Source organism: Zalophus californianus, chromosome X, assembly GCF_009762305.2.
Source record: "Zalophus californianus isolate mZalCal1 chromosome X, mZalCal1.pri.v2, whole genome shotgun sequence".
NCBI classification, from domain to species: domain Eukaryota; kingdom Metazoa; phylum Chordata; class Mammalia; order Carnivora; family Otariidae; genus Zalophus; species Zalophus californianus.
The window spans coordinates 72034470-72322827 of NC_045612.1; the positions used below are offsets into that span (position 1 = coordinate 72034470).

A 288358-nucleotide genomic window follows, 5' to 3' on the forward strand; every position below is an offset into this window, starting at 1 on the left:
CCGGGCTCATTCTTGAAGGTGGAGCTGTGTACAAAGTAGACAGATTTTGTGTGTGGAGAAACAGTCAGCCTTGCCCCAAAATCCTCTGGTCTCACCTGGGAGCTGGAGATCTGGGTCGCTTGAAGGCAGAAGTTTCTGGTTTACAAGTAAGGGGGCATTGCTGTGGGGGTGCATCCTTGGTGAATGGGAATTCTAGCAAATTGGGTGTGGGTGGGAATAATGTTGGTGAGTAGTCCAGCAAAGTATCAAGATTTCCCCACCATTCCCAATGTATGGATTAGGGAATTCCTACTTTATTTTTTTTTTCAGATTGTACTTATTTATTTGAGAGAGAGAGAGCACATGGGGGCGGGGGGAGGGAGGTGCAGAGGGAGAGGAAGAAGCAGACTCCCTGCTGAGCAGGAAGCCTGATGTGGGGCTCCATCCCAGGACCCTGAGATCAGGACCTGAGCCGAAGGCAGACGTTTAATGGACTGAGCCACCCAGGCACCCCGGGAATTCCTACGTTAGCCCATTGAAATACAAAGTCTCCATAGAAATGAGGATATATAAAGGGTCATTCATATCTTGGAGCCATGCTTCTCAGTGGCTTTCGCGAATTAGGTTTCCCTACGGACTTGGGAGAGATCCTGAGGTCTGTTGACCCCTGTGAGTAGGGATCGAGCCCAACAAGAAGGAAAGAAAAAGAAGAATCGGCAGGTGGTAAACACAGAATTCAGCAGTTTCCTAGTGCTGTGTCTGGTTTGGGGCTGGCAATTCTCGGCATCGTTGCCCCCTCTCTTAGGACCATGCTGAAGCACCCCATCCTTATGAGGGCCTTTGGGGACCAGAAATCCACAGCTTCTCTTCCTAGTCATCTAGTATTCTAGCCCAAGAGTGGGTCCAGGCAGGCCAAGCCTGTAGCCACAGTATCTGTTCTACTTGGGACTCTTGCCTTCACTCTCAGCTAGTACAACAAGGAGGTTCACTGTGGCCGAACCCCACGCCACGGCAAACTGAGGGGAGAGCTGTGCCCAGGTGTCTTGTTGTGGACCTTCCCTCAGGAGTTCCAAGGTAGAGATACCGGGCGGAGGTACTGGTAGCCAGAGAGGTACTGGTTCAGCCCCTGCCTCAGTCCACAACGTCTCCACAGGGCACGGCGACAGAGGGAGGCTCCTTGCTCCCTGTGCTTCCAAACTGAACTGGGTCGGGGCTGTGCCTCAGCTCTATTAATAGCCCCCTAGCCCAGCCTGCTAGCCCCAAACCCGGATGCCAGGAGCTGTGAGTCAGCAGCTAAAAATAACGGAGAGCAACTGCACCCCAACCCCAACGAGCAGCTCCCTGAGGCCCTCCACCCTCACGTTTTGGTCGGTCCCAGTCTCCAGTCCAGGGCCTCCTAGAAGTTAAGTGTGCCGTAGCTGTCCAGTCCTCCCGGGAAGACGGTAAGGATAGGCGGTGGCAGGCTCAGGGCCGGGGACTCAGGGGCCAGGGGCTTTAGGGTCTGGGACTAGGTCCTGGCATTCTGGCCCGGAGTCTGGACTCCCAGGTGACACGACTGCAGCTGAGAGCCTGGGAGCGGAGAAGTTGAGGCCGCGGGGGATTGTCAGGACTGGGTCGGAAGAGGGAGGGAAGAGCCTGGTGGGCTGCGAGGCTAGACGCCGGGGAGGGGACAGAAAAGTAGGGGTGCGCGCTGAGAGGCGAGAGCCTGGCAGTACCTGACAGGCTGGCCGCCCCGGAGCCGAGGCCGGCAGTCGGTCAGATTGAGGGGCGGATCGGGAACCGGGAAAACTAAGGAAATGCAGCTTCAAAGGGTACTGTGTGGAGGAAACCTGCCCCGGGAGACTGGGACCAGAGAGCGGTCGCAGCGTGGGCTCCCGACGCGCCTACCTCCTCCCCGCCCATCGCGCGCCGGCGCGCGGCCCCCTCCCCCCCGACCGCGCCAGCTGCAGGCCAGGTATGTTGGCTTGGACCGCGGCCCGTGTACGTATGTGCGTGTGTATGCATGGCGGGGGCGGGGCGGTGAGAAGGGAAGGGGCGGGGCCCGGGAGGAGGAGGGGGCGGGAATATAAATTCAAACTCACTTCCGTCAATCCCGAGACCGGAAGCGGTCAGGGGTCTCTTGGGAATTGTAGTTCCCGGGGGCTGCCTTGCAAACGAGCAGGGTCGTGTCCCGAGGGGCTGGTGCGGCCCCCGCCCCCCCCGTCCAACCCCCCCGCCGGGTCCCAGTCTGGCGAGAGGAGAGGAAATGAGAACCGAACCTCCAGACCTCGCCAGCGTCTTAATTCGATTTCCCTTCGTGTGGAGACACGAACCGGGGTGAATGTTGGTGCGGTGGGGGACTGAAGAGGCAGCCACAGAGTCCGCTGCGGTCCCTGGTTTTGCCTTGGCCCCTCCCTCACCCCTGCTACCGGACTCCTCATCCTAGGTCAGCTCCTCACTGGTCTCCTTAACTGATTTAGCCAGGACCTCCCGAGCAGCACACACACTGGGGAACTTGTTCCTCGAGGGGAAGGAGGGCCTGGGAACCGGACCCTGCGCGCAGCAGGTCAGAGAGGCGAAAACTTGTGGAAATCGGATTATACCCTCAGGGTCTAGAGTCAAGGACACAGGTCCCCAACCGGCACGGAAAACAGGTGGCATTCAGACGTCACGGTGACAACTGACGCGGCCTTCTTCTTGCGGAAGGTGACCACAAGGTGGAGCTACAACGCAACTCTGCGCAGCGTGCCTCGGCCACCCAGAGTGTCCCCCGCGGGGGCTGCTCTCCTGCTTCCCCTCTTGCAGCCCTTCGTTGTCCCAGGTGGTCCTCCCGCCTCCAGCCCAAGATTCTCGCCCGTGATTACCCCTCAGTGTCATGTCACATTAGACCGGGATGGAAGGTGCATCCCCCACCAAGCCCCCGCGCTGAGAAGATCAGACCACGACCAAATGGGAGTTAAATTTATTGAGTAACAAGATTAACAACATAGGAGGAGCCAACCTGTCTTGAAGAAAAGGCTGTGAACAGCAAAAAGCCACCTATGGGCACAGAATTAAATGGCTACATGGGCTCTTCAGCCCCCAGCATCTAGGCAGGAAAGCAGTTAGATTGCAGGGGTCAGGAGAGACAGTGAATGGAGTGGGATTGGTGTTTCCATCATCTTAGTTCTCTAGGAAAGGCCGTTCTGTCATCTCCTCCAGTCACTGGTCCAAGCTGGTCCATCCCTGACACACCCTATGCCTTCTACACAAGAACACGTGCACGCAGATCTGAAACATTATCGTGGCAACCTCCTTCCCACTTTCTCTGTTCTAGTTTCATTTCAGGAGAAACTTCCCGTGACTCCCTGTCTTCCCAACGACCTCAGGTCAAAACCCTAAGGGGGAGCCAGACTCCGTGGAAGCTTGCCGCATGCCCTCATAGTTCAAAACCTTCCGTTGGCAAAGTTTACCCCACCCCATCCCCACTCAGCCACTCTCCCTTCCTTGTGGTTAGTCAATCCAGACAGGCCTCAAGATTCTGGTTGGTGGGGATCCAGGGTTGGGCATTCACTCCATTATGAAATTGTTGATCCTGGTCAGCAGCACTGCTGTTTCTAAGCCTAGAGCAGGGGGTGGGGAGAGGGGAGGACACATAGGGAGTGACCAAAGGGCAGACTAGAGGAAGAGAGAGATGAGGTGAGGGAGAAGGTTCTTACCAGTTTTCTCTCTCTCCTTCTTACATCTCCTAAAGGGAGAAAAGCTTCCCATTATGAGTTCAGCCGGCCTCGGGCATGACCCTTTGATTCCCGGTTCCCCCAAACTGCCTTTCCCCCAAGCCAATTTGGGGTGGAAGGAAGGGTCTCAGAATCTCAAAGGCACCAAACAGACCCGACACCACGCTCCAGGCAGCATAGGTGGGTCTGAATCAGCCGCGTCACTGGGACCCTGGGGGAGAATGCAGACCCGGAAAGCTGAGGTGTGAAGAGCTCACCCTTGGAGGAGGAAGGTCCACAGAAGCAACAGGGTAGAGACACAGTTGGTGATGATCCACATCATTAGGTAGGTTTGAGGGGGCTACGGGAAGAGGAAAAGGCACCTGTCGGTGGCCAGAGCCCCAAAGGTAGTATACGGGGCGGCGGGGGTGGGGGGTGGAATATGTAAGGAAGAGAGGGCCAGGGATAAGGAGGAGCAGGGACAGGGGAGGAAGGGGTGGGGTGACAGTCCCAGAGCCCTTACGATGATCCAGACGGGGTAACGCATCTGCTGCAGCAACTGGCAATCATTGGTGGTGACCGAATCCACCCCTGCGCACCAGAGCAGGGAAAAGAGCCAAGGCTTGTTCACCACAAATAGGTTCACCGAGACATTATCCTGGTGCAGTGCCCTGTGGAGGTGGGAAACAGGAATATCCAGGATCACGGGGCACGAGGCACAGGAGGCAGCCCCTGTCCACGCTTGACCCTACAGCGTTGCTGCCAAGGAACTATCAGGTCGATCTTTACACAGCAGCCCCTGACCATCAGTGATTCTCTTTGCATGGCTGAACTTTGCCTCCTGGTGCATCCCACCTCCGCATCCTAGCTTTGCCATCTGGGGCCGCACAACTGTGTCTCTCTTCTTTGTCCCATGACAGCCCTTCGGAGGTCTGCGGAGCAGGTGAGCACGTCTCCGAGTCACCTCCTCCCCAGGCCCGACAGCCCCAGCTCCCTCAACCAGGGGCCGGGGACCTGGCTTCTCCTTCCCTTCGCCATCCAAACCTCGCCCAAGCTGATCTGGCTTCAGTTTCTCGGTGTTCCTTTCGAAGTGTGGGGGCTTGCCTCTGAACATGATATCCCAGGTGGGCTTGGCCCAGCTTTGAGTACAGCAAAACTCCTCCTGGCTTCTGGGCATGATGCCTGCATGCAGGCAGCCCAGGGTCGGGTTCGTTTTGGCAATGTCACAAGCCACGGATGACTCATTATGCACACTATTCAGTCAGAGCCCTGGTCTCTCTCACACGTGTTCCTGCTGAATGCCAGTATCTCCTCTCTCGGCTTTGTGCAACTGAGCTTCCTTTGGACTGCAGATAGAGGTCTTTACTTCTATCCTTGTGTTTCCTCTCGGTACATTTGGTCCATCATCTTAGCACGCGTAGGCCTTTCGGGCCCTCGATTTCATCACCAGTGTATTCATTACCAATTCATGTCTTTTGGAAACACGATCAGCGGTTGAGGTTGACTAGGACGAGACTAAAGGGAGGGCCAAAGCCAATGTCGTGTCGTGACGGCTCGGGGAAAGGTCCTTGAAATATTTGCGATTACTGGGCTATCAGTCAGGCCACGTTTTTGTTTTTGTTTTGTTTTGTTTGTTTGTTTGTTTTTTTGGTTGTTGTTTTTCCTGCCTGACCGCAGGGACCTTATAAGAGACCTTGGCAACGGCATGCTTTGCCGTCCATCCTGTTTACTGGCTGGGTCAGCTTCCGGAGCCCAGCTCACATCTGGGACTCTCTTGCCTCTCTCCCCTGGACCCCTCCTCTCTTGCTCTTACTTACCTCGGTGGTGAAGAAGGAAAGCTAAAACTGTTCTTGTGGCCTACAAGGTCCTACCCAGTTTGGCTCCTGCCCACCTCCCCAGCCTCACCTTCCCCTTGCTTTGGCTGCTGTCCCTGCTCCTCTTGCAGCTCTTCTCATCATTCATTAGCTCCTTGTGACCGTGACCAGTCAGGTCTCAGCCCAGATAGCACCTCCTCTTTAATGACTTTTCCTAATGTGGCCCCTCTCGAGCCCTCACTCCCAAGCCTAATTGCTCTACTTCATCTCCCCCCCGTTTTATTATCTTCATATCACTTATCACTCCCCAATACGCATGTAATTCGTTCGGTTTGTTATCTGTCTCTTTGTATGTGTGCCCAAAGCCTGCAACAGAGAGTGCCTGACACGGAGTGAGTGTTAAATATATTGATAAATATTTGTTGTATGTGTGAATAAATGAACGGCTTTTGCCTTCCCTGAGGTGGCTCTACCCTGCCATGAAGCTTCTCCGGGATCCCCTTGGCTCCTTTCCCCAGACACTCACTTGATATCCAACAGCGGCAGATCTTGGTAGGGGAGGTTGAGAAACTGGGGTCTTTCAGTTCTGTTGCTTCCCTGCTGTCCATATATCTGGCGCATCCTGGGTGCCCGTTGTTGGACATTGGCCCGATCTTCATCTGGTAGCCAAAGGACCTGTGGTTCGGAGAAGACAGCCGTGAAGCTGGGGAGAGCTTGGGGATTCCAGGGGCGGGGGCAGGGGCAGAGAGGTCCGACCACAGAAGTGGGTATATGAGTTGGGGTAGGGCCCTGGGGCAGGGGGCCGCCTCAAAATGATCACCATGGCCTCGGGAAGGCAGGGGCTGGGGAGAGGGGCAAGAGGGAGCACTTGGGGTCCTGGCAATATCACCATGGCTTGGGGCACCCTTGCGCTCAGCACGGTCTCCAAGGTCTGGTTCACAAATGTGTCATGGTATGTGTGATTTCGTGGGGGGCGGCGCAAGTCAAACATGATGGAAAGGTTAAGGACTGCGGCTTCCTTTAGCAGCTCTTCCAGCGTTGGTACTGACTGGTTCTCAGCCTCCTTCCGATCAGGGCCTGACAGCCGCTTGGCCCCCCAGAAGGGTTGCCTCTATAAGAACAGGAAGATTATTTCAAGACCGGAAGGAGCCTTTAGGCCATTGTCCCATCCTTCCTATTTTCACTCATTTCCCCCACTTGGTGCCCAGCTTCTGTGCACCTCTGAGCCACGGTCTTTCTTTCTTCTAACTGTGGCCCTTTCCAGACCGCCTAACACCTTACTCTGTGACTCCCAACCTCCTCCCCTCCCAGTTTCCTAACTTCCTCTCTCCTGCTACCTTTTCTCTTTGGCCTCACAGAGACCTCTGGGGTCTTGGCCCCTTGGTTTCCTCCTGGTCCGTCAGCCCCTTTCTGCCACACCTACGTCCCCCTCCCCTTGGTCCGTCCACGGCTTGAATTACTTTTCCATAGCATCCTCACCTCCGTTCCTGCCCTGCCTGCCCCCCCTCCCAAATCCGGAACTCTGATTCAACTCTATAATTGTCTGCCTCCTCCAGCCCTAAAATTGGGGAGCAGAGCACATTGTGTGGACTGTCACTATAGTCCTTTTTCACCTTCAGTGCCACTTCATCATCCTTTTTTTTTTTTTTTTAAAGTAAGCTCTACGCCCAACGTGGGGCTTGAACTCATGATCTTGAGAGTTGCATGCTCTGATGATGGAGCTAGCCAGGCGCCCCACTTAACCATCCTTTTCCTTGTTCTTGTTTTGCTCCTTCTTCCATTCCTAGTGGCTCTTCCAAACCTCTGCCACTCTCCTCTCCTCCCCTTGTAATCAACAAACACCCTTACCTCCTAATCACCGACATGGACAAAGCAAGCTATCTAATACCTATTAAGTATTGACTATGTGCCAGGTGATGTTAGAAGTGTATTATTTAATTGTCCCAATAATCCTACAGGGTAGGTCCTGTTATGATGCCTATTTTACAGATGAGGAAAATGAAGCCCAGAGAGACTACGGAATGTTGCTCAGGCTCACACAGCTAGTAGGTGGTGAAGCCAGGAGTCAAACCCAGACATCCCCTGGTCTTAATCCCTCTGATACGTCATCATACATAGAGTTCAGTGAAAAACCAATCAAGGGACGCCTGGGTGGCTCAGTCAGTTAAGTGTCTGCCTTCGTTCGGCTCAGGTCATGATCCCAGGGTCCTGGGATCAAGTCCCATATCGGACCCCCTGATCAGTGGGGAGCCTGCTTCTTCCTCTCCCGCTCCTCCTGCTTGTGCTCTCTCTCTCTCTCTCTGACAAATCAATAAAATCTTTAAAAAATAAAAAAGAAAAACCAATCAAGGTGCAAAGGAATACATGAAGTGATCCTATTTGTGCAAAATGAAAAGTACGTGTGTGTACATACGTGTGTGTACATGTATGTATGTATATATATGGACATATGGAATACATACCCAACTGTTAGCAATGAATATCTCAGCGGAGTTGGATTATGGGAGACTTTTCAAACGTTTAGGTTATTTCTCTAATGTTTAATTTTTTATGAGGAACGTGTGTTCTTTTTATAATCAGGAAAAGAGGAACTGAGAAAATAAAGTACCCTTAATGAATACTTTTTGTCACCTACAGGACTGAAGCCTGAACTGGGGCCGGCATTCAGAGCCCTTCGAGACCAAGCCCCTGCTCCCCTTGCCAGTCTCACCTCTTACTACTCCCACGAATTTTATCTTCCAGTTGCACTGAGCCACTTTTTGTCTCCTGGAAACACTTCTTCATACCTCTGTGCTTTGCATATGCTCTTCCCTCTGACTAGAGTTGTCAGTCCCTGCTTTGCCCATCTTAAAAACCATTGTCATTTCATGTGCTGCTCAGGCCTTCTCTCTTGTGAAACTGTTCTTGATCCTCTCCCACGCCCACCGTGCCAAACAGTGGCTTTGCCAAACAGCGGCTTTGCCAAATAGCGGCTTTGCTCTCTCTCCTCTCTGTTTACTTACCTACCTACTTACTTATTTACTTATTTGAAGATTTTATTTATTCATTTGAGAAAGAGATGGGGAGAGCACGAGCAGAGGGGAGGGGCAGAGGGAGAGGGAGAAGCAGACTCCCCGCTGAGCAGGGAGCCCTGTGTCAGGGCTGACACAGGGCTCCATCCCAGGACACCCCCCCCCCCCCCCCCCGGGATCATGATCTGAGCCCAAGGCGGACGCTTAACCATCTGAGCCACCCAGGCGGCCCTCTCTCCTCTCTATTTCGTAAAGCTCTTGTGATTGCTCTAGTTTTCCTATCCTGAGAGCCTGTTGGCTCAGCTCTGTCCTGTCCTTGGAGGGAGTGACTTGCGGGCAGAGATTGGATACCTATTGCTTATCACAGGGCTCAGAAAATACTTATCAATGAATGAACTTCCCCCACCCCCCCCCACCCCCTGCGCAAGTGCCCCTACAGGTGGTTGCCTCTTCTGTGAGGCTGTCTTCACCTCTAGGAACCAGGTCCCGGCATTGAGCTTCTTCAGTTCAGCGCAGGAGAAGTCGCTGCTGTGGGAGGAGGTTCTGGCTGGGAACACAGAGGCCACATCCGTGGTGCGGCTTAGGTGCTCATCATGCATGAGGAAGGGGATCCCGTCAGAGCTGAGGGCACAAGGTGGGGGTCAGAGGGCTGAGCTCTGGGACTGCTCATCACTTCCTGAGCTCCCCTGCTGCCTCCCTCTGCCCCCCCTCCCCCAGCTTCTCTCACCTGACCATCACGTCGGTCTCAAACACAGCAGCTCCACATTCGGCGGTCTTCCGCAGGGACATCAGGGTGTTCTCGGGGGCCAGCTGGGCAAGGGAATTGACAGGGAGGTAGCAGAGAAGGGTGGGAGCCTGGGAACCCACAGGCCCGATCATTGCAGCCTGGAGGAGCAGACCCATCCCACCCAACACTCACCATGGGGGCCCCTCGGTGTCCCACCAGACCAGGCTTGGGGGGTAAGTCTCTGGGCTCCATGATACAGGGTGAGGAGATGCATAGTGGGGCCAGGTAGACGGCCAGGGAAACTCCAAAAAATAGGAACAGGAGCAGAGTCTTGGGACCTGTGGGGCACGGGGAGAGGCTATGGAGAAAGGGCAGTGGGTGAGCTCTGGGGAGGGGGTGCGCAGAGAGCCGAGTACAGGTGCAGTAAAACAGAAGTGGCGGTGGCCAGTGGGGGTGCATCGGGGAGTGGAGGTGGCACCTCTTCGACGGACACGGTAGAAGGTAGCAGCCACAGGCCAGGCCAGGAGGGTGATACCAGCAACTGCTCCGATATGCAGGAATGGGGCTGTGGCCTGGGGACAAGAGCCAGTGAGGAGGGTTCTTCTCCCTCACGCCCCTCCCCTCCGCCTCCTAGGACCTGAGTCCGGAGCTACTTGCAGCCCTGGGGACCAGGGGGTTGGACGCAGGCCAAGGCTCCCACCTAGGTCCCCGGAGATTAGTCACTCACCTGCAGTGACAGACGTAAGCTACGCCATTCCTGCTGCCATTGGATGTCCAGTCCCACAAGGCCAGCGGCCACAAGAAGCATAATGAGCAGCAGCAGCATCTGGGGGGGACCAGGGACGGATGGGGCCTTCTTGGTCAACCCGGGCTCGTGGCTCCCCGGGCTGTGCCCCCCCCCCACCGCCCCTGCCCCACTCTCTGAAAACAGGACCATTTCTTTCCCCCTGACTCATCCCCGTTCCTTCTCTCACTCAACACGTATTCACTGGGCTTTATGTCCTGAGCTTGAGTCCACACGTAGGATACTGGGGTGCTCGGCAAAGACCTGGCCCAGGGGCCCCCCTCTGCCCGCTCACTCCCATCCCCACTGTACCTTGTGGACACTGTGCAGATGCAGAGGCTGACCACAGAGCCGCAGGAGCAGGGCCAGGAGCTGGAGGCAGAGGGCGGTGGGAGTAATGAGGTGCCCAGCGGGGTCACTGAGATGCGCTTCCCAGGCTGATACCTCCCTCCTGCCCTCCCCTCAGTGGCCAGGGGGCGATGCTGAGCAGGAAGGGAGGAATTAACGGGGTGGGGGGGTGGTGGTTAGGCGGGCCGCTCCCTGACCCACCAATAGCAGGGATGCATATGTGACAAGTAGAGAGATGACCAGCAGAAATGCCAGGGACCAGTCCATCCAGTGTCCCCAGTGGTGGAACAGGAATCTGTGGGAAGGGAGAGGAAAATGTCTGAGTGGGGGCAGGGGTGTGAATAGTGGCCTGAGGGGAGGTGGGGTGGGTGGGTCCAGAAGGGTGACCAGAAGGGAGTGAGGGGAAGCACTTCATGGGGCCAGGGGTCCCAAGGACTGGGGGCGGGGGGGGCACTCCGTGGAGGAATTTTCTAAGGAGGTTGGGTAGCAGGACAGCTGGGCAGGGCTGGGGATGACTGAGCCCCCAGGGGTCCCAAGGCGGGGCAGAGATTAACATGGATGCTGAGGAAGGAGGGGGTCCATGACACACTCATTGAAGTTGTGCAGGTCATTGAGAAGGATGAGCCCGATGTACAGCCAGCCCAGGGAGAGGAGAAAGGTGAGGAAGAGCAGGCCAAACCAGATACAGTCGCACTGCAAAGGGGCAGGAGAGAAGCTCACAGCCGATCCCCACTTCCAGCTCCGAGTCCCCAACGGATGGCAGCTCAGTGGGGCTTCCTGCCAGGCGTTGGGCTGCTCTGCTCTGCCTGGCAGGCAGGGACAGATTTTCTTCCTGGGGAGAGAAAGCCCCTTCCCCCCAGCTGCCTCTGAGCACACGTGGCCTCCTTATCCCCTCCAGGCGGCCTCTGCCTTGGATGTCCAGTCCCCCCCCATCCCCACTCCACCTTGCTGGTTTGCATCCTCTCTTTGGGGCATTTCCTCCAGTGGCAGCTATACAGGCAGTGGAGGCAGCGGGCCCAGACGGAGCAGCAGCCGGGGGACTCGGCCATGGTGAGGGCCTGGGAGAAGGGACACTCAGCCACCAGGCACCCTGGCAGACGGCGGATCCCAGCCTCCCTCCCAGGGCATCTCAGGAGCTTCGGGGGAGGAGCAGAGGCCTGGGCCGCTGCTCAGCAACGGGAGGGAGGTCATGGGGCTGCCCGAAGTGCCAGATTGGACAAGGATGTGAGCCGGGGCGGGGGCATAATCTCTGGGGTCTTTCTTTCCCTTGAACCCAGATACCTGGAAAGTCAGTGGGACACCCAGGAGATCCAGCCTCTTTGCAGGCAGGATGCATACCCACCCTCCCCAACTCCTCCCCATTTAACAGCATCCATCCAGCTCTGGGGATGGTGCGCTCGCCCAAGGGTGGGGACCTGGGAGAAATTGCCCAGGGTGGGGCAAATTCAGTTCGGCAAGTTGAGGCAGATCTGGCCAAGCTTCAGGCAGCCCCATGGTGGGGAGCCTTCCACCCGAGGAACCAAGAGTAACCTGAAGCAGAGGTTCTAGTTCTGACCTGGGGCTAAGGAAGGCCCAGCTAGTTGGCCAGTTGCTATGGATACAGAGATTGCACACACCACAAAGCCCTGACTAAAAGATTCTCAGTCTCCACCTCCCAAGGGGCAGGGGGCACTGTCAGTAAGAGGAAGACTGGAGGGAAACAGGCTCCTGGGTCACCTCCCAGGCTTCCGAAGGGGCCTTTCTCCTGCCCGCACACACCTGGAAAATCCAAGCCCTTTCACCCCAGTCGTGTCCCTTCCTGCCCAGTCACCCCCCCCACCCCAGCCAGGAACCCAGTCTCCACCTTCTCCCTTTTAGGGGCCCCACCCTCTGAGCTCACTTGGGTGAAAGTACAACAAATACTGGTCAAAGGTGTGTGTATATGTGTGTGTGTGTGTGTGTGTGTGTGTGTGCGTGCGTGCGTGCGTGCGTGCATGTGTGGTGGGAGGTGTGGTTGTGTTGGGGCCGGGGAGTGTTAGACCTTGGGCTTTCGGGTGACACTGAGACCTAGCAGGCTTACGGATCCCCGAACTAGGCTGGGTGTGTGTCCTTCTACCTGAGAGCGTGTGCGATTTGTGTCAGCCTTTGTATGTGCGTGCGCACTAGCGGCTGTCGGTGCTAATGGGTTTCTAAAAGACTTTGAGTGTGTAGAGGAGCCCCTGGATACACCCAAAGTGTGTGTGGTCTGAGGGACACGAGCCCTTGTCATCTGGGCTCCCTAAGGCTGTGGAGTCTTGGAGGGGAGGGTGTGGCTGCCCCTGAAACTGCCCTCCTTACCCCACCGGGGCCTTGGGAAAGGAAGATTAGGGTAGGGAGTTGAGGGGTGAGGGGGCTGTAGCTGGGGGAAGGAAAACTCTCCTCTCTCTGAGATCCCTCCCAGGGAGAAAACAAAACAAAACAAAAAAACATCCTAAAGGGAGGCCCCTGCTTCTTCCCATCCCGGGACTGGCTCCTAGTAGCGGGCCCTGGGCTCCATCCACACTTCCTGCCTACCTGCAGGTCCTGCCCCTGTATCCCAGACACGGCCTTCCAGAGTCCCACCTCCCTCCAGGAGCTGTCTGTAGGCTGGGGTCAGGATCTGAGCCATCTGAAAACCCCCATCAGGGGAGCTGAGCAGGGGTGCTGCTCCATCCCCGGGCCCGGTTGGAGCCAGTCTCCACACCCTTCCCCGTTCCCGCCTGTCAGCCCCAGCCTTCCCCAGCCTTCACACCTTGTCTCAGCGGCAGCTCCGCTCAGCTCTGCGCTCTGCTCTGCACTGCACTGCTTCCCAGCTCCTCTCCCGAGTTTGTCTGCCTCCTCCCTCTTCTAGTCCTTGGCTCAGCCCCCACCGGTCAAACAGGTGGCACTGTTGCCACCTACAGGAGGCTGCGTGGCTTATGTCCGAAGGGCTTGAGCCTGTTCTATGGCCAGTGCCCAGCCCTGGGGGGGTGGGGGTGGGAAGGGGGAGGGAGAGCAGATCTGCTTCTTTACTTGCTGCCGGTCAGGGGGCTTGGCGTGAGGAATTCCTTTTCCTTTGTGCGGCCCTCCCCATCCCTCTTGTCCCTCCTCCTGTTCCCCTCTCAGTCACTGCCGGGGCTTTGTCCCCGGGCTCAGGGAGGCGAGGGCCGAGGGCACTGGCGGGCGGGAAGCTGGGGGGAGGTGACCACACAACTCTGCAACTTGGCAGTGAGGAGAAGGGGCCCAGCCAACCCCCTGGGAAGAAGGGGTGTGTGTGTGTGTGTGTGTGTGTGTGTGTGTGTGTGTGTGTGTGTGTGAGAGAGAGAGAGAGAGAGAGAGAGAGAGAGAGAGAGAGAGAGAGAGAGAGAGAGATTGAGAGAGAGGGAGAGAGAGAGGGAGTCTAGCATTTCCCTGAAGCTCCCTGGGAGGATGGCCTTGATTCATCAGCCTCCTTTCCCTCCTGGGAGCCTACTTCCACTTCTATAAAGTGCATCGAAAACTCTATACAGGGTTGCAAGCTACTTCCTGAACTCTGGGCAGCAGATCGCCCTGTTTCTGGACCCGGGGTCCCCATGGGCTTTGTGAATCTCGGGTGACACTAGCAGCCTTCCCCTTCCCCCCATCACCCCAGACAGGAGATGGTCATTCAGGATGTAGCGAGACAGTGTGTCATTCCTGCGGTCTTGTCCCCAAGGTATCTAGAGTCTCTTTCCAGGAATCATCTGAAGAGTGGAGTGTTAGGGTCACAAGCTTTTGGAAGACGAACACGTGCAAAAGATGCTGTTACTATACATACCATCCACAGGAGAAGGCTGGCTAGCATAGGGCTCTCTCTGGGTGGGATGAGGGTTGGGGGGGGTGCTGCTGGCTTGACTGACCTCCCCTCTCTACCCTTTGGCTGATGCAATGGCTCAAAGCCTGGGAGGCTTCCACAGTGTTGGTGGGAAAAAACATCTTCTTTGGGAATAAACTCGTTTACCCCTCCCCCGACACGTACTGGATTTGGAACAGTGAGAAGGAAGACTGGCTCTCTTCTGCCAAGAGCTGGCCCCCCTCCCTCTGCCTTCCCATTGTATCCAGGGGCTCTAGTTGGCAATGGCAAGAGGCTCCCTTGCTCCCTTGTCATTAAAATGCAAAGAGAAGCAGGGCTGCTTGCTGGCGGGAGGCCAGGGAGGGCTGCCGGCCACCTAGTCCTCCTGCAGGCTTCATTTTAGACAGGTTGTCCATCAGTTTCCTTCTCTTGGGGTCTGGTGGATTCTAGAGGAGTCCTGGATTTTGTGGGCCCGGTGCTGGGGGAGCTCTGGGAGCTTTCTGGGGGGTGGGGGGAGGGGACTGGGATTCAGAATGCAGGGAGAGTTAGCCCAGGGCTCCCAAGCTCCTCAAAAGGCTGCGAGGCCAGTCAGCAGTCTGTTTGGCAGGCTGGGGCTGGCCTCATTTTTTAGCTTTAAGCAGAGCTGGGGAACCCTGATGCATAGTAAGGAGTAAACAACACCCCCCCCCTTTCAAAGGAGACAGCAGGCAGCCAGGACTGTGCTGTCCTGGGACTGGGCAGCAGTGTGGTCCCACCGGGGCTAAGCCAAGAAATCGGGCTGCAGGGTATTCAGAACAGCTACCAATGCCACCCCGGAGTCACACAAGAAGCTTCGGTGTAAGCCAGCCCTGGGTTGGGTGCTTGCACTGATTCTCCTTGAGAGCCTTCCCAGGGGCTGAGGAACACAGGCATATTTCTGCTTCTGGCACAGAGGGCCTTTCCAAACAGTAGCTAGACTAAGATTTATTTATTTACTTAATATTAACATTTTAAAAGATTTCATTTACCTCAGCAACATGGAAGACAATTGAGGGCACTGTTTAAAACGCTTAAAATCCAGAGATGGTCAGGGCAGGAAATATCCCAATATCACCTCCATTCCTGATGGGGAATGAAGGATTAGTGCCAGGCCTCCAACCTTGGCCAGGCTCTGCCATTAAGCTGAGACAACCTAGAGGAAAGACAGCCTCAGGCTCACCCCCATCGGGGAGGTGGGGGGGCAGGCAGCCTTACCTGCTCACAACTAGGAAAGAGCTAGATTGTACTGAGGTTTGGCTCCTGATGAGTCATCAAGAAGGTCAGTTGGTTCTTTCTTCAGCAGGTGGCTTAGCACCTTTCTGGAGAAGAGAGAGCAGTAGTCTGGGGCTAGGGGGCTGGAGAGTAAGGGCTAACATCCAACAAAGATTTCCTCCCTTGTGGTAACATGCTGTCCCCCCTTTGTTTTTTTCCAACAGCAAGAACCCTGAAATCCAGAGGAGTCATTAAAGAAACTCCTTCTGGCTGCAACCTGAAAGCATCTCCCAAGCCAGACAGGGGCAGAGATGATAAGTCCAACTTCAGTGGGCTTCTTCTTCAATAGGGGAGCAGCCAGAGAAGAAACTGGTATTGCTGGCCAGAGCTCGTTTCTTTTTCTTCCCTGGAGCTTTATTTTCTTGGGATTCTGTTGCTCCATGTTTCAATTCTGCGAGGCCAAGGGAGGAGGCAGCTGGGTTTGTCTTCTTTAACAGCACCTGCTCCACATCACACATTTCTTTCAGGAGCTAGGAAGGGCAGAGACAGGTATGAAGCGATCTTGGGTCGGGGCAGAGGTTCTGCCCAGCCTTTGCCGCTACAAATGCTCAGCACGTTGTAGTATGAGGTATCCCCCAAGATTGGTCTCTTGAAAAAAAAAAAAAAAAAAGACTCTGGCCTATGCCTGATTCCCACCTCCCAGCAAGCTGATTATACCTCTACCCCCTTTCCTCCCACCGCACTCTGTCACAGCTAATGCAGAGATGAATGTTAAGACAGTCAGAAATGCCAGTCTTTAGCCCACCTACCTTGCTGTTGGGAGTGGCACAGACAGGGTTAAAGAAGCTCAATCCTGGGGTAACTTCTGTGGGATCCTCCAGTTTGAAAGAGCCTTCGGAATCCTGGGTCCGTTCAACAGTGCCCAGGCCATCCTGAGAATCAGACAGGCATATGAGAAGTTCAGCTACGGAGGTTACAAAAATCAGCCTGCTCCCCTTTCACCAGTGAGGTACCAGCTCTGAGGCCCTCATCGGTCAGTCGACGCAAGTCTCAGGGAGACTCTGCTTGCGGTTTCTTGCCGTTGCAATGCTTGAAGGCAGCCTCCAAAGGCAAAGGACCGGGTAGGGGAGCAGCTGAGGGGACATCACAAAGCAGCGTTTAAAACAAGGCCGAGCCGTGGTCATTTCTTTGATTCGTCTTTCGTCCTCTGTAATCTGCACTATCCTTTTTAGCATGTCTACAGGGTGTCGTCTGTATCAGTCTTCCTTTCGGAGAAGGGAACTCAAGGCCAAGAGTGAAAAGTTACTTAGGTAACAGGGCGACTGTGGTAGAACTTGGATTAGAATTATAGCCTGTTGTCATGGCAACAGAAGCGGACTGAGAGTCAGGAAGCCCGAGGTCTAATCTTGGCTGTCATGCCCAGCTGGGTAATATTCGGTGAGTCACTTAAGCCTATCTCTGGGTCTCACTTTCCTTCCCCGTATAATGGGGGCATGGGCCTAGATAAGTGGTTTGACAACTGACATCCTCAGAGGAAGCCCGGTATAGAAAAAACAAGTAGAGAGCAAGTTGCTCTGATCGACACGGGGTCGAACTGAGCCAGGCCATGGTCGTCTGTTCAAGAAGCACGTCCACGGAGCCACCGAAGGACTCCGGAACCTAAACTGGAAGAACCATGGGGACAGAGAATCCTTAGGGTCCCTGCTACTTCTACGATTCTCAGCCTGACCCCCAACTTGCCACGTTAGTCCTCTAATGACTACCTGCCTCGGAAGTCATTTTAATAGAAGACCCAGGGCAGAACTGCCCATGTGCAGATGTTCAAGAAACGCACAGTGGAGGATCATTATACTAAGCCTGCTAGAGTTGTTGTAGATCACAGAGAGAGCTAGAGGAACAAGCTTATGCCATGGGCACAGGGAGGTGTAAGGCAGTCTGTTTCCCTGAGTTTGCTCTTCCCGGGAGCAATATAAGGAGGGCAGCTACAATTAACTTGGCCCACAACGGTGACTATTTGAAAGACCAAGCTCCTGTGGGTCTTTTCCTAGAGCCACGGGGTAGTTGGTTCCCATGGAGAGGGTCTAAGCAACTGTCTCAAGATGTCAGAAGGATTAAGTTCCTTCCTGGAAGCTGCCACGTGGCCCTTAAGAGTTCCAGCTAAGCCTCTGGACTAGTTTGGTCCTGCATGTCTATGTGCCTGTAGTTGCCTGCTTCCCTGTTCTTTGTTCTGGCCTCAGAAACTGTACCCAAACTTCACAGCCAAGGCTGGGCATGGGGAGCTGCATATCTGGAAGTCTCCCGCGAAGGGCTGTGGGCTTCTGAAGGGGCTACGTCGACAAGGCTAGCAGAGAGCAAGAAGGAGCGAGAAGTGAAATGGCTCTGGTTGCAGAGGGCACGAGAAGGGTCGGGGGAGCTGTGCAGGAGACGCCAGGCTTTAGGGTGGCGGGAACCGGGGGGGAGGCCTGAAGGGATGGCGAGGGCCAACAGAGCTGGTCCTACCTTGTCTTGCTGGCGGTTCCTGCACTTTGTGGGGTCACAGCTGCAGTCCACGCCACAGTCCGACTTCTGTCTCCTGCACCCGCACTGCTTATTCCCACACCAGCCCTTGCAGGAACACTGCAAAACCAGGTTTGGAGAAACACACGTCACTGAAAGGCTTAGAAGACCAACGTAAAGTGCCTCCCCTTCATTTGCAAGCCTTTTTAGAAGACATGGAAAGCGGAAAATGGAAACGGAAAATTGGCCAAGCTTCTTTCTCCTCGGTCCCCTCTTCTTTAGGGAAACAGTGATCCGCAGAACCACAAGAGGTTGCCTAACCACACGTCATGCTAGACAAATCCATTTTCTTGTTTGGATTGTATACTTGAAAGACAGATTGGATGGATACCAGAATAATGCAGGGTAACTGGCAAAGCCTCTCATGATGATTTTTTTTGAAGATTTTATTTATTTATTTGAGAGTGAGCGAGAAAGAGAGCATGAGCAGGGGAAGAGCAGAGGGAGGAGCGGAGGCAGAGGGAGAGGCAGACCCCCCTGCTGAGCAGGAAGCCTGATGCGGGGCTCCATCCTGGGACTCCGGGATGATGACCTGAGCCAAAGGCAGACACTTAACCACTGAGCCAACCCTCAGGTGCCCTCACGATGATTTATGGTCAAAGCGACGGTAGTAGGGTTATAGGTGTGTATAAGGGCTGAGTATACTTGCTCGATATCTTTAGCTCTACCCAGGGGTACTTTCACCCAACTCACATTTCTGCACTTTGTTCAGTGTCAGCCTGGGCTACGTCCTCAGCAGTTTATTTGACATTTTAATAAATCACTGAGGATATGAAATAAAATCATTTACATTTGTATAGTACTTTATAATTTCCAGAGTCCTTTCATATATATTAATACCAAATCTCATTTGATTCTCATAACCATTCTACAGGGTAGGCATGTTTATTGGCTGTTAACAATGGCACAAAACTGGAAGGATGATTAATAAGTAAGATAACAGAATCACAATTCAAAAATATTTTGACAGGCTGGAATTTTGGGCTGCAAGTCGAAGGAGAAGTTCTAACAAGGATGAACAGAAGTCTGGCATCTGGGTTCTCCCCACATCAGCCATATAAATATAATATGGGGGGGGCGAGCTGGCTTAAAAGTACTTGGTGCAAAAAGAGCCTAAGGATGTGGGGTGTCAGCAAGCTCCATGAGTCAACACTGTGAGATGGCTGTCAACAAGCAGATCGATCAGTCAGGCAGAAATTGTCCAAGTTCATCCTTGATTGCGACATCCAGAAATGAGCATCACTTCCTAATATTGGTATGGCCATTGGGAGGTAGACGGACACAACACAACGCCCTTGTTTGGAAATCATGGGGAGCAACTGCTTCACTAGACTCTGGGTCAGTCAGACCCCATTTGATAGAACGTGCCATAATTAGGGCATCATAATTTTTTTCGGGTATATAAAAGCACAGACAACAATGACAAAATCCACTCATGTTCTCACTCTTCCCTTAATAACTAAAATACAGATATAACTGAAGCCTCCTACCTACCCTTTCCTGATCCCATTCACCTCCCTCTCTCCCCAGGACAAAGTCTCTTGAATTAGGTGTTTATTAGTCCCATGCAGGTCTTTTTTTTTTTTTTAACCACATATGAGTTTCCGTTAAAAAATAGAAGGAATGATCTTACATGTTTTGAAACTTTATATAAGTGGTATCTTATTATATAGCACTGTTATAAGTGCTTTCCATGTATTAAACCCACTTAATCAGTAGGTATGTTTCCCCGTGCACACATTCGGGAGTTTAGTGTGTGTATGTGTTTAATAAAGAGGACATTAAACAAAACAAAACAAAAGGCAGGTGACCAGTGTTATAGGAAGCAATGTTATAAGAGAAATGGTGGAAGAAGGGGGGATAGTTTGGCTTGGAACAAACATAGGTGGCAGAGCTCACAGAATGATGGATTAGAGCCAGAAGAGACCTTGGTGATCGTCTGGAGCCTGATTTGATGTATGAAGCCCCTCTCTAATGTCCCTGGTCTAATTATCTGAAGCTCTATTTATCCTGAGATGAGGATAGTTTCTATATAACTTCTGACCACAGGACCCAGTTCTGCCATCTGGATGATAAGGAATCAGTTTAACCACACTTGCACAGCATTCTTGTTCAAACCCTCAACATAATTTCCACTACCCAGTCCCCCTCTGTCCAGATCTTCTCAAAGCTAAATATACATAGCTTCCTTAACGATCCACCACATGACATGGTTTCCAAGAATCCTCACCACCTTGGTCATACACCAGTTTGTCCAAGTTCATCCTTAATTGTGACATCCAGAAATGAACATAACTTTCTAATTTTGGTGTGGCCATTGTGAGGTAGACTGACACAACACAACTCCCTTGTGTTGGAGACCCAACGGTCTTGTTCATGAGGCCTAAAAATCACAGTAGCTTTTTTTCCTTTGTCCTATCTTCGTGAATCCATACTGAGTTTACAGTTAAATACAAGCCCTTAAGTCTCTCTCATAGAACAACCATCATCATTCTGTTAGTTGTAAAGGTAAAAGAAACCATTATAATATCTTTTTTCCTGATTTTGAGATTAATATATATCACTTTAAAAATCTGAAAATCAAAACCATGATTTTAAATATTTAATAGCTGTAGTTTCTTCATGTAGAAATGTCCATTTATTTAACCAGCCCCCTAATGTTAGACATTAAGATTGTTTTCAAAGAAATTGCTTCCTATTACCAATCATATTACCATAGATTCCTGCTACATAAACACAGTCTAAATCTTCCCGCTATCGACAAGGCTCTCCATGATCTGGCCCCTAACTACTCCTTTGGCCTGACCTTGACTACTCTCTCCCACTTTTCAACACTCTCCAGCTACCTTGGCCTTTCCAGATGTTCCTTGATAAACCAAACCCATTCTTGCCTGAGGGGTCTTTGCATTTGCTGTTCCCTTTTCCTGAAATGTTTTCCCTCTGGTTCTTTCCCTGACTTGCTCCTTTACTTTGCTGAGATCTTTTTGCTTAAGTACCTCCTCCTTGGAGAGGCCTCTCCCAAGCACTCTTTTAAAGAACTCTTTTCCTACCCCAGAATTCTCAATGACTTCACTATATTTTCTGTTTATCTCTTATCATCATCTAAAAATTACTTTATTTGGGGGCACCTGGGTGGCTCAGTTGGTTAGGCATCTGCCTTCAGCTCAGGTCATGATCCCAGGGTCCTGGGATCAAGCCCCGTGTTAGGCTCCCTGCCCAGCTGGGAGCCTGCTTTTCCCCCTCCCTCTGCTGCTCCCCCTGCTTGTGCTCTCTTACTCTCTGTCAAATAAATAAGATCTTAAAAAAAAAATAATCTTATTTGTTTTTCTGGTCATTGTGCTCTCTCTGTAAGAATGTGTTTAGTTTCATAAGGCCAAGGATCTTACCTGTCTTGTTTGTTGTATCCTCAGCACCTAGAAACAGTGCTTGATATATAGCTAGGTGCTCACAAAAGTTTTGTTGAATGAATACATCTTTTTACGTACCAGTGACTATTTCCTCAGTATAAATTCCTATGTGTAAACTTACTGAGCCAAAGGACAGGAACATTTTTAAGATTTTTTTTTAAATTTTTATTTATTTTTTTATTTAATTGAGAGAGAGAGAGAGAACACAAGAGGGGGTAGTGTCAGAAGGAGAAGCAGACTCCCTGCTGAGCAAGAAGCCTGATGCGGGACTTGATCCTGGGACTCTGGGATTATGACCTGAGCTGAAGGCAGTTGTTTAACCAACTGAGCCACCCAGGCGCCCTTTAAGATTTTTGATACATACTTTTTTTAAAAAAGATTTTTATTTTTTATTTTATTTTTAGATTTTTATTTATTTGACAGAGAGAGACAGTGAGAGAGGGAACAAGAGCAGGGGGAGTGGGAGAGGGAGAAGCAGGCTTCCCGCTGAGCAGGGAGCCCGATGTGGGGCTCGATCCCAGGACCCTGGGACCATGACCCAAGCGGAAGGCAGATGCTTAATGACTGAGCCACCCAGGCGCCCCAAAAGATTTTTATTTTTAAGTAATCTCTACACCCAACGTGGGGCTTGAATTTATAACCCTGAGATCAAGAGTTACATGCTCTACCGACTGAAACAGCCAGGTGCCCCAGATTTTTGATACATATTTTCAAGTTGCCTTCCAGAAGTACCCCAATTTGCATACCTAATAGCAATAGACAGGAATGCCCACATTAGTCACCCTTGCCAATACTGGACATTATAATAAAAAAATCTTGCTTCTTTGAATACAGAACAAAAGACAGAGTTCTGTGACATGTCCTAGAGACACCTTACCAAGATGACATTGATCCATTGACTGCAACAGCCTGGGTATGGTCCTCTGACATTCATAAATTCATCTAAATGCTTCCAAAACACTCTATTATCCTGTTGATGTGACTCTATTTTATCTAAAGGGATAATAGAATGAGAGTGGTATCTGAAGGGCTGCCATAAGGAACAACAATTAAGACTTCTACACAGTCACCCCCCATTGGGATGATTTATAGCATAGTACATTTTGGCTCAACAAGGAACAACCTCCTAACAGTTAGTGGACTACAATGGGCTGCCCTATGAGACTGTGAGCTTCCCAGTACTAGAAGTTTTCAAGCAGGCAGAGGCTAAACACCTGGTAGTGGTACTATGGAACAGTCATGACACACATGACAGATGTATTCATCACATGAATGCCATTTCACTAGCTTTAACTTCATCCTGTTCTCTTTCACACCCAGGACCCAGATCAGAATGTAAGAGAGGGAACATGACCTTGCCCTGGGCATGACCTCAAATATATATGGATGTGGTACACGGGGTGTGTGTGTGTGTGTGTGTGTGTGTTGTCACAACAGCTGGCAGCCCACCAGCATGGCCCAACACCACAGCTGACAACCACTATAATAGAGGGATTCTTTAATATAGAGTGGAAAGTAGAGCTGAAAGATCTCTGGGGTTCCTTTAAGCCAGTGGTTTTCAACCCTGGCTACACATAAGAAATCCCTGGAGAGCTTTTCAAAAAGGCCAGATCCCACCTCAGACCAATTAAATCAGAATATCTGGGGGTGGGGTCCCAAGCTCCCTATGTTGAAAAGCTCTCTTGGGGATTCTAATATGCAGCCAGAGCTGCGAACTATTGCTTTAGAGTCTGTAATTCTTCTGGCACTGATTTCAGTGTTACACTGTGTCTGAGAATAAGATCTGGTAAAAATTTTAACATGAAGAACATCAGACCATGACTCGGGAAGAGCCACACATGCAGTCTCCCTTGGATTCAGCTGCCTCTGCCTTTCATAACTCCTCTATCTATATACGCCCCAACTGATCAATGTTGGCCCATAGGTAGGGGCATCTCTACGCCCCTATTCAGCAGGAAGAAGTTACAGAAGATGAGACCTTCACCCTCAACAACTTTAAAGATTTAAGGGTCAAAACTGTTAGAGGGGGATGATGTGGGAAACAAAGGCAGAAGAAAAATTATTAAATTTCCTTACTACCTACAGTCCACTGACAAGTCCTTGAAACAGGCAGAGTAACCTTCCTCTAGGGACTCAACTGTCTCGATGCTGACACTCTGCTAAGGGCAAAAGGCCATCCTAGCCTGAGCACCCCCTGCCCCGATCCTGTAAGTCTACTTTAACATATAAAGGAATTTAGAAATTTCCTTTTTCTCTAAACTCCTCAAGATACAGGTTAGCAATCATCTCCCAAGTATACGGCCCACCGAGATACATCTGAAGGGTCTCATGACTGAGGTTTTATTAGATGTAATAAATGATCTTTTCCCAACAATAGCTAGCCCCCTCAAGGTCCCGGAAACCTGGCTTCCAAAATTCCTTAGAGACTTATGCTATCCCTAACCCCCTCCCAACTTGAAAGTATATAATGGGCCACTCCTTGTGACCCCATTGCAGCTCCTTCTGCCCAAGGGTCCTGTTCCCGTGCTTTAATAAAATCACCTTTTTGCACCCCCCCCAAATAACCCCAAAATCAAAACAAAACAAAAACCCAGACTATGACAGGAGACCCAGGCTCTGGTCCTATATTTAATATTTGGTATGACCTTGGACAAGTCACTTCACTCAAGTTCCTCTCCATTCTTTCATCACCAAGGGAAGAGATAAGAATTCCTGCTCCCTCTTTTCTGCCAAAGGGGACAAATGAGAATATTTGTAAAATGCTTACAGTGCTTTAGTAACAATACCTGCATGATATTTTCTTCTTCACAAAGTGCTTTTGCATATATTCCTTCTTTTAACTACTCAGACACCATAAAACACCATATATAGGTAGTATTATTAAAACTCCTTAATTAATTAAAAAAACATATTTATACAACTTTGACTGTTACTTTGACTCAGGATATTAGTGCTGGAAGGTACCTTGCACATCACTGATTCCAGTCTAATCCCATCATTGCATAGGTAAGGAATTCGAAGCCTAGGGAGATTAAGTGACCTGTTTCAGGTCATCCAACTTAGCCAGTGGCAAACTCAAGACTAGAACCCATGTCTACCTGGCTTCAAAGCTATTACTTTTACTATAGCACGTGGCCTGTCCCTCAGCATCTCCTTAGTACATATAGGAAACATGGTTGAGTGAGGAAGCCTACTTTTTCAGCATTAGCTCTAGTGGGGTCATTAGTCTGGTGACTGCTGCAGTCTCCTTTAAAGCCATCTCGTGATAACGCCAGCCCATTTCAGCTGGGTTGGAATTACAGATAGGATGGCCTTCGTGCAAAGCATTAAGGTCTCCAGCTACTGTGTCTACGAGCAGTCTGATCAGAGAGCAGATAGCTCTCTGCTATACATAATACATGGCATCCATGTACTTTGAGGTTGCTAAAAGGGAGAAACTAGATCCTGTGCCAATTTGTTCCCCTTAATGCCCAGTTATATTCTCTTCTCAAGTTATTAAATCGGGGAAAAGCCTAGAAAAGAATAATCTCTCACGGTTTTAGACATAGATTTTATCATTGATAGCCAATACATACTTGCAATTTTTACTAGATTCCTCTATTTCCCTTTTTACACGTGGAGCAACATTGCTATGATACACACAGTAAGCTTGCTTCGAGCACAAGTAAACACATATTTGCTTCACATTTGGACACGTCTTCCCAGGGGTTTTAGGTCCTCTACCATTTGTTTCTGTGTGTACTTCTCAACTCCGCTTCCTATTCTTAGCTGACTGTCGTATCTACATTCAGCTCATGCTCTCTACTTGGGTCAGAGTAGAGTCCGTAAACATTTGTTGAATAAGTGAATGAAAGTCAGACATGTTCTGCCCCATCTTCTGTAAGTGTCCCAACCCCCTGTCCTCTACAACTAAGTCTTTGTGATATGCCATTCAATGTGCCAGCAACGGCCTCCCACTCGCTTCCAAGACCGTATTTCCCTTTCCGTCTCATGATGCAGTAATGGTCGTCTCTTTTATGGTACTTCCTAAACTATATCTACTTGGTTTGGCCTTATAGTCACTCTTAAAAATCCCTCAGTCCGTCTCCCTGAGATGAATATGCTGAGGTTCTTTGGTATGCTTCTATTTCTTTGCCTGGTTTTCCCACTAGATTATAAGCTCTGAGGCTAAGGATGAGCTCTTACTCCCACTAAGAGCATGTGATATGTCACATTCCTGATGACTCTTTCCAAATGATTTAATGCCACCATGACTAGCTATTCCTCACGACTTGCTTCGCTCCAGTGTTGTGGCCGTCTCAGGCTCAGTCCCCTATGTGGTGCTCAAGCAGCTAACAAAATCGAGTTAACCTTCCAGGAAGCCGGCTAGGATCCTTTATGAACTGTCCTCCTTCAGTGGGATGTGGCCACAGGGCACAGTTGGGGTAGTGGTGAACTATAGTGCCTGGGAAGTTAATGTTTCAACATAAAACATCTAGGTTTGATAATTACGTAGGACTATCATTGTGGAAGTAAATAAAGCATGCCTCAAAGTCACTTTGTTCCTAACTAACCTTAATGTGGTGTGTTGGATCTTAATTATTAGCCCTTTCTATAATTCCTATTGCCCCTTAGCCTAGGGAGCAAAATTACTCTATGAGGCAAGGAAGATAAAGTTCCCACTTAGCTTCTGGTCTGCAATTTTTACTGATAGAACCATGACATGGTAGAAACAAACTGGACTTGGAGTGAGAATATTTGGTTTCAAGTCCTGACTGTTCTTGGTTTTATGACCTTGAGCAAGGTCATTTTCCTCCTGTGGGTCTCAAATCCATCTATAAAATGCAAACAATAAATACCTCACTGGATTTTTTTTGTTTGTGATGAAAAAAGGAGATAATCTGTATGAGAATGGTTTATAAACTGCAAAGTGCTATAAAAATATGAAGGATTATTATGATCGCTTTGGAACCAGCCTCAGTGAAATGGTACAGAATACTACCACCCGTTCAGACCTCATAAGAACCTAAAAACACAAAGAGAGCCATCTTGTGCATGCAGGCAGCCTTCTCTGCTAGCCCCAGGTTCCATACAGAGCTGGCCCAACAAGGACTCCTCAGTGGAGCCAATGCCTTTGAACGGGACCGAGGGGCTCAGGTGCAGGGCATGGGGCCAGCAAATCCCCACTGGCAGTGAAGACCAAGGACTAGAACCCCTGACAGAGATGAGAGCTGCCTCCTACCCCTTGGATGTTCTTCTTGGACACCTTAACTAATTTTGTTGGCTTCCATTCCTCATCATCCCCATCATCGTCATCATCACCAGCACTGTCCTCAGGCTCATTCACAGAATGCTCTGAATAATATTTTAGATCCTCGATGTCCATGCTTTGTTCCAGGAACTTTTCTTTAAAACGGGAAGGTTTCGGCTAAGAAGAAAGGTTTACAATGATTAGTTAATAAAATTTTAAAAACACACGTAGATCAAATCTTCCCAGTAGCTGCTGCCAGCTATCTTCTCAGAGCCGAGATTTTGGACTCCCTCAAATATAGCCCCTTGGCTTTCCCAGTCAGAATTAATTCTGCTGGATAGCCTTTGGCCTTACAGAGTCTTTGAAGGGATGGAAACTGAAGGGGTAGAGGCTGAGCAATCTGAGGGAGGAAAGAAGGACTCATGATATGATGAGATAAGTATCTTTGGATGGACAGCTGAACACTGCTCTTTTCTCCTGCTCCTCCTCCGTTGTTACATAATGCCTCTACATGGCCAAAAGTCAGCCTTCTGGGGAGGGAGAATGCCTATTTTCCTCAAGAGTGTACTGTAGTTTTATTTGGGACTCCAAGGCAAACGGAGATGCTGGAATTTGGGATTTTTTAAAGATTTTATTTTTAAGTAAGCTCTGCACTCAATGTGGGGCTCGAACTCACAACCCTGAGATCAAGAATCGCATGCTCTACTGACCGAGCCAGCCAGGCGCCCTGGGGTTTGGGATTTTTCACTCAACCTCTTCTAAAAGACAAATCTAGCACACTCACCCCCAACCGTGGCCACCCGAAGGTATTACCAGCACTGAGCAGTTTACCTTAGGTGGGATATATTCAAAAGAAGAGTCTGGAGATAGAAGGGTATCCTTAGGAAGATGAGGTTTCTGTCTGCTGGCTACCTGGAGGAGGGTCAGTTTCTGTTTGAAAAGAGAATGCACAGTGTATACTGCAGGGCAGCTTCCGGGAGTGTTAATGGCTAAAACATAAGGATTCCTAAGTTAGCCGCATTGAAACCATAGTAAAGCAGGCTGAAGGACTCTCACTTTAGAAGATCAGTATTAGATTCAGAAAAGAGCAGACTAAAAAATGTGTATTTATACCATTTTGAAATGCACATGACCATATCATACGGAAAGTCGCTACAGACCTCAAAAATAGAGCCGACTCTTCATACTCGGGGCTGCTCCCAAGAGCTGCCCTCAGTTGCAACAGGGTCTCCCAGGGCTTATTAAAAGTGGGTGGGAAGCCGTATTACCTGCTTGATGATTTCATTCTCTCGGAGAAGCTGCTGATTTTGCTCGCACACTTCTCGCATCTTCTCAAGTTCTTCATCCTATTTCCAAATAGTGCAGTGATAGGTGGGGTTATTTTCGGCACTACATGTGGGTTACCAAACAACTCACATAGATGAAAACATAGTGCTGCCAAGTTGCTGGAGCAGATGGTTTTTGTACAGCGGGCACCGGCACCCAGAAAAAATGCCTGATTCCCACCAGTGCCTAGGTGTCCTGAATGCCACTTCTACCCCAACGCTCCCAAGCGGTCCTGACCGCACTCAGAGGAACCATGTGCTCTGCCCTAAATGCTCTCCTTATTCTCTTCTATTCTCAAGCCTTATGTCCCTTATGCATTCACATCAGGATGCTGATTAAGAGACCCACATGGATAGTTAGCTTTGTTTCTTTCAAGTCTACAGATGCTTTTGTTTACCCTTCTAAACACAGACTAGGCAGTTTATTTGCTACTCTAATAACCCTGATTAAACTTCCTGGCACTTAAGACAACCAGATTCACAATTCGTGCATATGACTTTAACTAGTTTGGTTATGTCTTTGATGGGAGGTGCCAAGGAAACCCTAGAGACTGGTGCTTCAGAAAAAAAAGGATTCTAAGTTGGACAAAATAGTGTTCCAACACGCTGCTAAGGGGTGTGGTGTTCCCAGGCTCTGGGAGATATTTAGACCCCAGGCACTTTACAAACATGTCAGGTCTCAGCTCAGAACAGGCTCAAAAAGAGAAAGCTGAATGCCCTTAGGATTCTATGGGATGACTGAACTTTCTCAACCCTTTTGGAGCTCAGGGCTGAGGCAAGGAACCAGGAGGCCTCAAAGTCTGGTGTGGAGTACGTAATGTCATTTCCGTACCAAAAAGGAGGTTATGCTATGCATGGTTACATTCTAAATACCCCTAAATTGATCAAATAGGGCCCAAAGACCATAGAGGTTACTATTATAAACCCCTTTTCAGTAGTTACTCTCTGCTGCAAGTACAATGGTATAAATCAGTCAGGATTCGCAGCCGGGCCTGCGGACCCCATCTCTGGAGACCCTCGCCCCATTATCATACCTGACACTTCAGTGTGCTCAGCAGCTGGTGCTCCTTCTCACTCACTGACTCTTCTAGCTGCTTCTCTGCCATTTGGCTTTGCTGCAGCTGGCTGAGAAGGTAGAGCACCTAGAGAAAGACACAGCCCAATGGGACCAACGGCATGAGAGGAGAAAGGAATTCCGGCTTAGTCCAAGCGGTGAGCCAGAGGAGTCCTCTGACTTAGAGGTCCCTGTTATCTTTCCATCTCATGGCTTGAAGCAGTAAGCGCAGCCTCGATGTTAATCTTGCTATCAAAGCTGGAGGCTAAGAGCCACTGTGTGTGTGTCAGCTTCGACAAGTAATTTCTTTCTTTCGGGTTCCTCATTTGCAAAATTTGGAAAAGACGACTACACAGGCCTCCGAAGGCAACTTCATACCCCACCCCTCACTGTCTTTTCAAAACTAACAACAAAAAGCAATGACCCTCTGTTTCTCAGTATAGCTTCTGGGCCTGCCAGAGCTTACCTTCTCTTGATGCTGCTGTTCCACCCTGACCAGCTCTGCCTGTAACTCGGTCTCGATCTCAGCAAAATGATTTCGTTCCTCAAACAGCATCTTCTGCATGTCAGCGCAGCTGGCTTTGTTCTGTTTCAGGCTGCTTTCAAGCTTGCTGACCTGTATTTTGGAGGAGACCAGCTGGAAGGGATAAAAGAAGATGAGTTTATTTGGAGAATGGCCACCTTTTCCCATTCATTCGGCAGGAGAATGTCAGCTTTCCTGAAACAGACTGAGAAAAGTTCCTCCGTGTCCAGAGTCCATTTTTTTCCTATGTCACATGGATTCTACCAGTGAATAGGAACAACGCCACCCAGGCCAAGAGTCCATATTTCTGTTGAAATCGAGCTCTTCGAGCTAGGAGCCATGGCTAAGGTCATTCAATCTCTTGCTCTGTCTCCCGGCAAGAATGAACTGAACACAAACAGTATCTGACAACTCCAAATTCTGATATTTAAGACTTTCTTCATTCTGAAGAGGAATCCATAGGACACACCCTTATGGCCAATTATGTCCCATGTCAGAACGTCTGAATTCGCGTGTTGAAACTAGTAGACATGTTAGCTGGTGCTGTAGGTCTGGCTCTTCAGGCTAGACTGATATCCTAGGCTGGCCTGGTTTTATAGTCTCTACTAGCCCACACGGGGAACATCATAAATACCAGTGTTCACAAGACTAATCAGGATTTCCTACTTGGTAGGACGAATCTGCTAACCCTATCCAAAAACATATAAAGGACAACATCGCTCAAACTTCCAGAGTTGGAGTTTATATGCTTGTCTCAAAGTGAAGATGCCTCAGTGACAACGTAAGATGATATATTATTATTATTATTATTATTATTATTATTTTTTAAAGATTTTATTTATTTGACAGAGAGACAGCAAGAGAGGGAATATAAGCAGGGGGAGTGGGAGAGGGAGAGGGAGAAGCAGGCTTCCCACAGAGCGGGGAGCCCAATGCGGGGCTCGATCCCAGGACCCTGAGATCATGACCTGAGCCGAAGGCAGACGCTTAACGACTGAGCCACGCAGGTGCCCTGATATATTATTTTAAAGCCAGTGAAGATGTACTTTCCTTAAGATGAATATATGTCAAAAGATGATTAGGTTTCCTCTTTTCTAGATTGTATCTTAAACTTTTTGAATACACATCTCATAGGTGTTTTTTTATTTTTTTTAAAAGATTTTACTTATTTGAGAGTGAGAATGAGAGATAGAGCATGAGAGGAGGGAGGGTCAGAGGGAGAAGCCGACTCCCCGCTGAGCAGGGAGCCCGATGCGGGACTCAATCCTGGGACTCCAGTATCATGACCTAAGCCGAAGGCAGTCGCTTAACCAACTAAGCCACCCAGGGGTCCCTCTCATAGGCGTTTTAAAAAGTAGTGCAGTATAATAGTTTCTGTTTAACCAGTGGCCTACTATGGCATCCTGATTATTTTCCTAGTAATAATAGCAGACATTTATTGAGCACTTGCTGTACGCCAGGCACGACAGGTATCAACTTGCAAGTCATATATTTTTCTAAGTGACTGGCCTGTACTTGTTCACACCAACCTTTACCCATAAAACTATCTCTCTAATACTAGTGTCATTGCGGCTTCTACCATGAAAAGTGGCAATAACGCTACGACGGTATTCCCGGCTAACATCTTATTTCAACCTACCCAGCCAGACCCCTAATTGCTGGTAGGAATAGTGATGCTTACCTCTCCAATTAAATATTTCAAGGCACACTTGGCTTCCAGGATGGTAGCAATATTCTCCCAGCGGTGTTTTGGCCTGTCTTCACTTTCTGCATCCAGCAGCTTTTGCTGTAGGTCAGCAATCTGAGCACACCTTCAAGGAAAGAAACAGCGAGACTTACTTTGCTAGCATCCTCAACACCAAGGAGGAGAGCTCTGTGGGACTCTTCAGATAGGTTTATGGATGGAGGTATTGGTGAAATAGCACTTAAATAATGACGGAATCGGGGCGCCTGGGTGGCTCAGCCATTAAGCGTCTGCCTTTAGCTCAGGTCATGATCCCAGGGTCTTGAGATCAAGCCCCACTTTGGGCTCCCTGCTCGGTGGGAGGCCTGCTTCTCCCTCTCCCACTCCCCCTGCTTGTGTTCCCTCTCTCACTGTGTCTCTCTCTGTCAAATAAATAAAATCTTAAAAGAAAAATAATGACTGAATCATCTGGCTAGGATTTTATACAGTATCTCAAATCCTGATGCAAAAGGAACCTGAGAGACTATCCAAATGGTTTTATTTTATTAAATAGTGGTTGCAATAAATGGGTCATATAGGGGGACTTGGAAAGATTTGTTTTAGTAGGGCTTCTGTTGCAGTGCATTGACTGCAATGTGACTTTGTCTTGAGGCCATGTAAGTTCAGAGTGTGATATAGTGGCTCAGTTATGCAAGGAGAAGAGTCAGGTTGGAGACCTGAAGGAAAAAAATTCTCAAATGTACAAGCACGGGGGCGCCTGGGGGGCTCAGTTGGTTAAGCGTCCGCCTTCGGCTCAGGTCATGATCCCAGGGTCCTGGGATGGAGCCCCGTGTTGGGCTCCCTGCTCAGCGGGGAGCCTGCTTCTCCCTCTGCCTCTGCCCCTGCTCGTGCTTTCCCTCTTTCTCTCTCTCAAATGAATAAAATGAAATCTTTAAAAAAAAACAAATAAAAAAAGGGCAAACAGGTAGATGTTCTTTGCTGGAACCAAATACTAAATTGAGACCGATGGCTAGTGCTGTGAGAGGTTATCTTGAAGTGCCTACCACAGAACAGAGAAGTTTCTAAGAAGACTAGATACCCTGACCCCGGTTATAGCTTACAGATGCTTTCTGATCAAGTATGGCCTGAGAGCAAGGTTTCCATAGTATTTCAGTTTCATTAACAGCTTCCTTCTTAAATTTGCAGTGTATCCAGTGAGAGGTAGTACGCCAGCATATGTGAAACAGACTGCTATGTAGGGTACTATAAAAGAAGATGGGGACCAAAATAATCCAAGATAGCAGTTCTCAAATCTTAGAGTCTCAGGACCCCTCTATACTCTTAAAAATTATTGAGGACCTCTGAGAAATTCTGTTCATATACATTGTACCTACAGATATTTACAGTATTGAAGGTAAAACTGAGAAAAAAATTAAACATTCATTAATTCACTTAAAATAACAATAATCCATTGTAATATACTTTATGAAAAATACATTTTCTAAAACAACAAAATAATTTAGTGAGAAGAGCAGGACTCTGTCACAGTTTTACGAATCTCTGTAATATCTGACTGAGTAGAAGACAGCTGGATTCTCACATCTCCCTCTGTAATCAGTCTTTTGTGACATGTTCTGGTTGATGTTAATAAAGACAATCTGGCCTCCCAGGGATATGTAGTTGGACCAAGGAGGAGCATTTTAATAGCCTATTCAGATAACTGTGGATATTCTTCTTTGAGACCACACTAAAACCCAAGAAGTGGTAGTTCCTTAAAAATTAGTTGAAATGTGGCATCTGAAACCACTGCTAAGTAAACTTCTCTTACTTATATTAAAATCCGTTGGTCTATCTTGCAATCTGAATGGCTCTTTTACCCACACATGATTCTGTAACATATCATTCGGACAATGTTGAGCGATGCAGAGTCTCCAAATGTTAACACACTTCATTATATAATATAAAGGAAATAAACAGCTCTTAGTAATCACCACTGGTCTCCTCAGAAAAGTTAAGAAAAACTGTCAAACCCTTGGGGGGCAGATAAAAGTTTTCCAGAATTCTAAGTTTTGCTTGAAAGCTCAATTCTATCTTTAGTGACAAACACTACCAGTTGTTTTTCTTGAAGTGACAAGCTCACTCTGTTCACTTTTGAGAAAATGCCTGCCAAGTACTCAAGCCTGAATAACCATAGTTTGTCAGTGCTTCTTTCGAATACAACGGATGTTCCATGGAAAAAGAGGCCTATTGAGCTCACACCTCCAACAATTGCACAAGTGCTTTTCCTCTGGACAACCCTCAGACTTGAGCAAAACAGCACAAGTGCTCTGCATGTTCTTCCTGTCCCATCACAGAGAATACTAAATAGATTTGAACTCAAGGGTTGAAATTTAATAAAATTAACAATTTGTACTGCTTTATTAAAGCCATTCTTTTTTTTTTTTTTTAAGTAGGCGCTATGCCCAAGGTGGGGCTTGAACTCAAGACCCCGAAATCAAGAGTTGCATGTTCTACCAACTGATCCAGCCAAGCGTCCCTATCAAAGCCATTCTTAGGTAAAAGTGATTTAAAGAAACAAACAACTGAGAATGTGTGGTGGTGAAGTATACAATGACCACTAGCACAGACTGGTGCCCACTGCTTTAATTCAAGCTATGGTATGAGCAGTTTTTGTCCACTGTTGCTTTGTACCATCATGGCAAATGTCGATGGAGTAAAAACGGCAAATCATGTCTTCATATTATTATAAAAATCATTTTGATTGCTCAGAGACCCCCAGGGGTTGCAGACAATACCTCGAGAACTCTGGTCTAATATATAGTCCTTTCCTTCAACAAGCTTATGATCAATTTATATTGACAAGACTAATAAATGTAAAAAATTAATAAATATAAAGATAACATACATCCACTGTACCACATACATGATTGACTACTGTAAGTTCTGACAGGGTTTACAGAGGAGGATGAGTGGGGGATGAAGTGTCAGGGAAGGCTTCTTGGAAGAGGTAAGCTAGAATACTTCAGGATTGTTGTCTGTCATGGCCTTTCCTGTCTCCTCTGACAATTCATGTCCCTTAGGTATTTTTAAAATTTAGTTTATGTCTCATCAACTTTAGGGAAATTGCCTTGATTAAACTCACTTCTGTTTAATTGCTCTCTACTTGGCACCTGCCTAACATTTAATCATTTAATTATGCACAGTGGTGTGCAGGTGAATGTTTCACAACCAGCACTTAAAAAACCAGACGCGATTTGTAACTTTTGCTATTTCTGTGGTATAAATGTGGTAAGCTATCAAGGGTTCACAACATTCCTGCAATTTTAACAAACAATTCCAACACACCACGGTGGCATTATACTATTTCCTCTTGAGAGTAAGGGTGATGCCACCTACTTTCTATATATCCCAAATGCATGCATCCAGGGGAGCACAAAGCAGACACTCAAATGTTGGGTGACTTATAGACGTATCCAAAGATAAACAGCTAGTACATGTTGCTAGAAAAAAATTTAAATGATCTTTAAGGTCTTCTGGGCAATACAATTCTATTATCTGAAGACACTATAAAATCTCTGTGAAAGTTTGATTCCTTCTAGATGTCATAGATACTTAGAAGACAGTAATAGTGATTAGAGCAGCATAATTTCTGGTCTTAGAGTCAGAAAAGGAGAAAGACAGAATGTTCACTGAGCACTTCTAATATGCCAAGTATTTGCTATGTGCTTTACCTACTAATCTAGTGCTCATGATAACTTTACTTATACATTATTATATCTACTTTGCTGATGATCCCTAATGTTCTCTTCCTTCTGTACCGTTGCTCTTCTGGCATCAGTTCTTGATTTTCTCTCAAGTTTTGTTTTTATCCAGTTCTACATTTCAGAGATACTAACATGTGGTGCAACATAAAGAGCATGGGTTTTGGAATTAGATAAACCAGGTTTTTTTTTAAAGATTTTATTTATTTATTAGAGAGAAAGAAAGCACAAGCAAGGGGAGCGGCAGGCAGAGGGAAAAGGAGAAGCAGGCTTCCCGCTGACCAGGGAGCCCAATGCGGGGCTTGATCCCAGGACATGACCTGAGCTGAAGGCAGATGCTTAACCAACTGAGCCACCCAGGCGCCCTGATAGACCAGGTTTTGAATCCCAGCTCTGTATAACCTTGGGCACGTTCCTTAAGATTTCTGAACTTGTGGGGCGCCTGGGTGGCTCAGTCAGTTGGGTGTCCAGCTCTTGATTTTGGCTCAGGTCATGATCTCGGGGTCATGGGATCGAGCCCTGCATTGAGTTCTGTGCTTGGGAGTCTGCCTGGGATTCTCTCTCTCCCTCTGCCCCACTCCCCTGCATGTTCTCTCAAAAAATAAAAATTAAGAAAAATAATGAAAAAAGATTTCTGAACTTCTGTTTAGACATTTAAAGTCAAAAGAATGATACTTAGGGGCATCTGGGTGGCTCAGTCGGTTGAGCATCTGCCTACGGTGGCTCAGGTCATGATCTCCGGGTCCTGGGATCGAGTCCCGCATGGGGCTCCCTGCTCAGCAGGAGAGTCTGCTTCTTCTCCCTCTCCTTCTGCCCCTCTCCCCACCCCCAGATCATGTGTTCTCTCTCTCCCTCTCACTCCCTCTCTCAAATAAAAAAACAAAATCTTAAAGAAAAGAGTGATATTTACCTCATAAGGTATAATAATACTTCACAGGGAGGGATTGAATGAGAAAATGTATCTAACGTGTCTAGTGAACTGTATGGTTCAAAAAAATTGCTATGTTTTCTCACTTCTCTATCATCACAAAGCCTTTGAAAAACAAGTGTTTGAATCACTGGATTGATAGGTTCTATTTTGAGTCCAGGCATAGATTTTTATAAATTACAATGCCTTAAGAGATAGTCACATTACCTGAGTTCCATTTCAGTTTCTAGGCTTTCAATCTGCTTTGTAATGGAATCCTCTGACTCAGAAACTTGACCACGTAGTTCAGCAAGTGAGAATGTGCGCCTCTGTAAAGAACAGTGGGAATGAGGATGAAGTGCTAAAAGGAAAGTAATCCTCCAAAGTTGTGAGGGTTTCTGGGGAGTGCAGTCTGATTATTGGTAATGTATTTCCATGAGGGTGCTTACCCGGAGTTTAGGAGGTGGATTCTCCCCAGATTCCTTTTTTTCTTTGAGTTGAGCCACATCCTGAGCCAGGATCTTTCTATCTTCAAGAAGGTCATTCAGATGGCGTTTGGCTTCCTCAGTACTGACCATAACCTCAATTTCATTTGCAAGCCAATTCTAGAAGAGAAATCGGTGATGTTGGGTTAGGGATGAGGGATCTCTGTCCCATGGGCTAGATTCAGCTCCAGACTTAATTTCACTCAGAACAGAGCCCACACAAGTAGAAGTGAGATTTCCATTCATGCCTACACTCACCCAAAATTGTAAGAGCTCTCCAAGAGCTTTTAACAGCAATATCCCAAAAGGTCATAAGAAAGGCTTTCTGCAGAAAATCTTTCTCTAGATAATCCTAGTATTTCTAAACACTGTCTTTGCCTTCTCCATTTTCTCCTTAACTTGTCCTTAACTAGTCATGATAGGGAATTGAAATATATTTTGATTATCTGTTCTATTTAACACACAGGTACCCATTCTTTTTAAACATTTTTTTATTTGAGTATGGTTGACACATAATGTTACACTAGTTTCCTGTGTACAACATAGTGATTCAACAAGTCTATACATTATGCCCTGCTCACCACAAGGGTAGCTACCATCTGTCACCATACAACACTATTACAATACCATTGACTAGATTGATGTTATTCTTTTTATTCCTGTGACTTCATTCCATAACTAGAAGCCTGTACCTCCCACTCCCCTTCATCCATTTTGCCCATGCCTCTATTCCTCCTTTCCCTCTGGCAACCATGAGTTAGTTCTCTGTATTTATAGGTCTGATTCTGCTTTTTGTTTGTTCATTCATTAGTTTTTTAGATTCCACATATGAGTGAAATCATATGCTATTTGTCTTTCTCAGTCTGACTTGTAACACTTAGCATAATACCCTAGAGGTATTAGGTCCATCCATGTTGTCACAAATGGCAAGACCTCATCCTTTTTTTATGGCTGTGTAACATTCCATTGTGTGTCCTGTGTGTGTGTATCATATCTTCTTTACCCATTTATCTATCAGTGGACACTTAGGTTGCTTCCTTGTCTTGGCTACTGTAAATAATGCTGCAATACACATGGGGTGCAAATATCTTCAAGTTAGTGTTTTTGTTTTCTTTGGGTAAATACCCAGTAGTGGAATTACTGGATCATATGGTATTTCTATTTTTAATTTTTTGAGGAACCTCCATACTGTTTTCCCCAGTAGATGTACCAATTTACATTCCCACCAACAATACACAAAATTCCTTTTTCTTCACTCCTTGCCAACACTTATTTTTTGTCTTTCTGATTTTAGCCATTTTGACAGGTGTAAGGTAATATCTCATTGTAGTCTGATCTGGTGAGTAGTGATGTTAAAGCATTTTTTCATGTGTCTGTTGGCCATTTGTATGTCTTCTTTGGGAAAATGTCTATTTAGGTCCTCTGCCCATTTTTTAATTTGACTGCTTTTCTGGTGTTGAGTTGTACAAGTTCTTTATATATCTTGGATATTAACCCCTTATTGGATATATCATTTGCAAATATCTTCTCCCATTCAGTAGGCTGCCTTTTTGCTTTGTTGATGGTTTCCTTCACTGTGCAAAAGCTTTTTATTTTGATGTACTACCAACAGTTTATTTTTGCTTTTGTTTCTCTTGCCTTAGGAGACATAATTAGATATGCATTCTTAATCTTTAAAGTCGATGAATGAAATTTTTTAAGCAAACAAAACTAAATTTAGTTTCTAAAAAGTAACCATCTCTGAGAACATTTTCACTTTTGATGGAGACATACAATGCTTAAAAGTAATCAAAAGGAGGGTGGAGTGAGTGAATATATTAACATCAGATAATGTAAAATTCACATCAAAGACTATTATTCAGGATAAAAAAGATTATTTCATAGTGGTAAAGGAGTCAATTATTCAAAAGGACTTAATCCTTAATGTTTATATCTACAGTTTAAGCACCAAAATCATACATAAGCCAACAAAGGAGATAATATGAAATCACAAAAATACTCAGTCGATCCAAAAGAAGCCAGAAAACAAACAAAATAAAGGGAATGATGAACAGATGGGACAAATAGAAAATAGCAAGATAATAGAGTCAAGTCTACCCATATCAATAATCATAATAAAAGCAAATGGTTTAAACACCCCAATTAAAATGCAGATTGTCAGATTGGATTATAAAAGCTAGACCCAATTATATGCTGCCTAGAAGAAACACATTTTATTTTTTTTTAAGTTTATGTATGTATTTTAAATAATCTCTACACTCAATGTGGGGCTCAAACTCATGACCCTGAGATCAAGAGTTGCATGCTCTTCAGGGCACCTGGGTGGCTCAGTCGGTTGAGCATCTGCCTGTGGCTCAGGGGTCATGATCTCAGGGTCCTGGGATTGAGCCCTGAATAGGGCTCCCTGTTCAGTGGGGAGTCTGTTTCTCCCTCTGCCTCTCCCTCCCACTGTGCTCTCTCTCAAATAAATAAATAAATGAGAATCTTTAAAACGAAACGAAAAGAGCTGCATGCTCTTTTGATTGAGCCAGCCAGATACCCTGGAAACACACTTTAAAAACGAAGGCACAGATAGGTTAAAACCAAAGGGATTAAAAAATATATACCATTTTAGGGGCACCTGGGTGGCTCAGTCGGTTAAGTGTCTGCCTTCAGCTCAGGTCATGATCCCAGGGTCCTGGTATGGAGCCCCAGATCGGACACCTGCTCAGCATGGAGTCTGCTTCTCCATCTCCTCTGCCTCTCCCCTCATGCTCATGCTCTCTCTCTCTCTCGCATGTGTGCATTCCCTCTCTCTCAAATAAATAAATAATCTTTTTGGGGCGCCTGGGTGGCTCAGTCAGTTAAGTGTCTGCCTTCGGCTCAGGTCATGAACTCAGGGTCCTGGGATCAAGCCCCGCATCAGGCTCTCTGCTCAGTGGGGATTCTGCTTCTCCCTCTGTGCTCTCTCTCTCTCTCTCACAAGCAGGGGATAATAATGAAAGGATCAATTAATCCTAATTATTTACACCCCTAATAACAGAGCTTCAAAATACATGAAGCAAAAGTAGAACTACAAGGCGAAAAAGACAAATCCATAATTCCGGTTGGAGATGTGAATACCCACCTCCCAATAAATGATAGAATAAGTAGGCAGAAAATCAGCAAGGATACAGTAGAAATGAACAGCATAATCAAACAGAAAAGATTGACATTTATAGAACATTCTCTCCAACAATAGCAGAATACATATTCTTCTCAAGTACACATAAAATATTTGCCAAGATTGACCATATTCTAAGCCATAATAAGCCTCATTAAATTTGAAAGGATTCAAGTCACACAGTGTTCTCTAACCACAATGAAATTAAATTAGAAATCGTAACACAAAGATATCTAGAAAAATACCCCAATATTTGGAAACTAAATAACTCACTTGTAAATAACCCATGGGTCAACGAAGAAATCAACAGGGAAATTAGAATGCATTTTGAATTGAATGAAAATGAAAATGTAAGTATCAAAATTTGTGGGATGTCATTAAAGGATTACTTAAGGGGAAATTTATAGCACTAAATGCCTATATTAGAAAAGAAGAAGGGGCACCTGGATGGCTCAGTCGGTTAGGCATCCAACTCTTGATTTCAGCTCAGGTCATGATCTCAGGGTTGTGAGACTGAGTCCCGTGTCAGGCTCTGCTCTGGGCATGGAGCCTGCTTGGGATTCTTTCCCTCCCACTCCCTCGCCCCTCTCCCCCTCTCAAAACAAACAAACAAACAAACAAAAAAAAACCCCTCAAATCAATGACCTCAGCTTCTACCTTAAGAAACTAAAAAAAGTAAAACAATGGATCATGGATCATCACATGAAAAATTAATGATGTATTGTATGCTGACTAACATAACATAATAAAATTAAAAAAAAAAAAGCTAATTAAATCCAAGCCAGAAGTAAGGAAATAATAAAGATCAGATTGGAAACTAATGAGTTGGGGTTTGGGGGACATTTTTAAAATTTTGGTAAAATACACATAACATAAAATTTACCATTTTAACCATTAGGAAGAATGAGCTGGTTCTTTGATAAACCTCTATCCAAACTGATCATGAAAAAGGAAAAAGGCACAAAATATCAATAATGGGAATAAGATGATATTACCACAGGTTTTACAGACTTTAGAAGGATAATAAGGGAATATTATGAATAACTATTTGACAACTTAGATGAAGCGGACAAGTTCACCGAAACACACGAAGTACCAAAGCTTACTTAAGAAGAAATATATAACCTGAGCAACCCTATATCTATTTTAAAAAAACTGAATTTTAGTTAATTTCCACCTACTCCCCAAAGCAAATCTAACAAAAAAACCCTTCAGGCCCAGATGACTTAACTTGTGAATTTTACCCAACTTTTAAAGAAGAAACAATTTTAATTCTATACAAACTCTTCCAGATGATTGAAAAAGGAGTACTTCCCAACTAATTTAAGAGGTCAACATTACTTTGATACCAAAACCAGATGAAGACATTACAAGAAAACAAACTTACAGGCCAATATCCCTCATGAACAGAGATGCAAAAATTTTACACAAAATTTTGATTTTAGAAAAATTTTAATTTTATATACTGCTGAATCCAACAATACATAAAAAGGATGCTATATCACAACCAAGTGGAGTTTATCCAAGGAACGCAAGCCTGGTTTCATAATTGAATATCAAAACACAGAATAAAACCTTACAACAAACTAAGAATACATAAGAACTTCCTCAATCTGTGGGGCGCCTGGGTGGCTCAGACAGTTAAGCATCTGACTCTTGATTTTGGCTCGGGTCCTGGGATCAAGCCCTGCAAGGGGCTCTGTGCTCAGCTCCTCTGCTCCTCCCTAACCCCCAGCTTGTGCTCTCTCAAATAAATAAATAAAACTTAAAAAAAAGGACTTCCTCAATCTGATAAAGGGTATCTATGGAAAAACCTACAGCTAACACCATACTTATTGGTGAAAGACTGAATCCTTTCCCCAAGATCAGGAAAAATAGAATGGTTTCTACTGTCACCACTCCTATTCAACATTATCCTGAAGGTCCAAGCTGATGTAATAGGACAAGTAAGAGAAATAAAAGACACACAGATTAGAAAAGAAGAAATAAATCTGTATTTACAGATGGCATGATTGTCTGTGTAGAAAATCCCAAAGAACCTACAAAATAGTTACTACACTAATAAAGTCAAAAGACAAAAGTTAATATACAAAAATCAACTGTATTTCTGTAAACCAGCAATGAACAACTGGATAAACAATTTGGCAGTTTCTTATAAAGTTAAACATATACTTACCATATGACCTAGCAATCTACTCCTAGATATTTACCCAAGTGAAATGTTTACCTATGTTTACACAGAAACCTGTATATAAATGTTTTTATAGCAACTTTATTCATAATCACCAAAAACTGGAAAAAAGGGGTGCCTGGGTGGCTTAGCTGGTTAAGCATCTGCCTTCTGCTAGGTTCATGATCTCAGGGCCCTGGGATGGAGCCCTGCATCGAGCTCTCTGCTCAGTGGGGAGTCTGCTTTTCCCTCTCCCTCTGTGTTCTCTCTCTCTCAAATAAACAAATAAAATATAAAAAAATTAAAAAAAAACTGGAAAAAACCTCCAAGATATCCTTTAATAGGCGAATCGATAAACTCTGGGATATCCATACAATGGAATACAACTCAGCAAAAAAAAAAAAAAAAAAGGCAGAAACTACTGATTCATGCAACATTTATAAATGAGTCTCCAATGCATTATGCTAAGTGAAAGAAGTCATGCTATATGTTTCTTTTTTTATATGTTTCTATTTATATGACACTGATGCAAAGGGAAAACAATTATGACAGAATATACATCAGTGTTTGCCAATGGCTAGGGTTGTGGGAGGAGTTGACCACAAATAGGTAGAGAGGAATTAGGGAGGACAATAAAACTATCCTATATCTCGCTTGTGATGGTGGTTCTACAACTGTATGTGTTGTCAAAACTCTCAGAATTGTATACTACAAAAGGTAAATCTTACAGTATGTCAGATATGCCTTAATAAAGTTGAAAAAAATCAATGTCATTTGCCATACTAACAGAGTAAAAACAAACCATAAGATCATCTCAATAGGATTCTGAAAAAACCCCAACATTCGTTCATGATAAAAACTTTCAGCAAGCTAGGGATAGACAAGAACTTCTTCAAACTGATAAAGGACATAAACTGAAACCTGTACCAAATATATTTGAGGGTGAAGGATTGAATGGTATCTCCCTAAGACTGGGAGAAAAGCAAGGATGTCTCTTTTCACCTACTCAATTAAATATTTTACTGGAGGTTCTAGCAAGTGTAGTAAGACAAGATCAAGTTAAAAAAAGGGGCATACAGAGCTGATAAGTAAATAAAATTGTCTCTGTTTGCAGATGACATGATTGACTATGTAGCCTCTATAAAAAAGCTATAAGAGGGGTGCCTTGGTGGCTCAGTCAGTTAAGTGTCTGCCTTTGGCTCAGGTCATGATCCCAGGGTCCTGGGATTGGGCCCCCCATTGGGTTCGGGGTCCTTGCTTGGTGGGGAGCTTGCTTCTCTCACTCCTTCTCTCTCTGCCTGCCGCTCCCCCTGCTTGTGCTCTCTCTCTGTCAAATAAATAAATAAAATCTTTAAAAAAATTAAAAAAGGGGGCGCATGGATGGCTCAGTCGTTGGGCATCTGCCTTCAGCTCAGGTCATGATCCCAGGGTCCTTGGATCGAGCCCCACATCGGGCTCCCTGCTCAGCTGGGGAAGCCTGCTTCTCCCTCTCCCACTCCCTCTGCTTGTGTTCCCGCTCTCACTGCCTCTCTCTCTGTCAAATAAATGGATAAAATCTTCAATAAAAAAAAAACAAAAGAGCTATAAGAGCCAATGAATATGTCCAAACAATTGGAAATTGAAGTAAAAAAAATTTCTGATATCATAAAAATACGAAATACTTAAGAATATATTTGACAAAAGATGTGCAACACCTGTATACTGAAAACCAAAACACTACTGAGAGTAAAGATTTAAATAAATGGAGAGATGCATGGTGTTCATAAATCAAAAGACTCAATATTGTTAAGATATAAATTCTCCTCAAGTTTATATATAGATTCTATGTAATCCTAATCAAACTCCCAGTAGACTTTTTTATGGAAATTAACAAGCTGATTCTAAAATTTATATGAAAATGCACAGCACCTAGTTTTCCCAAAACAACTTTGAAAGAGAATTAACAACTTTGGGGGGCTTATACTACCTGATTTCAGAACTTATTATAAAGCTAGTCTAATGAAACATGTTGGTATTCGTACACAGATAGGTCAATGGAATAGAATCTAGAAACTGATTTATGGACAATTGATTTTGACAAAGGTGTCACGTCAAAATGAATCATAGACTTAAATGTAAAGCTTAAAACTGTATAAAATAAAAAGCTTTTGCACAGCAAAGGAAATAGTCAACAAAACTAAGAGGCAACCCAGAGAATGGGAGAAGATATTTGCAAATGACACTACAGATAAAGGGCTGGTATCCAAGATCTATAAAGAACTTCTCAAACTCAACACCCAAAAAACAAATAATCCAGTCAAGAAATGAGCAGAAGACATGAACAGACACCTTTCCAAAGAAGACATATAAATGGCTAACAGACACATGAAAAAATGTTCATCATCATTAGCCATTAGGGAAATACAAATCAAAACCACAATGAGATACCACCTTACACCAGTTAGAATGGCAAAAATTAACAAGACAGGAAACAAGTGTTGGCGAGGATGTGGAGAAAGGGGAGCCCTCTTACACTGTTGGTGGGAATGCAAGCTGGAACAGCCACTCTGGAAAACAGTATGGAGGTTCCTCAAAAAGTTGAAAATAGAGCTACCCTATGACCCAGCAATTGCACTACTAGGTATTTACTCCAAAGATACATAGTGAAAATAAGGGGCACCTGCACCCCAATGTTCATAGCAACAATGTCCACAATAGCCAAACTGTGGAAGGAGCCGAGATGCCCTTCATCAGACGAATGGATAAAGAAGATGTGGTTCATATATACAATGGAATATTACTCAGCCATCAGAAAGGATGAATACCCACCATTTGCATCAACATGGATGGAACTGGAGGGGATTATGCGGAGTGAAATAAGTCAAGCAGAGAAAGACAATTATATGAGTGAAATTATATGGTTTATATGGTTTCACTCACATGTGGAACATAAGGAATAGTGCAGAGGACCACAGGGGAAGGGAGGGAAAACTGAAGGGGAAGAAATCGGAGAGACTCTGGACTCCAGGAACCAAACTGAGGGTTACAGAAGGAGGTAGGTGGGGGATGGGGTAACTGGGTGATGGGTATTAAGGAGGGCACATGTGGTGATGAGCAATAGGTGTTATATGCAACAAATGAATCGCTGAACACTAAATCAAAAACTAATGATGCATTATATGTTGGCTAATTGAAACACAATAAAAAAATAAAAATTAAATTAAATTCAAACTTAAAAAAAAATTCTAGAAGAAAATTTAGAGGGAAATCTTAGTGACCTTGGGTTTGGCAAATGTTTCTTAAACAGGGCATAAAACCCATTAAGCATAAAAAAAAGTCAGTAAATTGGATGGCATCAAAATTAAAAAGCCTTGGTCTTCAAAAGACACTGTTAAAAAGGGGAAAGGCAAACTACAGCCCAGGAGAAATTTATAAAACATAAAAGTCCTTTGTTGGCTATATCTAGAATATATAAAGAATTCTAACTGAAAAGTAATAAAAAAAAAACACAACCCAATTAAAAAATGGGGAAGGGGAGGCGCCTGGAGGCTCAATCGGTTAAGTGTCCACCTTCGGCTCAGGTGGTGATCTCGGGGTCCTGGGATCTAGCCCCTCTCCCTCTCACTCTGCCTCTCTCTCCAATAATAAATAAATAAAATCTTTAAAAAAAATGGGGAAGATTTAGGGCGCCTGGGTGGCTCTGTCGTTAATCGTCTGCCTTTGGCTTAGGTCATGATCCCAGGGTCCTGGGATCGAGCCTCATGTCTGGCTCCCTGCTCAGCGGGGAGTCTGCTTCTCCCTCTCTGGTTGTGCTCTGTCTCTCTTTCTCTAAAAAAAAACAAAAACAAAAACAACCAAACCAAACAAACAAACAAAAAATGGGGAAGATCTGAACAGATATTTCACATAACATACGTATGGCAAATAAGCACATGAAAAGATGCTCAACATCATTAGTCATAAGGGAAATGAAAACTAGAATCACAATGAGGTACCACTACCCATTCACTAGAATATCTAAGATTTAAAAGACTGACCATACTCAGTATTCCTAAGAATGTACAGCAACAAGAACACTCATAAATTGCTAGTAGGAAGGTACAAACACCTTGGAAAACAATTTTTGCAGTCGCTTAAAAGTTAAAACATACATCTACCATACGAGAGAGCCAGCCAGTCCACTCCTAGGTTACCTACCCAAAAGAAATAAAAACCTATATCCACACAAAGACTTGTATATATAAATGTTCAGTACAATATCTGTAATAACTAAAAACTGGAAACACCACAAAATGTCCACCAGCAGGTGAATGGATAAATGAATTGTGGGACAGCCATACAACAGGATGCCATTCAGCAATAAAAAGGAAAGAAGTATTGAGACACACAACCACAGGGATGAATCTTGATATAATTATGCTGAATGAAAGTCAGAAAAAGAAAACATACTGTATGATTCATTTTTTATACAACTCTAGAAAATAAAAACTAATCTATAGTGACAGAAAGCAGATGTAGAAGGAGAGGGGTGGACTGGGGAGGGAAGAAAAGGATTACCAAGGGGTACAAAGTAAGTTTTGGTCATGACGGACATTGACATTGTCTTGATTGTGGTGCTGATTTCATGACTGCATCAGTGTCAAAGCTTATTAAATTGTACACTTTAAATATGTACAGTTTATTGTAGGTCAGTTGTACCTCAGTAAAACTGTTAAAAAAATTAACTGAATTTCAGTGGAGGCAGGGATGGAAAGGGTTCTCTACTCTTGGTCTTTAACATCTGTTCAAAGGTATTCAAAGGTATCATTAGGAAATCAGGCTTTCGGGGAGAACTTCAGATTTTGAAGTGTTTAATTCTGAACCAAAAGAAAGAGATTTTCCACGTTTTCCCTATCCCCAGCGTAGATAAGAGAAATGGCAGCGCAAGCTGTCCATACCTTCACTCGAGCTGCAGTGCCTTCCATTCCACGGCTCTGAGTCTCTTTCCGCTTATCTGAGACCTCCTGTTGTTTTTGGAGAGCATCCTTGAGACGCTTGTTGGCAGCTGCTGCCTAAATAAAAATGGCTCACAGTAATGTTGAATTGAAGGTTGACCAAAAAAAAAATGTTTTAATTTCCATTTTACTTTCTTAGTAAAGAAAAATGAAAAAAAATCTATGGGTTTGAGTTCCTATAGGAATCAACTTTTAAGTCTCCTTGCACATAATACTGGAGAACAGCTCCTGCTTTAGAGCCTAGGAGAGGTACACATTTTAAAGAAGTACTGTGGACTGAAAGTGTCTGGCAATGTCACTTCTCAACATTACTCTGTATTTTTTTTTTTTTTGGAAGGAATTGAAAGCCCAATTGGAAAAAAAAAATCCTTATTTGAACAGTACCATTTTCTTCAGATTTTTATCTGCTCACAGTTCATGACATAAACAGGGATTAAGACTTAGGAATTGCTGGTCAAGATTGATATCACTGGTTTCTCAGGACACTGGCTCGTTTAAGGGATACTATTTTGTCAGCACCTAAGCCTGAAGGTGAACTAGTAGATTGGATTTTCTTACCTCCTCAGTTTTACGTCTGAGCACATTAGACTGTTTCTGGAAGTTTCTTTCAAGTTTGAGCAGTTCATATTGCCTCTTACGGTCCTGAGAAGAAAAAAGTCAGACTTTTAATTGCGATTCAGCCAGCTAACATAAAACCTTATAATATAACCAAAGTGTCTTTCAATGTAACAGTCATTATGGAAAACATTATGGAGGTTCCTCAAAAAATAAAAATAGTACTACCATACAGTCTAGCAATCCCACTACTGGGTGTATATTCAAAGGAAATGAAATATGAAATCAGTATCTTGAAGAGGTATCTTCATTCTCATATTCATTGCAGCATTATTCATAGTAACCAAGATATGGAAACAACATAAGTGTCGACAGATGAATGGATAAAGAAAATGGGGCATATGTATACAATGGAATATTATTCAGCCACAAACAAGAAGGAAATCCTGCCATTTGCGACAACATGGATGAACCTAAAGGTCATTATGGTAACTGAAATAAACCAAACTAAGAAAGACAAATACTGTATGATCTCACTTATATGTGGAATCTACAGAAGTCAAACTCATAGAACCAGAGAGTAATGGTGGTTACCAGGAACTGGGGGTGGGGAAAACAGGGAAAAGTTGGCCAAAGGTACAAATGAGTAAGTTCTGGGGATCAATATGTAATAGTGACTACTTGAAATCTGCTAAGTGTTAGGGTCAGGGTTAGGGTTAGTGTTAAATCTTAAATCTTGTGTTCTCACCACACTGAAAAAAACTATGTGAGGTGATGGATGTATTGCCAACAGGAAATGTGACATCTCCAAACTTATTCTTCTCTTTCAAGACTGTTATGCCTATTCTGGATCACTTCCATTTCCATATGAATTTTAGGATCAGTATGTGAATTTCTGCAAATAAGCCAGTTGGAATTTTGATTGAGATTGTACTAAATCTGTAGATCAATCTGGAAAGTATTCCATCTTTTTTTTGTGGGGGGGGAGTATTCCATCTTAAGAATATTAAGTCTTCCCAGCCATGAACATGGGCTATCTTTCCATTTATTTAATTAACTCAATGATGTTTTATAGAATTTAGTGTATAAGTTTTACATTTGTTAAGTTTATTCCTAAGCATTTTATTCTTATTGATGCTATTATAAATGGAATTGTTTTCTTCATTTTCAAATTCGTTTCTAGTGTAAAGAAATACAACTGACTTTTGTACATTGAACTTATATCCTCCAACCTTGCTGAACTCATGTATCGGTTTTCCTAGTTTTTTAGTAGATTCTCTAGCATTTTTTTATTTTTTAAAGATTTTATGTATTTATTTGACAGAGAGAGAGACAGCGAGAGAGGGTACACAGGCAGGGGAAGTGGGAAAGGGAGAAGCAGGCTTCCTGCCGAGCAGGGAGCCCGATGCGGGGCTCAATCCCAGGACCCTGAGACCAAGACCTGAGCCGAAGGCAGTCGCTTAACCAACTGAGCCACCCAGGCGCCCCTCTCTAGCATTTTATACATACACAATCATGTTACCTGCTAACAGAGAGTTTTGCTTCTTCTTTTCCAATCTGGATGCCTTTTATATATTTTTCTTGCCTAAGTGTCCTGGCTAGAACCTTCAGGACAATGTGGAATAAAAGTGACAAGAGTGGATATTCTTGTCTTGTTCCTGATCTTAGGGGGAAAGTATTCTTTCTTTCCCTATTATGATGTCAGCTGCGGGTTTTTCATAAATGCCCTTTAACAGGTTGAGGTAGTTCCCTTCTACTCCAAGTTTCCTGAGTGTTTTTATTATGAAAGGGTGATGGATTTTGTCAAATGCGTTTTCTGTCTGCTGAGATAATCATGTGGTTCTTGTCCTTTATTCTACTGATATGGTGTAATATATCAATTGACTTTCAGATGTTAAGGAAGGCTTACATTTTTTTTTAAAGATTTTATTTATTTATTTGACACAGAGAGAGACACAGTGAGAGCAGGAACACAAGCAGGGGGAGTGGGAGAGGGAGAAGCAGGCTTCCCGCCGAGCAGGGAGCCCAATGTGGGGCTCAATCCCAGCACCCTGGGGTCATGACCTGAGCCCAAGGCAGATGCTTAACGACTGCGCCACCCAGGTGCCCCAAGGAAGGCTTACATTTTTTTCAGATGAGCCCTACTTGGTCATGGTGTATCATTCTTTTTATATGTTGCTGGATTCAATTTGTTAGTATTATGTTGAAGACTTTCACTTCTATATTCATAAGAGATATTGGTCTATAGTTTTCTTGGGATGTCTTTGGTTTTGGTATCAAGGAAATACTGGCCTCACCGAATGAGCTGGGAAATGTTTCCCCTGCTTCTGTTTTTTGGAATTGTTTCTGAAAATTTGGTATTATTTCCTCTTTAAATGTCTGATAGAACTCACCAGTGAAGCCATCTGGGCCAGGGCTTTTCTTTCTGGTAAGTTATTCATTCATTCATTCAAGAGAGCGAGCGCACATAAGAGTGCAGGGGGAGGGGCAGAGGGCGTGGGACAGGGAGAGAGAATCCTCACACAGATTCTCTGTTGAGTGCGGAGCCCAACTCAGGGCTTGATCCCAGGACCCTGAGCCGAAATCAAGTCAGACGCTTAACGGACTAAGCCACTCAGGCACCCCCTTTCTGAAGTTTTAAACTAGTAAATTAATCTCTTGTTATGGGTCTATAAAGATTTTCTATTTCTTCTTGAGTCACTTTCAATAATTTTTATCTTTCCAAAAATTTTCCCATTTCATTTAGGCTATTTAATTTGTTGGCATACAGTTGTTCTTAGTATGCCCTTATTATCCTTTCATTCTGAAAACCAGTAGTGACATCCCCTGTTTATTCCTAATTTTAGTAACGAATCTTTTTTTCTTGTTAAGCCTACCTAAAAATTTGTCAGTATTTGTTGATCATTTCCAAGGTCCAATTTTTGGTTTCACTGATTTTCTCTATTATTTTTTCCATTCTCTATTTCATTAATTTCCACTCTAACCTTTAACATTTCTGTCCATCTGCTAGCTTTGTGTTTAGTTTGCTCATTTTTTTTTTCTGTGTCTTAAAGTGGAAGTCTAGGTTACTGATTTGAGATCTTTATTCATTTTTAATATAGGCATTAACAACTACAAATTTCTCTCTAAACACTGCTTTAGCTGCATCCCACAAATTTTGGTATATTATGTCTTTGTTTTTATTCATCAAAAAATTTCCATGTGATTTCTTCTTTGATCCATTATTTAATTAGGACTATGTTGTTTAATTTCCTCATATTAGTGAATTTCCCAAATTCCTTTATGTTATTGATTTATTTCATTCCATTGTGGTTGTAAAATATACTTTATATTATTTCATTCCTTTAAGCTTATTTTTTTTTCCTTTTAAGCTTACTGAGGTATGTTTTATGGCCTAACATATGGTCTATCCTGGAGAATGTTCTACGTGTACTTGAGAAGACTGTATACCCTGCTGTTGTTGGAGTAGTCTATAGATGTCTGTTAGGTTTATAGTATTATTAAGTCTTTGATGTCCTTGCAGATCTTGTTCCTAGTTGTTCTATCCATTTTTCAAAGTGAGGTATTGAAATGTCCAAATATTATTATTGATTTGTCTATTTCTCCCTTCATTTCTGTCAGTGTTTGCTTCATGTACTTTGAGGCTTTGTTGCTAAGTCCATATATTTTTTAATAATAGTTAGCTTCCTGATGGGTTGACTCTTGTATCATTTTAAAATGTTCCTTTCTATTTCTAGTAATATTTTGTGTTTTAAAGTGTAATTTGTCTGTATAGTCACATCAGCTCTTTTATGGTTGGTGTTTGAATGGTAGATCTTTTTCCAACCTTTTACTTTCAACTTATTTGTATCTTTTTTTATAAAGATTTTATTTGTTTATATGAGAGAGAGAGAGAGAGCACATGAGACGGGGGAGGGTCAGAGCGAGAAGCAGACTCCCTGCTGAGCAGGGAGCCCAATGAGGGACTCGATCCCAGGACTCCAGGATCATGACCTGAGCCGAAGGCAGCCGCTTAACCAACTGAGCCACCCAGGCGCCCCTCAACTTATTTGTATCTTTGAAACCATCATGTGCCTTCTGTAGACAGCATATCTTGTTATAGATCTTGTTTTTTTTTAATTCAATCTGACAATTTCTACTTTTTTTTTTTAAAGATTTTATTTATTTATTTGACAGAGAGAGACACAGCGAGAGAGGGAACACAAGCAGGGAGAGCGGGAGAGAGAGAAGGCTTCCTGCCGAGCAGGGATCCCAATGCGGGGCTCGATCCCAGGACCCTGGGATCATGACCTGAGCCGAAGGCAGACGCTTAATGACTGAGCCACCCAGGCGCCCCGACAATTTCTACCTTTTGAGTAGATGGTTTAATCTACTCACATTATGTTATTACTGATATGTTTGGATTCATCTTTTCAAGTTTACTTTTTTTTAAATGTCATATCTTTTTTGTTCTTCCATTCTTTCTTTACTGTTTTCTTTTACATTAAGTGTATGAGTATTTTTTAGGGTAGCATATTGATTCCTTTAATGATTATTTCACCCTATTTCTGAGTTATTTTCTTTTTAAAAATATTTTATTTATTTGACAGAGAGCAAGTGCACAAGCAGGGGGAGCAGCAGGCAGAGGGAGAAGCAGGCTCCCTGCGGAGCAGGGAGCCCAACGCGGGGCTCGATCCCAGGACTCTGGGATCATGACCTGAGCTGAAGGCAGACGCTTAATGACTGAGCCACCCGGGTGCCCCTTGAGTTATTTTCTTAATGATTGCCCTCGTACTTATAATAAACATCTTATCAGAATCTACTTCAGATTTATATTAACTTAATTCCAGTGAAATATAGAAACATTATTCCTATACAGCTCTGTTCTCTTCCCTTTTTGTGCTATTATTGTTATGTAAATTATATCTAGATGTAACCACATAATTCATTATTATTATTACTTTATATAATTTGTTCTTTAATAAGCTGAGATGAAAGAAGAGCAAATATATATTTATAGAATTTGTTCTTATTTACCATTTCTGGTTCTCCTCATTTCTTCCTGTAGATTCATGTTACCACCTGATGCCATTTCTTTACTCAAATACAACTTTGCTCCCAGCCACCTCCTTTGTCAAATATATTACATTTCTATGTTATAGGGTCCATCAATACAATTATATAAACATTATTTTATATAATTGCTTTTTAAATCAGTTAAGAGAAGGGAGAAGAAATATACAACTATACTCTCTTTTAGAATTACCTACATCATATCTTTACTGGCAGTCTTTGTGTTTTCTGTGTGTGTGCGTGTGTGTAGATTCAAATTACTGTCTGGTATCACTTGCTTTCAGTCTAAAGTTCTTTTAGTATTTCTTGTAAGGTAGGTCTGCTAAAAACAAGATCACTTAGCTTTTGTTTATAATGAAATGTCTTTATTTTTTTAAAGATTTTATTTGAGAGAGAGCGAGAGTGAGAGAGCACAAGCAGGCAGAGGGGCAGATGGAGAGGGAGAAACAGACTCCCCGCTGAGCAGGGAAGCCGACGCGGAGTTCGATCACGACCCGAGCCAAAGGCAGACGCTTAACTGACTGAGCCACCCAGGTGTCCCTTGTCTTCATTTTTGAAAGAAAGCTTCGTTATCTACACAATTCTTGGCTGATAGTATTTTACTTCAGCACTTTGAGTATGTTGTCCCACTGTCTTCTGGCCTCCATTGTTTTTGATGAGAATTCAGCTGTTAATTTTATTGGGGTTTGCTTGTATGTGATGAGTCATTTTATTTTGCTTTCAAGTTTTTTTGTCTTTGTCTTTCAACATTTTGACATAATGTGTCTTGGTGTGGATCCTTTTGGATTTATTTTGGAGTTCATTGAGCTTCTTCGATGTGTAGATTTTTTTGCAGCAAATTTAGAAAATTTTCAGCCATTATTATCTTCGAACATGTTTATTGTTTCACTTACTGTTCTTGCGGAGCTACCAGTCTCTTAATTGCTCACCACCAAAATTTCCATTATTTTTGACAGCTCCTTTAGGTGTTAACTTTCCCAAACTCTGTCCCCAAATAAAGAGAGCCCCTTAGGGAGGGCTGCATTCCTATGGCTGTTCCAATGGCTTGCCTCTCCCCCCACGACAGAACCTCTGTATCACTGCTCAAGACTGGGGAGTGGGGATAGTAGCCCACAATCCTGAGTGACTTCTCTGTTCTATGAGTAGGGTACTGGGCAGGGGCAGTACACTCTATTTTTCTTGGCTTGCCTCTCCTGACATGGAACCTATATCGTACGATTAGATGGGTTGGGGTAATCAGGCCAGCATTCTTGGCCTTTTGTAGCAGGAGTAGAGCTTCTGCCCTACAAATAGGGGCTAGGCAGAAGAAAGGATCCCCAGACCATCTTGGTTGCTCTTGCCTGAAGGAGAACTTCAGCAACATGGAGCTATGGGGGATGAAACAGAAGAAACCATAGCCACAGACTGGAAGTTGAGGAGTGAGGGGAGTGCCACAGACCCTTGCTTCTTACTGAGGTTTAGTAGATTTCCTTGAATAGAGTTTCTTCTCTATATGCCCTTTAGGACATATAGAGACTTTCAATGCCTGTTTTTATAAATTTCACTAGTTACGTTTCTTTTGCCAAGAGTGTTCACAAAGCTCCTCTTGCCACCATTCGAAAAGTACCTCTCCTCATTTCTTGACCCAATGCATCACATTCTGGCCAATTCTAAAAATGTCCCCATATCAATGTCCTTTCCAAGAATACTGTTACTACTCTAATTCAGGCCCTTACTATCTTTCTGGATGATGTAATATGTTCTTAACTTGTGTTCTGGCCTCCAGTTTCTCAATACTTCAGTTTGTTAAACACATTACTCTCAGATGTATCTTTTTAAAGCAGTACTTGGCTGATACCACTTTGTTTCTCAAAAACCTTAAAAATCTTTGCACTGCTAACAAAATAAAGCCCAAACTTCTTAGATCTTTAACAATCCAGCTTCATTTTATCTTTCTGATGGAATGTTCTACCATCCTTCATCCCACCAGGACCATTCATCATTCCTCGAATATGCTTACAAAGTTGTTATCTCTGTGTCTTTGCTCCGGCTGTTCCATCTATCTGGAATGCCTGCACCTGTCTCTATCAAAGTCCTCCCTATTATTCAAGGCCTGTTCAGCTGTCATGTTTTCACTTGAACTGAAAATATGCTTTTCTTTCTCAATTACCTTGGTGTTTTAGGCCATTTGTAAAGCACAGATCTCTTTATTCCTTCAATTCGAGAAAACCATGCTTATGCCTCACCTTCCCCTTTGGATGAAGACATTCTTCAAGGGCAGAGCTCATATACTACTCAACTTTCTATTTTCCATGGTGTCTAGTGGGTAGTACGTGGCACATGGTTGACGTTTAAGAAATACCTGTTAAATTCATGAATGTGTCACATTTTTTGGAGAGAACCAGTTGTTTGAAGAAAAGCTTTAATGTTAGTCAGCCCAAAGAAGGGTTTATTAGGTAGGCCTTTGAAAAGTTGTAGTTACTTACTCGTTCTTTTAACTGGATTACTTCTTTGTCTTTTTGTTGTTTCCACTGTCTAAACTTCTCAGCATCCTCTTTCATCTGACGCATTAACTGTACCCGCTGGCTTTTCATCACCTGTAAAAACAAAACCCAGTACAAGTATTAGTCATCTGCACTTATTCTAGGCTGATGTGCAGATGGATAGACTAACTATTAAGAAGAGAGAAAACCCAGAGCTAAGCTGAGAAGGCTGCCAACAGATTTTCTGATTAGGCTTGCAATACCTCTTGCTATGCTTGCACAGGGTTTCCAAGTATAGACTACACAAATGAACATGCTGAAGAAACTTAAAAAAAAAAAGTACCGACAGCTAAATCCAGCCCTAAATTCTCTGTATATAAATGAAATTTCAAGGAAATATCTACTAAGCCTCAAGGACAAATCCACCTAGCAACCAGTGTATTCTAAAGGTGCCAGTACAAAGTGGCCTGTGACTCCACTTTGCAGATGTCAGAAGTCGAACATTCAATAACTGAAAATATTTTCCAGCTGTTGTCACTTTGCAACTACTCTACAAAATTATTCTACATAATCATGGAAGGTGGTCAGGATATCACCACAAAATATCGAGGTATCTTTCTCCTTTGGTTTCTGAGACTCTAACATTAAGCTCTGAATGCTCAAGCAGGGTTTTGTTATTCAGATTCTAGATGACTACCAGGACAATGTCCTGTAAAAGGGACATTTGGGGAGAGTCACACATTTGAAATGATGGCCCTGCCTGCTACCTTCTCACCTGACAATGCCTCTGTAGTATAAGTCTAAATGGAACACCTATGTTTGTAAGTTTTAATGAAATAAACCCAAGGATGAGAGTTTATTACCCGTATCTCCTGGTTCAATTTGGAAACGGTATGCTCTGTGGATTCTTTCAGCTTCAGAAGTTTGGACTGCTCATTCAGTTTCTTCTTCAGATCGGCCATTTGACCCTCTAGGTCCTGGAGACGTTTACGGCGGCGCTCACTCAACCTAAAAACAGATGCTACAGGAGTGAAGACTAGCAGAGTGAAGCCTGACTTCAAAAGACAGAGCATTCAACTCCCAGGTTCACAATCCTGACATATATAAAATAGGTGATCAGTCATATAGCCATCTTTAAATAGTGAATAACCACCCAAACAACCAAAACCGTCTCAATAACGGGAGGTCAATAACAAAGAGTAAAACAACAAATTTTTTGAGTATGTAACAATGCAATTGACTCAATACATCACTCCCTACCACTATGTTAAAAGGATGGTTCTTCGAGGATATTTCACTTTAGTTTAGCTGTAAAGGAATAATTCTGATGATTATTACACTAGTCTGAGATTATTACTCTCGGCGGGAGGCCTGCTTCTCCCTCTCCCACTCCCCCTGCTCGTGTTCCTGCTCTCGTTATCTCTCTCTGTCAAATAAATAAATAAAATCTTTAAGAAAAAAAAGAACATGAACTTGAGACTCAACAGAGATAGAGTCACTGAGTAAAAAGGAGGTAGAATAGCCAGTAAGGAAGAGGTCTGAGGAAGAGTAGGATATTCTAGTTATCTGTCTTGGCTTTATGCTTTTTTTTTTTTTTTAAGTAGGCTCCATGCCCAGCGTGGGGCCCAAAGTGGGGCTTGAACTCATGACCCTGAGATCAAGACCTGAGCTGAGATTAGGAGTCTGATGTTTAACCGACTGAGCCACCCCGGGCACCCCGTCTTGATTTTATTCTTAACTGACTAAGGGATGGCTAGATTGGTTTTTCATTTACTAGCCTGGAACATTAATTCTATTGACAAGCTAATCTGCCATCAGTGCAGGGACAAAGAAATGGTAGCTGTCTGGTAGGTCTGATAATCTTTCAAAATCCAGCTCAAATGCTAACTTCTCATAGAGCCTTTCTTGATCATGCCCGGCTAACCGGCTATCTCCTGACTCTGAACTCTTAAAGCAATTAACTGCCTACGAAATTTATCTAGCTACTAATCACATGCTGTTGTGGCTTTCTTTTACTGTCGTCATGAGGTACTGTTTAAAATCTCAATTAACTTTTCTTTTGTTTAGATCTCCTCTCCACAACTAGGTGTAAATCCTGTGGGGGGGGGGCAGGAAATGGCTCTTTTACTTCTTTATTTCCTTTTATAACTGCTCACACATAGTAGGGACTTGAAAAATAATACTGATTGGATGTATTCTCACTTGGCTTGGTTGACATCCTTCTTTGTTGTCTGGAGTTCAAGAACCAATTCTTCTTTTTCCTTTTGCAGATTGATGACTTCCAATTCTAGATTTTTTATGTTATCCTAGAAATGTTATAGGTCAGAGAGAAAGCATTAAAAGGCACAGGAAGAAAATCACTTAAAATAAAGAAAGTCACTTCAACATTCCACAGCTTAAGGAACTATGTATTCAATTTTACCACTTCAATCGCACACTATAAACATCTGTACTTGATTTAAGGAGATTAAAGTTATGTGGAATCCAAAAGCCTGGGTTTGAACCTTGAGTCCAGCACTTAATATCTAAATATCTTAAGGGAAGTCATTTCATCTCTTTTTAGCCTTAGTTTCTATGCAGAAAAGAGTTAATGTAGCCCGAGATTGCTGTTCTTAAAAAAGGGCTGCTTGCAAGATTGGTCCTCGGCTCAGGTGGGTTTTGGTAGGGTTGCCATCATTTTGATAAGAGTGGCTCATTATGCCAAGAAACAGACTCTTAACCAGAGAGAACAAACTGATGGTTACCAGAGGGGAGGTGGGTGGAGGGATAGGTGAAACGGGTGATGGGGATTAAGGAGGGCACTTGCTGTGATGGGCACTGGGTGATGTATGGAATTGTTGAATCACTATATTGTACACCTGAAACTATATGTACGTTAACTAACTGGAATTAAAACTTAAAAAAAAATCCCTGGACTCCTAGACTCCGGGGAGCTTCCCTGATAGACAACATTTCACACATGTTGTCACAACCCATTGTTAGAGGAATTAAATTCATATTGTGTTACTCCACTGGGAGAAGACTCTTAGAAGCTTGCATCTGGTTTCCTTCAGCCTTTGCCTTTTCCCTTTGCTGATTCCGTTTTGTATCCTTCTACTGTAATAACTCATAGCTGTATGACTATATGCTGAGTCCTTTGAGTCATCCTGGCAAATTGTTAAACCTGGGGATGGTCTTGGGGACCCCCGAGAGTTTCCCTATCTATGTAAACAATTAACAACACCACTTACCTCACAGGGTTGTTGGGAAGATCAAATAAGATAAAAAAGGAACGACATTTTGTAAATAGTAGAGGGCTGCACAAACATCCTTATATTCAGAACTTTCAAACATATATATTCAATACCAAGTGCAGTTCTGCATGCATTTGGGAAATGAATTCCAGAAAATGAATTTTAGTAGTTTCCAAGATTAGAAAAATCCAATAGATTCCTTCCTGTTCTCATAACCAAAAAATTAAAGGAAACTGGCTGAATGAGTGGTTGGTAGCCAAGAAGATTCTGTGCAGGTCTTAGACCAGTATTGAAATGACACAAAGAGTCAGGTTAGGTGGGGCTGTATGAGAGAAGCTTTCTAAATAGGCAAGAGCTGTTTTCCACAAAATCTCCTGGCCATGCTAGTACCCAGTGAAAATCAATCTCATTGCTTTATAGTTACCCTGCATATTTAAACCAGCAATAATGTGTGTGTGTGTGTGTGTGTGTGTGTGTGTGTGTGTGTGTGTGTATACACACACTTAGGGAAGTAACACATGGAAACATTGTGGTAAAAAATAATCCAGATAATATATATAAAGGGCAAGTTCCTCTGCTGCCCTACTCTTCCAAAATTCCAGTCCCCTACCCAGAACTAACCACTGTTATCAGCCTGGTTCAGATCTTCCAGACATTTTTTCTAGACATTTACACATATATGTAAATACCTTAAAAATATGTGTAGCTAATAAATACATAAATATATTGTGTCAAATGTCTACAGTATTTATGTAAATAGATACAAAAGTAATATATACATACATACATATACATGTACATATTTGTGTACCTATTGAAATGTGTTAAAGATAAGTAGAATTACACTATATGTATATATTATTCTATAACTTGCTTTTTTCCAGTCTTAGAGATTTATTTATATCATTGCATATAGATCTAACTCATGTTTTTGCCATAATGAAATATTCTTGTGCATGTCTTCTGTGCATATGTGCAAGGTTTTTCTAGGGTAAGAACAAGTGGAATTACAGAATCATGGGGGTACACACTTTTAATCTTAATAGATACTGCTGCTAAATTTTCCTCTAAAGTGGCTATTCCAATTTACATTCCTGCTAGCTAAGTAGAGTACTTGTGTCCCTGCACCCTTACCAACATTTGATATTACTACACTTCAAAATTTTTACCAATTGGATGGGTGAGAAATATTATCTTTTCATTATATATGCCACATTTAGTCAAAACTGTCTGACTCCACAAAGGGAGTTGAATCCTGGGTTACTATAACTCATGGCAATCCTCATTAATCAGAACCTATACCTCCTCAAATTTTTCTACAGCAATTCTTCAGTGATAGAAAAAATACTTAGAACAAGAAACTACCTTTATTTCTTAGAAAGAGTGATTTACATGTGATGAAAAGGTACTGTTTACAGTAAGAATTTGTTCCCTCCTTTTTAAAAATATTTTATTTATTTACTTGACAGAGAAAGAGAGAGAGACACTTGACAAGCAGGGGAGTGGCAGGCAGAGGGAAAGGGAGAAGCAGGCTCCCCACTGAGCAGGAAGCCCGACATGGGGTTCGATTCCAGGACCCTGAGATCACGACCTGAGCTGAAACCAAGAGTTGGTCACTTAACTGACTATGCCATGCAGGCGACCCTGTGGTAATTTTATTTTTAATCTTTTGAGGAAACTTTATACTATTTTCCCCAGTGGCTGTGCCAGTCTACATTCCCACTAACAGTGCATGAGGTTTCCTTTTTTTCCACATCCTCGCCAACACTTGTTGTTTCTTGTGTTTTTGATTTTAGTCATTCTGACAGGTGTGAGGTGATATCTCACTGCAGTTTTGATGTGTAATAATGTCTAAAATTTTTAAATTAATGTATTATACTGCCAAATCTTCTTTACAAAAATAAGGTAAGTGTCAGAAGGAACAGCTTAAAGAATTTGAAGTATAAGCCTAGGCAACAGGGGAGAAGGTAGTAGGGCAGGAATTGCTTTTATTTTACTGTTTGGCTTTTACAAATGATATACATGCATCTGCCATAAAGAAAAATTAAGTGTAAGAAATGTTAAACAAGACTGTAATAAAGGGCGCCTGGGTGGCTCAGTTGGTTGAGCGACTGCCTTCGGCTCGGGTCATGATCCTGGAGTCCCGGGATCGAGTCTCGCATCGGGCTCCCTGCTCGGCGGGGAGTCTGCTTCTCCCTCTGACCCTCTTCCCTCTCGTGCTCTCTCTCTCTCATTCTCTCTCTCTCAGATAAATAAATAAAATCTTAAAAAAAAAAAAAAAAGACTGTAATAAGAAAAAGGAAATAAAACCGCTCTCTGGGTTCAGACCTAGTTTGCAGCGACATGGCTAAATGCACCAAGAAGGTCGGAATCGTGGGTAAATATGGGACCTGTTATGGTGCCTCCCTCAGGAAAATGGTGAAGAAGATTGAAATAAGCCAGCATGCCAAGTACACGTGTTCCTTCTGTGAGAAAACCAAGATGAAAAGAAGAGCTGTGGGGATCTGGCATTGTGGCTCCTGCATGAAAACCATAGCTGGTGGCGCCTGGACCTACAACACAACTTCTGCTGTCACAGTAAAGTCCATCAGAAGACCGAAGGAGTTGAAAGACCAGTAGAAGCGCCACCATTTGAAACACTGCTAGCCTATGGGGCACCTGGGTGGCTCAGTCGTTAAGCGTCTGCCTTAGGCTCAGGTCATGATCCCAGGGTCCTGGGATCGCCCTGCTCTGCAGGAAGCCTGCTTCTCCCTCTCCCACTCCCCCTGCTTGTGTTCCCTCTCTCGCTGTGTCTCTCTCTGTCAAATAAATAAATAAAATCTTAAGAAAATATATTGTTAGAAACACTGCTAGCCTATAATAAATGGGTTAATTTATGTAACAAAATTACTTTGGCTTGTTGTTAAATTTATTAATTAGATCTTTCAATTTGTGTTGCATTAGTTTTGCTTTCTCAAAGGATTTGGAAATTAAAAATTCTTCTAATTTTTATTGGGAAAAAAAGGAAATAAAACCTCTAATGGCAACTCAGCTATTATTTTGGAATATCCAAGGGGAATTCTCTACCCTAAGGAAAAAAAGCGTTGAAAATTCTTTAGGACAGACACTTTTCTTGTTTTTAGGGGAGCCTGTGGTAGAAATGCATGAATACTATCAGGATTTCTTGATTACCAGCATATAGGACCTGAGGGTGGTAGGATATAGCTAGACGGGGAAACAATCCACCCTTTCCTCTACCAGCACAGCCAACATCACTTTGTGGATGGGAAACACTGAGCTACAATGCAAAATAAGGTCTGAAGCAAGGGTAACTCTGTGGAATAACCTGAAAGCCAAAGACTTGGCTTTCACTAAAGACCTGATTATTAATTAGCAAGGGCCAGATAGAACTACCACTAGGAAAAACAGTTTAGTCATTTGCCAAGTCAAGTGATATCCATTATAAGTCTCTTCCTAATTCACACTATAACCAAGGCCATCTACTAAGAGATCTATCTTTCTTAGAATCTCAGTACGGTTATTAGAACAAAATTTCTCCACAAGTAGGGATCACATTTATTATTATGTTATCAAACTATTTATTAAATACCTATTGCATAAGGTAAGGTATTAGATTAAATGAAACAAAATTGCAGGTTCCCTATCCTGAATGTATCCTTTTTTGGAAACCAACAATGCAACTCCATGTGTACTAGGCACATTATGTTGTCCCATCATCATCAAGAACAGTGTGCCTGTTCTCTTCCCATACAATTAAAGAGAGATGGTAGACATGAACAAATGCTGCTCTTGTAAATATTTTACCTGGTACTGGAAATGAATGGGCTGTAGTTGGCTGTCATTCTGAGTCATCTTTCTGGCTAGGGCCTCTTTCAGTGCAAGGGCTTTATTCAACTCAACCAGCTCCTTAGACATCTGAGCTTGACGTAGAGCATGCTGAGTAGTGAAAGCATCAGAAGATCTACTGGTCTCTGGACTGGTTTCCACTTGCTGGAAAAGATCAGGATAATGATTTGTAAGAGAAACAAGCCATTGGAGTTCCTTAGCCTGCTTCATCAGGTCTCACAGCCGCTTCTCCATTGTTAGTACCTCTGTTCTTTTAAAAATATGGCTTCTCATACATTTGCATTAAACATATAAGATGAATCGAGCCTACCTATTTTCCGGCTCTCATGGCACCTTATTTCTTATATCCTTTAACTGACTCTTCTAGAGTAAACTAAATTTCTTGCTCTTTCCTTTATTGATTGGGCTAACATTTCTTAACTTTGACGTCATCCTAAGGGGTCTTTACAGGAGAAAGAGTTCTGGAAGTGGCACTTTAGGAATGGTGGAAATGGAGAGGAGGCTTCGTTTATTCTTACAGAGCTCACTTCTGGCACCCGATTTATCTCCTATCTTTCTTCTTTCAGAATATAAAAAATACTGATACATGTTTGTTTCAGGGGGAAAAGATGTCTCAAGCAAACCATTGTCTAGCCTTCCATTTTGACTTTACTCTATAACCTTTAGCCAACATCTAATACGTTTTATCTATTCTTGCAACTCAAACACTCCAGACATTCTCCTTGGTTCTTTTAGCTCCTACCCATCACAACCATAGAAAAAGTGTGATGAGAAAAAAATCTCTTCCATGTCTTCTCTGATGCTTTTTTGACTTTGCCAGAATTTCCTGATTTGTTCCTTTCTTCATTCCAACTTGCTAGACAGCTGATGCAGAATACTAACATCTAACAAGGAATCGGTAAGCCAGATTGCAAATAAGGACAATGACATCCCTGAGATGCCCTACCAGTTGTACTATTAGACATGGAGCCTATCCAATTTAGGGTTTTCCAAAGCTGACATTTACACTCAAGATTTCTGGATTTCCAAGGTATTCTATGGAGGATGGTAACAATTGGGGACACTCATCCTCAGCTGAGTGATAAATTACAGGAAATGGCACAGTTAAAGCTCCCAGTTCTAGACAAAGCCAATTACTTACAGCTTCTGGTTCCACTGCAGTATCAATGGCTGCAGCCATGCAAGCAACAGTTTCGTCCTGCAATGACAAATGATGTTTCAGTTTAGGAAAAGACTCTGAAGTGAAGCTTACTAGGGGATTTTATATTGGTTATTCAATTTTTTTCAAGTGTATATAGAAACCGTTTAAGGTGCTGGGCCCATTTTGTGCACACATACACCCAAAGCCACAGATTTCCATGTCCCACCTCTTAAGAGTCTATCCTCGTTACAAGGTCGATCGTGTAGTCTTTATAAAAAAAAAAAAAAGGGTCATGTGGCAATTGACATATATATTGCACCTCTCCTGCTCTGTCAGAGATCAATGGGCCAGAGTGAAACATCAGCCGTGTTCTCACAGACCAAAGTTCAACCCGTTTTATAGACACTACTCTTTATGTTTTTACCACTAAGTCTACCTCTATAACGTACAGGTCTAGCCAGTTCTCACGGACATACCACCCTAAAAAGACATACAAAATAAAGGCAATGCAGTAGAAAAGTGAATAGAATGAAAGGTTATTTGGTATTTTTATTTTACAGTCAGTCGAGGTAGCAAGAGCCTACTCTAGTAGGAAATACATTCCACAGGCTGACACCCCAGAAAGATGTGCTCGTGAAGTCAGACAAATATCCTGCAGCTCCTCTCCCTCATATACATAAGAACCAAGCAATCATAGGCAGCTATTCCAGGTAGTGGTTACTTGAAGGGAAAGGGTGAGCACGGATTCCCTTCCAGAGAAGGGCTATTCCTCTTCTGGGCTCTGGAACAACAGCCATCTAAAAGGGAAACCTAAAACCACTTATTGGGACTAATTTGTTTATAGGCTATCATACGAGCAAGCTCTGTTCTCCCCACTGGAATTTAAGCTTTATTTGGCATTGGACCATATGGATTACCACCTCTGTTTAAGTGATTCTGCAAGCCCTGGGAAGAAAGGATTCTTTCCAGGAAGTCACATGATTAAAGAGGTCATAGGTGAAAGAGCTATTGGCTCAATAGCAAGGAAAGAATTTAGGGTGAGCACACGGAGTATCGGCATCGGCCCAGTGAAACATTACATAGTTGTTGACTTGAATCTCAGTACCTTCAAGGCAAGGAGCAAAGAGGCCTTAGTAAGTGCTATTTGTAAAGCACGTCCCCTGCCCAGAAATTCCCAATCAGTGAGACTCAAAGAAGATTCAGAGGAAGCTCCAGTGTTACCACATCCCTTCTCCTCATGTTTTACAATACTGGTGATTCTCCAAGGGCCAGACATGAGATCCTTCTTGAAAAATAGCACTTCGATATACTATACGTTAATGGTTACCCTTTCTTCCCTCCCATATTCTTGGTTTCAGTAAATGGACTACTTACAGACCTATCCTAGATTAGTAAAGCCTGTAACACCGGCTTTTGGAGACTTTTTTCTAGTACCTTCCAGAGGGTCAGGATCAAAGTAGATGGGTTAATCTTTGAAGAAGACATGTTACTGTGGGTTTACCTTTTGGTCTGTGGCCCAATAAAATTTTATAATGCGAAAGTTTAAGCTTTGGTGACATGTTCTACATGAACATGGTAGGATTCTGTCTTCATAATCCTAAATATAAATACGTAACAATAGGATTTATTTCAATCTAACTCTCTCTCTCTCTCTCTCTTTCTAAGGCTGCAATGGAGAACCTCTCGTAAGGTAAAAATACATGATTTGCTGAGGGCGATGGTCAGGGAAAGAAAGCTAGGGTACATTGAGCTATATTAACCAGCAATACCTTCCCATATGAATTTCGCACTTGGAGGCTGTAGGCAATACCATTACTGGGCATGCAAAATGCTTTTTATGGAACTGGTCTTAGAGGAGGGGGTAAAAGCAGCGACAACAAAATTTGATTTTGTGGGAACTGAAAGGACTGCATGAATTTCCTCATAGGTGACTGCAGCAAGGAGGTTTGTTTGAATTGTATTTTAAAGGAAGAAATGGTACAGTTTAGTGCTTAAAGCCCCAGGAGGAAGATTCGGGAACAACGGCTGCCTTCATCACTGAAAAGGGGGTGTTCACCCGTCACTTAAAATAAAAATAGTTTTAATCCAGAACGAAGGGCACAAGCACTTACATTTGAAACATTTTGCTTTCACTGTAGTGAGTCTTAATAAAAGCCACAGGATACATTGTTGTGTATTTCCAAAAAATATATAGCTGGGAGGGTCCCAAACAATAGACATGGAGAACTGTGATTCAAGAGTCCAGCAGGAGCCCTGGGCCAAAGGGTTTACTCGGCCTAACTGTGACAGTGGAGGGAAGCCAGGGACTTTATCAGCTTGTGGCAATCTTTGGTACCTTTGTGCTTCATGCGTCAAGTGAATGTTAGTGGCAGAATTCAGCGATTCTACAGAGTTCCTCTGAGTCAGCCACCACTAGCAACTTCCTCTAGAGGCACACCAGGCACCAGTCATATCAGCAGATCCTCACCGCGGATATGCCTTCTCTTCTGTTAACAACTTGTTTCCATGGGTTTCCTTCATCATTCCCACGTGATTCGAAGCCCCAGAAACGAGGTGGTGGGAAATCCTCTAAGATCGGTGTGGCGGCCATGAACAACAGTGGCCTGGGTCACTCTTTTGGGATCATATAAGCTTTAGCTCCAGTACGGTCCCACAGCCTAGATTATCTTAATTCCGAGGCAGCTCACACAAAGTGTTCATACATCAGATGTTTCAGCTATATTTAAGTGGAGTTATCGATGGTGAAATTTCACCTTGTGATAGCCATTCTCTGGCGTACACTCTATAATTTAGCCACAATGAAGTCCTTATCATGTTCTAAACTTTCATCCCTTTTCGCTTTGGCATATACCTTTTTCTTTACATAGATTGTCTTTTTCCCTTTGTGGGACAAATTTCTATTCATTTTTTAGAGCCCAGTTTCTTCTGTACTGACTTCTTCAATTTTCTAGGCTGTTAATCACCCTTTGCTCATATTGCTAATGTAAGAGGATTAAAACAGAGAGAGGATTCTTAGTTTTCCTTGCCTCCTTTCCCCCTTCTTTGCCACCTCTCCCACTTGTGCACCTTAACCAACGAACAAACTACAAGGCTTATGAGAATGACCCTTGAAAATATTTGGACAGTTAGCAGGATGGGGTTGCACCAACGTTCTTAATTTAAGCAAGAGGCACGAAAACTGGAAGAGCCTCCAACCAAAAGTTTCATGGCAATTACCCAGAACTGCTACCTGCGCCAAACCACAAGGTGGTTTGGCTCTCTTCTCACCCTACACAACTCCAGTCTGGCTTTGACTCAGGGAGTTACCTGGAGTTCAGGAGCTCCCTGAGTGCCTCGGCTGAATAATGCCTTCAGCCTCTTTTGGAGCCACTTAAACTATTTTCTTTTGATAGTAATACAGTACTTAGCAAGGTCACACAGTTAGTGAGTGGCAGAACTGGCTTCCAACCAGGGTCTGTCTGGCTCTGGAGCCCAGGTTCTCAACTGCTGTGGTCTGGGTGTTGGACAAATGAGCTGTCATCTCGGACTGCTTGGAACAGTTTTGTACAGTATTACTTGTTCTAAAACACTGCTTTCTAGTCTTTTGGGGAGTTTACTCTAATTTATTGGCACTCATCCTAACCCTTCCTCCCACAAGACTGCATGGTATTTTTTTAATTTACTCTTTCAGAGTAAAATGCAGGTGTAGATGATTCTGTGATACCATTTTGACAAGTCTAGGAAACACTGGGCAAGCCCTGAGATGAAGAATCACTGTTCTGGTAAAGTTAAAGCCTCTCCCCAAGAGCTAGAAATTACCACCAGTCATTTACGAACATGTCACGGGTTCAGAATGATAAACAAGAGGGTATAGATGGAACAAAACCAACCATAACCCCTTAACCAACCATCGTCCCTTAACATAACATGATTTCAACTTCAAAAAAAAAAAAAGTATATATGCCTAAGGGCTAAAATAGAGAAGGAACACCAACAATAAAAGGTCTTTAGAGTGGTAGGATTCTAAGAACTTTTCCTCTGGGAAAAACAAGAAATACCCGCCGCCCAACCCCCTCCCTCCCACACTACTACTATTGTAGTTCTAAAAATAAATAAAGATGGAAACTTCTAGAATGATCATTCAAACTAATTTGTTACTGGTTAGAAAGGAGAGCCATGGTATTCCCTGGTTGCTCTGAGTTATCTGTCAGAAGAACCCAGCATGTTTAAAATTGAGTGGCACAAGGCCTCTTGTTAAGCTATAAGCTAGCCTACACTGAAGGGACAGCAAGTCAATGACTGCTGCCCGGGCTACCAGGCAATTTTGCAACTGCTCTGTTGCTGTGTCCAGCATTTGATTCAAGCACTGAAATATGAATGTGCCATTGCATATGTAACCTGTGAGTGTCTTGATTTAACGAATTCAGTATTCAGATCATATCCAATGATCCATGATCTCCGTCCTCAAACGGCTCACAATCTAGTTTGTTCGGCAAAAGGCAGAGTTAGATATGTTTATATGCAGCAAGAGAGACAAACGAAAGCAGTTAAGTCTATTTACAATGTCACCCCCCCACCTTGGCTTACCGATAGCTGGGTTATCACTTGCTGCAGGTTACGAATTATCTCTATGTTTTCTTTTAATTCCTGGTCTTCCAAAGTTTCCGCTAACTTTTGAAGATCCACTTTGAGGCTGAAAATTCAAACAAAGGCACCCAAAGGTTAATCATACTGCAAAGACCAGAGGATCGATGATTATACACTAAGGTCACTAACAGACATTTGGTACGAAACTTACGCTGCATGCTGCCTGAGTTCCTCTAGCTTGGCGTTCATCTTTTCATTCGCTTGTTCTGTCTGCAACAGAGACCCAGGAGATCATCAGTGATGATGCCTGACAGCTTCACCTAATTATGCCCTCTCTCCTACCCCTAATGCATTAAAACCTAGGTAGAGAGGTTGCCTCCTTTGCTGTAATCGAGGTTTTAGTGGGCTTTGGTGATTTAGTAAGAAATGGTATTTTTTTTTTTTTAACAGAGTCATGGAAATTAGCCCTTCAGTCAACATGAACTACTAAAAGTAGCATCCAAGCAGCTGGGTCTTATGCTTGCCATGAAGCTCAGACTATGGTGTGGAGTGTGAAGCCTTAATTCCATATAGAATTTTGCAACTGGGGGAAAAAGCAATACTTCCTAGCATGCCACTCACTGCTGTTTGCAAAAAACCCACTTACTTTAAACGGCCTCCTACACTATACAGTTCCCTAGCCCCAGCATAAGGGCATCGCGAAAACGTAAAAGGGCCTCACACTGAATATGAGCTGAGCTTTTTTTTCAAGTTACACTATCTGATATGGTAGGCTGGTTTTAGTAAGAGAAAGCAAGAAAAAGGGTGAGGCACAAGAATATGGCCGAGAAGAAATGGCAGAGGGAGACACATTTTGGGAAGGGTGATTGATATTTTCCATTTTATCTCACTCACAGGATCTGTAACATGCGAGATGCTGCAACAGATTTGGGAAGGACAGCTTACAGAGGACAAAAATGTTGTGCTTGTCATGACATTTTAACGGGACATCAAGCAATAAGCCTTCCCGTAGCCATTATAGCAACCTTATAAAGTTCAAGTTCAGATGGGTATGTGGCTAGAGTAACAGGTTCCATCTGTTACATCAGCCACACTCGCATATGTGTGAAACACAGCTTCTAGAGTTACTTCAGAGGTACAGAATGCAGCACTGGAGACAGAAAACTGTATATAAAAATCCTCCAGTTCCCATTTTCACCCTTCCAGTAGCAATGGACAATGGATATAGAATTTGGCCCCCTTTAAAGAATCTTGAAGCAGCATACGCCTCCTTGACTAGAGAGCGCACGGATGCGTGAAGGTGTGTAAATCACAGATGTTCAATTACATTTTGGTGGAAACTCATTTTTGCTTTTGGCAATAGTTGTGCAATTAAAAACTGAGTTGTATTTAGACTAGTAGAAAAATGTTAGCGGCAGAGCCAGCACGCACTGATCCGGGTTACTTTCAGACAGGTAGTAGGATACAGAACTGGAGTAATCAGTTACGTAGTGATCCACTATTTGGAAATTAACCATATGTGAAAGGAATTAACATTAATTTCCCAGCTGTTATATCTCACCATGGCACCTGTTAGGACAGAATACGAAATATGACAACATTGGGGGAAAGGAGGTACAGAAGACCTAAAATCTTACTGAGGGGACAGTTACTTGATATTACGGATAAAGATTAGGCAGGACTTTAGGTGACAGAGGACCTGGTTCTTTCCTCTCTGGTATTTTAGAACAAATCTACTTTAAAATGAGATCCATGTGGATTCTCTGTGGTGGATTTTATACGATTCTTTTAACTTTTCTGTATGTTTGATTATAAGCCCATGTGTTTACCCTGGAGAGGCTCCATGGCGGATATGGTGATATTAATCCATTCCTTTCCACATAACTCGTCTCTCATAATGAGAAGCATGTTAAATATTTCAGAAACCAAAGCTAGTAAACGTCCAGATTACTAGTGGTTCAGTCGTGGGGGCCTCACCAAAATGATCCTCTCCAACATCTGGGCTGTCTGACCAGCTGCCTCGCTCAGACCACGACTTAATTTTTCATTCTCCTCTACCAGGGACTGATTCTTCTCCATCAGGGACTGTAGACTTTCTGATGGTTCCACACTAAAACAAAGAAACAGACCTGTTAATAACACCGATATCAGAGGTGGATAAAAATAGATCCCATAGACCTTTTAGGTGTGTGTGTGGGGGGTTTGGTTTAAAATTAGCCCCCAAGGGGCGCCTGGGTGGCTCAATTGTTAAGCATCTGCCTTAGGCTCAGGTCATGATCCCAGGGCCCTGGGATCGAGCCCTGCATCGGGCTCCCTGCTCAGCGGGAAGCCTGCTTCTCCCTCTCCCACTCATCGTGCTTGTGTTCCCTCTCTCGCTGTGTCTCTCTCTGTCAAATAAATAAATAAAATCTTTAAAAAATAATAAAATAAAATAAAATTAACCCTCAAAAGCCTGGAAAAAAGTGTGTCCATTCCAATTCCAGTCAGGTTGTATACTGAATGAATAAGAAACATATGCCTGAAATACTTTGAATTAATGGTTTGCAGGAAGGTAATAATTCAGAGCCAGCCATGGTGCAACAGAAATGACTAACCTCTACCCTTAGCTCTTAGTTTAAGATCTATTTGTACCATGTAGCTAAGAAGTGAAGCCTAAGCAAAATAAGTCAATCAGAGAAAGACAATTATCATATGATCTCATTCATATGTGGAATTTAAGAAACAAAACAGATGAACATAGGGGAGGGGAGAGAAAAATAAAGCAAGTTGAAATCAGAGAGGGAGACAAACCGTAAGAGTCTCTTAACTCTAGGAAACAAACTGAGGGTTGCTGGAGGGGAGGGGGTGGGGGGATGGGGTAACTGGGTGATACACTCTATGTTAATTGAATTTAAATAAAAAACACAAACAAAAGAAGTGAAGGCTAACTGTAGCTAAGATACAAGTGTCTCCCTCCTCTTCCCACTCTCAATCCCTCATTAACGATTTAGGGCAGCAAGGAAGGAAGAAGTAGGGAGGAGGCAGAAGTGACTCTGCTCAGGGCTGAAATTTAACCTCATCAATATAAAGTCAACTACCTATTTACTGAAGTTTAGGGAAACAGCAGTTAAGAAGTCAGAGAGTTGATATAATGACCAGTGGCCACTGACAACACATTTCACAATTCTCCATAAGTGTTCCCTTCTAAATGCCTGCCTTGCTTGAAACCTCTTGTTCATTTGTCTATCAATTTTCAATTGCTTAGAGTGGGTGGTGGCAACAATGGTGTCCATATTAAGCAGGAGTGGAAGGGAGGAACAGAAATAGCTTGAAGGAATACATATAGATAAGAAACTTTGGAACTTAGGCAGATTACTTGGTATCAGTTCCAGGCTAATGGAAAAGACCAACAAGATGGACAGTTTTGGTTTGTTCGTTTTTTTTTGGAATCCACTGGGATTCGTTGTTCAAAAGACTGGAAAATAGGACTGGTGAAAAAAGATCAGAAGAAATATGAAGATTTGGATCTGAAGGAGCCTGAAGGGAAAAATGAATAGTTGTCAAGGCTATAATAAAGAGAAAAAAGGACAGGGAACAGCTGTTCTCAATCTCAATAAAGAAGTGAAAAGGAGGGGCGCCTGGGTGGCTCAGTCGTTAAGCGTCTGCCTTCGGCTCAGGTCATGATCCCAGGGTCCTGGGATCGAGCCCCGCATCAGGCTCCCTGCTCCGCGGGAAGCCTGCTTCTCCCTCTCCCTCTCCCACTCCCCCAGCTTGTGTTCCTGCTCTCGCTCTCTCTCTCTGTGTCAAATAAATAAATAAAATCTTAAAAAAAAAAAGAATCGAAAAGGATTTCAGGAATAGATGCCCTCTCACCCAGCTTAAGACCTCCAGGAATTCTTAACAGAAAATCTTAGCATGCTCTTTATCATGAAGTTAATAGCAAGGCCACACCATAGGGTCTAATGTTATACTACTGAGAATTTACTAAGACTCTTTTTAAAAATTATTTTTAATTAAAATTTTTTTTCTTAAAGATTTTTATTTGTTTATGTGAGAGAGAGAGCGCGCACGCAAGTGCACAAGCAGGGGGCTGAGTGCAGAGCCTATACGGGGCCCGATCTCACCACCCCAAAATCATGACCTGAGCTGAAATCAAGAGTGGAACACTCACTGACTGAGCCACCCAGGCGTCCCGAGAATTTAAGACTCTTATGAAAGAATGTTCAGTTAAAATGTGGATTATAAAGATAAAACTATTGGCAAATTTGGTGTTCTTTTAGATTGCTCTGATATTTTCTTATTGTTATTAAGCTGAAAACTTCCATGCATCATTTATGTAAGTTGACAAGCTCCAAAGTAATGATACTTTTAACTCAATAGTTTTTTCTCCTAAAAATTTCCAAGGTTTCTCTAAATGGGGGGGAAACACAATGGAAAACCAGTGTTTCCTCTTTTGCAGACTATTTAATTGTCAATGCTTGGAATTCAAGTCAGCTGAGCATGTGCAAATTGATTAATGCTCACAGAAAATCAATGCAAAATCTTCCATGACACACATTCAAAAAGAAAAGAATATAATCGTAGGACAAAAAGCAAAAAAAAAAAAAAAAATCCATTCGTATGGACTGTACATTTTGTAAAAAGCCTTTATGAGATGTCTCTTTTTTTATTTGAGAAAGTGAGCGAGAGAGCATGAGCAGGGGGAGGGGCAGAGGGAGAGGGAGAAGCAGACTCCCCGCTGAGGAGGGAGCCCGATGTGGGACTCGATTCCAGGACCCTGGGATCATGACCTGAGCAGGTCATGCAGGTCAAGTAGGCAGATGCTTAACCGACTGGGCCACCCAGGCACCCTGAAATGTCTCTTAAAATATACATTTTTGAGAAAAGAAGTAACATCTTTATTTCTCTGTAAAATGTTGAACAGCTGAGTTCACTGTTTGATTCATCAACTGTTTCTTAGAATCTATCTTTGTGTAGCTGAAACTATATCCTGTAGTATATTCTTGGTGGTTGGAAGTCTGGAATAGTTTTCATTAGTCTTGTGTTCATTAGTCTTGTCTTACATAAAACAGGTCTGTGCTAAACTGAAAGGAAAGGAAAATGGGTCAGTTGCTTCTAAACTGGTTAAACCGGGGGCACCTGGGTGACTCAGTTAAGTGACTTGATTTCAGCTCAGGTCATGATCTCAGGGTTGTGAAATTGAGCCCCGCATTGGGCTCTGCACTCAGTGGGGAGTCTGCTGGAGATTCTCTTTCCCTCTCCCTTTGCCCCTCCCCCTGCTTGTGCTCTCTCTCTCTCTCTCTCTCTCTCTCTCAATAAATAGTCTTAAAAAAATGAAATAAAGTGGTTGAACTAAATTAGGTCTTTAAGAGATCCTTTAAGAGATCCCAGCTTTCCTCAGTTTCTTTATCCAACATTCTTAAATTATTTTCAGGAAACCAAGATTAAATTACCCAAAGAGGGAAATTACAAAGAGAAGGGTGGTCAACTTTGGGTGATAAAATTATGGCAGTTTTAAGATTTATTCTTTATACTTTTCTAAATGTTCTCCAAGAAGCAATGTACCCCTTTAAAATGAGAAAAAAAAGATTAAGAGTTATTGAAAATAAGGATATTAAAAGAACATAAGCTCACACATACACAAGAATAAACTCCAAATGAAAACATGAAATGTAAAAAATAAAACCAACATAAGTTCTAGAAGGAAACATGGGCAAATGCCTCTTTAACCTTGGTGTAGGGAAGGGCATTCTAATTATGAATCAAAATCCAGAAGCATGAGGAGGATGTAAACACCAGAGCCACTGTGGAAAACAGTTTGGCAGTTTCTTGAGAAGTTAAACATGCGACCCAGCAATTCTACTTTTAGATATCTGCCCAATATAAAAGATATGTCCATATAAAAACTTGCAAGTAAATGTTCATAACAGCAAAATTCATAATAGCTGAAAAGTTGAAACAACTCAAAAGTCCATCAACAGGCCAATAGGTAGACAAAACATGGGTTATCCAGACAGTGGAATACTACCGAGGAATAAAAAAGACATGAAGTAATTATACATGCTATAACATGGATGAATCTGAAAAATGTTATAGGTGAGAGGTGAGCATAGCATGTTTAGAGAAGTTGAATCACTATGTTGTACATCTGAAACTAATGTAATATTGTGTGTCATCTATCCTCAAAAAAATAAGAGATGTAGTCTATATACACAATGGAATATTACTCAGCCATAAAAAAGAATGAAATCTTGCCATTTGCAATGACATGGATAAAGCCAGAGGGCATAATGTTAAGTGAAATAAGTCAGACAAAGACAAATACCACTGCTTTCATTTATATGTGGCATCTAAAAAACAAAATAAAACAAACAGAAAGCAGAAACAGACCCACAAATACACAGAACAAACTGTGGTTGCCAGAGTGGGGGCGGGGGGGGGGCGAGAGGATGAGTGAAATAGGTGAAGGGAATTAAGAGGCACAAACTATTCCACCTCTGGGTCTATACCCAAAAGAATTGAAATCAGGGTCTTAAAGCATTCATGGCAGCATTATTCTCTATAACCAAAGGACGGAAGCAACCTATGTCCCCTGACAGATGAATGGATACACAACATGTGGTATACATGTACAATGGGATATTATTCAGCCTTTAAAAGAAAGGGATGTATGGTGATTAACATAACATAATAATAAAAAAAATTTTTAAATAAAAGGGAATTTTTTTTTAAAGATTTTATTTATTTATTTGACAGAGAGAGAGAGCGAGAGAGGGAACACAAGCAGGGGGAGTGAGAGAGGGAGAAGCAGGCTTCCCGCCGAGCAGGGAGCCTGATGTGGGGCTCGATCCCAGGACCCTGAGATCATGACCTGAGCCGAAGGCAGACGCTTAATGACTGAGCCACCCAGGCGCCCCAAAAGAAAAGGAATTCTGACACGTGCTACAACATGGATGAAACTTGAGGATATTATACTAAGTGAAACAAGACAGTCACGAAAGGACAAATACTGTATGATTTCACTTATATGAGATGCTTAAAATAACTAAATGAAAGTAGAAGGGTGATTGCCAAGACTGAGGGGAGAGGGGTAACTGGGGTGTTATTGTTTAACAGGTACAGACTTTCAGTTTTGCAAAATGAAAAAAGTTTTAGATGATAGATAGATGGTGGTGATGGCTGTACAGTACTGTGAATGTACTTAACACCACTGAACTGTATACTTGAAAATGGTTAAAATGGTGAATTTTATTTTATGTATATTTTACCACATTTTTTTCAAAAGGTCCCAAGGATCAAAAAACCTGATAGAAAAATGGGACATATGAACAGATAATTCATCAGAAAGAGATAAAAGTGGCCCTGAGACATATGGAAAAAAAAAGCTCAGATCTGCTCATAATTAAAGAAATGAAAATTAAAACAAGATATTGAGATAGCATGTGTCACCTATCAGACTGGCAAAAAACTGAAGAGGTATGACAACACATTTCACTGGTGAGTCTCCAGGGAAACAAGCGCTCTCATACATTGCTGTTGGGAATGCAAATTGGTATAGCCCATAATCTGGAAGGGAATATGGCAATATGGCAATATCTAACAAAATCACACATGCACTTACCTTTTGCCTCAGCAATCCCATTTCTAGACATCTACCCTGAAGATAAATCACTGATAATATGAAAACTGAATAACACAAGGTTATTCATTGCAATGTGTTTGTAATTACAAAATACTGGAAACATATCCACGGCCATACCACCCTGAACGTGCCCTATCTCGTCAAAATACTGGAAACAACCTAAATGCCCCTATATAGGAAAGCTGTTGAATTAATGTTTGGCACATGTACACTAACAAGAGTACCATGCAGCTATAAAACAGAATGAGGAAGACATCTAAGAACTGGTAAGAAATGATTTCCAGGAAATGCTGAGAAGAGGAAAGCCACAAAGACTATCTGTAGTATACCACCATTCATATAAGAAGAGGATATGAAAAAATATAGAAGTATATGCTCATTTGTACAGGAGAAATACAGGAAGGCTACGCCAGAAACTGAAGAGAATGGTTAAATATGGAGGAGGGAGAAAAGTGGTAGAAATAAGGGTACAATGGGGATAGGGTGGCAGGGATGAAGAGGGAATGACATTTCATCGAATATTTTTTTTAAAGATTTTATTTATTTCACAGAGAGAGAAACAGTGAGAGTGGGAACACAAGCAGGGGGGGTGGGAGAGGGAGAAGCAGGCTTCCCGCCAAGCAGGGATCCCGATGCGGGGCTCGATCCCACGACCAACCTGAGACGAAGGCAGACGCTTAATGACTGAGCCACCCAGGCACCCCCGAATATTTTTTTTTTAAATATTGTGGTAAAAAACATGTAACAAAATTTACCATCCTCACCGTTTTTTAAGTGTACATACAGTTCAGTAGACTTAAGTATATTCACATTATTGTGCACTGGATCTCCAGAACTCTTTCATCTTGCAAATCTGAAACTTTGTACCCATTCAACAATTCCCTCCCTGTTGCCACCCCCACCCCAGTCTATTCTTTCACAGTTTTCTGCCATTGCTTTTATTTCTACACTGTTCTTTATGTTCACCTATATGGACATAGACCTTTGCCTATGTTTTCCTCTAGTTCTTTTGTGGCTTTTTCTTTTTTTAAAAAAAATGTGTAAAAACATATAAAACTGGGGCGCCTGGGTGGTTCAAACAGTTAAGCATCTGACTTTTGGTTTCAGCTCTGGTCATGATCTCAGGGTCGTGAGATCGAGCCCTGATTCAGGCTCTGTGCTCAGCGGGGAGTCTGCTTGAGATTCCTTCCTTCTCCCTCTGTGCCCACTACTCACACATGCTTTCTCTCTCTCTAAAATAAATAAATGAATCTTTAAAAACAACATATAAAACTGTCTTAACCACTGTTAAGTGTACAGTTGAGTAGTGTTAAGTATATTTACATTGTTGTAAAACAGATCTCTAGAACTTTTATCTGGTAAAACTGAAACCTTATACCCATTAACAACAACTCCCTTTTTGCCCCTCCCCTCCCCAGCCCCGGCGCACCACCATTCTAGTTTCTGTTTCTATGAATTTGACTCCTTTAAGTATCTCATATAGGTGGAATCATACAGTATTTTTTTGTGGCTGACTTATTTCACTTAGCATAATGTCTTCAAGTTTCATTCATACTGTAACATGTAATAAAATTTCCTTCCTTTTTAAGGCTGAATAATATTCCACCACACACACACACACACACACACACACACACACACACACACACACACACACACACACCCCATATTTGCTTTATCCATTCATCCACTGATGGACATTTGTGTTGCTTCTACTTCCTGGCTATTGGGAATAGTTCTGCTATGAACATGGGTGTGCAGATATTTCTTTAAGACCCTGCTTTCAATAGTTTTGGCTATATACCCAGAAGTGGGATTGCTGGATCATGTGGTAGTTCTATTTTTAACTTTCTGAGGAACCTCCATACTGTTTTCCATAAGCAGTTATACTATTTTACAATCCTTCCGGCAGTGTACAAAGCTTCTAATTTTTCCACATCCTTGCCAACATTTGTTATTCAGTTTTTTTTAAAGGTTTTCTTTTATTTGAGAGAGAAAGAGCGCATGAGCAGGGGGAGGAGCAGAGGGAGAAGCAGACTCCCGGCTGAGCAGGGAGCCAGACGTGGGGCTCAATCCCAGGACCCTGAGCCAAAGGCAGACGCTTAACCAACTGAGCCACCCAGGCGCCCCTCAGTTTTTTTTATATTAGCCATCCTAATGGGTGTATGGTGATATTTCATTGTGGTTTTGATTTGCATTTCACTGCTATTTCTTTTTGTAGAACTCTGACTCTTAGAGCATCATAATATTTCATATACCCTTCACATACCCGAAACATAAACAAACAATTAAAACCAACCAAGTTGTAGGGGGAACCCTAAAATGGAATACAAACAGTAACTGTGGGAACCAGTATCTTGCCTGGATACTCTAAGCCTAAAGACAAAAAGAACTGTACATAAATGCTGTAATCTAGTTCATAAAAGTATGGGCTAGCAATTCTGAAACTATGTGTATACTGGAACTGAACAAGTCAATAGATTGCAGATAATGAGAGCTGGTTTCTCACTGTTGGAAAAAGGAGTTATAAATAAGGGGAGAAGGAAGGCTAAAATGAACTCTGTAGTGTTGGACTGGAATCAGAGGTATCAGTATAAAATCATGGCCTTTATTATATATACAGATGGATATAAAAATATATATATGAGTGTATGTGTGCATTACTAGACATACGGATATTTCCTAGCTCTACCCACTGAGAGGGCCTCAGGGACACCCTAGCAACAATGAGCACACCTAGCACCCAGATTGCGTTTCTAAACACTATTTTCCAATAAAAAAAAAAAAAATCAGGGCTCTTTGGAGATATGGTTGATTCTAGAACTGGGGCAAGAAAAATACAAGATTGGTGTGGAACATCTCCTGAAAATGCTTAAAAACTAGAGGGTGGGGGAGCCCGGGTAGCTCAGTTGGTTGAGTAGCAGACTCTGGATTTTGGTTTGGGTCATGATCTCAGGGTCCTGGGATTGAGCCCCACGTGGGGGATCCGCACTTGGCAAGGAGTCTGCTTGAGGATTCCCTCTCCCTCTCTGTCTACCCCTGACCCTCCCCTACTCATGCTCTCTCTCTCTCTAGAATGGATGAACAAATCTTAAAAAAAAAAACAAAAACAAAACTAGAGGGTGTATTAAAGAACATAAGAACCACCCTGAGAGAGCTCCTACTGGACAAAGCAAGAACACTTTGAGCAATAAAACAAATACTAATAGTATTGGATGTTAACCGATAGAATAAAATAAATATCCATGTGTCTATATGGATATAAATAAATAATCAAATAAATGGGAGAGAAGCAGCAGCTCTTCCTCACAGCAGAATTCCAATGAATGAAGTTCTGAGGCCAGAACCCATGTTCTTTCTATCACATCAGGCTGCCTCAAAGCTAACTAGCAAGTTTGACAAGGTCCCTAACTTGATACCAAGTGCTACCAGAAACTTGAGTATATCAGGGGAAAACAACCATCAGGAGAAATGGCCTCTGCTAGAATATACATTTAAAATTAATCTATGACTCTTACTTTATAGACCCAGGCAGGGTACCTCCATGGGCTTGTAGCAACAAGACTTGTAGCTGTTGTACCTGGGAAAAGCAAAGAAAAATAGTCAGCTAATCACCAATCAAAAGCTACTTATCCCTTATCAGCTAAATTACTACAATTAGCCATACAGTACTTGATACCTATGAAATTGAAAGCATATCTTAGGCATTACAGAGAGCATCAGGGTTGATGATTCAATGACAAAAGTCCAAACAGCACTATATGAATGACTAGTACTTAGAAGAGGAGTTGTCCCTTTTACCCAAGCATCTTAATGACTTTTTATTGAGCATCTATTTTTTAAAAACCAAACTCAGCACGGGGCTAGGTAATGTGTGGGGGGGATATGAGAATAAACTCTCGTGTTTTATTCTCAAGTTTACAATCTAGTTGACAAAGACAAGCCTACGGCTTGAAATGGTAAGAAACAATACAAGAGAGAAGATGCTAATTCATAAAGTACAGTTAAGTACTCTAGGGTTCTGAGAAGAAGCAAAGTAATGAAAATTCCAAAACAGTCAAAAGGAGGCTTCCTGTGGCTGGATGTTAAACTGGAGTGCATGCACAATGATCTTCTCCCATTCCCTCCTATGGCAAAGGAGGAACTGTTCTGCCTCCTATGACCAGTCTCGCTGCTTACGCTTTGGATCCCAACTCTTCTTGCCTCCTCATGAATCATACTTTGTTATCCCTTCTCTCTTCTATATCTTCGACTTCTCCCTTTCTATAGGATCCTTTCTATTAAGATTAAAACATGTTCAGGGCGCCTGGGTGGCTCAGTAGGTTAAGCGTCTGCCTTCGGCTCAGGTCATGATCTCAGGGCCCTGGGATCCAGTCCGTTGTCAGGCTCCCTGCTCAGTGGAGGAGTCTGCTTCTCCCTCTCCCTCTGCCCCTCCCCCCGGCTCATGTGCGCACGCTCTCTTTCTCTAATAAAAATGAAAAAAAAAAAAAAGATTAAAACACGTTGAAGTCTCTCCCATCTTAAAACAAAGCAAAAGCACCTTTCTCAATCCCACTACCGATCTTTTTTTAAATTTTATTTTATTATGTTATGTTAATCACCATACATTACATCATTAGTTTTTGATGTAGTGTTCCATGATTCATTGTTTGTGCATAACACCCAGTGCTCCATGCAGAATGTGCCCTCCTTAATACCCATCACCAGGCTAACCCATCCCCCCACCCTTCTCCCCTCTAGAACCCTCAGTTTGTTTCTCAGAGTCCACAGTCTCTTTGCCCTATTTCTCCCCTTCACAAAGATTGAGAGAACAGTCTAAACTCACTGTCTCCATTTCCTTTTCTTCACCCCTCGCACTTGCTCCTCAGGCTCCTCTAATCTGATTTCTGCCCATAGCATTCCACTGAAATAACTCTTGCTAAGGTCACCAATGATCTGCATGTCACTATATCCTCTGGGCATTTTTCAGTCTTCATTGTACTTCACTGTTTGGTAGCATTTGGCTTACCGGACACCATACTTTCCTGCCTTTCCTTTTATTCTTCCAGCTGTTCTTCTAAGGCTCTTTCTTGGTTAACCTTTGTGCCCGCTGTCCTTTAGATGATAAACCCTCAAACCTCAGTATCAGTCTTCTTGCTTTATTGTCTCTCCTTCAAGTCTCCTCTCTGCCTGATGGTTTCAATTATCATCTATAAACTGGTGACTCCCAAATTTATCTCAAACACAAATCTTTCTGAATTTAGAGCTTTATATTTAACTATCTACTTAATATTCCCCACTTAGTTGTCTGCTATCCCAAAACCTGGCCCTTTTCTAGTGCACTCCAGGTCAGGGAATGTGCAGTTTCACATGCAGAAATTGGGGTGCCAAACCCTCATCCCCTTATCTAATCCACTGGTCATTTCTTTCCATCACCGCCACCACCACCCTAAGTCTGAGCCACCATTTATCTCTCACATGGACCACTGAGTAACTTCTTAACATCGTCTCCATGAATCTACTTTTGCTCCACTATAATCCATTTCTACACAGTAGCCAGACCATCATTTCGAAATGTAAATTATCACTGTAAATTATCACCCTGCTTATCATCAGTTTTAACACTGTCCATGAGGCCTTGATCAGGAATACTGTATTGGAATACTCTTTCCTGGCTCCCTCAGCTCTAGCCACACCGCCATTCCTTCAGTTCTTCAAATGCACTATATGCTTCCTAAATCAGGACCTTTTCAGACTTGCTATATGTCTGGCACTGTTCTAAGTGTTTTCTGTGTATTAATTCATCTAACCCTCACAAAAACCCTACGAGGCAGGTACAATTATTTCCATTTTATTTTATATATTTTTTAAAGATTTTATTTATTTATTTGACAAGGGAGATAGAAAGAGCCAGAGAGCACAAGCAGGGGGAAATGGCTGAGCAGGGAGCCCGAAGCGGGGCTTGATCGCAGGACCCTGGGATCATGACCTGAGCCGGAGACAGATGCTTAACCGTCTGAGCCACCCAGGCGTCCCAATTATTTCCATTTTATGGATAGGGTAGCTGAGGCACAGAGAACTTGGCCAGGGTACATAGCCAGTGAGTTATAAAGCCAGCATTTGAACGTGGGCAGTCTGACTGCAGTGTCAAAGCTCTTAACCACTAACTACACTTTGCCACAAATGCTTTTTCTTCTCCCAGAAAGCCTCTTCCTTCTTTTCTGCATAGATAATTCCTACTCAGTTTCTCAGATCTCAGTTCAAACATTGCTACCTCAGGGAACCCTTCTCAGCTTTGATATATAACAGAAGACCCTATTCCATAATGTCATACTAATATAGCACACTATCTCATATGTTGGTATGCTTATGTGTTTGGCATTTGCTTCTCCCACTTAGGCAGGAAGTTCCACGAAGGCAGAAACCGTGTCTGCTTTGTTCAGTAATGTATCCCAACACAGTACCTGGCACATAGTAGTGTTCAATACATATTTATTGTTGGAATGAATGAACAAATAAGTGACTAGGAAGAAGAGCACTCTTGGCAATAAAAATAGACATGAAAGAAAATGGAGGGGCAGAACTGAGTATGGTATTTTATAATTAAGATGGTACTATTAACAGGTAAATTACTTGTATTTTCTATAGTGACCCCTAGGAGGGAGGGAGGGAGGGAGACAGAGGAAGAGAAGGGAAGGGGAAGCTTTAGACTAAGTGAATAGTAGCTCTTACCACCAAGGAGGAAGGCCAGAGACGGAGTAAGCAGTACACACTGGAAAGAGTACTATATCCTGGAAGGCAAGAAAACTTGACCCCTCCCCCAAGCCTGGGTCAATCCAACTCCCTCCCTTCTCATCTCCTCTACCAGAGCTACTGAGTTGTTACACAACAATTTATATTGATACCAGCACAAATGCATGCACCTAGTCTGCTACCTCTTCCATTCCCATGATTTCAAGCCTCTGTGCTCTCTTCAATCCCTCTACCCTATTATCTGGTTGCTTGCTCGTAGAAGATGACTTTGCCTCCTACTACACTGAGAAGGTAAAAGTTGTCAGGCTGAAAATCCCTCAATTTCCCTTCTTCTCCCTCTAAATTATTATCACTGTAGTGTTCCTATCCTGACCTCTTTTCTTCGAGTCTTGGGGACAGGTCTCCCCTCGACTGTCTAAAGCCAATCCCTCTTTATTTGTGCTCAGGATCTCAACTACTTAGAGATGGTCCCTTAGCAACTAGTCCCTATTCTCAGTTTCAGTCTCTCCCAACTGGTTCTTTCACTTGTTCAAGTCTCTTCCATATTTTTTAAAAACAAACAGACCTATATCCTTTGGCCCTTGACTACCTATAGCTTTTGCCTTCTTTCATCTTGCCTTCTCGAAAAAAGAGCCTACCAGCTTCCTTCACTTCCCTATCTAGCATTCACTGACCAGCACACAACAATCTGCTCCTGTCATTCCCCTGACCCTCTTCTCACCGAGGTCACCTTGTTGATAAAAAAAAAAGCAAAAACAAAACAAAACAAAACCTGGGGCGCCTGGGTGGCTCGGTCGTTAAGCGTCTGCCTTCGGCTCAGGTCATGATCCCAGGGTCCTGGGATCGAGCCCCACATCAGGCTCCCTGCTCCACGGAAAGCCTGCTTCTCCCTCTCCCATTCCCCCTGCTTGTGTTCCCTCTCTCGCTGTCTCTCTCTGTCAAATAAATAAAATCTTAAAAACAAACAAACAAACCAACGGACACTTTTCAGTCCTTATCTTACTTTACACTTTATAAATTTGTACTTTTGATGGTCCTCAAAACTTTCTTCCCTTGTCTCCCATGATATCATTGCTTTTCTTCCTACCTGTTGGCTCCTTCTTAGTCTCTCTTTTTGTCTTCCTCTTTTCCTCATTCCTTAAATACTGCTGTTCCCCTAGAGTTCTGTCTTTGGCCCTCTTCTCTTCTTGGCCATTCACTCATTCAGCAAATATTTAGTGAGTACCCTGAATGTGCCATGCACTCTTTGATGTCGTCCACTCTATAATTTCAGATTCCATCTAAATGCTAATAACTCTCAAATCTGTTCAGACCTCTCTACGTTAAACCCAAATGGCCAGCTATGTTTGAACAACTGTACTTAGATGTCCCCCAATCTCTTCAAATTCAAAATGCCCCAAACTGAATCTCACTGTTTCAATTTTCCCATCTGACCTTGTTTTTCCTCCTCTATTCCCTGACTCATGATTGGTACTACCATTTAATCAGTTGTCCAAGCAAGAAACCCAAGAACAGCCTTGATTCTCCCTCAAATATGTTACCAAGCAAGCTCTATACATTCTACTTTCTTGGTTTTTTTTTTTTTTTCTTTCTAATTTGCATCCTTCTCTTTATTTCTATGGCTACTGTCTTTAGTTCAGGCCATAGTTCTCACCTGGGTTATTATCATAGTAGATCTGTGGGGGATATGTTCCAAGACCCCCCTAGTACCTGAAACAGTGGCTAGTACCAAACTCTATATATACTATGCTTTTTCCTATACATACATACCTATGATAAAGTTTAATTTAGAAATTAGGCAAGTAAGAGATTGAAAATAATAACTAATAATAAAATAGACCAATTATAATAATATACTGTGACTGTGGTTCCCCCTCTCTCAAAATATCTTATTGAGATACTGTCCTTAGCCTTTTTCTTGTGATGATATGAGATGATAAAAATATCTATGTGATGAGTATCTAAGTGAGGTGAATGACATAGGCATTGTGATGTAGTGTTAGGCTACTATTAACTTTCTGACAATCCGTGAGAAGGAGAATTATCTGCATCCAGACCATGGTTGACCATGGGTAACTGGAACTGTGGAAAGTGAAATCGTGGATAAGGGGGGAGGGTACTAGTGTAATTTATTTTCTTACTTCTAGTCACAACCACTTCTAATCTGCTTTCTCTACACTTGCTAGAGTGATCTTCCTAAAACACACATTTCACCATGTCACCCACTTACTTAAAATCTTTCAGTGGCTCCCCACAGCTTTCAGGCTGAATTCCAAATCCTCTAGTAGGTCATATAAGGACTTTAAGGATCTGATTCTTGCCCACCTCTCTTGCCTCACCTCTCACTGCTCACTTTTCTATCAGCAAAATCTACAGTGCCACCTTCAAACCTTACATATGATGATAAACATGTCAATAGGAATTACTTTAAGATTTTCCCAAACTAAAGGATGCTTGGCTATCATCTCTAAACCTCTGGCAGAGGAGAAGCTGAGAAACAGAAGATCCATCATTCCACTCACATACTTACAATTTTTCCCAACAAATTTTAAGGCCCTGTACCTGTTGCTTCAGATGATTAAGTTCGGCTGTCTGGGGATCAATATTAACAACAGGTTTGTTCTTGATTTTTCTTGCTCTGTCAGCATAGCGAAGGGTATTTAATGTTTCTTCTAGATTGGAGTCAGCAGGACTCACACAGGCTATCATAAGAGTATGGCTATTACCTCCTAGAGAATCTGAAAAAGAATAACGGGAGGAAATAAAAAGCAAACAAGTAGGATGTAAGCAAAGCTGTCCATTTGGGTTGGTGGCTTCAAACTCAGAGCTCTAAGAAAAAAATTCTTAAGAATCTGCAAATTTCCTATTTGTGTTGACAGAGAAACACTAAGATTTTTGATGTGTAAATGATATAGTTTAGAATCCTATTCCATGTGTCCCCATTGTTAAGACTGTGATTTCAGCACTTAATCAATTTTAAAATAACTGGGGCCTGACCCAAGTAAGTTAGCAGCCACTCTTGGAATTAAACATTCTTAGGATGCCCCCTCTAGGTAGGTTTTAATTCTTCAGGGAATTCTGCTTAACAGGCACTAATAAACAGTAATCAAGTTCATTTTCAGGGACAGAGGACTAAGCACAGCTGTCATTCTATAGATTGCTTGGCTCTCAAAGCCATATATGAAGACATCTTTCCAGTATCATAGAGGCCTGCTTGCCAACAGGTCTCTTTCAAAGCTCTTTATCAATTAGACAGCTCTGTCTGTGATAGTCCAAAAATCTGTTTGCCTGTCCCATCTTCACCTTCTCAGCACCATTATTCTGAGTTACTCTCTTATTTTTAGAAACACTTTGGGCTTACCTTGAAGCAGTCGAGTCAACTTGGAATCTCTGTAGGGCACAAAGCCACCCTTTTTGTCATCTCCAAGAGCACTGATTACATTTCCCAAGCACAGGAGGCCTCGGTTAATATTAATACCTAATAGCAGGAAACAAAATTTACACTGCTTGGTAAAGCATCGAACACATACCTGCATAAAATAAAAACCCTGCAGAATATTAAATCGTCAATCAAGGAAACTTCTTGATCCTGTTCACTTTTCTGAGGACAAAAGTCTAAATGTTGGATAGGCACACGGAATTTGCTGGCACTTCTTGCCCTTTCCCATGGAAACAAAGTATACACACAGATAACTATCACCATGACAACATTTATATATTTACTTTTTATATCCATTATCATATCTAATTCTTAAATTAACGCTGAGTAATTAGATGAATAGCTGTTTTTTTATTGTCATCTTGCTAAATTATTTTTATTATCATTCTCATCTTACAGATAAGGAAACCAGCACAGAGGTTCACTGACTTGTCTAAGGTCAAACAGCTGGTGAGTGGTAGGCCTGACATTCCATTTCAGGATTTCAGTTAAGTCCTATGCTCTTTCTATGACACCACACAGGAATACATTTTCTCTTGCTGCTTTAGAAAGGGTGAAGATTCTTTTCCACTTCTTTAATTGCAAGGTTTGCTTTTTAAATCCTGTAATAATCTCTGAGGTCCTTCTAAAGCCCCCGATTTCCCCATGATTACATTTATTGTGTAAAGGCTATATAGTATAGTGGTTAAGTGCATGCGCTTTGGTGTCAGATAGACCTAGGTTCTAATCCTGGCTCTACCACTCACTACCTGATTTGGGTAAAGTTCCGCTCTAAAATGAGGCAAATATACCTACCTCATTGGGTTGTAGTGGGGAATTAAATAAGATACTCGTACAAAGTTAAATGCTAAAGAAATGGGATCATTTTTGTTAACCTTTTACTTACTTGGCCATACTTTGGACTCCCCTATAACCAGAAACAATCATATCTACAAGATCCTGAGCTCCAGAATTCCTGACTGCATCCCACAATCCTTTCATTTCTTTCACGAATCCTGTTCTTCACCCTTACTGTGACCACCAATTTACCGACACTCTTTTAAAGATTTTATTTATTTGACAGAGAGCGAGCATGCACAAGCTGGGGGAAAGGCAGGCAGGGGGAGAGGGAGAAGCATGCCCTCCGCTGAGCAGGAAGCCCGATGCAGGGTTTGATCCCAGGACCCTGGGATCATGACCTGAGCTGAAGGCAGACACTCAACCGACTGAGCCACCCAGGCACCCGACACTTTTTTTAGATTTACTTTATGTATTTGAGAGAGAGAGAGCGAGTGCCAGTGGGGGTAGGGGCAGAAGGAGAGGGAGAAGGAGAGAAATCTCAAGCAGACTCCCCTCTGAGTGCAGAGCCCAACTCGGGGCTTGATCTCACGACCCTGAGATCATGACTTGAGCCGCAATAGAGTCAGGCACTTAACCGACTTAGCCACCCAGGCGCCTCTACTGACACTTTCTTTCTTTTTCTTTTTTTAAAGATTTTATTTATCTGAGAGAGTGTGCGAGAGTGCGTGAAAGAGAGCACAAGCTGGGGGGGAGGGGCAAAGGGAGAGGGAGAAACAGACTCCCCACTGAGCAGGGAGCCTGACGTGGGACTCGATCCCAGGACCCCGGGATCATGACCTAGCCAAAGGCAGACGTTTAAGTGACTGAGCCACCCAGGTGCACCCTGCCACTTTCTTTTCTTTTTCTTAAAGATTTTATTTATTTATTTGATGGAGAGAGAGACAGCGAGAGAGGGAACACAAGCAGGGGGAGTGGGAGAGGGAGAGGCAGGCTTCCCGCGGAGCAGGGAGCCCGATGTGGGGCTCGATCCCAGGACGCTGGGATCATGACCTGAGCCAAAGGCAGACGCTAAATGACTGAGCCACCCAAGCGCCCCACCCTGCCACTTTCTAATACTCCCAGTAGATCATTCTCTCCTGGGCCTTAAACTGGACCCTGTGATCAATCATTTCAATTAGGCTTTCCCAAGCACTCACCAGACCCGTGACCTTCTGCCTCCCTATCATGTTAACTCCCAGTCACAAGTTAAACCAAGTGTGTGTGTGTGTGTGTGTGTAAGTTTCTGTAGGCTGCAATGCTGAAGAAAGTCACATAACCAAATGGACTAGACCCATTCATTATAAAACATTGCTATCTGACTTTAGGTGACCCTTTCGTCAATTGAAAATCTTTTCTTCCTCATCCCCTACTTCACCACGGCAGCTATTCTAAACATTCATCATTTTCAAGACTGTAAATCTCCTTTCACTCTATTAGTGGATGATTTCAACAAATACACCGTGGAGATCAAAGTTATCCACAAGGGAAGGTTTTCCCTCTCCTCGCCTCACAGTCTTTTTCTTTGTGGTGATTCCTTCATCCCTCTCCTTGTTTCAGAGGAGTAAATAACCACATTTATTTCCCCTTCAGCCTCTGCTGGTTTGTTTCTCTTCCTTCCGTTTTCTCTGGGACCCTGGATCCTTGGATCTTCTCCCTCTCTCTTAGATCTTCAACTTATTTTCCCTTCACGAATTCCTTCTTTTCAGTCTATACACATGCTCAAATCACCCCAAACTCAAACAGAAACAATCCCCTCAAGCAACCATTCCTTTCTTTTCCCTTTATTGCTAACTGAAAGGGATACCATTTGCAGGGCCATTTAGCCTATCCAGGATGTGAAGGAGAGTCTGTGGAGATTTACCAAAGCTGCTCACCAATACCTGTACTAATTCTTGTATTAGTTCATTCCTTTCTTTTCTTTCCCCTTTGAGCCACACAGAACACTGTGCCATCTTATTGGCTCATATCCCATCTGGGATGTAAAGGAGAGACGGGGAGGTTTTTTATGTCTCTCTCTGTCAAATAAAACAAAAACCTGATGAGCAAAACTTCCATCTATAGTTTCATGCAAGAACAACAATAAAAAAAATCTAGGTGAACCCTGAGAAGAATCTATGGCAACTAGGATCTAAGCAAGAATCATACACTTGGGTATAAGAGGCTGTTTTTTTTCTTCTTCAAATGAGAATCGGGGCTTTGGGATAGAAAGGAGCAAGGGAAATGAATCTCTAGAAAGAAACCATCACAAAATGGGATTTGATTTCCTCTTAAGAGATTTTAAAATGACAAATTCTTGACATGGATGGAGTACACATCATAAAGACTGGGCAGCACATGTTTGCAGAGATTTACATTTCTGATCGAGGACGGGAATGGAGAAAAATGTCCAGATAACATTATAAAATCAGAAGGTATTCTCTTTAAGACTGAGAACAGATCAAACAAGGAGAGGATCAAGAATACTATTTGACATTTTTGGGTATTTATTTACTACGGCAACAAATAAATAATAGAGATTTTAACTTAAAAGGGAAATATAACTTGTATCATGGAGGCATGTTGCAACAGGTTTCAGAACTAGAACAGAAGTAACAGGGGAGAAAAACCAGGTAGGAGAGAAATGAAGTAGCTCCATATGCAGCAGCTCTCAAATGGGGATAATTTAGCTTTTGAAGGGACATTTGGCAATATCTGGAGACATTTTGGTTGTCACAATTTGTGGGTGGCAGTGAGTGCTACTGGCATCTAGTGGGTAGAGGACAAGGATGCCACTAAACATCCTACAAGGCACTGGACAGCCCCCCAAATTATTTGATCTAAAATGTCAATACTGCCACAGCTGAGAAACTCTGCTCTATAGGTGAAGAAAATATCTGCGAGCCTAAGGCAGGTAGCCGAGTAAAACAGGGTGAAAAACAGAAGTAGTATGATAGTATCAATATGGCCCACCTAGTTAGAGAGAAAGGGAATGATCTGTTACTGCAATGGCTCACAAAACTCACAGGAATAAATCCTGAGAAGGGATAGAGTAAAAGGGAATTTGATTAGGAGACAGAATCCTAGTTCAAACTCTGCCTCTGCCACCTACTGATATGTGTGACCTTGGACAAGCCACTGAAACTTTCCTTTATTCATAAAATAGGTGTGATACATACCTTACCACATTTTCATCAAATGTGATCTACAAAGTGCTACCTACACATAAGTTTTTATTAATAGGGTGGACAAACTTGGATAATTTGGGTATCTACTAAGCTATGTAAGGCTGAAAGTAGAGCACCTGATAAATTCCTAATCTACTCTGATGACAGTTTCTTCACTCAAAAGATACCATGAGTGAATAAGGAAATGGCTACTTTGGCCTTCAAGCTGACAAACACAGAAGAACTGATGATATAAATAAAATAATGGGCATCTGTTTGTTGGGGACCAAGGGGCATGGTTATACACCAGTATGCTAACTGTTAAGAAAAGAGATCTCCAAAATTTGGGAAAAAGGCAGCTAACTTTCTGGGAACAGGACATCTAAAGGGGAAAAAAGGACAGAGGGCTTTCAAAACACAAAATTGTAATTATCTAGTCACAAATTATTTCAATAAAAAAAAAAAATCAACGTAGCGGGGCGCGTGGGTGGCTCAGTTGTTAAGCATCTGCCTTCGGCTCAGGTCGTGATCCCAGGGTCCTGGGATGGAGCCCTGCATCGGGCTCCCTGCTCGGCGGGAAGCCGGCTTCTCCCTCTCTCACTCCCCCTGCTTGGGTTCCCTCTCTCGCTATGTCAAATAAAACAAAAACAAAAACTGACGTAGTTTCCTAGAAATCAACGTGGCAAAGAAACTCACACAGAAAAAGAACACAGAGCATTATAGGAAGTTCTGTTCAAACACAGGAGATTGGCCACCAGCATTTCTCTCCTCTCCCGCCTAAAAACACCACTAAACGGAATTTTAAAAGTACTTTACCCACCAGATCACAGAACATAGGAGAGAAATATCAGTAGACAGGAGGTTTCAACATATTTTCATAGTACAGGTAGAGAAGCAATAACTAACTTAGCAAGACAGAAGAAGCTTCAATCTAAAGAGCCTGCAGGGGGACAATAATGGTGATAGTGATAATAACAGCTAAGTTTACATAGTGTTTACATAAGCCAGACACTTTTCTAGGTACTTTATACATAGTAACTCATTTCATCCTCACAACAGTGCTATAAAGTATGATTATTGCTATATTGACATATAGGAGGGTTGAGGCACAAAGAGGTTAGGGAAGTTGCCCAAGGTTGCACAACTAAGAAGTGGCCGAGTCAGGATTCAAATATAGGCAGTCTGGCTCCAAAGTCCATGGTCCTAATCTCTATGCTCTATGGAAATGAGCTGATTGGGTCACATAGCGGCAGCACCAGGTACATTGGAAATCATTCCCAGTCTCCTTAATGGGATTGTTTTTCTAACACCCACCCGTTAAATGTTGATATTCTCTTGAAACTGTCTTGAGCTCTTTTCTCCCTATATATACTCTCCCTAGGTTATTTTATACAGCCTAGAGTTCCAATAAAAACTCTAATGAATGAGTCACTCATCCGCATCTCCAAACAAGACCTCTTTCCTGTTGCCCAAAGCTGTATGTTGGCTGCCTACCGAATAACCTCCAGTGGGCTGTGCCCACAAGGCATTGCATGAAAATACCAAAACAAAACAGAATTCATCTTTCAGTGCCAATCCATGTCACTTCCAGCACTGTCCTTTTTCATTTTCTTGCCGTCTAACAAGTCATGCAACAAACAGCCAACCTGGGACTCTTGCTCTTCTCACCCCACACATCTGAGTCCTTTTCATCAAATACTTAGTGAGTAGGTACAATGTTCTAGGCACTGTGCTAGTTATTAGAGATACAAAGATGACTAAGTCACAATCCCCACTCTCAAGGAGTTCATAAATTAAAGGGAGAGAGGGACACAAACAAAAATTTGCAAATAGATAACATTAAAGGAAGAGATATGTATAGTAAAAATGGGTTCTCGTAAGAGGGAGTGGTAAATGTTACCTGGGAAGGTAAAGGAAGGCTTTAGCAAAGAATTAAAAATTTGAGCTGAAATGCGAAGGATGATTAGAACAGTGCCAATGGAGGAGAAAAGGGTAGGAAAGAAGAATGTGAGGGCATTCCAGACAGAGGAAGTAGCACATGTCAAGGCACTTATTTGTGAGGAACTATGGGTAGTTCAATATCAATACAATGTGCCAAGGTAGGAGAAGGAGAGTGACAAATAAGGAGGTCAGAGGACAGCTAGGGAGAGATCATAAGTGCATGACAGATATGTCAGTCTCAGGTGTGTGTGTATTTATCCCGTAGGTCAGTGGTTTTCAAACAGTGTTCCTCAGAACCTTAGGGATACTGCAGGGAATGGCAGAGATGCTTCAGAGCGTCTGCAACTGTAATTTGCGTTTTGGTTTTTAAGCTTTTTTTATTGTGGTAAAATATGCATAATCTAAAAGTTACCATTTTAGCCATTTTTAAGTGCACATGCAGTTTGGTGGCATTAAGTACATTCACACTGTTGCGTAACCATTACCACTATTTACAAATATTTTAACTATTTTAAAAACTGCCTTTAAACAGCTCACTCCAATGTGCTATATTTCAAATCTCAACATACTGGAGTCTACCAACACATCTTGTGTGGTGAGGTTAGTTAAGTTTCCTGCAGTCCTTGAAAGTACCTCTAACATTTGTGCATATGTTTGACTTTTCTGCAAATGTGGATTTTCAGGTTATGGCTTTGCATAGACTCTTTCCTGGTCACATGCTCACGCATGGAAAATTGTGCAAGTTATCATACCACTATACACGAGTTTGTACTGAAACACCAGACAGAGGCAGTTCCTCAATTCACGCACTCTTCACTGCATCATGGTCAGTTGCATGGTACCAAATGGATGTTCGCAATCTACATGTCCACCCAAGGAATGAATGAATACACAGAATTCCGTGTGAGCACACACACGCATATATACATACAATGGGATATTACTGAGCCACAAAAAAGAAGGAAATTCTGCCTTTTGCAACATGGATGAACCTTGAGAACACTATGCTAAGTGAAATAAGTCAGATGGAGAAAGACAAATACTGTAGGTTCTCACTTATAAATAGAATCTAAAAAAGCTGAACACATAGAAAAAGAGTAGAATGGTGGCTGCCAGAGGCTGAGGGGTGGGAGAAATGGGGAGATGTTGGTCAGAGAATATAAACTTCCAGCTATCAGATAAATAAGTTCTGGGGATCTCATGTAAAGCATGGTGACTAAAATTAGGAGTACTGTATTCTATACTTGATAGTTGTTAAGAGAGTAAATCTTAAATGTTATCAGCACACACATACACACACACACACAAATGGTAATTATGTGAAGGAGTGTGTTAACTAACCTTATTGTGGTAATCATTTCACAATATATATGCGTATCAAATCATCACACTGTATACCTTAAACTTACATATGTTATATGTCAATAATATCTCACTAAAGCTGGAAAAAAATTAAATGAGATCGTGCATATGAAGAACTTAGCCAATGGCACTCAAAAAAAAAAAAGTTTCAGTGCTTCTTGTAAACTTTGCAAGTATCCTGTTAGGCATTTATAGTTGTTACATCACATAAACTAGGGAAGATATTGCTAGTGATACAACTCTGGATTTAAATGTCCTATCATTTGAAACTCCCGGATCAGTTTAATAATTGAAGAGAATCCTGAGGTTGTAAAGTGGGCTGTTAAAAAGTGTTTATAATTCACAGCCACGTATCAGTATGAATCAGGATTTTCTTGATAATGTGTCACCAGAACAAATTATAGGAAAAATTAGAGCGAAAACTTAATTAAGATTCTGTCATCCAGAATCCCCATCAATGTCATATACTAAGAATTAAGAATGTTCACTAGAGCTTAATTTGTAATAGCAAAAGTCTGGAACCAACCTAAATGTTCATCAGTAGGGGAACGGTATAATAAATATGATGGTCTATCTATACAATATATAGACATGAAAAAGAACATGGTAGAGATGTGTAAGTTAACATGGAACAAACTCCAACATATATCATTCAGTGAAAAAAATAAAGGGTAGACTAGAGTAGACTCCCTTGTATGCTCCCATTTGTATAGAAAGAGAAAATATCTAGAAATGTGGATTAGAGATTTGGGAAAAGAGAAAAAATTACTTTTCATTATACTACATTTAAAAAAAGCTTTTATTTCAAAATAATTATTCAGATTCACAGGAAGTTGCAAAGAAATGTATAGGAAGGTCTTGTGCTCCATTCACCCAGCCTCTCCAATGGTAACGTATCGCATAGCTATATATAGGTAACGCTGGAAAGTGAACATTGGCACAATCCTGAGCTTATTCAGATTTCAGCAGTTTTTACAGGTACTCGTGTGTGTGTGTGGTTCTGTGCCATTTTATCACATGTATTAACTTCATGTAACCATCTCCAAAATCAAGATACAGAACAGTCCTATTACCACACGGCTCTCCTGTGCTACCCTTTATAGGCATACCTACTCTTTTACCCCCCAGTGCCCAACCCCTATCGACCATTAATCTGTTCTCCCCCATAATTTGGCTATTTCATGAATGTTTCTTTTTTTTTTAAAGATTCTATCTGAGATAGAGCAAGAGCAAGCGAGAGAGAGAGAGAGAGAGAGCGAGAGCGCACGAGGGGGAGAGACACAGGGAGAGAGAGAGCTTGAGTGGGGGGAGCGGCAGAGGGAGAGGGAGAAGCAGGCTCTCCACTGAGCAGGGAGCCCGATGTGGGGCTCCATCCCAGGACCCTGAGATCATGACCTGAGCCAAAGGCAGACGCTTAACCAACTGAGCCACCCACGCACCTCTATTTCAAGAATGTTTAAATGGCATCATACAATATGTAACCTTTTGAGACTGGTCCCCCCCTTTTTTTTTTCCAACTCAACATAACAATAATCCATCTAAGTTGTTGTCTGTATCAAGAGTCATTCCTTTTTACTGCTGAGGAGTATTACATGGCACGGATGTACCATATTTTGTTTAACCATTTGCCTACTAATGGACATTTCAATCATTTCATTTTTGGTCATTACAAATACAGCAGCTATGAACATTCATGTACAGATTTTTGTGTGAACATATACTTTCTCTGGGATAAATGTCCAATAGTGCAATTGCTGTATTGTTTGATAAGAACATATTTAGTTATAGAAGAAACTGTTTTCCAGAGTAACTGTACCTCTCTACATTCCCACCAGCAATGTATGAGAGATCTAATTTCTCTACATTCTTGCCAGCATTTGGTACTGTCACTATTTTTTCTTTTAGCTATTATGAGAGGTGTGCAGTGATATCTCATTGCTGTTTTCATTTGTATTTCCTTAATGACTAAGGATACTGAACATCTTTTCATGTGGTTATTTGCCACCTGTATGTCCTCTTTGGTGAAATATCTGTTTGTGTTTTTTGCCTACTTTGTAGTTGGATCGTTTTTTTACTATTCAGATTTCAGAGTTCTTCATATATTCTATTTTTTTTTTGAAGTGAACATAACCTCAAGATTTTATTGTCTTCATAATATTAACAAAATATGAAGCTTAGAACTGGATCACTTGGCCCTTTCTCTTATCTCCTCCCAGTTCAAAATGCTTGCATCTCTTAATAGCCAGCATTCTCTTAGATCTGCTCATCACATTCAAGCCTCAGCCCAATCTTCGTTGTCGTTTTAGCCTTTTTCCGGAAAATCGGCTTAGTCTGCCCACCATAGCCACTCTGCTTCCTGTCATTAACGCCGCTTTCCCTGGGCATAAAGAGAATCTTTGCCCTTCTTGTACTGTGTCACTTTGTGGGGCTGGTGCTTGCCACACTTCTTGCAGAAAGTCCAGTGGGTTTTAGGAATGTTCACCATGTTTGCGAGAGCGCTATCAGCACGGAAAGAAAGAGCCTTCATATATTCTAGATACAAGTCCTTTGTTGTACTGCATTTTTTATCATGGAAAATTTTATGATATACCAGTTACTATAAAGAAATAAATTGTGATTATAAACTAGTTATAATATTCTTATTGTTTGAAGACTGACTTATACAATGTTATAAACCTGAACTTATAAATTTATGTGAATATAAAACCCGTTCTTTGATTTATTTCAACTGTTAGAATTTGTTGTAAGATTTCATTTAAAAAAAGAGTTCTTCTGCTTTAAAGGGAAGGCAGATTAAAAAAAAAATCTGCTGTAGATGATGGAAACAAATGAAAGTGTTTTTGGGGGGAGGGGCAGAGGGAGAGAGAAAATGTTAAGCAGGCTCCACGTCCAGGGTGGAGCCCAACCTAGGGCTCCATCTCATAACCCCAAGATCATGGCCTGAGCCGAAATCAAGAGCTGGAAGTTTAACCGACTGAGTCACCCAGGTGCCCCACAATTGAAAGGTTTTAAAGAGGGGGTATACAGGATTGAATTTGGATTTTATAAATATGACTTTGGTCATCAGTTGGAAGGTAGATTTGGGAGTCAGAAACTGGTGTTTAAGAAACCATTTAGCAGGTTATTTTAATAGTTCAAGTGAGAGATCTCTAAGGACTGGAACGATGGAAAAGGAATGAAGGAGAAAGAAGTCAAAGGTATTTAAGACATAAAAATGACATGACCAAGCAACCTTTCCAATGTGGGAGATGAGAAAGAGAGAGAAAGAATACAACATGTGCTCATATTCCGGGAATAAGGCAGATACACATTCATCTGGCCAGGCAACACTTACTGAGCACCAACTGTGTACCAGGCACAGTGCTTGGCACAGGTGGCAGGAAAATAAGAACCAGTCTTTGCGTTCAAGGAACTCAAAGTCTAATGGGAAAAACAAACAAGTAATTACATCGAAGAAAAGGGAGGATGCAGTGAGACTTGGCAGGGTGGCAACTGACTAGGAAGGGAAGTAACCTATATCATGATAAGGTTTTAGGTTATAGGCTTTTAGGTAAATGCCTTTGTCAAAACCCAGCTAACATACACTTAAAATTTGTGCTTTTCATTATAAATTCTACATTAAAAAATATAAACAAATATTAAACCCTAGTTAATAACATGTAAACTTGAGTATTTAGGAGGAAGTGTACTAATGTGTGCAATTTACTTTAAAATGCATTTAAAAAAGAATATGGCTTAATGAGTATAGATATGTAATAAAGTAAATATAGTAAAATGCTAATGGTGGAATCCAGATGCTAGGTATAGGGCTGTTCCTGTACAATCTTTTATACTTTGCTGTATCTTTGAAAAATTTCATAATAAAATGTTAGGAAAAAACACTATGGAACACCAGCTGATGGACTGACCCATATTAGAGGTTTCATACGTGGGTGACATCTGAATTGTGAATCGAAATATTAGTAAGAATTGTCAGACCAAAAGGGAGGAAGAACTCAGGCATTCAATCAGGACGAGCTATGAGTCAGGCACTATGCTGGGCCCTAAGGATTCAAAGATGAATAAAACACCTTTGCCTGGCTTGCTGTCAAGTCAGCCATTTTAGGAGATGACAGTATTACAGAGTTGGGTTAGTGTTAGTGCAGCAAAGAGGTAAGCACGGGATGGGGGTGGGGGATTGAAGGTGGTCAAAGAGTTTCTTCAAGGGGATGAAATCGGAGCTGAGTATTGAAGGGCAAAACAAAATTAGCCATGTGAAGACAGAAGGAAGGCATTTCCAGCAGAGGGAACAGGATGTACAAAGAAGCATAGAGAAGAGAGAACTTGGCACACTTCGAATGGCTAAGCAGATTGCAAGGAAGGGATGGGGAGAGGGGAAGCTAGCCAGGTAGGCAGGGCTAGAGCACAAGGGTCATGCCAAGCAGTGTAATACAAAATGAGGAGCTATGAGAAGAGCTTTAAGCAGGGATATCCTGTTTGGGAAAACATGTTGGCTGCTGATTGGTAGATGGCTTGGAAGGGTGCCTGGCTGAAAAAGATAGGGAAACCAGTTGGAAAGCTTGCTCTAAGCTAAGAAATGCTGAAAGCCTGAACTAAGGTAGTGGTAGTAGGGTCAGAGAAAAGAAAGTGATTTGAAAGATGAGAAAGTAAGACTGAAAGAGATTGGCGACTGATGGGATTGGGAGGAGGAGCCAGAGTGCAGGAAGAGCATGGCTTGATGCCCCCCGGTTTCAGGCATGAGTGACTGAGGGGATGTTGGTGTTCTATACTGAAGGTGATGAAAGGGCAGGTTTAACAGAGGCAGGGAGAAATGAGGAGTTCAGTTTTAGGTAAGTGGAATGGGAGCTGTCTATGGGACATCCATGAGATGCCCCCACAGGCAACTACATTTATAGGCTGAAATGTAGATGTGAGATTTGGGCTGGAGATAAGAGGTTTGGGAGGGGCAGCATATAGGCAGGAGTTATAAGCATCTAAGTGGGTGAGACCACCCAGGGTGGTGCAGAGGTGGCACGATGATGGGCCTGAACAGTGGGAAGAGAAAGAAAAAAATTGCAGGACAGAACATGGGCTGTTGCAGGTATGGGTAGATGGAAGAAGAGGAGCCTGAGTGAGTCCTCAGAAAAGAGGACATCCAGGAGACGGCAGTGTCACAGATCTGAGGGAGGAAGGAGACTGTCCAGATGAAGGGGCAGGGTGCCAGACACTGTGGAGTCACCACATAAGAGAATGACTAAAAAGAGCCTAATGGATCCAGTTTTTCAGGTCACTGGGTGACCTCAGGAGGGACAGTTGCAATGAGATGAGGATGGAGGGCTGGCAAAAAGGCAAGGTGAAAAGTAAAAGGAGAACAGTAGTACGAGGAGGATGAAGGATTTTGTTTTGTTTTAAAATGGGAAAAATACATTAGAACACTTCTATGCTGGGGGGCAGGGGTGAGGGAAGGCCAGTAGACAGGGAGAGGTTAAAAAGCACAGGAAGAATGGGGCACTTGATGGAACCAGATTTGCAAGGCAGTGGGGAGGGAAAAAACCCAGCAGAGAACATCATACAAGTACAATGGTACTGAGATCTGCAGTAAGAGTGCTATTTGGAAACGATGAGTAGACTGCTGTGGTTGGAACCTTGTAGTCCGTAGGCAAGTGTGGGAGGTAAGCCTGGAAATCTAGAGGGGCCAGAAATTGCCAATGTAGTCCCCTGGTACTATACAATCTCAAGGAGAAAAAAAATACATTAGAAGATGAAATGGTTACAAGGGCCACATTGAAAATCTAAGACTTCTGGTTGGATCTGGAAAGATGGCTCTATTGTAGATAGTTAGATGGGGGAGGAGAGGACGACTGCATTCTGGGAGAGAAGAGATGGCTGTGCTGAAAGTGCACAGAAGCCAGAATTAGCAGGGCATGTTGTGAAGGCTGTGTAGCTGGGGTGGAGTGTGGGCAGAGGAAGCTGTGAAAGACAGCTGAGGAGGTAGGCTGGGACCAGGGTACAAAGGGTCTGGAAGGCCTGGCTATGGATTTTAGACTTCATCCTGTAAGCAGTGATGTGCCACATCGTTTCTAATCAGGGAAAGTACCATGTACAGAGTGGTACTTTAAGGAGGCTAATGTAAGTATGGTATTTTAGAACGGAATGCCTCCTAGGAGCCAAAGTATGAGGAGGCTCTTCACCAGGTATGTAGGGTGAAGGCACGGACTTTGTAGAGGCAACAGGAACAGACTGGAAGTGGGCGCATCTCTACAATATTGCTAAGGAAGAACTAACAGCAGGTAGTGAGGACTCATTTCTAATCGAGGAGATCATGCTGGGTGCAAAAATCGGCATAAGGGAATAGGAAGAAAAAGCAAAAGAGAAGGAAAAGGAATAGTTTGAGTTAGAGAAAGAACTCAGAGAATGAGGATTTCCAAAACAGAAGTTCCAAGAAGGGTATGTTCAAATGTCAATGCCACTAAGAGGTCAGGTAAGATGGGCACTGGAAAGAACCAATTCATTTTGGTAATTAAGATATCACTGATAATCTTTTACATAGTGGTTTTAGTAAGGTGGATAAATACAGACTATCAGGAGAGTGAATCAGGTTCCTAGACAGACAAAATTAATATTAAAAAATAAATTTTATTTCCATATGCCAAAAACAAAGTCAGAATATAAAATTTTTAACTATTCTACTTAGGCTAGTTACATGGGTTTGTTCAATTTGTGAAAATTCAGCAAGCTGTTTGCTTATATGTAATTTCCTAGTTTTAAAGATTTTATTTATTTATTTGAGAGAGAGAGGGCAAGTGGTGGGAGGAGCAGAGGAAGAGGGACAAGCAGACTTCGTGCTGAGCGTGGAGCCCAATGTGGGCCCCAGTCTCACGACCTTGAGATCATGACCTGAGTTGAAATCAAGAGTTGGACACTTAACCGACTGAGCCACCCAGGTGCCCCAATTTTCTGGTTTTATATTACACTTCAATAAAAAAGTTTTTGAAATATCACTTCTAAGCCCATAACTATATGGTCAATTAATCTTCAAGAAGCAGGAAAGAATATCCAATGGGAAAAGGACAGTCTCTTCAACAAATGGTGCTGGGATAACTGGTCAGCAACATGCAGAGAATGAAACTGGACCACTTTCTTACACCATACTCAAAAATAAATTCAAAGTGGATTAAAGACCTAAATGTGAGACCTGAAACCATCAAAATCCTAGAGGAGAACACAGGCAGGAATCTCTTTGACATTGGCCACAGCAACTTCTTTCTAGATATGTCTCCAGAGGCAAGGGAAACAAAAGCAAAAATAAACTATTGGGACTTCATCAAAATAAAAAGCTTCTGCACAGCCAAAGAAACAATGAACAAAACTAAAAGGCAACCTATGGAATGGGAGAAGATATTTGCAAATGACATATCCAATAAAGTTAGTATCCAAAATATAAAAAGAATTTATAAAACTCAATACCCCCAAAACAAATAACCCAATTAAAAAATGGGCAGAAGACATGAATAGACATTTCTCCAAAGAGGAGATACAGATGGCTAACAGACACGTGAAAAGATGTTCAACATCACTCATCACCACGGAAATGCAAATCAAAACCATAATGAGATACCACCTCACACCAGTCAGAATGGCTGAAATTAACAAGTCAGGAAAGGACAGATGTTGGTAAGGATGTGGAGAAAGGGGAACCCTCCTGCACTATTGGTGGGAATGCAAACTGGTACAGCCACTCTGGAAAATACTATGGAGGTTCCTCAAAAAGTTAAAAATAGAACGACCCTATGATCCAGCAGTTATACTACTGGGTATTTACCCAAAGAATACAAAAACACTAATTCAAAAGGATACATGCACCCTTATGTTTATAGCAGCATTACCTACTATATGGAAGCAGCCCAAGTGTCCATCAGTTGATGAATGGATAAAGAAGAAGTGGTATACACACACACACACACACACACACACACACACACAATGGAATTTTTATTCAGCCATAAAAAAGAATGAAATCTTGCCATTTGCAAGGAGGTGGATGGAGCTACAGAGTATAATGCTAAGCAAAATAAGTCAGTCAGAGAAAGACAAATACCATATGATTTCACTCATACGAGGAATTTAAGAAACAAAATGAGTGAGCCAAAGGGAAAAAAAGAGAAAGAGAGAGAGAAACCAAGAAACACACTCTTAATTATAGAGAACACACTGATGGTTACCAGGGGTAGGAGGGTGGGTGGGAAGATGGGTTAAATAGGTGATGGGGATTAAGGAGTGTACTTGTTTTGATAAGCAGCAGGTGAGGTATGGAACTGTTGAATCACTATATTGTACACCTGAAACTAATAGTATATCACTGTACATTAACTGGAATTAAAATAAAAATTATAAAATGTATCACTTCCAAAAACTGTCAAAATACAAATTACCTCTGAATAGAACAAAAGATGTATAAGACTTCTACAGGGAAAATTATTGAGAAATATTAAAGAAGTCCTAAATAAATGGGGAGATATATTATGGACATAGATTTGGAAGACTTAATTTGACTTAATGAAATAGTGCCCAGAAACAGACCAAAGCATATTTGGGCCTTAATATATGACAGAAGTGGCACCGCTCAGCAGTGGGGAAAGGGTAGACTTTTTATTAAATAGTGCTAGGACAAATGGGTATTTATGTGGAAAAGTGAAATTGGACCCCCACATCATACCATGTACAGAAAACAGTTCTAGGTGAATTAAAGAGTTAAATGTGAAAGGCAAAACTGTGAAGCTTCTATAGATTATCTAGAAGAATATCTCCAAGACCTTGCAGTACTGAAGTATTTCTTAAACAGGACACAAAATCAAGGAATCATCAATGAAAGAGGAGTGAAAAGATAAACCAGAGATGAGGGAGAAGATATTTGCAAAACATGTGAGAGTGGGGAAGTTTGCAATACATATAACTGAACAGTGACTAGAATCTATAGTATATAAAAAACTACTTTTTAAAATCAGTAACAAAAGGACACAACAGAAAAATGGGCAAAACTAGGCCAGGTATTTTATAGCAAAGAAAATGTATGTGGCCGGGATGCCTGGGTGGCTCAGTAGGGTAAGCATCTGCCTTCAGCTCGGGTCATGATCCCAGGGTCTTGGGATTGAGCCCGGCATCGGGCTCCCTGCTCTTTGGGGAGTCTGCTTCTCCATCGCCCTCTGCTCCTCCCCCACTCATGCACACACACACTCTCTCTCAAAAAAAATCTCTAAAAAGAAAGAAAGAAAATGTATGTGGCCAAAAAACACAGAAAAAGGTGATCAACCCTTTTAGTCATTGAAGTAATGAAAATGAAAACCACTATGAGGTTTATCACTCCACACTCACTAGACTGGCAAAAATTTTAAATTCTGACCAGTGTTGGGGAATGTGGAGCTACAAGGACTTTCATACCTTGGAACACTTTGTAAGACGGTTGGGTATGTACCCTATGACCCAGTAGTTTTATTTCTCAGTATTTACCCCAGAAAATCCTTTTTAAAAATATTTTACTTAAATTCAAGTTAGTTAACATATAGTGTATTATTAGTTTCAGTGGGAGAATTTAGTGATTCATCAGTGGCATATAACACCCAGTGCCCTCCTTAATGCCCATCACCCAGTTACCCCGTCCCCCGACCCATCTTCCCTCCAGCAGCTCTCAGTCTATTCCCTATCGTTAAGAGTCTCTCATGGTTTGCCTCCCTCTTTGTATACTTTATTTTAAAATATTTTGATTATTTACTTGACAGAGAGAGAGAGAGAGCACAAGCAGGGGGAGCGGCAGGCAGAGGGAGAAGCAGGCTCCCCACTGAGCAGGGAGCCCGACACGGGACTCGATCACAGGACCCTGGGATCATGACCTGAGCCGAAGTCAGATGCTTAACTGACTGAGCCACCCAGGTACCCCTCCTTCTCTGTTTCTATCTTACTTTATTTTTCCTTCCCTTCCCCTATGTTCATCAGTTTGTTTCTTACCCCAGAAAATTCTTACACATATGCATCAACGTATATAAACAAGAATGTTCATAAGGGTGTTGTTAATAATACCCCAAAACTGGAAACAAATGAACTCTCCATCAACAGTAGAAAGAATAAATAGTGGTATAGTCATATAATGGAATACTATACTGAACTGGAAATACAGGAATCACAGCTATATGCAACATAGATGAATCTCTCACACACAACATTGAACGGAAGATGTAAGACACAGATGATTACATACAGCATGATTCCATTTATATAAAGTTTAAAAATAGAACAAAACTATGCTACTTAGATATTTATACAAAGGTGGCACTACCATCAAGGAAAGCAAGGGAATTCCCATCACAAAAGTTAGGAGTGGTTACCTCTAGAGGGAAGGGAGGAGGTCATGACCCGACAGGGGTATACACAGGTGCTGGAAATCTTTTGTTTTTCAACCTCCGTGGTACTTACATGACTGTGCACTTTATCATTATTTATTAAACTATATACATGATCTATGCAATTTTCTGTACATATCCTGTACCTCACCAAAAAATGTAACTAAGAGTGAATCACACGTGTTGCTAAGCAGTGTTAACTTTTCTGAGGAGCTTGGGTCTAAAGGGAAGGAGATAGGGTAGCAGTTACAGGAGGATTCAGGAATGAAGGAATTTGGGTGCATATGTTCACCAAAATACATATACAAGAATATTCATAGCAGCACTATTCATAACAGCCCCAAACTGGAAAATACCCAAATGCTCATCCAACAGTAGGAAGGATAAATAAACTGTGGTATAGTCACCAACAGAATATGCATGGTGATGAAAATGAATGAACTACAACTACATGCAATAATATGGATTAATCTCAGAAGCATAATGTTGAGTCAGGGTTACCAGATTTAGCAAAAAGAAAAAAAATACAGGACATCCAGTTAAATTTGAATTTTAGATAAATGATGAATCATTTTGCATGGAACATACTTATATTAAAAATGATTCATCGTTTATCTGAAATTCAAATTTAACTGGCCATCTTATATTTTCTCTGGCGACCTTACATCAAATGAAAGAAGTCAGACACAAAGGTTACCCTTTGGGGAAGCTAGAGCCTGGAAGCTGCATAAGTGGTACTTCTGGGATGCTTGTTAATATTGTTTCTTGATCACCACTTATTCCTCAAACTGTATAATTATGATTCGGGCATTTTTTCTGTATGTATATTATACTTCAATTGAATAATCTATGTCATCCATCTGTAACTTATTTATAATCTATCTGGCAGTGATCTGAATATGTTTTATATTCAAAATCACAACAAAAAATAGAGATAATCTTAACAAGAAATATACAGCACCCACACTGACTAAAGGGAAATACTTTGAATGGATGATTTAATCCAGAATATAAATGGTCTATAAATATACAAGTATGTTCAACTTCACTAATAACTATAGAAATGAAAATGAGATGCCATTTTTCACTTATCAAATTGGTAAAAATACTTAGAGAAGTTAGAAAACTTTAGAAAAATGAATAATCTCATGCCTTCATGGGAATTTGATAGTATATTTTAAAGATTTAGATGGAGTTTGGGAAGATGGTAGGTTAAAGATATCCCAGAATCCCTTCTAGTCCCAAATCTGATCCATCCACTCTGTTCTTGAGCCAAGCAGGTGTGCTGTAATCAGCCAAGAGAATGAAGGCACAGGATGGGTCTGAGACCTGATAGTAAGGGGGTGATGCAGAGTTTTTGTTCTCTGGAAGAGACAAGAACTCTGAGCCAAGGGCTTAGGGTCTGATATAATAGAGCCAAGGTAGAAAGATGGGAACATGGCTTCTGGTGAAGGCTTGGCCTGTAGGACTCTATGAGTTCCTGTCGAGATTGTCGGTATTGTCTGTGTGAGTATGCCAGGTTTCTCTGAATCTGAAAATGCTGAGAAGAAACTGAGGAGTTGGGTTGGGTCCTCTCCATCTTGAGATAAGGGCAGCACCAAGGAACAAGAGCGCAGAGAGGCTTCCTCTTGACACCTCCCTAGGGTGTGAGCGGCTCGCTGACAGCATGCCTGCTGCTACAGTACTGGTCATGGGCAGAAACCACTGGGCCTTTGCCACTCACACAGCTGCTAGGGCTTAAGGCACTTGAGCCTCAGTGAACAGACAAAAGAAACTAACAATCCACAGAAGGGGACCCCGAAGCCAAAGACAGGCCAAGTGGAACACTTTCAGCAAACAGTCGATGAAAGAAACAGACAATTCGAGCTTAAAAAAGATCTCCCTCAGAGATTAAAGCACAGCATAAAAAAGACCTTTTGGAACTGAAAGAATTAAATACTGTTTACCAAAACCAGTAGCAATTATCATTCCAAATATTAAAACACTAAAACCATTCCAATTCAAATCAGAAACTAGATCCTCCTGAAGAAAGCAACTTTACAAGCCCACGGTGTATCCTTCAACATCCTTCTCCTTTCTAATGAACAAAAAGTAAGAGAATTAATAAGAGGAATAAATATTGGCAAAGAGATCATTTTCTTCTTACTAGTATGATTTTATACTAAGAAAACCCCTGACTCCAGTTAAAAAAAACTTAGAACCGAGCTGTATATATCAGGATGAATTGATCTCACAAACGTAACACTGAGCAAAAACGAAAAACAAAACACCAGTGACAAAAGAACACCTACATTATGAAACAACTTATGAAAAGTTTAGAAAAAGCAAAACGCCACTGCATATTGCTAAGGGATACAAGAATACATAAATGAATGGATGGTACTTAAAGTCACTCCCCCACCTGCCTGATGCAACCTTACCACTCGAATGACACGGCTCTGGCAAAGATTACCAAAAATCTCAATGGTCAAATCCACCCCTCTCTTCTCAGTCCTCACCTTATGTGACCACTCTGAAGCATCGGACGCAGGTGACAATCCCTCTTTCCTAGAAACTCTTACTTTGGTTTTTAAGCTACTACTATTCTGTGCCTCTTCAACCTCTTTAATTGGCTCATTTACTCCTGACTAATATTTAGTGTCGGCTGTCTTATTATCTAGTCTTTCTCTACACAACTCTCCCTGGGCAACCTCACCCACACATTCCAAATATTTATCTCCAGCCCAGATGTTGCTTCTTTTTTTTTTTTTTAACTTTTATTTATTGGGGCGCCTGGGTGGCTCAGTCGGTTAAGCATCTGCCTTCAGCTCAGGTCATCTCAGGGTCCTGGGATGGAGCCCCGCATTGCACTCTCTGCTCAGCAGGGAGTCTGCTTCTCTTACTCCCTCTTTGCTCTCTCCCTCTCTCTTAAATAAATAATAAAACCTTTCTGTAAAAAAGTTTTATTTATTTATGTAATCTCTATACCCAATGTGGGGCTTGAACTCACGACCCCGAGATCAAAAGTCACATGCTCTTCTTACTGAGCTAGCCAGGCATCCCCCAGATGTTGCTTCTAAGCTCTAGTTCTGAATTTCCCATTTCCTCCCAGACTTTTCTAAAATGCATTTCAAATCTGACATGTCCAAAACCAAACTTACTATCTTTCTGCAGTCTGCTCCCTATAGACCTATGTCTTGTTTTCTTGCTAATTTCTTTCAGCATCTCCCACTTGATCTAAGGTCATGATTTTGCCATAAACTTCTTTGCCTCACAAATCAAATCTACTTGAGTACACTGCCTTCCTCTACCCCCAATAATGCAATAAGCAACAAAATTCTGATGGGCCACATCCACCCTTTGAAAATATCCAACAGGGGCTAGCAACTATCTTAGTTCTCGGTAGTTAGAAAATGATTCCCTCTAACAGTGAGGAGCTTGGCTTTTGGAATGATACTTTGTTAACTAAAGAAAACTTAATTCTGCTGGGACAAGTCACACCCCGTAAGCCTCTTCCACCCTCAAAATCTACCTCAAATGTTGACAAGCACCCTGGCCAGCTCCTAGGGTTCTTAGTTCAGTTGGGCTTGTCTATAAATACCAGTAAGGCCCCTATCCTCCTTATTAACCACCATCCCGAGCAAGGGAAACACAGAAGATGGAATTGATAATTATTAAAAGGCTACCATATACCAGGAATTACAATGCTTATTTTACACATATGAGTTCACTTAATTCTCACATCTCTGTGGGGGTATATATTCAAATCTTATTTTACAAATGAAGAAATTGAAGCTTTGAAGCTAAAATGGGTAACTCAGAATGTGGACGTGAAACTCTAATGCAAATGAATGAAAATCCTTTGAGAGCCCCTAAAAGTCTTTGAAGATACTGCCAAGTGACAAGCCACCAACCACCCGTGAATCTATCACTGGTGGACTGGAAACTGCAAAAATCTTGAGAGATTGAAAGCAGATGTTTAAGAGTAACAGAAGAAAAAAATATACAGGAGAGAACCACTGTGAAAAGGTGGCACCAACACTAGGGGTAGTGCAGACTTGAAGGTAGTGGATTCAGCAAACAGGAGGGAGCCTTGGGATAGGAGTCCATGGTAATTGGTAGGAGTAGGTCCCTGGCCTGGTAGCCAATGACATGGCGGGAATAAGTCCAAACACAAACATGAAAATATGCAGAAGAAAACCTTTTGTTAAAAGAGAACATCGGATCAGGTACGAATGAACGGATGAATGAATGAAATCAAGCTACACGACTTTGATAAGGGATGCAAAAAGACATACCAGGTAAGGGCTAACAAAAAGAAGGTAAGTGAAAAAGTATTAATCAGATAAAATAGATATAATCCTCTGAGAAGATATATGCCATGATACTTTATGCAGCTAGCAACATAGCTTCAAGATATATAACTGTAATGACATTGCAGAGTGACAGATGGTAACTACACTTATCAGGGTGAGCACCGAGGAACATAAAACTTTGTAAAAAAGTCACTGAATCACCTGAACCTAATATAAAGTCACTGAATCACCTGAACCTAATATAACATTGTACGTCAACTATGCTTCAATAATAAAAACATAAAAACAAAATAGCTGCCAAAAAATGTGTATATAATGCATAAAAATCCATATATATATCGCTTAAATAAAGAAATACAAGGAGAAATTGACAAATCCTTGGTCATATTGTCACAAAATAACATACTAAGTAAATAACAAGAAAGAACATGAAAGAGCTGAATAATATGATTAAAGAGTTTATCTAATAGGCAGATATAGAACTACATAACCAACAGAAAACATACTTTTTTCAAATATACAATGGACTATTAACAAAGACCAAACAAGAATCAGGACAAATTTCAAAAAGAAGAAATCATACATATTCATTGATCATAATGCAATAAATCAGAAATAAACAACAATAGGATACATAAAAACACCTTCTACATAACTCTTAGGTTAAAGGAAAAATGAAAAAGGAAATATCTAATTTAGAAATTAATAGAGGACTATTTCTCAAAATTATAAGATTATATCCGGTGGTACTGAGAGGAAAATGTATAGTTTTAAATGTATCTTTTTAGATAAGAACAATTGAAAACAAATGAGCTATTCTACCAAAAGAGAAATAATCAAATGGCATATTCAAATAAAAGAAAAAAAATCAATCCTGAATGCAACTTAGCCTCTAGATCCAGTTACCAATTTGTAGGAAATACAGAGGAACAAGAAACATGTTAAAACTACCTGGGGATATGCAATTAGCAAAATGCAGACTACGAGAAATTCTGCAAGACAACCTGATTTCTTCAGTAAATAAATTATAGAAAGTTGAGGGGTAAGGAGAGATGGAGGAAGTATCTACAGATTAGAAGAGACTGAAAAGAACCTATCAAGTAATAGCGAAGTGTGGACTTTGCTCCTGATCCAAATAAATAGATCCTGATCCAAATAAATAAAATCAATGAGACTATTGGAAATGTGAACACTGACTAGATATTTGATGATGTTCAGGAATTATTAATAATTTTTAGGTGATTATATTCTTAAAAGTTCTTTTTTTTCCAAATACAAACTGAAATTAAAAAAATATATATCTGGGATTTGCTTCAAAATAATATCAGAGGGAGAAAGTGGTTAGGATACAGATGAAACAAGACTGGTCATAAATTTGTCATTGTCGAAACTGTATGACAGGTATGTGGGGGATTCATTATACCATCTTGACCTCTTGAAAAGCTTTAAAAAAAAAAGAGAGAAGAACTAAGCTTTTAACTCAGGAAGTAATACAATGAATATAACAAAACAACTTAGGAGGAAGTCATTAATAGAGAGTAAAAAAACAAAATACAAAAAAAGGAGATTTAATCAACAAATCTGTCAAATGTGGTAGAAAAAATAGAGAAGATACATAATAATCAATGAACTAAAAGTAGAGACATGATTACAGATATGGAGATTAAAAACATACAGTAAATCTATAGGCAAAATTATGCCAATAAATTTGACAATCTAGACAAAGTGAATAATTCTCTAAGAAAATATAAATTATCAAAATTGGTCCCAGATATAGAGAATCTAATATCCAAGAAAGTTTCAAAGAGAATTCCCATGTTATATAAACTGTATCAGAGCATAGAAAAAAGTAAAAAGCTTCCCGACTCATTTTATACAGTTGGCAAAACCTTCAGACTGAAACTGGACAAGGGGAGCACACATAGAAAACAAGTTATAGGCCACTCTCTCATACAAACATATATGTAAATGTCCTAAATTGAAAACTAGTACATGAAACTCAGCAATGCACAGAAGGAATAATTTATCATGGTCAATATGGGATGATTCAGTGATAGAAAAGTTACTTTTATAATTCACTCTAACAATAGGTTAAAAGAAGAAAAACTACATGATCATTAATTCCCAATCAATGATAAAACCCAACACTCATTTCTTATTTTAAAAATATGTACTTCTGGGGCACCTGGGTGGCTCAGTCGGTGAAGCAACTGCCTTCAGATCAGGTGATGGTCCTGGGGTCCTGGGATCGAGTCCTGCATCGGGCTCCCCCTGCTCTGCAGGGAGTCTGCATCTCCCTCTGCCTCTGCCTGCCACTCCCCCCGCTTGTACACGCTCTCTCTCTTTCTCTGTGTCAAATAAACAAATACAATCTTAAAAAAAAAATATGTACTTCTGGGGCGTGTAGGTGGCTCAGTCGGTTAAGCGTCTGCCTTTGGCTAAGTCATGATCCCGGGGCCCTGGGGTTGAGCCCCGCATCAGGCTCCCTGCTCAGTGGGGAGTCTGCTTCTCCTTCTGCCTCCCCCTGCTTGTACTCATGCTCTCTCTCTCAAATAAATAAATAAATAAATAAATAAATAAAATTATTAAAAAAAAACTGAAAACATGTACTTCTTAGCAAACTAGGAATAAAAAGTCACTTCCTTAACTTGATAAAGGATATCTGCCAGAACTGTAGTGATAATTAAAGGTGAAACACTAGCAACATTATGGCTAGAGTAAAAACAGAAAAAAATGAGAATGGCTACTCTCACTGGTACTATTCAATCTTGTACTGAAAAAAGAAATAAGGTATAAATGTTAGGAAGAGGCCAAAGTGTCTACTTGCAAATAATATGAATATCCACCTAGAAAATCCAAATGATGAGAAACTAAGAAAGCGGGGTTCCTGGGTGGCTCAGTCAGTTGAGCGTCTGACTCTTGGTTTTGGCTCAGGTCATGATCTCAGGGTTGTGAGATTGAGACCTACACCTGGCTGTGCAATCGGTGGGAAGTCTGCTTGAGATTCTCTCTCTCTCTCTCCCTCTGCCCCTCCCCCCACTTGCATGCTCTCTCTCTAAAATAAATAAATAAATCTTAAAAAAAAAAAAGAAACTAAGAAAGCAATTCAGCAATGTGCCGAGATACAAGATCCAAATTTGAAAAATAATACTTTCCCTAGACAGGATTAGAAAATAAAATAGAGGGGCACCTGGGTGGCTCAGTCAGTTAAGCATCTGACTCTTGATTTTGGTTCAGGTCATGATTTCAGGGTCATGAGATTGAGCCCCACATCAGGCTCTATGCTGGGCGTGGAGCCTGCTTGAGATTCTCTCTCTCCCTCTCTCTCTCTCTGCCCCCCACCCTCACTCGCACTCAAGCTCAATCTCTCTTAAAAAAAGAAAATCAATTAATTTTTAAAAAAATAAAATAAAATAGAAAAAGAGGTATTCAAAATAGCAACACAAACTATAATATGCCAGAATAGGCCTACCAAGACAGGTGGTGTAAGACTTATACCAAGAAACCTGCAAAAGCTTACTGAAAGACATGGAAGACTGAGTAAATATGGAGAGATCATGCTCCTGGATGGACAGGCACAATTCTCAAGTTAATCTATACTTTGAATTCAGAATTTATGTAATTTGTATTTTGTAATTTTTCATAGAACTTGACAACCTGATTCTAAAACTCATCTGGAAGAGAAAGTAATCAAAATGGTTCTGATAAAAGAAAAGTGAGGAGAAACTTGCCCTTCCAGAGATGAAAATATACTATAAACTATATCTATTAAAGGGTTTGAGAATAAACAGATACACTAATAGGGCAGAATAGAGTCCAGAAATAGACCCACACATATCATCAACTCAATACACCACAATACTAAGTCAAGTCAGTGGCTAAAGGGCCTTCTTTTTAATAAATGGTGCTAGAACAACTGCATATCCATGTGAAGTTGGGGAAATGATCTTCAACCCCTATCTCACTTTATAGCCAAAAACTAATTCAAGATACATTATAGAACTATGTAAAAGCTAAAACTGTAAAGCTTCAAGCAGAAAACATAAGAGATTATCTTCATGACTTTGGATAGGCAAAGATTTCATGGACAAGACTCTAAGTGCTCTAAGCATTAATGAAAAGAAATGGTAAACTGGACTTCATAAAAATTAAAATTTCTGCTCATCAAAAGCCATCATGAAAAAGACAAGCCACAGAGTGTAAAAAAATATTTATAACATAATCTGACACTTCAATCCAGAATATATAAAGAACTCCCACAAATCATCAATAAAAAGACGAATACTTCGATTTGTTAAAATGGGCAAAAGACTTGAATGGACACTTCAAAAAAGAAGATACATGAATAGATAGTAAGTACATGAAAAGAGGCTCAACACTATCATTTTTGAAATGTAAATTAAAACCATGATGAGATGCCATTTGACACCCACTCTAATGTTTCTAAGACATCTGTTTTTAAAAAAGATTTTATTTATTCATTTGAGAGAGAGAGAGAGAGAGAGAGAGAGAGAGAGAAACAAGTGGAGGGGTAGAAGGAGGGGGAGAAGCAGACTCTCCACTGAGCAGGGAGCCTAACGTGGGACCTGATCCTGGTACTCGGAGATCGTGACCTGAGCCAAAGGCAGACGCTTAACTGACTGAGACACCCATGTGCCCCGACATCTTTGAAGATATGATAAGCTGGAACTCTCATACATTGCTGGGATATGAAATGGTACAAACTATGTTAGAGAATTATTAGGCACTTTCTTAAAAAGTTAAGCATACATCTACCTCCTCTACTCTGACATATTTACCCAAGAGAAATGAAAACATATATTAACAAAAAGACCTGTACATGAATGTTCAAGGCAGCCTATTCATAATAGCTAAAAACTGGAAATAACCCAAATTTCTATCTACAGGAGAATGGAAAAACAAATAGTGGTATAATCATATAATGGAATACTACTCAGCAACACAGAGGAACACATTATTAATCAAAGCAAGAACATGGACAAATCTCAAAAAAAAAAAAAAAACCCTAACCACATTATGCTAAACAAAAGAAGCCAGACACATAAAAATTTATGATTCCATTAATATGAAGTCTAAGAACATGCAAAATTAATCTATGGTGACAGAAGTCAGAAAGAAAGTGGTTGCTTAAGGTGGAATGTAGGTAGGGTGGATTGACTGGAAAGGGGTACAAGCGAACTTTGTGGGGTAGATGGAAATGTTCCATATCATATTTTGGGTGATAGTTACACCCAAACTGGGTGATAAGTACATATACAACTATCAGAACTCAACAAACTGAACATTTAAAATATGTGCATTTTATTGCATATACATTTTACCTCAAGAAAAAAAATAGGAAAACACACACACATAAAACATAAATGAAAAGATTATAAAATTAAAAAATGAGACTGAGAAAAAATATATGTAATATACACAAGGTATTAATAGCTAGAATATATAAACAACTTCTAAAATCAACAAAAATACAATCTGAAAGAAAAAAATAAGCAAAGGGTATGAACAGGCAATTCACAGAAATGGAAAGAGAAATGGCCAATAACATGAAAAAATGCTCAGTTTCACAAGTAATTGGGGGAAATACAATTTTTTTTAAAAATAACATGCAATGTTCAAGATAGACAGAAATAAAAAAGGTCAATAATATCTAATATTGTCAACAGTACAGGGAACCATTCTCATATAGTGTAGGTGGCATGCATACTGGGACAGACATTTTGGAGAACAACATTTAGCAGTATTTAAAATCTCAAATGTGTATGCCCCTCACCCTAGCAATTCCTCTAGCCGGTATGTAATCTGGAGAATACTCTCAAGTATATATCACATACAAGGCTACTGATGGAGGCATCATTTTACAATAGCTAGAAACTGGACAACCTAAATGTCATTTCAAAACAGGAATAAATAAACAAGGTAGACTTTGTACACTGTGGAATCCTATATAGCACTCATAAAAAATGAGGCAGATTTATACAGTGGTACAAAAAATTTCAAAGATATTATTTTTAAAACTTTTTTTTATCTTTTAATTTTTTATTGTTATGTTAATCACCATATATTACATAATTTGTTTTGGTGTAGTGTTCCATGATTCATTGTTTGTTCATAACACCCAGTGCTCCATGCAGAATATGCCCTCCTTAATACCCATCACCAGGCTAACCCATCCCCCTACCCTCCTCCCCTCTAGAAACCTCAGTTTGTTTTTCAGAGTCCATCATCTCTCCTGGTTCGTTAAAACATTTTTTTAAAGATTTTATTTATTTGATAGAGAGAGTACAAGTAGGCAGAATGGCAGGCAGAGGGAGAGGGAGAAGCAGGTTCCATGCTGAGCAGAGAGCCTGAGGCAGGGCTTGATCCCAGGACCCTGGGACCACGACCTGAGCCAAAGGCAGACACTTAACTGAGTGAGCCACCCAGGCGCCCCTCAAAGATATATTATTAGGAGACAAAAGTGGGTTGAAAAATAGTATGCTGATGATAGCATTTGCCTTTAAAAACAATAGGGAAACACCAGGTTAAAAAGAAAAAAACAGGCAGGTGGAAGTGGTTACACCTAGATTAGGATTGGGAGGGAAATCAAGGCGGGGGGTGGGGATGTGGGGGGCATGATTTATCTTCGTCTGCATTGCTTCTGTTTTATATTAGGAATTTATTCATGTATTAACTTGTGTAATTCAAAGGGAATAAATTAATGTAGCAATACCAAAATTTTAAAGGCATATAACAAATATATTACTACATGTACATGCACACTTATGTATAGAAAAATATCTGGTGATGATACACACCAAACTTAATAGCCACAGTTAAACAAGAGCCTGCTTGGAAACTTAAAAGGAAGATGTGGGAAATGAAGTGTCCATAGGAGGCTTTAAAAAGCTCTGATATATTTCTGGAAATCTAGAAAGCTGTGTGCATGCTCAGGAAAGACCTAAAAGGCCCTTATCTTGCACCCCCTGGCTGACGCTGAGGCCCTGTTCAAGGAGTAAAGACTAAGAGTTGTAAAGAGCCTTAGTGTTAGAGACAAGCCCCAACACAGAACACAGAGCCCTAGGCAAATGCAGAAGAGTTACAGTTCAAGGCATTTAAGGAAGTCTGAGACAAATGATTAGATAACCACTAAAGTAACTAAGCACACACTTCTGTGACTGCACACTACTGGGAATTACAGAATTAGTCCGAGAAAGTCACTAAACACATAAAAACAAGTTAGGTTTATTCTAGGAATACGAGATTGGTTTAACATCCAAAAATCAATTAATGTAATAAACTGAATCAACAGGGGCACCTGGGTGGCTCAGTTGGTTAAGCGACTGCCTTCGGCTCAGGTCATGATCCTGGAGTCCCAGGATCGAGTCCCACATAGGGCTCCCTGCTCAGCGGGGCGTCTGCTTCTCCCTCTGACCCTCTCTCCTCTCATGCTCACCCTCTCTCTCTCAAATCAATCAATCAATCAATCTTAAAAAAAATTAACCGAATCAACAGAATAATGAACAAAAATAATGTGATCATGTCAACAGATGGTGAAAAATCATTTGACAAACTCAAGATAAACACTTAACAAACTAGGTATAGACAGAAATTCCTCATCCTGGTAGGGGCATCTATGAAAATCCCACAGCTAACAACATACTTAATAGTAAAAGACTGAATGCTTTTCCCCTAAACTCAGGAACAAGACAACAATATCCATTCTCACCATTTCCATTCAGCATTGTCCTGGAGGTTCTAGCCAGGACAATTAGGCAAGAAAAGGAAATAAAGGCATCCAAACCAGTAAGGAAGAAGGAAAACTATCTCTGTTACAGATGACATGAACTTGTATATAGAAGTCCTAAAGAATCCATTAAAAACCTATTAGAACTGACAAACAAGTTCAGCAAGTTTGCAGATACAAGATTGTATTGTATTGTACAAAGCTCAATAAACAATTTGAAAATGAAATCCAGAAAACAATTCCATTTACAACAGCATTGAAAAGAATAAAATATTTAGGAATAAATGTGACAAAAGAAGTGTAAAACGTATACACTGAAAATTTAAAAAATTATTCAAAGATATTTAAGGGGATCTAAATAAACAGAAAGACATTTGAGGGGCACCTGAGTGGTTCAGTAGGTTAAGTGGCTGCCTTCGGCTCAGGTCATGATCCCAGGGTCCTGGGATCGAGCCCTGCCGTCGGGCTCCCTGCTCAGCCGGGAGTCTGCTTCTCCCTTTCTCTCTGCCTGCCCTTCTGCCTACTTGTGCTCTCAATCTCTCTGTCGAATAAATAAATCAAATCTTAAAAAAAAAGACATTTGATTTTCGTGAATTGGAAGACTGAATGTTAATGATGGCAATACTTCTTGATCTACAGATTCAACACAACCCCTATGAAAATCCCAGCTGGCTTCTTTGCAGAAAATGACAAGCTGATCCTAACATTCATACGGAAATGCAAATTTGACCCAGAATAGCCAAAACAATCTTGAAAAAGAACCACGTTGGAGCACTCACACTTCCTGATTTCAAAACTTACTACAAAGCTACGGCAATCAAGACAGTGTGGTACCAGCATAAGGATAGACATACAGATCAATGGAATAGAATTGAGAGTTCAATTGCTTCCTGACAAAGATGCTAAGACAATTCAGTGGGAAAGAATAGTCTTTTCAACAAACGATGTGGGGATAACTATCTACATCCCAAAGACTGAACTTTGGACTGCCACTTCACACCATATACAAAAATTAACTCAAAATGGATCAAAGACTTAAATACAGCATCTAAAACCATAAAGCTCTTAGAAGAAAACAGAAGCATAAATCTTTGTGACCTTGGATTAGGCATTTTCCATAGGTATGACACCAAACACATAAGCGACAAGAGAAAGAAAATAGATGAATGGACTTCATCAAAATTTTTTAAATTGCGTGCTTCAAAGGATACCATCAATAAGTGAAAACACAGGGCACCTGGGTGGCTCAGATAGTTAAGCGTCTGCCTTTGGCTCAGGTCATGATCCCAGGGGCCCAGGATTGAGTCCCGCATCAGGCTCCCTGCTCAGCGGGGAGCCTGCTTCTCCCTCTGCCTCTCTCTCTCTGTCTCTTATGAATAAATAAAATCTTTAAAAAAAATTAAAAAAAATAAGTGAAAACACAACCCAAAGAATGGGAGAAAACATTTGCAAAGCATATACCTGATAAGGGGTTAGTATCCAGAATGTATAAAGAACATACATAACTCAACCATAAGAAAGATAAAAAAATTAAAAAATGGGCAAAGAATCTGAATGAACATTTTTCTAAAAAGATAAACAAATTGCTGCTAAGCACATGAAACAATGCTCAACATCATTAGCCACTGGGGAAATGTAAACCAAAACCACGAGGTATCACTTTACACCCACTAGGATGGCTCCAATTAAAGACATAATAAAAGTAAGAATATGGGAAAATTAGAATCCTAATTTTAGAATTAGAATTCTAAGGATAACAGTCCTGATAATGTTAAAGTGGTGCAGTTGCTGTGAAAAACAATCTGGCAGTTCTTCAAAAAGTTAAACACAGAGTTACCATATGATCCAGCAATTCCACTCCTAGGTATATATCTGCGAGAAATGAAAACAGATGTCTACTTAAAAATTTGTACAGCAATGCTCATAGCAGCATTATTCCTAATAACCCAAAGTGGAAGCAACCCAAATTGTCCATCAATGGACAAATATATATTAATAAGTATTGGTAATGAACGTTTAATAATAATATATTAATATATTCAGGTAGAATATTATTTGGCGATAAAAAGGAATGAAGTACTGATACATGCTACACAACATGGATGAGCCTTGAAAACACTGTTAAAGTGAAAGAAGCCAGTCACAAAAGACCATATATCATATGACTAGATGTGTATGAAATGTCCAGAACAGGCAAATCTGTAGAGACAGAAAGAGCATTAGTCACAGATAGGTGGGGCCGAGGATGTGGCGGAAGGAGGTTGAGGAAAAATTGGGAATGACTGCTAATGTGTGCAGGTTTTCTTTTTGGGTGACGAAAACATTCTAAAATTTACTGTGGTGATACACAACTTTGTGAATATACTCAAAAATTACCAAATTGTACAGTTTAAAAGAGTAAATTTTATGGTATATTAGTTGCATCTTAATTTAAAAAAAAAAGACCCTTAAAAGTTACCATATGACCCAGCCAGCAATTGCACAATTAAGTGTATACCTAAAGGGAAATTACAACATTTGTCTACACAAAAACTTATACACAGATGCTCACAGAGCAATATTCAAAATAGCGAAATTGGATACAACTGATGAATGGACAAACATTCATACAAACATACAACTGATGAATGGACAAACATTCAAAACGTATATCCACACAATGGAATATGATTCAGCAGTCAAAGGGAATGAAGTGTTGCTACACACTACAACACGGATGATCCTTGAAAACCTTACGCTGAATGAAACAAACCAGTCACAAAAGACCACATATTGTACGATTATACTTATATAAAATACAGGTCATGGTTGCCTAGGGCTAGAGAAGGGGCCAGGAATGCGGAGTGACTGCTAAATGATATGGAGGGTGAGTTTCTTTTTGAAGGTGATAAACATGGTCTAAAATTAGATTGTGGTACTGGTTGCACAACTCTGTGAATATATCCACAGAAGTGTACAGTTTAAATGGGTGTACAGTTTAAATGGGTGAATTTTATGGTATGTGAATTATATCTCAATAAAGCTGTTAAAAAAAACTCAGAACTGTAAACCCAAAAAAAGAGGCACAAGAACCTTTAAAAATAGTATTAAGAAGGCTAAATCGCACAGTGCAGACACAGAACAAAAAGGGCACTTTCAAATACATTCAGAACAAAAAGCTGAATGAGCAAGAACTAGGTCTCTGCCCTGTGCTAGCAGTATAATAATGATATGTGTGACAGAGGTAAAATTCCTCAATTACTATTTTTGCTCCTGCATTCTCAGTTCCCAAGAGGGAAGTGCAGCCCAATATGAGTAAAGAGGTAGTAAGTGAGAACTCAACTCCTTTAACAGGAGTTCAAATATCTTGGAGCAGATTATTATAACCAAGGAAATGGAGAGTACTTTCAAATGAGAATGCTGAAGCTATGTCAGCGATCTTTGAGGGATCACAGAGAAAGATGTTCCAGAAGACTGGGCAGATGTAATTTCCATTTTCAAAAAAAAAAAAAAAGAAAGAAAGAAATAGCAGTTAATTCCATAAATTACAGACCAGTAAGTTTGATGTAAGTCTTCTAGATTATTACGGGATGGATGATCACAGGGATGGCTTGAAAGAGCCTAGAAAGGGAAGAATAAGCACTAGAAGCCAGCTTGAAGTCACTAAGAAGAAATCAATTTAGGCTAATCCTTATTCCTTTTTTGTAATGTCATTAAACTACAGAGAAATATGGCAGACTTCGTATATCTGAACTTTAGCAAGGCATTTAGCAAAATCTTTTACGAGATCCTTAAGCACAAAATTGAGAAATAGGGGCTGGTTGTTAACTTTTGTTAGATTAATAATCACTTGAAAGATCATTCCCAAAGCATGCAGTTTACCAGGCCACTATCATGCTAGACTAAGGTCTCTAATAGCAATCACCATGGGGTTCCTCTAGCTTTAGGAACTTCATCATTTATATCCAACAGCTTAAATGAAGATATGGAAACCATGCTGATGAGGTTTATAAGTGACAATATCTGAGAAGGATAGTGAATACTTGAGATGACAGAATCAGGAGACCGATTTTAATCGTAAGTAGTTGGGGATAAAAGCAAAGCAAAGCAAAGCAAACCAAACCAAACAAAAACTAAAACTTGCCTGGACCAGATGAAATCAAACCAAGGGCCAGATCCAAATCTCATACCTAAATTAGAAAATGAGTGCAAGGGAAAGAAACAGGTTTTCACCATTTCTGATATCAGCCTCGAACTTGAATTGTAGCTACTGTTAGAATATGACCTGAAATATTTCTGTCAAGATACCAACGACACAATAAGAGTACTAGAAGTTTTCATCTACAACTGTGGCCTTAAGCTCTCTCACCCTCTTTCAGACGGTCCCCTTCAGCCTTGGTTTTCTTCTGTCTTTCTGATCCAGCAAGGTCTACAAGATGCAGCTTGGAGCGAAAGCTGCTATTCCTGTGATGACAAGAAGACACAAATGAGAATGGTGCATGAGCTTGAAGGGTGGCTGAGTGTCAAAGCCGACCTGCTGGCTCTGGTTTTCTTTCAAGTGAGTCAAAATGGCTCCACTGGTTACCAGTGCTCAGGGTACTGATGGCCGATGATTCGTCAAACGCACTGAAGAAGCAACTTGATATTCAACTTTGGTAGAACTACTGTTAACAATCTTGACTCTTTAAACTGTGAACTGCAACTTACTTGTCACTCTTCCTTCTTTGCTCTATGGAGATTGTAAAGATGGCATGAGATCGGGATGACTGGGAGTTCATAGCTGTAGAGGCCACAGTTCTACAGTTGTTGCCCTGCTCCAAACAAGAAACAGTGTCCAGAGCCACTACAACAGTCTTCTCAGTGAGTCCCACAATCTAATTCAGAGAAAGAAAAAAAAAAAATGCCCTTAGGATTCCGCTTTACATACTTCATCAGAGATAGAAGGACTGGTAGGTTAAAAAACAATGCTTTGAGGGGCACCTGGGTGGCTCAGTCGTTAAGTGTCTGCCTTCGGCTCAGGTAGTGATCCCGGGGTCCTGGGATCGAGCCCCGCATCGGGCTCCCTGCTCGGCGGGAAGCCTGCTTCTCCCTCTCCCACTCCCCCTGCTTGTGTTCCCTCTCTTGCTATATCTCTCTCTGTCAAATGCATAAATTAAAAAAAATTTTTTTAAATAATAATGCTTTCATGTTCCAATAGAACCTTAATAGGACAGTTGTGGTGACAAGGACTGTTTTAACTAGCAACTCTATGATCACAGCAAACCAAGGTCCCTAATCTCCCCTAGGAACTTCCAAAACAAGGGTACCAGACAACACTAGAGCTAGAAGAGATCTCTAGATTTTAGGATAGAGCAACGGATAGGTGCCCTCTGGGGAGCTCCCAAGTGAAGGTGAGCTTTGGCCCTAAGAACAGCAAGGGCAACACAAATACTTACAGTATTTCTCTTTGCTACTTTCTCCATGTGACCCTGTGCCCTTCCCTATACCTCTGACCGGTTTTAGACTTCATTTTCACTAGGGGAAACAGCAGGAAAACAGGGTCCTACGCTTGGTACTGTATCTACCCAAGAGAATTTGTACACGTTAAAACCTCTTAGAGCCTCTGGAGATTGAACTAGATGATAACGAAGACCCTGCTAGCCCAAATATGCTATTGTTTTCTTACTCCATAGCTCCCAGATTTACATCTGTGGCCCTAATTTCTAGTCCTTCATTTCTAATTGCCTGCCACTTATATTTGTAAACAGTGATTTATAAACCAAACTCATCTTCCTTCCACCAGCACCGATTCTCTCCACTTCTGTTAATATCTCTATGCGCAAAACCTCAGATTCACCTTCAATTCCTCTCCTCCCACTTCACCATACCTCATCTGTCACCAACTCCTAGCCATTTTTCTTTTGAATCCATTGCTTCCTTTTCCTTTCCACATCTACCTGCCTCGTCCAGGCCGATCTTACTTCATGCTTGAAGAAGAAGGCAAAGTTTCTCCAACTGGCCTTCCCCATCCTAGTCTGTCTCCTTTCCAAGCCGCTTGTGTTTAGTCTTCCTAAAATCCTGCTTCCGAAAATGTCACCAAATTACTAAGTTCTGTGCTAGATAATGAGGATCCGAGGAGGTTTTAAGACACTCTCCTAACCTCCAGGAGCTAACACTGTTGGAGAGAGATACGCATAAGATAAAAACTTGGTAAAAGTGGCCACAGCAGTCTCGCTTATATACTGTCCACAGGGATGGAACACATGAAGCTTTAGCCTGGCTTCATAATCTGGTCCTAACACATCCATTACTTCTCAACCAAGAGCCTCAAATCCGGACAGACTGGTCTAGTCTTACTAACCCAAGGAGTATATTTTCTGCTTTTCTGCTTAAGCTACTCCTTACCCCAAAATCCCTTTACTTCTTTTCTCTCTACTTATATTCCATCTATCCCACCTGAAGAGTGTTCACAAACTTGTCCTCACCCACCCCGATTTATCAAAACACATACTCTTTTGTACTGAAAATTGTACCTCAAATAATGCTTGGGATTTAATTCCTCCCTTGGCATGGGGCATATAAAAGATCTTGGAACTGGGTCAAGACCTGGCTCAGTACCAACATTCTTTCTGGTGATAGCATGCATTTTGCCCAGGTTTCTTATCCCCACTATCCAAATTGTCTTCCTGTATTCCAAGTTTATCAGGCTTTTTTTTTTTTTTAAGATTTTACTTATTTATTTGAGAGAGAGAGGGGGAGCAGGGAGGGAGAATGAGAGGGAGAAGCAGACTCCCCGCTGAGCAGGGAGCCCGATGCGGGGCCCGATCCCGGGACTCTGGGATCATGACCTGAGCCGAAGGCAGATGCTTAACCGACTGAGCCACCCAGGCGCCCCTATCAGGCTTTCAAAATAGGTCTGATCCTTCAAGCCTTGATTTTAATACCTGGCTAATGACTTAATAACCCAGAAGGAAAAAAAAAATCAGAAGCACGCCTGCTCTTCAAGCACCTGTACCCTAAACCTTCATCTTTCCATGCAGTGAAGAGAGGAAGGGGAAGAAGACGGGTAAGACACCATTTTACCAGGTTTTCCCATTTATATAACCTACTCTCATCCACTTCCAGCCCTGGATTCTCTCCCTGAATACTCAAGCTGGAGCTAGACCCAAGCTCTGCCTGTTTTCAATACCGGCTTCTGGATTTGGTCCACTCCCATATATAAAAGTCCCAACCTTGCCTCAAATTTTGTTCAGCTATAGCTCCTCATCCTGCATCTAAACCATACAACAGAAGCCTCTCATATAAGTGATCTCTTCTTCCTGTGGTACTTATGAATTTTAAATTTTTTATATTATTTAATTTTTTCCTTTTTAAATATCATCCCAAAGCCTAGCATAAGGCCTGTTATAGTGCTGGCACAACAGAATTTCCTGTGACCATGGTCTATATCTGTGCTGTCCTATAGTAGCCACAGCCACATGTAGCTATTGGGATATGTGGCTAGTGTGATGAAGGGACTAAATTTTAAGTTTCATTATATCTTAGTTCACTTAAGTTTAGCCATTTGTGGCTAGTGGCTATTGTACTGAATAGCCCAGGCTTAGAACTCTGTAAATAATTAATAAATATTTAGTTGATATTAGCATTCCTTCCACAGGTAACAGGAAGATGATAAAACTTCCTTCCCCACAAGAGCTCCCATCTAGGAATATTCTAGATTAACAAAGGAAATTAGGATCACACAAAATCTAAGAGACTGAGATGTCAGTAGCCCTTTAAAACCACAGTGGCAAATAAAAGGGATGTGAACTTTAGCAGTGGCCAACATTTTTCAGTAACAACAAATGAGACAAACACACCTTTATGCCTTCTTTAGGATCCTCTCGTATATTTATTTGAGAGGCTTTCTCACGAGATGGGCATAGAAGATCCAAAATTTCTTCGTTGTAAATCTGGTATTGTTAAAAATAAAGTGGTAAAAACAAGATGTTAATAGTGGTAATCTTGGGGTGGTGGGATCATAGGTGATTTTTAAAATTCTTTGTGACTTTCTGTATTAAAAAATATTTTACAACATATTATTTTTATAATTAAGAAAAGGCCTTTAATCTCACATGTAACCGTTGGATACTTACAAGAATGAATTCACATATTCATTGTAACAAAATTGAGACTGCTCTCTTAGGACAGTTTCTTGGGAATTGCAGACACAGTGAAAAGTTACCTGAGTGCCCAAATTCAGTTCTTTGATGGTACCATAACAGCATCACCTTCCCTGATTTTGCTACAATGTTTAAGTAAGGGGTCCTTAGTGGAGGGTGGAAATGGGAAGCACATGGGAGAAGTGGCAACCAATATTTCAACCACCAGAACTTTAAGTATTTAGAACAGTGTTTAGCATATAGCAAGCACCATATTTGTTTTGCTATTATTGCTGTTGCTGCAATTTAACATACCAGGTTCTTAAGTAATTTTTACATTTGATTACCTGACCACAACTGGGTTAATCAAGAGATTCAAGAAGGCTAAATCTTAATGATGTTTAACTCCCTGCCTTCCAACTCTACACCTCCAATACCTATTAATGTATTAAGATTCAACTCCAGGAAGGAGTATTCACATACAATATATAATTTCATGCTTACATTATATAAGTTTAATCATTGCTTGTTAATCACTGCTATGGAACCAACTAGCTAGTTTCCCAAAACCCATAAATTTCCTGAACATGTGATGTGTTTGAGGTCACGAGGTTAGATATAACTGGTCAATCTAGTTGTATAGTGACATTCACTAGAATGAAAACCACAGAAGGGTAGGGATTTTTTGTTCCCGGATATATCCCAAGTACCTAGAACAGGCCCTGTAACACAGCAGGTATTCAATAACATCTGCTGAATAAACACATTCTATTATCACACAGCTCAATACTTCACCCATTTTTTATAACATTCTTCCTGAAGTAGAAGCATTGTCACTCAGGCCTCAAAACAGCAAAGGAAAATCAAATATTTTTCTGCAGACGCTACAGGGAATCAGCAGCAGAGGCCAAACTGGAATTAAAGAACTCCTATCATCTTTTTATGCGGCGATGCCAACTCCTCCAACAATCAGATTAAACAGACTATTCTGACAAGAAAAGAACTGGGCAGGAGCCAGCTCCAACTGAGCCAGTAAATTTTCTCTATCAATTTTATTAAAATGTAATTTACTAAAAATGCAATTTACTAATTTGAGTCATGCCAAGAAAAAACTTAATTTGGATTTATTTTTTCTATCCAAAGATACATTTGAATTCAGTATAATTAAAGATAAATCATTTACCTCTAAGTATGACACTTTCAGAGTAAATTCGATGTCACTCTTTTTATCAATTTCTTTGAAGAGCAATTGTATTACCCTAGGAATGACCCCAACTGTTGGTTCATTCTCTTGCTCTGCGGTGTATGCACCTCCCATTGAATAGGTTTTTCCAGAGCCAGTCTGCCCATAGGCCAGGACGGTTGCATTGTATCCTGGCAAAATAGAAGTCACATGCATAGTGGTACTCAAATATTTTCATCCAATCAATATACACCATTTCCTTCAGCAATTACTTGCAACAAAATTGAGATTGCTCTCTTAAGACAGGGGTCTCTTAGGAATAGCAGACACAGAGAAAACTTATATGCATGCCAGGATTTTGCATTTCTCCAAACCAGCAAAGAAGAAAAATACCAGCCCCAGAATGTGTGCCCCTCTTCATTGCCCTTAAAAGCTAGGAAGTAAAACACTTAAAGACTGAGATAATGAAGGCGGCCGACGCACTGCAAGAAAGCCATTCAGAGCTTTATAATTCTACTTTTAGCAATTCTAAATTATGGGAATTAAATGAAAGTCTTAGAAGTTGCATAAATAGAAGGGATTCCAACATATGTTTTTGATGACCAGTCTTCACCTGAAAAAGCAACAAAGTTGATTTTTATGATCAGTGAAAGAATCCACTCCTTATCTAAACTCTCAGACTGCATCTGGACCATATTATCAGGCTCCTTGGCATTTTGTTTCTTTTGAAAAGAACTTGTTTATCTAAATGAAGACCTTCCTTGATATTCTGAAAGATCATAAGATGTTACAGCAAGATTTTCACTGTAATAAATAGCTAGTATCACCTGGCATGACCATGAGGCAAAAGAATAATATCCCATAATCTTCTACAATACCACAGATATGTGTACATAGTAATAACTGGGGAAACCAAGTTTCAGTACTTTCCCCAAAATATTCAGGGCTCTCTGGTACTGGGAATTCTGAGTACAAGAGGATGATGTTGAGCTGACTGAAAAATATTGGCTGTGTCTTTGCAACCGAGAGCAATGTTAACCAAACATATATATCGGAATCACTACCTACTTCATATGCCTCTAAAGACTATAATTCAATTCTCAGATTCCCAAGTTAAGACAAAAGTATAGAACTATAGTGCTCTTACTGAGCTTTGAAGCAACATTCTGAGGAAGATGACTAGATAACGAAGGGTCTGGAAACCATACTGTTTCCAGAATAGCTAAAGGAAACAGGGATGGTTAATTAGAAGAGACTTAGGCAGAATCACATAATTGTCTTCCAAATGTGTAAATAGGAAAAAGATTAACTTTATAGTGGAGAAGCCTGGCAGATAACACTGTAATCGAATAATCAAAATGAACATCAGCAGTAATGAAACAAATCATCATGTGCTGGTGATAGGATTCAATGGGAAGAATACAGCATCACTTTGTGATATTCCTGGTACAGATATACAACCTGAATCCAATCATAAGTAAACATCAGACAAACCAAAATTGATAAACAGTTTACACAACAACTGGTCTTTAAAAGTCAGGATCACACACACACACACACACACACACACACACACACACACACAAAAGACCGAAAAAACTTTAGAATGAAAGAGACTATAAAGAGACAGTACAACTAAATATAACAAGTGCTTTTGAACCAGATTCTTTTACTCTAAAGGATGTTATTGGGACAACTGGTGAAACCTGAACAAAGTCTGAGGACTAGATGGTAGTAATGTAGCAATGCTAATTTCATGATTTTGATGCTTATATGCTTATACAGTAGTTATGTAGAAGGAAGTCCTTGAGTGTGGCAAATATACACTAAAGTATTCAGGAGGCATCAGGTCAACAATCCATCTCAAATGATTCAGGAAAAAAGTTTTTTATGCTGTTCTTGCAACATTTCTCTAAGTTTGACATTATTGCTTTAAAATTTAAAAAATTTGAAACAAAGTGTTCAGTGTGTCCTGAGCCATAATATCATTTTAAAAAGTGGGAAAAATATGTGAATTTGCCTAGAGGGCTGAACTAAGATCACTGGGTAGAAATTATAGGGAAGCAAATTTCATCTCAATATAATCTAGCGCAATTGAAGTTGTCCAAATTCAATCAATGGGACCACCTTGTGAGTCAGTGAGTTCCCTATCAAAGGAAAAAAAAATTAAATAGACGCTGGAAGTTCGCTTAGAGATACTGCTGGAAAGCATTTTTCTTTCGATGCAAAGACTATATAATGTACAAATGTGTCTTTTATCTTTAAGGGACTGGTGTGCTGTGGTTCAACTTCTTTTACATAGACCTCTGCTTTGAATCCTGAATAACCTCTGTACTAGAATAACAGTAATTAAACATCTCTCAGGCACTGCTCCCTTCTTTAGAACCCTGCTATACTGCTATGGTCTTCAACAACACTAAAGTCTTAGCTTCTTCAATAAAGATTGGTCAGAGTACTCAGGGGTTTTAGGAAATATCCTTCTTCACCTGAAAGAATTCTATTCATCATCCAAGATCTCTCTCAAAGGTTCCCCATGCTGTGAAATTCACCCCTAATCACCCAAGCAGAGTTAGTGCCATCCTTTTGGTTTTCATAACACTTGGAAAGCAGTGCTACTTCTATAGCAGGACTTATTCTATTGTGTATTTTTAACTTTTTAAAATATTTTTTCTTAAAGATAAGTGCAAAAAGGTTAAAATTTTTTATGTACTTAAAATTACGTATGTAGTCATCTACTACCACTCCAACTTCTGGACTTTGAACTCCTCCAGGGCATGGAAGCTATGTAACTTCTCTGAATCCTCAACAGGCTTCAGAATACCTGGGCCTTACGTAGGTTGGCAAATTGATCATCTTCAGCACCCATGAAAGAGCTTGGAACTGAATGAAGTTCCAGGACAAACTAACAAAAATATATGTACACGTCAAAGATGGGCAGAACCACAGAAAGCAAATACAGTATAAAACTAGCATCAAGGGTACAGATTTTCGCAAACGATATTGAGTTAGTTCCTAGGCTGTGGGTTCTTTGAGGGCAGGACTCATGTTTCATCTATTCCCCTATTTGCAGCACCCATGCACAGTGGCTGACACAAAATATATGCTCGAGAATCAGTGGAAGAATTAAATAGCCTTACCTTTAAATATGCCTTTTATGAGCGGTGCTACTGCTGTATTGAAGACTTCTTCCTGTTCCGTAGAGGGGTCAAACACAAAATCGTAGGTAAAGGATTTGTCAGTACCAAGCACCACCTAGAGAAGGCAAGGGACAAGGAGTAAGAAAACTTGAAAGGCGAGACCACGCCCCTCACTGCCATTTGGCCCCAGCTGTTCAGAGGCAGGCCCAGCACTCTCCTACGCACCTGAGGCTCCCCGGGTACGAAGGAAAGGCACATCTGGCAGCCCTCACTAATCTCTTTGGGGACCAGAGGGCGACATCGCAGTGCCACTCTTACAGGAATTCCCTTCACCTCTTCCTTCATGATCCTATCGCAGCACCGTCTCTGCGGGGCGGAAAAAAGAAGATACTTGCTGATGAGTCTTGGTAGGTCGGGAGGGGTGGGAGTTCCGGCCCGCCTTGGAGGGTGGGATGGGTTACGGAACTCAGTAGTAGCGGTGGTAGCCTCCCCGTCCCAGCCGGATCGCTGCCTCCGGAGAGTCACTGTCCCTCAGACTTGGCCACGACCGGACAGCCCGTCAAGCCCCACGCTCTGAAGAGAGCGAAGTGGAGTCTGAAATGAAAAGGAAACCCCCAGCGGGGGTTTCTTGACGACAAAGAACCAAAGCCCCAGCGTCCCGGGAAAGGCAGATCCTGAGCTAAGGTGTGCTCCCTTAACTCACCGAACTAAACGTCCCTTCCCTGGTCTCCCGCCGCCCTGTCCCAACCGGAGCTTTAACCGCCAAGTTTCAAATCGGTCCCTGAGGCGCCAGCCAATCGGAGCGCAGACAGATTGCGGGCAGAGCACGCACGTCGGCGCGCGCAGGAAGACGCGTTGGGAAGGGGAGGACCTGCGCGCCGCACCCTGAACCCGCCCTTTCCGATCCACCCGAGCATCCGCTTCCGGCTTCCAGACTGAATTGGCGGTGAGCGGAGCCTGAGGTTCCTGAGGCCTGCGGGTGGGTGAGGCGGTGTGGCACGTACCGCGGCTTGTGCGCCGGACTCCAGCAGAATGCGGGGCGGGGACCTGGAAGGTGGCTGGCGGTGAAGGAGGGGCCGTTCTGGGGACCCCCACCGTTACTGATCTCATCTAGGGAATGTGGGGCGGTGCCTTGCCCCGAGTCCCTATGGATAGTTGGAGGCAGCCCCTCTCTTGGACTTCGGAAATTAGACGCTCCTGATTTCCTCTTCTCTGGAATGAAGACGGTAACATCTATTTTGCAGGATTGTTGTGAGAAAGGAGATTGTCTCTATGGAGTAACTTAACAGGTCGCTTGGCATCCAGGTGTTCAGCAAAGTTACTTGTTTTCGTCCATCTTTTTTTTTCTTTCTCTCTCTCAGCCTCTATCACCAGGAAGTGGGCTGAGCCCATAGACCGACAGCCTCAGGATGGAGTGGGGTTGTTTTTTTGAAACTTGCTGGACTGCTGACCCTTTTGAACCGTTTTTTATCAGCTTTGATTCACCCTTCCATTCCAGAGCCTTGCTGGAGATGGACAGCCGGATTCCTTATGATGACTACCCCGTGGTCTTCCTGCCTGCCTATGAGAATCCCCCGGCATGGATCCCACCTCATGAGGTGGGAATGCTTAAGTAGGGGATTTATCCCTGTGGGCATGAGATGGTACATGAAAGGTAGGATGGCAGGGTTAGAAAGCCCAGTGGAGGGTGAATTCTAGCCTTTGTTGTAGCCAGGGGACCCAGAAGTTGGATTCTGAACAACTGGGCCCTTTGGGAACTTCTAAGGGAATCCTCCTGCCAGAGTCCATTCACATCAGAGAATTCTGGAAATTCAGAGCCCTAGTTTCTGTTCCCTCAAGGCAAAGAGGTGGGGAGCTACTGGGCTGCTAACATTTCCCCATGCTATCCATCTACCCATTTGGACAGCGTTATCTGTTCTACTTACCGAAGCCCATGACCACACCTTTTCCTGACTTCGAGGTGATGCATTTGTAGTCCAGATGAAGGTGGGTATAAAATCTAAGGCTGGTAGTAAGATTTCTGGGGTTGCTGTGTCTTGCAGAGAGTATATCACCCAGACTACAACAATGAGTTGACCCAGTTTCTGCCCCGAATTGTCACACTGAAGAAACCCCCTGGAGCTCAGGTGAGCTTATGGAACAATTGTGTCTTTTTTTTTTTTTAGATTTTATTTATTTATTTGAGGGGGAGAGAGAGAGAGCGCGCGCGCACACACACAAGGGGGAGGGGCAGAGGGAAAGGGAGAAGCTGATTCCCCAGTGAGCAAGGAGCCCAACGCGGGGCTCCATTCCAGGACCCTGAGATCATGACCTGAGCCGAAGGCAGATGCTTAACTGACTGAGCCACTCAGGAGCTCCGGAACAATTACATCTTATTCCAGGCTAGCTTTGTCTGTACCAGGCCCAGAAGTTGACAGTGGTTGGGGGGATGGATGGGAAAGCAGGTAGGGAGGTAAGGAAATTTTTTAATGGGCAGAAAATCTGAGATACCACTTCCACAACTTCTGACTTCTCTCTGAGGAACACATAAGCCAAGCTATCATACAGTGATGCTATTAGATGTTCTTGTGTGTGTGATCTATATTGAGCCCCCCTTCTGTGCTCTTGTCTTACAGTTGGGATTTAATATCCGAGGAGGAAAGGCCTCCCAGCTAGGCATCTTTATCTCCAAGGTATGTGTGCCTGGTAGGCAATATGGATTGCTAGTTCCCTTTGTTAAATTACCAGATTGCAGAACCCTGGTGTCCAAAGGCCTGGGAGAAGAATGACACAATAGACCTACAGAAGGGGCATCATGGGGACACCCTTTCCCATTTAAAACTTCTCACCTGGCAAACCATCTGTTCCCCTACATTGTCACACACACAGAGAAACGCTAGCACCTTACATTTGAATAGCACTTAATTTCACTTACAGCCTTTGAAATTCTCTCGCCTCAATCTCATATATTTTCTCCTTACCAACAGGTGATTCCCGACTCGGATGCACATCGGGCAGGACTTCAGGAAGGGGACCAAGTCCTAGCTGTGAATGATGTGGATTTCCAAGACATTGAGCACAGCAAGGTGAGCACAGCATCTGGGCTGTGGTGAGGCGAGAAGCCATCCCGGGTAGGAAAGGTTGGACAGGATTAGCCTGGTCTGTAACTTGGTAAGGAGGAGTTTCTGCTGAGCAAGTCCGTCAGGAGGAGGCACCTACTAGGGACCCCGAAGGTTGGAGTAGCAAACTGTTTTTCTCCTGTCATGATACTGTCCTGGGTCGTATCTTCATTTGTACAAGCTGCTGTGTTCCTTCCAGGCTGTTGAGATCCTGAAGACAGCCCGCGAAATCAGCATGCGTGTCCGCTTCTTTCCCTACAGTAAGTGCCACTCTCTTTTTCATTTACCTGGCGGGGCCGTGGGTAGGAACTCTCTACTGATTACTAAAGCCCCCCACCTCCCAAGTTGGGGATGGGGAATTGGGAGCGCAGGCCCGAAAGTAACCTGTTCTTGTCTATCCTTTTGTTTTCTCCTTTCCCCAGATTATCATCGTCAAAAAGAGAGGACTGTACACTAGAGAGTTGCAGCCCATAGCCCTCCACAGGGAATCTTCTAGGACAAGCTGGTTAGGCCTCAGGGCAGCCTCTTGGGAACCTCAACTCTCGGCCCCACCCTGGCAGAGTGGCGCGGGGAGGATGGGGATACAGTGAGGCCCTGCCACCGAGCCAGCTAGCCAGCTGCATTACCCAAACTGTACTGTACTCCTTGTTCCCTCGTTCTGTAGGTGAGCTTCATTCATTCCCTCAAACGGGAAGGATGGAGATACCTAGGTATAGCCTGTGGAGAGCGCAGCTAGAAAACGCAACTGACATTTATTGAATATCACGTGCTAGACAACTACACACGTGTCATATCATGTTCATCAGAGTCTAGAAATCAATAGAAAAAAGAATCTTGAGGCAACTGACGTTTATTGAATACCATGTGCTAGCCAATTACACACGTGTCATATGTTCATCAGAGTCTAGAAATCAATAGCAAAAAGGATCCTGGGGGCCTTCCATCTCATCCCTTCGTTGTACTACCAGTCTCAAATCGCTCCGGAGACTCCTTGGGAGTGCCCCCCCCGACTCCCTCCTATCCTCTCTCCCCCAAAATAGTAAAAGGCAATGCTGAGGAAATGTCGGTGTGACTTTTGGATGATATTGACTGGGTTTTAAATGCTATTGAGGCAAAAATAAAAGCTCTTCCAAAGAGAGGTGCCAGTGGAAGTACCAGCAACCCTCTACCTCCCTTACAACTACATCTGGCCAGTCCGTCAGGGAGGCCCAGGAACCTTATCTTCAGTGCAACTGAGGAATAGTATAGGTTGAGGGGGGGGATACTAGAAGAAACCATGCCCCTTCGCTCATGAGCTTTGGACATTTCTCTGCAGGGAGGTGGTATTAATATAATTGTCTTCTTCCCCAGAATCTTTGTTCTGGAACACAAATGAAGGGAGAGGCTTGGATGCATTCCTTTCCGCGACAGCAGTAAGAAATTGGTTCCCAATTTCCAGCTTGTAGGCTGAGTGGTACTGTTAACTTTCCCCCTTTTCTCCACCCCAGCTCCCAGATGACCTGCCAGCGTCTTTGTTACCAGTCCACTATTAGCCATTCCAGGCCACACCTTATGCCATTTCCATTGGCATCTCTAAAATACCCATTCAGAATAGAATGGTTTCTAATTAGGTATGGGGTGAAGTGCCCCCATGATGAAAGTCCCCAGTTTGCCTTGAAAGAATCCTGGGAAGCTTAAATAATGTATTTCCAAGGCCCTGCCCCTGGAGAGTAATTCTGTTGTTCTGGGGTTTAACCTGGAAATCTTGAGTTTAAAAAAAAAAAAAAATCTTCAAATGTGGGAAACAGTTCTAAATAGTATATTGCTATGAGGAAGTTCTGGCTGTCTCTATAAATCCCACCTCAGCTTTACTATGCCCTGTTTTCCGGTAGCTACATCCTTGTGAGTAGAGGCAGAGGTAGTCTCTGCTTCCTGGGAAATCCTGCTCCCATTCTATGCTCCTATTTGCTGTGCTGCCCCCCAGTGGCCATCTGGAAAAACTGGAGGCTGAGATACTTGCCTGAGTCTGCTGAATGTTGAGGTCCAACACTCTGCCTGCGGTTAACGGGTTTTAAAACAGCTCATCTAAGAAGTGTGGTAAATGTAAAAAGTCCCAGGTAGGTGCTATGGGCCTACGAGGCCGAAAACCTCCTACCCTAAATTGGTGCTCACTTTGCGGTACCTGGAATGGGTCTTTTGTTGGGACACCAGCCTGACGCAATTGCATTGTAAAGGTCCAGGCATAGCACGGAGAAGACAAGCAATAACAGGCTGAGGCAAAAGGACCAGTCATTTATTGAGGGTGTAGATGAGAAAACACGGGGAATGAACTGTATCTGCCTTTGAGGTATCCCAGCTGCTGTAGGCCTGCATCCCCTATAGATGGCTTTTAGCAGTCAGAGAAGGTGAGGTGGGATTCCTGAGCCCTGCAAGAACTTTCCACCCCACAGCTGCGAGACGCAGTCAAGAAAGAACGATAGCATTTTCAGGGGTTCTGTTAAAAAAATTTTTTTTTTTTTTTAAGTACACTCCACACCCATCGCGGGGCTGGAACTCAACGACCCTGACATTAAGAACCGCCTGCTCCACTGACTGAGCCAGACTCCCTCGGGGAGTCTATTTTACTCCTAAGTTCAGGAATCATATGAAACCTTAGTAAATAGCCCAAGTATTTATTTTTAAAGATTTTTTATTTGAGAGTGAGAGAGAACACAAGCAGGGAGGAGGGGCAGGGGGCAAGGGAGAAGCGGACCCCTCCCCCATGCTGAGCAGGGAGCCTGATGCAGGGCTCGATCCCAGGACCCCAGAACCATGACCTGAGCCGAAGGCAGACACTTAAACAACTGAGCCACCCAGGCGCACCAGTAGCCAAGTATTTAAACCTTAAATCTGAGGGTGGAGGAGATGGATTACTGGGAAGCCCAAATGCAATAAAATCATCAAATTAGAGACCAAGTTATCAATAGGAACAATGGCTTTTGATGCCTGACTCCATGGAAGGCTTCAGTTGGATTTCAACCACTGAAGTGTGTGTTAAGGTAAGAGGGATGTAGCTGGGGTTAAAATCTCAACTACCAGGGGGGTAGCTTCTAGGAAACAGAAGAATTCTGATCTTATTTCTTTTGCCTGAAGGCAGACCAGGGAGCTACTGTTGGCTGAGGTTAGTCCCCTTTTCCCTTAAATATCAGTCAGGCCTGGCCTTCAACTCAGCAAAGGAAGTCTGCCTTCTCTGCATTAAGCCATGTGCCAGAATAGCTGTGTGTGTGTGTGTGTGTGTGTGTGTGTGTGTGTGTGTGTGTGTGTGTGTGTGTGTGTGTGTGTGTGTGTGTGTGTGTGTACTACAAAAGGCTGTGTGTGTGTGTGTGTGTGTGTGTGTACGTGTGTACTACAAAAGGCCAGATTCAGAGACGAATAGCTCTGTGTGTGTGTGTGTGTGTGTGTGTACGTACTACAAAAGGCCAGATTCAGAGACGATAATAGCTGTGTGTGTGTGTGTGTGTGTGTGTGTGTGTGTGTGTGTGTACTACAAAAGGCTGTGTGCGTGTGTGTGTGTGTGTGTGTGTACGTGTGTACTACAAAAGGCCAGATTCAGAGACGAATAGCTCTGTGTGTGTGTGTGTGTGTGTGTGTACGTACTACAAAAGGCCAGATTCAGAGACGATTCCAGGTCTTTGTATTGCATGGGGAAATGAACCTTGTACCCACCCCAAGGCAAATGAACCTTGTACCCACCCCAAGGCAAAACAAGAGTTCAACGAAGTAGAAATGAGTATTACATATTTCACATTATAACCGGTTTGGTCACTGGTTTCAAACATCACGTTGAGGGTTCTGGATTTTTCCTTCCCTGTTATCTGCAGAGACTTGTCTGGACAAATGAGAAATGATATAAGGGACCAGATAGTGGTAAGTGGTAACTCAAAGTGAATAGGGACAGATTCTTCTGAGGTGTAATGATGCCTCCCCAGGACACGAACTGTAGAAGCCTTGAACCCATCACCTTACTGTTCCCTGAAACTGGTAAACTCCTCCCATGTAAACACAGCACAGTAGACCCTCCCCGTAGGGATTGAGCTCTGGGTGTGCCAGAAGTTGTAGTTATACCTTACCTTTTGTTGTTCAGATCAGTGTTACCCACTAACACGATGATGATATCAACGTCTTTCCGCTCCTACATCTACCCACTTACGTGTCTCCTTGGAAGCATTGATGTCTACAAGAGAATGTGTTGTGGGGAGTTGAAACATTTAGTAGAGGTTTAGAGACAATAACGTACCTGTCCTTCCTCTCTGCCAGTCTTACCAACCTCCCTATTGTTTCCCTCAATCCTTTTTTCAAGTAAAACATGGCATAACACCCACTTGTGATGTCCTAGACCAGCCACTACAATAGTTGAATCATGTGTGTAGCTAGAAATTTAGGCTGCAAGAGCACTCTTGGCCAGCTGTGTCCCATAGCTGCCGCTGAACCTGCACAAGAAAATGTTTAGAGGGATGCCTGGGTGGCTCAGTCGGTAAGCGTCTGCCTTTGGCTGAGGTCATGATCCCAGGGTCCTGGGATGGAGCCCTGCATCGGGCTTCCCGCTCAGCGGGGAAACCTGCTTCTCCCTCTGCCTGTCACTCCCCCTGCTTGTGCTGTCTCTCTCTGACAAACAAATAAAATCCTTTAACAAAATGTTTAGAAGGGAAAGAAACGTACTTTTTAAAGGTTAGAACTTAAAAGGCAAACCATGAAGTGTCAAGGAAACCGTGTTTCTGAAAAGTGGCTGCTACGGCCACAAAGCAAGTGGCCTACCATCCTAGGACTCGTCCAATCTCAGTATACTGTTTTGATTAAGAAAGACCCTGTAGAGCAGCCGACTTAAGGATTCAAAGCCTTTTGGACTTCGTGTTACAGGTGGAGATTAGACGAAGGCAGAGAAAACGAGAAACAAAGCAGGGTTTGGCCATTTGGGGAGGCTCCATATTTTTCTTCCCCTGCTTTATCCACAGGTAATCCAAGATGGTGTAGCCTTACCATTAATGAATAGGCCTAAGGGGCTGAGGTATAGGGTTAGCGATATGAGAGTAAACACTCAGTATTTGGTCCTCCCAAGCACATGATCTTAGGAAGTCGATTCCCATGATCGCCTGCAACCCAGAGTCAGATACTCTGCACCCCTCCTCTACTTCCAATACCAAGCAGTCTTAGACCCAGAAGTGGAGAATGGCCCTTGAGCAGGTTGTCCTGGCTCAACTTCTCAACGCTTAGAATAGATCACCTTGAGAAGAATCCCTAGGGGAGTTGGCAGAGGAGGGGGCAAAAATGTACTGTGTGATGCCTTGGTGGTGGGCTCACCTGGCGGGTGCAGTTGAAGGTGTCATACAGGAAGCCCTTGAGGAGGGGTATCTTCCCCACTGTGAGGTGAGTAAGTAGGCCACCCATCAGCCTGAGCGAGGAGGAGGAAATTGTTCCCCCTGCCCCCAAAACTCTCCCCACACTCCATACCAACACGCCTCCTCATTTCCAAAGCCCAACCCAGACACCTCCCCGCCCTTGCTCTGCTGCTCCCCCAGGCACATGAGTTTGGATTTGTGCAGAGTCCATCTTAATGGTTTCCAGGAGAAGCCTCTGGCCTCGCTGTGGGCCCTGCGTGCGAGGGTATACATTGCGGCAGGTGGGTGGTGTGCTCTCTGTCCATCTGCTCATCACCTTGCTCTCTGCCCCAGGCTGAGTGCATGGCCACGCCGCCTCCCCCCCAGGCCCTGCCTGGAGCGGCGGGTGATCACGGCAGTAGGGTGGTGGGGGTGCTGCGGTGGTAGGATGGGGGCAGGGATAGCCAGGGCCCAGAGGGAAAGTTGAAGGACCCACAGAGGGCGGGTGGCCTTGCCAGAGGGAAGTCGGGGCTTGCTTAGGCTCTTAGCGTGTAGTACATGCTACAGAGTTGTCACTGACAGGGGCCGAGGGTGCTGTTCTCTGGAGTGCCATCACCCTCCCAGAGAAGGAAATACCAAAGAGATTGTCAGTCACGTCGTGAACAAGCTGATTTATTAGAGCGTTACAGTGGGGCTTCCACCCAGAAGCACTAGAGCGAGGTGCTCAGCTTCCCTCATCCCCCTCTGCCACAGCCTCCTGGCTCTCCTCCCCGCGGTGCTCCCGCCGAGTAAACTCCTCAATGACTATGTCCTCAGAGCTTGCAAAGCAGCAGAGGGGAATGCAGGGTTAGGAACAACATTCTGGGCATCGTCCCTGTTCACTCCCTTCCTGTGATCCCAGAAAAGTGACCCCTTCTCTGCTTCCCAAGTCAGATCTAAAGACCCCTCTGAGCAGCTACCCGCCTCAACCCGATCAATCGACCACTCTGGCTTGTTCCCCTTCGCTCCCTCCTGAGTCTCCCAAAACAAAAGTCCCCACGCACCCACCCAGAGTGCTGGAGGGGAAATAAGAATGGAGGGTGGGGAAGAGGGAGGGGATCTAAGAATGAAAGACCAGAAGGGGGGGGTGAAGGAAAAAGAAAGATGGAAGGGATGAGGGGGAAGGAGGATTCTGAGAAGAGCAGGGGTGGAGGGTGTATGAAAAGCACTGAACTATGACACGAAGCTAAAGCATATGTCTCCACTGCACAGTATTGAAAGCAACACTCCAGGGAAGAATTTTTAACATTTCCATCATCACAAAATGGAGGGTGGCAATGGGGAAAGGGGGATGGGCTTCCAGGCCTCGCATTTCCTTACCTAGCAGCCTCTGGAGAGGGAGGGAAGAATGGAGGTGAAGCTTCAGTTCCACGAAGAAATGTCTCATTTCTCTTCCCCCTCCCTTTTTAACCCTCTCCTCCCTCCCCTCCCCCAACTTACACACACACCCACCCACCCACCCACCCTGAAAACCTAGGAACCCAACCTGCCTATTCCTATACATTCTCTACCCAAATAGCCAGTCCTTGATTCCTGAGATCAGAACTGCTTGGTCCCCAACACTCAGGCCCACCATTCCTATCAGTGCCACCTGGTCACTCACCATGTGATGGCTTTGGATGCATCAGGATCAGGGGCAGCTCCACACCAACATCACTGCAAGGATCCCAAGGGAGAGTCACACATCTCCCACCGAGGCCACTCCCTGAACCTCTCCCCGTCGGTTTTCTGGTCCCTGCCTGGGATGTCCTCAGACTCTCCTTTGGAGCTCTTTCAGTCTCCTTATCTCTTCATCCTCCCCTTCTTGCTCCGTCCCCTCCCCCCACAGCTTCCCCATAGCGTCTCTTACCTGGCTATCAGGTCACCTAGGATGCTGAGGGTAGAATGACACCGTAAAATTAGCAGCTGGAAATGGAAAGTGGCAACCTAGTTTTCCTGGGGGATAAGGGATCATAAGGCCAACTCAGCCACAGAATAGGTTTCTGGAAGGGAAGGTGGCTTGCTCACTGATCTCACAGGTTTGGGAAACTGGTCTGGGAGAACGGGTGGGGAACAGCTTGGTTGGGTCAGGCCAGCCAAGGAAGAAAACGGAAGTGGCTCCCCGGCCCCTTCCCAGACAGACCATGAACCCTCACTCACCCTCCACCAGACACCATCAGGTTGACTTTCACTTTGTAGGACACCAGGATCCCCAGGAGCTCCTTGTTCGTTCCAGGTTGAAGACTGGAGGTGGTAGTATTCGTTGTTGTGTGTTTGTTGGGGGGAGGGGAGTAATGCATTCAGTCCTTCAGTCCCTTCCTGTGCACCTTTTCTAACAGGCCTTCCATGCTCATCTCTCCTACTCATCGAAATCACATTTCTGTTCCTAAAGTCTGGTTTTACCATGTCACCCACTGCTCAAGAGCCTCTCTCTCTGAATATAACTACTCGGTGCGGCTTTCACGACCCTTAGCAAACTGGCCCCACCCAGCCTCTCTAACCTCCTCTGCCTTACCTCCCTAACACCTGGGATACAACCTAAGCGGACCCATCCTCTCTCCATGCTCGGAACACGCCTTACAGATTCCCACCTTTTGGCCTTTGCCCATGCTGTGCTCCCAGTCTGAAATGCTCTTTCCTTCCTCTGTTGCTATCCAGATCCTACTCGTGCCCCAAGATCTAGCTCTCTCCTCCAGAAACCCCACTCCAGCTATGCTGGCTTCTTTTCACTTCTATTGAATTTCTAATCTGAACCACATGTATAAACATTTAACCTTTAGACTGCATTTGCATTCCTCTTTGTTCCCCACCTAGGCCATAAATTGACTGAAGGCAGAGACTGTCTAAAACTTCTTTGTATCCTCCCACGTTGCTTAGCGTAGGAATGAGCATGTAACAGGTGCTCCATGAAAACTCACTGATTGGAAAATAAGACACAGAAAACTATGATACTGGGAAAGTCTCTTCATGACCCTGGAATACTGATCCTTTATAAAATAATGCTGTTCGGATGATTTCTAAGGGTCTTTCTAGCAATAACAATCTATAGCCACAAGATTGATAAGGCACGGAGAAGGGCAGGGGACAGTTAGCGCTCATCGGGTGGCGGCAGATGGCTTTTGGTGGGAGACACATCTAGCACTAGGGCCCCCAAGGACATAGGGCCAAATGAATGATTGGATAGAATTCTGTCAATTCCTATTATATCGTTCTCCTTTTTTTGGTCCTCCTCCTCCTCCTCCTCCATTTCTCATCTCCTAGTCTTTTCACTCCATTGCTGTCTTTGCTAGAGAGTAGCTACTCTGGAGATCACAGTGTCAGAGTCAGACGGCATGTGGTAGAATCCTTTCCACCTCTGCCACTTTCTAGCGATGCGGGCTTGGACCACTGCCTTCATCTCTCTGGGTCCTTAAATGTAAAATGGAATAAGAACACATATACTCTGCACCCCTCCTCTACTTCCAATACCAAGCAGTCTTAGACCCAGAAGTGGAGACTGGCCCTTGAGCAGGTTGTCCTGGCTCTTATACTCTTATAAAGAGTATGTATAGATATACATAGATATATGTATATATGTATAGATATATATGACCTTTGTGAGCTGCGAAATATTATACAACACAGGGAATTTTCCTCACTGCTTTTTCCTTTCTTGCTGCCTGTGACCTAAACCTGGGCATTGGTCCCATGGGCATTATTTAGCTTCCTGTTGGCCCTCAGGCCTGCAGGGGTCTCTGAACACTGGCCTAGGGACATTTAAAAAAAAAATAGGTAGGCTTCCTTAACAGTGAAGGCGCAGAACTGTATACATAGCATGGAGAATGGGTAAGGGGATAGAAAATGGAGGTCGGGCATCACGTTTGAGCTTACATTGTGCTAGAGGCCAGATTGGTATCACCATGCTTGAGTTTGCCATCCAGCGCCAGGCCCTGTTTCTGGCAGTTGGCAGCCAGGAGCGGGGTTACTGCGAAGCTCTTAGAGAAGCTGGAGTTAGCAGCTATAGTCTCCCTTTAAAAGGAGAAAAGAACTTAGGCAAGGCTTGCCACTTAAGTGTACTTTCATTCTCAAGACTGTCTTGCACAATTCCACAAACCTACTGGAGTGTCCAAGAAAGTGGGCATGTCCGACTGTGGAGAGTGGGAGCAATTCTCTCCGGTGGGAAATCCTTATGCCCCTGACCTCTCTCAGCATTTTGATGGTCCTCTTGTGGGTATCCACCCTCTGGTTCTCCTGGGAATCCCTCCCCTTCTCTACATCAGCCCTCACCTTGACCTTCCTCAGTCCTGGGTTCTTAGCCTCTTCCTTCTTTCCCCAACCCCCTCCTTTGCCTCCAGTCCCCGACCCTTTTCCCACCAACCCACCCCTTGGCTCTCTGACCCCGGCCCTGGTGCCAACTCACGTGAACTCTTGAATGAACACGGTCTTGGTGTACTTGTCTAAGGAATACAGGACAACATCTGTGATCTGGTCAACTGAACAGCCGGGAAAAGCACATGACTATAATCAATCAATCAGTCATCCTCAAGACCCCAACTCACTGCCCTCAGATGTGAACCTGATACATGGGTACGCTATGCATGGTGCACTAAGATGTGCTTGTGGGCAAACAAAGATAGGCCCTTAGATAAGCCTGCATTAGAGAGAAGGTCTAGATGAATGCAGACTGGGTAAGTGGGGCAGAGTTTTAGAAAAAGACCCGCGGATTAGGGACCAGGTGCAGGGGGAATAGGAAAAGAAGCTCACCTGAAATCTTGATTTTTTTGATGACCTTGTTGGTGCAGTTGTTGATAGAAACATTGACAGAGATGGGTTTGCCGTGGTAGTGAACCTGAAGCAGGGGGAGAGGCTCATCACAAGGTTGGAGGGAGAACACCCCAGATCAAGACCTAGAATTCTTGTTTCCTTAGCACTGTTGCCGCCCTGGCCTCCCGTCTCTGTCTACCCAAGTAGGAAATCAGTGAAGGATCGGGGTTTCGTAGGGGTTTCAGGGTAAGGGGTCAGGAAGTGGGGGTCACAAACCTCCCTGTCCATCCAGGCCTGCAGCTGTAGGGGCTGAGCTGACAGAAGGAAGCGGCGGGTAGTCTGGGCACAGGGGCCAGGGCCTGGCTCTGAGGGTGCAAACTGTATTTTCCGAACCACCAGCCGCACGGAGTCTCTGAGTAGAGGCCAAGAGGTTAGCCAGAACATCTCCTTGGGGACTCACAGACCTTTGCCATGCCAACCCCATGGCCCGGTCCTTGCTTGGGGTGGGGGTGGGTGGAGGTGGGGTAAAGCCTCCCCCCCAGAGAATTCCTCTAGACCCTCAATGGAGGTGTCCAGACCATGGGTCGGCGCATGATGGCTCACTGGCCAAATCTGGCCTGCTGCCTGTTTTTGGATGGCCCACAAGCTGAGAACGGTTATTGCATTTTTAAATGGTTGAAAAAAGTCAAAAGTACGATAATATTTCATGACATGTGGAAATTATATAAAATTCAAATTTTAGTGTCTATAAATAAAGTTGTATTTGGAAGACAGCCCAGCTCATTCATTTACATACTGTCTGTGGCTGCTTTCACACTACAATGGCAGAGTTGAGTAGTTGCAACCGAAACTACAGGGCTGGCAAAGCCGAAATATTTATTTTTTGGCCCTTTCCGGAGAAGTTGGCTGACTGCCCTGGAGCAAGGAGGAGAAGCCAGAGGGGAATCAGAGCTGGACCTCTGAGTCGGTGGCGACGGTACTGTGGAAGTTACAAGTAGGGCTCTTTCTCTCCTGAGATCAAGATCTGTTTCCTAGCACAGGCTGGAGGCAGGGATTTTGGAGAGGACCAAAGACTACCTCTTGGAGATTTTCTCCTCCAGATTTTCAGCACAGAAACTCTTCACTTCAAAATCAATCCCACAGGCCTGCAAGGGGGCAGGGGCAAAGAGAACTCATTTCCAACTAGCCTCTCCTCTTGGGTCTCTAAGGAAATGCTTGACCCCATCCTCTAGCTATCCGTTTCTCCAGTCTTGTCCCCCTGTCCCTCTGCCTGGCACTATTTCTCCCTCTTTCTCGGAACCCGGACCTCACCTTCCCTACATCTTCAGGCCCTGGCTGCAGTGTCACCGAACAGGGGAGGTTAACAGCCATCTGGGGGATCAGAAAGAGGTCAGCAAACACGAGAAATAGGGCCCCCCCTTCCTTTGTTTTCCCTCTTTAGCTTCACCTCTTAATCTCCCCTGGGAACCTTGCCCAGGACTGGGGGGGAGGGGTCAGTACCTGCAGGGTAAAGGGGTAGGCATTGTCCCCCAGCTTTTGCAGCAGTCGCTCCTGTAGGACTGTGAGGGACCCTTGGGGGCTGGTGGACTCAGGTGGGAACACTTGCTGCACCTGTACGTACAGATCTTTGCGGAACGTCAGACCAATCACATCCAAGTCATCGTGGCCATAGCGGAAGGCACATGTCAATGTGACAAACACTGCAGGCAAAGGAGGAAGAGAGTGACCTGTCATGCCCAAGGGAGAAAAGAAGTTCTTAAATGGCTCAGAGGAAGACACGGAGACACAAGGGAATATGATTGAAATCATATGGCCATGAAGAAAAGGATTAATACATTAGACTACAGTAAAATTTAAATCTTCCTTACATTAGGGGTCTTTATAAACAACGAAACAAGCAAAAGCCTGGGAGAAAATATTTTGCAACATGCATAGCAAACAAAAGTTTAGCCTTCCTAACCTGAAACTAGTGAACGTTGTGTGTCAACTATACTTCAATAAAAATGCTTCACATTTGTGATATATAAAGAACTCCCGCAAATCAACAATTTAAAAATCCCGATATAAAAGTGTGCAAAGAGTATGGAGAGGCTCTTCGCAGAAGCACAAAATAGAAAGGCCAATGAGATATGAAAACATGTTGGGGCGCCTGGGTGCTGCAGTCGGTTAAGCGTCTGACTCCTGGTTTTGGCTCAGGCCATGATCTCAGGGTTGTGGAATTGAGCCCCACGTTGGGCTCTGCACTCGGTGCGGAGTCTGCTCGAGATTCTCTTTCCCTCTCCCTCTGTCTCTCCCCACTGCACGCACTCTCTAAAATAAATAAATAATAAATCTTAAAAAAAAAGATATGAAAACATGTCCAGTCTCATTAGTAACCAGATAAATGCAGATTAAAACCACAATGAAATAACATTTCACACACATCAGATTATCAAAAAATTTAAAAGTCTGACAGTACTAAGGGTTGGTGAAGGAGTGGAGCAATAGGAGTTCACTGCACACAGCTGGTGGGAGTATACATTAGGACAACCACTTTGGAGAAACTCCGATTGAGTAAAACTCAATCTGCTTATGTATTATGATCTAAGAAGAATTTAGAGGAACTCTTGCTCATGTTTATTGAGGAGATACATATGAGAATGGCCATTGCATCAATATTACATTTGTCATAGCATAAAATTAGAAATCATTTCAATATCAGTGAAAGAATGGGTAATAATAATAAGTTACAGTATATTCATATCATAGAATGCTAAGCTGAGGTTAAATGAATTAGAGCACCATGTATTAACATGGTTAAGTCTCAAAAAAAACTATTGAGTCAAAAGAAAGCTAGCTTCAGAATGATACGCACAATCCATTACTGTGTATATAAAGTTTAAAAACATGTAGAACAATGCCAGAGCTGCTTACAGATACATAAATATGGAGTAGAAGTATAGAAACACCATAGGAATAATAAAGACCAAATGCGGGATAGTGGTTCTCTGGGGTGGAGGCCAGGAGGGAAGGAGGGAAGGAGGAGAGGGAATGGGATTAGGGAAGGACACATGGGAGACCAGTTTGTTTCTGCAGTTCTTTTTAAAGCTAGGTGGTGGGTACAAGGTATTTATTACATGATTCTCTAGGGTCAGACTACCCGGGCTTGAACATGACTTGTATGAATCCCTCAAGTTCTCTGAGCCTCAGTTAATTTGCCTGTCAATAATAGGAGCTCTACATATGTTATTTAGGCTTAACAACAATCCTCTGAAGTGTCATTATTATTTGTTAAATATTTTATTTTCTTAAGTAATTTTTACATCCGATGTGGGGGCTTGAAATCATGACCCCAAGGTCAAGAGTCGCACTGGCTCCCCCCTCTTCTGGAGTATTATTATCTCCAATTTACAGGTAGAGAAAATTAGCTCAGAGCCGTTAAGTGATGGCCCAGGGTTTTCTAACCCAGGCCTGTGTGACTCCAAAGCCCAGACTTCTGCATGCCCAACCTAAGTCATAGGAGTTGATGTGAGGAGTTGATGTATAAGAAATCCCTTTGGAAACTGTAATTATAGATGTGAATGATGATAATGATCATGGGAATATTGGTAGAAATTGGATAGTTATAAATGAACTCATGCAGCTGGTACCTAAGATTAGGGGCAAATAGAAAGCTGCATCAGTGAACTAGAGGAATGTGGGATGGGGTGCAGAGGCATACCTGTCTAAGGACAGAGTGACAGAGATTGAGGGAAGGAAAGAGAAAGAATGGGTGGTAAGGAAGAAGAATCTTCTATCAGGAGCCCTGACCCACAAGGAAAGAAAAGTACCAACAGCCACACACTAGGAGACAGCAACTTATTTTAGTATTTTTAAGAGATCAAAATACCGAACAGCCAGAATATCTGCTTTTAAAATTAAGAACAAGGAAAGTGAATCTATATTCAAAAGATACAATGAAGACTGAGAGTAATGATAATGGTAGTGTTTATAAGGATTGGATAATGGGCAGCCTCGTATATTGCAGGAGGGAGAGTTAATTGGTACAATCATTTTGGAGGATAGTCTGGCAATAGAAAGCTTTAAAGATGTGTGAATGTGGGATGCCTGGGTGGCTCACTCAGTTAAGCGTCTGCCTTTGGTTTGGGTCATGATTCTGCGGTCCTGGGATTGAGTCCCGCATCCGGCTCCTTGCTCAGTGGAGAGCCTGCTTCTCCCTCTGCCTGCAGCTCCCCCTGCTTGTGCTCTCTCTCTCTGACAAATAAATAAATAAAGTCATTTAAAAAATATGTGAATGCTCTTTAGCAATTTATTTATTTGACACAGAGAGAGAGTGAGAGAGCACAAGCAGGGGGAGCGGCAGAGGGAGAGGGAGAAGCAGGCTCCCCACTGAGCAGGGAGCCCAATGCAGGATTCGATCCCAGGACCCTGGGATCATGACCCGGGCCGAAGGCAGGCGCTTAACCGACTGAGCCACCCAGGCGCCCCTGGCTATTCATTTCTTCTCTAGGCATTTAGTCCAAAGAAATAATTGGACAAGTATGAAAGATATATATGTGTGTGTGTGTGTGTGTGTGTACATACACACACAAGTATGCATTTCACAGGGTTGTTTATAATAGCCAAAAAAGTCTGATTGAAGATTGGCTAAATATATTATGGTACCCCTATGTGGTATACTACTAGACACCTGAAAAATGCATAGATTTCTATATATTAACATAGGTGAAAAAGAAGGTTAGAAAATATTATTTATCGTATTGCATTTAAATAAAAATATAGCTATTTTTGCATGGAAAATATGAATACATATGAATTAAAATATTATTAGTGATCATCTTTGAGTGATAGGATTGCAGGTCTCTTTCTCCTTCATCTGTACTTTCTAATTTGTCTACAGTGGAGACAAACTTCACAATTCTCAGAAGATGTGACAAATAAATTCCCCTTGGCTTTCAATTATGACCAATTAAAGAGGGTGGAGAGAGGGAGAAAGAAAAGGGAAAGGAAAGAAGGAGAAAAAGAAAGGAAAAGACAGAAGGCGAGAAGGAGAGGAAAAGAGGTGACTGGAAGGAACCATGGGAGGGAAGAAATGAAAGAGACGAGGAATAAGACAGGACAAGATCAGGAGGGGTGAGGCAGAGGGTTATGTAGTAGCCCCTGAGGTGAGGGTGGCAAACAGATGGATGGTTCTGGCACATCCCCCTGTTTACAAGTGGGGAGGGCATCACCTCCCCCCACTTCCTGGTTCCTTAGCAGTTTAGTATCAAGCTTTTTGTGTGCTAGAAAATAGCTCGTTCTCATTTTAAAAAATCCAACATCTTTTCTAAAGTTATTAATTTATATTTGTGTCTGTTAGACAAACAGTACCTCTTAATTGTGTGAAAACCAGAAAATAAAACAAGAATAAATCAGAGCTCTGCCATCACACATCATATTGCAGAGATAACTGCTGTTAATATCTCTTGCACCTGTTTCCCTGCTTTGTGTCTTTAATTAAACATAAGGCTACCTTAGATATTGGTGCCATTGCCTTTTTGAAAGTGAACTTTTTATTTTGAGAGCATTGTAGATTCACATGCAGTTGTAAGAAATAATACAGAGAGATCCCAGATAGATTTTTGTTAAATAATTCATCTATACTGCCTTATAATTGGCCTTTAGCACTCAGTAGTATAGTATAAGCACGTCTTACATCAGGAAATGAAACTTGATAGAAAAAAATATTAGAAAATCTGCAAATAAAATCATCTTCATAAAAGTAACAAAACGTATAAAAGAGCCAAGGAACAAAGTGAGGAAATAGACACAACTTAAATGAAGAGTAATAAAAAATCCTGCTAAGGAACATAAAGAAAGACTCAAATAAAAGGGAAAAAGACATCTTACTTCTGGATCAACATGCATTTTCTAAACTAAGTATTTCTTTCTGGAGGTTATTCTGAAGATTTTGTAGGAATGTGAAAAAATGATTTGGGCTTTTTTTTTTTTTTTTTTTTTTTTTTTTTTTTTAGAATACAGAGTAATTGAGAGTCTTAAATTGGTTAATTTACCGGCTATTCCCCAGAATTCCTCTGATATTTAAAACTGGCTGGACTGCTTATCCACACTGTTTAATCAGAAAGACTAAGGTTATTTTATCTCACAGTATCTAAAGGTTATGTTTGAACTAGTATTCATCAATTTGTTCTGAGCCTTTTTTAAGCCAAACCCAATTTTCAAACTTAATGAATCACAGAGTAAAAAAAAAATTTTTTAAAGCAGTGCAAAACAGCAAAGGAAACGGTCAAGAAAACCAAAAGACAACTGACAGAATGGGAAAAGATATTTGCAAATGACATATCAGATAAAGGGCTAGTATCCAAAATCTATAAAGAACTTATCAAACTCAATACCCAAAGAACAAATAATCCAATCAAGAAATGGGCAGAAGACACGAATAGACATTTCTGCCAAGAAGACATCCAAATGGTCAACAGACACATGAAAAAGTGTTCAGCATCACTCGGCATCAGGGAAATCCAAATCAAAACCGCAATGAGATACCACCTCACACCAGTCAGAATGGTTAAAATTAACAAGTCAGGAAACAACAGATGTCGGTGAGGATGCGGAGAAAGGGAAACCCTCTTACACTGTTGGTGGGAATGCAAGCTGGTGCAGCCACTCTGGAAAACAGTATGGAGGTTCCTCAAAAAGTTGAAAATAGAGCTACCCTATGACCCAGCAATTTCACTGCTGGGTTATTTACCCCAAAGATACAAATGTAGTGATCTGAAGGGGCACATGCACCCTAATGTTTATAGCAGCAATGTCCACAATAGCCAAACTATGGAAAGAGCCTAGATGTCCATCAGCAGATGAATGGATAAAGAAGATGTGGTGTATATATATACAATGGAATATTATGTAGCCATCAAAAAGTTGAAATCTTGGCATTTGCAACGATGTGGATGGAACTAGAGGGTATTATGCTAAGACATAAGTCAATCAGAGAAAGACAATCATCATGTGATCTCACGGATATGAGGAATTTGAGAAACAAGAAAGGATCATATGGGAAGAGAGGGAAAAATGAAACAAGACGAAACCAGAGAGGGAGACAGAGCATAAGAGATACTTAATCTCAGGAAACAAACTGAGGGTTGCTGGAGTGGTGGGGGGTGGGAGGGATGGGGTGCCTGGGTGATGGACACTGGGGAGGGTATGTGCTATGGTGAGCGCTGTGAATTGTGTAAGACTGATGAATCACAGACCTGGACCCCTGAAACAAATAATACATTATATGTTAATAATAATAATAAAAAAGCAGTGCAAAAATATTTCAGTGTAATGTTGATCTATGATACGGTGGCCAGAGTAATGTCTCTTGTTGTTACTTGCTGGAGCTATTGTTTTCTTTGTTTCTTTACTTGGGATCCCTTCCCCCCCAAAAAAGACGGGGGTTTCCCTACACAGAAGGAGAGGTGGAAAGATATATACCAGAGGTTGCAAAATGGCAGTCTGAGGAAAAATAAATTTTTTTTTTTTTACTCTATCCAAGCCTTAAAGAATCTTTTAGTTAGCTGCCAACATTTGAAGATCAGGAAATTTGCGTGAAAATATGGATTTCTGGAGCACTGGATCTTTCCATAGCCAGTCTAAGCCCATGTTCAGTTTAGCAACAAAGCAAGAGGACCACCAAAAATAATAAAGAAAATCAGAAATTTTAGAAAGAAACTATTTTAATTCCAGCACACATGTAAATGTTGTGTACTTTTGAAAAATAAAATTTCATTTATGTTTTAGAAATATATCTATGTTGAATATTATTTGGGGAAAAGGTACCATAATCTTTTTAGAATTTGGGCTTCTGAAGGTCTTATTCCGAGCTTCATTTCTAGTTCCATTCCAGCAATCGGAAAATTTGGCCACACTGGGCTAAAATTCCCGGTTGTTTGCCCCCACCGGAAAAGGCATGCACAGTTCCCACCACTTTTTGGTTTTCTTATACCCCTCTGGTCCATTTGTCCATTCTACTCATTCAAGTTACTTGTCTGGCATGTGTGACATTTCAGTTTGGGGTCCCTGGCACATACAAAGGCCAAGAGAATTTTCACTTACTCTTTCGATCTTTTAGGTAATCAGGGTCAACCAGGACCACACCATCTGTGTAGAGAGGGAGAGACAGCACTGCGGTCAGGAAAAATCCTTAGACTGTGAAACAGAAGTCAATCCCTGAAATAGCTCCTCCCATTTCCCCCTTTAATTGGCCTCCTCTTCTGCATGTTCCTTTCTTGGCTTTCTTTTAGTTCCTGGCTCCCATTCCCTTCTCCCCAAGTGCTTTCCCTTTTTGGACTCACTGACCAATGGGATCCACCATGTCCACATGGTCCACGAAGTCCCGTTTCCCCAGGTAGATGGCAAGCTGTTGTGGAACAACCTGGCATGTTATTCTCATAATCATCTTTGAATGGGTTCCCCTGAAGCCCCCAGTGCAAACCCTTGAGACCTTGAAGGAGGTACCCACCTATCCCTTTTGCCCTCTCATTTGCCAGGCTAAGCCAGGTTCTCTCACCTTCCCATTGGAGCAGGTCTTCTTATACACCCTATAAAGAGAAAATCAGAAAGAAAATAGGGAGGGTCATTGGGAGAGAAGGGAAGAGGAAAAGAAGGGAGAGGAGAGGAAGGGAAGTGGGGGAGAAAAGGAAATATTCCTAGGATTAAGAGAAGAGGCCCAAGGAGCATGAAATGGTGCAAAGGTGGAGGTAATTGGTAGAGTTCAAATTACAAGTTGAGGAGAGGTTGGAAACTCCTCTACCCCAAAGGCAAGTACTTGGGTTTGGGTAGGGGACAAGTCACTGATTCAGAGAATTAGAAGGGGTTCTTACTTACCTTGAGCTGTTGGCCATGGAGTTGATGTTGAGCCTTTTCTGAGAAGAGAGAAAGAAGGAGGAAAGCTCAGTCATTTGGTCCCTCTTCTCCTTGTCCCACCCTGGGATACCATCCAGACACACCTAGTGTGCAAACTTTCCCCCTTAAATAGATAACTCACCACCATAAAGTGCCTTATATTCTCCCTCCTGCCAAGGGTACTTATTCAGTCATACTCTCACCCATCCCAGGCACGGGAAAAAAACAAAACAAAACTATTTTTACAAATTGTGCACTAACCATACTGTCTATTCTCCAGAAAGGGCATGGCTTCCTGAAATAGCTGGGGCACTCGAGTACCTTCACAGAGAAGGAACTTGTCTGGAAGGGGGCTGGAGAGAGGCCTCCATCCAGACAATTTGAGGAAAACTGGACTGGATGAGGCTGGACATCACCTGGCACACAGTAGGTGTCAAGACACGTTTGTTAGATACACAAATGAATGAATGAAGAAAAAATGGATTCTGTCTGCTTTTGCACCTATAATGGATTCTGAGCCTGAGTTCACCTCATGGTGGCCTTAACTCTCAGCTAAGAGAGGAGAAAAGTGTGGGAGAGAAGGGGTTGGTGCCCTTATGCTCTTGGTGGTTGGTGGCAGAAACCTCTATGGAGGTCGAAAGCCTTCCTTGAATCTCTTCATCGTTCTCTTCACCTTCCCCCGATTTTCCCATTCTTACCCCCATTCGTGTCCCCAGGTGCTAGGCCTTGGAGTAGGGACCCTTAGAGAGAGGGAGATGTCTGTCTAGTGCTTCTCTCTGATGTATATCAGGTCTGGCCTGAAGGGTGAGCTTCGGGGAGCTTCCAGAGGTCTCTCATAGGGTCTCTCAGCCCAAGTGCATGCTGGCTGTGTCAAGAAAGGTGCCCTCAAGTGCCCCTTGATATATTCATGGGGTTGCTAAAGGCAAGGGGTATGGACCTAGTATGGGATAGAAATAGAGGACTTTGGACTATTACCTGGGGAGAGAGATGAAGCTCACATCCGTCTCCAGCTCTGGTGGCTATGCTCACCTCCCCAGCCTCTTATACTTAAGGTACTTTGAATGTTTAGACTGGTGGGGGTCAGGGAAGAAGAATCGAGTTGGGGGGGCATAAAACACTGCTTCATAAATAGCTCAGTTGCCAAGAGTTTGGAAAGCAGATTAAAGGCTAAAAGATTAGTGGCTAAGGATTAGCAGGTTCTTGCTGCTGGGACAGGGTGGGGGTAGAGGGTTGAATCTGATGGTGTTAAAGTCAGGGGAGCTTGATGAGGGAAACTACAGGGTTTTGGCCTTATGAGGCCTTGAACCTCAGGACTGGGATCAAAGGAGAGTCAGAGACATTAAAGGAAAAGCATGGTGAGGGATAGAAATAGGAGGGCTCGAGGTATGGGCCTTTGTGATTCTGAAAGGAGAGCCTTGTGTCATACTTTAATGTTTCCATAGCTCTTGATCAGCTATTACAGGCCACACAAAAGCTAGGAGTATGGGAAAGAGTACCGTTCCCCAGTCCCCCACCACGTGGGACTTGGGACTCTTGAAGCCTACTGTTTAGAAACGCTGATTATCCCAGCTTATGTGCACAGCAGGAGTCAATCTCCTGTAAGTGGGGGTGGTGATTGGGGAGGGGAGGCTGAGTGTGTTGAGCTGTGTGTGCACATGTCTGTGAGCCTTGAATATTTCTTGATGGAGAGGAAGGTAACAAAGGATTCTTGGCTTGGGGACAGGTTCTCCTGGAAGGATGTTGCATGTGGAGGGAATAGACAATTGACATCTGTATCACTCCCACCTAGAGTAAACCTTCCCACCTAGTTTTTGACTCTCCCCAATCCCTGAAACTAAGTCCATGTTAGAGTCTCTAAGCAGCTTCCCTTGCCTCATATGACCACTCATGGAATTAGAGATATTTCTGTCCTACAGCTGCCAGGACCCCCACAATGGCAACAACAAAAATAATCTTCCTTTCTTGGCTGTCCTTCTCACAGGGCCCAGGTCCAGACTTTGTGGACATAAAGAATGTAGAGACAGAACCTCCAAACTCTGGGGATACAGGACCCTACCCTGCCTCCAACCCCTCATAGAGCTGGCTGGTCTTTAGTATCTATCCATAGATGCCTGCCCTCAACCTGCCACAACAGGGTGTCCATTCCTCAGAGCATGGCCATGACTATGGCTCAGAGGGCTGGGCGTTCCCTACCTCCTGCTCCCTACTGTGACTGCTGGGCAGCTGTCCTGTATTCCTTCTGTACAGCTAACTCTGTTAGCCTTTGCCATTCCTTGCCAATATACACCCCAGGAGCTTGTCTTTTAGTTGCTATTACTCTGCTCTTCTCAGGGATTTTCAGATAGAGCTAGAAGCCCAGACTCTGCAGGGACCATAGTGGGACTGAATCTAAGGCTGGATATACAGGAAAGAGTTATGTACTTGCCAAGGCTGGTGTCTGTGGGGAAGGCAAGACTTCAGAATCAATGTACTTTTGGACTAGGCTTCAGCCCATTTTTGTCTTCAGACCCACACTTAAAGTGTATCCCCTCTTTCAGTTCAGATCCATGGTCCTCTCAGCAGGAAGAAAATAGATCTGGTAGGTCTTTAATTCATTACTATGATTGAACTTAAATCATTATCTCTCTTCTAGGAGTATGTGCCTTTCTTGGCTGAGGGATAATTTACAAACAGCAAAAGGCACAAACCTTTAATTGCACAGTTTGATGAATTTTTATCTACTGTGGTAGGCTGAATAATGGGCCCCAAACATATAGGGTCCTAATCCCTAGAACCTATGAATGTTACCTTATATGGCAAAAGGAACTTTGCAGAAATGATTAAATTAAGGCTCTTGAGATGGGGAGATTATTCTGAATCATCTGGGTGGGCCCTAAATAACCACTAGTCTATAAACAAGAGGAAAAAAAGGGAGATAGAAGGAGATTTGACTGTAGAAACAAAGCAATATGAGAAATGAAGCAAGATGCTATGTCACTGGCTCTGAAGATGGAGGAAGGGGCCACAATCAAGGAATGCAGCTCTGGATGCTGGGAAGAATGAGTGCATGGATTCCTCCTCCCCCCCCCACCCCCCCACCCACCCATAGTCACTTATGGTCACAAGGTGGCTGTTGCAGTTCAGGTGCAGCCTGGTTGACACCTGAATTTTGGTAAAACTGATTTTGGACTTCTGACCTCCAGAACTATAAGAGAATAAGTCTGCTGTTTTAAGTCACCAAGTCTGTGGTAATTGTTTTACAGCAGCAAGAGGAAACTAATATACCTGTGTGTACTCACATGTAACCACTACTTAGATCAAGATATAAAACATTTCCATCTTTCCCCCAAATTCCCTTATGTCCCTTTCCAGCTTGTAGTCCCCAAAGAGAATTATCACCATAGTTTCATTTTGAGAAAGGGTATTTGCACTTTCTAGTGATTTATTCCTGGACTGCAAGAGTGGTTCAATATTTGCAAATGAATCAATGTGATACACCACATTAATAAAAGAAAGGGTAAGAACCAGATGATTCTTTCAATAGATGCAGAAAAAGCAGCTGACAAAGCACAACATCCATTCATGATAAAAACCCTCAATACAGCAGGGCTAGAGGGAACATACTTCAACATAATAAAGGCCATCTATGAAAAATCCCCAGCTAATATCTTCAATGGGGAAAACCTGAGAGCTTTTCCCCTATGGTCAGGGACAAGAGAGAGATGTCCACTCTCACCATTGTTATTTAATATAGTACAGGAAGCCCTAGCCACAGTAATCAGACAACATACAAATAAATAAATAAATAAAAGGCTTACAAACAGGCAAGGAAGATGTCAAACTTTCACTATTTGCAGATGACAAGATACTCTATATAGAAAACCCAAAAGACTCCACCAAAAAATTGCTAGAACTGATACACAAATTCAGTAAAGTTACAGGATACAAAATCAATGTACAGAAATCTGTTGCATTTCTATATACCAATCATGAAGCAACGAAAGAGAAGGCAAGGAATCAATTCCATATATACAGTTGCAGTCAAAACAATGGGGTATCTAGGAATGAGCCTAACTAAAGAGGTAAAAGACCTGTACTCTAGAAAACTATAAAACCCTGATGAAAGAAATTGAAGATGACACAAAGAAATGGCAAAACGTTCCATGCTCATGGATTAGAAGAACAAATACTGTGAAAAATCTATATTGCCCTAAGCAATCTGCACATTTAATGCAATCCCTATCAAAATACCAACACGATTTTTCACAGAGCTGGAACAAACAATCCTAAAATTTGCATGAAAGACCTGAAGAGCCAAAGCAATCTTGAAAAGGAAAAGCAAAGCTGGAGGCATCACAAGTCTGGAATTCAAGATATATTACAAAGCTACAGTGATCAGGACAGTATGGTATTGGCACAAAAATGGACATATAAGTCAATGGAACAGAATAGAAAACCCAGACATGAACCCATAACTATATGGTCGACTAATCTTTGACAAAGCCGGAAAGAATATCCAATGGGCAAAAGACAGTCTCTTCAACAAATAGTGTTGGGGAAACTGGACAGCAACATGCAAAAGAATGTAACTGGATCACTTTCTTACACCATACACAAAAATAAGTTCAAAATGGATGAATGACCTAAATATGAGACCTGAAACCATAAAAATCCTAGGGAAGAACACAGCAGCAACCTCTTTGACATCGGCCATAGCAACATCTTACTAGGTATGTCTCCTGAGGCAAGGGAGACAAAAGGAAAAATAAACTATTAGGACTTCATAAAAATAAAAAGCTTCTGCACAGTGAAGGAAACAATCAACAAAAATAAAAGGCAACCTGTGGAATGGGAGAAGATATTTGCAAATGACATATCTGATAAGGGGTAGTATCCAAAATCTATAACAAACTTATCAAACTCAACACCCCAAAACCAAATAACCTGATTTTAAAAATGGGCAGAAGACATGAATAGATATTTTTCTAAAGAAGACATCCAGACAGCCAACAGACATATGAAAAGATGCTCAACATCACTCATTATCAGGGAAATCAAAACTACCATGAGATATCACCTCACTCCAGTCAGAATGGCTAAAATTAACAACACAGGAAACAACAGGTATTGGCGAGGATGTGGAGAAAGGGGATCCCTCTTAAACTGTTGGTGGGAATGCAAACTGGTGCAGCCACTCTGGAAAACAGTATGGAAGTTCCTCAGAAAGTGAAAAATAGAACTACCCTATGATCCAGCAATCATACTCCTAGGTATTTACCCAAAGGATACAAAAATACTGATTTGAAGGGATACATGCATCCCGATGTTTGTAGCAGCATTATCAACAATAACCAAATTATGGAAAGAGCCCAAATGTCCATTGACCGATAAATGGATAAAGAAGTGGTGGTATATATATATACACAATGGAATATTACTCAGCCATAGTAAAGAATGAAATCCTGCCATTTGCAACAATGTGGATGGAGCTAGAGAGTATTATGCTAAGCAGAATAAGTCAGCTGGAGAAAGACAAATACCATATGATTTCATTCATGTGTGGAATTTAAGAAACAAAACAAACAAACATAGGAGGGAAAAAGAGAGGCACACCAAGAAACAGACTCTTAACTATAGAGAACAAACTGATGGTTACCAGAGGGGAGGTGGGTTGGGGGATGGGTTAAATAGGTGATGGGGATTAAGGAGGGTACTTAGAGTGATGAGCGCCCTGTGTTATATGGAAATGTTGAATCACTAAATTGTACACCTGAAACTAATATTACACTGTATGTTAACTAACTGGAATTTAAATAAAAACTTGGGGAAAAAAGGATATTTGAATTTTCTGAGAAAGCAAGAATAAGAAGGCAAAGGAATGCATCTCTAATTATGGAGCTTCTGGCCTCTATGATATATTGAAGGGAGAAGTATTTTCAGGTCCTTACCCACCTCACTTGCACATCCCAGTGATTTTTCCCAGCCAGGCCTTCCAGATGATCAGATCTCTAAGTGAGGAAAGGATGGGTTATTCAGTAAGGGGTTGTAGCAGACAGAATTGTTTGTCAACTCACCAGGTACCTCCCCCTTCCTTCTTACGGGCAGAATCTCCATTTCCTAAGCCGGTCATGGCCATTTCATCCCTCTTGCCCGTGATTGGTTTAGTTATAGGTATGATGAAATTCTGGCCACTGAGATGTGAAAGGAAGTGTGCTAGGGAGATTCTGGGAAAGGTTTCCTGAATAATAACAGTAAACCCATAGGAAGAGAGGCCTTCTTCTCCTACCATCGAATGTTGTCATGTTTGGATGCAATGCCTAAAGTGCATGCGCCATCTTGTGACCCTAAGAGTTGCTAAACCAACATGCTGAGGGTTGCAGATCAGAAAGATGGAGTCAGGGGATGCCTGGGGGGCTCAGTCGGTTAAGCATCTGCCTTCAACTCAGGTCATGATCCCAGGGTCCTGGGATCGAGTCCCACATCGGGCTCCTAGCGCAGCGGGGCGTCTGCTTCTCTCTCTACCTGCTCTGCCTGCTCTGCCTGCCGCTCCCCCTGCTTGTGCTCTCTCTCTGACAAATGAATAAATGAAATCTTTTTTTTAAAGATTTGATTTATTTATTTGACAGAGAGAGACAGCGAGAGATGGAACACAAGCAGGGGGAGTGGGAGAGGGAGAAGCAGGCTTCCCGCTGAGCAGGGAGCCCGATGCAGGGCTCAATCCCAGGACCCTGGGATCATGACCTGAGCCGAAGGCAGACGCTTAACGACTGAGCCACCCAGGCGCCCCGAATAAATGAGATCTTAAAAAAAAAAAAAGAAAGATGGAGTCAGGATTTTTGGTGACATTGTTGAATTGCTGAATTAGACAACCGAAAGCGACCCACTCCTGGACTTAGATGCAAGATAATAAATTTCCTCATTTTAAAATCAGCTGACTTGGAATTTTCCATTATTACAATTGAAAGCATATCAGTGGACTTAAGTGGGAGCTGGACGATGGCATTGTCTCAGTAGGGGAGGATGGAAAGGAGACCGAGGAATCAAATGGTAGAAACAGAGACTTCCTGTGCTGTCCTAGGTGCTGGACACAGCAGTACTAAAGCTTTTAACAGCCTTGCTGGAGATAAAGAACAGACATTTGAAAGACGAAAAGGGCACACTATCTTGGACACAATTATATGCAGCCAGTCACTTTCCCGGGATTTTATTAATAAGTTTGGATTATCCAGAGTTTCAGATTTTTTTTAAGATTTTATTTATTTGACAGAGAGAGACACAGCGAGAGAGGGAACACAAGCAGGGGGAGTGGGAGAGGGAGAAGCAGGCTTCCCGCGGAGCAAGGAGCCCAACGTGGGGCTCGATCCCAGGACCCTGGGATCATGACCTGGGCTGAAGGCAGATGCCCAACAACTGAGCCACCTAGGCGCCCCAGGGTTTCAGATTATAGATCCTTGTTGTCAAGCTTGAGTGACTGTCTTGTTCCATTCCACACTGTACCTTATTCTCAGCAGGTGACCCTGTCATTATTTTACATCATAAAGAAAACCCAGGCAACTGGGGTGAACTTTCCAATCTCCAACCCTCCAAATTCACCTGTATTTTCATTCCTAGTGATGAAGAGGATGATAATCGCCAGACACGATGCATTACATTCCTTGCCTCTTTTTCTCCTCACAAGCAGATAGGTGCTAGTATCCCCATTCTACATATGAGGAAATGGAGGGTCAGGAAGACTTAACCTACAGTCATATAGCTAGCGGGGGATGGAGCCAGGGTTAAACTCTAGGTCTGACTCTGAGGCCTGCATTCCTCCCCACTATTTCACCTAGCTTTTTTCCCTCATTTCTTTTCTTCTCTCCTTCTTTCCTTCTTCTGTTCCGCCTCCCTCCCTCTCCTTGCTTTCTACCCTGCTACTCAGAGAAAAGGATTAGAAACCATGGCTTTCCCCACTTTCCCTCTTTAGGCCCTAAGGAAACAGCAAACATTGCAGAGAAACTGTCATCAAGACATGAATATTAGATGTGAGGCGCCAAGAGGAAGAAGACTGGAAAAGACTGGAGGAGTAGGGGAACGGAAGGACAGCAGCGGGGAAGAAGGTAATAAACTGCCTGACATCCTAAATTCTAGATTATCAATGAGGTACCCAAGTGGGTTTGTCTTACAGCAAACAATATATACAGGCCTTAGCCGTGTGAATCATTCATTTCAACAAAGTATAACTGAGTCATTCATTCATTCAGTAAACATTTATTGAACACCTACTATGTGCAAGGTATCTGTTTCCTTAACTCTGAATCGGAAGGCATTTTTTGGACAGCAAGATGTAGAATTTGGAAAAAAAAAACACCTGGAACATATGTTTTTAAAAATTTTTTTTATTAACATAATGTATTATTTGTTTCAAGGGTACAGGTCTGTGATTCATCAGTCTGACACAATTCACAGTGCTCACCGTAGCACATACCCTCCCCAATGTCCATGAACATATGTTATTATAACTTTACCGAGAAGGCTTTGGGAGAGACAGAGATAATACAAGGTGCTTGTCTTCAAGGACCTCTGGGTCTGGTGTGCGGCTGGGAAAGTGGGAGAGAATGGACAAAAACAAAGGAGTGGAATTCTGTACAGTCTGTGGTATGTGCCATAACCTCAGTAGGGATCAAATGTGGTAAGAGTGTGAGGGAGACTACATTTTGATTAGAGAGACATTTGTATGCTGGAGTCTCATTGGTCATTGTAATTATTCCTAACTTCGAAGTTAAATCATGAGAGTGGATGTTGAGAGAGAGAAAGAGGGAGACCGGGAAAGGTAAAGGGTAGAGTGAGGAACAGGGGAAGAGAAGAGAAAAATCTCTAGGGGTGAGCCTTGGGGGCAAGGTCACCTTCGGAGGAAGGACAAAAAGGAGCCAGGGAAGAGGTCAGAAGGGACAGCCAGAGGACTGGGAGGACCAGAGTAATGCAAAGTCACAGCAACAAAAGCGAGGAAGACTTTCACAGAAGCCAGCGAGTCTGGCCTGCAGCATTTCCTAAGGCACAAATCCTTCCTTTTGGCCCAGGCGGTGCTGGACAAAGGGTTTTCCTGAAGTAGCCACTGGGTGGCAGTGGCGGCAGTGAGAGCTGGAGCTAAGCCAGCCTGAAGCAGGCGCTTCTCTAGTGTGGAGGACCCTGGAGGGAGCCCTTGGGTGTATGCCACGCCTCGAATCACACGTGTTCGCCTCCGAAGAGATCAACTTCATTCCTAGGAGCAAAGGAATAACGCAAAATACCTTATGATCAGAAGCATTTCATGATTGGGGCAGCTGGGTGGCTCAGTTGGTTGAGCATCTATCTGCCTTCGGCTCGGGTCATGGTCCCAGGGTCCTGGGATCCAGCCCCGCATCGGGCTCCTTGCTCAGCAGGGAGCCTGCTGCTCTCCCTGCTTGTGCTCTCTGTCTCTGTCTCTCTCTGACAAATAAATAAATAAATAAAATCTTAAAAAAAGAGAAGCATTTCATGATTTACAAAGTATTTTCACACCTACTGAACAATTCAATATTCGGGAAACCCTGCAAGGTTGGTATTATTATGCCCATTTCACTGGGAGAGAAAACTAAGTCACAAAGAGGTGTCCAGCATCACACAACTAATGCTTGGGAAAACAAGGATTCGAACTCCTGTCTGTCTGCTTCCAAACACCTGGGCCTCGTATGCGATATCACAGTAGCCCGCTGTCCAGGACCCAGGCTATGATTGCTTCCTCCATGCCTCCCTTTTATCACGGCAAGGAATCTCCATGTTTCCCCTATCCAGGTTCCTGGGCCTCCAGGAGATCTAGATCCCAGGTTCTAGAGCCTCCCTTGCAGGCCTGCCGCCTCCTCTCACTCCCAGAATCCAGCTGGGCAACATTCCCAGGAGGCTGAAGATCAGGTTCAGAGTCCCCGTTGCTTCTGGTTCCCTGCAGAGTGGATTCTGCCCAGACTGCACCTCCCTCCCCAAGAACACCACTCACCTCACCCTCAGAGTCCTCCAGGCCCAAAGCTTGCCCCCTCTGCCGAAGACCCCCACGATCCTGGAAACTCAGCCCCAGGAGCCCCAGATCCAGAGCGCTCGACAAATTGTCATTCTCTGGCACTCAGCTCTCAAACGTCTAGGTTAGGCTTCTGTACTTTCTCTGCTGTATTCAGACCGGAGTCTCCTGGAGTGGTAGAGAGAGATGAGGGGTGGTGTGTAGGAAGGGGTGGGGCCTGTAAGGGAGGCACGTCGGCTGGCATCCTGGGGGAGGAGTGAACTACCTCATCTCCCCCTCCTCTGACGTGTGCAGTAGGTGTCTGGAAAATGACAGGCTGAGAAGTGAACCCCCCAGTTTTCCCCCAAATCTGCTTCTCTCATAGCGTTTCCCATCTCTGTCAACAGTAACTCAATTCCTCCAGTTGCTCAGGCTGCAAATCTTGGAATCGTTCTTGATTCCTCTCTTTCTCTCACACCCCACATCAGTAAATCGTGTTGTCTCTACTTTCAAAATCTAGCCAGAATCCGACTGCTTCCCATCACCCTCGCCAACCCGGTCCAAGTCACCATCATCCATTGGCAACAGCTCCAGAGTTTGTCTTCCTTCTGTTTCCCCAGTCCTGCAGTCTATTCTCAACATAGAGCTAGACCGTGACCCTTTAAAAGTACAAATCAGGGGGTGCCTGGGGGGGTGCAGTCGGTTGAACGTTGGACTCTTGGTTTCCGCTCGGGTTGTGATCTCGGGGGTCGTGGGATCGAGCCCCGCGACTGGCTCTGCCCTCAGTGGGGTATCTGCTTGGGTTTCTCTCTCCCTCTGCCTCCGCCACTCCCCACCCAGGGGTGTGCGCTCTCAATCTCTCTCTCTCCCCATCTCTCTCTAAAATAAATAAATAAAATCTTTTAAAAATATATAAATTAGACCCCAACACTTGTCTCTTCTAAGCCCTCAATGGCTTCCCATTCATAGAAAGTAAAAGCCAAGCAGTCCTTGCAATGGTTCCTGAGGACCTTCATGATCTGGTCCCTGCCAAACTCTCTGACCTCGTCTCTACATTTCCTCTTCCTCCCAACCACCTGCTCTTTATCTGAAGTCACCCTAATATTTAAAGAAACTGCCCTCTCTATTCCCCCGTCTTCTCTTCTCTATTCCCCATCCCACCTTTATTTTTCTCTATAGCAATGATTACAGTCTATATATTTTACTTGTTAATTTTCTTTTCTTTTCCCTCCCACTAGTATGAGGGCTCCATTAGAATGAGAGTTAGAAAAACTCTCTTATTCACTACTGGTGAACTACTGGTACCTAGAACTGGACCAAGCACACAGTAGGCTCTCAGTGAACATTTGCTTATCTTTTTCCCGGATTATGGCCAGTGGCTTCAGAGAGGCAACTAAGCATAGCGATTAAGTACATGGAGACTAGCACCTGGGTCAAAGGCAGGCCTGCCTGGGTTCAAATCTTGACTCTACCACTAGATAGCAGAATAAATTCTCTGTGCCTTAGTTTTCTCATCGGCAAAGTAGGGGCAATAATTGTACTTATAGAGAACCTATGGGGCCATCAATAAGTGTAAAGCACTTAGAAGAGTGCCTTGCACATAGTAAGTGCTATATAAGCATTTCTATAATTATATGCACATGGACTTAAGATTTATATCAGTAGTATAGGTTTTCTAAAATCTTTCCGTGTGTTATCTTGCATTTCTGCCCATGTTAACATTCATTCATTTCCCATGTTTCTGCTCACTTATACAGATTTATATGATCTCCCTGTAGTTTTAGTCATCTCCTGTGGCCTGGCTCTTGATCTATAAACGTGGATGTTTTCTTGTGTACTCCGTCCTACAGTCATTTAGAAACTGTTAAATAGTAATCTCGCCGGGCCCCAGTTTCCCAATCTATACAGTGAGTGGGTTGGACTAGATAATCTCGATGGGCCTTTCTAGCTCTGACGATTTCCCAGGCCAGGAGGAGGGACAGGCCCCGCCCCCAAACCCGCCCTCTTGGATATGCCCTCTGGCTGACAAGGGGAAAGGTGATAGAGTCAGCTGGGCTCAGCTTCTTGGGGACCAGGTAGGAGACATGCCAAGTTTCTTGGGTGAGGGTGGCGATGGGGTTCCTGGGCTGGACCAGGCTGGGGGAAGGCGTCAAAAGTAACTATAGTGTGGAGACACTGGGACCAGGGTGAGGGGAAAGGTAAAGTCACCATGTGGACAAATGTTGTAATGGGCTAGGAGACAATTTGGGTCCGGGCATATTCACCCATGGGATAGTCTCGATAGGCCTCCACCCTTTCGTCTAGCCAAGATCTGAAAGACAGAGTCAGGTGCAAGATGAGAATAACCCAAACTTAGTGCCTGCCCTGCTGGGCCCCAGCACCACTTGCTGCCCATCATTCCCCAGGCCGGACCACGGGGCTTGGGCAGGGGCTGGCCTGGCCTGGGTTGCGTGCGGACATACTCCTCTTAGCTACTCCTCATGCTTCAGTCACGACCCTCCTCATTCTCTGCTCTTTGGTTTCAGGTCAGGGCTGGGAGGCCCGGAAAATCCAGCCACCCTCACTTCTCCCTTTTCTACCTCTAGGGGAGCCATGGCGGGTGCAGAGTCCTCTCTGCTCACAACCCTAGGCCCCAGCCCAGATCCTGGCGACAGTGAGGCAGAGCTGGACTGCCGTTTTAATGAGGAGTTCAAGTTCATCCTGCTGCCTGTGAGCTACTCAGTTGTCTTTCTGTTGGGCCTAGGCCTCAATGCCCTGACCCTCTGGCTCTTCCTCTTTCGCCTCCGACCCTGGGATGCAACGGCCACCTACATGTTCCACTTGGCCTTGTCAGATACTTTGTACGTGCTGTCACTACCCACCCTCATCTACTATTATGCGGCCCGCAACCACTGGCCCTTTGGTACTGGGCTCTGCAAGTTCATCCGCTTTCTCTTCTACTGGAACCTCTACTGCAGTGTCCTCTTCCTCACCTGCATCAGCATCCACCGCTACCTGGGCATCTGCCACCCACTGCGGGCACTGCACTGGGGCGGCCCTCGCTTCGCAGGCCTTCTCTGCTTGGCCGTTTGGTTGGTCGTTGCCTGCTGCCTCGTGCCCAACCTGTTCTTTGTCACAACCAGCGCCAAGAAGGACACCATCCTGTGCCATGACACCACTCGGCCCGAGGAGTTTGACCACTACGTGCACTTCAGCTCAGCCATCATGGGGCTGCTCTTTGGCTTGCCCTGCCTGGTCACTCTTGTCTGCTATGGGCTCATGGCCCGGCGCCTGTATCGGCCCTTGCCAGGGGCCGCCCAGTCATCTTCTCGTCTGCGTTCTCTCCGCACCATCGCTGTGGTGCTGACCGTCTTCGCTGTCTGCTTCGTGCCTTTCCACATCACCCGCACCATTTATTACATGTCAAGGCTGTTGGAAGCTGACTGCTGGGTGCTGAACATTGTGAACGTGGTCTACAAAGTGACTCGGCCTCTGGCCAGTGCCAACAGCTGCCTGGATCCCGTGCTCTACCTGCTCATTGGGGACAAATATCGACGTCAGCTCCGGCAGCTGTGCAGGTGTGGGGGGCCTGAGCCCCCCATGACTGCCTCCTCCCTGGCACTGGTGTCCCTGCCTGAGGAAAGCAGCTGCAGGTGGACATCCACCCACCGGGACAGTGGCTTCTCTGCCCCTGGGGCAGATAGATTGTAACCCTGGGAGCCAGGTAGTGAGAGGAAAAGGGGTGAGTGCAGGGCAGAACTGAAGGAACTTAAGTTACCCCCAATATGGCTGCTTCTTCCTCTTTCCCAGACTCTGGAGAGAGGCCCACACCCTGAGGATTAAGAGGAACCAGGTAAATCATGTGTGACCCCATCTCTCATTAAACCCTTCAGTTGCCTTCTCCTTTTTAGCCAAAGGCAGTAACAGCCACTCTTCTTTCTCTTTGCTTCTGTCTCCTTCCTGGGACCATCGGTCCTGTCTCTTGATCCTACAAGGTTTCCTAAAATTCTCACGCAGTCTCCACCTTTTCTTCACGTTTTCCCCACACACATTTGTATAGCATGTGTTCCTTCAGCCAGAACTGAGCATTAGACTGAAGAGGTGGAGAAGCTGGGGTAATCTCAGGATTGGTCTGATGTGTCTGATGGTGATAGCCAGAATCGGGAAGTGGGGAGCACTGGCATATCACAGATGCCCAGGATGACGTATGTGGCGCCCACACCCACTTCCTGGTTTCCTCTCAGACAGGATAGTCTTGCCTACCAAAGTGCTGAAATAGGGCTCAATCCCAGACAGCCTGCAAGCCAGGGTTCCCATGTGCATCCGGAGGCATGGCACTGTTGAACTGGTGTATAGCCCTGGGGTACAGAGGGAGCCCTGAGGCTTACCATGGGGTGGATACCCTACCTGGGGGCAGGGCTCAAGCTGATGTTGGCCTTTGGAACAGGACCTCCTTTATGATGTTTGCTGAGAGCATACTTAACAGTTCTCCTGTACTAAATGAAAAGAACAGCTGAGGGCTTAGAAAGAAAGAGAGGTGGTGGGGGTGGGGGGTGGGGAGGAGCTGTCATGTTTGTGGCTATAAGTTCCAGCACCAAGGGGTAGAGCAGGTTTGTACAGAGTTTGGAGTGGTGACAGGAACTGACACCCAGAGCTGGCTCTTCACTGCTCTCTCCCATTTCTCTAGTGCCTGCCCTGGGTGAATAATAAATCAGTCACCAACTCTTTCAGATCAGGCCTTAGGGCTTCAACGCCAGGGCAGACAGAGCATGGGGACGAAGACAGCTCCCCTCAGAGTCTCGCATCCAGTCACTCTTCCCCAGGACCATCTCAGTACTTATGGGCTTTCAGGAGTTGGGAGTAGGTATGGAACTTGGGCAGCTAACCCACAAGCCTCGGGAAGTAAGGGTTTCTAGGCAGGCATTCATCAGAAGGGTGGGCTTACACGTCTAGGCACCCCCCTCTGAAATTGCCTTCTAGCCCACTGGTCTCCTGAGTCTCCAACCTTCCTTTTATTTTGCTCCGCTCCTGCTGACCTGTCTCTGATCTCTTACTTGTCTACTGGCATCTAAGGGATCTCTCTGGAGAGTAAGGCTGGGGTTAGTCTTCAGAAAAAAAAAATGACTCTGATGCTCCTGAGTCTCCATGTTCTCCGTCTCCCTGCTTCCTACCCAGGACTCCTTCCGTTAGGAGTAAACATACTGGCCTTTTCCTTACTAGTTTCCCAGGGTCATGGCCACTGCCTAGACTGTTACCTACCCTATTTTTCATCTGTACTCTCTCCCTTTAATTCCTGTGACCACAGTCTCCTTGCCCACCACTTACCTCTTCTATCCACCGGCCCCACCAAGTAAAGCTGCTTTCTCCATCACAGGTGACCCAGCCTCCTCTATTTCTCCAGTCCATTTAACCCATATCAAGATTCATTTGACCCATTACCAAGACTCACTGCCCAGACTGTGTGGTCTGCTACTTTGGGGCTGTCTTCCCTCCCACTCAAACTTTAGTTAAAGTGGGGACTTGCTTACCTTTCTCCCAAGAGAGTCCCTTGACTCTCACCTTCAGCCAATTTTCTCCTCTTGCTTAGACTGAAGGAGATTGCAGGTGAAGCCAGAGCACAAGGCTGGCTTGACCCACTGAAACTTCATATCTTGGAACTTCATCTAAGCTCCCATTTTTATTAGCTTGCTGAGTTCGTAGTGAACATTCCAGAGCAAGGGTTTTCTCTCTTTTCCACCTTCTCAAGACTCCAACCTCATCCTACCCTATGACCTTCTAAGAGTTACCTTGCCTCCTGGAAAACTGAGAAGATCTAATACCTCAACGTCTTTCTGCTTCATTCATGATAACTCTACTTTTATATCCATCTTGTCTTTCTTCCCTGTAGACCCAAAATAAGAGGTGGCCCTCTTACTTGTTCCTTGGTTTATCCTTTTTCATCATTTTCAGTCTTTCCATAACTGATTTCATACCACCTTTTAAAAAACACACACAACATAACCCAACCAACCAAAAATAAAGCATCATCACTGATACCATGACCCTGCTGTCTCTTGTAGCTAACTTTCTTTTTTTTTAAAAGATTTTATTTATTTATTTGAGAGATAGAGAGCACGAGAGGAAAGAGGGTCAGAGGGAGAAGCAGACTCCCCACTGAGCAGGGAGCCCGACGTGGGACTCGATCCTGGGACTCCAGGATGATGACCTGAGCCTAAGGCAGTCGCTTAACCAACTGAGCCACCCAGGCGCCCTTGTAGCTAACTTTCTATTCATCGTATTCATTTCACTGTCAAATTTTAGAAAAAGTACCATAACCTCATAACCCCATTTCACCACTACAAAGTCACCTCTTAACTCTCTGAACCTGGTTTCCTTCTGTACCTGGAAGAACACAAATTACTACAAAAACAAGATCTTTAATGATATTTCCTCTATATTCATCCTCTTTGACAATCTCTAGTTCATGTTACCCTGTTGCATATCCTGTTTAAAAAAATTTTTAATGAAAACGACATTTAAAAATTCCACTATGACAACATTAAAGGAAATTTTGAAAGAAAATATTCACCTACACTTCCAAACCCCAGACAATTGTTTTCATTTATCTATGTGCCATGCTTTTTCAGATTGCATAATACTTATATTGTATGGAAGTGCAATCACAGTGTACATATATTTTATATTTTTGCCCTAAGAAACTTTTATTGTAAATACTGTCCTTGTGCTACAGTCTTACATATCTATCATTTCAATAGCCACATAAAATTATATCCATTAGTAGATTATATTTTATTTGACTGTTCCCCTATTATTGGACATTTAGTCAACCCCCAATTTTTCTGTGCTTTGAACATCTTAATGCATATGGCTTTTTTCTTCTTTACAATTCTGTTCCTAGGACAGGTTCCCAGGAGTGGGATTACCAGATCAAAAGGTATAAACATTTTTTATGGATCTTGATTTCCAAAAAGACTGTACAAATTTTCAATGCCACAATGGCACACAAGTGTTCCAGCTCCTTTGCAGCTCTAACATTAGACTTTATAAGAAATCTTTTTGGATGGCTTAAAACATTATTTTGTGAGGCACCTGGGTGGCTCAGTCGGTTAAGCGTCTGCCTTCACCTCAGGTCATGATCCCAGGGTCCTGGGATGGAGCCCCACATCTGGCTCTCTGCTCAGCGGGGTGCCTGCTTCTCCTTCTCCCTCTGCCTGTTTCTCTCTCTGCCAGCCCCTCCCCCTGCCTGTGCTCACGTTCTCTCTCTCTCTCTCACTTTGTCAAAGAAATAAAATCTCTTAACCCCCCCCAAAAAAACCGCATTAATTTGTTAACTTCACTTTTTTGATTACTCATGGGATAGAACACTTTTCCATATGTTTACTATTTGTATTTCCTCTTGTGTGAACTCTTCATATCCTTCACCAATTGGTATGAGTGGTCTTATATATATTGGTGATCTTATATATCTAAATGTATTCTTTATTTAACATACATGTTAACCTTTTGTCATATTTGATATACATATTTCTTCCATTTATTGTAATTTTTGCTTTCAATTTTAGTCTCTTATTTTATCCTCTTGCTTTAAATTTCTCTCCTCCTGCTTTTACTTATTACTTCCTCTCTCTTTGCTGGCTTTTCCTCTTTTACTACTTAAGTAAACAGAGTTCCAAGATCTGTCATAGTCATAACATTTGGGGTTTATTTAATCCACTCCCCCGCCCCATCTCACCCTTGATTTTCTCCTGGAGAGAACATATGTGCATACATATGTTTAATTTCCAACATTAAACAATTCAGTTGACTTAGAGTCCTTGAGAATACCTCAGAAATCCTCCAGGGCCTACTACCCCTCACTTTACAGAACAGGAAAACAGCCCAGAGATATGACTTGCCCATTACTTAAGTTAGTGACAGAGGAGGAACTAGACTTAGGCCCCAGGTCCCCTGACTCCCAGACCTCCTTCCTTTACACCACGCCAACTCAGTTCTAGCCTGTCCTTTCTCCCACGTTCCACCTCTATATCTTCAATTGCCCACCGGACAGTTTCACTTGGATTCTCCATTGTAACTTCCACCCCAAGATGTCAAAACTCCCTAAACCAGTTCCTCTACCTGTCTTGATCATTTCTTTCCACGCCATCTTCTTTCCTCAAGTCGCCTAGGCTCAAAACACTCAGGTAACTTCAATTCTTCTATTTCACGGGATTCTGACCTTTCTTTAGTTATCATGTCAATTATAATCAGCTTTCCTTTATGATCCCAATGCTACCATTCTAATACTGACTATTATCACCTTATCCCTGACTGACTGTTACAGCTTCCTAACTGGTCTTTCTTACAGCCAGTCTATCCTCACACAAATGCATCCTATATAATGCATACTGCCAGGTTAATCAGCCCTAACACTGCTCTCACAGTTTCACTCTCTTTCTTAAAACTCTCTCATCATTCCCCATTGTCTACAAGACAAGTTGAAATCCTTTAGTTGGAAATTAAAGAGAGAATTTTCAGCCTTATTTTCCATTCCTCCCCAATACAAATCTTTCTTCTCCAGCTAATTTGAGTTCCTCATTCTTTCTCCAAATAAGACTTGCACTTTCTCAGCTCTGCACCTTTATTCTTCCTTTCCCCCACACTAGAATGCCCTCCCTTTCTTCTCCCACTGTCCTTTTCCTACCTAGTTTCCAAGGCCAGGCTTAAGTCTCACTTCCTCTTTGAGGCCTTGTATGGTGACTCTTACCCACAGTGACCTTCCTGGTCACTCTTACAGTAATTATTGTCTATATCAGTCACTTGGCACTTTTACTGTCTTTCGAAATTATACTATTATTGTTAATTAACTCTTTATGTATGTTTGCTGTGAGTTCCCTACTGTAAACTCCTTGAGCTACTGTGATAGAAGAAAGAGCATAGGACTGAAAAGCAGAAGAGCCAAGTTTAAGCCCTGGTTATGAAAGTGGGGCTTAGGTGTGTCACTTGGGTGAGTCACTCAGACTCTTTGAGCCACAATTTCATCACCCATAAAATAAGGATCATGATCTCAGCTTCAGGTACTTCAGATTGTGGTAAGGCTTTGCAAATCTAGAGAGCTAACCAAATATAAATGGTTGTTATTATATCACCCCATTTGCTTAATAAATGGTGCTTAATAAACATTTGCTGAATGATTACATGTCAGTAAATCAGTTTAGTATTTCTGTTCCTGGGCATATTTCCATGTTAAGAGGCCACAGAAACCCCAAGAAACCTAAAGATCTAAGGGCACTTTAGCAACAGTGGAGATAGAGAGGGCATTGGAAAGATATTGTGAAGGAAAGTAGACCTGTCCTTCATCTCTCACACCACACAACACTGGCTACTCACTAGTTGGCCTACCCTAAAGCTAATCTGGATGTGGAGAGGAGAAGATGGCACATCTGAGATTTCACTTTCCTCACATTTTCTACTACTTCATCCCATAATCCCCAATCAGTTAGGCCAAATGCTTCACCCAGGATGCACCTAGGACTCTATTCTCCTTCATCGATGTGATGAAAGCCGGCTTTTTGGTGAAGAAGGTGACGAGAAGTAGTAGAGAGAACAAGCAATTTTAGTCAGATAACCAGACTTGGCTTTGAATCTTCAATCTGCTACTCACTAGTTGCATGATATCAGACAAGTTACTTAATCTCTTTGAGCTTCAGTTTCCTCATTGGCAAACTGGGGATAGTAATACTCATTTAGCTGGGTTGTTGTGAAGTGTCAATGAAGTAATGGATGAAGAAACATCATTTACAGTTCCTGTGGGTGGGAACCCCTTTTCAATAGTTCTCAACTTTAGTGTAGTTGGATGAGGAACCAGAATTCTAGATTTGGATTTGGTGTTGCTTAGAAGTGATAGTTAAGATCATGACGAAGGCTGAACCCTTGAGTGTGAGAAGCAGAAGGCTCAAAACTGATTATTGAGAGATGACCACAGTGATGAACTGGGAGGAAACAGTTTGAAACTTTGGCATTGCATCAAGGGAGAAGAGAGTTTCAAAGAGAGGGACTTATAAAAGTTATTTTTAAAAAACATTTGAATGAAAGGAAAAGAAAAGAAAAATCAAGGAAGTAAGCAACAGTGAATGTATAAGAGAATTCGGGGAAGATGAGACTCTCAGAAAGATAATAAAAAAAAAATACTTGATTCCTTGCCAACCTGCATACAAAAGATATTAGCCAATGACATTGACTAAAGAGGCCAATCTCAAATAGCTTTTGAAATCAAGATCTGTTTACATGTATTTATATTCCTCCTTCCCTTTTAGTTCCTATATGACTTTGCCTCTTTCCAAAGATTTCAAAATCACCCACTGAATGCATTACTTGCCATACCTACAGATTTTATATTTCTAGTATGAGCTGAGATGTGGTTTGTCACCAAAAGGGACTACAAAAATAACTTGAGTACAACCAAAAAGTGAGTCTGTCTATGAGGGCAACTCAGTGTATGTTTGATTGCCAGAATTTATATATTTAGGTCACAAAGTGGGAAGGAGACAAATTATTTTTCCTTGAGTCAAAGGGTAAATTATTAAAATGTGATAACTCTTCGAGACAAATAAGATAAAATGGGGGCTAGCTGGCTATTACTGTACATTTTGTACCACAGTTTGAGGCCCTAGTCATGCTGTTGGAACTACTGATGGGAAGAAGAAACCAGATGTATTTGGAAAACTAAAGAGATAAATCAACTAATGTCTTCTCAGAGCATTGTAATGCTGGCACCTGCTCAATTTGTTTACTTCTCACTGATATTTAACTTATTGCTCATTGTAAGCCTCATCCCCTTTACTACACCAATAACTATTTATCTCCAGTGTGAATAAAACATTTCTTTTTACACCCTCTAATCTTGCTGGATTTCTTTCAGAGGGTAGCCATTGCTCTGGTTCTTTGAAAATATAAGCTAGTTTGATTTTTTGCGAGTTTCTGTCTTTATTCATTTCTCTATGGCAGTTTCCCAAAGCACATATTCTGGGGCAGTAATACATATTACTGAGTTTTTAAGGGGTTGGATTAGAAGGGAGGGTCCAACATAGTGACATGGACAGACCCCGAACTCAGTTTCTTCCATGGAAATCTACACTTACATATAGAACAATTCCTCCTGAAGAAGAACTGAGGGGCCGACTGAACAGCTTCAGCACAACAAAGGATAGAGAGACCGCATAGAGAATGGCAAGAGAGATTGGGATACAGCAACAATGGGAACCTCACTCCCAATGCTGCAAACTACAGTGGGGAAGGATAGCACTGAGGAAACTGCTCATAGATTTGCCTGCCATCAGACATAGAAAAAAAGCCACGGTTTAAAAGGCAGCTAGACTATAAGTGAACTAATGCTAGAACATCCCCTAAACGGCAGGAGAACTGCTGGAACACTCTCCAGGGTTGGAGATGCTGGTGAGCACCATTGTTTACATCCCCCCCACCTTGATGCTGCAGATAGGAATGGGGTCTGGGCACTTTAGCTCAGGGCACTCACCTCAGTGAGCCCAGGGACCCTAGCCCACACCAGCTCCAGTCATTCCCCCAAGGTGGCCTCCCCTACTCCTGACTGCCTGAGCTCCAGTTTTCCCGCCAATGTGGCCCCAATGTGGTGTACACCAGGACACCCCTGGAATGTGTCCACTACAACTGCAGCCATCTCACCTAGGTGGCATGGGTACAAAGCTCTCCAGCACACTCCAGCCTTTGGCCCACTTCAGCTGCAGCCAACTTGCCAAGGCAACCCCTGCATGGAGCATCCTAGAAAACCCCCTCCCACTTGCGTCCACTTCACCTCCAGCTGTCCCATTAGGACAGCCCCAGTGCAGAGTGCCCCAGAACTCCCAGCCTGTGCTTGTTAACCTGGGAAAGGAAACACATCCAGGTGCAGGAAGCAAAGAGAATCCCAAACAAGATGAACCCAATCAGGTACACACCAAGGCATATAATAATTAAAATGTCAAAGAGTAAAAATAAAGAGAGAATCTTAAAAGCAGCAAGAGAAAAGCAACTAGTTACATACAAGGGACACTACATCAGGCTATCAGATTATTTTTCATCAGAAACCTTGAAGGCCAGAAAGGAGTGGCATGATATATTTTCAAAGTGCTGAAAGGAAAAAAACCTACAACCAAGAATACTCTACCTGGCAAAGTTATCATTCAGGATTAGAGGAGAGATAAAGAGTTTCCCAGACAAACAAAACTTAAAAGAGTTAGTCACCACTAAACCAGCCTTAAAAGAAGTGTTAAAGGGACATCTTGAGGTGGAAAAAAAGGTCATAACTAGAAGTAAGACATTATAAAAGGAAAAAATTTCACAAGTAAAAGCAATCATATAATAAAGGTAGTAAACTGATCACTTATGAAGCTAGTATGAAGGTTAAAATACAAAAGTAGTAAAATCAATTGTATAAAAAATTAGTTAAGAGACCCACAAAATAAAAAGATGTAAATTATGATAGCATATACATAAAACATGGAAGAGGAGAGTATAAACATAGTGCTTTGAGATTGTGTTCAAACCTAAGTGACCATCAACTTAACATAAGTTATATACTTAAGATGACATATATGAACCTCATGGTAATCACAAACTAAAATTATAATAGATACACAAAAAATAAAGGGAAAGGATTCCAAGCATAATAGTAAAGAAAGACATCAATCACAAGGGAAGAGAGCAAGAGAAGAAAGGAACAGAGAACTACAAAACAACCAGAAATCAATGAACAAAATGGAAAAAAATGCATACCCATCAATAATTACTAGATGTAAATGGTCTAAATGCTCTCTAATCAAAAGACATAGGGAGACTGAATGGATGAAAAAAAAAAGACTCATCTATATGTTGCCTACAACAGAATCCACTTCAGACCTAAAAGTCTGAAAACTTCACAAACTGAAAGTGAAGGAATAGAAAAAAAATACCATGCAAATGGAAATAAAACAAAACCAAACAAACCCAACAAACTCGGATAGCGTTACTTACATCAGGCAAAATGACCTTTAAAACAAAGATTGTAATGAGAGACAAAGAGGGGCATTACACAGTGATAAAGGGATCAGTCCAACAAGATGATATAACAATTGTAAATATCTATGCATTCAACATAGGAGTACCTAAATACATAAAGTAAATATTAACAGACGTAAAGGGAGAAATTAACAGTAATACAATAATAAGAGCCTGTAACACCTCACTTACATCAATGGATAGATCATCCATAAAGAAAACCAATAAGGAAACAGTGGCTCTGAATGACAAATCAGACTAGATGGACTTAACAGATATATACAGAACATTCCAACAAAAAAACAGCAGAATATACATTCTTTTTTCTTTCTTAATTTTTAAAATTAATTTTAATTTAATTTTTTAAAATTTTTATTTAAATTCTAGTTAGTTAAATACATTATTTTCAAGTGCATGTGGAACATTCTCCAGGATAGATCACATATTAGTCCACAAAACAATCTTAAAAAATTTAAGAGATTGAAATCATATCAGGCATCTTTCCAAACACAATGGTAGGAAATTAGAAATCAACCACAAGAAAAAACTTGAGAAAACACAAACACACAGAGGCTAAACAACATGCAATTACACAACCAATGGGTCAATGAAGAAATCAGAGGAAATTTAAAACTTCCTGGAGACCAGTGAAAATGGAAATAAAATGTTATAAAATTTTGGCGATGCAGCAAAAGCAGTTCTTTTTTGAAAAAAAAATTTTTTTAGAGAAAGACAGAGAGTGAGCACAAGTTGGGGATTGGGGAGGGGCAGGGGGAGAGAGAGAGAATCTTAAGCAGGCATGGAGCCTGACACAGGACTCGATCCCAAGGCCCTGAGATCATGACATGAGCTGAAATCAAGAGTCAGACGCTTAACCAACTGAGCCACCAAGACACCCCACAAAAGCAGCTCTAAGATGGAAGTTTATAGTGATACAGGCCTACCTCAAGAAACAAGAAAAATCTCAAACAATCTGAGCAGTATATAATTGATGAATTATGATGAGTTGTATGTAAGTGATTAATCCCTAAATTCTACTCCTGAAACAATTATTACACTGTATGTTAAGTAACTGGAATTTAAAGAAAGTTGAAACTAGAAAAAACAAAAAAATGAGTTTTTAAAACTTAAATGATAAAAATAATTCAGAATTTTTCAGCTGTGGGGTTTTCCTCCTACCTTTTTGAGTTTTATTTCTAATTTATTTTTAGACAGTTATGCCAGCTCTGCTGGTTTGACAATGTCTTCACAAATTAAAAATGAAAAAAAAAAAAAAACCCCAAAGTTCGAAAACAAAAATGTTTAAAGATTCATAAAAGTTTGTAAAAACCAACTCTGTCTTACCAAAATTAGCAATATGTGAAAAAGCAGTAATATACTGCTTTTGTCTTTTTTATAAAAGATTTTATTTATTTATTTGAGAGGGAGAGAGAGAGCGTGGGAGAGCAGGAGGGAGGGGCAGAGGGGGAGGAAGAAGCAAGCAGACTCCAAGCTGAGCAAGAGCCAAGTTCACGACCTTGACGTCACAACCCCAACATCAGCACCCAAGCAGAAATCAAGAGTCAGATGGTTGGCTGACTATCTGGCTGGGTGGAGACACCCAGGCGCCCTAGTAACAAACTGCTTTTGAATCAGTTGTTGACTCTTTCTGTTTTTCTGCTCTCTTCTCCCCTGGCAAGCTGATCCCTGCCTACTCTGGGGCTGGATCTTCTTGGATAAATTAGAGCCCTGATAGGTCTTCCTGGAAACTTCAGATATTTACTAATTTATTCACTTCATTCAACAATATTTACTGATCACCCATTATGTGCTAGGCACAGGGGCAACATAAGTCAGACACCTACCCTGTCCTCAAGAAGTCTATTGGATAAATATTCAAACACAGTGGACAGATATTAATGTTGACTTACTATGTAGCAAGCATCGTTACATGCAGATGGTATAAAGTTTTCCATGTGAAAGAGAAGTGATGATGTCAGGCTACAAAAGAATCTACATAAGGAGTACAAGACAATTGAAAGATTTGAGTTGTTTAAGATTAATTAGGTCCTTGATTTTCAAAAGTTGCTTCAGTCCATAATAAATATGATAAAAATTATATACTGTTAATCCTGTTTTTGTACTTGAGCTCTTTCAGAAAGGACTTTATTTTTTTTAAGATTTTTATTATTATTTATTTATTTGACACAGAGAGAGAGAGAGAGAGAGCAGGGGGAGCAGGAGAGGGAGAAGCAGGCTCCCCGCTGAGCAGGGAGCTGGATGTGGGGCTCGATCCCAGGACCCTGGGATCATGACCTGAGCCGAAGGCAGACACTTAACTGACTGAGCCACCCAGGCACCCCACAGAAAGGACTTGAATGTGCTACAAAAACTTACTATGGGAAAACCAGTTTTTAAATCAGAAGTAAGCCAAGCAATATGTAATGGACTCTGAGAGTATCTTACCCAATACCCATTATCCCAATCTTCTTTACTCAGAGAACCCCAATTTTGTTTTGGGCAGCAATAAACCCAACTTCCTAAAGGTATACCTCACGGTGGCCACATGACCTAGCTCTAGCCAATGAGATTTAAGTAGAAATCTACTGGGTAGGGTTTCTAGAAGAGCTATTGTTTTCCTAATAAAGAAAAACAATTTAGTTTACTAGATCCTTTAGCTTTTTGCCTTATGCTTTTTACCACTTTATTCCCATGTAGAACACAGACAAGAAGCTTAGAAATTGAGCAGCCATTTTACAACCGTAAAGACATAAAATACACACTAAAAAAATTGTGAAGCAGAAAGCTGTAAGGATTATCTTGTGCAACTGGACCCACCCTTGGGCTGGCTACCTTGAAATTTTTTTTGTTAAAAAAAACACCCAGGGGTGCCTGGGTGGCTCAGTAGGTTAAGCATCTGCCTTCTGCTCAGGTCATGATCCCAGGGTCCTGGAATCAAGTCCCGCATTGGGCTCCTTGCTCAGTGGAGAGTTCGCTTCTCCCTTTGCCCCTCCCCTATCTCTCATGTGCGCGCGCACGCACGTGCTCTCTCTCCCTCTCTCTTTCAAATAAATAAAATCTTTAAAACAAAACAAAAACCACCTATTTTGTTGAGCCACCACAAAAGGGTTTCTGTTACATGCGGTCAAATGCAGTCCTAACTGATACACTCTACCTCAAAAGGGAAAGGTTTGCAGGAAAAAAATATTTTAATTTTTATTAGGAGAATAAGGAAAAGACTTTCTTCTGATTTGAAAAACAATGGGATTTCCTGCAAAATAAAAGTACTTTTCTTTTCTTGATCTGTATCTGCCTATGGTGGAGAGCAGGAAATATAAGCTAACTCCTGCCTCCTGATCAAATGAGATCAAGATATTAGCTTTTGTTTACTAGAGCAGTGTCTCCTAAAATGTGTCATAGCACAATAGGTTTTTGAGATGTACCTCAGGAAAAAAGAAAAGAAAAAAACCTGTTCTTGATCAACAAGTTTGATAGATATTGAATATAGAACCCCTTCCTCTTAGTAATTCACAGCAGGCATTATGATGTTACAAGCTCTGGATAAATCCTGTAGTAAAAAAAAAATAGGCTTAACATTTTTTGACCCAACCCCTTAATAAGCAGTTTTTTAATTGAAGTATAGTTGACATACAATGTTATATTAGTTTCAGGTGTACAACATAGTGATTCAATAATTCTCTAATTATGCGATGCTCACCACGATAGATGTGGTTACCATCTGTCACTATACAAAATTATTGACTATATTCCCTATGCTGTACTTTTTATCCTTTTAACTTATTTATTTTATAACTGAAAATTTGTACCTCTTAATCCCCTTCACCTGTTTCACCTATTCCTCATCCCTCCTGGCAACCACAAGTTTGTTCTCTGTATTTGTTCATTTCTTTTGTTTTTTTTTTTGTTTGTTTTTTAGCATCCATGTATAAGTGAAATCATATGGTATTTGTCTTACTCTGTCTGCCTTATTTTACTTAGCATAATATACTTTAGGCCAATCCATATTGTCACAAATGGCAAGATTTCACTCTTGTTTATGGCTGACTAATGTTCCATTGTATATATACCACCTCTTTATCCATTCATCTATCAATGGACACTTAGGTTGCTTCCATATCTTGGCTATTGTAAATAATGCTGCAATAAACATAGGGAGGCATGTATCTTTTCTAATTAGAGTTTTTTTATTATGTTAATCACCATATATTACATCATTTGTTTTGGTGTAGTGTTCCATGATTCATTGTTTGTTCATAACACCCAGTGCTCCATGCAGAATGTGCCCTCTTTAATACCCATCACCAGGCTAACCCATCCCCCTACCCTCCTCCCCTCTAGAACCCTCAGTTTGTTTTTCAGAGTCCATCATCTCTCCTGGTTCGTCTCCCCCTCTGACTTACTCCCCTTCATTCTTCCTCTCCTGCTATCTTCTTTTTCTTTTTTCTTAAAATATGTTGCGTTATTTGTTTCAGAAGTACAGATCTGTGATTCAACAGTCTTGCACAATTCACAGCACTCACCATAGCACATACCTTCCCCAATGTCTATCACCCAGCCACCCCATCCCTCCCACCCCCGACCACTCCAGCAACCCTCAGTTTGTTCCTGAGATTAAGAATTCCTCATATCAGTGAGGTCATATGATACATGTCTTTCTCTGATTGACTTATTTCACTCAGCATAACACCCTCCAGTTCCATCCACGTCGTTGCAAATGGCAAGATCTCATTCCTTTTGATGGCTGCATAATATTCCATTGTGTATATATACCACATCTTCTTTATCCATTCATCTGTCGATGGACATCTTGGCTCTTTCCACAGTTTGGCTATTGTGGACATTGCTGCTATAAACATTGGGGTGCACGTACCCCTTCGGGTCCCTACAATTGTATCTTTGGGGTAAATACCCAGTAGTGCAATTGCTGGATCGAACGGTAGCTCTAATTTCAACTGTTTGAGGAACCTCCATACTGTTTTCCAGAGGGGTTGCACCAGCTTGCATTCCCACCAACAGTGTAGGAGGGTTCCCCTTTCTCCACATCCCCGCCAACATCTGTCGTTCCCTGACTTGTTAATTTTAGCCATTCTGACTGGTGTGAGGTGGTATCTCATTGAGGTTTTGATTTGGATTTCCCTGATGCCGAGCGATGTTGAGCACTTTTTCATGTGCCTGTTGGCCATTTGGATGTCTTCTTTGGAAAAATGTCTGTTCATGTTTTCTGCCCATTTCTTGATTGGATTATTTCTTCTTTGGGTGTTGAGTTTGATAAGTTCTTTATAGATTTTGGATACTAGCCCTTTATCTGATATGTCATTTGCAAATATTTTCTCCCATTCTGTCGGTTGTCTTTTGGTTTTGTGGACTGTTTCTTTTGCTGTGCAAAAGCTTTTTATCTTGATGAAATCCCAATAGTTCATGTTTGCCCTGGCTTCCCATGCCTTTGGTGATGTTTCTAGGAAGAAGTTGCTGCGGCTGAGGTCGAAGAGGTTGCTGCCTGTGTTCTCCTTTAGGATTTTGATGGACTCCTGTCTCACGTTTAGGTCTTTCAACCATTTGGAGTCTATTTTTGTGTGTGGTGTAAGGAAATGGTCCAGTTTCATTCTTCTGCATGTGGCTGTCCAATTTTCCCAACACCATTTGTTGAAGAGACTGTCTTTTTTCCATTGGACATTCTTTCCTGCTTTGTCAAAAATAAGTTGACCATAGAGTTGAGGGTCCATTTCTGGGCTCTCGATTCTGTTCCATTGATCTATGTGTCTGTTTTTGTGCCAGTACCATACTGTCTTGATGATGACAGCTTTGTAATAGAGCTGGAAGTCCGGAATTGTGATGCCGCCAGCTTTGCTTTTGTTTTTCAACATTCCTCTGGCTATTCGGGGTCTCTTCTGGTTCCATACAAATTTTAGGATTATTTGTTCCATTTCTTTGAAAAAAGTGGATGATATTTTGATGGGAATTGCATTGAATGTGTAGATTGCTCTAGGTAGCATTGACATCTTCCCAATGTTGGTTCTCCCAATCCATGAGCATGGAACGTTTTTCCATTTCTTTGTGTCTTCTTCAATTTCTTTCCTGAGTATTTTATAGTTTTCTGAGTATAGATCCTTTGCCTCTTTGGTTAAATTTATTCCTAGGTATCTTATGGTTTTGGGTGCAATTGTGAATGGGATCGACTCCTTGATTTGTCTCTCTTCTGTCTTGTTGTTGGTGTATAGGAATGCCACTGATTTCTGTGCATTGATTTTATAGCCTGCTACTTGACTGAATTCCTGTATGAGTTCTAGCAGTTTTGGGGTGGAGTCTTTTGGGTTTTCCACATAAAGTATCATATCATCTGCAAAGAGTGAGAGTTTGACTTCCTCTTTGCCGATTTGGATGCCTTTGATTTCTTTTTGTTGTCTGATTGCTGTGGCTAGGACTTCTACTACTATGTTGAATAGCAGTGGTGAGAGTGGACATCCCTGCCGCGTTCCTGACCTTAGGGGAAAAGCTCTCAGCTTTTCCCCATTGAGAATGATATTCGCTGTAGGTTTTTCGTAGATGGCTTTTATGATATTGAGGTATGTACCCTCTATCCCTATACTCTGAAGAGTTTTGATCAAGAAAGGATGCTGTACTTTGTCAAATGCTTTTTCTGCATCTATTGAGAGGATCATATGATTTTTGTTCTTTCTTTTGTTAATGTATTGTATCACGTTGATTGATTTGCGGATGTTGAACCAGCCTTGCAGCCCAGGGATAAATCCCACTTGGTCGTGGTGAATAATCCTTTTAATGTACTGTTGGATCCTATTGGCTAGGATTTTGGTGAGAATTTTTGCATCCATGTTCATCAAGGATATTGGTCTGTAATTCTCCTTTTTGATGGGGTCTTTGTCTGGTTTTGGGATCAAGGTAATGGTGGCCTCGTAAAATGAATTTGGAAGTTTCCCTTCCATTTCTATTTTTTGGAACAGTTTCAGGAGAATAGGTATTAATTCTTCTTTAAATGTCTGATAGAATTCCCCTGGGAAGCCATCTGGCCCTGGGCTTTTGTTTGTTGGGAGATTTTTGATGACTGCTTCAATTTCCTTAGTGGTTATAGATCTATTCAGGTTTTCTATTTCTTCCTGGTTCAGTTTTGGTAGTTGATACATCTCTAGGAATGCACCCATTTCTTCCAGGTTATCTAATTTGCTGCCATAGAGTTGCTCATAATACGTTCTTATAATTGTTTGTATTTCTTTGGTGTTGGTTGTGATCTCTCCTCTTTCATTCATGATTTTGTTGATTTGGGTCATTTCTCTTTTCTTTTGGATCAGTCTGGCCAGGGGTTTATCAATCTTGTTAATTCTTTCAAAGAACCAGCTCCTAGTTTCGTTGATCTGTTCTACTGTTCTTTTGGTTTCTAGTTCATTGATTTCTTCTCTGATCTTTATTATTTCTCTTCTCCTGCTGGGTTTAGGCTTTATTTGCTGTTCTTTCTCCAGCTCCTTTAGGTGTAGGGTTAGGGTGTGTATTTGAGACCTTTCTTGTTTCTTGAGAAAGGCTTGTATTGCTATATACTTTCCTCTCAGGACTGCCTTTGCTGTATCCCAAAGATTTTGGACAGTTGTGTTTTCATTTTCATTGGTTTCCATGAATTTTTTTAATTCTTCTTTAATTTCCTGGTTGACCCATTCATTCTTTAGTAGGATGCTCTTTAGCCTCCATGTATTTGAGTTCTTTCCGACTTTCCTCTTGTGATTGAGTTCTAGTTTCAAAGCATTGTGGTCTGAAAATATGCAGGGAATGATCCCAATCTTTTGGTACCGGTTGAGACCTGATTTGTGACCTAGGATGTGATCAGTTCTGGAGAATGTTCCATGGGCACTAGAGAAGAATGTGTATTCTGTTGCTTTGGGATGGCATGTTCTGAATATGTCTGTGAAGTCCATTTGGTCCAGTGTGTCATTTAAAGTCTTTATTTCCTTGTTGATCTTTTGCTTAAATGATCTGTCCATTTCAGTCAGGGGGGTGTTAAAGTCCCCCACTATTATTGTATTGTTGTCAATGTGTTTCTTTGCTTTTGTTATTAATTGCCTTATAAAATTGGCTGCTCCCATGTTCGGGGCATAGATATTTACAATTGTTAGATCTTCTTGTTGGATAGACCCTTTAAGTAGGATATAGTGTCCTTCCTCATCTCTTATTACAGTCTTTGTTTTAAAATCTAATTTGTCTGATATAAGGATTGCCACTCCAGCTTTCTATTGGTGTCCATTAGCATGGTAAATGGTTTTCCACCCCCTCACTTTCAATGTGGGGGTGTCTTTGGGTCTAAAATGAGTCTCTTGCAGACAGCATATTGATGGGTCTTGTTTTTTAATCCAATCTGATAGCCTGTGTCTTTTGATTGGGGCATTTAGCCCATTTACATTCAGGGTAACTATTGAAAGGTATGAATTTAGTGCCATCGTATTGCCTGTAAGGTGACTGTTACTGTATGTTGTCTGTGTTCCTTTCTGATCTTTGCTGCTTTTAGGCTCTCTCTTTGCTTAGAGGACCCCTTTCAATATTTCTTGGAGGGCTGGTTTCGTGTTTGCAAATTCCTTTAGTTTTTGTTTGTTCTGGAAGCTTTTTATCTCTCCTTCTATTTTCAATGACAGCCTAGCTGGATATAGTATTCTTGGCTGCATATTTTTCTCGTTTAGTGCTCTGAAGATATCTTGCCAGTCCTTTCTGGCCTGCCAGGTCTCTGTGGATAGGTCTGTTGCCAATCTAATATTTTTACCATTGTAGGTTACATATCTCTTCTCCCGAGCTGCTTTCAGGATTTTCTCTTTGTCTCTGAGACTCGTAAGTTTTACTATTAGATGTCGGGGTGTTGACCTATTATTATTGATTTTGAGAGGGGTTCTCTGTGCCTCCTGGATTTTGATGCCTGTTTCCTTCCTCACGTTAGGGAAGTTCTCTGCTATTATTTGCTCCAATATACCTTCTGCCCCTCTCTCTCTTTCTTCTTCTTCTGGTATCCCAATTATTCTAATGTTGTTTCGTCTTATCGTATCACTTATCTCTCGAATTCTGCCCTCGTGATCCTGTAGTTGTTTCTCCCTCTTTTTCTCCGCCTCTTTATTTTCCATCATTTGGTCTTCTATATCACTGATTCTCTCTTCTGCCTCATTTATCCTAGCAGTTAGTGCCCCCATTTTTGATTGCACCTCATCAATAGCCTTTTTGATTTCGACTTGGTTAGATTTTAGTTCTTTTATTTCTCCAGAAAGGGTTTCTCTAATAACTTCCACGCTTTTTTCAAGCCCAGCTAGTATCTTTAAAGTCATGATTCTGAACTCTAGGTCCGACATCGTACTAATGTCCGTATTGAGTAGGTCCCTGGCTGACGGTACTACCTCTTGCTCTTTTTGCTGAGGTCATTTTTTCGTCTTGTCATTTTGTCCAGAGGAGAATAGATGAATGAGAACAAAATGCTAACAGGTTTACAACGTCCCCAGCAAATATACTGTATACAAATCAGAAAAGACCTGAAACCAGGGGAAAAGAAAGGGAAAGAAAGAAAAAAGAAAGAGAAAAAAAAAAGAAAAAAAAGAAAAAAACAAAAACAGAACAATACAAAAAAAGCAGAATGTGATCAAATATGATCAGGCTAGTGCATAGATCAGTGCCACACACTAGATTTTGGGCGTATTTTGGTCTGTTAGAAAAAAATGCCTCCTAAAATTTTAAAGGAAGAAAGACATATATGTACAAAATAAGGGTTGATACAATGAAGGGATAGAAGATGACTGTAAAGATGAAAATTATAAAAGATTTTATAAAAGGACTTGATAAGATAAGAAGTTGTTTGAAAAAAGAAAGAAAATTTAAAAAAAAAAAGAAAAAAGGGAGAGAATGTGATCAGGCAGGAGACTAGAACAAAGCCATACACTAGTGATTTAGGGTATATTTTGATCTGTTAGAAGAAACTGTATCTCAAAATTTTAAAGAGAGAACAACTTATATATATATATGCCAAAAATAAGGGTAACTACTATGAAGGGATAAAATATGACTCTAAAAATGAAAAATAAAAAATGTTTTGTTTTGTTTTTAAAAAAAGAGATTGATAAGATGTTGGTTGAAAAAGGGAAAAAGAAAAAAAAAACAGTTAACAAAAATTAACTTTGATGAACTAATGAATCATGGTAAAAAAAAAGCCATGAATTCTATGTGCAGTATTCCCCTAGCGCTGGAGTTCTCCCGTTCTCCTTGATCGGTAAACTTGGTCTTGGCTTGCTGGCTGTTCGTGCTGATCTTCTGGAGGAGGGGCCTGTTGCTGTGGTTTCCAAATGTCTTTGCCGGAGGCTGAATTGCCCCGCCCTTGTCGGTCCGGGCTAAGCAAGCTGCTCGGGTTTGATCTCAGGAGCTTTTGTTCCCTGCAAGCTCTCCGTACAGCCTTGGAGGACCAGGGCAAAAATGGTGGCCTCCCAGTCTCCACCCGGAGAAGCTGAGAACTCGGGGCCCCGCTCCTCAGTCCGCCCACAGAGAAAAGCAGTCACTCCCTTGTCCCCGGTCTCCGGCTGCTCTCCGTGCTCATCCGGCCTGTGACCGAGCGTTGCTATCTCTGGCACCCGACCCCGTGTGGAGTCTCCAAACCCAGCAGATCCCTGCGGTGCATTCCCGCGCCGCTCCTCCCCGGGAAGGAAGGGGAGTCTCCCTGGATCTGCCGCCTGTTGGGTCCCTGCTGGAGGAGCAGTGGCCCGACTGGGCCGCGGATCACAGTTTATGGCCACCCCAAGCTGAGAGCCCGCGTCTCGGCTCCGTCTCTGCAGCCGGCTTCCCCGCTCTGATACCTGGGAGCTCTGGCGCACTCAGGCACCCCCGGTCTTTCTGTGACCCCGAGGGTCCTGAGACCACACTGTCCCGGGAGGATTCCACCCCCCGCTTAGCCACTGGAGCGACGTCCCTCAGCGGAGCCGACTTCTAACAGTTCCGATTTTGTGCTCCACGGCTCTAGCACTTGCCAGAACTGGCCGGCGGAGGCCCCTCCCCCGCCGTCTATCCTCCCGAATATTGCCTCGGATTCACTTCTCCGCACGTCCTACCTTCCAGAAAGTGGTTGCTTCTCTGTTCAGATAGTTGTTCCTACTCTCCTCTTTGATCTCCTGTTGAGTTCGTAGGTGTTCAGAATGGTTTGATCCCTATTCAGCTGAATTCCTGAGACCAGACGAAATCTAGGCCTCCTATTCCTCCGCCATCTTGCCTCACCTCTAATTAGAGTTTTTGTTTTCTTTGGGTAAATACCCAGTAGTGGAATTACTGGGTTATATAATATTTCTCTTTTTAATTTTTCAAGGAACCACCATACTGTTTTCCATAGTGGCTGCACCAATTGATGTTCCCACCAACTGCACAAGGGTTCCTTTTTCCCACACCCTTGCCAACACTGTTTTTTTCCTTTGAGTATAGTTGACATGCAATGTTACATTAGTTTCAAGTGTACAGTATTTCTTGTCTTTTTGATACTAGCCATTCTGACTGGTGTGAGGTGATATCTCTTTGTGGGTTTGATTTGCATTTCCCTGATGATGAGTGATGCTGAGCATCTTTTCTTGTGTCTGTTGGCCATCTGTATGTCTTCTTTGGGAAAATGTCTATTCAGGTCTTCTGCCCATTTTTATTTTATTTAATTTTTTAAGATTTTATTTATTTATTTGAGGGGGGAGAGAGAGAGAGAGAGCACAAACTGGAGGGAGGAGCAAAGGGGGAGGGAGAAGCAGACTCCCCACTGATCAGGGAGCCTGATTCGGTACTCCATCCCAGGACCCTGGGATCATGACCTGAGCTGAAGGCACTGGTCATGAGCCACCCAGGCACCCTTTTGCCCATTTGTTTTTTCAGAATTTTTTTATTTATTTATATGACAGAGAGGGAGAGAGAGCACAGCAGGTGGAGCAGCAGGCAGAGGGAGAGGGAGAAGCAGGTTCCCCACTGAGCAAAGAGCCAGATGTGGGTGGGACTCGATCCCAGGATCCTGGGAACATGACCTGAGCCGAAAGCAGTCGCTTGACCAACTGAGCCACCCAGGCGCCCCCCTTCTGCCCATTTTTAAATTGGATTTTTTGCTTTTTTTGTTGTTGAGTTATATGAGTTCTTTATATATTTTAGATATTAACCCCTTATTGGATATATCATTTGCCAATATCTTTTCTCATTCACTTGGTTGACTTTTCATTTTGTTGATAGTTTCCTTTGCTGTGCAGCTTTTTCGTTTGATGTAGTCCTATTTGTTTATTTTGGCTTTTGTTTCCCTTGCTTGAGGAGACATATCCAGAAAAATGTTGCTAAGGCCATTGTGCAAGAGATTACTGCCTATGATTTCTTCTAGGAGTTTTGTGCTTTTAGGTTTTACATTTAGTTCTTTAATCCATTTGAGTTTATTTTTGTGCATGGTGTAAGGAAGTGGTGGTCCAGTTTCATTCTTTTGCATGTAGCTGCCTGGGTTTCCCAACACCCTTTATTGAAGAGACTGTCTTTTCCCCCATTGTATATTCTTGCCTCCTTTGTCATAGATTAATTGACCATATAAGTGTGGATTTATTTCTGGGCTCTCTATCTTGTTCCATCGATCTATGTGTCTGTTTTTCTTCCAGTAGCATACTGTTTTGATTGCTATGGGTTTGTAGTAGCTCTTGAAATCTGGGGTTGTGATACCCCCAGCTTTGTTCTTCTTTCTCAAAATTGCTTTGGCTATTCAGGATCTTTTGTGGTTCCATACAAATTTTAGGATTATTTGTTTTAGTTCTGTGAAAAATACTATTGGTATTTTGGTAGGGATTGCACTGAACCCGTGGATTGCTTTGGATAGTATGGACACTTGAGCAATATTAATTTTCCCAGTCCATGTGCATGGTACATCTTTTCATTTGTGACATCTTCAATTTCTTTCATCAAAGTCTTAGAGTTTTCAGAGTGCAGGTCTTTCATTTACTTGACTAAATTTTTTCCTAGGTATTTTATTTGTGGTGCACTTGTAAATGGGGTTGTTTTCTTAATTTCTCTTTCTGCTACTTCATTATTAGTGTATAGAAATGCAGGTAATTTTTGCATATGAATTTTGTATCCTGCAACTTTACTGAATTAATTTTTTAGTACTAATAGTTTTTTGGTGGAGTCTTTCTGGTTTTCTATATATAATATCATGTAATATCATGTCATCTGCAAATAATGACAGTTTTACTTCTTCCTTTCTGATTTGGATGCTTTTTATTTCTTTTCTTCCTCTGTTTACTGTGGCTAAGATTTTCAGTACTGTATTGCATAAAAGTGACATGAGTGGACATCTTTGTCTTGTTCCTGAACTTAGAGAAAACATTTTCGATATTTTCCCATTGAGTATGATGTTGGCTGTGGTTTTTTCATATATGGCCTTTATTATGTTGAACTATGTTCCCTCGAGACCTGCTCTTTTGAGAGCTTTTACTATAAATGAATGCTGAATTTTGTCAAATGCTTTTTCTGCATCTACTGAAATGGTCATATGATTTTTCTTGTTCATTTTGTTAATGTGGTATATCATGCTGATTGATTTGCAGATATTAAACCATCCCTGGAATAAATCCCACTTTATCATGGTACATGATCCATTTCATGTGTTGTTGAATTCAGTTTGCTAATACTTTGTTGAGGAGTTTTGCATCTAAGTTCGCCAGGGATGTTGGCTTGTAGTTTTTTTCTTTGTAGTCTCTTTGTCTGATTTGGGTATCAGGGTAATGATTATAATAGGATGAAGTTTGAAGTTTTCCCTCCTCTTTATTTTTTGGAATAGTTTGAGAAGGATAGGTATTAACTCTTCTTTAAATGTTTGGTAGAATTCACCTGTGAAGCCATCTGGTCCTGGAATGCTTGTTGGGAGTTTGTTTTATTACCAATTCAATTTCATTACTAATAAGCAGTCTGTTCAGATTTTCTTTTTCTTCCTGATACAGTCTTGGAAGATTGTATGTTTCTAGAAATTTATCCATTTCTTCTAGGTTGTCCAATTTGTTGACATATAATTTTTGATAGTAGTCTCTTATAATCCTTTGTATTTCTATGGTGTCAGTTGTTACTTCTCTTTTATTTCTTTTTTAAAAAGTTTTAATTTTAATTCTAGTTAGTTAACAGTGTTATAGTAGTTTCAGGTGCACAATATTTCAACAATTCCATATATCACCTGGTGTTCATCACGACAAGTGTACTCCTTAATCCCCATCACCTATTTAATCCATCCCCCCACCTGCCTCTCCTCTGGTAACCATCAGTTTGTTCTCTATAGCTAAGTCTGTTTCTTGGTTTGCTTCTCTCTTTTTTCCCCCATATATTCATCTGTTCTGTTTCTTAAATTCCATATATGAGTGAAATCATATGGTATTTGTCTTTCTCTGACTGACTTTTTTTCACTTAGCATTATACTCTCTAACTTCATCCATGTCCTTGCAAATGGCAAGATTTCATTCTTTTTATGGCTGAATAATATTCCATTGTATATATATATACCACTTCTTCTTCATCCATCAATGGACACGTGGGCTGCCATAATTTGGTTATGGTAAATAGTGCTGCTATAAACATAGGGGTGCATATATCCCTTTGAATTAAGTGCTTTTGTATTCTTTCAGTAAATACCCACTAGTGCAATTGCTGGATCATAAAGTAGTTCTATTTTTACCTTTTTGAGGAACCTCCATACAGTTTTTCACACTGGCTGCACCAGTTTGCATTCCTGCCAACAACCTTTGATGTGTGACGAATACATTCCAGAGCATGTACCGTGAGACCAACAGTGCATGAAGTTTCCTTTTTCTCCACATTCTCACTAACACTTGTTTCTTGTGTTTTTGATTTTAGCCATTCTGACAAGTGTGATATCTCATTGTAGTTTTAGTTTGCATTTCCCTGATGATGAGTGATGTTGAATATCTCTTCATGTGTCTGTTGTCCATCTGTATGTCTTCTTTGGAGAAATGTCTGCTCATGTCTTCTGCCCATTTTGTAATTGGATTATTTGTTTTTTGGGTGTTGGGCTGTATAAGTTCTTTATATATTTTGGATACTAACCCTTTATCAGGTATGTTATTTGCAACTATCTTCTCCCATTCCGTAGGTTGCTTTTTAGTTTTGTTGATTGTTTCCTTCACTGTGCAGAAGCTTTTTATTTTGATGTTGTAGCAATAGTTTATTTTTGCTTTTATTTCCCTTGCCTCAGGAGACATATCTAGAGAAATGTTGCTGTGGCCAATGTCAGAGAAATTCCTGCCTGTGCTCTCTTCTTCTATATTCATTATTTATTTCTAATTTTACTGCACTGTGTCTTGTGACTATAGTATGTGGAATTTCTACCTTTTATATTAAGAGCATTTTGAATTCAAATACTGAATAGTAGTTGTGAATGATTCATGTGCACTTGAAAAGAAAGTGTAATTCCTTGTCCTAATCATTAAGTTCTTATCACTTGACAGTCTAGTCTACATTATTTATTGTATTAGTCAGCTCCATACTTTTTAAAAATTAGCTTTTTGTTTACTTGATTTGTCATATTCTAACAGCCGAGTGTTGAAGTCTCCAATCACACTATATGACCTTTGATGTATGAGGAATTCCAAAGCACATACTGTGAGACCATATGATTTTCATCCATAAATGCAGAGAAAGGATAACTTAAAATTTCCTCCTTTACACCCTTAATGGGGTTAACCATAAATAAAGACTGACAAAATCGAGTTCTCATTAGTAGAGCCAACAAAACGGTATGGAAGAATGGAGCAAGGGGTTATTAAATCTTCCTGGTGAAGGCTTCACTAAGAAGGTGATATTTGATGTGGACTTAAAAGATGAACACGCTTTACCATGTAGAGAGAACATGTGCAAAAGCAAAGAAATGTGAAATTATTCAGAAAACACGAAGTAGTCCAGTGTACTACTTTAGACCATGATAGGGAGTGATTGGAAATTCATAGGGGTCAGAGTATGAAGGGTCTTTGTTGAACTTCATGATGGACCTATTATTTGTATGGGGAAGCACTGAACTCTCTGACAGTAAGTACGGATCTTCCCTCTATGGGGCAGTGCTCTGGATATCACTCAAGTACTCTGCTCACTTTCTGCCTCCATGATTACCTCTGAAGGTCCCTGTACATTTGGCCCACTAGGGTCACCAGCCTGGCCACTCTTAGTAAATGTCCCTTGCTTGCCCTCACATTCCATGATTAAGTCTTACTAATTAGTTCCTTTGATGATCAGCTCATACAAAGTTATTGTGACATCCAGAGTGAGGAGCAAAACCTTAGAGTACTAGAGTATCTCAAAAATATTCAGGGAGGGAGGAGGAGAGATAGGGAGAACAAGAGATTGCATTGTGGTGTAGAGGCTGAGGGTGAAGAGAAAAGATATGAGGGAAATGAATTTTCTAGAAGGAGCATGTGGCTGATGCTAATAAGAAAGCAAAGGCTTTTTTTTTTTTTTTTTACTTTTTTAGGTATAGCCTCATTCCCATGTGTGTCCTTGAGATTCTTTTCTGACAAAATCTGCTGTAGTTTGCTCTTCCTCGACAACCCAAACAGGTGGGAACAATTCAAATCCAAGTCCCCCCTTTATTCAGTTACCTTTTTATTACCTCTTACGAGGTTTTGACCCATCCAATCAACCCCAGTGACTCCTACCATGACTTCTCCCAATCTGATAGGTTCCCAAATCAGATCAGCCACTTTCTCTATATTACCAGCAGCCTTCTCTGCCATGCCCAGGGGTTTGAACTTTATCTTGTAGACCAGCATTTGCAAAAGTGTATTTAGAGAAATACTAAATGTTCCATGTGATGGTAATAAGTGTTATTTGAAACAAGGGTTCCATTGTCAGGTAAGTTTGGGAAATACTAAATACTCCTTCTTGGATAGTCACAATGCCCATTAGTGTAGTGAAGATTCTGAAAATATTTCAGTAAATACATCTGTCTAACTTTGTTTAATCCAGCATCTCCCACAGTTATTTAACCACATAATCATTTTTTCTGTGCAATATTTATTAACATCTATGGAACATTAATGGTGCCCAGAACATAATTCAGGATATGCTGGTAGAAGCATTGTAGGAGCATAAAAGGATTTCAAAGTAGAGGACTAACAATTCAGATTTAAGCATTAGTAAGAGCACTCTGGCACCAGTGTGATGAATGGATTGATTAGAGAGGACTCTAGCAGAAGTGACAATTGTCTAGGGATGTTGGTGAGGGCTTTGACAAGATTGTGACAGTGGAGAAGGGAAGAGGACACACTGGATTAATATTGAGGTGGTAGAATTAACAGGATTTGGTGATAAAATGTCAGATTGGGAGGGGGAAGATGTTTCATCTGCTACTGGTATGTTGATGTTAAAATGTTTGTTAGAGATTGGTAAATTGGATATATCAGTTTTGAGGGAAATCACTTATGAGAGAAATCTGGGTTAGAAATGGATATTTGAGACTGAAACAGTATAAAGTGAGACTAGAGTGGGCCCCATCAAAACTGAATATTTAAGAGGTATGAAATAAGAAAAGTAAGAAAGGCCAAATCTAAAGTTTCCCCCCTTTTTCAGTTTATTGAGATATAACTGATGTATAGCATTGTGTAAGTTTAAGGTGCAACATGATGATTTGATATACATACATATTGCAAAATGATTACAGTAAGGTTAGTTAAGACATCCATTACCTCACATAATTACAATTTCTTGTGGTGAGAACATTTAAGATCTACTTTCTTAGCAATTTTCAAGTATTTCAAGCATTATTGTTAATTATAGTCATCAAATTGTACATTAGATCCCAGAAATTATTCATATTATAATTGGAAATTTAATCCATTGGCATTGGCCAACATCTCCCCATTTCCCCTATTTCCTAGCCCCTGACAATCACCATTTTATACACTGTTTTTATGAATTTGGCATTTTTTTTCTTTTAGATTTCACATGTAAGTGAGATCATACAGTTTTTGTCTTTCTCTGTCTGACTTGTTTCACTTAGCATAATGCCCTCAAGGTCCATCCATGTTGTTGCAGATCGCAGGATTTCCTTCTTTTTAATGATGAATATTATTCCATTATATTCCACATCTTATTTATCCATTCATCCATCAATGTACACTTAGGTTGTTTCCGTGTTTTGGCTATTGTGAATAATGTTGCAAAGAATATGGGGGTGCAGATATCTCTTCGAAATAATGATTTCATTTCCTACGGATACCCACATGTGGGATTGCTGGATCATATGGTAGTTCTATTTTCAATTTTTTGAGGAACCTCCATCTGTTTTCCATAGTGGCTGCACCAATTTACATTACCACCATTAGTGCATGAGGATTTGCTTTTCTCCACATCCTTGCCAACACTTATCTTTTGTCTTTTTGGTAGTAGTCATTCTAACAGGCATGAGGTAATATCTCACTGTGGTTTTAATTTTTCGTTTCCCTGATGATTAGTGAAGTTGAGCATCTTTTTATGTACCTGTTGGCCATTTGGATGTTTCTTTGGAAAAATGTCTGTTTAAGTCCCCTGCCCACTTTAAAATCAGATTTTTGCTATTGAGTTGAATGAGTTTTTAAATGGTCTTTTAACTTTTGTTCTTTTGCTAAGTGTTTTTTTTTTTTTTAGTATAGTCAACACATAATATTATGTTAGTTTCAGTTGTATACCTTTGCTGTGTTTCTAAGTGTGTCTTTTGTTGGTTGCCTTGTGAAGGAAGAGATATCTGTGTTTTTATTTACTCTTTTAAAATTCTCAGAATACAGCTCTAAGAAAACTTTTAAGCAGAACTTAGTAAGACTTTAAAATATAGATATAAAGCAGATTTCCCGTAGTAGACTCAGGATGGCAGCAAATACCTTGGGGTTATGGTGTGAGAGGACCATCATGACAAAATGACCTATGTGAAATGCCTCTGCCAACTGAAAAGTAATCTTAAAATTGCGTTTGATTTATGTGAAAGGCATGATTGTTAGGTTAGTGTTGTGGAGATAAGGGAAGCCTTTCTATTTGGAGGCAGCAGATTACCACACAAAAAAGAACCCAAAAGTCCATCAACTGGTGAATGGATGAAAACTGTTGTGTATATATGTAATGCAATATTATTCAGCCATAAAAAGAATGAAGTACTGGTACATGCTACAACACGGATGAGCCTTGAAAACATGCTAAGGGAAAGAAGCCAGTCCTGAAAAAACCACATAGTCTATTATTCCATTTATATGAAATGTCCGGAAATGGCAAATCCATAGAAATGGAAAGTAAATTAGTGTTTGTAAGGCTGGGAAAGATGATGGAATGGGGAGTGACTGCTAATGTGTACTGGTTTTCTTATTTGAGGTACTGAACAATGTTCTAAAATTAGTGGTAGTGGTTGCACAACTCTGTGAATATACTAAGTACTACTGAATTTTACACTTTAAACAGGTTAAACTTATGGCATGCAAAAAAAAAATCTCAATTAAAAAATGCATTATGACAAAATAGCAACAGCAACCACCAGAGTGGTGGCTACTTGGGCTGTTTGGCTATCACTTGAGTCCTTCAGGACCTGGGGGGTTGGACTTAGGGAGGAAAGCCAATAGGGAGCAAGGAAGGAAACATGTCTGTGCCTAGAGTGCCCATGGCTGGCCCTGAGGGACCTCAGGGTGCCCCCTTTTTGTGGAATGACTGAGTGAAGCTCCTTAGGACAGCAACTATGAGGGCTTTGTGGCAAGGAAGGAATTCCTAATGTCCTCCCCTACCACACATAGCCTTCCCTTATCTCCTTTTCTCCACCTCTTGGTTAGCAGCAAATGAGTCTCCTCTTCAAGGTACATGCTTTTGGGCACGCAAGCCCATTCAGTCACAGGAAAATCAGCTTTTGGGCCTCTGAGCAGCCATACTGGGTCTTATGCTGGTCAAACAGTTTGCACAGGGCATCCATATAGAGTGCATGGTATTTGTCCACCATTTCCTGGCTTGGTTTTTCAATTTTGGGCAGTGGCAGAGGCTCCCCAACTGGAAATGGGAAAAAAGAAGGGGCAAATGTTAGAATCTTCTCTTCCTTTAACCTCCTTCTTCCCTGGGCCAGATTCTCTCACTTGCCAAGTCAACTCCCAGATTCTCCCTCTTTGAGGTTGAGGTCAGGAAAGAGCTGAGGTGGACTTGGGGCTGAAAGCAGCACTCACCCACAGTGACGATAGGCAGCGAGTATGGCAGGAGCCCATAGGAGCCTTGGCAGAAGCCTCTTCCATAGAAGACACAAAAATAGAAACCAAAGATTCTGCGGAAGGAGCTCTGGAACTTGTACATCCAGCTGTCCTTATGGAATTGCACCTGATCATATACCTCAGTTTCTCCAAAAGTGAAGGTGGGGACCAGATGAGCCCTGAAGGAAAATCCTGATTTATTTCTCAAACACAGGCTAGGATGAGAACCACTCAGGAAGAACATTTGTTCCTGGCCAGGCTCCCAGCTATATAAAATCCCTGCAACATAAAGCATTTCTTCTTGCACTAAACAGGGCTCCCATATTTACTGTCTCTTTTCTTGAAATGTTCAAATCTAGTGAGAATGTTATCTCTGGGCCAGGATCACAAGGGCAAGATATGGGGGTATAGGGAAGGAAGAGGGTTTTGGGCAGAGATCCCCAGAAACTTATATCATGGTAAAGAAAAGCTTCCAGGAAGTGTCATGCAGGGAAATATCTGACTCTGTTTCTACTAGTAGGAAGCATAGAGATGATGTTAATATTGCACAGATGCATATATTATGATATGCCCATCACCCACAGGGACTATGCATAAGGTATTCTGTCCCTTGAGATTAGAGAAGAGAAAATTTGTGTCCCTCTCGGGCCATAGGTAGAGAATCAGGCTCCTGAAGTCTTCCTGTGAGAGAAGAGTAAAGAGAACATGGCCTTTCTTATACAAACCTTTGCGAGTTACTAGTAATCTCTCTGCACTTTGATATATGTTACCTTACTGGATCCTCACAGCAGAGACAATGTGGGGCACAGTGGAAGGCGGTGGTATTTTCTCTATCTTACAGATCCAGAAGCCCAGGTTCTGAAGGGGAAAGTTCACTCAGGCAGTCAGTGAGTGGCATGACCTGGGCTAGAACCCAGGATTCCTTCCTCCCAGCTCAGAACTCTCTCTACATTATGCTCCAAACTGATGAACAGGCCACTCAGGCAAGGTCCCTAGGTGAACTACTTTTCTCTGAGTCAGAAATAGGACAATTATCTCTGTGTTCAGTGGGCTGGCCTCCTGACCTTATGGTGCACCCCACAGTTCCAGCCTTGGGCACCTGCCCTTTACCTCCCATCTTTATCCCTCAGTTAGAGTGGCTATTAATTATCTACCACTTACTGTGTGCCAGACACATTTGGTGTTTTATGTGGATGACTTCATTTAATAATCAAGGCAAAAAATGGGCAGAAGACATGAACAGACACTTCTCCGAAGAAGACATAGAAATGGCTAACAGACACACGAAAAAAGGTTCATCATCATTAGCCATCAGGGAAATTCGAATCAAAACCACACTGAGATACCACCTTACACCAGTTAGAATGGCAAAAATTGAGAAGGCAAGAAGCAACAAATGTTGGAGAGGTTGTAGAGAAAGGAGAACCCTCTTACACTGTTGGTGGGAATGCAAGTTGGTACAGCCACTTTGGAAAACAGTGTGGAGGTGCCTCAAAAAATTAAAAATAGAGCTACCCTATGACCCAGCAATTGCAGTCCTGGGTATTTACCCCAAAGACACAGATGTAGTGAAAAGAAGGACCATATGCCCCCCAACGTTCATAGCAGCAACGTCCGCAATAGCCAAACTGTGGAAAGAGCCGAGATGCCCTTCAACAGATGAATGGATAAAGAAGATGTGGTCCATATATACAATGGAATATGACTCAGCCATCAGAAAGGATGAATACCCAACTTTTACATCAACATGGATGGGACTGGAGGAGATGATGCTAAGTGAAATAAGTCAAACAGAGAAAGTCAATTATCATACAGTTTCACTTATTTGTGGAACATAAGGAATAGCATGGAGGACATTAGGAGAAGGAAGGGAAATATGAAGAGGGGGATACCAGAGGGGGAGATGAACCGTGAGAGAGTATGGACTCTGAGAAACAAACCGAAGGTTTTAGAGTGGAGGGAGGGTGGGGGGATGGGTTAGTCTGGTGATGGGTATTAAAGAGGGCACATACTGCATGGAGCACTGTGTGTTATATGCAAACAATGAATCATGGAACACTACATCAAAAACTAATGATGTAATGTATGGTGGTTAACTAACATAATAAAAAAAATAAACCCCACAATGACCCTATGGAGTAGGTACAATTATTAGTAGCCACATTATGAAAATGAAAACACCAAGACTCAGAACGGTTAAGTAATCTGTCTCAGAGAGTAATAGTAAGTTATGAAGCCAGGGTTCAAATCAGGCCCCCTGACTTCAGATTCTGTGCACATACTCACCATACTGTACTGCCTGCCCCTTGCACTTACCATTAACAAACAGATATAGATATTGATATTGCTAGAGATGATGTGGGCATCATCTGTATATTAAGGGAGTCCTAGCCAAGCCCCCTGATAATGAATCTGGGTTTCTGGTTTGGCTTCCTGAGAATTGGTCCAGGTAGTTTAGAAGGAGTGGATGACATAAACCTTTTAAAAATGCTATGGCCATCTCCCTTATGCACTAGTAAGTTCCATGAGGGCAAGACTCACGTCTGATTCATCTTGGCATCACCTAGCAGGTGATGCTGCTCAGAGAAGGCCATCCACCCCTGCCCTGGGAGGAAGACCTACCCATGCTGGAGGGCTGTGCGCACAAACCCCTTGCGCTTCTGGAGGATGAGGGTGGTGGTGTTGGGCACACTTTGCAGGGCCTCTCCCACCCCTCCTACTACGATGCCCACAAGGTTGCCAGTGCCATGGCTTAGCAGGTAGTCGATAGCTGGCTGACTCACGGAGCACACACCTAAGGAGAATCAAAGAGCAGAGAGAGGAGCAAAATAAGGGGAAAGGAAAATGGCTGAGAGGGAATACTCTCTGCTTACTCCTCATTGGCTTGTCTATGTGCCCTCTGTTCCCATGAGTCCCAGAAGGAGAATCAATGAGATGGGACCAAGGGTGTGGAGAAAAGAAGGCTGAGGACAAACCCAGCATGTTTCACTTTGAGGCAATATCTTCATTCATAGGAGACATTAGGTTAAAACTATAGTAGGAAGGTTTCCAGTGGGATAACCAGAAGAACTTTCTGAATCTCAACTATAATCTTACTCTTTTCTTTTCCTCTATTGTCACCAAATAGCAAAAGTTATTCTTTACTGAGCATGTACTCTGTGGCAGGCACTATATTGAATGCTTTACTTGTATGATCTCATTTGGCCGTCACACCAAATCTGAGGTTAGACTATTATCATCAGCATCTCCTTACAGATGAAGAAAGTGAGACGGGTAGCTTGCTCAAGACCACGCAGTAGGCGGCAGAGCCAGGATTCAAACCCAGTTTAGCTCCAGAACATATGCTTTTAACTACTACGCTTTGATAGGAATGGATGAGAGGTGGTTGAGAGGTAGGGGATGGGGCTTAAAAAGGTGAGTATCCCAGCAGAGAAATGGGCCAGAAGCTCCAGTAAGTATGGTCAGAAGTACCTTTGGCCATGAGGTACTCCCTAACAAAGGGGACCCTGAAGAACCAGGACAGTGTGGCCAAGTAGGGAGTGATGCCTGGGTAGATCTTCGAGAAGCCTGTGGCTTCAGTGCAGAAGTTGCAGAAGGGTCCAAAGGTCAAGAGGCCATGAGGATGAACCCCCATGATGTAGTTGTGCTCAGGTGACAGGTTTTTAGTCTTCAGGATCTGCAGCCATGAAAAGAAGCACCAGAGGTATTGAAATAAGATCACATGAAGAAGCAAAGGTGAAGACACTTCAGGGATCAGGGTGCTCTCTGAAGCAGAGCTTTTCAACAGCTAGGCCATGAGTGGGTTTCAGGGTTTTTCAACAGCTAGGCCAAGGTACCTCAGCTCCTGGAAAGCCAGGAAGGATCTGGGGCAGCTAGAACTGCTGGACCTCTTCCCCATGGGTGGCTGCAAGTAGTTCCAGCCATTTATCTCAATGCACTTTATGCATAGTATCATTTTGTACGAGTGTTTAAGTGAAAAGGTCGGCAAGTTCTGCTCTAAAAATTGGGGCAACGTTTATTGTCTAGTCCAAAGAATGCTCAGAGGACCAGCATAGCACTACATTACTAGATCGTCTTCCTGATATTTTCTCCTCCCAACCCCCTTCCGGTTTCTGCCTAAGTAACTTCTATTGAACTTGAAAACCCTGCCTAAATATCACCACGTCTGTGAAGCTTTTTCTTACCCCTCATCTGAACTACTTGTGTACCATGTACCAAACTATAAATACATACTTGTCTGTCCTTCTCATTAGATATGAGCACCTTGATGACAGGTTGCATCCTACTCACTTCTCTGTACCTCTAACATGTAGTACAGAGTAGGCTTTCAATCAACGTTTGTTAAACTGAACTGAATTGTATTTGTGTTTCTGTCTGTGTCATCTGGTAGGTCATGCCAAGGGTGTCCAAAGTATGCTAGCACAGTAGCGAGTACCAGCCACAACGTTGGGTCTTGAAGTATGTCTAGCCTGCCCTGAGACTTCTCTGGTATGTTCATTTTCCTTATGGACAACCCCAGTTATTTGGCATAAATGCCTAGTATTTTGGGAACTGCTGGGGATGCTGGGAAAGAGACACTTACCGTAATGGGGAAATAGTCCCTGAGGTGGGTCCAGATACACAAGTTCCTTACCCAGCCTGAACGCCTGCCACCTGAGAGAGAAATATCAGTGGGGGATGGTGTCTGTGTGCCAACCCCATCCTTCCCCCTCACTCAGGGCTTTCCTAACAGCATGGAGGGTCATGGCTCCGCTAGAGAGGTGGAAAAGGAAAAGACCCCAAGAGGGTCCTGGCTGGCCCAGGTCCTGTGACTCTGAGAACTTGGATGAGAGACCTGTGGTATGGTGAGTGGGACTCCCTGGTTACAGGTTAACCTAGAACATTCTTTTTTTTTTTTTAATAAGTTTTTGTTTTGTTTTTTTAAAGATTTTATTTATTTATTTGACAGAGAGAGAGACAGCGAGAGAGGGAACACAAGCAGGGGGAGTGGCAGAGGGAGAAGCAGGCTTCCTGCTGAGCAGAGACCCCGACACGGGGCTCCATCCCAGGAGCTGAGCCGAAGGCAGATGCTTAACGACTGAGCCACCCAGGCGACCCTAAGCTGGAACATTCTTAGGCCATGTTCTTTCTAGGTCCACGAGTCTTACCTTGATCTGGGGTCTTCCAGTCCAAGAAAAACCAGGTAAAGTAAAGCACTGGCAGCGGCCACAAGGATGTAAACAGCAAGCAAATGAACAATGGCTGCAAGATAAAAACTGACGAGGGAGCAGGTCAGACCAAAATTGTTCTGCCAGCAGAACTTGCCCATGTACATCCCCATTAAGAGCCCCCCAAACTACCCAAGCTTCTGGTCCTGGCCTTCTGCACAGTCTAGCTCCTGCCCATCCAGCAGGATGTCTACTTGGCCTTCCTCTATCATCTACTGTACACCAGCCGTATTTCTCTAATTCCCCATCATCCCTGTCCACTTGCTTCCTCAGCCACTCACCATCCCTCTACCCCTTCCTGCTCCCTGCCTGCCACCAGCTTTTCCCCCGCTCCCATTCATCCACCATCTTTCCCTTCTTGTCTCCTGTCTCCTTTGCTATCCATCATCCCCAACCCCTTGTTAAACCGCTAGCTCATCATCCTTCCTTGCCCATAAACTATCCATATCTCCCCACACCCTGCTCACTAAGCATCTGCATCCCTGTACTTCTTCCCATTCACCATTCTTTTTTTAAAAAAGATTTTATTTATTTGACAGAGAGAGAAAATGCGCACAAGTAGGGGGAGTGGCAGGCAGAGGGAGAAGCAGGCTCCCCACTGAGCAGGGAGCCTGATGTGGGGCTTCATCAAAGGACCATGGGATTATGACCTGATCCAAAGGCTGATGCTTAACCGACTGAGCCACCCAGACGCCCCCCACCCCCGCCATTCACCATTCTTGTCCTCTTGCTCATTCACCATTCCTTCCATTATCACTATCTCCCCACATGCTACCACCCCACCCCCTCCCAGAATGGAAAACTCTATGGTTTAAACACAGGCTATACTTCTCCAAGTCTGTAATTCTAATGCTTCTTCTGTCCCACTCCCCGTGCAGTATGCTCATGGACATATCATGCCTATTCCCTGGGCCTCATTTCCCCTTTCCAGATGGTCAGGGTTAAGAAGTGGCTGAAATTAGCCAGATCTACTCATATCCATCATGACCCTGTTCTACCCCTCTGCCTGTTCTCACTGCCTCCTGTGGCTCTATCTCTTCCTTCTCCAGGGTGTTCATGCGACTCAAGACTCCTTGGCTTTACTCTGTAGCACCATCTGAGATGATCAAAGGTTAGATATGAGACTTCCCATGAGCATGAAGTTCACCCCAGATCTGACCCTGGCCTCTGACTCTGGCTTCTTGCTGTGCACTCTAGGATCAGTACTCACCTATGACAAGGTAGCTCAAGGGCCACTGCAGAAGTATCAGACTCTGGAAGTGTGTAGGCTGCCCGAAACAAGGCATGATGCTCAGGAGCCTGAGGAAGACAAAGATCCCAGAACACTCTTCCAACCAATGGTGCCACCAGCCTCTCGAAGCTTGCTCGATAGTGAATGCATATGATCAGGAGAATTTTCACCTGCCCTTTTCCTTCTTTGTCCTGCCCCACACCTACGACCCACTGCAGGAGGCAGGCTTTGGAGTACCAAGGACTGTCCTATCAGATCTGAGCCCTGGGCCCTGACCATTTGCCCTTTGACTCTTTCCTGAGATTATTAAGACATCAGGATGAAGAAAGGTAAGAAGGACTGCCACCTAGTCCTAATGACTCAGAGATCAAGAGAAGGGAAATACCTTTAACAGGCCACTCTGAGACTATGGGGGTTGTGATCTCAGGAGGGAGCTCTGGGGGATTTGTGGGGTAGGGAGTATCTAGGATTAGGTTTTTGTTGAGAGAGACTATTGCCCTGAGGCAGTCTGGCTTGGGATGTCCCCCTCTTTTAACTTGCTATTACAATAATTTCAGAATTTCCAAATATTCCAAAAAATTTCCAAATACACACAAAACTAGAGAATGCAACAAATTTTTATCTTTATGTTCATGTTTTTTGTTCATCTTCAATAACTGCTAACATTTTGCCATATTTGTTTCATCTATCGCCCCAATTTTTTTTTTCTTGGAGCATCTTAAAGCAATTCTAAGATATCATGTCATTTCACTCCTAAATACTTCACTATGAATACAAAAATATGAATGTTTTCTTCCACAGTGATGCCAATATCACCCTTAACAAATTTTGTAATTTTTGAATAATACCTAATATCCAGTCCACATTCAAATGTCTTTTTACAGTTGGTTAATTTGAATCAGGATCCAAACAAGGTTTACTGGTTGTATTTGAATGTTATGTCTCTTAAGTCTCTCTCTCTCTCTTTAGTTTTTCATTGTAAAATAAAACTTAGATACAGAAAACCACCTAAAACAAATGTATGGCTTAATAAATTATTATAAGACAAATACCTTGCCGCCACCACTACATCAAGAAATAGAACCCCAGAAGCCTCTCATGTACCCCATTTCAATCACAACCCTCTTCCTCCTCCCAAAATAACCATTATCCTAACTTTTTTTTTTTTCTTTTTCAAAATTGCTTTGGCTAGCCGGGGTCTTTGTGGTTCCATACACATTTTAAGATTGTTTGTTCTAGCTCTGTGAAAAATGCTGTTGGTATTTTGATAGGGATTGCAATAAATCTGTAGATTGCTTTGGGTAGTATAGAAAATTTTTAAAGATTTTTACCTATTTATTTGAGAGAGAGCATGAGAGCGGGGTGAGGGGCAGAGGGAGAAGCAGACTCTGAGCAGGGAGTCCTAAGATCCCAGGACTCCAGGATCATGACCTGAGCCGAAAGCAGATGCCCAACCGACTGAACCACCCAGGTGCCCCATCCTAACATTTACAGTAATCTTTTCTTTGCATTTCTATGGTTTTATTACCCAAGCATACTTCCTTAATGATGATGGTTTAGTCTTGCCCATTAAAAGAACTGATATGTTCCTTAAATTTTCTCTTTTTTGAACTTCTCATTTTGGAAAGTCTTAGATTTATGGGAGAGTTGCAAAGATAGTGTGGAGAGTCCCCTATACCCTCTGACCCAGCTTCCTTTTATGTTAACATCTTATGTAACCATGAGTATAGATATCACAGCTAAGAAACCAATACTGGTACATCACTGTTAACGCCAGAGTTTATTTGAATTGCACTAAATTTTTCTCCTAATGTCCACTTTCTGTTCCAGGATTCCACCAGGTCTCACATTGCATTTAGTAATCATGTCTCCTTAGTCTCCTCCAATCTGTGATAGTTTCTTGATCTTTCCTTTTATGACCTTGGCATTTTTTAAGAGTTTAAGTCTGTTTTCATTTGCAGGTTTCCCCTTCCATCCCTTTCTTTTCCTGACGTTACTTATGTCTTGAAGAATCCACATTTGAGGGGCACCTGGTGGCTCAGTTGGTTAAGCGACTGCCTTCGGCTCAGGTCATGATCCCAGGATCCTGGGATTGAGCCCCACATCGGGCTGCATGCTCAGTGGGGGCCCTGCTTCTCCCTCTCCCGCTGCTGTTCCCCCTCCCTGTGTTCTGTCAAATAAATAAAATCTTAAAAAAAAATCCACATTTGACCCGGAGAATTTTCCACAGCCTGGACTTTGTTTACTGCATGCTCATGGTGCACTTCAGTAGATTCTTCTGTATTTCCTGAAGATTGACATCTGAATTCGAGGACTGGATCAGACTCAGGTTTGAGCCCTTTGGCAAGATCTAAATTTGCTTTTAATACAGAACAATCTGGGGGCGCCTGGGTGGCTCAGTCTTTGAGCATCTGCCTTCGGCTCAGGTCATGATCCCAGGGTCCTGGGATCGAGCCCCACATTGGGCTCCCTGCTCCGTGGGAAGCCTGCTTCTCCCTCTCCCACTGCCCCCTGCTTGTGTTCCCTCTCTCTCTGTGTCTCTCTCTGTCAAATAAATAAATAAATGAAATCTTAAAAAAAAAGAACAATCTTCCTTCCCACCCTCTTATTTCCCATGTCATTGGCCTGTTGAAGACTAGTCTCGCTTAGAGTAAGCCAGTCTTCCACGCCTCAGCACCAGATCCACTAAGCAGGGGTGATGGTGTGGAGCCTTGTCCTTAAGTTAGTCCTAAATACAGGCTAAAAAGCGAAGCCCTCATTCCTCTCTCTAACTCCTCTTACCTTGTTGTAACTTCATGCCCAGTGAAGCAAACTGAGTTGTAGGTTTGTTTTTATTTTTATTTGTTTTTTGCTTTTCACACCTGAAGACTGTATGCCTGTAAAGAGGTAGGGACTATACCTAATTTGTCAGGGCCTCTGCCCCTAAGGCCCTTATTATTGAATGAATGATCAGTGAGTGAGTATCTTAGTTTGAGATCTTGTGATCAGGATGGTTTCTTATGGGTAATGAAATCACTGGAGTCCTATGGAGAGGTGTAACCTGGAGACCTGAGAGGGGGCCAAGAAGCTGTGCAGAAATAGAAGATAAGGGACACATTACAAAAAGGGGAGAGGAAGAATGAGAGAAAGGAAAGGCAGCAGCTGACCTTTGAGTTGGTATGGCAGAAGATGTGGAGGGCCTTCGCCACTCCAGGTCTTCCTGCTGATTGGATACCAGCCCGGTCCTTGAGCAAATCCTAGCACTCAGGTATTGCAGCATCGTAGCCTACACAGCTGTTGACATCTTTGTGGTTGAGGGTGGGGACTAGCCTCTGGCAATATAAGAGAGATTTAGCCTTCTGTCTTTCCATAATAGAATTTTCAGAGCCAACATCAACTCCCTCTCCGCGTTCTTTCATCCTTCTAAATTGCCTTCTCCTGGGACTTCTCTTGGATTAACTTTTTTTTAGTTGTTTTGTAATTTATTTATTTTTCTTCATTTAAATTGAATTAGCCAACATATAGTACATCATTAGTTTTTGATGTGGTGTTCAATGATTCATTAGTTGTGTATAACACCTAATGCTCATCACATCATGTATCATCCTTAATGCCCATCACTCAGGCATCCCATCCTCCCACCCACTTCCCCTTCCACAACCCTGGATTAACTTTTAATAATATGTGCATTTTCAGTTTTTCCCCTCTATTTCCTCCCATCGCTTCTGAGAAAAAGGTGGTAAGTTGTTGAGAAGACACTCAGGCTACAGAGCTGACCCATACATATATTTTTCCTTGTAGCAGCAGATCCCATCCCTTGTTTTAGTGTTTAAAATGTATGGACTTCCACATGATAATAGTGGTATTCTTAATATTCATTGAGAAATATGGAATAAACTCAAGCACTAGGAGTATACACCATGACAGTATACAACATGTCATTTGGAAAAAATATGTGCAAACATATTCATTTTAGACAATGCTTGGGTCATGTGGGAATTTCCAGAACCCTTGTAATAATTAAGTTACTCCCCCCCACTCCCCAGCAATTTGCCACCTACAGTTTGGAAACAATGGCTGTTCACTTTTTTTTCAAAATGGAAAAAATAATTTACTGTTTTTCCTGATTATAGAAATAATCCATGTAAATCACAAATGTTTCAGACTACTCAGGAAAGCATAAAGGGAAAAAAAGTAACTCATAATCCCATCACCCAGAAATAACCAGTTAATGTTAACATCCTTGTGTTTCTCTCTCTTAACTTTTTTTCTGTACAATTATATAGTGTCACTGTAAAGAGTTTGGGCTCTTAAGTCCAACATATCTAGGTCTGTTTCTCAGCTCTGCCACTCATGTGAACTATGGCAAATCACTTACCCTTTTCCTGCCTAGTTTCCTTATCTGTAAAAAGACAAGTATAATCCTTATTACCTACACCATAGTGTTGTCGTGAGGATAAAGTAATTAATGTAAAGCACTTTATTCAGTGCCTTGCTCATATATATACTTATATTTAAAGCTCAGTAAATGTTAGTTATTATGTATAATTTATTAACCAAAAATGGAACCATAGTCTATGTACAGTTTTGTAACCTGCTTCTTCACCCAGCAGTATACTGTGGACATTTTTCATGTCAATTTTCTTCTCTGACAACACATATAGTATTTGTTGTATGGATATGCCATGATTCATTCAATTAATCTCCTGTTATAGAGGAAGCACAAGTTTTTAGACATGCCTTTTCCATTATCTGGTAAGACTTCTAGGTCTTCTACTAGGAGGTGATCAGAAACCCTCATGTACCTGCAGATTTTTCAGTGGTACTGCTCAGTTTCCTTTCTTCCAAAATTTTTAGGATTTACTGGTACAGAACGTGGGACACTTTCTCAAACCTTTGTTAACCTGGGAGGTGGTCAAGGACCAGGAAACTTGGTCAGCAGAATCAGCCTCTCTCTCCAAGGAGATGACTGGGTCTGAAGAGAGGGCTTGACCTATTTCTCCAAACAACTCAGGAAACAGGATGTCATGAAGGTCCTCCCAAATCCTATTAGACCCAGCGGGGCTGCTGCTTAGATTCACCTCAGCTCCAGCTCAGGGAATGTTTAAATGTAAGCCAAGTACGGGGCTGTGATGACACATCGAAAAGTGGGACTTGTAAGCTGTGGATCACTGAAATCAGCCTGTATCCAGAAAAAACTGGGGTAAGAAATCTGTTTTATCAATATGTTGGTTTCTATGATTTTATATTGTTTTCTTTTATTTTGGAGAAAAAAATTAATCTCGTCTCACCTGAACTAAGGGTGAGAGTGAATGTAATTTCCTAGCCCAGAGACTTTCTTGGTATGTGGGTAGTCCTGGCCACCCTGAATTATATCAAAGAAAATGGAGTGAGGGCCAAAAGAAATTAGGAAACCTGGGAATGTAAGAACTGGTTGTTAGTAAGCATACTGATCCTTCCTTGTCTTTCTCTCTCTTTTTAAACGTGACCTTACAGAATTAATCATAAATCCCTGGCTAATGATACACTCTTATCATTGTTTCATGATGTCTCTCTTCTCTATGTTATCTGCCTATATTTGTTGAATCATGTTTTTCCAGTAGGGATTTCCCTCTTCAATAGTGTCTTGTCCCTGGGTCACAACTCAGCAGCTAATTGTCTGGTCTTGGCCTTCACTTCCTTTTCAGAGGCCTGAAGATATCTTCTTGATGCCAGAGCTTTGGTAATAGAGTTCTTCTTTCCCTTATCTTCTGGCCTGGTAAGGAGTTATCAGAACAGCATCAAATCCTCAAGTGAGTTCTGTCACCATAGGGTATTTTTTTAAAAGATTTTATTTATTCATTTGAGACAGAGAGATACAGAGAGAGAGAGCATGAGCAGGAGAGAGGCAGAGGGAGAGGGAGAAGCAGGCTCCCCGCTGAGCCAGGAGCCAGATGCGGGGCTTGATTCCAGGACCCTGGGATCATGACCTGAGCCGAAGGCAGATGCTTCACCATCTGAGCCACCCAGGCGCCCCTCACCATAAGATATTGACAGAAAATAGCCAAAGCAGGTCATAGAGAAGGATGAACAGGCATGAGTAATCCCCCAAGCAAATGGCTGGTCATATGGAGATCTAGGTATCAGAAACAAGTTGACGTTCTAAGATCTGGGACCTCAACAAGATGTGGAGGTCAAGGCAAGAATAAACCAAAAAGCAAAGCCATTCCAAAAAGTGACAGGGCCAGTGGAAACCATTCAGTTCTGGTCTTAGGTCAAAGGTGAGTGGGGATCAGAAGAACAAGTCATCTTGATCTCTTTGTCCAGGTGATTGGAACAATCAGACAGGAGTATTGTCATTTCCCCACCTGCTTTGGCAAGCCAGTCCATCTTGTCATGCAGTGTCACTGGCCAACCTCAGCTTATCCATCAAGTGACACTGTCTGCCTCTGGCTATCTGCCTATTCCTTCTAATCCTGTTTTGCATTCTTAAACAATTGGATGAATTCATGCTGTATGGTGTGTGCAGAAATAGCCAGGCTGGGGGTGGCAGGGATCAAGGATTTGTTTAGTGCAGTGTGATAGCTGCGGGAGTGAAAACCAGAGTTTGCAAAGAAAGAAACTGTCATACCACAGAATATGGGAAGACAAATGCTAACTGGGAAGCTGCTTCAGTTTCTCTAATGTCATTGGACTCTGAGCAACTAAATCCATCAGTCTGAAGAGGAATGGTTTATGGACTACAAACTTTCTGGTGCCTATGCACCCACCCTCAAGGGATTTTATTCTAACTCACAAGTCCAGGCACAGGTAAAAGAAGAGGAATTTATCTCAAAGATTATATACCTGACACAGTAGTTTACCCCCTCTGGCCCCTTGATGTTGCTGAAAGATCTGACTTTCCCATCCTTTTCACCTTTGGTGCCAGAGAGACTACAGGAGTCATAAAGAATCATAAAATTCTTCATCTTATCTTCTGGGAGAAGCTAGCTGGTATGGCTTGACTTTTTCAAGGCTCCACCTATATCTTACAAGGTTTAGTACAATTGCTAAAGTTACTGTAGCTGCTGGAGGGCTTCCCTCTTCACTGCAGGGTAGTGGTGAATTACATCAGCTTGCATTGTCCTTAATCTCTTATAAAGAAAAAACCAAAACTTCATGTATGGTTTATTCAGCTTACGGGAATGAGAGAAATGCTTGTCATGTCCCAACACCATGACCTATTTACATTTAGGCAACAGGGAGATCTAGGAGGGGCCAAGATCAACAAGCTGAGCCACATATTACAAACTCAAATGTCTCTAGGGAACAGAGATACTAGAAATGAGGGGACAGGCTGAGAGTTACAATAGGGAATGGTGGGGATTGGGGTGAACTAGAAAGGGCGGTCTCCTTCTAAAGCCCTTCAAAGTTGGTTTTTCCAACATTTTTTGTAAAAAATTTCAAACATACAAGAAAGTTGAAAGAATAGAATAATACACACTTGTTTATCATCTACCTCTTCAACTCAACAATTGCCAGTACTTTTCATGTTTATTTTATCTCTCTGTATTTGAGTGTATGTACATAGGTATGTGTATGTGTGTGTGTTTTCGTTTTCTGAAACATTTCAAATTTTATTTTTTATTTATTTATTTTTTAAAAAGTTTTTTTTTATTTATTTGACAGAGAGAGACACAGCGAGAGAGGGGACACAAGCAGGGGGAGTGGGAGAGGGAGAAGCAGGCTTCCCGCCGAGCAGGGAGCCCGATGAGGGGCTTGATCCCAGGACCCTCGGGTCATGACCTGAGCTGAAGGCAGATGCTTAATGACTGAGCCACCCAGGCGCCCCACCATTTCAAATTTTAAAAACAATAACTGTACTGTCTAAACAAAACACAACTGCAAACAGATTTGGCCCAAGGGCTGGTAATTTGTGACCACTGGGGAAGAACTGTTATGAAGGGCACACACCAAGGGTGGGGTGCCTAGCAGTCTAGTCAACATCAAGAAGTCTGACATGAAACAAAGGGTGAGCCAGCAGAAATAGGCCTGGGCTGCCGGCTCCTCCCCAGCCTTCTTGTCCTAAAAAGAGTATATAATGCTTTTCAGATTGGATAGGGTTTTTTTTTTTCTTTGTATTATTGTGAAATACATCATAGGTATAAAAGAGTTGAAAGAATAATTATGAGAATACATGTGTATTTACCACCCAGCTAAAGAAATAGAATGCTATCAGTAGCTTTGAAGGCCTGTACCTGCCTCTCCCTAATATTCCCCTCATCTCCTCCCCCACTATGAAAAACCACTATACTGATGAGTTTGTCTATTATTCCCTTGCTTTTATTGGTGGTTTTATCATATATGTATATATGTGTCCGTAAACAATAAAACATTGTTTAGTTTTGCCTATTTTTATATATATGCACATATATAAGATGGTATTCTGCTGTGGCTTGAGTGTTTACACTCAGCGTGAAGATTTTGAGATTTATCTTTGTTGATATATGTAGCTCTGCTTTCTGTATTCCAGTGTATGAATATGGATGGATGTACCATGATTTATTCATCTGTGCTCTTATTGATGGATATTTGGGCTGTTTCCAGCTTGTTTTTGTTATTACAAACCATGCTTCCAGGACATTCTTATATATAAAAGTTTTTCTAAGATACATGCCTAGGAGTAGAACTGCTGAGTCATAGGTTCTGTGTATATTCAATTTTACTTTAACTGACTTTTTAATTTTTGGCGATTGGTTTAGTGTTGAATGCTACCTTGTAGTGGTTTTAATTTGTATTTCCCCAATTATTAAAGAGGTTGAGCATCAGTTCATAGATTTATGGGCCATATTTCTTCTGGAAAATACCTGCTTATGTCTTTTACTCATTTTTCTGATGCTTGTTTTTCTTTTACTGCTTTGTAGGAGCTCTTTGATATAATCCATATTCTAATCCTTTGTCAGTTAGATGCTGTGAATGTTAATACACCCATCTGTAGTAAGGTATAGAGGACAAAGCCTCTGGAGCCAGACTGCCTGGGTTCAAATCCCAGCTCTACCCTTCACTAACTGTAATCTCAGGCAATTAACTTCTCTGTGCCTCAGTTTCCTTAACCTCTTCATTTTTCTTATCTGTGGAGTACCTAACTGATAGAGTTATTGTGCCAATTAAATGAATTGATATATGTAAAATACTTAGAATGGCACCTGCCCTGTAGTAATTAACTACAGGTAGTAATTAACTACTAGTTTCAATAGAATGCTCCCCAAGGGCAGGGATTTTTTATGTGGTTTTGATCTGTTCATTGATTTATCCTAAGGACCATTACCAGTGCCTTGCACATAGTAGGGGCTCAATAATATTTGTTGAATGAATGATCTTTCTCTTAGTTTGTACAGCAAGTACAAAATCCCTGAGGCGGGAGCATACTTGTTCAAGAAATGTATTCAAGAAACAGCAAGCATGTCAGTGTGGCTGGAGTAAAGTTAGCACCAAGTAAAAAAAAGTAGTAGGAAATACAGTCAGAGAAGTAGTGGTAGTATTAACCATGGTAAGTCTTTGAGGAAATAAATTATTTTGGCTCATCAATGACTGCCTTTTGGGTAGAAGCAAGGCCTGGAGTGGATTCCTATTATGGTTTCCTGGTCTCTGGTTTATTTTCCCTTCTATACTACTACCCATTTCATCTTTTGAAAATTCATTTTGTACTTGCCACTTTCAGGTGCTTTCTGTTGCTTGTAAGATAAAGGCCAAATTATACAATCTCTGAAACCTCACACATGCTGTTCCCTCTACCTGGATCACCTTCCTACCTCTTCTTTGTTTGTCACATGACCAATACAGTCAAGACAAGAAGTCAGCTATCTTTTTTTTTTTTTAAGATTTTATTTATTTGACAGAGAGAAGCACAGCGAGAGAGGGAACACAAGCAGAGGGAGTAGGAGAGGGAGAAGCAGGCTCCCCACTGCGCGGGGAGCCCAATGCGGGGCTCAATCCCAGGACACTGGGATCATGACCTAAGCCGAAGGCAGACGCTGTTTAACAACTGAGCCACCCAGGCGCCCCAAGAAGTCAGCTATCTTGTCTCCCAGTGGTAACAATCAGAGCTTGTTAGAACTAAAATGATTTGTATTAGTTAGGATGTAGGTTCAGTGCATGTGACGGGGATTCAAAGTAAAATGTAGCCTAAATAAGGTAAAGATGTATTTCTTTCTCTTTCAGACACCATGAGGTGTTTGAGCTGTTTTGCAGGTCTACTCAGTGAAGCTGTCAGGGGCCCAGGCCCCTCCATCCCTCACGGGAGTAGTCTACATTTGCATCATCAAAAATGGCTCATCTTCCTAGACTATTGTAGCAGCTTTTTAAAAAAGATTTTATTTATTTGACAGAGAGAGACACAGCAAGAGAGGGAACACAAGCAGGGGGCAGTGGGAGAGGGAGAAGCAGGCTTCCCGCGGAGCAGGGAGCCCGATGTGGGGCTCGATCCCAGGACCCTGGGACCATGACCTGAGCTAAAGGCAGACGCTTAACTGACCGAGCCACCCAGGCACCCCTTGTAGCAGCCTTTAATGATCTCCTTGCTTTGGTATTTGCCCTTTTAATTTAATTAATTAATTAATTAATTAGTTTTGAGAGAGAGAGAGTGGGGGGGTTGTGGTAGGGAGAGGCAGAAAGAATCTTAAGGAAGCTCCCTGCCCAGAACAGAGCCCTGAATGGGGCTCGATGTGGGGCTCCATGCAAGGGTTCGATCTCACAACCCCGAGATCATGACAAGAGCTGAAATCAAGAGTTGGAGGCTGAAAGGACTGAGCCACCTAAGCGCCCCTGATATTTGCCCTTTTAAATTCTATTTTTCGCAAGGCAGTAGAGGAAGGCTTCTAAACTTCATGGCAGGTTTTGCCATTCTCCTGTTCAAAACCAATGATGAAGAAGATCTTCCTCCAATGATGTAGATCTGGAGACACTGATATGGAATGATTTCCATGATATATCTAAGTGAAAAAAGAAAGATACAAGATAGCATATACAGTAATGCAACCTTTTGTCAAAAAGGACAGGGATACAAATATATCCATACAACATACAAATATATACATACAAATGTTTCTAATTGTAAGAACTCTAGAAAAAACCCTCAAATGAACAGAAATGCTTACCTGTAGAGAGAAGGAACAGGTTAGAGGGAGTGGAGTTGGAAGTGAGATTTATCAATATACTGCACTATGCGAGCCAGTAAATGTGGATGGAGTGATAGAAATAGAAAAACATCATTGTTCAACCTCTGATGAAATAATTGTGTCATGCAATGATCATCACTGACTGCTAAAACCACGGTATGAAAGGTTGATGTAGAATGTTACAATGAAAAAATTAGGTTATCAAAACACATATTTTGGATCAATCTTAGAAGCACTATAAGGAAGACAGCCCCAATGTACAGTACCTACTTATACCTACCTACCTTTAAAATATTCTCCCCTCCAAAGGTGAACCTGAATCTATAAAAGCCTCTGGCTAGCTTCCAGTTTAGAGAAAATAGGAGAAATAAAGGACCAAGTTAAAAGACAAATCCAGAATTTGGGGCCTTATATAGGACAGTGATCTAGTTTCTTCAAGAAGTCAGTGGTATAAAAAAATGGGGGAGGGGAGAGGTAATGTTGCTCTAGATTAAAAGAATTTATTTAAAATAATTTAAAATATATTTATATCATAAACCAACTATAAAAAACATTTTGAAGGCAATGAGGGAAATTTGACTATGGACTAAGTATTAGATGGTACTAAGGAATTATAGTTAATATTTTAGGTGTGATAATGACTTTATTGTTATATAAGAAAATGGTAATTTTTTTAGATGTGACATTTGTAAAGATGAAATTTACTTTAAAACACTTCAGCTAAAACAAAAAGGAAAAGTTGGAATAGAGGAAGCAAGCAGCAATATCTTTTTTTAAATTAATTTATTTTAAGTAGTCTCTCCACCCAATGTGAGGCTCAAACTCACGACCCCAAGATTAAGAGTTGCACACTCCACCGACTGAGCCAGCCAAGAAACAGCAGTATCTTGGTAATTGTTGAATCCTGGTGATAGTTTATAAAGGTTCATTATACTATTATCTCTAGATTTATATATGTTTAAAATTTTTCATAACAAAAACAATTGTAACCCTTCCAGCAACATCTCATCCCACTTAGTACAATATCCTAAACCATCACATTGGTCTCTGGATTCCTGCTTGATCTAGCTCTTGTCCACTTCTCTCACCTTATCTTCCATTCTCTCCCTGTTCATTCCACTCCATCCAGTTATCAGGAAATCTTGCTGTTCCCTGAACATGCCAAGTAGATTTCCTCTCAGGCTTTTGGCTTTGCTGGTCCCTCTGCTAGGACTCTTTTTCCTCCAACATTAACAAGGCTGGCTGCCTCACTGTAGTCAGATCTCTATTCAAGTAACACCTCTCCAGGGAAAGCTTCCCTCACCAGCCTCACTGAAATAGGACTCCCCATCACACACTGGTCCCTTATTGGCCTTATTTTTCTTCACGGCCCTTATCTGATGGTGTTGCTTGCTTGCTTATCTGTCTCCCCGAGCTAGGATGTAAGCTCTGAGAGGGCAAGGTCTTCGTTTTATTCACTACAATCCCAGCATCTAGAACAGTGCCTGTCACTTAGTAGGAACTCCATAAGCATTTGTTAAAATATTGAAAAATAATGTTATGATAGCTTGAAAGCACTAGTGATATGGGACAAATAACAATGTAGGCCGACACATTTGCTGAACTGCTAATCCTCCAGGAACAACATGTACTATAATGACCTATATATGTCATATGGTATGAGAGATCCTCGGGATAAAAAGTGAGGCATCTCCCAGACTCTGCTTGTCTTCAGGGAGGACTTGTTTGCACAGATGTTTTTGGGTTGTGTCACTTGGCTTACCTCCAGGCAGTTGGGTTTGTCAAGGGGGTGGAGTCCCCCTCCAGCTATTAGCGTAACTGCTCTGTTTTCTGACTCACCCATTCCTTGTCCTAGGCCATCCCTCAGCTGAGTTTTCTTCCGGTCACTGGGGAGGAGAGGAAAACTGGTTATTGAGATAAAGCTCCACCAGGTCCTGAGAGCCAGAGATTAGGCTCAAAAAACGTTTTAGTTTTTCCTCAGACATTATGCCTTGAGACTGTGGTGGTTTCTGTAGTGGAGGCCCAAGACAGGTGGGTTCTCTATGGTAGTCTTGGACCTGGGGGCAGCAGTGAGTCTGAAGGTCCTTGCCCTCCCCCTAACAAGGAACATTCTCCTTCATCTATTTCCCTCCAACCTCTCTCCATTGTCCCTCTTGATGTTCTCTTGTTATGCAGCCACTTGTCAGTAGTGAGCTTGGGTCTGTGGCACTTGAGGGAAGCCGTTCAAGGATGCCTGTGCAGAGACCCCATTCAATTTTTCAGGTCAATAAATTCTGAGGGAGCTTGACTTTGCTGCACACTCAGACAATAGTGTTGTGCCATTGGGTTGGGGTCTTGCTTTATCCTAGAAAACACCAGGACTAAGGAAAACTCTTTCAGCCCTCTTATTTGAGTAACTTACTGCTGCCTCCTAGCTAACACTGGTACTATTCTATTTTAATGTGAATATTTATAATGTGTTTTAACATCTAGTTGTGCTAATTCTTAGTTTTCAAAAGTTGTCTGGTTATTTTTTTTTTTTTTAAGTAGGCTCCACACTGCGCATGGAACCCAACATAGGGCTTGACTTTACGACCCTGAGATCAAGACCTGAGCTGAGATCAAGAGTTGGACGCTTAACTGACTGAGCCATCCAGGTGCCCTGCCTGGTTAGTTTTTGACTGCTTATTCTTTGGGATGAATTTTAGAATAGCTTTCTTAAGTGCCAAACAAAACTATTAGGATTTTAACTGGAAGTGCATTAAACATTCAATTTAATTTTGGAAATAATAATTTTTTGGAAATAATTAATAATTAATATCTTCACAATATTGAGTTTTCTCATCCAGGAGCAAGGTTTATATCTCCATTTATTTACCCATTCCTTTATATATCTGTTTTTGTAACTCTTTTTCCTATTATATTTTGAATTGGTTTTTATTAGTATACAGGAAAAATTGATTTGGCATATATTATTTGTATTTAGCCATTTGAACTCTCTTATCAATTCTAACAATTTCTCAGTTTATTCTCTTGAGTTTTTAAAAATTTTTTTAAAGATTTTATTTATTTATTTGACAGAGAGAGAGAGAGAGAGCGAGAGCAAAACACAAGCAGGGGAAGCGGGAGAGAGAGAAGCAGGCCTCCCGCTGAGCAGGGAGCCCAGTGTGGGGCTCGATCCCAGGACCCTGGGATCATGACCTGAGCCGAAGGCAGATGCTTAATGACTGAGCCACCCAGGTGCCTCTATTCTCTTGAGTTTTTAAAGTAAGCCATCATATTGTTTGCAGATAACTTGTAGCGTATTGATTCCTGGACCAAGTTCAGGCATTAAGATGTCATAAGGTAAACTCATATCCTATTGGTGCAATATAATACATTGTAATTTGTCCTGAAAATTCATCTCACACTGTAAAAATACCTAAATTGGTAATGAAAATAAATAAAAAAGAAAATTGAAATATATGCTTTTTAAAAACTCTCATTAACTCTATAAAACAAAACACAAAATAGAAATGTTGCATCATAAGTGTTTCTTTTGAGGGTTTATTTTTCCTCAGGGGCTGGCCTAAGATGTCCATTGTGAATATATGAAAACCACTGAATTGTACACTTTAAAAGGGTGAATTGTATGATATGTGAATTATATTCCAATTTTTTAAAAAACCAAAAATGCAAGTCCTTGAATTTCAGAATGAAGTTGTCATATTTTTCTGCTAAATATTCCTTAAGTAAACATAGGCATTCTTTATTACTCTTAGGACCTTTGAGTGCATTTTAAAATAAGGTCATCTTTCTGGAAAGTTTTTGTTGTCAATGAGATGTGTATCGACACGTGACAAATCTTTGGAGCAGGATAATTTCTGGGGCATCTCTAACAGTGACCCTTCGCTCTCCTATTTCAATGAAATCTTTATGGCTGAGTTCCTTTGAGAATCTAACCACTCAACCACCTCTGATTTATAACCAAGCCTTGATTTGTATTTCTTGGCATTGTAGATTTGTGACAGCAAAACATCAGAAAAAGTCCTGTTTCATTGATATTAGACACCTGTTTGGAAATAGTAGCCTTCATTTTCAATGATTTCATTTAACTTTGCCAGGAATTTCATTAATGCTTCTACAGATAACTCTTCCCCCAGTTCTGATATTACAACAAATGGTTTTCTTCCCGTAGCTATTAAGTCAGACGTATACTCTGCTCAGGAAAAATATTTTCCTTTGCTATCTCACTCTGCCTATTTTTATGTGTTATTGAGAGACAATAATTTTGTCAAAATTGTTGCTCAGCCTATTTTGTGTTATGGAGTCAAAAGTCAAAATACCATATTTTAGTTTTAAGTTATGGCTCTTCTTGTTTTTTTAAAATTGATTTGGCATTTCTTTTCTCATATATTACAGAAAGTGAAAAAGCCACTGTAATGTAATGTGTTAAGTTGCAATACTAAACTAATAGAATTCATAAAAGAAAAATTCGGTAAATTCAACTTCACCAAAACTAAAAATATTTTCTCTGTAAAAGACCTGTTAAATAAGAGGATAAAAAGACAAGCTACGGACTGGGAGAAAGCATCTGCAAACCATACATCCAACAAAGGACTAGAATATATAAAGAATTTTCAACAGTAAAGATCTAAAATGGGCAAAAGACATGAAGAGACATTTCAGTAAAGAGGATATATGGGGGTGGCTCAGTCGTTAAGTGTCTGCCTTTGGCTCAGGTCATGATCCCAGGGTCCTGGGATGAGCTCCGTGTTGGGCTCCCTGCTCAGCGGGAAGCCTGCTTCTCCCTCTCCCTCTGCCCCTGCTCCTGTTCCCTCTCTCGCTGTGTCTCTATCAAATAAATAAATAAAATCTTTTTTAAAAAGAGGATATATGGACAGCAAATAAGCACATGAAAATAAGTTTAACATCATTAGCCTTTAGGACCATTGTAGTGTAAGTGCCTGACAATTAGCTTTTTGATTGCAACATAAATGCCTGGCATTAAGCTTTTGATTGCCAAAACAGCCATATCAAAGACATTCATCTCAAATAAACACATTACCAGCCACACAATGAGATAAAGAGCCAGGTGACCCCAACCATGAGGTTCCCTTTTAGAAAGCCCTGGTGACCTAGATAACTGACTGCATGACCTTACTTTTCCCTTCCCAAGCTTTAATTCCCCCTCTTTCGTCTTAAATCACCAATTAAGAATGAACCTATGAAGCCCTAGCCCCCCTACCCTTGACCCCAGTAAAAGCAGATCTCCAGCTCTGCATGCTCTTTCTCTCTATCTCTACCCATGACCTCACTGTGTGGCACCTGGTGTGCTGTGTACTCTCCAGAACCTGAGTAATAAGCCTTGTTTTTTCAAAGTTCCCTGATGGTTGTTGCTGAGGTGTGTCTTGAAATCATAATAAAAACCACAAAAACCGGGCCAGCCACAGCATTGACTCCAGTGAGGAAAATCTTTGTGGGCTTGCCCCAAGTAGTCTGGGCCCAGGTGAGTGCCTCCAGGCATTTCTAGCTGAGAGACTGATCTAAAACAAAAATGCAAATTAAAATTACAAGATATCATGACACATTTATCAGATCGGCTAAAATTAAAAAAGAAAAACAGTGACGATACTAAATACTGGCGAAGATGCAGAGAAAATTAATCCTTCATATATTGCTGATGGGAATGTAAAGTGGTACAGGCACTCTAGAAAATAATGTGAGTTTCCTATAAAACTAAATGTGTAATTACCATATATCCCAGCAATTGTACTCCTAGGCATTTATCCCAGAGAAATCAAAACTTCCATTTATACAAAAACTTGTACATGGATGTTAACAGAAGCTTTACTTGTAATAGTCCAAAACTGGAAACAATACAGATGTCCTTCAATGAGTAAATGGTTAAACTAACTCTGGTGCGTCCAGACGACGGAATCCTACTCTGCAACTAAAAGGAATGAACTATTGATACATGACAACTTGGATGGATCTTAAGGGCATTACACTTAATGGAAAAAACCAATCTCAAAAGATTATATACTGGGGCACCTGGGTGGCTCAGATGGTTAAGCGTCTGCCTTCGGCTCAGGTCATGATCCCAGGGTCCTGGGATCGAGTCCCACATCGGGCTCCCTGCTCCTTGGGAACCTGCTTCTCCCTCTGCTTCTCTCTCTCTCTCATATGAATAAATAAATAAAATCTTTAAAAAAAAGATTATATACTGTATGATTCCATTTATATAATATCCTTGAAATGATAAAGCTATAGAGATGGAAAATAGATCAGTGATTGCCAGGGCACAGGGATGAAGGCAGAGGTGTGTGATTATACAGGTGGGGTTCTAGGTAGTTACTCTATGGTGATGAAACAGTTCTATGTCATAAGGGTAATAGGGGTCATACAAATCTGTATATATGAGATCAAATTGCATGTATACACACACATACACACACACACACAAATGAGTGTGCATAAAAATGGTGAAAACTGAGTAAGGCCTATAGTCTAATTAACAGTATTGTATCAGTGTCAATTTCCTGTTTTGATATTGTACTCAATTATGTAAGAGTCACCATCATGGGAAGCTGGGTAAAGGGTCCAATGGGTCCAACTTCCTGTGAATCTGCAATCATTTTAAAATAAAAAGTATTTTAAAAAATTTATTGTGTATTTTTAAACTTCAATACAAACTTTTAATACGACCCACACATTTTTCCTTAAATTAAACGGCTGATTTTTCTTAAACATTACTTTTTCCAGGTATAGTTATATACTATAAAATTTGCCAATCATGGGGCACCTGGGTGGCTCAGTCAGTTAAGCATCTGCCTTTGGCTCAGGTCATGATCCTGGGATCGAGCCCTGCATTGGGGTCCCTGCTCAGTGGAGAGCCTGCTTCTCCCTCTCCCTCTGTTTGGCATTCCCCCTGTTTGTGCTCTCTCTCTGTCAATATAAATAAATAAAATCTTAAAAAAATTAAGAAAAATAAAATTTGCCAGTTTAAAGTGTACAATATGGTGGGCTTTAGTTACTCACAAGGTTGCACAACCATCATCATTATCTAATTGCACAAAATTTTCATCATCCCCAAAAGAAACTCCATACCCATTAGCAGTCACTCCCATTTCCCCTCTCCCCCAGTCCCTGATAACCACTAATCTACTTTATGTCTCTCTGTCTCTTTATATTTGCATATTCTGGACATTTCATAGAAATGGAATTATGTAATAAACAGCCTGTGTTTCTGGCATCCATGTTGCAGTATGTATCAGTATTTCATTCCTTCTATGGTTGCATAATATTCCATCGCATAGGTATACCACATTTTGTTTATCCATCCATCAATTGATGGGCTTTTGGGTTGTTTTCATTTTTTTTGTTATTATAAATAATTGCGCTATGATCATCCACGTACAAATTTTTGTGTGGTGAAGTATTTTCAATTTTGGGAGGTATATATGTAAGAGTGGGACTGCTGGGTCATATGATAATTCCAGGTTTAACTTTTTGAGGAACTGCCAACTTGTATTCCAAAGGGGCTGCACCATTTTACATTCCTAACAGGAATGCCTGAGGGTTCTAATTTCTCCATATCCCTCAATAATACTTGTTATTGTCTACCTTTTTTATTACAGTCATCCTAGTGAGTGTGAAATGGTATCTCATTGTGGTTTTGATTTGCATTTCCCTAATGATTAATAATTTGAGCACCTTTTCATTTGCATATCTGATTTGGAGGGATGGCTATTCAAATTCTTTGCTCATTTTTAAAAAGATTTATTTATTTTTAGAGAGAGAGAACACGAGGGAGAGAGAGCGTGCATCTGCCTGCGAGTTGGGGGGAGGGGCAGAGGGAGAGAATCTTCAAGCAGACTCCCCGCTGAGCACAAGCACGGAGCCCGCCTGGAGCTTTATCTCCCGATCCATGAGATTACAACCTGAGCAGAAACCTAGAGTTGCACACTTAACCAACATTGGGTGACTGAGCCATCCAAGCACCCCCCTTTGCTCACTTTTAATTGTGCTGACTTTTTGTCATTGAGTTGTAAGAGTTCTTTATATATTCTGCATGCTAGACTCTTATCAGACACATGATTTGCAAATTTCTCCTATTCTGTGGGTTGATTTTCACTTTCTTGATAGTTTTCTCTGAAGCACAGAAGTGTTTAATTTTAATGAAGTCCAACTTATCTATTTCTTCATTTGTTGTTTGTGCTTTTGGTGTCTTATCTAAGAATCCATTGCCAAATCCAAGACCAGCAAACTTTACTCTTCTGTATTCTTCTAATAGTTTTATAGTTGTAGCTCTCAACTTTAGGTCTTTGGTCCATTTCAAGTTAAATTTTGTATACGGTTTGAGGTAGAGTTCCAACTTCATTCTTTTCCATATGACTATCCAGTTGTCCCTGCATCATATATTGAAAAGACTATTCTTTCCCCCTATTGAATTGCCTTGGCACCTTGGCAAAAATCAATTGGCCATACATGTATGGGTTTGTTTCTGGATTCCCAATTCCAATTTATTGATTTTTTAATGAATAAATTATTTTCTCTGAAGTCTAACCTGGATCCACTCTGAGTAGAATCCATGTCACTTGGCCCACACTTATGAACTAACTTCAGTGGGGTACCATGGGTCCTTATTTAGGAAAATGAAGCCAATTAATAGGTTTCTGGGGAAACCTATTAATAGGTTACTGAGGAATGGGAGGTGTGGTGGTTGATGTATTAGGAAGACCTTTGGATTAGAATTAGCAAGACCTGGGGTTGAATGCTGCTTCTATCCAAAGCTGTGTGACTATGGGCAAGTTACTTAACTTCTTTGAGTTTTAGCTACTGTGATATGGAGATGACAACATTGTCACAGGGTTGGGGCTGGCATTAAGAGACAAAGATTGTGAAAATGGTGGCATAATCCCTGTTACACAGTAGGTACTTGACATAAAGTAGACTCAGTCTGTGCATGGTCTCATGGCTCCCTTCTTTCTGACCCACGACAGTTATGTGGGGTTAGGAGAGATGGGTGACTCAGTGGGTATCTATGCCAATTCTCACAGTTTTGCTCCTGTCTCCTACACTGTGTAGCAGTTCTGGTTCCTCTCCCTCACCTTTTCTGTCAGAGGATGTATAGAGGATGGAAGCAGAAAAGGAAAATGGCTCTCCGCAGACCAGCTTCCTGGCCGGGTTGGAGGGAAGCCCAGTAGTGAACCACAGTAATTAGAAACTAGTCATAGCCTGTTTTACATATCGAGAACTTTATTTTTTTTTTTCAAATTTTAATTTAATTTCTAGTTAGTTAACAGATAGTGTGATCTTGGTTTCAGGAGTAGACCTTTACTTTTATGGAAGAGACAGCATAACTGCATGCAAAAGTTTTTGCCCGTGTAGAACTGGGTCACAAGTGAGGGAATCCTTTCTGCTTGGATCAGGAACTACAGGTCAGGTCCCTGGTTTACCTTGTTGTATTTCCCAAATTGTAAGGAGGAGGAGGAAACAAACCATTCCTGTTCTCAACAAGGCTTCTAAGCCTAAAGCTACATCGTGATGGTGTCACTAAGGCTTGGGAGGAAGGAGCAGTGGTGTTCTTTGGCTTCTCATTGCTTTGATCAGAGAGCCGGCTGGAGTCAGGGGGCACACAAGGTCTGTGGATTTACAAGACTCTGCTTTCTAAAGTGGGTTGTTCCCTACTCTTCCTCTGCCCCTCTGGTTCCTTCCGCCAAGCCAGATTCATTAAGTACTTTCTGGCTTGGTTGGCCTCTCTCACACCTGAGATCCTCCTCTCTCCCCAAATTCTCCCTTCTGGCTGGCCCTATCTGGATCCCTCAATACTCTAGGAGTTTAGTAATGGGGGAGACCTAGTTCCTCTTATATGATTGTCAGCTCCTGGCTCTCAGGAAGGCCATACTGAACTTTGTGCTGGTCAAACAGCTTGCGCAAGGCATCGATGTAGAGTGCATGGTACTTGTCCACTGTCGTCTTGTCTGGCTTCTTAATCTTGGGGATTGGCAGGGGCTCCCCGACTATGGGGAAGGAGAAGAGACAAGTATCAGAGCCTCCCCTCCCCAATTCAAATTACCCATCCCTCAGAAGGAGCCACATACTGAAACTCAGTATCTGTGTCCCCTCCCCTTCCTTTGTTCTTTCCCTCTGCTCTAGCTCCATTCCATCCATATTCTCCAAATACCTAATCTTATGCATGCTGAAGAGAATGAGAACAAGCTCAGAAGAGTGATGAAGGAATGCTTGCGAATAAAGATGCTCTCATGGCAGCTATTAAATGGCCGCAACTCTTATCTGTTTAGTTGTCCTGCCCACCTTGCCCTCAGCCATATCCCTCTGGAATTCCCATTGCCCATCCCAGCTGTTTGCTGGGCCTCCTGGACTTGACTGATGACCTGGGTGGTGGGGGGGGAATCAACAACAAGGGTGGTCCAGAGGTATTGGAAAGCTTACCAACAGTGGTAATGGGCCGATTGAAAGGAAGGAAGCCCCAGGATTCTCGAGTGAGGCCTCGGCCATGGAAGGTACAAAAATTTAGTCCCAGGATTTTTTTGAATGTGGCCTGGAAGATTTTTTGGAAGAACCTTATCCACGTGCCCTCAGGGAATGTCTCTTGATTGTGAACCTCATTCTCTCCAAAGGAATAGGAAGGGACAAGGTATGCTCTGCAAAGAAACGAACAGAAGTATTAGCTCTCCCAGGGAGCTCCCCCCAGGAAAATCCTCTCCAAGATATGAAACTTTTCCAATCTTCGCATTATAGGACAAGAACCCAAGCACCCAAACATCTTCAGCTTTCTTGCCAGGCTCCACCCTTCCAACTGAACCCTTTGTGGGGAGCTCCTGCACCTTGTCCTCTGATAGGAAGAAACTAATCTTAGGCAACCTAACTGTTTTCATTGCACCCAGCATCCAGAGTGATCTTCCTAAACTGCGTATCTGGACATGTCATTCCTCTCTTTAAAAACTCTTCCAGAGATCCTCACTTTGTATCATGCTGCTTACCGTGGCTTTTGTGCTAGCTTCCCCTCTCCCCACCCCTTCCTTGCAATCTGCTTAGCCATACTAAGTGTGCCAAGTTGTTTCTTGTCTATGCTTCTTCGTACATTCTGCTTCCTCTGCCGGAAATGCCTTCCTTCTGTCTTCACATGGCTAATTCTATTTTGCCCTTCAGTGCTCAGCTCCAATTTCAATCTCTTGAAGAAACCTTTTTTGACTACCTCCAATTCCCTCCCCCACAATATGAATTAGGTACCCCACACTAACACTATTCTAACCCAGTTATTATAGTTATCTCCTTACCTGTCTGACTCCCTAGTTGTCTGTCAAGCTGATTGAAGGTGGGAAATTTGTCATTCATCTTTGGATCTCTAGGTCCTCGCATAGTGGTTGATATGTTGTAGGTCCCCTGAGTTCTTTCTCCCTTTTGGTCTGACTGGCAACTCCTACTAATATTTTAGCTCATAAATCAGATGTCACTCACTTATGAAACTACTTGGAGAGTGAAAGTTTTGCCATCAGTTGTTGTTCCCACAGGACTTTGTATATATCTCTATTACAGCACATCATTCATTCAACAAATATTTATTGAGCTCTTTCTATGTGTCAGCACTGGTTTAAGCCCTAGGGACACATCAGTGAACAAAATGGATTAAAAAAAAATCTCTCACAGTTTTTCTTGAGGGAAGACAAACAGTAAACAATAATAACAAATAAACAAAGAACCAGATACATAAATAAATAAAATCCGTGATATATAAGAAGATGATAAATGCAACAGGGAAAAAATAGAGCAAGATGATCAAGATAGACCTTACTGAGAAGAAACATTTGAGCAAGTACCTGGAGGAAGTAAAGGAACGAGCCAAGCAGTTATTTGGAGGAATAGTGTTCCAGGAAGAAGGGACAGCTAGAGCAAAAACCCTAAGGCAGGAGCATGTGGCTTGTTTGAGGGACAGCAAGAAGTCTACTGTAGCTCTAATAGAGTGAGCAAGGGGGAGAGCAGTGAGTGATGAGAGGTAGCTAAGGACCAGATTATTTAGGGTTTTGCAGGCCCTCGTAAAGACTTTGGCTTTTGGTCAGAGTGAAATGGGAGCCATTGGAGCATTTGGAGTAGTGACATAATCTCACATTTAATGGAATCATCCTAGCTGCAGTTGAGAATAGATTCTTGGATGTGGGGGAGGCAGAGAAAGAAGCAGGTAGAGCAGTTAGGAGACTGTAATAATCCAGGGGAGAGGTGATGCTAGTTTAAACCATGGGGGGTTATAGTTGAGATGATAAGTGGTTGGCTTCTGGATATATTTTGTAATTACATGTGCATATATCTGTTGTTCCCATGGGACTGTCAGTTTCTTAAAGGCAAGGACCAGGTCTTATTTATTTTTACATCCTTAATGCCTAGTACTATGCCTGACACACAGTGGTGTTCAGTAACTGCTGAATGAATGCATTCTATTTTTCAAACCAGATTATATGCTCTTTGGGGGCAATAACCATGTCTTCCTTATTTTTGCAATCCCCACAGCCCCAAGCCCAGTGCCTTCCTTGCCCTGGGAAGGTTTTCTGGACCTCTTAGTTAGTGGGTTGATAGAGAGTAAAGCTCCACTTCCCCAGACCCCCAGATAACTAGGCTAATGGGCAGAAGGTAAAGGTCTTTTCCTACTGTTCTTTCTCCAACTTCAAGTAAAAGAAGTGCCTACAAATGTATCTAGAGCCCTATACACAGTTAAGACACAGTGTGAAGGAGCAGAGGACAGCAATCAGAGTAAAGAGGGAGCCCCCTCTAACAGGTTTCCAAAGGAGGGAACGATTCTGGAGAGGTGCTACAGAGTACCTATGGCACCCTGACAATAGGGCACCAGAACCTGGGGACCCACCCTGTCTTCAGTGCCAACTTCACGAAACCTTTACGTTCTTTAAGGTAGATGGTAGAGGCTCCTGGCCGGCACAAGAGGGCTTCAGCAGCTCCACCCACCACAATAACCACAGCATTTCCTGCACTTTTCTGGGTCAGCAAATACTTCAAAGCCAAGCCACTCACTGGGCACACACCTGTGAAACCAAAAAGTCAAGTGGCATAACAAACTTGGTGCCTGAGATTGGGGAAAGGGGTTTCTCTGTGCTCTTCATGCTGGAGACAGTTCTGTTTCCTGACTATCATTGTTTACACTCTTCTGTCTTTGACCTCCACATCCTGGGTTAGCCCTAGTGTGAGGTTAGTCCCTAGGGTCAACTGCTTGCCTTGCGGGGGGGAGGGGAGGGTGGTCTGTGATACTATAGTTGGGCCTACATTGAGTTCCTCTGCCTGCTGTCTCTTAGATCAATAGTATCTACTCTCACCAGTCTTAGAGCTCTGGAAACTGTCCAGAGTTCGATCTCTCAGGGGTGATCAGGACTAGCCACTAGCCACCACCAACCTTCTGCTTTTCCACTTTGGCTTTGGTCCTGAACTCCAGCCTTCTGCTCCTTCTTCTGAAAAGATTCCTGGCAACTCTTATAAATGCCTGTAACTTATCCTACTGACTAACTAAACCCCTACCTCCCAGATCTTAGACAGAATCTGATGCGTGGCCGCATACTCTTGTTACTGGTCCAATGTGTTCTGGACTCATTTTCTACTAAGTCCTCTTCCAGCAGGATGTGAGATGTGGACTGTCAGGGCTTATTGGGGTTGGAGCTCTGAGGTAGGTCAAAGAATGGAATGATTTCTTATACTCACCCATTGACATCACATAGTCTCGCACAATTGGGAGCCAGAAGATCCATTCCAAGGTCCCTACGGAAGGAGTGATGGCTGGGAAAATCCGAGCAAAGCTAGTGGCCTCAGTAGCAAAGTTGATAAACACACCATAAGAGACAATGCCATGGGGGTGATTGGCAATGATATAGTTGTGTTTGGGAGAGAGGTCATGAGTCTTCACCAGCTGTTAAAGGGAGATTTAAGTCAGAGCGGTAGATACGAAGAACAAATCCCGGTTCCTTGGGATGTCATCATTGTCATAGGATTGCCAGGGGTTATGATGCTCAGAGAGGCGGACCTGGGTTTGCCACTGTGAAGAAAGGCTTCTATCCATCCATCTCCCCACCTGCCCATCCATCTTGGATGCCTACTCTGCATTACACTTTTGGGCCTTGACTTTCACTGTTGGTCACCAAAGCCTTTGAATACATGGAGCTAAGAGGGGAGAGAGAGTCTGGGCCACAAGAACCAAGGGCACCAAAAGGAAGGGTAGTTACCTTTATTGGGAAATAATTTTGAAAATACTTCCAGAGGGTCCAATTTCGTACCCAAGCTGAACGCCTACCACCTGTGGGTACAGGAGGGAAGGAAAGAGCAGGTATGATACTGCCAATCCCTCAAACCTCTCCCAGAGGTGGAGGGTTCTTCTTACATTCCTCAGGTCCACAGAAGAGGTCCCCTTTTCACACTTCCATATTTCTAGAGCACAGAGCTGTAGGTACTGTCTCTGAATCCAACCCCTAAGAAGATATAGGAGGACCCTGATCCCCTGTAGCCAGCCAGGAAAGTGATAGGAAAACATCCCAAGTTTGGGGGCACCTGCCCTGAAACCTCTTAATCCTTCCTGGGAAACCTGGAAGAGATCTCTGCTCCTGGCTGAGCTATGCTCTCCTGTATCCTTTTCCTTCCCTCTAACCCTATTTGCTTCTTTCCCCTTACCTTCCAACTTCTTTTCCTTTCCCTTTCCCCTCCTTTCCTCTTCACACCCTTTCTCTCTCTGCGTCTCCCACTCTCTCCCTCAATTTCTCTCTCCCTGTGGTTCCATCCTTGGCGCAGACAGGGACCACCAACCACTCTTCCTCTGTCTCTTACCTTGACTGTGGGTATTCCAATCATAGGCGAGCCAGGCTAAGGCAAGCACAGACAAGATCCAGAATTTAGTGAACACCAGAAAGTAGGGTATAAGAAAAACAGGAATCATTCCTGAGGGGACACAAAAGTTCAGTTTCCTTCAAGTTTAACATAATTCTAACTCCCATCTCTGCTCTATACTGAAGGAGCAGGTCAAGGCTGGTGTGAGACCCTTCTCTCCCTTTTCCCTCACAACCCCTCCCAACTCTGCTGTAGTCCAGGCCGACCTCTGTCTGAGTCCTTGGACCTGGGTCCCTTTGATGGCTGAGATCTTAACTGAGGAAAGAGCACAACCATGACATTCTCAGAGCAGGCCCTCAGCTGGGGTCGAACGACAGCTCTGCTTGGCAAGTGGCTTGGCGAGAACAGCACCTTGAACCAGTGGCTGACATCCCCATTCTGGGACCTCAGGAATTCCTTTCTAAAAGCTTGACCCTCCTTTCTTTGTGGAACTGCTAAATCAGTACATACCAGCGGAGAGGGGCTGCCTGTAGTATACAGGCTGTTTGATGCTGAGAAGAAAACACATACTTAGAAAGAGCTTTACTATGTTCAGTTTTGTCACATTCAAAATGTCTCAAAAATCCGGAAGGGGGAATATTATCTCTGTTAGCAAAGGGCCACAGTAGGCTTTGAAATATAAACATGACACAACTCACAAGCAGTGGGAATTAAATTCCATTTTAAATCTGCATTCATAGGGTGCCTGGGTGGCTCAGTCGTTAAGCATTTGCCTTCTGCTCAGGTCATAATCCCAGGGTCCAGGGATCGAGCCCCACATCGGGCTCCCTGCTCAGTGGGAAGCCTGCTTCTCCCTCTCCCACTCCCCTTGCTTGTGTTCCCTCTCTTGCTGTCTCTCTCTCTCTGTCAAATAAATAAAGTCTTAAAAGAATAAAATCAAATCTGCATTCATGAGAAAGAGGGGCTAAGTACACATACTGTAAAAGAAAAAAAGACCTAGCTAAGGGAATGACTTCTTTGGCCAGGTAACCACATTATGGTAGCTATAATTTCCAGAGAAGGGAAAGAAACTCAAGAGTTACTTAGCAGTGGGTTTGCCTCTTGCATTTTGGACATAGATGAAAATAACAGGAAAAAGATGGAGTGGGCCTTTTTTAAAAAAGTCATGTTATGGAGTAGAAGACACCTTAGTGATAGGGCTGAATTCTCTTTGCAAGAGCTGGATGAGGTGGTTGTTAGAAGCATATGCTAATTAAGTAAGAAATAGGGGTGGGAGGAATTTGACAGGAAGCTTTTCCATGGATAAATGTCCTGCGACCTCTGACCCTCATAGAAGATGAGAGTAATTTGCCAGGTAAGCTTCAGAAGAAAACTCAGCAAGAATCATTATTAATTAAAGGTAGCGCCAGTGTATCATTTCTTTTATATCTTGCTTCAAATAAATTTAGTTTGTATCCTCAGTATTTAGGACCATGCCTTGCACGCAGTAGGTGTTTAGCAAATATCTATAGACTGACTGAAAGATAAAGAACTGTTTTCTCTTTTCAGTAATAGGTAAACTTAAATGATTAGTGTTTAGGCAGCATTTGTGCTGTTTAAATGTGATGCTATTTAAAAATAGATGGATTTTGTGCCTTATATCTGATCTCTTTCAGTTATTCACAAGTCCTAATGGTAGTCTAACCAAGGGCTATACTTCCATAAACACTATCCCCCTTGTGGAATCTATTTTGAACTGCAGGTGTGGCACCTCAGGAGACCATAAATGTCCTTTGAGGACAAGTCTGCCAAATGCAGCCTGTTTGAGTGTCACTGGTGTCACAGTGATGGAAGTGCGATTTAAAGAGATAAGAGAAACAGAGGCCAAACATGGAAGAGCTAAAGCTCAAGGAAAAAGGAGTTCTGTGACAGAAAGCAAAGGTATCTGAGGCAAGAATGGTGAAGAACAGCCATTTGTGCATATGGATATGTGACCCTCCCTTAGATATCATGGCCCTGACACCAGGAGAGTCTTCCAAAATCTTGTCTGTGTTCAAGTGAGAAGTCTTAGTGTAAATTATCAAGGAAGATGTTCACATAAGGCAGGCTCTTAATTTAGTTTGTATTGAAGATGGCCAAGCGATTCTAATAGATGTGTAGTGTGGTATCTCATCGTAATTTTAATTTGCATTTCCCAAATACCTAATGATCCTTAACAGCTTTCCATGTGCTTATCTGCCTTCTGTATATCCTCTTTGGTGAGGACATATTTATTTCACTTTGGTCCATTTTCAATTGGGTCTTTTTGTTTTGTTTTGTTTTTACTGGTGAGTTTTAAGAGGTCTTTATACATTCTGGATACAAGTTCTTTGTTGGATATGCAATTTGCAGACATTTTCTCCCAGTCTGTGTTTATTTTTTTATATTGTTCTCTTAACAGGGTCTTTCTTAGAGCAAAAGCTTTTAATTTTGATGAAGTAAAATTTATCATTTTTCCCCTTTACAGATTGTGCTTTTGATGTAAAAATCTAAGAAGTTTTTACCTCACTTCAGGTCATGAAGGTTTTCTTCTAAGTTTTTTACTAAACGTTTCACAGTTTGTATTTTACATTTATGTCTGTGATCCATTTTACGTTTTTTTTTTTTAGTAAGATGTGAGCTTTTGATCAAGGTTCATGTAGTTCATATGGATATCCAGTTGTTCCAACATCATTTGTTTAAAAGACTACCCTTCCTCCATTGAAATGCTTTTGCATCTTTCTCAAAGATCAGTTGGCCATAGGAGGGTTCAAGATGTGGTATAGAAGGATCTTAAACTCACCTTCTCCCATACACAACAACTCTGCAGCTACACAAGGAACAATTCCCTCTGGAAAGGACCTGAAAGCTAACCGAGCAGAGCCTCTACGACAAAGGATAAAAGAGCCACATTGATATAGGTAGGAGAGGTGGAGACACAGTCTAGCAAGAAACCCCCACATTCAGGAAGAGTGACCACAGTTGGGAGGGGGTCTTATAATCTAGAGCTCGTCCCTAAGGAGTGAGGGGTTTGTGCCTCATTTCAGGCCTCCCAACCCTTGGGAACTGCACCAGAGAGATGAGACCCCGAAGTGTCTGGTCTTGAAAACCAACAGGGTTTACTTCAAGGAGAATGATAGGAAATGGAAAATTCACTCTTAAAAGGGCTTGCACACAGACCTGCTTGCCCTGGGACCCAGCACCAAAGCAACACTTTGAAAGGTGCCTGGACCAAATGTGGAGGAGACTCACGTATTAATTTTAATCATCTGCTGGAGAAAAAGAAACCTGTTTGAACGCTCTCCAAGGACGGAGGCACCAGTTGGTGTCATTTTTGAATTCTTCTGCTTTGTTGGTGTTGGTACTGGCAGGTGATTTTTTCACACCCTACCTCTAGCCTGCTAGCTCCAGTAGGACTGCCACCTGCCCCCCATGCACTGCAGGTGCAGCCTACCCGACGGCAGCTGGGCTGCCAAGTGCCCCACCCCCACAGTCATGGCTCACCAAGCCACGGCCAGCAAGCACATGCAGCCCATACAAAGGACACCCCTTGAGCACCTGGCTCTCTTGGCCAGGGGAAATGCATTTCTGGGCCCCCTGAGTCCAAATCAATTGGAGAGATAGTCTTTGGCAGGCTACCACCCACAGGGCACTGCACAAACAGCAGACTGAAACAAACCCCTAGTCTTCATGTGAAAAAGTTTTATTTTCTTGTCCTGAAGCTTCAGAATGAGGGGCAGGCTTCAGGTTTGCCACACATCCAGGGGATACAGAGGAATCCCTCAGGGAATACGGACAGGGAGACACCATGTTAGTGCCCTCCCTTGTCCTCCCCACAGCTGGCTGATACCACTCAGGAGCTTAAAATCTAAAGCCACAATTTTTGCAGCTGTTGCCCAGGGGACACCTCCAGAGCTTCTTGTCTGTATATCGGCAGAGTTTATATTATAGACTCACAAGACTGTAGATATTTGCCTACCTTAAAAACTGTTGCCTGAGGATCTGGTTTATAACTAGCCTGAAACTAAACAATCTGAGATCTCTCTCTTTGGAACACTGACAAGTGTTGGCTTACCCGCAACAACTGGAACCTATCAAGAACAAATCAGGCTACTTAAACAATTATAAAGGTCTGAGGAACAACCAAAAGCTAGAGAAAGGCTGAATGATAAATTTAATCTCCCACACAAGGCCACTCTTTCAAGACTGGGAGAGATAGCTGTTACATAGAAACAATCATAGAGGGTCAAGCAAAATGAAGACAGAGGAATATGTTCCAAGTGAAAGAACAAGACAAAACCCCAGGGAAAAAATCCTTAAAAATGGAGATAATCTACCTGATAAAGAATTCAAAGTAATGGCCATAAAAATGCTCACTGAACTTGAGAAGAATGAACAAACACAGTGAGAGCTTCAACAATGAGATAGAAAAAATAATAAAGTACCAAACAGAAGTCATGGGGCTGAGGAATACAATAACTGAACCGGAAAATACAGTAGAGGGGCTCAACAGCAGACTAGGTAAAGCAGAGTAAAGGATCAGTCAATTTCACAGGGAAGAAAAACTAACACCAAGCAGCAAAGAGAAAAAAGTGAAAACAAGTAAAGGTAGCTTAAGGGATTTATGGAACAATATCAAGCAGACTATTTGCATTATATGGGTCCCAAAAGGAGAAGAGGGAAAGAAAGGGGAAGAAAACTTATTTGAGAAAATAATGGCTGAAGACTTCCATAACCTAGGGAGGGAAATAGACACTCAGCTCTAAGAAGCAAAGAGTTTCAAATAAGATAAACCCAAAGAAATCTATACCAACACACATTATAATTAAAATGTCAAAAGTTAGATAAAGAGAGAGTATTAAAAGCAGAGAGAATAGCCAAAGTAATCTTGAAGAAAAGAGCTGGAGATATTACAATCTCAGATTCCAAGATACTACAAAGCTGTAGTAATCAAAACAGTATGGTCTTGGCACAAAAATAGACACATAGATCAATGGAATAGGATAGAGAGCCCAGAAATAAATCCATGCTAATATGGTCAGTTAATCTATAACACAAGAGACAAGAATATACAAGGAGGGAAAGAGCTCATCAACAAATGATGCTGGGAAAACTGGACAGCTACATGAAAAAGAATAAAACTGGACCACTTTCTAACACCATACACAAAAATAAACTTAAAATGGATTAAAGACCTAAATGTGAGACATGACCATCAAAGTCCTAGAAAAGAACATAGGCAGTGATATCTCTGACATGAGTCATAGCAACATTTTTCTAGATACATCTCCTGAGGCCAGGGAAACAAAAGCAAAAATAAACTATTGGGACTACATCAAAATAAAAAGCTTTTGCACAGCAAAGGAAACAATCAATAAAACATAAAGACAATGTACTGAATGAGAGAAGAGATTTGCAAATGACATATCCGCTAAGAAGTTAATATCCAAAATATATAAAGAACTTACATAACTCAACACCAAAAAATAATCCAAATAAAAAATGGGCAGAGGGCATGAATAGGCATTTTTCCAAAGAAGACATACAGATGGACAACAGACACACGAAAAGATGCTCAACATCACTGATCATGAGGGAAATGCGAATCAAAACCACGAGATATCACCCTATACCTGTCAGAATGACTAGAATAAAAAAGACAAGAAATAGCAAGTGTTGACAGAGATGTGGAGAAAAAGGAACCTTTGTGCACTGTTGGTGGAAATGCAAATTTGTGCAGCCACTGTGGAAAACAGTATGGAAGTTCCTTAGAAAATTAAAAATAGAATTACCATATGATCCAGTAATTCCACTACTGGGTATTTACTCAAAGGAAATGAGAAACACTAATTGGAAAAGATATATACACCTTTATGTTTACTGCAGCATTATTTACAATAGGCAAGATAGAGAAGCAACCCAAGGGTCCATCCATAGATGAATGGATAAAGAAGATGTTATATGTATATATGTATATGTGCATCTATACATGATCTTGCCATTTGTAACATGGCTGGACCTGGAAGGTATCATGCTAAGTGAAATAAGTCCGTCAAAGAAAGACAAGTACCATATGATTTCACTCATATGTGGAATTTAAGAAACAAAACAAACGAACAAAGAAAAAAAGATACCAACACAAAAGAGACTCTTAAATACAGAGAACAAACTGGTGGTCACCAGAGGGGAGATGAGTGGGGGGTGGGCTGAAATGGATAAAAAGATCAAGAGTACTTTTATCTTGATGAGTAATGAATAACATATAGAATTGCTGAATCATTATATTGTACACCTGAAACTAATGTAACACTGAATGTTAATCAATCTTCAGTGAAAAAAGAAAACAAGCAAATAAAACCAAAGTGGTGAAAGGGAGAAACGTTCAACCAAGAAAACTCTACCTGGCAAGGTTATCATTCAGATTTGAAGGAGTGGCAGAGAGTTTTTTTACACAAGCAAAATTAAGGGATTTGATCACTACTAAACTGGCCTTACAAAAAATGTTAAAGGGACTTCTTTAAGCTGAAAAGAAAAGGCACTAACTAGGAACATGAAAACATGCGAAAGTAAAAATCTACCAATAAGTGCAAATATATAATAAAGGTAGCAGATTAACCACTTAAAAAGCTAATATGAAGTTAAAAGATATTTTTTCTGTTAAGAGCAAATATATAAGTACTTCAGCTGCTCAGTGCACTGTGGGGAGTATTTTTTTAAAAAATATTTTATTTATTTATTTATTTGAGAGACAGAATGAGATAGAGAGAGTACATGAGAGGGGGTAGGGTCAGAGGGAGAAGGAGACTCCCTGCTCAGCAGGGAGCCCGATGCGGGACTCGATCCCGGGACTCCAGGATCATGAGCTGAGCCGAAGGCAGTCGCTTAACCAACTGAGCCACCCAGGCACCCTGTGGGGAGTATTTTTTAGAGTACTGCAGGGGAGCACAGCCCAGGGATGGGGCCTGGAGCAACTGGTGCTCCACTTGAGAAGCATACATGTATACTAGGCAAATATATCCTACCATGACAATCACTGTCTTTGTTACCTTTTTTTGAACAAGCATATATCCATCCTGCCTAACCCTGAGTTTTTGGAGCACCACAGTTGTCCTGGGAATTAATTGCATCTCATAGGTCATCCGACTTCCCATTTCTAAAATGGGGGTTTAGACCCTGCTGAGCACTAAAGGTAAGTAGGTCTCTTGGAGTCCACTGGTGAAGAATGTCGAGTCAAGAGACTTACTACCATGAAATCTGACTGATGGGCAGAGTGGGGAGCTCTGGAACGTGGCCTGATTGTGACCGGCCAGTAAGGATGGCCCTGAAATGTCTGTGGCCAACCTCTGATACAAGAGTGGCCCATAGTACCATTGAGATCTGCCAGCTGTGGCTACAGGTTCTCAACGGGACATTCCAGAATAGAGTAGCCCATGTTGTCTGCAGTTCTTGATGATTGAAAATGATTGAAAATAGGGGCGCCTGGGTGGCTCAGTCGTTAAGCATCTGCCTTTGGCTCAGGTCATGATCCCAGGGTCCTGGGATGGAGCCTCAAATTAGGCTCCCTGCTCAGTGGGGAGTCTGCTTCTCCCTCTGCCCATTCCCCCAACCCCACTTGTGCACGCTCTCTCTCTCTCTCTCTCAAATAATCTTAAAAAAAGAAAATTACTAAAAACACTTAAAGATATTTAAATGGTAAATCTATTGATAAAGGAATATTTATAAAAACTGAAACATAATCCTGTACTTACCTCCATGCATTAGCAATATTGACTGTAATCCTACATTAAGGAAACCACTGTGGGGTGAGTGTCCCATGGGGTGCACATTTCAAAGCTTGATTAATAGACACAGGCACCATGTTCCATCCCCATCATGGTGAGCCAAATGAATTGGCCTGGCTACCGCTGTGGTTACATGCTATAGGTTGAGCAAAATGATACCATATTTTGATGTGTGTGGGGACAACAATGTGGAAGCTAAAACTGACATATTTTATGTAAACTGTTTCTATTCTTTGATTATTAAAAATACTTTATTTATTTATTTATTTAATTTATTTATTTAGTGTGTGAGTGGGGGTAGGGGCAGAGGGAGAGAAAGACTCTCAAGCAGACTCCATGATTGAGCACAGAGCGTGACACTGGGCTCAATCTCATGACCCTGAGATCATGACCTGAGCCGTAATCAAGAGTCAGACACTGAACCAGCTGAGCCACCAAGGCGCCCCTTAAATTTCTATTTTCAATTGTTTTCTGCTAGTATATAGAAATGTGATTGATTTTTATGTGTGATCTTGTATCTTGTAACTTGGCTAACCTCCTTTGCTAGTTCTTGGAGTTTGTGTGTGTGTGTGTGTGTGTGTGTGTGTGTGTGTGTGTGTGTGTGTGTTTAATAGATTCCTTGAGATTTTCTACAGACAATCATATCATTCGGAAATTAGGGCAGTTTTTTTTCTTATTTTTCAATTTGTATGCTTTTCTTTTTTTCCTTCTTCTTGTCTTATTGCACTTGCTATGACTTTTAGTATGATGTTGAGTACAAATGGTGAGAGTGGACATCCTTGCTTTGCTGACAATCTTAGGGAGAAAACTTGCAGTCTTTCATTAAATGTGATGTTAGCTACACAGTTTTTTATAGACGCTCTTTATCAGGAAGTTTATTGAGGAAGTTTCCTTCTATTCCTAGTTTGCTGAGAGGTTTTATCATGATTGAAATGGAATTTTGTCAAATGCTTTGTCTACATCAGTTGATATGATCATGTGTTTTCTCTTCCTTTCTTAATATGGTAGTTTACACTGATTTTCAAATATTTTCACTTGCATTCCTGGGATAAAGCCCACTTGGCTGTGGTATATTATGCTTTGTATTGCTGGATTCAATTTGCTAGTGTTTAATTGAGGATTTTTGCATTTACATTTATGAGGAATATTGGTCTATAGTTTTCTTTCTTGGACCGTCTTTGTCTTGTTTTGGTATCAGGGTCTGGCCTCATAAATGAGTTGGCAAGTGTTTCTTCCTTCTTTTTATTTTCCTGGAAAGGTTGTGTAGAATCTGTGATAATATCTTCTTTAAAACGTTTGGTAGAATTTGCTGTTGAAACCAGCTGGGCCTGCCATTTTCTGTTTTGGAAGGTTTCTTATTTTCCAAACTTAAAAATTTAACTTAATTAATAGTTATGGGTTATCTATTTCATCTTGTGTGGCTTTTGGTTGTCTATGGTTTTTGAGGAAGTCTCCAAATATCATTGTTAGTTTGTCTATTTTTCTTTTCAGTTCTGCCAGCTTTTACTTCATATATATTGAAGCTCTATTGTTGGGTGCATCTACATTTGGATAGTTATATCTTCTTGGTAAATCGACCCTTTTAACCCTGGTCCTGGCTTAAAAAAATAAATTTAAACTTGTAAAGCCTCTAATTACTATTGATTACTAGCTTAAGTTAAAGATGGTACCAATATGAATCTAAGTGTGTCCTGTCTTCAAAATATCTTTGATTCATCTTACCTGCTCACTTACCCCATACAGTAATAGCCAATATTTACTGTACACTCATCATGGAAAACTAAGCGTTTTACATGCATAGTTTATTTAATCTTCAGAAAGACTCCATTAAGACAGCAACTAATCTCATTTAGTACATGAGAAGCCCAGGTTTAGAGATGTTAAATAACTACCTGAGGCCCCAAAGCTAGCTTGTGGGTGAGCCAGGGTTGAGAACTCAGACTGTTTTACTCCGGAAACTGCACCTTAACCTCTAAACTCTAATTATTTTTCCCTTTAGTCAGTTACCAATTCCTGGCAGCTCTGTTTTCCAAACAACTTTCAAATGATTCTATTCTCCACTTTCATGTTACCACCCAGTCCAAGTCACCATCATCTCTTTCCTAGATGACTTTCAATGTCTTCTAAATCTTTTTTTTTTAAGATTTTATTTATTTGAGACAGAGAGAACGAGTGAGAGAGAGCATGAGCAGGGGGAGCGGCAGGCAGAGGGAGAAAAGCAGACTCCCCACTGAGCAGAGAGCCTGATGCGGGGACTCGATCCCAGGACCCTGGGATCATGACCTGAGCCAAACGCAGCTGCTTAACTGACTGAGCCACCCAGGCGCCCCTTCAATGTCTTCTAAATAGGCTCCCCGCTTCCATTTAAGCCCCAATGCAGCTAGCATGCTAAATGCAAATCTGACTCTGTCGCTGTACAGCATTTAACCAAGAACATGGCTGGCTTGTCAAAGAGGCATTTCTGTAGCTTTGAAATTACCTCCTGGGTCTAAATTGACTGTAAATATTAAATATAAGAAGGTATGGGAATAAATGGCAATTTAATAATTCAACATCAAACGTGGCTTCCAATGACTCTTAAGGTGAAGGCTCTTAAGGTCTTGTAATCTTGGTTTTGAAGGCACTCTGTGGTGGAACCCCCTGGCCACCCCCTTGTTTTCTGCATTCCACCATACTGTTGTGTCTGTTCCTCCAACTCATTCTGCTCTCTAAGCCTCTGGGCTTCTGTGCATGCTGTCCCTTTCACCTGGAAGAATCCTTCCTCAGCTCTTTCCTGGCTAGTTCCTATTCATCTTTTTTGGCCTCAAAATAAATGTCACCATTGCAATATTTTGGAGCTCTCTTTGACTTCTTTCCCTTTCCAAAAAAATCTCTCTCCCATTCATTCTTCTGCTTCTATCTCCATTGCTACTGCTATGGTTGAAGGCTCGATCTCCTCTGGTCTGGACTGCAGTCTTTAGTCTGCTCTTTTTGCCTTCTGGTCCATTTCCCATGCTACTGCCAGATTTTTTTTTTTTTTTTAAGCACAGTCATAATGCTGTTTGCCTCAGAAACCTTCAATATTTTCCCACTGCTGGCAGAAAAAAGTCTAAACAGGTTATCCTGACATGTAAGGCCCTCCATGGACTATCCCCACACACCTTCCTAGCCTCATCTCTCACTACCTGTCCTGAAACTGCTTATGCTCTAGCCCACTATTTCTCAAAGCATTGTTCCCATACCACTGTAGGTATGCTAGGTGGTCTGAGGTGGTATATGGATGGAAAATTATTTTAATGTACAGTGAATAAAAGTGAACTTATGGTAGTGATATAAAATTTCTGTTAAAACACATTAATTTAGGGGCACCTGGGTGCCTCAGCCGGTTAAACGTCCAACTCTTAGTTTTAGCTCAGGTCATGATCTTGGGGTCCTGGGATTGAGCCCCGTGTCGGGTTCTGCACTCAGCACGGAGTCTGCTTGACTGAGGGAGGAGCCTGATGCGGGGCTCCATCTCAGGACCATGAGATCATGACCTGAGCCAAAGTCAGATGCTTAATTGACTGAGCCACCCTGGCACCCCAGAAAGTTATATTATTGATTTGTGATCTTTCTTCTTCTTCTATTTTTTAAATTATTTTTTTAAATTTTATTTCTTTGTGTCCTTTCTCTTTTCTTTTTTTACCTTCCTGTGTTTTTATTTTTATTTTTATTTATTTTTTTATTATGTTCAGTTAGCCAGCATATAGTACATCATTAGTTTTTGATGTAGTGTTCAACGATTCATTAGTTGTGTATAACACCCAGGGCTCATCACAACACATGCCTTCCTTAAAAAGACTTTATTCATTTATTTATTTTAGAAAGAGGGTGGAGGCGTAGAGGGGGAGGGAGAGGAAGAGGGAAAGAATCTCAAGCACACTCCACGCTGAGCATGGAGCCTGATGCAGGGCTTGATCCCAGGATCCCCGGGATCATGACCTGAGCTGAAACCAAGAGTTAGAGGCTTAACCGACTGAGCCACCCAGGCACCCCAGGTAACTAATTTTATTATCCTCATTTTAAATATGAAAAAAAGTGAGGCTCAGAGTGGTCAAGCTTTGGGGAAAAGAACTCCAAGCTTTAGGAAAAAAGTAGGTAGCATTTGTACCCAGAGCCATTTTAGACACTTTGTGTGTGTTAACTCATATTAAGACAGGTAGAAAAGAATGTTTTTGTCTTCCAGGAACTCACATTCTAGTGGGGAAGATTGATACCATAAATAATGGATACATTCCAGGGGCTGAAAACTATATAAGTCAGGGTTCAAATGTCATTTTTTAAAAAAGATTTTATTTATTTATTTGAGAGAGAGAACGAGTGTGAGAGCAAGAGAGATTGAGAGAATGAGTGGTGGGGAGGGGCAGAGGGAAAGGGAGGAGCAGGCTCCCTGCTGAGCAGGGAGCCCTACGACATGGGACTTGATCCCAGAACCCTGGGGTCACGACCTGAGCCGAAGACAGATGCTTAACCGACTGAGCCACCCAGGAGTCCCTCAAATGTCATTCTATGGGAACCCAAGCAGAAGACCATTCCCTACTACTGGAGAACCTAGAAAAAAGCTTTTTGTAAAGGGTAAGATTTAAGTTGAGTTTTGGAGGAAGAGCAGGATTTTGACAGAAAGATTAGTGGAGAAAAGGCCTTCCGTGCATGAGGAAGAACTCAAAGACCTGTAGATGGAGGAGTCCAAGGCTGTAACACCATAACCTGCAAAAGTACAGGGAGCATGGGAAACCATGGAATAGGAGATGGAACTGGGAAGGAAGCTGGGGAGATTAGGCCTGATGCTAGAGGGAAGATGAACCCAGTGAAAGTTACTAAGCAGAGGAGCATCATGATCATATCTGTGTATCAGGAAGATAATTTGGGATAACTATGGTAGCAAGAGAAACTGTAGGCAGGGAATCAGCTAAGAATTGCAGTAATTTAGATGAGAGGCAATGGGAACTTGAAGTAGGTTACTATTTATCAAACCAATTTGAAAGGTACTAGGAGGGAGAAATTTCAGAGTTTGCAGCTGATCAGATGTAGGGGGTGAATGAATGGTGCCTTGAAGGAGCCTGTGGGAAGACTGGGAATATATCAAAGTCTCTATTTGCCTAATTTTCTAGGATCTAGTTACTTGTCATTCTTCCTGAAGGTGTAATGAAGTCAGAACTTAGGGTGCCTGTCTCAAAAGTGGTTGTCATTTCTCTGTTGATCAAATGGCGAGGTTGGCAGTGTCTTAAATGAGGTGGGGTGGCTGGGCTCCAAGTAATGTCAATTTCTATAACAGAAAGGAAGAAAATGAACAACTATTGAGGATTTTTTTTTTTTTTTTTTGCCTCTTTGATCTTCACAATAGTCGTTAGAGGCAGATATTATGTTCTGTTTCTACAATGGGGGAGAATGAATGACTTACTTGTGAAGGTCACGTAAAAAATAAAGTGACTTACTTGCACAAGGTCACATAGCAAGCAAGTGGCAGACCTGGCCTGCCTGACTCCCAAGACTATGTCCTATCTTATGTAGTATCAGAAACCAGAGAAAGAGGGAAGGCCTAAAAAACAAACCAAAACCAAAACACACACAGAACAAACCAAACAAACAAAAGACAAAACAAAACAAAAGGATGACCAGGAGAGAGGAAAAAGAACAAGAGATGGACTTAAGGTCTCTACTGAGGAAGAAGGAATCTAGAAGAATCATCTATTTATTTTATTTTTTTAAAAAGATTTTATTTATTTGAGAGAGAGACAGAGATAGCAAGAGAGAGCATGAGCAGGGAGTAGAGAGAAGGGAGCCTGACGCGGGGCTCAATCCCAGGGCCCTGAGATCTTGACCTGAGCCGAAGGCAGACGCTCAACTGACTGAGCTACCCAGGTGCCCCAGAATCATTAATTTAATGTCAAGCCTGGTCTTGTGAGAAATATAACCATGGCAAGACCTGGCTCCTGTTCTCATGGGGCTTATTGGATAGAGGGGGCAAAGGATATAAGGGCTGTTACCTAACCTATTTTTACAAATTGCTTTGGACTTTCAGAGGTGATGTAGTCTTGGGTTGTCTAGGAAATGTTGCAGAGAAGACCTGACTTGAGCAATATCTCAAAGGAGGGGTTGTCCATGATTAGTTCAGCAAGAATGATCAAAGCATCTCTCTAGTGGAGGGAATAGTCAGAGCAGAGGTGAAGGAGTGGGAGAGTACCCTTTACATTTGTTCTGTGAATAGCCTGCCTGGAACACAAGCTTCATATAGGGGAAGAGTAGGGTGATGAGCTGGTAAAAGGTTAGAGCCAGAGAGTGGAGGAGGGCCTTGAATGCCCAGGCTAACACATTTGTACTTCACTGAGTAGGCAGTGGGAAAACACTGACTATTTTTGAGCAGGAGAGGGCTGTAATCAAAGATGTTTTCTAAAGGCTCTACTGGAAGCAAGCAGTGGAATAGATTGGAAAGGGTAGAAAGTAGAAGGTAGAGGGCCAGGAAAGAGGATATTGCAACAGTTTAGGTAGATGGTGATACAAGCCCAGAAAAGAAGAGACAGATGGAGAGCCATCCGCTAATGGAAGCTGGCCTTCAGGAGGGCTGTCAGGGCCATTGGCTAATTCTAAGGTTCATGAGTATTTGTATTTCACATCGCCCCCAAACTGTCTTTCCATTCCTCTCTTCTCACTTTTCCCCTCCTTCTTGTCCCTCTGCCCTTTTTTCTCCTCTTTCCCCCTATTTTGTCTCCCATTACTTTCAGTGACGCTCAATAATCAGCCATGATTCTGAACATCATTTGCGAAGGAGAGGCACTGAGGGAGGCTCTGAGAAAGACAGAGGAAGGAAGGAAAGCGGGTGAGAAAGAGAAGAAGGAAATTAAGAAGGGAGGGAGAGAAGAGAGAGAGGCAAGGAAGGGAGGGAGGAACACTTTTCTATATGGAGCATGTACTGTAGACCAAGCTGAGAGGATAGGGATACTGAGGCTTAGAGGGATCACAATACTTGTTGGAAGTCACACAGCTAATTGTAGTCCAAGTCTGACAAATTCCAGAATCCACGTCCTGTTCACCATGTTTCACTGTTTCTCTGTTCTGCCTTCCTGAGCTCCTCAACTTGGTGTAATGTTCTTTTCCCCCTGAAACCCTGATATTACTTCACTGTAACCCTTCCTTTCACTTACTACAGTCTGTCTTCCATTATAGTGACTTGTGTATGTGTCAGCATGATGCATAAACTGTGTATAGTGGTGGAATTAATGATTGCTTTATCTTTGTTCCTAGATAGTAAGGAGTCGGTACTTGACTCACTGTAGTCTTGACAAGGACAGTCGCTGTCTTATAATTAGTATTTGCTCTATAACTCTTGAACAGATGTGAATATCTTAGCCACCTCTATGGGCATCTCACACTGTTAGGTGTTACAGCTACCTTGGTAACCTCCAAGACCCAGGATTCATGTTGTAACTTCTAGCATAATCACTAAAATAATAGAAACAGGATGTCTAGCATCTAAACTAGTAGAGGAAGACAAATGGAATGATAATCAATTTAAAAGAAGTTGAGACAAATGGACAACAAGCAGACAGGCATACGAAAAGACGCTCAACATCACTAATCATTAGGGAAATGCAAATCAAGATCACCATGAGATATCATCACATTCATTAGGATGGTTCCTGGTAAAAAAAACAAAAAACAAAAAACAAAACAAAACAAAACAAACCCAGAAAATAAAGAGGTGTTGGAGAGAATGTGGAGAAATTGGACCCCTCGTGCACTGTCGGTGGGAATGTAAAATGGTGGAGCTGCTATGGAAAATAGTATAGCAGTTCCTCAAAAAAATGTAAAATGGGATTTCCATATGATCCAGCAATTCCACTTCTGGGAATATATCCAAAAGAATTGAAAACAGGATCTCAAGGATATATCTGAACACCTATGTTTATAGAAGCATTATTTACAATACTCACACAATGGAATATTATTCAGCCTTAACAAGGAAGGAAATCCTGTCACATGGTACAACACAGGTAGAACTCGAAGACATGGTAAGTGAAATGAGCCAGTCGCAAAAGGACAAAGAGTGCATAATTCCACTTATATGAAGTACCCAGAGGAGTCAAGTTCACAGAGATGGAAAGTAGAATGGTGGTTGCCAGGGGCTGGGGGAAGGGGAAATGGTGAGTTCTTGTTTAATGGGTAAAGAAGTTTCAGTTTCACAAGCTGAAAAGTGTTGGTGGTTGGTGATGGTTGCACAACACTGAATGTATTTCATGCTTCTAAAATGTACACTTAAAAATAGTTAAAATGATTGATTGGATGTTATGTGCATTTTACCACAATTTTTAAAAACGTTCAAAAATACAAGAGAAACAAAACATTCACATCTGTTATTAGTGTTTTCACTGAAGACATGTAGGTGCCATCATCGGTCCCTAACATCCCCACTCCACACCCCTCCAGCTCTTCCAGGATGACCGGTGCCTAGTTAAGATGGGGGTGGGCATTAGTAGGCGGCTGTTCTCCTAGGTTCTCACCTCTGGGCCCTTACATATTCAGTGTTGGATATGCCCTCTATCCTCATCCCTGTCTAGAGACAGTGTCCTTTGAGATGAGGAGAGGAAGAGAGAAAAAATAATACTTAAAAACAAATCATTTTGTGGTCAAAAAATGAAAACATTTTATTGAAGAGAGCTCCCTAGGAGAGCCAGAACAGTCTGGGCACTTGTGTTTGAATACCACAGGAAAAGGCTCTCTGGGGTGGGACAGACCCCACCCCTATAGGGATCAGCTTACACAGTTCTTCCTCTCTGGACCTCTTTTCCCTGCTCTCTAATTCCCATGTTGGCCCACTCTTTCTGGGATCCAGACTTGAAATGGTGGCTGTCACCATGATGCCAAGTCTTTGAGGACATTCCTGTGCCCCTCACTTTCCTAATTGAGGGCTGGAACTTGTCAAAGGGGTCTGTTTGAGGAAGTTAAGATAAACGCAAAGGGAAACAAAAAGAAAATATGAAAGACTAGAAACAAGTTTACAGAGATATCGCTTTAAAAAAAAAGATTTTATTTTATTTATTTGACAGAGAGAGACACAGCGAGAGAGGGAACACAAGCAGGGGGAGTGGGAGAGGGAGAAGCAGGCTTCCCGTGGAGCAGGGAGCCCGATGCGGGGCTCGATCCCAGGACCCCAGGATCATGACCTGAGCTGAAGGCAGACGCTTAACGACTGAGTCACCCAGGCGCCCCTCACTTTTTTTTTCTTAATACAGTTAGAGGTAGGCCATAGATAGACTAAGAGCTCCGCATGATTTGATTTCAATAAGGCTCAATAAGTCATCACCTTTTGGAGGTCACGGACCCCGTTGGCAGTCTGGTGAAGCCCAGGGACCCCTTCTCCTAATAATCTTAAATACCCAAAATAAAATACACAGACTTACAAAGGAAATGCATCATATTACAATGCAATTCTCAAAACATTACAAAAAAATGTGATATAGTGACCTGGGCTTCTTGGTTTATGCATTAAATAACCAGACCTAATGGTGGTTCCAATGACTACTGGAATTTTGAGGTAGTCATGAGCATAAATGAAATTTCGAGATGCCTGCAACAACTGGCATGTGAAATGCAAACCTGTGATGTCTATTACTGACAAATTCACTGGTACTGCTAACATTTCTGTGGTTAAGACCCTCTGCTCTAAGGGATTGTATAGCCTCCCATAGATTGGCACTGGCTGCCTTCAAGATGACATTTCTCCCCATCCAGGTTCTAAGCTTGGTCCTTGTAATTGGCTGCTCATGAAGTCCTAGTTTCTGGCTGGGAAAAGCTGAGAGCTCTCGACCCATTTGCCCAGCACTGATAATTGCCATGCTTTGAGTCCATTGCACAACTGGCACTTTATTAAAATTCTAATGAGTCACTCAGGCAGCTCCCAGACTTTCCAGAATTTTCTCACCATAGTTTTATACTGGAAAATCACCTTCTGCCTCCCTAGTAACACCAACTCTGTAGGTCACTACCACCTCTGCTCCCATCCCTGAATATGACTCTTTTCAGCTAGGTCAGAGAGGGATGGGCTAAATGGGTGATGGGTATGAAGGAGGGCGTTTGTTGGGATTAGCCCTGGGTGTCGTATGTAAGTGACGAATCACTAAATTCTACTCCTGAAACTAATAATCACTAAATTCTACTCCTGAAACTAATATTACACTATGTGCTAACTAACTGGAATTTAAATAAAGACTTGAAATAAAAAAAGAACGGGCAGTCCTGAGAGGGCTGCAGCGATCTTTTTTTTTTTTTTTTAAAGATTTTATTTATTCATTTGCTAGAGAGACAGAGAGAGAACAAGCAGGGGGAGAGGCAGAGGGAGAGGGAGAAGCAGACTCCCTGCCAAGCAGGGAGCCCGCTGCGGGACTCGATCCCAGGACCCTGGGATCATGACCTGAGCCAAAGGTAGACGCTTAACCATCTGAGCCACCCAGGCACCCAAGGCTATGGTTATCTTTTAAACCAGAACAACCTCAGCTTCACTCATGGCCTTCGGGCCCCTCAGTTGGAAAGAGAGAAATCTAATGAACTCAACAGTAGCCCTCTCTGCGTGGGGAGGCACAGTCCTTCCCAGAGAGAGAGGACCGACCAAATAATTTCTTTGGAGCCTTCCTCGTCTGGGGGTTCCTGGCCTCTTTCTTGGCCTGTTCCCATGTGCTCTCCAGCCCCTGGGATTCACTCACCTAAAAATATGTAGACTGGGAGCCACTGCAAGACAGACAGGGTTTGGAGGCATTCCCGAAGATCTAGTCTGGAGAGGGAGGCCATGGTCGTGGTGCTCTTCTGCTGTGGCAAGAAGCCCAAACAGAAGGCCTGCACCTCTAAAGCTGAGCTGATTATAAGGTGCTTCGCTCTAGTCTCTTATCACGGAGTCCCTTTAGCTGTTGAAGATTTGAGGCTTGACCTCACCTTTACTCCAGTCTTCCCTGTTGTCAGCCCTGACCCCGCCCCAAGCTTCCTACACATACCAGGTTTCAGATCACCCCATTTAATCTCTCTAATATCGCTCTAACATCTAGCCTTTCTGCATGTGTGTTCCATTATAACAAGGCAGATCTGGCCTTGGGGAGTTTCTGGCTGTGTGTGGGGAAGTTCCTGATGAATGAGCGCAAGAAAAGAGACCATTCTCTCCGAGACCTCCAAGAGACCTCCAAGAGGACCTCTGAAAAGCAACCTACTTCCCTGCTTAAGGAAGGAGACCTGGTGATGATACTTGTTTCTGTCCTAGATGCTGATCTTTGGCTCCTGTCTTCCCCGGAGATCTACCCAGTCAGCCTGGGCCTTTTTCTGCACAGGTAGCGAGACTTCTCAGATCCATCCTGGTGCCTCTATTCCCAGGGGCTCTGTATCAGCAGCCAGATACCATATGATAGAGCGGGAGAAGCATTACACAGAGAGCAGACCTGGGTTCCAGGCCCGTCTCCACCATGTTATTCCCGTGATGTTTTTGCAAATTGCTCTCTCTCTCGCTCTCTAGATCACAGTTTGAGCATCCCACCTTCGTGGGAAGGCAGTGTAGTGGTTAGGGACATGGATTTGAGAGCCGGATAGCTGGGGTGCAAATCTCAGCTCTGCTGCTTACAAGTCGGTGCCTCAGTTTCCCCATCTGTAAAACAGGGATAGTAAAAGTACCTTCTTCAGAGGGCTTTTCTGAGGATTAGATGAGTGAATGAATGTAAAGTGCTTAGCATAGTGCCTGGCACACAGTAGGCACCGTGTTAGTGTTTCCTGTTATTATTCATTTAGTTGAGTTAATGCCCATTGAACATCTACTATGTTTCAGGCTAAGAGGCCTGCTTCTACACACTGCCTTTACAAAATTAAAGACCGTCCCCAGGTCCCAAGCCCTCTGGATTTATTATTTTTTTTCTGTAACTATCCACTGAGTGACTACCGTTTGCCAGGCACTGCTGTAGGTGCTGAAGATTTGGCGGGGAAGAAGATGGCCATGATTTCTGCCTTCATTGAACTTATAGTCCAGTGGAGGAGACAGACATTAAGCAAAAGAAAATCACAGAAATGTCTATGCACTTGAATGTGTGATAAGTGTCTTAAAGGAAAAGGCCGGTACTCTCAGCGTAAGGCCTTGAATATAGAAGGTGCTCAAAAAAGTCTTTTGAATGTAATCAAAAAGGTTGCTAGGAAAATCAAATACAAAAGCGGTATCAAGTATCCTATAAGTGGGAAGAAACATTGATTCCTTAGCCTTTTCCAGGGAGACTAGCAGAATTCTGTCTTCCTCCCTAAATCCCACTGTGGTTCAGAGCTCCCAAATTAGACTGACTAATGAGATGTTTCAGAGTTGGGGCGCCTGGGTGGCCTAGTCAGTTAAGCATCTGCCTTCGGCTCAGGTCATGATCCCAGGGTCCTGGGATCGAGTCTAACAGGAGGCTCCTTGCTCGGCAGGGAGCCTGCTTCTCCCTCTCCCTCTGCCTGCCGCTCCCCCTGCTTGTGCTCTCTCTCCCTCTTTCTGACAAATAAATAAATAAAATCTCAAAAAAAAAAAAGATTAAGATGTTTCAGAGTTAAGGTTAGGGAACTTTCCTGATAGGCTGCTGGGGTGTGCTTTCATTCCCCAATGTACCCTAGATGGCCACCTAGCATATCACCCCATTTGTCCACTTCCTCTTTGCTTTTCTTCCCCTAGCTACCTGGGGTTCTCAAGCTGCTTATTGGGGCTACTTGGCCACATACAGGGTGAGATGTATTGGAGCACATCTGCTCAGAATTTTCACGAGAGGAGGGCGAGAGGTAAGTGAGGCAGGCCTGGGGCTTCTAGGGGAAAGTGCAGATGTGGAGGGCTGGAGTCTCCAGCATGGACAAGATCCACAATGTTGAGAGCTCCACATCCCCTTATAGATCAGCTCTCTACCCTCCTTCACTCTCAGACGGGTGAATGGAAGAGGCCTAGAAAGGACTCAAGGTCACACAGGGCACCAGAGGCAGGGCAAGGACAGATCGATTTCCATTTCTGTCTCCCTAACGTCCAGCTCAGGGCCTCAAGTACAGAGTAGATCCCCAAGGAAATGCTTGTGGGTCAAATGAAGGCGATCTGGTCTCCTGGTTCCTCAAGCAAGATGGACAGGCAGGGCCGGGCCAAGCCCCTGACTGGCCGCTCTCTTGTCCCCAAAGCAGAGAACATGCTTCTGAGCTGGTGTTTTCTACAGCCACACGGACAAGTGTCACAGAGATAACAGGGAATGTAGAACAAGCAGGAAGAAGCGAAGTAGGCCAGCAGACAAACCCTGAACAGGCAGCACTCCAGATTTCCCAGTTACAGTTCATCCAGCCAACCAACAAAAGCCTAGCTGCCTTAGAGTAAGCCGTAGCAAGAGAAAGGTGGCTGAGAAGCACAAAGGTCGGCCAATTTCACGCGTAAAACATTTCAGGCTGACGGGATTCTAATCCTCAAGAACCTCACAGTCCAGGGTTCGAGGGAGACATAATCACCGACACCTGTGGGGTACTGTGAGGCGCGCAGAAGAGAGAAGCACCCACCAGCCCGAGGAGATCAGGGAGGGCTTTCTGGAAGAGGGGATGCGGCAGGGAGGGGAGATGGACTAGGTGCAAAGGACACGAAGGGCTGTCCAGGAAAGATGGCAACCAGCTTATCAAACCAAAACGAATGGGGATCTGGGATAGACCAGCAAGCTAAGGAGTTTCTAAGGAGCAACAGAAAAACAAAGAAAAGAGAGAAATAGAAGGAAAAGAAGATTGAGGAGACTGGGGACCTCAGAAGGAATGGTGGAAGTTATGGAAGCTCAGAGACAGAAGCAGCCCCAGGAATCTTCCTCCGGGATTTTTGAAGGTCCACCCTCAGCTTTCAGAATGACTCATTTCCAGAAAGCTTTGGATAGCTGAGGTTTTGCCATCACGCGTCATCTTCTGATCTTTCCCCTTCTGCCATGCTCTTATTGGGCTAGGTATTGCGATTTCAGTTCGATGAAAAGTATTTATGGAGAGCCTACTTAATGCCAAGCACCAGGAGAGGTACTATAGAAGGTACATGCATAGTCCTTCAGTCACATTTTTACTGAGGTCCTGCCATAAGGTTGGTATTGTTCTAGAGGTTGACAACTGTGTGTGTGTGTGTGTGTGTGTGTGTGTGTGTGTGTGTGTGTGTGTGTGTGTGTGTGTGAGAGAGAGAGAGAGAGAGAGAGAGAGGGAGGGAGAGAGAGAGAGATGGGGCCGGGCGGGGGGTGGGGGCAGGCAGAGAAAAACAGAAGCACCACAGCATCAACACAGGGATCGGGGCCATCAGAGATTTACAAAGAAGACAGAGGAGACAGCTGGTACCTGTGTGACCTTGGACAAGATACTTCTCTGTGTCTCAGTTTCCTCATCTGGAAAAAGGGACTAATCATATTTACTCACTGCGAGGGTTAGTGGTAGCGTTAGTCAACTCCTTGTCAGTGTCTGACACCCAGGAGCTGCTCGATAGGACCGGTATTCGGCGGTAGGAAGGTGGTATTTGCAGTGGGCTCCAGCGGGCAGAGGAGGGAATATGATTCCCCCCCCCCCACCCCGTGGTGCCCTCCACAAGAGGAGATCGGAGGTTTGCTCCGGCACCAGTGACTGGAGCCTCGGGTTCGGGGAGGAGAGTAGGACAGAACGCTGGTAAGTGGGATGTTTTCCTTACAAACCTCTTCATGCCTGGAGGTCAGGGCATCTAGAGTCTAGTGAAAGTAGACCCTGGCCGGGTGGTTCCGAGGACGAGCCTGATGAGGAGGGGGAGGGGAGGGTGGAACGGGGTGGGTATTTCAAAATCCCATGGGAGTCACTGGATCACTTCTCAGGGTAGGCAGGCCCTGGGGGACAGTGGCATCTGGGGCCTTGGTTCAGGCTAAGGTGACCAACCATGTCTGTTTGCCAGGGACTGAGGACGTGTAATGTTCAGTGCTAAAACCCGGACAGTTTGTCCCCTAGTTCAGATGACTGTCCCTGTCTCCTAAACTTCAGCAGGCTGCTCCCCGCAGATCTCCCTCCTTTCTGGTCTCCAAGCCCCTGCTAGAGGATTGCTGTCAATCACAGCTCTTTGCATTCGTCCTGGTTCAAACCCTCCAAACGCTCCCATGGTCTCTGCGAGCAAGTTCAAACCCCAGAGCCTGGCATCCAGAGCCTTCTCTACATTGGTTTCTGCCTTCCTTGAGAGTCTCGTTTCCCATCGATTTCACACCCCGGTAGATACAGCCTCCTTCCCCAAACAGGAAGTGCCCCTTCCTCTTCTGGGCCTTGGCCCCTGGTTGTCTCTGAGCAGCCTGACTCACTCCTACCCTTGCTCTCTCTACCCTGCTCTCCCCTCTTGGTTCCCAAGGTACATTATGTCTACTTTTGGGAGAGCGCATATCAGGGGTTAGTTTGGCATCATAGACCCCACTTCTACACCCAGTTTCTTTTTTTTTTTTAAGATTGTATTTATTTATTTGACACAGAGAAAGAGCGAGAGTGAGAGAGAGAGCACACACAAGCAGGGGGAGCAGCAGGCAGAGGGAGAAGCAGGCTCCCCACCAAGCAGGGAGCCCAACATGGGGCTCGGTTCCGGGACCCTGAGATCATGACCTGAGCTGAAGGCAGACACTTAACCGACTGAGCCACCCAGGCGCCCCTACACCCAGTTTCTACTGTAATGCTTGGTAAGCTTTTGGTATATTTATTTGGAATAGTCAGTATATTCCTGTGATTCAAAATTCAAAAGGGACTATAAGGAATTCAGTGAAAAGTCTCCTTCCTACTCCTGGCCTCTAAGCACCCCCACACTTTTCTCCCTCTAGGGATCTTTCTCCTGTGCACACAGAAAATAAGGTAATTTCCTTTGTTAAATGAATACAGGAACAAACAGGGAAAACCTGGAAACAATACGAATGCTCACAATCAGGAGCTGGGTAAGCAAGCTCTTATACAGCAATATTTTAGACAAATTTGCCATCATTCAAAGTCATTAAAATCAGGGGCGCTTGGGTGGCGCAGTTGGTTAAGCGTCCGACTCTTGGTTTTGGCTCGGGTCGTCGTGGTCTCGGGATCCTGGGATCGAGCCCCCAGGCTCCGTGCTCAGTGCAGAGCTGCCAGAAATTCTCTCTCTCTGATCTCCGCGCCCCCCCCCCCCCGCCCAGCCCCATGCTTGCTCTCTCTCAAAAAAATAAATACATAAAATCTTTTTAAAAAGTCATTAAAATTATTGTAAGGCAGACTCTGTCGTATACGATATCCTAAAGCTGTAAAAGCAGACCTCTCCATTGAATGCACTTTGTAAAAATGTGGTATCTTCAATGATAGGATGAAAGGAAGTCTGAGAGAGAAATGATTGCTGTTTTAAGGTGAAGAGATTCTGGGTTGTCTTTTATGTAGAGTTGTTTGAATATGAAAAGAGAGAGGCCGGATTGTTGTGAATCTGCCTGATGAAGAAGTGTGATTCATGATGGGACTCATTCACTCAGTAATTCATTCCACAGACACTGAATGCATGCTTTGTCAGGAGGAAAGAGCCGGAAACAATGCGGAGCCTCTCTGGATAAGCTCTAAGCAGGCTCTGGGGACCTAAGCAGCTCTGAGGGAGCGAGAGGGGTGGGGAGTACGATGAGTTCATTTCAAGGCTGTTGATTTTGAGTTATGTGTATTCCTCAAGAGGAGCTGGGTAGTGGATGGTAGGATCTAGGTCTGGGAGTTGAGCAGAAAGGTCGGGGCCAGCGCTAGCCATCAGGGAAGCTGGAGGTGTGTGGTGCTCACCCAGGGAGGAGGTGGACAGGTAGGGAGAAGACAGGTTACATAAAGCTGGTGAGAGGTCATTCTGCAAATCTCTCCATCTCTCTGAGCCAGGGCCAAGGGCACCAGGAGAGCCAAGGTGGCACCTGCTGCTGAGTGTGCAAAGGCCTCAGAGTCCAGGCAGAAACCCTTCCTCCCAGCACTTGGCCTCCAAGCCTCATGCGTTCATGGCCTGGGTCTGGTTTTAGTTGTCTAGGAAGGCCTTGGACCAAGGGGGGCTTCGACTGGCTTAAAAATATGTAGGGGTCCTTAAGTAAGAGGCTGGGGTAGAGGGTTTAAAAGATTAAAGATCAGGGGCACCTGGGTGGCTTGATTTTATCTCAGGTCATGATCTTGGGGTCTCGAGATCAAGCCCTGTGTTGGGCTCCGTGCTGAGCATGGTGCCTGCTGGAGATTCTCTCTCCCTCTCCCTCTGCCCCTTGCCCCCTCTCTCAAATAAAAAAATAAATCTTTAAATTTAAAAAAAAAGGAACAAAAAAGATTAATGATCAGCTAGGACTGGAAGAGGAGAGCGGGTGGGCCTGGCATCGGAGGCAGGGGTGTTCCCCTGCAGGTTGAGGGATTTGGGGGACTCGGGAAGGGGAGGTTTCTGAGTAGGGGTTTCCCCCTAGCGAGCAGGTCTCTGATGTGCCCCCCCCCCAGGTCCTGTGGGGCAAAACGGGTGGAATTGTTGCTCAAAACTTAGAGAAACGGGATGGGGGTGGGGCACCTGGGTGGCTCATTGGGTTAAGCGTCTGCCTTCAGCTCAGGTCGTGATCCCAGGGTCCTGGGATCAAGCCCCGGGTCCCTGCTCAGCGGGGAGCCTGCTTCTCCCTCTCCCTCTGCCGTTCTGCCTACTTGGCTCTCTCTCTATGTCAAATAAATAAATAAAATCTTTAAAAAAAGAAGTGCTTTGTTAGAAACAAACAAACAAACAAAACAACAACGGAGAGAAAGGAGAGGGGTTATTCCCAGAGCATCGTGCCACCGAGGTGTTGCTGCCCACCTTCCTATGTCCCGCATGAAGTCTAAGACTTCGCTCACCATCCTTTCACACACAATTGGCAAAGGCGGCCTGGCGAGCAGATGCGTAAAAACTGGTTATCCATTTCCACTGCGCATAACCATTCCTCTCCCTTTGCGGGTCATGTCAGCACACAAAAGCATTTCACAACCCCTCTTGCTGGTGGTGATATATGGACAATAGATTGAGAAAGCGTTAGAGAGGCAGGGGTTCAAAAACAGTTGGGAAATGCTGGATTAAACAAACAAACAAAAAAACCAAAACCCAAAAACCAAACCAACCAACCAAACAAAAAAAACCCACGTTGCTTACCAGCAGCCTACGGCTCTTATTCCTCACTCTTGTGCCACGTTTTATAACTGTTCGAAGGGTGTTCACGTGTTTGATTTCACCTGCGCCTCCCTTGAGCCTGTGAGGTAAGGAGGGCAGAGGCTGCGTGCATCTGGAAGGGGCAAAGGTAAAAACAGAGCTGGGACTAGAACCCAAATGTCCTTGTTATGGCATATGAGTGAACCGTGCCAGGTTAAGCTGTACCTTCCTTGAATGGGTTAAAAACAAACAGTGAGGAAACCCTGTGCAGGTGTCAGGGAGCTGCTTGGGTACGGAGACAATGGTAACAATACCGTCTTGCCCTAGAGTGTCTAACAGAGATGGGTGGCCAGGTGTCTTGCGCTAATGGGCAAAGCAGGAGGCCCAGTGTAAATGGGGGAGAACTGTGGAGCTCAGGGGATACAGAGAGGTGGATTTAGTTCCAAAAGGTTCCCCCCTTGCAGTTTGTTTCAAATGACAGGAGTGACCTGGGTGACCAGGGTGGCCTGGGGGCACTCTGCTCAGGAGTGGCGGATGGAGAGCCCAGCTCAGGACTCGCGCCACCAACCTCTTGCGCTTGCGATGGGCTCATCCAGTGCCCTGCCCAGTCTTTCTCATAGGGACGTTGGGAGGAACCCGCGTGGAAGGGACAAACCACCGCAGAACGGCATGAAAAGGCAGTGCTCAGCATTCACCTTTTAAAAAAAATCCATTTGGCCTCCACGGGAGCGCTACTGAGGGCAAAGATTTTGGCGACACTGATAGGTTTGCACCGTCGACTTAGTAGCTGCGTGGCTGAGCCGTTTCTTCCTGAGCCCGCTTCCTGCTTCGTAAAATGAAGGTATCATCTCCTGCCTGACAGGTTGTTAGGACGAAATAAGCAGCGTTTGTGAAGGAAAGCCCTCGGTAAACTAAGAAGCCGTATTACTATCTGGTGAACTCACCTCCGGGCGTCCGCCAAACCCAGCTCGCTTTAGGGCCCGGAGAGAGCCGGCCGCGGTGGGAGTCGAGAAGGTGGTTCTTTTTTCGGGACGACTGTGCCTCGGGGGAAAATGGAGGAAGAAGGGCTTGCTCGCCCCCTCTGTCTTCCTATCCCCCAGCTGAGGGGGCAGGGGCGGGGGAAGCTGGCATAACCTTTTTCTTTGGTGAGTCAGCCAAGAAGGCATTTCTAGAGCTCCAGTGATGTGTAAGTGGTGGTTTGGGTTTGGAGTTTTTTTTTTTTTTTTTTTTAAGATTTTATTTATTTATTTGAGAGAGAGAGAGAACGAGAGATAGAAAGCACGAGAGGGAAGAGGGTCAGAGGGAGAAGCAGACTCCCTGCTGAGCAGGAAGCCCGATGTGGGACTCGATCCCGGGACTCCAGGATCATGACCTGAGCCGAAGGCAGTCGCTTAACCAACTGAGCCACCCAGGTGCCCCGGGTTTGGAGTTTTTTAAAGCGGCTCCCTCCCTTTTAAGCAGCTTTAAGACACACAACAAGCACACGCAACTGGGAAGCAAATGGGGGAAAGGACAGAAGCCCCGCTGACTAGTATGAACTTGAGGAAATCAGCTTCCCGGGGCCTGTTTTCTCTTCTGTAAAGTGGGGACGATGCTACCTCCCTCGCAGGGTCATTGCATTCACGGTGTGTGGAAGTGCTGGGTTCGGCACCCCGTACCTGTCCCTGTCCCTTTCCTTTCCCTTCCTCGCGGACAGACTGTAATCACTGAGCCTAGAGCGAAAGCACTTGCCCTTCAGCTGCTCCAGGCTCTTCTAATGGCTGCCACTATTGAACAACCCCCTGCTACAGCTCATCCCTAGACAGGGAGGCAACAGGAGCAGTCCCGAGAAATTGTATCGCCCAAGATCACACCGCGTGCAATTTCTAAAAGGCGGGATCCCAACCCACCTCCTCTAGGTTACCTCTTAGGTATCAGAATGTGTGAGGGGGCTTCATCGAGCTGGGTCTTCTGGAAGGCCCATCTTTAAATAGACTCAGGCCAAGGGGGTAACCCCAACCTGGCCCATTTTGAGAAGGAACTCAGGGTGGAGTTTCGAGGGCAGGAAATAGGCCATCACTACAGGGAAGCTGGCAGTGATTGGAAGAGAGCTAAAAATGAACGTTTGCCTCCCAAATCCTTGGAGAAACTTAATCTGTGCTCTAGCAGTTTCAGGAGCTTACGTTGTGAGGGTGAGGGGAGTCCTTCATGAAACGGTATACAAATAGAGTACTGGTGGTCTTCTGTCCTCTCTCACTAAACACGACCTCCTACTCATCGCCTGACAGCCCTCCACTCATCACCCTGTAAACAAGAGGGACTCAAGTCTCCTGTTCGAGCCTAAGCCAGACTGCAGAGGCTAGGATGGGAAGGCTGAGTCATCTTCCTCTTAAAAGAAAACCTAAGGGGCGCCTGGGTGGCTCAGCCGGTTGGGCGTCTGCCTTAGGCTCAGGTCATGATCTCAGGGTCCTGGGATCGAGCCCTGCAACGGGAGTCTGCTTGTCCCTCTCCCGCTGCCCCTCCCCACTGCTTGTTCTCTCTCTCTCTCTCTCTCTCTCTAATAAAATATTACAACAAAACCAAAAACCTAAGTGTGGCTAAGCCACAGAGAACAAAGGCACGTTTTCTACACAGATCACGTTTCAACACATGGCTGCTTTTTTAGGGTATCAACCCAAGAGCTGAGGACTTCTACAGCAGAAAGTAGGTACCCCTCCACGTCATCCGAGCCGTCTTCCTCCCTCCACACCCAGCTGTCGGCATGGCTGCAAGCACCTTCTACTAAGCAGCAAAATGACTGCCGTGGCCCATCTCCCACTGCAGACTGTGCCGGGTATGGTGCGGCACAGGCAAGCCGGGCCAGGACGGTCTTCCGACAGCCCACTGGGGAGCTGGGCCATAGCCCGAGCTGCTCTTCACCCTAAGGGTTATGGCAAATAGCTCCGTGAGAGCCAAGGTCCTGGCCCCAGCTGCATGCACAAGGACAACTCTCACGGCACCTTATCTGTTTCTCTCCTTTTTCTCCTGGCCGAGGCAGACTAGGGAGAGAGGAGTGCTTTGGTTCGTTCGTTTACAGCTCTAATTGCTGAAAACAGTGCTGTGTGGCAGGGAGAAGTCCTGGCTTCCACACGCACCCCTTGTGAGGCAGAGTGTTGGGCCATTGCGCAGCTGCTCATTCCTAGGCCAGGAAGGAGGAAGCAAAGCTCCAGCTCCTCTGGGCAGCTCTGATCCTGGAAAATTCACTGCCCACATCAAAGGGTCCCCCCATAAGGTCGGGCGCCCAGAGCTGACCCCCTCCCCCTCAAAAAAAAGCAGCTGATACTCAAATTTCTGCACAGGCTCATGTAACAGAATGGACTTTTATTATTACTATCATTTTTTTTAAGATAATTCATACAGCCACTGATTATACAGAGCCACTTCTCAGTACTCTTTTCTTTCCACTTAAGGAACTGGAATACACCACGAGGAGGAGGAGAATGCCAAAACAAGATTGCTGGCTCGTCACCTAGGGTTACAAATACACGCTTATTGTTTGACACTTTATTGAACTTTGCAAAGCAAGACTGAGCATCTTTGCCTTCGTTGTATGCAGCTGAAGCAGGAGCTCAGGGAGGGGAAGACGGCGCCGCTTTCCTTGGCAGGGGAGATGTGACCCCTGTAGTCCTGTCTTGTGGTGGGAGGACTAGCCCATGTTCTGTCGGTTGCCATAGCCCCTAGGATGGGTGTCCTTCCAGTCATCCCACTCCCGAGCTCTGCGGAGTGTTTGCTCATCATCCTCAACCTCCTCCTTTTGTTCCTCATCTTCCTGGTGCTGAACACTTCTTTTGAGCTCTGCTGCAGTGGAAAAATGAGAAAGCAGGGGTGAGGAACTGAGGGAATGTCAGGTGCCTGGGCTCCACTCTGCACACAACTGCACACAGTGAGAACAAGCAAGGCAGCTAGCTGCCTGCCCCGGAGCCAGCAGAGTGGCCGAGAACACTGCCCTTACTTAACACAGGACCTGATGCTCCGAGTGATCTTCACAAGAAAACAAAAACAAGCTGAATTCACAGAATGAATTCCATTTTGGGAAAGATGTCTTGCTAAAAAGGCCAAACACTGCCCCTTCCCCACCCCCGCCATCCACACACAACAAAAACACCAACTGCCCAACAGAACCCCAGCAAGCCAGAAAGACTCAAAAAATATTTATGATTTAATGATTTGTGGTATGTCAGGAAGGAGGGACTGCAGGCGACTTTCCCCCTCCATCCAGCTCCTTTATTACAGCTATACATTTCTGTGAGAGAGAGAGAGAGAGAGAGAGAGAGAGAGAGAGAGAGAGAGAGAGAGAGAGAGAGAGAGAGAAACTGTAAATCACCGGGCAGTTGAACCTACTAGAAAAGAGTATCTGTGCTATTTGACACTTGTTTGGAACAGGTCTGAAGTCCAAATGGTGCTTGTTATGCGGTGTACACCCAAAAGAAATTAAACCAATTGCCACCTCCCTCTTTTGCATTCATTTTGTTTTCCTTTTGTGACGCAAAGGAGCATTTCCTGGCTACCCTGAGTTTGCCCATGAGAAAGAGACTGATTACTATGATAAAAAATGAAACAAATGGGGATCTCATCCTCTTCCAACAGCTTACAAGCTTTGTGGTTTTTGTTTTTTAACATTTTTTCTTGTAAAACAAAAGATCCTGGAAACCACACACACACACACACAAATATACATGTATAATTTTAAGTTTTTATAAGGAAGCTAGACATTTGTAGTCTCCATCTGGGCCAAGAAATAGAGCTTCTGTACCTATCCCAAAGGCTTCTCCAGGAGCATCTTCCAAATGAGAACTGCTCCCCTTCTCCTCCCAAAACGTAACCACTATACCAACTTTTATAGTAGTAACTTCCTGAAGTTTATTATAGCTTTATGACCCAAGAGTGCATCCCTAGATGCCAGAGATGTCCGTTTGTACCTTTTTTTACTCAATGATTTTTAGTACAGAGTTGTGAAACCATCACCAATGAAAAACAATTTCCATTACCCCCAAAAGCTCCCTTGTGCCCACGTACTGTTGATTCCCATTTCTTCTCTCCCCCTAGCCCCTGACTGCCAGCAAGCTACCTTCTGTCTCTTACAGACGTGCCTATTCTGGAAATTTCCTATTAATGGAATCAAACAATATATGGTCTTTGGCTCTGACTTCTTTCACTTAGCATAACGTTTTTAAGGTCAGTCTTGCTCATTTACAAATATTTTGGTATCTTCTGTTTTTTTAAAGATCTTATTTATTTGTCAGAGAGAGAGAGGACACACAAGCAGGGGGAGCAGGAGCGGGAGAAGCAGACTCCCCGCCGAACAGGGAGCCCGATGCAGGACTCCATCCCAGGACCCCGGGATCATGACCTGAGCCGAAGGCAGATGCCTAACCCACTGAGCCACCCAGGCGTCCCATTTTGATATCTTCTAATCTACAGGCTCCCATCCCATCCCCTTCTTTCAAGTTATCTATCCAAGAAAACTGGAGCATTTGACCTGCTGAGTTTCCCCAAATCTGGATCTTGCTGACTGCATAGTCGTGCTGCAGTCCAACAGGGTCTTTTGTATTTCTGCCGACTGGCAAGTGGATACAGAGGCCTGATCTGACTCAGGGTTGATCCCTTCGGCATGACTCTAGCCGGGGCTGTGTTCCCTCATCAGGTGGATTGTAACATCTGTGTCTCATGTGTTGTGACGTTAGCAGCTGATGAGGCTTGATGCCTGGATTCATTGATTTTCTGGGGTTTCAAAAAGTTGATACTCCTAATTTTAACATTTCTTTTTTTATTAACTAGAATGCTTTTCCAAAGTGAGGCTTCCCCTCATCTACTACTATGTAGTTACCCAGGGGGGAAAAAAAAAGACAAGGATCGATGCTTGATTCTTTCACTTTACCACTTGTCAGGGTAAACAATGGGTTCCTTATCCTCTGAAACGGAACAATTTTTGTTTTTAAATATAATTATGACCCATGGATTTCATGGGTTTTAACCAACTGCAATGATTTCTAAAAAATATGTTTAAAATACACTTTTAAATTTTAGAATAGTTTTAAATTTATAGAAAAAATGAGTAGTATGGAGTTCCCTATCTGTACCTAGTTTCCCCTATTATTAGCATCTTATACTACTTTTTCCCTGAGGTTTTACCTAATGTCCTTTTTGGTTCCAGGATCCCATCCAGAATGGGACATTCTGGTCCTCTGTCTCTTTAGTCTCCTCTTGGCTGTGACAATTTCTCAGATATTCCTGGTTTTCGAGGACCTGGGCAGTCTGGGTGAGTACTCAGCAGGTATTTTGCAGAATGTCCCTTGATTTAGGGCTGCCTGATGTTTTTCTCATAATTAGACCCGGGGTTATGGGTTTTGGAAGAGAGTACCATAAAGGTTGAAGTGCCCTTCTTATCACATCAAATTAAGGCTACACACCGTCAACATCACTTCTCACTGCTGATGTTAACCTAGATCATCCGACTAACGCAATGTCTGTGAGGTTTCCAACTGTGACGTTAACTCCTCTCCCCCCCCGCCCCCCGACTTCCAAACTGTCGTCTTTGGAAGCAAGTCACTGAACAGCCCACACTTAAGGAGGAGTTATGCTCCACGTCCTTGAGACGGAAATATATACACAAAATTACTTAGAATTTTTCTGTAGGGGAGCTTGGTCTCTTCTCCATTTATTTCTTTGACCATTTCTTTCTTTCACTATAGACCCATGGAGATTTGATTTTTTGTATTGTAATCCAATATTGTTATTTTCCTGCTAGAATTCTTCCAGTTTGGGCCAGCAAGAGTTCTTTCAGCTGGCCTGTGTCCCCATTAACAGACTTTTTTTTTAGTGCTTGTTTTCTAGTACTAAAAGATGCTTCGGGCTCATCTGGTATATTCTCTGCCCCAGCCTAGAAGCAGCCATTTCCCTAAGGGACCCTGTTTTGTTTTGTTTAAGTTAGAGAATGGTATTAAAAAGCCAGATGTGGGCTCTGGAAGTGCTCGTTGCTATTGACAATCACCCTTTTTGAAGCCAAACTGTCTCTGGCCAGTGGAAACATTTTCAAATTGGCTTCTGAGTCCTACTGTTATGACCCTAGTTATCTTTGAAAATTTCTTCCCTGTCTTTATAACAAGATGTTCCCAGTTTCCTGCCCCGGACTTGGAATTAGCTATTTCTCTAAGACATCCTGGTTTCTTCTAATGGGAATGGTATTTCAAGACCACAAGCTGTGTGTGTGTGTGTTTACTTTTCAATACAATTTCTCATGAGTTCCTATTCAGCACTACAGGTGTTTTATTTCTAACTTAAATTTTTTTCATCTGTATTTTTCCACACTAAAAGTCTTACTTTTCAAAGACAGAGGATGATAGAATATCTCCTAACTGCTCACTTATATTATCTCACATTACACACAGTGTTGGAATAACACTAACATTTCCACCAATTACTGAGAACAGTTCTTTTTTTCTTGCATATGCTTTCCCCAATTCTCCATTTTTAAAAATAGTTGTACTGTATCTACATTACCTGAGTACTGAGCAGATAAACAAAAGTTGGAGGGTGATCTAGTTTTCTTTCCTTTATAAATCATCTGCTGTTTTTGCTGAAATGTCTGAGACATTTTTTCTTCTTTAAAGTCTAGTAATTTTACGACAATGTGTCTTGTGGTTGGTCTCAGGTACATGGTATGCTTTATCAACATAAATCTTTTTTTTTTTTTAATTCCAGGAAAGTTTCCTTAACATTAGTTTTCAGCATTCTTTTTCCTTGCTTTGGTTTTCTTCTGTAGATAATCCCATTATCCAAAAGTCAGCTCTTCTTTGCTATCTTTAATACTTGCCACTTTTTCTCCAGTTGTGTTTATCTTTATTGCTTTTTTATTTAAAACATTTTCCCTTAGCCAGGCATTTTCTGTAATGTGTACCCATTCTTGTTTTCTTCTGGTTTAGCTTTCACTTCTGAAATAATATATCTCCCAAGTTGTCACCACATTTCTGTGTTTTATGAATCCCGCTTTATATTGTTTGTCCCTGTCTTACACAGTTTTCCTAATGCCTGCCAATTAATTTTTACACAGTATGTAGTTTTTAGCAGTAAACATATTAACTTCATCCAATTTTTAAAAACCGTATATATTGTATGGTGACTAACATAATAAAATAAAATAAAAAATAAAAACTATATATTTTAGATTTGTTGTTTTTTGAGTGTCCTTCTGGAATGCTTTTGATCCTCCCTCCCCCCCCACCCCTTCATAATGATTTTGTGTGGGATGTGACCTTGATAATTTTGTGTTCAATTTTTCCACAGCATTATTGAGACATATTTCACATACCATAAAATTCACCCGTTTAAAGTGTACAGTTCAGCGGTTTTAGTATATTCAGAGCTGTGCAACGAGCACCACCATCTGTTGTTCATTCTTACATGTAATAACTTCTCCTGAACTTTTAGAAAGTATGGTTTGGGGTGGCTTTTCTAACTTCAGAGGCTCCCTTTCTGCTGTTTTTATGTCTGTTAAAGAAATATGATGACTTGCTTCACTGGAGTTCTTGGCTCTGGTCCTCTTGCCCACTTTTATCTGAACCTCCCCTTTCCTCCTTCTTTATGGCCCCTGTTCTACTCAATGTCAATTCTATCCTTAGCAATTTCTCTTCAGTGTGGGGACCCTGTTCCTGGAAGCAAGATCTGGTGGGTCCTTTTCAAAAGTTCATTAAAGATTGGACTTCTCCGTCTCTTTCAGACTCTGACCACAGGTCCCTTGTACTCACCCAGTTTTTACTGCAGGGTAAAACCCCTCCCATTTCAACTGCTGTCCTTACACCGGACTGCCACACTGTGGAGGGAATACCTGTTTGCTGTTTTGGAATTCTGCTGTTTGTCAGGTCTTTCAGGTGGGTCTGTCAACGCTTTCTGCTTTCTCCTACACCTATGCCAACCACTTGTTGATCTTGTGGCTATGAGTGACTTGCCCTTATCTGTTTTTATTTTGAAGTTCATGGGGATACGTTGTCACCTCTTTGTTGAAAATGTTGCCCAGGAGGGGCGCCTGGGTGGCTCAGTCAGTTAAGTGTCTGCCTTCGGCTCCGGTCATGACCCCAGGGATTGAGCCCCGAGTTGGGCTCCCTGCTCAGCAGGGAGCCTGCTTCTCCCCCTGCCCCTCCTCCTGCTTATGCTCTCTCTCTCAATAAAATCTTAAAAAAAAAAAAAGAAAAAAAGAAAACGTTGTCCATGAGTTTTTTTGTGTTATTACTGAAATATTCATGTAGACATATACACAAACATAGCACAGCTCAATGAATTTCCGCATCTGAACACAGCTATGTACTCAGTACTCAGATCAGATGCAAAACACTAACTCCACAGAAGTCCCCCTCAGGTCCAATTCCATTCATGATCCCCCACTAAGGGTGAACACTATATTGGCCTTTAAGCAGCCTGTACAAGTTTCGCCTGTCTGCGCACTTTATATGAATGGAATCATATAGTATATATTCTTTTGTGTCTGGCTTTTCTCACTCCTAATTATGTCTGCAAAATTTCTGCTCTATTTGCCACTGATAGCTCAAGAACCAGAGGTAGTTTAACCTTACTGCTAAATAGTATAATAAATGTGAACACACTCAGACTTTATTCATTTTGTTATGTACAGGCATTTGAGTAGGGTCCAGCTTGGGGTACTACAAATAATGCTGCCATGGACATTCTTGTACAAGCCTTCTGTGGACGTATGGTCTCATTACACTTACGTATAAACCTAGGAGCACAGCTGCCAGGCCCCAAGGGCGCACCTATGTGCGACTTGCGTGCATCACTACCATCAACACCCCTAGAGTCTCTACACCTTTTATTGTTTCCCTTCTTCGTTTTACTTTGGGTTTATTCTGTTCTTGTTTTCCCCACCCTCTTAAGCTAGAACCTTAGGTAAATAACTCCACCTTTCTCTTTTTTCCTCAGATTAAGGACTGAAAGTTACACAATTCCCTGTCAGCACGGCTTTAGTTGTACGCCCCAAGTTTCAATCTATTTTCATTGTCATTCAGTTAAAAATATGTCTCATTTTCTTTGTGATGTCTTTTTTGACCCATGAGTTGTTTAGAAGTATGCTGTTTAATTTAAAAATATTTTGAAGACTTCCCAGGTATGTTGTTACTGATTGCTAATTTAAGTCCACTGGGGTCAGAGAACATATTTAGGGTTATTTCAACCTCCGAAACTTTTTGAGACTTCTTTGATGGCCCAGAATATCGTCTTTCTTGGTGCATGTGCCATGTGCATTTGAAAAAGGGTGTATTTATTTTGCGGTTGTCGGATATATTGTCCCATACATGTAGAACAGGTTACGGTGGCTGCTGCTAGTGTTGTCCAGATCATCTACATCCTCACTGATTTTCTGTCTAGTAATTCTTTCAAGTAGAGCAAGAGAAGTATTACACTCTCCAACTCTTGACTGTAGATTCGCCTGTTTCTCCACTTAAGTCTGTCACTTTTTAATTCATGTAATTTAAAAAAGCTTATTAGACACAAATGTTTCTCACTGCTAGGTCTTCCAGATGAACTGCTCCTTTTATTGGTATGAAATGCCCTTGTTTAGATCCAGTAACGCCTTCTGTCCTGAAGTCTACTTTATCTGACGCTCCTCTGGTTACCACAGCTTTCTTATGCTGTCAGCATGGTATATCCTTTTTCATCTTTTCACTTTCAACCAATCTGTGCCTTTATAATCAAAATGCATCTCTTGCAGACAGCATGCAGCTGAGCCTGAAATCAATCTCTGATTTCTAATTTGGAGGTTTATTCCATTTACATTTAGGATAATGACCGATATGACTGGAATGGGATCTGCCATTCTGCTATTGGTTTTCTGTTCACCTCATCCGGTTTTTCTTTTTTTTTTTTTTGCCTCTCTATTCATTCTTGTTTGCTTTCTTCTTTTATTTTGTCTATTGACTTTATAAGCTTTGTCTCTTTGCCTTACTTTTTAAAGCGGAATTTACTTTTTAAGAGTAGTTTTAGGTTCACAGTAAAACTGAATGGAAAATACACAGTGTTGCATACGCTCCCTGCCTCCATAGAGGCATAGCTTCCCCCACTTTCAACATCCTGTACCAGAGTGGTACATTTGTTACAATCAATGAACCCAAACTGACACATCAGTATTGTCCCAAGTCCACAGTAATTCACAACAGGGTTCTTTCTTGGTGGTGTACATCCTGTGGGTTTGGAAAAATGTATATAATGACATGTATCTGCTGTTATACCATCATACAGAATAGTTTCACTGCCCTAAAAATCCTCTGTGCTCCACCTATTTGTCCCTCCTCCTCCTCTAACCCCTGGCAGTTGCTGATCCGTTTAGTCTCTTCAGGTTTGCCGCTTCCAGAAAGTCCTATAGTTGGAATCATGTAGCATATAGCTTCCCAGACCAGCTTCTTTCACTTAAGAAATCTGTATTTAAGGTTTTTCCATGTCTTTTTATGGCTTGATAGCTTTTTTTTTTTTTTTTTTTTTTAGCATTGAATACTATTCTATTGTCTGGACGTACCACACTTTATCCATTCAACCTACTGAGGACATCTTGGTTGCTTCAAGTTTTGGCAATTGTGAATAAAGCTGCGATAACCACCTCTGTGCAGGATTTTGTATAGACCTCAGTTTTCAACTCATTTGGGTAAACATCAAGGAGCAGGACGGGCTGGATTGTACGGTAAGAGAATGTTTAGTTTTCTAAGAAACTGTCTTCCAAAGTGGCTGTATCACTTGGCATCACGATCAGCAGTGAATGAGAGTCCCTGTTGCTCCATTTCCATACCAGCATTTGGTGTTGTCGGTGTTTGGCATTCTGGCCATTCTTACATGGGTGTAGTGGTATCATTGTTGTTTTAGTTTGCAATTCCCTAATGACATGCGATGTTAAGCTTCTTTTCATACGCTTATTTGCCCTCTGTAGATCTTCTCTGGTGAGGTGTCTATTCAGGTCTTCTGCCGATTTTTTAATTGGGGGGTGTCTGTTTCCTTATTGTTGAGTTTTAAGAATTCTTTGTATGTTTTGGATAAAAGTCTTTTATCAGATGTGTCTTTGGTAAATATTTTCTGCCAGTCTGTGGCTTGTCTTCTTATTCTCTTGATGCATTATTTCTTAAAAAGATTTTACTTGTTTATTTATTGGGGGGGAAGGAGTGTGAGCAGGGGGAGGGACAGAGGGAGAGGGAGGACCCCAAGCAGAGGGCATGAGCCCGACACAGGCCTTGATCTCATGACCCTGAAATCATGACCTGAGCTGAAATCAAGAGTTGGACACTCAAACCGACTGAGCCACCCAGGCGCCCCTTGATGCATTATTTTTTAAGTGGTTGCTCTAGGTAATACAATATTCCTTCCTAACTTTCCAGTCTACTTAAGAGTTAATACTGAACCATGTGGGAGGCAGCCTCAAAAATGGACCCCAACTATCTCAGCCTCCTGGTAGTCATGCTTTTATGGAGTCCCCTCCCATACTATGTGACCAACAGAATATGGCAGAAGTCAGTATGTCACTTCCAATGTTAGATTATAAAAGATACTGGGGCTTCTATCCTGATCATTCTCACTCAGATCATTCATTCTGGGTCAAAGGAAGCTCCTAGCTGTGAGCGACCCCATGGAGGGATCCACAAGGGGAGGCCTCCTGCCAACAGTCACAGGAATGAGCCAATGAGCTGGAAGCAGATCCTCCAGCTTCAGTCAAGCTCTCAAAAGACTGCTGCCCCAGCTGACAGCTTGACTGCGACCTTAAGAGCTCCTAAGCCAGAATCACCCAGTGAAGTTGATCCTGGATTCCTCACCCTCAGAAAATATGTGACAATAAATGTTTATTATTTTAAGTTGCAACATCTTGGAGTAATTTGTTACACAGCAATAGATACTACGTACCACTTTCCATAAAACAAGAGAAGCTCCCCAAAAATGGTTCCATCTAGTCCATCGTTTTTGCTATGGCTGTCATATGTATTACATCTACATACAGTATAATCCCCACTGGACGGTATTATAATTTTTGCCTGAAGAAGCTATACGTAGTTCATTCCCTTCAGCCTAAGGAACTTCCTTCAGAATTTCTTGTAACGCCAGTTTCCTGGTGAAGAATTCCTTCAGCTTTATCTGAAAATGTCTTAATTATGCCTTCATTTTTTATGGATATTTTCACTGGGTATAAAAGTCTGGGGTGACAGGTCTTCCTCCCTCCCCCAACACTTATGAGACGTTGTTCCACTGTCTCTGGCTCCCACTGTTTCTAATGGGAAGTCAGAAACAACTCATATCACTGTTCTTTTTTTTTTTTTTTTAAAGATTTTATTTTTATTTAATTGAGAGAGAGAGAGAGAAACAGCATGAGAGGGGAGAAGGTCAGAGGGAGAAGCAGGCTCCCCGCTGAGCCGGGAGCCTGATGTGGGACTCGATCCCAGGACTCCGGGATCATGACCTGAGCCGAAGGCAGTTGCTTAACCAACTGAGCCACCCAGGCACCCAACTCATATCACTGTTCTAAGTGTAACGTGTACTTTATCCCTGGCTGCTTTCAAGATTTTCTCTTTTTCTTTGGTTTTCATCAGTTTGACTACGATGTGCCTATGCGTGGTTTTCTTTGCGTTTAACTTGCTTGGGGCTTGATTAGATTTCTGAATCTGCAAATTTGTGTTTCACTGATTTAGGGAACATTTCAGCCATCATTTCTTCAATTTTTTTCCTGGCCCCTTCTCTTTCTCTCTCTCTTTTCCTACTGTTATTTCAATTGTACATATGATAGAACTTCTTACCTTATTCCACAGGTCACAGAGGCTCTGTTTCACTGTTTTCCAATTTTTTGTTTTTCAGACTGTCTAACTGGTACTGGTCTATCTTTGAGTCAAATGACACCTTCTTCTGCCACTGCCAATTTGCTATTAAGCTCATCTAATGGGTTTCCAAACTTGAGATATTGTCTTTTTCAGTTTCAGAATTTTTTGTGTACAGTTCCTAATTTGCTGCTGCTATTCCTCTTTTTTTCCTTGTTTCTTTTTTTGAGCATGAAAATAAAATCTTTATTTTCAGTTATTACCCACCAATAAGACAAAGTTAGGCTCACAGTTTTAGCTCCTGACTCAGAGTGAACTAGGAGGCAAATTTACATCCATCAGATACAACTTTTTGAAGTTCAGGCTATCCTGAGAGCTTGTAACATACCAGATATTGCTGGATTCTCTAGTGACAGACTGCCAACAATGGCTGACACTAAGTAGAACTTGTGAAGTGTTTTTAATAGGAGGTGTTTTCTAACTGCTGCTAAAAATTAAGAGGTTTATAAACATGTTACATGTCCAGAAACAAGTTAAGATACTTTTAAGTCTACCCATAATGATTTAGGAATGTGTATGTTGTAATCTCAAGAGGGGTCAATAGTCCACATGGACTGAAATAATACCTGCCTCGGGGCAGCAGGTATGTTTGTAAATATAAAATTATATTAGACATTACCTGCTGAGATTTCTTTTCATTTAAGCATATTTTCCCCTCTGCCCTTGAGCATGCAAATAAGCTGCTTTAAAGTCCTTGTCTGCGAATTTCAACATCTGCATCGTCTAGGGTTGGTCTCCACTGACTGCTTTTCCTCTTGAGTGTAAGTCACGTTTTCCTATTTTTCTTTCCCCCATATGTATAGTGGTTTAGGATTAAACCCCAGACTTTGTGAATTTTATGTTGTAGAGACTCTGAATTCTGTTTCTTTCCTCTAAAGAGTACTGATTTTCCATTTTAGCAAGCAGTTCATTTGTCTAGTACCAAAATTCCAAATTCTCTTTCCTCTGCATTGGGCAGCAGCTGAATCCTCCATTCAGTTATCTTAGCCCCAGCTAGGATGCTTGGAGTATATCCCGGGCATGCATAGCTTAGGTGTCAGCCTGAGATTTAGGCGGGGTGTATATAGAGAATCAGGGCTCCTCCTCTGTGGTTTTCTCCTTTATGGGATAGCGTCTCATTTCTCTCATTTCTTAACCAGTAAGACTGTACGTTTCTAAGTTTCACCTACCCCCACATCACCATGACTGCAGACTGCCAATGGGTGAGAAGCTGTAAGAAACAGGCAACCCTTCCAAATGACCACTCTTCTCTTCTTTGTGCTAGAGTGGAAATAGTCCTGGAATTGGAAATTTTAAGACCCGAATTCAAATCCTAGCTGGCCACTTTCTAGCTATGTTGACTTTGTGTAAGTCAGTTCTCAGACACCATTTCTTCATCCTAATACGGGGATAAGAATGCTTGCTTCACAGGGTTGTGAAGAGGATCAAATGCGGTAATACACAAGATAAGGAAACAGAGGCTCAGAGGGGCTAGATGATGTCCTATTTATTAAGTGGCAGGAATAATTGGTTACCCCAGGTCTGTCTGTCCTTTTTCTAATATACCATATTGCTTCCATCTTCATAATGGCCACCTAAGTGTTGACTGCCCTCTAGCCTGTGTCTGCTCTTGGCCGTTCTCTAGTTCCTTTGGGTAGTTGTTTTAATTTCTTCAGTTTGTAACTGTTATCTGTGGGAGGGACTGGCCTTGGTACAACCTACTCTGCCATTACCAGAGTGGAACTGCCCTCCATGGGAATTTGGCTTTTGCTATCTAGCTGCTTAGTCTGTTTTTAATGCCAGGACATCTGGAAGGATTCCAAAATTATGCAGCCGCTGCTCCCATCCTCCCAGAATCATCTGCTATTTATCTTAACAATAAATAAAATAAGAAATACCGCCTAGGGTGCCTGGGTGGCTCAGATGGTTAAGCGTCTGCCTTCGGCTCAGGTCATGATCCCAGGGTTCTGGGATCGAGTCCCACATCAGGCTCCCTGCTCAGCAGGGAGCCTCCTTCTCCCTCTGCCCCTCTCTCTCTCTCATGAATAAATAAATAAAATCTTAAAAAAAAAAAGGAAATATCACCTAGAATCTTTGTCCAGATTACTTCTGCTCCTAAAGGGCAACAGTACTTGGTCAGAATTTAATTGCTAGTGAGCAAGGAACCGAGAGTATAACTACTTTCCTCCTACCCCTTCATACCTGGTGGTGTCTTGGCTATGCCCTGATCTGGTAATGCTCCAAATTTCCGATGCTGATCATACCAGTCATTCACCGTCATAGATGCCAGACTTGGATAACCAGCTCCAAATACTCTGCAAGAATCACATTACATTTAGAAAACTAAACATAAATAGCGCTACTAAAAAACCTCTTCTCTTTAGTGACAAAACCTGTGTCTGTTTCATCCTTGTTCCCCTGCCCAGGTATCTTCTGAGGAGTTGTGTAAACTCCCGTGAGGATATGTAAAAAGAGGCATCCAGGAAGGTGCATTAAAGTCAAGAGCTTTCATGAGAAGATAACAGCTCAGGATCATCGCCCAGAAAGCAATCCCAGAGGCCAATGTCCCACAAAGCAGTGATGACAACGTGGAAGGGGTCTTTATAGTTGGTGGGTCTAAAAGGTACAGAGAGGAAGGAGACTTTCCTGCCACCCTATGGAAAAGCATCTCAAGAACTCAGAATTAAATCCTAAGTAGGCAAATATGTCCTTCTGAGAATTGCTGCTGAAGGCAATAAATGGGAAACAATTGAAGTAGGCAATTCTCCATTAGATTCCTTTCCTCTTTCTGAGTTATTTATTTTTGTTGGTTTTCTTTTGGGCCTATTTTTAAGCTTGAGTTTGTGAGAGAAATGTCTGATGAAGAGAGACATACAGAAAGTATTAGAGATAACATCCCTCTGATGAAAGAACAGCCACCACAGGCGAGGACGTGGCCTTTTAACAATGCCCATTCTGTCCATTACTCATGCACTGCAACTGAGCCATAAAAGCAGGGGGCCTACAAAGGCAACCCACTTTTTAGTACTACCTACTTGGCTTGGGCCACATTCCGAGTGAGAACAAAGGGTTTCATTGGAGGCCTGTCCTGACGAGGTGAATGAGAAGTTGATGCCTGGAAAGGAAATTAAGTTATCAGAAGTGCATTTTTGCCATTCTGCCTACCCCATTATGCAGGCTCTTAAGTTTTCAGGTGCTGGAAAAGCCCTGGATTCAAACTTTGCCCACTCCCTATCCCTCAGTCTCTCAGAGATAGCAGCAGAATACTAATGGTGAAGGCTGCTGAGCTCTCCTGAGGAGGCCAGAGTACCCTGCTGAATGAAAAGGAGTAGAAAGCTCTCCCAGAAATCATCTCACCAAAAGTAAAAAAACTCCTTGGCTTTATAATCTTCCCCTCCAAAGAAGGAGATTCCAAAGGCTTTTTCCATGGTCCAGCTAAATCCCTTGAGCTGAAGCTGAAGTCCCTTTCCTCAGCCTGGCCTTGAGTGCTAAAGCAGAATCATTAAGACCCCTCTTCTAAAACCCCCTTCCGATGTAACTATGCAATTAATTGTCAAGAACCCATCTAGGTTTTTAGAAGAGGGTGTTCATAAAGGCAAGGGGGAAGAATGTGCTGGTAGTTTTCATATAGTGGCGTACAGAAATGTTTGAAGGAACCTTGGCTATCCAGGGGCATGCGGAAACAAAAGTATGATCAGAGAAAAGGTGTTCACTTGGTTGTAGGTTCATCACTTCCAGAGCCAATTCCCATACCAAATAAGAGAGCATTAAACAACAACAACGAACAGGGCAGGGGAGGACCCGAAGAGTCCAGCCTCAAAATGCCTGAAAGCCATTCACCTAGATATGCTCTAAGGGCCTTATGGCCTTAGAATACTAATTGCTTATTCTTGGATCCTTTAACAGGAGTGAGGTTGATGTTACCCGGAGGCCTAAGCTCCTGGGCTAATTAGTACAAATCAAATCAGGAAGAGGTTTCTCTGGGGACTTAAATAAATGCCTGTGGCGAGCTGATAAATTCAACTCAATCCACGTTTGTATCCTGAACCAAAAAGTAAGTGGCAGCAGAGCCTAATCTTCTGAAGCAGCAGCTCCAAAACAGGGTGATGATTTTCAAAGACAGCCAAAGCTGTGTCACACCAGGTTTTCTTTATCAGTATACCCAACATTTTGTGCATGGAAAAGTCCTTCTGTGTCTCATACTTGGGGGATCTAAGGGTGTGAGAGTGCATCACTGTGTAAGGTTAAATTCGGATTCCTCCTCCCAACCTAAATATATTCCCGATCGTTCCTTTTATCTTCCTTCTACACTGTTCTCTCCCTCCTCCAGTGCCACTTTCCCTCTCCGTTCCCATCTCGTTCCTCTTTCTCCTTTGGTTATTAGAGTCAAGCACAGATTTTAAAGGCCCACCTTCCTATGCATTCCTTCAGCACTCAGACGTCCCACAGCCCAAACCAATTTAGGTCACAAAATTACACATGGCTAGAAGTGTGTTACAGGTCAGAGAGCACTGGGGAACACTACTGCAAGCTAGAGAGAAAGCTACCCTGGTGAACCTTCAGCCTTCCTCCACCAAGCTTAATGAGGACAATGATTTTAGGGAGACTTAAAAAGGATTTTAATTCGATCGTTCTCCTGTAGAACACTCCAATCTCTTGACACTAGCTTCTTGAGCTATATGATAGGCAGCGACCAGGCTTACCTCTGCTGAGGAGTCTTTTTCTCTCAGGATCTTCATCTCCTGGTCAATGCTCTCAATCTCTTCCAAGCTGATACCAATCCACCTTCGAAGGTGAAGGAGGTAATATTCACGAACATGCTCATCATCTGCTTGACCACTTTCCACAGCAGATTTCAGTGCGGACAACCTATGCTCCAATTCCTTCTTCTGCTTGTATCTGTTCCATAGAAAAGCATTGCCCATGAACTTAAAAATGAAGAGATATTCCTTCAAAGAAGGCCACAATAAGAGTTTACCTTTGCCAAGTGACCAGGCGGTAAGTATGCCAGTTTCCATTTTGGCAAAAATACAGATTCTATACCTCCGAACTCACCACCAAGGCTGCAAGTCCTCAAGACTGCCAAGGCAAGGAAGGGATCAGCTGGGGCTGTGAAATACCTTCTGAAGCCAGAAAAATACAGAAGTAACCGGCTCTGAGCAACTCCTCCCATCATCTTTAGAGATGGGAGTCCTGCAGTAATTTTAGTATGTCAACCCGTTCTAAGTTGGATACTTAGTATCAATGTCCATTGCTGGAACTACCACTTCAAAGAGTCACAGAATCTTAGGGGTTGTTTACCTGCCACCGACACAGGGATTCCTTGGGAAATAGCCTAAAAAAAGTGGTCATCTCTTCTCTTCTGGGCCAAACAATCTTAGCTCTTCTGGCTCATCCTTCTACTAAGGGAATCATGTTGTTTGAACCAAGGAAATACTCTCTTTTATTGTATTTTTCTCAAGGACAAGGTGCTATATACTAAGTGCTTTTATCTGTACGATCACATTTTTTTTAAAGTAAGCTTTACACCCAACATGGGGCTTGAACTCATGACCCTGAGATCAAGAGTCACATGATCTACTGACTGAGCCAGCCAGGTGTCCCCTGACTCATCCCAATATAAAGACTCACAACCATCCTGCCTGCCTTTTCCAGGATGCATTCATTCATTTGAAAAGTATTTACTGAGTACCTATTATGTGACAGGCACTGTTCTCAGTGCTGGACACACAGCAGTGTAGACAAGAAAGTCCTTGCTCTCCTGAAGCTCTTGTTCTAGTGGAAACCAAAAAAAGAGATGATGAGTCAGGTGGTGTAAGTGCCATGAAGAAGCAAAAAGCAAAGTAAAGTGGACAGAATGATAGCACAAAAGTAGAAGTGCTATTGTATACAAGGTGATCAGGAGGAGGTGACGTTGCAGCAAAAACTTCCATGAGGAAGCAAGCCATGCCAGTATCTGAAAGAGGGTTCTCAGGGGGAAAAAAGAAATGTGATGGTCCTGGAGTGGGAGAGAGCTTGGCTTGAAGTGTCTGAGAAATAGAAAGTAGGCCAGTGTGGCTGGCATGGAGCGAAGAAGAATGACAGTAAATGAGGTAAGAGAGGTAGCCAGGGCTAGAATTTGTAGAACCCTGTAGGCTGTAAGACCCCAAATATCAAATACCATGATATTTTGAGACAGGAAAGCCACGGGAAGCTTGTGAATAGAATACTTGACATGAATAGAGTGACATGAAAACTTTTTTTATATGGGCCACTCTGGCTGTTGTGTGGAGTGCAGACTGTGGGGGAGGGGAGGCAAGGATGGAAGCGGAGAAATCCATTAAGAGGATATTGCTACAATCTAGATGAGAGACAGTGACTTGAAATATAAAGCAGATGTACTGGATGTAAGGGCTTGGGGGGGGGGAGAGAGGAGTCAAGGAAAAGTTCCACAATTTCCAAGAGAAGTCTTTTGAAATACCTATGACTGGAACCCCACTCTAGATGTCCAGAATCAGATGCTCCTCTGCAGGTGTTCACCCGAATCTGGAGTTCTTAACCTGAGGTCCACAGATAGAGTCTAAGGGGACGGGGGCCTTGAATTCCCTGAAATTTTATGCAGAATTCTACTTTTTTTTTGGCCCAGGAGAGGTCTGTAGTTTTTATAAATTGCCAACAAGGTCTATGACCCATGAAAAGTCAAGAACCACTGCTCTGGAGACATTCTTTATTATACCAACTTTTTAGGCTCTTCTGATCCTTTGACCCAACACGTGAAACAGTTTATATGGTGTTACAAATAACCGTCACAACACCACCATCAGTAGCCTCTGAGCAAAACACCACAAAGATAAACTCCTAGCTCACAAATGCTATTACAGGTATCACTTGAGGACAATTAATTCTGGTCCCACTCCTACCCCAACCCTCTTTCCTGGATGTACCTACAGCAGGAAAAAAACCCTACCAGGGCCTTAGAGTGTATAAAATCCAAGGTAAATTCTGGGTCAGTCTACCGGTCCTTTGAATAAGGTTCTTGTGCTTCCTTTCCCATTCTCTGCACGCTTGCGGTCTAACCCCATTCATGGACTGCTTCTTCACTTCCTCGCTCCTGTCATCTTTGAAACTTTAGCTCCTCCACTCCTGCTTTTTTTTTAGGCCAGTGTTTTTTAAACCTTTTGGTCTCAGCCGAAGAACCCTTTCTTCTTATGAGAGCTTGGAACTCCAGTAAGTAATAAACAGATCAAAATCCACCTTGGTTAAATCAGAGGAAGGCTCCCAACATCGCCCCTACCCAGGCACTGGGATGGATTCTTAGAGTTCCAAGGAACAGATTGAAAACCACTGTCCTAGACTTTTCATTACTGTTCTAGATTTCCCACGGTGAGCCATTACACGGAAACACTCCCTACCACCTTAGAATCCCCAGTGCCTGTCACCCTTCTGACTCTGGACAACTTTCCCCATTCCCTTTTTCTGTTCTCAGGCTGCTGCAGAGAGCTAACAAATTATAAATTTGTGTCAAATGAGTCAACAACAGATCCAAATGATCAAACTTTGGCCGAGCGGTCGGTCACTTGTGCTCAGCTCTCCTTCTGTTCATCTTTTGTGGATTCCACGCCACCATCACACTCACCAAATGGCCAACCGACAGAGAATTCAGTGTCCCTCTTTACCTTAAAATCTCTGTAGTTTCACCCTTCCTCGTCTTTAAGGAGCTAACGCTGTCTTTACCAGGGCAAGGTCTCTACCATTCCACTTTTGCTATCGATCCTGTCCCTACCCACATCTTGCCAGGCCTCACTCTGTCAATCATCCTGTCATCAGCAGTTACAACTTTTCACTCTACTGGTGCCACTCCAGGTCTATCTGACTCCAAAGTCCAGGCTTTATGTGCAACACCATATTGCTTCCATTTTTCTGATGAACACTATCTGGTCCTCCCAAGATACTTCCAGTACCTACTATGATCCACTTACTGGGCTGGGTCCCAAGATACGATGATACAGTTAGGATACTAAAGATGCAGTGAATCCAGGTCTCTGACCTTTAGGAGTTTCAAGTCTAGAGAATGACATTTACACTGTGATAAGTCACACAAACTAAGTGCTACTGTATCTGGGAGGGGGCTTGACAGGGAGAAGTTTCAAAGAGTACAAGACATTTGCCCTCTCTCTTCCCCAGGCTTTTATAAGCACCTTGTTGAGTCTCTGACCTCTGATTGCTCTTTCCTTCCTCTTTCTTCTCCCTTAACTTGCCCCAAGATCTTATCCTTGGCTTTTTTTTCCTCTCTACATGTTTTTCCTCGGCAATCCATATCCACCAAAGCTCCTAAAGATTTAGCACTAGCCACCAGTCTCCTAAGTTTTAGTGACATTTCCATCTGTCTATGGATATGTACCCAATTGTCACTTCAGAATCTAAGTTCAGTAAATAGAACACCAGACTCACTGCTTACCCAGCTTCTACTTCTCTCTTTCTGGCACAAGAATGGAGGTGCAGTTAATCCACCACTCACGCTCTCATAGATGGGAATCAGAGTAGAGAGGATATGCGAAGAAGATGTGGTATATAAATACAATGGAATATTATGCAGCCATCAAAAGGAATGAGATCTTGCCATTTGCAACGACATGGATGGAACTGGAGGGTGTTATGCTGAGTGAAATAAGTCAATCAGAGAAAGACGTGTATCATATGACCTCACTGATATGAGGAACTCTTAATCTCAGGAAACAAACAGGGTTGCTGGAGTGGTGGGGGGTGGGAGGGATGGGGTGGCTGGGTGATAAGACATTGGGGAGGGTATGTGCTATGGTGAGCGCTGTGAATTGTGTAAGACTGTTGAATCACAGACCTGTACCTCTGAAACAAATAATACATTATATGTTAAAAAAAAAAAGGAAGAAAATAGCAGGAGGGGAAGAATGAAGGGAGGGAAATCGGAGGGGGAGATGAACCATGAGACTATGGACTCTGAAAAACAAACTGAGGGTTCTAGAGGGGAGGGAGGTGGGGGGATGGGTTACCCTGGTGATGGGTATTAAGGAGGGCACGTTCTGCATGGAGCACTGGGTGTTATACGGAAACAATGAATCATGGAACACTACATCAAACACTAATGATGTAATGTATGGTGCTTAACAAAATGATCCAAAAAAAAGAAATGGGTTTTGAGAGAGGATATACCATTTAGGTGCTTTATGTAGCATGGCCTCAGTATGTAAAGCGGTGGTGTGGGGAAGGAGGGAGGACTTACAGAAACTCAAAAGGATCTCAACAATGCGTTTTCTAATCATATCAATGCTTCTTGCAAAAGTAATACCTTTGACAGCTGTCACTTCATTTTTATCTCTTTTCCCAGCTGAAGTACCCTATTATAACATGGTAATTTGTCTTTCTGCCTCTCTCTTCCCTTTCAGGATTCTATACACATCACTTCCTTCTGCAGACCTCTGACCACAGTACTCTCTGCTTCTGCCAAACTAGATTCCTCTGCATGCCCTGTACATACCTCAAGTTACCCTGCCGTGGGCTTTTGCTCGTTATTCCTCCTGCTTGTCAACAATAAATGTTTCTCAAGCATCTCCTATGTGCCAGGCCCTGTGCTAGGCATACCACGGTGAACAAGACAGAAACAGCTCCTGCCCTCAAGGAATTATTACATTCCAGGAGAGGAGAGAGACAAAGCCCAGGAAGACAGAAAAATGAAGAGCACTTCATGCAAAGAGAACATGTACCAAGACTGTAGAAGGAGGGAGCTGGGTCTGTGCAAAGGACTGAAAGAAGGCAACTGTGGCTAGAATCTAGTGAACAAGGTAAGACTGAAGAGAAGCAGGCGCCAGATTGTGCAGGGCCTTGGAGTTGGTGATTTGGCTCTCCCAGGTGAAGTGCTAGTGGCCCACACTGAGGTAGGACAGTGGAGGTCCAGAGAAACAGGACATCAGATTCATTCTGTAGCTAGAACTGTCAGGCCTTGCTGGTGGACTGGATGTGGAGAGTCAGAAGGGAGGAACCGAGGCTGACGGCTGACTCCTAGCTTCTGGCGTAAACACCTTGGTGAATGGTGGTGCCTCAATGAGATGGTGAAGACCTGGGTGTGGGGGCACACTGGGGGTTAAAAAGCCAAGGGTTCAATTTAGGCCATGTTAAGTTTGAGACGTCTCTGAAACATCCATGCAGGGTGTTGGAAGGATGAGTCTGAGGGTCAGGAAAAGTCTGGGCTAGTGATGTAAATGTGGGATCCATTAGCATAAAGATAACACTATTATCTTGTCTGGCAGACATTTTAAAAAAATGTTCAAAGACCAAGCTTTCTAGCCAAAGAAATGCAAATAAAAACAATGAGATACCTTTTTTGGTTTTCCCAATTGGATTTTCTAAGTGTTAACATCTAAGACCAGGGCAGTGGGATATATTCTAAAACTCTTGTTGTTGTGGATAGCAATGTTGCTACCATCAAGAGTCTTAAAATATTTAAACCCTTTGATCTAAGTCACCGGTCCTTCTAGAAATCTACTCTACGGAAACAGTGACAGATGCAGTTAAAGAAGTCTGTTCATAATACTACTTAGAAGAGCAAAAACAAAAACAAATAAAAGAAGACCCCAACCTATACATAGTCTAAGTATTTGACAGTAAAAGATTAGTCTGAATGATGATGGTACAACTATGGCATGCAAAATTATGCAACCATTAAACAGCATGGTTTCAAGAGACATGGGGAAATGTTCACAATATAATGTTAGGTTTGAAAAGGAGAAAAAAACTATATATATATATACAGCATTATTCCAAACTTATTAACTATAATAACTATGTATCTGGAAGGAAATACACCAGGAAGTTAACAAAGATCATCTCCGAGGGCTAGGATTGAGGCCTTTTTAATTTAAAGAATACTGTTTTTCCGACTTTCTACAGTGACTATTATTACTTTTACATTCAGGAAAATCTGTGATTTCTGTTTTTAAGCACGATTCAAGGCTCATCTCGCATGCATGACATGCTGAAGCCTTGTCCTCATCCCTCCTGCTCACTCCCTGGTCTTTCTCTAGAACCCTCTATCTCTATGACATTTACAGTCCTATTTTGGGGTGTACTACAATTATTTGGATACCAAACTCACTGTTTAACTACCTGTTACATGCCAGTGGGCTGCTCCCATCTTCTTACAAAAGACAGGACGCTGAATTCCACTTCCTATCAGCCTCTCCCATTTCCTCAAAAATTAGTCACTGTCACAAACTAACCCTGAACCATGCTTCATTATTCTTTTATAGACCATTACCACCTGAACTTCCATTGTTATTTACCAGCTTATTGTCTGTCTCCTCCACTGAAATAAAAGCTTCATGAGGGCATGGATTTCATCTGGTTCTCCATTACTTAGAACAGTTCCTGGCCCACAAGAAAGGCTCAATACATATTTGCCAAATGAATGAATTGATTTTCGGCTCTTTAGCCCAGACCTCTCCCCTGAGCCACACACTACCAGATACCTCTACTTGGATGACCTCTAGACACCTTAAATGCAACATGGCTCAATACTGAATTCATATGCTCTCCTATCCCGATTTGTTCTTCCTCTTCTATTCCCCATCTTAATGAGTTCCACAAGCCATGCGCGTATGACAGAAACATGGACATCTTCCTTGTTGCCTCCGTCTACCCCACCTCCCAGAACTAACTGATCACCAGGTTTTCTGCAGATTCAACCCTTCTAAATAAATATATCCCCCTCATCTCTTCTGCCATTGCCATAGTGAGGCCTCGTCACTTGTGACCTAACTCTGTCATACCGCTTCCTAACTGCTGCCACTGTGTGCTAGTCAAAATGCAGACATGACCACGCTCCTCTTTAAAAAACCCCAACACCGGTGCCTGGGTGGCTCAGTCAGTTAAGCAACTGCCTTTGGCTCAGGTCATGATCCCGGAGTCCCGGGATCGAGTCCTGCATCAGGCTCCCTGCTCAGCAGGGAGTCTGCTTCTCCCTCTGACCCTCTTCCCTCTCGTGCTCTCTGTCTCTCATTCTCTGTTTCTCAAATAAATAAATAAAATCTTAAAAAAAAATAAAAATAAAAATAAAAAACCCCAACACCAAAAACCTCCAGTGGATCCCAGTCACGAACCAAAGTTTAGGTTCTTTAGCATGGCCTACTAGTAAATGACATTCATATAGTATTAACTATGTGCCAGATACTGTGCTGTTTTATGTGCTCTATCTTATTTATGTTTCTTAATCCTACAAGACAGGTACCCTTATTACTTAAATGTGATTTCACACATGAGGAATCCTGAGGCTCAGAGAAGTTAAATGACTTGCCCAAAGTCCAATGGCTTATACGTAAAGCTGGGTCTCAAACCCAGGCCTCTGACTCCACAACCTGTACTCAGCAACGAAGACAGAACAATAGCTGACTTTGAGTACTTACTGCATCCGCCACTGTGCTAAGTGCTTTTTGTGTATTTCTCTTTTCATCTTCAAAACGACTTTATGAAGAAAGACCGATTATTATCCAATTTTACAGCTGGGGAAAGTAAGGCACGAAGAGATTAAGCAACTTACCCAAAGTGAGAGTGATTAAATGGTGGAACTGGGATTCAAATCCCTCCCCAAGTTCTTAGCAGGAGGGCTGTTCCTTCACCTTCCTCACATCCCAAGCTCTCTTTGGTCTGGACCCCACAACATTCTTCAGCATCATTCCTTCCCCTTCTCCACGCCCCCCTTCATGTTCCAGCATCATCTAATCGCTGAGTTGTTTCCCCACCCCAGCACTGTGCTCTTCAGTGCCCCTGTGGCTCTACTAACACTAGTACCTCTTCTGGCTAATGCCCTCCTTTCCTCTTCCTCCAAATAATATTCCTAGTCATACTTAAACAACTTGTCACAGGAGCCATCTATTCCAGGGACCCTTCTCCTCTCTCCTGCTCCCTTTGGTTAGGTTTCCCTCCTGTCTTCTCTATCACATTATTTTATATTGCTACTTTGCTTCTATACCTCTTTTCCTCACCAGACTATATACTCCTCCAAGGTGGAGACCACCCGTACTTACTTGAACTCCCCCACTCAGTTTGTATCTCCAGTGCCTACAGTGGCTCCTAGACACTGTGAGCACTCATTCCATGTTTTTTTTAAGTCTGAGAGTAAGCCAACTTGTTCAAGGTCACACGATGGAGCTGTGCTAGGACTAAGATTAGTTCAGGATGTTACACGCCTGATCCATTACTCTGTTTGAACAGAACTTCTCACTCAGGGGATCATCAATGGATTATAGCTACAAGCTGTTGTGCCATTCAGAGATATCTACCCCACTGTACATATGAATAATGCTATGCTGTGATGTGGGAAAAAATTGGGAGACACTATGCTAAACTACATTCTGTTGTTGGCAACCATAGGGTAGCAGGGGCCTGATGGTTAGGTATGACCATCTCAACAAAAGCAGGGGCTTCTTGAAAAACTCAAGAGAGTTGACTCTCATCAGGTCCTAACGCTCAACAGGAACCAAAAGAGTGACAGACACCACTGTTCCCCTCCCCGCCCCCCAAAACATGCACCCCGCCCCAACAGCACTGCCATTGGGCAGTCCTCAAATTATAGCTACTGACCCACCTCTCTATTTTAGCTTGTCTTTGAGATGCCATATCAGCAAGGCTAGGATAGGCCATGGAGGAACTAGCAGTGTTATTATCAGTTGAGTTGTTCTTGGTTTTGGGCAGCTCAAACTCTGCCACATGATAGTACCGGCACTGAATTAAGTAGTTTAAAAAGTGTTCTCGAGCCCACTGCAAATGATCTAGACGCTTGCTGGGGTTGACTTGTTTCATGGTGAGTGCTCCTTGAAATGCTGGCACCATCAGGTACTTCAGGTCGGTGGAAGCAATCTCTTCCAAATCTTCATTTCGGCTGGAAAGAGCAAAGAGGAGGCTGTGAAGCCTGGACGGGCATTCGCACTACAGCCCTTGCTTCCTGGCGGGGGCGGGGGCGGGGGAAGGGGGGAGGGGAGGACTGCGGTGGGTGTGTGGAGGGAGAAGGCAGGAGGAATGAAAGTGGCTGTCCGCTCACACCCAATGTCTATGCAAACAGCCAACACTAGGGAGCAGAGACGTGGGATAGCAACCATCTCGAAGGCAGGTGGAGAATGTAAACAATGCACAGGAGATCGCGGTGGGAGGCAGGAATAAAAGGTTCCTAGGCCTTTTGGAAGGGTCGGCTCCACCCTTGATAACCATTATTACCTCCGTTCTCAACCGTGAGTACCCTGTCCCCCATTACCTGAACAAGTCGAGCTGCGATAACATTTCGGCAGCCTTCTTAAGGAGGTCTAGTCCCTTGACCACCTTTTCCTGGATCACTCGGGAACCGGTGGGTTCAGTCGCTACTTCCACTTCGTCTAGAAGCTGTTTGCTGGTTTCGAACAGCTCGGGGAGCCGCGGTAGCAGCAACTCGTCTTCGGCTGTTGCCATCTTGGGGGAGGGAGGAACGCGGAAGACCTCACTTCCGGGGTCAAAGGCAAACTTGGTAAAGAAGAACGCGGCGAGCGGGAACGAAACCGGAAGGAGCGCCGTATTGGTCCCGTCGCTCCATAGTTATCAAAGCGACAAAGGACTTGCGGAAGCCGCTGGTCGCCGACTCTGGCAACCGTTTCCATAGACTCAAGCTTTGCAGGCTGCTGCCTGTCGCAAGTAGTAGGCATCTGCTGCAGTCAAGCAAGCGAGCAAGCAAGCCAGCCCTGCGTGCTGTTTTACGGGTCGATCCTCGTCGTCGACCCCGGGCTGGGAAGTTCCGTGGGCTCTGAGCTTAGCCCCCGGCGGGACGAGGTTGAATTCGGAGCGGGCGCGGGCATGCCGAGGGAGCCGGCCAGGCGCGCGCCTTACCTCGCGAGGCGCTCCCTCGGTTGAGGGGCCGGGGCCGCCAGAGGCTCCCAGCCGCCACGCCGCTCCCCGGGTTCGGTCCTCTGCGCGCGCGAGTGGGAAATGCCCGTGGCGCCCCCCTCCGGCTTCCGGCCATCCAGCCGCTAGAGCCCCGGGCTCCTCCCCTTCACGTCATCCCTGCTACACACACTCGCACACCCTGCACCCCTACGTCCTTTCGGCCCGGCTCCTACACACCCACCCCTCCGTCAAACACCCCTGCGGCCCGCTCCTACACACACACACACACACACACACACACACACACGTAACACCCCTGCGGCCCGCTCCTACACACACACACACACACACACACACACACACACACACGTAACCTGCAATTCTAGTCACTCCACAGCCAACGTCCTCTCCAAAGTTACTTTGTGAAACCTTCCTTGAGCCCCCTCCCCCGCCAAGCCACTGAAAATATTCACTTTTTGTGGCTCTCTGTCAGAGCACCTATGACAGTGTACTATCACAGCTAGTGATCTACCAAGCTATCTCCCTTAACCTGAACGAGTCTGATTAATTTTTACACCCCTCCAGCTAACCCAGTGCCTGGGTCTTACCTAGTGTTGGGTGTCCTAAGAATGGAAAGATAAGTGATCAGTTAGGAAGCAGCCCAAAGGTGCGGAACTGCGCTGGTCAGTAGGGTAGCCTCTAGCCACATGGGGCTATTTGAACCCCTGAATGTGGCTATTTTGAGGTGAGATGTGCTGTAAATGTAAAATACACACCCAATTTCGAACACATGATGAAAAAAATATAAAATACCTATTTTTACACTAATGTGTTAAAGTGCTAATATTTTATATATGTTGGGTTAAAGATATCATTACAATTAATTTCACTTGTGTCTTCACTTTTTTTTAACGTGCGCCCTAGAAAACTTAAAATTACATATTCGGTTCACGTTATCTTTCTACTGGGCAGCACCGATGTAAAAATACAATTCCAAGACTTTGACAGACGGGGTGTCATTTCTTTGAACGAATGAACAGAAATATATACTGATTAACTTCGGACACACCCCAAGCTGTCCTAGGGGATTTATGTAGAGCAGAATGCACACTGCCTAAACTGGAAAATCAGCTTTTAAACTAAATATACTTTAAACTAACTATAGTTGAGAAGAAAAAAAGTTCATGTAAAAACAACTAGAGGGCAATATAGGACAGTATAGAACTAAGGGATCTGTTGTATTGCATAGGCTGTCGGAAAACTAAGCAATGAGAAGTCATTCCATGCTAAAGAGTACTTACTTCAGAAAGCTTCCTAGACATGATATGCGGTCAGAATTTCAAAGCTGGAAGGTGACCGCAAAAAGCAGAGGAAAAAAACTGAGACCAGAAAGGTTAAGTGACTTGCTCAACCAGTTGTGACAAAGCCAGTGGCTTCTAAGTTCAATTGTTTTTAACCTGTCAATCTTAGATGGAGTAGGATTTAAAAAGATGGAGAGGACCTTTTAAGTGGGACGCAATGAAGCCCCAAACTAAAACAGTGCTTTGCTGGAGGGAGAGGAGAGTAGGGCGTTAAGTGTAGGTTGGAAAAGCTTCCCAGGTGATTCTAATAAACCTCGCCTGGCAAGTCCCCAGCTTTAGAAGCTGAGGAAGAAAGGTGGCTCTGGCGAATTACCTATTTGGTTTGTCTGGCACCTCTAATTACTCTAGTAAACTGAACTTTCAGGGTCAACCTCGGCCAGGAATACAAAGAAGTACTTGTCGGGAGACTTGGAAACTCAGTAATTGTGAGACGAGGGGCGCCTGGGTGGCTCAGTTGGTTAAGCGTCTGCCTTAGGCTCGGGTGGGTCGTGAGTCCTGGAGTCCCAGGATCGAGCCCCACGTCTGGCTCCCGGCTCAGTGGGGCGTCTGCTTCTCCCTCTCCCCTCTGCTCCTCCCCCGCTCCTTCTCTCTCTCTCTCTCTCTCTCACTCACACTCTCTCTCAAATAAGTAAAATCTTTTAAAAAATTGTGAGACTACAGATAATCTGTTTCTGTGTATTTGCTGTTGCATAAAGGAATATAGTCTCAGAATTTGAATTTGCGCCTAAGCTTTGTATGCCCTTTTTCTATGGCTTTCAAAATGACAGCCTTTATGGGAGTTGCCAACTGCCTTCAGAGTACATATTCAAATTGTCATGTTAAGTATTGCGTCACATCCTACTTTGAGATGATAGCAGCTTAAAAGGTGGTTAGAAAAAAAGTAATAATGAGTTGCTTACTGCATTTCTATGTGTAAACACTTTCTCACATTAAAAAATCCTAGTTTAGGGAAGCCAGAAGGGCCCTTGGAAATCATGTAAACATAATGGTACTTAAACTTTTTGTAATGGCAGAACTCGTTTTCCAAACCAGATTTGAGACAGGCCCATAATTTCTAAAACAGCTGCTGCTTTTTGAGGTGGCTATGCAGAGGCCTTCCAACTCAGCCTCTGGCCCACCTTTCCCCCAACCTGCTCGGTGGCACCAAGGTATCTCTGAGGGACCCAAGGGGCTCCAAATAACACAGTAGAAAAAACACTAATCTGGCACGGCTCCCTGAGTTAGCAGATAAAGAAACCGAGACATGAGAAGTTAGGTGACTTGCCCAGGGTCATACAAGCTAAGGCGCTTAACCAAGCAACAGCCTACAGAGTGAGTTGGGATGAGGAGAAACTAGAATCCAGGAGAATAGCAGAAAGCAGTTTAAGTAATCTGTACATGACTGCAGAAATGAGACGACTTTACAAGCATTCTGTGATGTGACTCCCTGATAGACATGATGGATGTTCATTTGTCATGTTTGGATCTTAACACAGATTTGTTATCTTGGAAAACCAATTGTGTGATTCCTGAGAGAAATGTTAAAGTGGACCTTTTCCTGCCTGACTGAATTGATGTGCTTGGGAGCTTAGACCTTCTTTAGTCTGCTTTAGAGGATCAGTTGCTGTATTGTCCTGAGCGAGTAATACTCTCCAGATATTTGTACCTGAAATGCCAGCAACAGCACTAAATGAGATCAACTTGTATAGAGGGTAAAGCTAAGAGCAGGCTGTAGCTTGCCAAAAATTATTTGTGGAATCATTACTTTATCCTTAGCGTTCAAACTATCTTCACCGAGTTTTTTTGTTTGTTTGTTTGTTTTTTTAAGTAACCTCTATGACCAACATCGGGCTCGAACTCACGACCTCTACCAACTGAGCCAGCCAGGCGCCCCTTCACGGAGTATTTCTGAGATCTGAATTTGTCTAACTAGTGGCCAGAAGTTTATTAAGCTGTGAAAGAAAAAACTCCAATACAATGAAGATTGCATTAAATGAAAGATTTCAATTCCTACTTCCATATCCAAATGTTAGGAATGTGGTTCAGTACCTAAAAAATTCTCTGGAGACTGGGAGTTGAGTCCCACCTCTGCTACTGAGGGGCTATGTGACCTTGCGGAAGCCCCTTCCTTCCCTCTTTCCACATTCCTTGTGTGCTACCAGGGACGTTAAGCACTGTGAATTCAAAGGACAAGAAACAGGGTTTGAGCCCTTAAGGGGCCCATAGTTCAAAGAAAGAGACCTGTAAACAGATAACTAACTCATGATTTGGTAAGAATGGAGGGAATAGCTTTGGCCCTGAGGGAGACATTCCCTTTGACGAGGCAGCAAAAGGCAAGTGGAGGGCAAAGCACAAGTTGACATCCCGCAACCCCCCCCCCACTTCCGGGTGGGATATCTACGACATTCCTCGGGCACTTCTGGCTGCCCTAAAACTAAGGGAAAGGAAAACAAATGGTTAACTGATAAAGATCACAGTCCCACAGGACAAGTCTCCATTAATTTGCTGTCTTAGTGATATACAAGGAAAAAGCATTTTTTTTAAGATTTTATTTATTTATTTGAGAGAGAGAATGAGAGAGAGAGAGAGAGCATGAGAGAAGGGAGGTTCAGAAGGAGAAGCGGGCTCCCTGCTGAGCAGGGAGCCCGATGTGGGACTCGATCCGGGGACTCGGGACTCCAAGATCATGACCTGAGCCGAAGGCAGTCGCTCAACCAACTGAGCCACCCAGGTGCCGCAAGGAAAAAAAAGCATTCTTATGGATAGCCTTACTTTCAGAGACCCAGAACTTAATTTGCTGGAGCCCTAACATCACCCTCCCCTCCACGAGTGATGTGGGAAACAAAGGCAGAGGAGAATGTAAACAAAATTACATTTCTTTATGACCTGCAGCCCATTGACCAACACTTGAGATAGAAAGTCCTTTTGGAAACTTCCCTTTTTCCTTACCTCCCCCAACTCTCAAGTATATGATCGGTCACCCCTCACACTTGCAAAGCAGCTTTCTGCCCATGGATCCTGTCCCCGCTCTTTAATAAAATCATCTTTTTTCACCAAAGACGGCTCAAGATTTCTGTCTTGGCCATCGGCTCTGGACCCCAATGCTACTCAAAACCACATCACGTCCAAGGTCAGACTCTACCTGACTTAAAAGATCCTTTCTGATCTCTTCCTCCGTGGACCTTAAGCTCCACCTTTAGCAAACTCCCTCCTTGTTTTCCAAACCTATCCTGCTCCTCTTTTAGGCCTTCACACATGGATGTGGGCTGTGCCTTCTGCCTGGAATGTTCCTCTCTCCCTTGCCTGTCTGGCAAATGTCTATTCATCACTCATGACTTAGCTCAAGGATCCCTTCTTTCAGGAAGCATTTCCTGATCTTTTGCCTGTAGGTGAGTCACCCTCCTCTTAGCTCTTAAGCACTCTGGTCTTCTCCTCATGGTAGACAGTACGGGGCAGTGGTTTTCTCTGCCCACAGCTGTCTGTCACTAGACTGAGAGCTCCTTGAGACCAGGGAGTGTCTTACTCGTCTTTGTTTACCTCACTATAGCACTTTGCTAAGAGAATCATGTTCCACAATAATAATAATACCTGACCTTCTCTGACGGCTCACTCCTGCCAGGTGACTATGCAAAGTACTTCATGTGCATTTTCTGTTAATCCTTGCAACTTCCAGAACAAACAGATGTTGTTACAACCTTGTTTTACAGAAGAGGAAACTGGGACTCAGAGAAGCTAAAGAACTGGCCCAGTAGTGTTTGCTTATACTGGGATTTGAACCCACCTCACTGAATTTAGATCCGATGCCAGAGCTCAAGCTCTTAACCACTACACTACACTGCAGAAGAGGGGAGAACAAAGGAGGACTTGAATGTGTCAAAGGTCTGTGTTAAAAGTAAAAGGAAGTAAGATTGAATCAGTAGGCCGGTCTACGTTATGGAGAATGTATAAGTCAGCCAGGGGAGTGTAGATTTGGCATAAACAATAAGGAGGCATCTGGCTCAACGCAGTATTTATTGAGGACCTATTATGTGCCAGTCACCGTGCTAGCTGCCGGGATATAAATATGCATAGTCTTTGCTCACAGGGCTCTAACGGCTAAGGTGAAGGAGAGAGAGAGAGAACAAATGATTTCAGTGTAATGTGGTGAGTGCTGTTACAGTGACACAGGGAGGGTATGATGGAAACACCAAGGAAGGGAGCCTAGCCAGGGGGTTCACAGAAGGACTCTCAAAGGAGATGATGCCGAAACTGAGTCTTGAATGGTGACAGCATGTTTAAGTGAGCTTGAGCCATTTTGACATGATTGAAACTTAACAGTCAGAAGCAACAACAGGTAGGTGATGAACTCATTCACCGTGTATTTACTGAATGCCTGCTATATGCAAGACACTGTTCTAAGGCACTGGAATGAACAAGACAGACAAAAACCCCTGCACTCGTGGATCATGGAAGGCAAGCAGGGGCTACTGCATGCCTCTTTGTATAACAAACTTATTTCCCAAGAACTAAGACAAACAGTGTCTTAACTGAGCTCCACAGTAGCTCGGAGAGGGACTGGAGTAGATATAGTTGTCCAGCCTTGCCCAGAGTATGGAGGCATAAGGGTGATGTGAGGGATGAATTTAGGTGGTACGTGGAAGAACACTGAACACATTTCAGTAGGTCTAAGTGAACCCCTAGTAGCCCTCTAGCAGCAGAAAAGCTTCACTTCTCCTCCGTTCCCTCGGTGACTCCACTCCTCCCCCATCTGTCGCCATGGAGATTGAGAGGCTTCATTTATCCAATTCCCCTACCTCCACTACCCCTAAGTGAGACTCGGAAAGCCCCCTCCCCATGTCTGTGGAAAGAACTCCATGCTCCCCAACCTTTCTTCCAAATCACATCCCGCTTCTCGGGCTGTCACCATAGTAACTAAAAGTCTTGTCCCCCCCTTTCCCAGTCATCTCCATGGTGACCCTCAGCCCTACCCCCAGCATAGTACCAGGATCAATCTCTACTAGAGGTCTAGAACTCAGGGAAGGCTGGAAGGAAGGTGAGGGTTACTCCTTGCTGTGGCTGCAGCCTTTGTCTCAGTCTCTCCCGGCTTTTAAGGCATGGTGACCCCTCTCTCAAAAAAAGGGGGTTTGGGCAACTACAGTTTATAGAGTACCAATTATGTGCCAGGCACTGGGCTAGGTACTCAAACTCATAACCAGCCATTTTACAGAGTTTCAGGAAGAGAAGCTCACAGAGATGAAGGCACTTGGCCTGTTGCGCCCACCGAGCCCCTTATCATCCTCACTGAAACTGGGGACCAAAAGGATTTTTATTTCCACCATTCTCTTTTGCTATATGGCCTTGGACAAGTTACCTTCCTGTCTCCGAGCCTCATTTTTCCCATCTATAAAATAAGAATGTTGGACTCCCTGTCATCTTGTATACCCCCCTTATTAACATCAGATCATAGTAGTTCTGATCTTCTCATTGATGTTTCAGGTATGAATGCTGGTAAATCTTATAAGGTGTTCTTGTTGTTTTTAAACTGGCATACTGGAGGTCCCTGAAACTTTTCTGATCAAACACTCCAAGTTTTTGTTTACAGTCTCTCAAGATCTCTTCTAGGGTTTTTGTTTGTTTGTTTCAAAATTTCTATTTTGAAGTAATTCACAGGAGGTAGCAGGGAGGTCTTGTGCATCCTTCACCCCACCTCTGCCAATGTTGGCATCTTGAGTAACTGTAGTCCACTATCAAAACCAGTCAGCTGATGTAGAGACAGTCCACAGAGCTTCTTCAGATTTCTTCAGTTTTTCATGAACTAATGGGGGGTGTGTGCGTGGTTTTGTGCAGTTTTGTCACATGTGGAGGTTCACATACCACAGCCCCAGTCAAGGCACAGAACTGTTCCATCGTCACAAGGAGTTCTCGTGTTGCCCTCTTAGAACCACACTTGCCTACTTCCCTCCCCTCATTTCTAACCCCTGGCAGCCATGTGTCTGTCTTCTGTCTCTACAATTGTGTCACTTCCAGAATGTTATACAAATGGAATCATATAGTACGCAGCCTTTTGGAATTGGCTTTTTTTCCCCCCACTCAGCACAATTCCCTGGAAATTCATCCAAGTTGTTGCCGGTCATTCCTTTTCATTGCTGAGTAGTATTCCACGGGTGTAGCGGTTTGTTTAACCATTCACCTGATGAAGGACATCTCGGTTGTTTCCGGTTTGGGGCTATTCTAAACAAAGCTGCTGTGAATGTTGATTGTGTGTGTGTGTGTGTGTGTGTGTGTGTGTGTGTGTGTGTGAATAAGAGAGGTCTTTCACAGAGCAGAAGTTTTGAATTTTGATGAGGCCCAGTCTATCAATTTTTCTTTTTATGAATTGTGCTTTTGGTATCAAGCCTAAAAATTCTTTGCCTAGCCTCAGGTCCCAAAGATGTTCTCCTATTTTTTCCTGAGAGTTTTATAATTTTATGTTTTACATTTAAGTCATGCACTTTATGTTTGAAGTCATCCATAAGTGATCCATTTTGAGTTCTATTTTGTATACGGTGGGACGTTTAGGTCAAAGTTTCTTTTTTTGCCTATGGTTGTCCAATTGCTCCGGCACCGTTTGTTGGAAAGACTATCCTTCCGCTACTGAATTGCTCTTATACCTCTGTCAAAACTCACTTGGGCAGATTTGTATGGGGCTATTTCTAGGATCGCATTCCTGTTCTGGTCTATGTGTCTATCCTAGTAGTACTGTAGAGCGTAGGCTTTTGAGACAGAATGCCTAGTGTCACTTGCTAGCTTGGGTGATCCCGAGCAAGTTACTGTCCCAGTGGCTTCCCACCTCACTCAGGATATAAAACAGGCCTTCAGAGCCCCCGCCCCCGCCACGATCTAACCCCTGCCTACCTCTCTGTGCTTATTTCCTATTACTCCTCCCCTCATTCACTCTGCTCTGGCCACACTGGCATCCCGACTGCTTCTCCATCATGTCACACATACTCCTACCTTAGGGTCTTTCCCAGGCTGTTTCCTTATCCTAGAATCTTCTTCCCACAGACATTCCCATGGCTAACTCCCTCACCTCCTTCGGGTCTTTTCTCAGATTTCACCTTCTCGGTGAGGCTTTATTTAAAATGGCAAAAGCTCTGCCTCTCCCCTTTCCCTGCTTCTCCTCCACAGCATTCACCGCCATCTAACATACCGCGTCATCTACTTCTTTGGTTTTTGTCTGTCTCTTGCCATTAGAATATGAGCTCAATGACAGCAGGCATTTTTGTTTTGTTCACTGCTCTGTTCCCGGTGTCTCGACTGTGCCTGGTGTGATACACCTGTGTGGAATGAAGAAATGAGTGGAAAGATGGATGGATGAATGAGTGACCGAATGAAGGCTGTGAACCAGGGCCCAGCTGACTTGAGCAGCCTCTCAGCCCCTTGGCTTGTGCCAAGGCGGCACCCTAGCCCCATCCACTTGCCTCTTTCAGGCTGACCACCAGGTGGCAGTTGGAGCCTGAACTCCAGCCTCATTTGCTCCTCCCGATCACTTCTCCCTGCCACCTGTCAGTTTTGCCCAGGACTGGTTGACCTTCTCTGTCTAGGCAT

General features: G+C 42.8%; 9 protein-coding genes and 1 pseudogene across 13 annotated transcripts; 3 read left to right on the forward strand and 7 right to left on the reverse strand.

The window, feature by feature from the left end:
• Nucleotides 1–2905: 2905 nt before the first annotated feature.
• Nucleotides 2906–13249, reverse strand: GDPD2 (glycerophosphodiester phosphodiesterase domain containing 2). The gene is made up of 16 exons (XM_027608433.2): nt 13087–13249; nt 11282–11395; nt 10927–11030; nt 10539–10632; nt 10302–10361; nt 9933–10031; nt 9684–9777; nt 9398–9543; nt 9206–9288; nt 8949–9099; nt 6357–6578; nt 5994–6142; nt 4177–4324; nt 3932–4014; nt 3657–3685; nt 2906–3560 (listed from the first exon to the last, which is right to left on the reverse strand). Exons 2-16 carry the CDS (start codon nt 11384–11386, stop codon nt 3508–3510), a joined length of 1620 nt encoding a protein of 539 aa, XP_027464234.2. The 5' UTR covers nt 11387–11395; nt 13087–13249; the 3' UTR covers nt 2906–3507.
• A 1828-nt stretch (nt 13250–15077) lies between these two features.
• KIF4A (kinesin family member 4A) lies at nt 15078–128054 on the reverse strand. 2 transcript variants are annotated; one of them, XM_027608432.1, is made up of 31 exons: nt 128000–128054; nt 127522–127662; nt 127297–127411; nt 124160–124350; nt 122695–122787; nt 119564–119730; nt 119226–119320; nt 85120–85236; nt 84321–84496; nt 78545–78606; nt 69383–69515; nt 67617–67675; nt 67406–67511; nt 62840–62896; nt 61657–61842; nt 56822–56925; nt 55483–55627; nt 54623–54733; nt 47109–47192; nt 46494–46607; nt 36230–36385; nt 36009–36109; nt 31131–31260; nt 29393–29563; nt 28907–29014; nt 27816–27893; nt 27379–27477; nt 26539–26724; nt 17854–17970; nt 16164–16286; nt 15078–15884 (listed from the first exon to the last, which is right to left on the reverse strand). In XM_027608432.1, exons 2-31 carry the CDS (start codon nt 127639–127641, stop codon nt 15681–15683), a joined length of 3708 nt encoding a protein of 1235 aa, XP_027464233.1. In that variant the 5' UTR covers nt 127642–127662; nt 128000–128054; the 3' UTR covers nt 15078–15680. The 2 variants fall into 2 exon arrangements, with proteins under 2 accessions (XP_027464233.1, XP_027464232.1); XM_027608431.1 differs by having other exon boundaries at nt 127763–128028.
• On the forward strand, nt 60196–60471 carry LOC113930862 (60S ribosomal protein L37a-like). Its single transcript, XM_027608434.1, has one exon. It carries the CDS (start codon nt 60196–60198, stop codon nt 60469–60471), a length of 276 nt encoding a protein of 91 aa, XP_027464235.1.
• Nucleotides 94637–94947, reverse strand: LOC113930861 (annotated as a pseudogene).
• A 121-nt stretch (nt 128055–128175) lies between the features above and the next one.
• PDZD11 (PDZ domain containing 11) lies at nt 128176–131272 on the forward strand. Of its 3 annotated transcripts, none has more exons than XM_027609675.2 (7): nt 128176–128275; nt 128795–128894; nt 129339–129422; nt 129912–129968; nt 130263–130361; nt 130594–130654; nt 130817–131272. In XM_027609675.2, the coding sequence occupies exons 2-7, from the start codon at nt 128808–128810 to the stop codon at nt 130849–130851; spliced, it is 423 nt and encodes a 140-aa protein (XP_027465476.1). In that variant the 5' UTR covers nt 128176–128275; nt 128795–128807; the 3' UTR covers nt 130852–131272. The 3 variants fall into 3 exon arrangements, with proteins under 3 accessions (XP_027465476.1, XP_027465479.1, XP_027465478.1); XM_027609678.2 differs by having other exon boundaries at nt 128195–128242; XM_027609677.2 differs by lacking the exon at nt 128176–128275 and adding an exon at nt 128282–128522.
• A 4699-nt stretch (nt 131273–135971) lies between these two features.
• ARR3 (arrestin 3) lies at nt 135972–149358 on the reverse strand. The gene is made up of 16 exons (XM_027608281.1): nt 149342–149358; nt 149025–149055; nt 148814–148874; nt 148571–148615; nt 141989–142188; nt 141800–141859; nt 141566–141633; nt 140765–140900; nt 140489–140573; nt 140145–140217; nt 139616–139753; nt 137906–137989; nt 137616–137639; nt 137370–137422; nt 137087–137096; nt 135972–136545 (listed from the first exon to the last, which is right to left on the reverse strand). Exons 1-16 carry the CDS (start codon nt 149356–149358, stop codon nt 136452–136454), a joined length of 1179 nt encoding a protein of 392 aa, XP_027464082.1. The 3' UTR covers nt 135972–136451.
• A 12557-nt stretch (nt 149359–161915) lies between these two features.
• P2RY4 (pyrimidinergic receptor P2Y4) lies at nt 161916–163013 on the forward strand. Its single transcript, XM_027609193.1, has one exon. The coding sequence runs from the start codon at nt 161916–161918 to the stop codon at nt 163011–163013; it is 1098 nt and encodes a 365-aa protein (XP_027464994.1).
• Nucleotides 163014–192177: 29164 nt separating this feature from the next.
• On the reverse strand, nt 192178–199016 carry AWAT1 (acyl-CoA wax alcohol acyltransferase 1). The gene is made up of 7 exons (XM_027607434.1): nt 198941–199016; nt 197671–197778; nt 197106–197176; nt 195995–196199; nt 195146–195317; nt 192503–192702; nt 192178–192332 (listed from the first exon to the last, which is right to left on the reverse strand). The coding sequence occupies exons 1-7, from the start codon at nt 199014–199016 to the stop codon at nt 192178–192180; spliced, it is 987 nt and encodes a 328-aa protein (XP_027463235.1).
• Nucleotides 199017–219424: 20408 nt separating this feature from the next.
• DGAT2L6 (diacylglycerol O-acyltransferase 2 like 6) lies at nt 219425–243449 on the reverse strand. Its single transcript, XM_027608448.1, has 7 exons — nt 243365–243449; nt 224872–224982; nt 224277–224347; nt 223759–223963; nt 222917–223091; nt 220492–220703; nt 219425–220058 (listed from the first exon to the last, which is right to left on the reverse strand). The coding sequence occupies exons 1-7, from the start codon at nt 243447–243449 to the stop codon at nt 219904–219906; spliced, it is 1014 nt and encodes a 337-aa protein (XP_027464249.1). The 3' UTR covers nt 219425–219903.
• A 10609-nt stretch (nt 243450–254058) lies between these two features.
• Nucleotides 254059–279559, reverse strand: IGBP1 (immunoglobulin binding protein 1). 2 transcript variants are annotated; one of them, XM_027608447.1, is made up of 6 exons: nt 278854–279559; nt 278191–278484; nt 269300–269495; nt 267632–267711; nt 266799–266911; nt 254059–254565 (listed from the first exon to the last, which is right to left on the reverse strand). In XM_027608447.1, the coding sequence occupies exons 1-6, from the start codon at nt 279042–279044 to the stop codon at nt 254417–254419; spliced, it is 1023 nt and encodes a 340-aa protein (XP_027464248.1). In that variant the 5' UTR covers nt 279045–279559; the 3' UTR covers nt 254059–254416. The 2 variants fall into 2 exon arrangements, with proteins under 2 accessions (XP_027464248.1, XP_027464247.1); XM_027608446.1 differs by having other exon boundaries at nt 254059–254568; nt 278854–279555.
• Nucleotides 279560–288358: the final 8799 nt, after the last annotated feature.

Bases quoted from the DNA above. Each gene is read 5' to 3' on its own strand.
- IGBP1 (XM_027608446.1), bottom strand. From the start codon at position 279,044: ATGGCAACAGCCGAAGACGAGTTGCTGCTACCGCGGCTCCCCGAGCTG. The intron at 278,485-278,853 runs GTAATGGGGGAC...TGCTCTTTCCAG, and splicing joins TCGCAGCTCGACTTGTTCAG to CCGAAATGAAGATTTGGAAG. The intron at 254,569-266,798 runs GTATGAAGGGGT...TTTCCACTGCAG, and splicing joins CATAGCCAAGACACCACCAG to CAGAGCTCAAAAGAAGTGTT.
- PDZD11 (XM_027609675.2), top strand. From the start codon at position 128,808: ATGGACAGCCGGATTCCTTATGATGACTACCCCGTGGTCTTCCTGCCT. The intron at 129,969-130,262 runs GTATGTGTGCCT...CCTTACCAACAG, and splicing joins TAGGCATCTTTATCTCCAAG to GTGATTCCCGACTCGGATGC. The intron at 130,655-130,816 runs GTAAGTGCCACT...TCCTTTCCCCAG, and splicing joins TGTCCGCTTCTTTCCCTACA to ATTATCATCGTCAAAAAGAG.
- DGAT2L6 (XM_027608448.1), bottom strand. From the start codon at position 243,449: ATGGCCTCCCTCTCCAGACTAGATCTTCGGGAATGCCTCCAAACCCTG. The intron at 224,983-243,364 runs GTGAGTGAATCC...GTGTCCCCTCAG, and splicing joins CCCAGTCTACATATTTTTAG to GAATGATTCCTGTTTTTCTT. The intron at 223,964-224,276 runs GTAACTACCCTT...TCCCTTTAACAG, and splicing joins AAAATTATTTCCCAATAAAG to CTGGTGAAGACTCATGACCT.
- KIF4A (XM_027608432.1), bottom strand. From the start codon at position 127,641: ATGAAGGAAGAGGTGAAGGGAATTCCTGTAAGAGTGGCACTGCGATGT. The intron at 127,412-127,521 runs GTGCGTAGGAGA...TGCCTTCTCTAG, and splicing joins TCGTACCCGGGGAGCCTCAG to GTGGTGCTTGGTACTGACAA. The intron at 54,734-55,482 runs GTAATAAACTCT...TTGTTTTTACAG, and splicing joins AATTGAACCAGGAGATACGG to GTGATGAAAAGCCAGCGGGT.
- GDPD2 (XM_027608433.2), bottom strand. From the start codon at position 11,386: ATGGCCGAGTCCCCCGGCTGCTGCTCCGTCTGGGCCCGCTGCCTCCAC. The intron at 9,544-9,683 runs GTGCCACCTCCA...CGTGCCCCACAG, and splicing joins CTACCGTGTCCGTCGAAGAG to GTCCCAAGACTCTGCTCCTG. The intron at 9,289-9,397 runs GTGAGTGTTGGG...TCCCTTGCCCAG, and splicing joins GACACCGAGGGGCCCCCATG to CTGGCCCCCGAGAACACCCT.
- LOC113930862 (XM_027608434.1), top strand. From the start codon at position 60,196: ATGGCTAAATGCACCAAGAAGGTCGGAATCGTGGGTAAATATGGGACC.
- P2RY4 (XM_027609193.1), top strand. From the start codon at position 161,916: ATGGCGGGTGCAGAGTCCTCTCTGCTCACAACCCTAGGCCCCAGCCCA.
- AWAT1 (XM_027607434.1), bottom strand. From the start codon at position 199,016: ATGCCTTGTTTCGGGCAGCCTACACACTTCCAGAGTCTGATACTTCTG. The intron at 196,200-197,105 runs GTAAGTGTCTCT...TCATGGCTGCAG, and splicing joins GGGACTATTTCCCCATTACG to ATCCTGAAGACTAAAAACCT. The intron at 192,333-192,502 runs GTGAGTGCTGCT...TCCCATTTCCAG, and splicing joins GCTGCCTATCGTCACTGTGG to TTGGGGAGCCTCTGCCACTG.
- ARR3 (XM_027608281.1), bottom strand. The intron at 148,875-149,024 runs GTGAGAGAACCT...GTTCCACAACAG, and splicing joins AGACCTGCTCCAATGGGAAG to CTTGCCATCTACCTGGGGAA. The intron at 148,616-148,813 runs GTCAGTGAGTCC...CTCTCTACACAG, and splicing joins GGACATGGTGGATCCCATTG to ATGGTGTGGTCCTGGTTGAC.